This window comes from Elephas maximus, chromosome 25 (genome assembly GCF_024166365.1).
Source record: "Elephas maximus indicus isolate mEleMax1 chromosome 25, mEleMax1 primary haplotype, whole genome shotgun sequence".
Taxonomy (NCBI): Eukaryota; Metazoa; Chordata; class Mammalia; order Proboscidea; family Elephantidae; genus Elephas; species Elephas maximus.
In genome coordinates this window covers 62,663,697-62,933,643 of record NC_064843.1, presented here as the reverse complement: position 1 = coordinate 62,933,643, position 269,947 = coordinate 62,663,697, and the positions used below count along the sequence as shown (strand labels likewise).

Here is a 269,947-nt window from a genome sequence, read left to right as displayed (position 1 = left end):
TAACAACGCCTTTATCCTTTGTTTTCTGATGGCTTCAAATGCATTTTTCTCAGCCTGCGAGAGGAAAGGTCTGAAGTATTTATGTCCATTTGCTCAAGTCTGGAAGTGTCTCTCTGGGATTCCCTCTTGGTTTGACAAATCCTACTCAATCCTAAAGACTCACCTCAAGAGGCCTCTATGAAAGTATTGCTCTGTATAACCCAGCAGGCAACATTTACTGCCCGCATCTCTGTGGTCCGACTCCACTTTGTTTAAACCGCTGGTGTAAAAATTAGAGAATTGTCGTTGTTTACATGCCATCAGGTTGGTTACAACTCACTGTGACTCTATACAACAGAATGGAACACTCTCAGGTCCTGTGCCATCCTCAGTCGTTTTTATGCTTGAGCCCATTGTTGCAGCCACTGTCTCAATCAGTATCATTGAAGGTCCCCTTCTTTTTCTCTGAACCTCTTCTTGAGCGAGCGTGATGTCCTGCAGTAACTGGTCACTCCTGATAACATGTCCAAAGTATGTGAGATGAAGTCTCACCATCTTCACTTCTAAGGAGCATTCTGGTTGTACTTATTCCAAAACAAATTTGTTCATTCTCCTGGCAGTACATGGCATAGTCAATATTCTTAGCCAACACCACAATTCAAGTGCATCAATTCTTCTTCGGTCTTTCGTATTCATTGTCCACTTTAGCATGCATAATTGAAGGCAATTGAAAAACACCATGGCTTGGGTCGGGCTTACCTTAGTCCTCAAGGTGACATCTTTGCCTTTTAAGACTTTAAAGAGGTCTTTTGCAGTGGATTTGCCCAATGCAATGCATCTTTTGATTTCTTGACTGCTGCTTCCATGGGCCATGAAGGTGGATCCAAGTAAAATGAAATCCTTGACAATTTCAATCTTTTCTCCCTTTATCATGATGTTGCTTATTGGTCCAATTGTGAGGATTTTTGTTTTCTTTATGTTGAGGTGTAATCCATGCTGAAGGCTGTGGTCTTTGGTCATCATCAGCAAGTGCTTTAAGTCCTCTTTGCTTTCAGCAAGCAAGGTGGTGCCATCTGCATATCACAGGTTGTTTATGAGTCTTCCTCCCATCCTGATGACAAATTCTAACTTCTTGGATTATTTGTTCAGTGTACAGATTGAATAAGTATTGTGAAAGAATATTACCCTGATGCACAACTTTCCTGATTTTAAACCACGAAGTATCCCTTTGTTCTGTTTGAATGACTGCCTTTTGGTCTGTATGTAGTTTCTGCATGAGCACGATTAAGTGTTTTGGAATTCCCATTCTTCACAATGCTATCCATAATTTGTTATGATCCACACAGTTGAATGCCTTTGCATAGTCAATAAAACACAAGTAAACATCTTTCTGGTATTCTCTGCCAAAATCCATCTGACATCAGCAGTGATATCCTTGTTCCATGTCCTCTTCTGAATCCAGCTTGAATATCTCTGATAGTTCCCTATCAATGTACTGCTGCAACCATTTTTTAATTATCTTCAGCATAATTTTAATTGCATGTGATATTAATGATATTATTCAATAATTTCGCCGTTTCATTGGATCACCTTTCTTTGGAATATGGATCTCTTGCAATTGGTTAGCCAGGTAGCTGTCTCCCAGATTTCTTGGCATAAACAAGTAAGTACTTCCAGCACTGCATCCGTTTGTTGAAACATCTCAGTTGGTATTCCGTCAATTCCTGGAGTCTTGTTTTCCAATAGTGCCTTCAGTGCAGCTTGGACTTCTTCCTTCAATACCATCAGCTCTTTTTGAACGTCAACCAGTTCTTTTTGGTACAGTAACTGTGTATTCCTTCCATCTTTTGATGTTTCCTACGTCATTCAGTATCTTGCCCATAGAATCCTCCAATGTTGCAACTCAATGCTTGAATTTTTTTTCAGTTCTTTCAGCTTGAGACATGACAAACGTGTTCTTCCATTTTGGTTTTCTAACTCCAATTCTTTGTCTTCTCGAGCTGCCCTTCAAAATCTTCTGTTCAGCTCTTTTACTTCATTATTTCTTCTATTCGCTTTAGCTACTCTATATTCAAGAGTAAGTTTCAGAATCTCTTCTGACATCCATTATGGTCTTTTCTTTCTTTTCTGTCTTTTGAATGACCATACGTTACTTGAGAACAGCTAAAACTATTCCAGAGTATTATGTCTACAGTGAAATACCTCATTTCTCTGGCAGCTGCCCCTCCTTAAGTATTTTGTTGCCAGGAAGTGCGTGTTCTCATAGGAACACAAGCACTGTAGTTATTGGTGCAGGGATGGGCAGCCAGCCAAATTGGGCCATTCAGAGTCCTTGCCCAGCATTTTTGAACTTTGGAGCATAAGGAATGTAGGGTAGGTAGTGACTCCCAAATGGTTAAAAGCTGAAAGATAAGAATCAGGATTTGTTGCCAGTCCGCAATGAGAGGAAAGCAGGTTTAAGTTCTTCATCCCAATGGTTTTTGAGATATACCTAAATCCTTCTCTTGGTAAACCTGTCCTTTTGATTCCATGAGCCAGTAAACTCTCCTTTGGCCTAAGCTGGTTTGAGTCGAGTTTCTATCCCTTGCAGAGGAAAGAGTCCTAGTAACTAAGCCAGTAACCTAATAGAGGAGCGCATAGCTAATTCACTCTTCCTTGGCAGTACCTCTTTCCTACGCTCATGTGGAAATCCTTGGGAGCCAGTCAGAGGGCACTTCATGAGGGAATTTCTCTCGAAATCTCCCCTCTTCACTGGCCATCTACTTCCACTATGCTCCTGGCCACCCAGAACTTTGCTAGGCCTTGAGTGAACTTACTGACTACAGCATTGCACAACTAATAATTTTTAGAAATGCAATTTATGACTAATACACTTTGCTAGTGTTTAATTTCAGCTGAACTCTTAATACTACTATTTGACTTTTTTTTTAATTGATGTTTTACAAATTATATAAGACTACTCATGGCAGCTGTTTGGACATTTGAAATACCCTTAAAGTTTCCATCCCCTTTAGTCTCAGCTGATACTCTTTTCTTTTCCTTTAACTACATCACTTTAAAAGCATCCTAACTGGTCTATCTACCACATTTTCCCTCATCTCCTCCCACCCCTCACCTTCCCACTCCTGTTACGAACACTATCAGGCTGAGAATCCTAAAATGGCTCTTAACAGTAAATTCCTTAATCTGACATGCAAAGCATTCCACAATGTGCCGCCTGTGAGGTTGGGCTACATCTGAGGGGAATCAACAATTTGTATACATGCAATAATGGGTTTTATCTTTAACTGCAACCTTGTAAATAGGCTTTCTAAAGTACTGATTTAATAAAATAATGGATTTAGGACCTAATCTAATTTTCAATCAACTGCCTCTAAACTTAAATGCTTTAGTGTAAAATTCTCAAATACGGTTTGTAAATGTGGAAATTTTTTCTTAACTTTCCAGATTAGCTATAGAAGTGGAGAAATGGATATTAAAATGTTGGAAACACCAAGTAAGCAGGTGTCAAACATCCTCCTGCTTGAAAATACTTTTCTGTTAGCGTTTGTTGTTCTTGCTTTCCTACAGGCTGTGGGGAGAACACCTGGCTTCTTATGTCCTATTCCAACTTTGTCAAACCCTTAAACTGAGAATCCACACTATCTTAGAAACAAACAATCTTGAGAGCAAGGAGTATGTCTTGTGCATCTTTGAATCCCTTAATGCCCAGTAAAATGCATCATACAAAGAGGTGGTGAGTTAAAATTCACTTGCTGAGTTTAGTATAAATCTCTAGAGTCCAAACCAAATTCTGTGACTGATGTTTCCGTGTGTCGTCTCACATGCCTGGATGGAACGGGGTTGGAGGGGAACACATCAAAGACCTTAGACTGAAGGAATCTAGTGGAGGACATTTTAGTGCCTGTCATAGGTTGAATTGTGTCCACCCAAATGTGTGTCAATTTGATTAGGCCATGATTCCCAGAAATGTGTGATGGTCTACCATTTTGTGATCTGATGTGATTTTCCTATGTGTTGTAAATCCTACCTCTATGATGTCAGTGAGGCAGGATTAGAGACAGCTTTGTTCATAAGGTAGAACTCAATTTACAAGGCTAGGTTGTATTTTAAGTCAATCTCTTTTGAAGTATAAAAGAAGTGAGCAGAGAAACATGGGGACCTCATACCACCAAGAAAGCAACACCAGGAGCAGTGCGTATCCTTTGGACTTGGAGTACCCGTGCTGAGAAGTTCCTAGACCAGCTGAACATTGATGACAAGGACCTTCCCCCAGAACCAACAGAGAGAAACTCCTCCTGGAGCTGACACCCTGAATTTGGACATATAGCCTCTTAAACTGTGAGATAATAAATTTCTCTTTGTTAAAGCCATCCGCTTGTATTTCTGTAATAGCAGCACTAGATAACTAAAAATTTGGTAGTGGGTGAAGGTTCTTGTCATCAATCTTCCCCAGTCAAGGAGCTTCTCAGTGCAGGGACCCTGGGTCCAAAGGACGCACTCTGCTCCTGGCTCTTGCTTCTTGGTAGTATGGCGTTCCCATGTCTCTGCTCATTTCTCTCTTTTATATCTCAAAAGAGGTTGACTTAAGACACCACCTAATTTTGTAGATTGAGTCCTGCTTCATTAATATGACTGCCTCTAACCCTGCCTCTTTAACATCACAGAGGTAGAATTTATAACACGTAGGAAAATCATATCAGATCACAAAATGATGAGCAATCACACGGTATTTGGAATCATGGCCTACCCAAGTTGACACACATTTTGGGGGGATACGATTCAATCCATAATATTCTACCCTTTGGCCCCCCAAAATTCATGCCTTTATCACATGTTAAATACATTCACCCCATCATATAGCAAAAGTTGTAGTTCAACTCCCAGGCCAAAATCCAAAAATTCTCTTCATGTGTGAAATCTAGAATACAAGTTGTCTGCTTCCAAAGTACAATGGTGGAACAGCCACAAGCTAGACATTTCTGTTACAAATGGGAGAAATTGGAGGGAAGGAAGGGATAACAGGTGCCAAACAATTCAGCAGAACACATTACACTAGCCCTCAAGGCTTGAAAATAATCCCCTGTTCTCTGAGATCATTTAGACTATGGCCCTGCCCTCTAGATTCTAGGTATGGGCCACACTCTCCGGATCCTGAGTGGAGGCCCCTCAGCCCTGGGCTTCAGCTCTGCCTTCTAAACCCATTAGAACAGCAACTGCTCCCTCAAATTTGGGTGGCCCCATTCTCCTAGTACATATGAGTGGCAACTCCACCTTTTGAGACTGAGGCAGCTCTGCTTCCTGTGTTCTTTGTCTCTTCAGCTTCTGCTTCCTGCTTCCTTGGCCTCTTAGCCGCTCAGGCCTCACTGCCTGCATCTACCCGGCTGGGGCAGGTGTTCCAGAGCTCCTTAACTCTACCAATAAATGCATGGAGGTACCCCACTCTACCGGTAAACTTCAGCCAGAAGGCATACAGCTCTCTTGCTTTGTAGTTCAGCAAGCCTAGCTCCACTGATAAGTACTCAGAGGCACCCCACTCCACCAGGAAGCTTCCTGCACAAAGACACTCAGCTTTCTTGCTCAGTGGGTCAACTCCAGTGCCATCTCTTTCTGGTCTCCTGGTTCTGCTGCTGTTTCTCTGCTGCTGCTTCTGACTGTCTGCACCATCTCCAGTGTAACAGGTCTCCTTACTTCCGTCTGAGTCCTCACCAGAATTGTCTTTGATGTCTGTAATTCCACCAACAGTCTTTTCAAGGCAATCTTAAAATTCTTCCAGCCTCTACCCATTCACAGTCTGAAAACTGCTTCCACATTGTAGGTGTCTGCTAGAGCAGCACCCCACTCTTTTGGTACCAAATTTTGTCTCAGTCATCTAGTGCTATTATAACAGAAATACCACAAGTGGGTGGCTTTAACCAACAGAAGTTTATTCTCTCACAGTCTAGGAGGCTAGAAGTACAAATTCAGGGTGCCAGCTCCAGGAGAAGGCTTTCTCTCTCTATTGGTTCTGGGGGAAGGTCCTTGTCATCAATCCCAGTCAAGGAGCTTCTGAGTGCAGTGACCCTGGGACCAAAGGATGTGCTATTCTCCTGGCTCTTGTTGCTCAGTAGTATGAGGTCTGCATGTCTCTCTGTTCACTTCTCTCTCTTATATCTCAAAATAGATTGGCTTCAGATGCGTAATCTTGTTGAGTCCTGCCTCATTAACATCATACAGGTAGGATTTACAACACATAGGAAAATCACATCAGATGACAAAATGGTAGACAATCACACAATACTGGGAATCGTGGCCTAGCCCATTGACACACATTTTGGGGGAACACAATTCAATCCATAACAGTGACTAGGAATTTAGTACCGAGAGAGTGGGGTGCTGCTCTAACAGATACCTAAAATGTGAAAGCAGTTTTGAAACTGTGAATGGATAGAGGCTAGAAGGGTTTTAAAGTGCCTGATAGTAAAAGCCTAAGTTGCCCTGAAGAGACAGTGGAATTATGGACATCAGAGACAATTCTGGTGAGGGCTCAGAAGGAAGTGAACTTTTAATACCACAGAGGGCACAGATGGTGAGGAGCACCACCAGAGAAACGGCAGCAGCAGAGAAGCAGCAGCAGCAAATCCAGGAGACCAGTGAGAGACAGCACTGGAGCCAAACCACGGAGCAAGAGAGCTGAGTGCCTTTGCACAGGAAGCTTACTGGCAGAGTGGGGAGCTTTCAGGCACTTACTGGTGGAGCTAGGCTTGCCGAATCATGAAGCAAGGAAGCTGAGTGCCTCCTGGCCGAAGTTTACTAGTGGAGTGAGGTGCCTCCAGGCACTTCATCAGTGCAGCTAAAGAGCTTTGAATACTTGCCCCAGCAGGGCAGACCCAGGTGGCAAGGCTTGAGGAGCCAAGAGGCCAAGGAACAAGGAAACAGAAGCTGAAGAGACAAGGAATACACGAAGCAGAGCTGCCTCAGTCTCAAGGGGTAGGACCATAAACTCTGGGGTCTCAAAGAGTGGAGTTGTCACTCGGGTGGACAAGGAGAAAGGGGCCTCCCAAATTGGAGGGAGCAGAATTGCCATTCCAGTTGGCCCAGAAGGCAGAGCTAAAACCCAGGGTGGGGGGCCTCGACTCAGGATCTGGAGAGTGTGGCCAGTACCCAGAATCTGGAGGACAGAAAAAAAAAAAAAAAAACCACTGTCTAAATGGTCTCACAGAACAGGGGATTATTTTCAAGCCTTGAAGGCTAGTGTAATGTGTTCTGCTGAATTGCTTGGCACCTGTTATCCCTTCTTTCCCTCCAATTTCCCCCATTTTTAATGGAAATGTCTAGCTTGCGGCTGTCCTACCATTGTACTTTGGAAGCAGATAACTTGTATTCTAGATTTCAAAGATGAAGAAGAACTTGTGGATTTTGGACATGGAGTTGAATTAAGACTTTTTGCTATAATATGATGGGGTGAAAATATTTAACATGTGATAAAGGCATGAATTTTGGGGGGCCAAAGGGTGGAATGTCATGGATTGAACTGTGTCTCTGAAAAATGTGTATCTGGGCGAGGCCAACATAACAGAATAGACAGATGCTTCCGGCGAGCCCTCTTACAACAAAGACCAAAAAAAAAAAAAAGTGAAACAAGTATATTTATGACAAGCTAGGTGCCCTGAACATCAAAGGCAAGGTTAGAAAACGAACTGAGGGGCAGGTGAAGGAAGAGACAGTTCACAAGCAGAGAGAAGTTACAGGACTTGAATCGCCGGGAGCCCTCAGGCACCATTCCCAGAAGTGGCTGCGGCAGGCTAGTACTAGCATTACGCCACAGTTTCCTCAGAGAGAAGCAGCTGGCCACACGGCCTACTCAAACATCTGGAACCAGAGAATAATGGCGTTCTCAGCAAAAGCTAAGTACCTGCATACATTTTACACTCCCCCCCGCCCAGGATCCCAAGCCGGCCTCGGTGGCTGGTTTCCCTACGCCTGAGATAGGCCCCGTTGAGCACCTAGAGCCATCCTCCTGGCCTTGCAGAAGGAATAAATTTGCAACTGGGGGGAAAGATAATTTGCCAGTTCCACTAACCAGGGGAGCTCAGGACAGAAATGGCTCCCGTCCAGGCATAAATGCTCCGTGGACTTTGAGTCCCTTGCCCTCTGCATGGACATGTGTGGCCCCATTTCAGGAGAATAGGCTTTTGTTGGCAGACTACAGCTGTTTCAGCTCTGTGGTGGAGAGGTGGGTGTTTGATGTTTGACATCACTTTGCCTATTAAACAGGGTCCTCACCTACCCACATCAGGGGCCTAAGGACTCGTGGTTCCACTCAGGTCACCCAGCCACCAGTGACAGGGGTCCAAGGATACCTGGTACCTCTCAGTCCTTACAACCAAAAACATTGGGTGCACATGGTCTGTCTGCAGAACCCACCTACCTGTACACTTTAGGGAACAGGGACATGCTTTCCTCAAAGGCACTTGGGGGATGATTCTCAGCCTCTGCCTTGTTCAGAGCATGACCCCCTGCTGCAACCAGATACCAGTACCTACACTAATCACCCCTGCCCCTCTAAGACTGCAGGATAGAGCCTGTACCACACACTTGATGATCAGGTACCTGGACACCTGAGCTGAATACGTACAAGAAAAGTGAATGGACTCCTAGACTGATATACCTGATAACAGCTCTAGCCATCTGGGGACAGGATGTCAGAGCTCCAAAGGCAAAAATAATCAAGCTAGCTCACTCAAGCAACCCATTTGGGCATATCAAAACAAAACAAAACAAGAAGCTAGGATACAGTAAGCAAGCATAAACTAATACAATAACTTATAGATGGCTCAGAAACAACAGTCAATATCAAGTCACATAAAGAAACAGACCACAATCACCTCAACAAGCTCTCAAAACAAAGAATCTAGGGATCTTCCAGATGAAAGTGCATTTCTAGAATTACCAGAGGCAGAATACAAATAATTAATATACAGAAATCTTCAAGACATCAGAAAGGAAATGAGGCAATACACAGAGCAAGCCAAGGAACACACAGATAAAGCAATTGAAGAAACTGAAAAGATCATTCAGGAACACAATGAAAAATTTAATAAGCAGGAAAATCCATAGACAGACAGCAATCAGAAATTCAGAAGACTAACAATAGAGTTACAGAAGTACACAACTCAGTAGAAAGTCAGAGGAGCAGCATTTAGCAAGTGGAAGGCTGAATTTCTAAACATGAAGATAAATCACTTGACACTAATATCTTTTTTTCTTTTTCATAATTTTTATTGTGCTTTAAGTGAAAGTTTACAAATCAAGTCAGTCTGTCACATATAAGCTTATATATACCTTACTCCATACTCCCATTTACTCTCCCCCTAATGAGTCAGCCCACACCCTCCTGCCAGTCTCTCCTTTGGTGACAATTTTTCCAGTTTCTAACCCTCTGTACCCTCCTATCTCCCCTCCAGACAGGATATAACTTGGCACTAATATCTTTGAAGAAAAATCAGATAAAAGAATTAAAAAAATAAAGAAACCTTCAGAATCATGTGGGACTCTATCAAAAGAAATAACCTATGAGTGACTGGAGTACCAGAACAGGGAGGGATAAGAGAAAATACAGAGAGAATTGTTGAAGATTTGTTGACAGAAAACTTCCCTGATATCGTGAAAGATGAGAAGATATCTATGCAAGATGCTCATCAAACTCCACATAAGGTAGATTTTAAAAGAAAGTCACCAAGACATATTATACTCAAACTTGCCAAAACCAAAGATAAAGAGAGAATTTTAAGAGCAGCTGGAGATAAACGAAAAGTCACCTACAAAGGAGAGTAAATAAGAATAAGCTCTGACTACTTGGCAGAAACCATGCAGGCAAGAAGGCAATGGGATGACTTATATAAAAAATTGAAGGAAAAAAACTGCCAGCCAAGAATCCCATATCCAGTAAAACTGTCTCTCATGTATGAAGGTGAAATTACGACATTTCCAGATAAACAGATTTAGGGAATGCGTAAAAAACAAACCAAAACTATAAGAAATACTAAAAGGAGTTATTTGGTTAGAAAATCAATAATATCAGGTGTGAACTCAAGACTAGAGCGCTAGACAGAGCAATCAGAGGTCAACCCAGCAGGGAAATCACAAACCTAAATCAAGGTAAAAAAATGCTCAAAACAGGCAAACAGTGATGTTATTATGTAAAAGAAGACAACATTAAAACAATAAACAGGGACTAAGAAATGTAGTCATAGATCTTCCACATGGAGAGGAAGATAAGGTGATACAAAGAAATAAAAATTAGGTTTAAATTTAGAAAAATAGGGGTAAATAATAAGGTAACGACAAAGGAGACAAACTATCCTTTAAATCAAAATAAAATACAAGAAAAAATGCAGAGTCAGCAGGAACAAAATCAACAACAACATATATCAGGAAAGGACAATATAAAAAGATAATTACTCAGCACATAAAATTTAGTGGGAAAAAGAAACTGTCAACAACACACAAAAAAAGACATCAAAATGATAGCACTAAATTCATACCTGTACATAATTACGCTTAACAAAAATGGACTGAATGCACCAATAAAGAGACATACAGTAGCAGAATGGATTAAAAAACACGATCCGTCTATATGCTGCCTACAAGAGACACACCTTAGTCTTAGAGACACAAACAAAGTAAAACTCAAAGGATGGAAAAAATATATCAAGCAAACAACAATCAAAAAAGAGCAGGAGTGGCAATATTAATTTCTGACAAAATAGACTTTAAAGTTAAATTCATCAGAAAGGATAAGGAAGGACACTATGTAATGATTAAAGGGACAATATACGAGGAGGATATAACCATATTAAATCTTTATGCACCCAATGACAGGGCAGCAAGATACATTAAACAAAGTCTATCAGCATTGAAAAGTGAGACAGACAGCTCCACAATAATAGTAGGAGACTTCAACACACCACTTTCAGTGAAGGACAGGACATCTAGAAAGAAGCTCAATAAAGACACAGAAGATCTAAATGCCACAATCAACCAATAGCAGAACAGAACAGCAGAACAGAACAATCCACTCAACGGCAGCTAAGTATACTTTCTTTTCTAGCGCACATGGAACATTCTCTAGAATAGACCACTTTTTTTTTTTTTTTTTTTAGGTCATAAGGCAAGCCTTAGCAGAATCCAAAACATTGAAATATTACAGAGCATCTTCCCTGACCATAAGGCCATAAAAGTGGAAATCAATAACAGAAAAACCAGGGAAAAGAAATCAAACACTTGGAAATTGAACAATACCCTGCTCAGAAAACATTGGATTATAGAAGACATTAAGGGTGGAATAAAGAAATTCCTAGAATCTAATGAGAATGAAAATACCTCCTATCAGAACCTTTGGGACACAGCAAAAGCAGTGCTCAGAAGGTCAATTTATATCAATAAATGCACACATACAAAAAGAGAAAAGGGCCAAAATCAAAGAATTATCCCTACAACTTGAGCAAATAGAAAAAGAGCAAAAAAGGGAACCCTCAGGCACCAGAAGAAAACAAATAATAAAAATTAGAGCAGAACTAAATGAAACAGAAAAACAATTGAAAGAATTAACAAGACAAAAAGCTGGTTCTTTGAAAAAATCAACAAAATTGATAAACCATCGGCCAAATGGACAAAAGAAAAATAGGAGAGGAAGCAAATAACCCGAATAAGAAATGAGGTGGGTGATATCACAACACACCCAACTGAAATTAAAAGAATCATGTCAGATTACTATGAAAAATTGTACTGTAACAAATTTGAAAACCTAGAATAAATGGATGATTTCCTAGAAACACACTACCTACCTAAACTAACACGAACAGAGGTAGAACAACTAAATACATCCATAACAAAAAGAGAGATTGAAAAGGTAATCGAAAAACCCCCAACAAAAAAAAAGCCCTGGCCCGGACGGACTGCTTCACTGCAGAGTTCTACCAAACTTTCAGAGAGGAGTTAACGCCACTACTACTAAAGGTATTTCAGAGCATAGAAAAGGATGGAATACTCCCAAACTCATTCCATGAAGCCAGGATATCCCTGATACCAAAATCAGGTAAAGAAATCACAAAAAAAGAAAATTACAGACCTATATCTCTCCTGAACTTAGATGCAAAATCTTCAACAAAATTCTAGCTAATAGAATTCAACAACATATCAAAAAAATAATCCACCATGACCAAGTGGGATTCATACCAGGTATGCAAGGATGTTCAACATTAGAAAAAAGAATTAATGTCATCCATCATATAAATAAAACAAAAGACAAGAAACACATGATTTTATCAATTGATGCAGGAAAGGCATTTGACAAAGTTCAAAACCCATTCATGATAAAAACCCTCAGCAAACTAGAACAGAAGGAAAATTCCTCAACATAATAAAGGGCATTTAAGCCAATAGCCAACATCATCCTAAATGGAGAAAGCCTGAAAGCATTCCCCTTGAGATCGGGCACCAGACCAGGATGCCCTTTATCGCCACTCTTATCCAACATTGTGCTAGAGCTCCTAGCCAAAGCAATTAGGCTAAATAAAGAAATAAAGTGCATCCAGATTGGCAAGGGAAAAGTTAAAGTATCTCTATTTGCAGATGACAAGATCTTATACACAGAAAACCCTAAGGAATCCTCCGAAAATCACTGAAACTAATAAAAGAGTTCACCAGGGAATCAGGATACAAAAATCAATTGGATTCCTCTACACCAACAAAAAGAACATCCAAGAGGAAGTCACCAAATCAATACCATTTACAGTAGCCTCCAAGAAGATAAAATACTTAGGAATAAATCTTACCAGAGATGTAAAAGACTTACACACACACAAAAAAAACCACAGGCCTCACTCTACCTGATTTTAGAACCTATTATACCACCACAGTAGTCAAAACAGTCTGGTACTGGTACAACAACAGATACATAGACTAATAGAACAGAATTGAGAATCCAAACATAAATCCATCCACTTATAAGCAGTTGATATTTGACAATGGCCCCGAAGTAGTTAAATGGGGAAAGGACAGTCTTTTTAACAAATGGTGCTAGCATACCTGGATAACCATCTGCAAAAAAATGAAACAAGACCCATACCTCACACCATGCACAAAAACTAACTCAAAATGGATCAAAGACCTAAATATAAAAGCTAAAACAATAAAGATCATGGAAGAAAAAATAGGGACAACGTTAGGGGCACTAATACATGGCATAAACAGTATAGAAAACATTACTAACAATGCAGAAGAAAACTAGATAAGTGGGAGCTGCTAAAAATCAAACACCTGTTCTCATACAAAGACTTCACCGAAAGAGTAAAAAGACTACTTACAGACTGGGAAAAGGTTTTAGCTATGACACTTCTGATCAGCGCCTGATTTCTAAAATCTACATGATACTGCAAAAATTTAACTACAAAAAGACAAATAACCCAATTAAAAAATGGGGAAAAGATAGGAACAGACACTTCACTAAAGAAGACATTCAGGTAGCTAACAGATAAATAAGAAATTACTCATGATCATTAGCCATTAGAGAAATGCAGATCAAAATTGCAATGAGATTTCATCTCACTCCAACAAGGCTGGCATTAATCCAAAAAACACAAAACAATAAATGTTGGAGAGGTTGTGGAGAGATTGGAACACATATACACTGCTGGTGGGAATGTAAAATGGTACAACCACTTTGGAAATTGATTTGGCACTTCCTTAGAAAGCTAGAAATAGAACTACCATACGATCCAGCAATCCCACTCTTTGGAATATATCCTAGAGAAATAAGAGCCTTTACACAAACAGATATATGCACACCCATGTTCATTGCAGCACTGTTGACAATAGCAAAAAGATGGAAGCAACCGAGGTGCCCATTGACAGATGAATGGATGAATAAATTATGGTATAGTCACACGATGGAATTCTATGCATTGAAAAAGAACAATGATGAATCTGTGAAACATTTCATAACATGGAGGAATCTGGAAGGCATTATGCTGAGCAAAATTAGTCAGTTGAAAAGGACAAATATTGTATAAGATCACTGTTACAAGAACTGGAGAAATAGTTTAAACAGAGAACAAAGTATTCTTTGATGGTTACGAGAGGGGCGAGGGAGGGAGGGTGGGAGAGGGGTGCTCACTAATTAGTTAGTAGATAAGAGGTACTTTAGGTGAAGGGAAAGACAACAGACAATACAGAAGAGGTCAGCCCAACTGGACTAAACCAGAAGCAAAGAAGTTTCCTGAATAAACTGAATGCTTCGAAGTCCAGTGTAGCAGGGGCGGGGGTTTGGGGGCCATGGTTTCAGGGGACATCTAGGTCAATTGGCATAATAAGATCTATTAAGAAAACAATCTGCATCCCACTTTGGAGAGTGGTGTCTGGGGTCTTAAACACTAGCAAGCGGTCATTTAAGATGCATCAATCGGTCTTAACCCACCTGGATCAAAGGAGAATGAAGAACACCAAGGACACGAGGTAATTACCAGCCCAAGAGACAGAAAGGGCCACATAAGCCAGAGACTACATCATCCTGAGACCAGAAGAACTAGATGGTGCCCGGCTACAGCCAATAACTGCCCTGACAGGGAACACAACAGAGAATCCCTGAGGGAGCAGGAGAGCAGTGGGATGCAGACCCCAAATTCTCGTAAAAAGAGTGGACGTAATGGTCTGACTGAGACTAGAAGGACCCCTGTGGTGATGGCCCCCAGAACTTCTGTTGGCCCAGGACAGGAACCATTCCCAAAGCCAACTCTTCAGACAGGGATTGGACTGGACAGTGGGTTGGAGAGGGATGCTGGTGAGGGCTGAGCTTCTTGCATCAGGTGGACACTTGAGACTATGTTGGCATCTCCTGTCTGGAGGGAAGATGAGAGGGTAGAGGGGGTTAGAAGCTGGCAGAATGGACACGAAAAGAGAGAGTGCAGGCAGGGAGTGGGCTGTCTCATTAGAGGGAGAGCAACTGGGAGTATGTAGCAAGGTGTATATAAGTTTTTGAGTGAGAGACTGGCTTGATTTCTAAACTTTCACTTACAGCATAATAAAATTTTTTAAAAATGCATATCAGCTTGGCTAGGCCATAATTCCAAATATTGTATGGTTGTCCACCATTTTGTGATCTGATATAATTTTCCTATGTGCTGTAAATCCTACCCCTATGATGTTAATGAGGCAGGATTAGAGGCAGTTATATTAATGAGACAGGACTCAATCTAAAAGACTGGGCTTTGTCTTAAGTCAATCTCTTTTAAGATACAAAAGAGAGAAGTAAGCAGAGAGACATGGAGGCTTCACATCACCAAGAAGGCAACACCAAGAGCAGAGCACATCTTTGGATCTGGCATTCCTCTGTTGAGAAGTTCCTAGATCAGGGGAAGATTGCATGACAAGGACCTTCCCCTAGAGCCGACTGAGATACAGAGCCTTTCCCTGGAGCTGGCACCCTGAATTCAAGTTTCTAGCTCCTTGGAAACCCTACGGGGCAGTTCTACTCTGTCCTATAGGGTTGCTATTAGTTGGAATCAACTCTACGGCAACAGGTTTTTTTTTTTTTTGGTTTAGATCTGTGAGAGAATAAATTTCTCTTTGCTAAAGCCATCCACTTGTGGTATTTCTGTTACAGTGGCACTAGATGACTTAAAAAAAAAAAATTTTTTTTTTTTAAGACACTGCATAATAGGTGGCACCTGAGTTTCATTTAGGAAGAGAATTATTACTGAGAAAATATTTTAATGAAGGATCCAGTTAAAAGGTAAGCTCCCCTCTTTACCCCACCTGTCCACCCCCGCAGACCTGGATGATGAAATTGCTTTGTCTAAAAGAAGGACAAAATTTGGAATTTTTGGTACTCAGACGGGGGAAGGAGAAAGGCACAGAGGGCTAATAGCTGTAATGCCTTCCTCAGCCCAGTGTCTCAGAGAGGCTGAGTGTCTTCATTTCTTAGTGCTGCTGTAACATAAACGCCATAAGCAGGTGACTTTAACGAACAAAAATTTATCCTCTCACAGTCTAGGAGACCAGAAATTCAAATTCGAGGTGCTGGCTCTAGGAGAAGGCTCTCTCTCTGCTCTGGGGAAAATGTTCTCTTGACGTTCCCCAGAGATCTCCATGTGACATTTAGCTTTTCCCCATTCATCTTGCTTGCTTCTGTGCCTAATCCCCTCCTTTTATATCTCAAAACTGATTGGCTTAAGACACACCCTTCACTGGTATGGCCTCAATAACATAACAAAGAAAACACTATTCCCAAATGGGGTTACATCTGTAAGTATAGAGGTTAGGATTTACAACACATATTTTTGAGGGACACAGTTAAATCTATAACACAGGGTAAGGGCATGAGGTGTTTTAGTTGTAGAAGTTGAGGGAGAGCAGGAGGCTCATGCTGAGGTCACTGTGGTCTAGAACCACAGCAGACCTCAAGAAGCAGAAGAGGTGAGGAGAATCTGTAAATGTTGGAAATTAGTAGGAATATTGAACAGGGCTTTGCAGGCTGGGAACCAGGGGGTTTTGAAACATATTTATCTGGGCATCAAGGGGGCAGAGGAGGGTCCCCAGCTGACATCTGGATTACATTAATGTGAAGAATAATATGAGATATACAGAAATCAGAATGTTTGTAAAAATTCATGAATTTCCAGTCTCATTAACATTGCAGTTGTCATTGGAAAGAATCTTTGAAAAATTTTTCCTGTGATTGGTCTTGGGATTATCAGTGGCCTCCTTTCCCTCTTTATCCTCACAAACTTCACTGCGAATGCCCTGGTGTCTTAAAAATAGTAGTTGGATTACTTGAAGGTTGTCATGTGAATGTTTGCTATTTCAAGTGAGCTAAGCCTCTAGTTAACTTGCTTCCTATTCTAAATCAATTCTCCTTGAGTCGAATACATACTTTTTTGTGGAGTATTGTTTTTAATCTACTTAAAAACAAGTTTAGGACCTGGAAGTTAATCTCTTTCGTTGTAGAAAAAATGCTGTCTTAATTAGTAGTGTACTGGTGCAGGGATAGACAAAGGAACCAAGAGAAAAAGAGCCCCAAGTAGACCCACATGTGTATGAACACTTGGAAAATGACAGAGGATGAACTACAGAGAAGTGAGAAAGGGATATATATATACATTTTTAAATGGTGCTAGAATAATTCCTTATCTACATGGAAATGATGAAATTGCATATCCTATCTGTAACTAAAAACAAAAATCAACTTCAGTTGGATTATAGTCCTAAATATGAAAGGAAAAATTATAAAGCTTTTAGAAGATAATTTAGGAGACTATCTTCATGACATCTGGGTGGGGTGCAAATAAAAAGCACTAGCCATAAAATAGAAGACTGATAAAATTCACTACAGAATAATTAAGGACTTCTGTGAAAAAGACAAAGAGTTAGAAAATACAGTTGGAGTACTGTGTGGAGCGTGCAGGAATTTGCAATCAGCAATGCTATCCTATTCACGGCACCAGTTGTGCAAACCAGTCCAGGGAGACTACTAAGATCGCTCACCTCTGAGATCAAATTGTGTGGTGGATAACATATCCCATTCCACATGCACCACGTAGAAATCTTAGCTTCCCTTCCATGGCCAGTTCAGACTGCAGCTGCCCGTGCTGCTCTTCTATCTCATCTATACCCACCTGGGGCTAGGTCAACAGGTAACAGCCACAAGCACAGGGATCAACACAGCTTCCTGCACGTCAACCCAGCTGGCTCCACTACTCCCTTTAGGTTCAATAATTTACTGGAATGACTCGCAGAGCTCACTGGAAACACTGTACTTGTGATAACAACTTTAATATCTTTAATATAACATTTCTTGTTGTTGTTAGGTGCCGTCAAGTCAATTCCGACTCTAGTGACCCTAGGTACAACAGAATGAAACACTGCCTGGTCCTATGCCATCCTCACAAACATTGCTATGCTTGAGCCCATTGTTGCAGCCACTGTGTCAATCCATCTCATTGAGGGTCTTTCTCTCTTTCAGTGACCCTCCTTCTGCAGGGACTGGACCCTCCTGATAACAGGTCCAAAGTATGTTAGACTAGTTTTGCTCTCCTTGCTTCTAAGTAATCTGGCCGTACTTCTTCCAAGGCAGATTTGTTTGTTTTTTTGGCAGTCCATGGTATATTCAATATTCTTCACCAACATCATAATTAAAGGTATCAGTTCTTCTTCAGTCTTCATTCCTTATTGTCTAGCTTTTGCATGCATTTCAGGCAATTGAAAATACAATGGCTTGGGTCAAGCGCACCTTAGTCCTTAAAACGACATCATTGTTTTTTAACACTTTAAATAGATATTTTGAAGCAGATTTTCCCAATGCAATATGCCATTTGATTTGTTTGTTGTGGATCCAAGCAAAATGAAATCCTTCACAACTTCAATCTTTTCTGTTTATCATGATGTTGCTCATTGGTCCAGTTGTGAGGATTTTTGTTTTCTTTATGTTGAGGTGTAATCCATACTGAAGGCTGTGGTATTTGATCTTCATCAGTAAGTGCTTTAAGTCCTCTTCACTTTGAGCAAGCAAGGTTGTATCAGCTGCATAACAAGGACTGTTAATGAGTCTTCCTCCAATCCTGATGCCCTGTTCTTCTTCATATAGCCCAGTTTCTCAGATTATTTGCTCAACATACAGATTGAATAAGTATGGTGAAAGGATACAACACTGACGCACATCTTTCCTGACTTTAAATCATGCAGTATCCTCTTGTTCTGCCCGAACAACTGCCTCTTGATCTATGTACAGGTTCCTCATGAACACAATTAAGTGTTCTGGAATTCCCATTCTTTACAATGTTATCCATAATTTGTTATAATCCACACAGTTGAATGCCTTTGCATAATCAATGAAACACAGGTAAACATCTTTCTGGTATTCTCTGCTTTCAGCCAGGATCCATCTGACATCAGTGACGATATCCCTGGTTCCACGTCCTCTTCTAAATCTGGCCTGAATTTCTGGCAGTTCCCTGTAAATGCACTGCTGCGACCACTTTTGAATGATCTTCATTTTACTTGTGTATGATATTGATGATATTGTTTGATAATTTCCATATTCTTTTGGATCACCTTTCTTTGGAATAGGCGTAAGTATGGATATATTAACATAACAGAGAAAGATATAAATGAAGAAATGAATAGGGTGAGGTCTGGGAGGGTCCCATCATGGAGCCTGAAGATCTCAAGGGGACAATTTTACCCTCCCAAGAACATATATTCACTTTCTGGTGAGACTCTTCAATGAAGAAATGCTCCATGATGTCTCCCTGGAGCCGAAATGCCCCCTGCTGGTACAGCTCTTGAACAATTCTCTTAGGGCAGCTCTGCTCGGTTCTCTCAGCTCAGAAATTCATCAGTGTGGCTGCTCCTCTCTGCTCTGCCACTGTCACTTTGCTCTTGGCTGGCTGCTGCTGTTGTTCTTTGACCAGTCAAGCTCTGCCCCTGTACAGCTCTACGTTCCCCTGCACAGCCCTTAACAGGGTCTGGGAAGGTTTCCAGTACAGGGCTTCTGTGTCCAAAGGATGTGGCATCTCTCCTGGTTCTTGTCAACCTGGAAGACCCCTTTGAGTCTCATGCCCCTTTGTTATTTACTCCTCAGCCAAACCAGACAAGGTCATACTCCTTGTCAATTACCAAGCAGGGCTCCCTAGCCAAATTGAGCAAAAGTAACAAACAAACCCTCAGGGGCAGTCAACAATGAGAAATCCCCTAAAGTCAATTTCCAAAAACCAAGGACAAAATGCCACTAAGGAACTCAAAAAACAAACAAACCAAAACCAAAAACAAAAACAAAAAAAACCCAAACCTGTTGACATTAGTCAATTCCAAATCAGAGTGACCCTACAGGACAGAGTAGAACTGCCCTATAGGGTTTTCAAGGAGCAGCTGGTAGATTCAAACTGCCAACCTTTTGGTTAGCAGTCATAGCTCTTAACCACTGTACCACCAGGGCTCCAAGGGAACTCACTGCACCGTAAACACATATAACTGACAAAAGACTAGTATCCAGAATATTTGAAGAACTCCTACAAGTCAATTAAAAACGACAGAAAACCCAACAAAAAAAAAAGGTTAAAGATTTGAACAAGTCCTTCATCAAAGAGAAAATTCTAATAGCCAATAAATATAAAAAAGAGCTCAATCTCATATGCACTCCGAATTGCAAACTAAAGCCACAATGAGATACCATTATACATCCAACCAAACCAAAAAAAAAAAAATCCCATCGTCATCAAGTCAATTCCAACTCACAGCAACCCTATAAGGACAGAGTAGAACTGCCCCACAGGATTTCGAAAGAGAATTGTTGTTGTTGTTAGCTGCCGTCGAGTTGATTCCGACTCATAGCGACCCTATGCACAACAGAACGAAACACTGCCCAGTCCTGCGCCAACCTCACAATTGTTATGCTGGAGCTCACTGTTGCAGCTACTGTGTCAGTCCACCTCATTGAGGGCTTTCCTCTTTTCTTCTGACCCTGTACTCTGCCAAGCATGATGTCCTTCTCCAGGGACTGATCCCTCCTGACGACATGTCCAGAGTGTGTAAGACACAGTCTCGCCATCCTTGCTTCTAAGAAGCATTCTGGTTGTACTTCTCCCCAGACAGATTTGTTTGTTCTTTTGGCCACCACTGCCGTCGAGTCGATTACGACTCATAGTGACCCTATAGTCTTTTCGCAGTCCATGGTATATTCCATATTCTTTGCCAACACCACAATTCAAAGGCGTCAATTCTTTTTCAGTCTTCCTTATTCATTGTCCAGCTTTCACATGCATATGACACGATTGAAAATACCATGGTCAGGGGCACCTTAGTCTTCAAGGTGACACCCCTGCTTTTTCAACACTTTAAAGAGGTCCTCTGCAGCAGATTTACCCAATGCAATGCGTCTTTTGATTTTTTGACTGCTGCTTCCATGGCTGTTGATCGTGGATCCAAGTAAAATGAAATCCTTGGCAACTTCAGTATTTTCTCTGTTTATCATGTTATTGCTCATTGGTCCAGTTATGAGGATTTTGTTTTCTTTATGTTGAGGTGTAAGCCACACTGAAGGCTGTGGTCTTTGATCTTCATTAGTAAGTGGTTCAAGTCCTTTTCACTTTCAGCAAGCAAAGTTGTGTCATCTGCATAACACAGGTTGTTAATGGGTCTTCCTCCAATCCTGATGCCCTGTTCTTCATATAGTCTGGCTTCTCGGATTATCTGCTCAGCATACAGATTGAATAGGTATGGTGAAAGGACACAACCCTGACGCACACCTTTCCTGACTTTAAACCAATCAGTATCCCCTTGTTCTGTCCAAACGACTGCCTCTGGATCTGTGTAAAAGTTCCTCATGAGCACAATTAACTGTTCTGGAATTCTCATTCTTCCCAATGTTATCCATAACTTGTTATGATCCACACAGTCAAATGCGTTTGCGTAGTCAATAAAACACAGGTAAACATCCTTCTGGTATTCTCTGTTTTCAGCCAAGATCCATATGACATCAGCAATGACATCCCTGGTTCCACATCCTCTTCTGAAACTGGCTTGAATTTCTGGCAGTTCCCTGTCGATATATTGCTGCAGCCATTTTTGAATGATCTTCAGCAAAATTTTGCTTGTGTGTAATATTAATGATATTGTTCTATAATTTCCACATTCAGTTGGATCACCTCTTTTGGGAATAGGCATAAATATGGATCTTTTCCAGTCAGTTGGCAAGGAAGCTGTCTTCCATATTTCTTGGCATAGATGAGTGAGCACCTCCAGGGCTTCATCGGTTTGTTGAAACATATCGATTGATATTCCATCAATTCCTGGAGCCTTGTTTTTTGCCAATGCCTTGAGAGCAGCTTGGACTTCTTCCTCAATACCATCAGTCCTTGATCATATGCCACCTCTTGAAATGGTTGAACATCGACTAATTCTTTTTGGTATAACGACGCTGTGTATTCCTTCCATCTTCTTTTGATGCTTTTTGCATTGTTTAATATTTTCCCCCTAGAATCCTTCACTATTGCAACTCGAGGCTTGAATTTTTTCTTTAGTTCTTTCAGCTTGAGAAATGCCTAGCGTGTCCTTTCCCTTTGGTTTTCTATCTCCAGCTCTTTGCACATGTCATTATAATACTTTACTTTGTCTTCTCGAGCCACCCTTTGAAATGATCTGTTCAGTTCTTTTACTTCATCATTTCTTCTTTTTGCTTTAGCTGTTCGACCTTGTGAGCAAGTTTCAGGGTCTCCCCTGACATCCATTCTGGTCTTTTCTTTCTTTCCTGTCCTTTCAATGACCACTTGCTTTCTTCATGGATGATGTCCTTGTTGTCATTCCACAACTTGTCTGGTCTTCGGTCGCTAGTGTTAAATGCGTCAGATCTATTCTTGAGATGGTTCTAAATTCAGGTGAGATATATACTCAAGGTCATATTTTGGCTCTCATGGACTTGCTCTGATTTTCTTCAGTTTCAGCGTGAACTTGCATATGAGCAATTGATGGTCTGTTCCACAGTCGGCCCCTGGCCATGTTCTGACTGATGATACTGATATTCACAAGGGTTTCACTGGCTAGGGCTTTCGGAAGTAGACTACCGGGTCCTTCTTCCTAGTCTGTCTTAGTCTGGAAGCTCAGCTGAAACCTGTCCTCCGTGGGTGACCCTGCTGGTATCTGAATACTGGTGGGATAGTTTCCAGCATCATAGCAACATGCAAGCCCCCACAGTAGACAAACTGACAGACATGTGGGGGTTCCAAGGAGTGGCTGGTGAATTCGAACTGCCAACATTTTGATTAGCAGCCGATCTCTTAACCACTGCACCACCAGGGCTCCATACATCCAACAGATTGACACAAATTTAAAAGTCAATAACAAGTATAGATGAAAGTGTGGAGCAACAGGAGTTTCATCTACTGCAGTGGGCATGTAAATTGGTAGAATCTCTAGAAGACAGTTTGATGTGATGTGCAAGAGTTTAATATAGGCAGTGCCCCGGTTGCAAATGTCTGACTTGAAGACAATTTGTACTTAAGAGCAGGCTGCCATAAACCCTATTATATTAAAAATTTGAGTTAAGTACGTACAGTGGCTCATAATAATGAATGCACACACTACTTTGTGATGCTCACGAAAACATTGTGCTGTTTGGAAGGGTTTCTTAAGTGTTATGCCTGCTATGTCCCAATCTCCAACTGGGATTTCTATATTATAACCTTATGGGATCACGGGTATGTATATGCGGTCAGACATTGCCTGAAAGGACGTTAGGCAGCGCATGACCGCACTAAGGCAAACGTTTGACTAACTGATGCTAAAGAAGAGCTGTACGTACATGTTCTGACTTACCTAGAAATTCAACTTAAAAGACAGGCTTAGGAACAGATCTCATTTGTCACCCAGGGACTGCCTTATTCACATGTCTGTTACCCAGCAACTCACACCTGGAGAAGTATACAAGACTGTTCGTAGCACCATTATTCATGCTCGCCTAGAGCTGGAAACCACCCAAACATTTTCAACAGTAGAATGGATAAATAAATCGTGGCAATTCTAAAAGTAGAATACATGGCAGCAATGAAAACGAATAAACTCAAGCCACACAAAAACAAGGAGCTCTGGTGGCACAGTGCTTAAATGCTCAGCTGCTAATTGAAAGGTCAGAGGTTTGAGCCCACTGACCGCTCTGCAGGAGAAAGATGTGGCAGTCCGTTTCCGTGAGTATTACAGCCTTAGAAACCCTCTGGAGCAGTTCTGCTCTGACCTATAGGGTCACTACGAGTTGGAATCGACTGGACAGCAACAGAACACATGTCATATGGATCCCGACTCTCTGCACAAGTTAAGGCACAGAGGGCAGGGCCTGCATATTATCTGTCTTGCATTTTTCTCAGCACCTGAACTACTGTTACTCAGTCATTCATTCTGTAAACATTTGCTGACTTTATCCAAAGGCAAAGATGATCATTTATAAGTAAAGAGGGAAAGAGAGAGGGAGCGGATTGTTCCTTCCAGGCTGCTTCTCCAGCCTTCCTTCACCACCACCATTGCTCCTTACCAGCCCAGGTATCACGTCAGCCTCTATCTCCCCCCGCCAGCTCCAGAGTTCATTGACTGCGCTTCGCAGATGACTTGGCCTTGCCCTAGCTTCTCTGAAAAAATGCCCAGAAAAGCCTGCATCTTACCTTTATTCTGAAATGTATTATGACAGCTTTCCATTCTTCTGTTTAAAGAACTGTTTAAAAGAGTTTCCCTTGTTAAATCATATTATGAAAATAAAAATCTAATGTCCTTTTAGGACATTTTAGTAAAAAGTTCAACTCCTAGAAAAATTCAGATTTAAATGTTCAACAAAAAAAGAAATGTTCTATTTCAATTTTACCCAGTTTAATACCTCTGCAATATACTGTTGAAGTGAGCAGGGTCACGTTATTTTTCTCACCTTTTACTTACTAGTAAAAGGTGAGAAAAATATACTTTATATGGTATACACCTCAGAAGAAAACTTCTTTGTACCCTAGGGCCTAGAGGTGGAGAGCAGGACTGTATTCTTTACAGCATTGAAGCTGAGGGATTTGCTAAAATGAATAAATTCAAACCCATAATGAGCCTCGGTCTGTTAGTGAGCTGTGTGGCTTTAGAATCAGAGAAACTCAGGGTCTAGTCCTGGGGTTTGAAAATACTTAACCTTCTAAACCTCAGTTTCTTCACCTATAAAATTATAGGATTATAGACTTCACAAGAATCAGTGATATAATGCTCAGAGCACAGCCCGAACCATGTCAAGCACCCACGAGTTTAGCATTGTATGGTTATCTGTTGGATTCCAAACGGTTTACCTTATACAAGCCTCACAGCCTTATTAGCATGTTCCACTTTAAAGATTTTGCACAGTTTAATGATCTAGAAAAGTTTAGTTTTTCCAGCTCCCGTCTAGCATTGAATTTCTAATATCAATTCTGTCTTCATTTCTCTCCCTTATATTCCCTGCTCATTCCCACCTTGGTGAATTTGTACTGCTGGTCTTCCCACTGCCTTCCTGCCAATTAAAATTCTACTCATTCTCTGCTCCCCTTCTCCATAAATCTCTCACAGTACATGACCCCAAAGTGGTTTCTCTCTACTCTCATCTTCCATAGCATTCCTTGACTCTCCTACACGTGGAATTGTGTCTTACATTATTTCTCATTTCATGTGGGAACATTCTCTACCTCAAATCCATCAGGATAAACTAGGCTTTGCTGTGGTAACAAGTAATCTCTGAACTCTCATTAGTTTACCATATGTGAGGTTAGGCTACACTCCAGGACTGTCTTCCCTGTGGTTATTCAGGGATCCTGCTGCTTGCATCTCATGGCTCTGCCAGCTTATCACATGACCTCTACATTCATGACCAAATGTAAAGACAGGGCAGGAGGTCTGCACTGGATGTTTTTAAGGGCCAGGCTTAGTGGTTTACATCACTTCTACTCACACCTCATTGGCCAAACCCAGTCATATGGCCCAGTCCACCTGCAGAGCAGACTGGGAAATGTAGTCTTTTTGAGTGCTCAAGATTAGGAAAAGGAAACAGAATTGGTAAACACATAGCATTGTCTCTGCAACACTCCTTAATTAAGTTGCAAATCAAATCATTAATATCTATGTAAGATCTAATTTGTGCAAAGTCTTTGCTATGTATGGTGGGGATCAGAAGCAGAATAAATTATTGCCCTCAAAAAGCTTAGCATCGGTAGCAAGGACAAGATATAACCACACAAAAAAGAAATATTAATAAAATAAGTAAATCACAATTTGACCAACAATAAAAAATTCTCTCACACTGACGTATATGATTAAAATCCCCAAACAACTGCATAGATAATAATTTCTATAAAAAAAAACAAAAACAAAAACCCATGGCCATCAAGTTGATTCTGACACATAGCGACCCTATAGGACAGAGCAGAACTGCCCCAGAGGGCATCCAAGGAGTGATGGGTAGATTCAAACTGCCGACCTTTGATTAGCAGCTGAGCTCTTAACTGCTATGACACCAGGGCTCCATAATTGCTATAGACATTTAGAAAAGGTAGAGATCTTGTAATGGGGTTATGAAAAATGATAGGGAGGAAGTAGAAATGGGACTGAATCTTGAAATATTGTTAAGATTTGGTTGGTAATAAGAGGTGGAAGGAGACACTGTTAAGTTCTTCGGTAACAAGGAATGTTTCTTTTGTTTTTTATGTTGTGTTGGGCATTCACTAGATTCTCAATGAATATTTATATTTTATCTGGATCCTCAGAGCAGTAATTTTCACAACTGTGGTCTAGGGACCCCTAGAGTCACAGACATTCTTTCAGGATCAAAACTATTCTCATAATAATATTAAGATGAAAAAAAAAATTTTTTTTTTTCTTATTAGCCCTTTTCACTCTCATTCTTTCACAAGTTTATGGTAGAATTTTCCAGAGGCTAAGCAACATGTGCTATCTCAACAGATTGAATCACAAGCAAATTTGAGAATCTAGTTGTCTTCTATGAAGCCAGACATTAAAGAGATTTTCAAAAATATAAAACAACGTCAATAACCTCATTAAGTTTTTTTGCTTTGGAAAATATAGACATTTTAATTGAGATATATTATTTACGTTAACATATTATGGGTTTCTTACTGTATTTTTATATAATTTTATTTATATTGTTGTTCAGATTATACACAACAAAACACACTAATTCAACAGTTTCTACATGTACAATTTAGTGACATTGATCATATTCTTTGAGTTGTGTAACCATCCTCACTCTCCTTTTCTGAGTTGTTCCTTCTCCATTAACATAAACTTACTGCCCCCTAAGATTCCTATCTAAGCTTTTGAGTTGCTGTTGTCGATTTGATCCCATACAGATAGTTCTAAATTTTTTAAATTTTCTCGAAAGAAACAATCTTTGATGGTTATGAGGAAGGGGAGGGGTGGGGAAGAAAAACACTAACTAGACAATAGATAAGTGGTAACTTTGTTAAAGGGTAAGGCAGTACATAATACTGAGGAAGTCAGAACAACTTGACAAAGGCAAAGTCATAGAAGCTTCATAGACACATCCAAACTCCCTGAGGGACCAAGTTACTGGGGCTGAGGGCTGGGGACATTTAGCTCAATTGGCATAACATAGTTTATAAAGAAAATGTTTTACATCCTACTTTGGTGAGTAGCGCCTGAGATCTTAAAAGCTTATGAGTGGCCATCTAAAATACCTTACTGGTCTCACCCCATCTGGAGCAAAGGAGAATGAAGAAAACCAAAGACATAGGGAAAGATTAGTCCACAGAACTATTGGACCACAACTGCCACAGCCTCCACCAAACTGAGTCCAGCACAAGTAGATGGTGCCCAGCTACCACCCCCGACTGCTGTAACAGGGATCACAATAGAGGGGCCTGGACAGAGCTGGAGAAAAATGTAGAAGAAAATTCTAACTCACAAAAAAAAGACCAGACTTACTGGTATGACAAGAAACTGGAGAAACCCCAAGAGTATGGCCCCCAGACACCCTTTTAACTCAGTAATGAAGACACTCCGGAGGTTAACTCTTCAGCCAAAGATTAGACAAGCCCATAAAACAAACAACAATACATGTATATGAGATTAAATGGGCACACCAGCTCAGGGGCAAGGACAAGAAGGGCAGGAGGGGTCAGGAAAGCTGGATGAATGAAAATGGGGAAACTAAGGTCGAGAAGGAGAGAATGTTGACACATCACGGATTTGGCAACCAATGTCACAAAACAATATGTGTATTAATTGTTTAATGAGAAACTAATATGCTCCGTAAAACTTCAGCTAAAGCACAAAAAACTATTGTTAATTTTGTTCGGTATGATAATAGTTTTTCAGTTACATTTTTTAACAAGTCTTTATCTATTGGAGATATATCCTGACGTATTAGGTAATTTGTCTCAATTTTCTCCAGCAGGACAAATATGGGGTAGACAAAAAAGAATGGCAAAATGTTGATAATTATTGAAGCTGAGGAATAGGTGCATGGAAAGAGGTTCATCATACTCTTCTCTCTACTTTTATGTATGTTTGAAAATTTCCACAATAAAGAGTTAAATTGTTTTAATAAATAAAAAAAGAAAAACGAATTTTGCAAGCTTAACACAACATAAAAAAAATTTTCTCAGTGTTGATTTCTAACTTGGTAAATATTGATATATATAACGTACCTAAACAAAAGCTCCTTGAGGTCTTCAATTTTTAAAAGCATAAAGTGGTCTCAAGACCAGACAATTTGAGAATGCCTATGATTCACAAGCACAAATGGACATGATATTGGTGAGTAAATATATGAAGCACTATCCTCTTTGAGCTTTAGAATGTAGCTCAGAAATGTAAAAAAAAAAAAAAGTAGGTAAGAGAAATATAATACCAAAACATGGATAACTGAAAGATGTATTTTTAAGGCCTCAATAAGTAGAGACAGATAGCTGTAGTTGAGACAACTCCAACTCATGGCGACATTATGTGCAACAGAACGAAACCTAGCTCAGTCCTGCGTCGTCCTCACAATCACTGACAGGTTCCAGCACATAATTGTGGCTATTGTGCCGATGCACCTTACAGAGGATCTCCCTCACCCTCACTAGTGATTGAGCCCTTGTGATGACTTGTCCAAAGCAAGTGAGTCAGACAATGTTCTGTTGTAATTCATATCGTTTTCATTGGCTAATTTTTGAAAGTAGATTGTCAGGCCTTTCTTTCTAGTCTGTCTTTGTGTGGAAACTGCTGAAACTTGTCCATTATGGGTGACCCTACTGGTATTTGAAATACAGGTGACATAGCTTCCAGCATCTATGCTCACACCTTATGCTAAATCAAAGACATTCAACAATGAGTAGTGTGCCTTATGCTAAATCAAAGACATTCAACAATGAGTAGTGTGCCCCAAAGTGTGAGAAAGCGATTCAAAGCTCTGAGTGCCAATGAGTTAAGCAGACTGCATTTCTGCGGCCATCTGAGAGCCTGTTGTATGCCAAACCAAAAAAAACCAAACTCGTTACAGTCTTGTAGTAACCCTATTGGACAGATAGAACTGCCCCATAGGGCTTCCAAGGAGCAGCTGGTGGATTTAAACTGCTGACCTTTTGGTTAGCAGCTGAACTCTTAATCACTGCGCCACTAGGGCTTCTTTTGTATACCATATCTCTGAATTTATTTCACCATGAAAGCCTTTCTTTACAAGGCATTTAGTAGCCCTGGTAGCCCTCAGATTCTTGGGAAACTACGCTGTGCGTGTATAAGTATGTACACCCTGCTGGTCATGTTTTAGCAAGCTTTGGCTGTCTATACTTAGGTTTCTGAGAACAAGATTTGACTATACTATTACATGGATTTAGATGACAAATCCAATGCTCTAAAACACGACCCCAAACAATCAGAATCTGCTAGAATGTGATTCGCCTATAAAGCAGGTAGAAGACGTCCAGGATCCAGCACTATTAACGGTGCTACTACATTTCATTCCCTAATAAGACATTTGAGAAAATTCTAGCAGATTTCTATTTAAGGCCACAGGTTGTATTGTCTCCTAAAGGAAAAGACAGGAAGTTGGCAGAAGCCACATATTTTAAAGAGTTAAACAGGAATAATTCCCTCTTTGGCATAAATGGAGGAAGCTAGATGGAAAGGCCTTCATTTAAAGGATAATAAAGTCTAAAGTACCCTAGAAGTGTTGAAGGTAAGACCTCAACCCTACAAACTGGTAAGCAAGCCAATACTTTTATTAAGAGTGACATGAGTAACATTTATCTACCTTTCACTAGAACATCTAATCCGCTTGTCAAGGTGTGTCTTACGCTGAGACCTGATTTCTGGTCAGAGTTGGCAGGCTTTGAATACAAAAGTGACTGCCCTGGCTGAAATTCCTGACTGAAGAAAAAAAAGGCATTGAGATATAAAACCACTGGGTAACTACACCAACTCAATTTCAATTCATCTAATAGAGGACATCCCGAAGAGGGTCTTGAGTTTGTGGCAGAAATTATGGTCTGTCAATTAAAGTAGGAGTGGAGATGAATTACTGAGGGGTTCACAACACTCAGTAGCTCCCTACTTAGGCCCTAAGTACAAACATAGTGGAATTATAGATGTCTATTCCTCTCCCGGAAACCCTCGTGGCGTAGTGGTTAACAACGATGGCTGCTAACCAAAAGGTTGGCAGTTCAGGTCCACCAGGTGCTCCTTGGAAACCATATGGGGCAGTTCTACTCTGTCCTACAGGGTCACTATGAGTTGGAGTTGACTCAATGGCAGTGGGTTTTTCTTTTTTTAATTCCTTTCCCAAATTGTTAACACTGTCCAGTTTAAGGAAGAGAAAATCAGGGTGAATCAAGAGCATCTATAAAAACCACCCGGCTGCTGTAGTTAAGGATCTACAGGAGACCTGGGGTACAGCTCTCTCTTAATGAGCTTGTGCTCTAGAAGATGAGATAGAGCATAAACACGTTTAAAATTAAGTGATAACTATAGCAAAAAAATGGAAACAACCTAAGTGTCCATCAACAGATGAATGGATAAACAAACTATGGTACCCACACACAATGGAATACTATGCAGCAATAAAGAAAAATGATGAATCTGTGAAACATCTCACAACATGGATGAACCAAATCTTCATGGCAGAGTGAGATAAACATGATATTCACTAAAATGATGCACCATTAATTAACTCCAAGCCCCCTCTCCCCTCCACAAACGTACTTAACTTCTTATTTTTACTATTTCTGGTTCATACGTTCTTTTGCCACTTAATTCAGAGCCATCCATTGTTCTAAAACACAGGACTTTTATGTCATAGGTCTGACCCCGTCTTCATACTAGATCATCAGCCCCTTAGGAAATCTCTTCTATATTCTCCTCTTTGCCTTGTGTAGTGCTATGTCCAAATATAGTTCTTTTCTTTTTCCAATCAACTTATTAAAGTATAATTTACATACATTAAAATGTACCCATTTGAAGTGTGCTGTTCAATGAATTTGACAAACATATAAACGTGGCTAACCACCACTACATTCAAGATATAGAACAATTTCACCACCCAAAAAAGTTCTCTTGTACTCCTTTGCCATTGAAACTCCCTACCCAGCCCTGGTCTGATGCAACAATTGATCTACTTTTTACCTTATAAATTACATTCTTTTTTCTAAAGTTTCATATAAATGAAATAATGCCACTTATAGTCTTTTATCTGGCTTCTTTTGCTTAGGGTAATATTTTCTAAGTCCATCTATGTTGTTTTGTGAATAAGTAGTTTGTTCCTTTTTATTGCTGTATAGCACCCCATTGTAGAGATGTACCACAATTTGTTTATCAATTTGTCTGTTGATGAATATTTGGGTTCTTTCTAAAATTTGGAATAAAACTGCTATGAATATTCCTGTGCAAGTCTTTTTGTGGAAATGCATTTTCGTTTCTTTGGGGCAAATACTCAGGATTAAGGACCACATGGCAGGTAAATGTTTAGCTTTGTAAGAAACTTCCAAACTTCTTCCCCAATTGTTTTTTTACCATTTTACCTAAATATATGCTGGATGTGTATGGGAATGGTCTCCATGAACATTATTCCCATTCTCAAAAACCTTGCAAGACTCTCTGATTTCTATAGAATGAAATTCACACCAAAAAAGTCTAGCATTGATGGAAAAGCTCAATATCAACAGTCAGAACAAGGCCAGGGGCTGACTGTGGAACAGACCATCAATTGCTCATATGCAAGTTCAAGTTGAAACTGAAGAAAATCAGAGCAAGCCCATGAGAGCCAAAATATAACCTTGGGTAGATCTCACCTGAATTTAGAGACCATCTCAAGAATAGATTTGATGTATTTAACACTAGTGACCAAAGACCGGACAAGTTGTGGCATGACATCAAGGACATCATCCATGAAGAAAGCAAGGTCATTGAAAGAACAGGAAAGAAAGAAAAGACCAAGATGGATGTCAGAGGAGACTCTGAAACTTGCTCTCGAACGTTGAGGAGCTAAAGCAAAAGGAAGAATTGATGAAGTAAAAGAACTGAACAGAAGATTTCAAAGGGTGGATCGAGAAGACAAAGTAAGGTATTTTAATGACATGTGCGAAGAGCTAGAAATAGAAAACCAAAAGGGAAGAACAGGCTCGGTGCTCCTCAAGCTAAAAGAACTGAAGAAAAAATTCAAGCCTCGAGTTGCAATAGTGAAGGATTCTATGGGGAAAATATTAAACGATGCAGGAAGCATCAAAAGAAGATGGAAGAAATACACAGAGTCATTATACCAAAAAGAATTAGTTGATGTTCAAGCATTTCGAGAGGTAGCATATGATCAGGAACCGATGGTACTGAAGGAAGAAGTCCAAGCTGCTCTCAAGGCACTGGCGAAAAACAAGGTTCCAGGAATTGATGGAATATCAATTGAGAAGTTTCAAGAAACGGATGCAGTGCTGGAGGTGCTCACTTGTGTATGCCAAGAACAGTGGAAGACAGCTTCCTGGCCAACTGACTGGAAGAGATCCATATTTATGCCTATTCCCAAGAAAGGTGATCCAACTGAATGTGGAAATTATACAACAATATCATTAATATCAGACGCAAGGAAAATTTTGCTGAAGATCATTCAAAAATGGCTGCAGCAGTATATCGACAGGAAACTGCCAGAAATTCAGGCCAGTTTCAGAAGAGGACGTGGAACTAGGGATATCATTGCTGATGTCAGATGGGTCCTGGCTGAAAGCAGAGAATACCAGAAGGATGTTTACTTGTGTTTTATTGACTGAGCAAAGGCATTCGACTGTGTGGATCATAACAAATTATGGATAACATCATGAAGAATGGGAATTCCATAACACTTAATTGTGCTCTTGAAGAGCCTTTACATAGATCAAGAGGCAGGGTTTCAGACAGAACAAGGGGATACTGATTGGTTTAAAGTCAGGGAAGGTGTGCACCCGGGTTGTATTCTTTCATACCTATTCAATCTGTATGCTGAGCAAATAATCTGAGAAGCTGGACTATATTAAGAAGAGCGGGGCATCAGGATTGGAGGAAGACTCATTAACAACCTGTGTTATGCAGATGACACAACCTTGCTTGCTGAAAGTGAAGAGGACTTGAAGCACTTACTAATGAAGATCAAAGACCACAGCCTTCAGTAGGGATTGCACCTCAACATAAAGAAAACAAAAGTCCTCACAACTGGACCAATGAGCAACATCATGATAAATGGAGAAGATTGAAGTTGTCAAGGATTTCATTTTACTTGGATCCACAATCAACAGCCATGGAAGCAGCAGTCAAGAAATCAAAAGACGCATTGCATTGGGTAAATCTGCTGCAAAGGACCTTTTTAAAGTGTTGAAGAGAAATGATGTCACCTTGAAGACTAAGGTGTGCACCTGACCCAAGCCATGGTATTTTCAATCGCATCATATGCATGTGAAAGCTGGACAATGATAAGGAAGACCGAAGAAGAATTGATGGCTTTGAATTGTGGTGTTGGCGAAGAATATTGAATATACCATGGACTGCCAGAAGAACGAATAAATCTGTCTTGGAAGAAGTACAACCAGAATCCTTAGAAGCAAGGATGGTGAGACTGCGTCTTACATACTTTGGACATGTTGTCAGGAGGGATCAGTCCCTGGAGAAGGACATCATGCTTGGCAAAGTGCAGGGTCAGCAGAAAAGAGGAAGACCCTCAACGAGGTGGATTGACAGAGTGGCTGCAGCAATGGGATCAAGCATAACGATGGTTGTAAGGATGGTGCACGACCGGGCAGTGTTTCTTTCTGTTGCGCATAGGGTCTCTATGAGTTGGAACCAACTCGACTGCACCTAACAACAACAGCAAGTCTAGTATCCTTGACTCTACTGTTTGTCCTTATTTTGCTTTTCAGATTTTATCTTCCACCAGTCTGGTATATGCTTACTTCGTACACTCATACCTTATTGAACTACTTAGTGGGTCCACAAAGCCATACATAAATGGCAGTACTTCCTGGACTGCAAATGGGTGTCTCTTTGCCTGGTTGTCTATGTGATCAACTTACCAACCAAATGGTCAGGATTAGGACTTGTCTCAGTTTCCTTGTGCTGCTGTAACAAAAACAACACAAAATGGGTAGCTTTAAAGAAAAGAAAATGAAATGGACCACATAAAGATCAGAATCCTAGGCATCAGTGAGCTGAAATGGACTAGTATTTGCCATTTTCAATCAGACAATCATATGGTCTACTATGCCAGGAATGACAAGTTGAAGAGGAATGGTATTGCATTCATCATCAAAAAGAGCATTTCAAGATCTATCCTGAAGTACAATGAGGTCATAGGATAATATCCACACACCTACAAGAAGATCAGTTAATAAGACTATTATTCAAATTTAAGCACCAACCACAAATGCTGAAGATGAGGGAATTGAAGATTTTTACCAAGTTCTGCAGTCTGTAATTGATCAAAAAGGCAATCAAGATGCGTTGATAATTACCAGTGATTGGAACGTGAAAGTTAGAAACAAAGAAGAAGGATCAGCAGTTGGAAAATATGGCCTCAGTGACAGAAATGACATTGGAGATTGCACGATAGAATTTTGCAAGACCAATAACCTATTCATTGCAAAACGCCTTTTGCCACAACATAAATGGTGACTACCCACATGGACCTTGCCAAATGGACTACACAAGAATCAATTTGACTACATCTGTTTAAAGAGACAATGGAGACACTCAATATCAGTGAGACCAAGGCCAGGGTCCGACTGTGGAACAGACCATTAATTACTCATAAGCAATTTCAAGTTTAAGCTGAAGAAAATTTGAAAAAGTCCACAAGAGTCAAAGTACAACCTGGAGCATATCCCACCTGAATTTAGAAACCATCTCAAATATAGATCTGATGCATTGAACACTAATGACTGAAGACCAAATGAGTTGTGAGATGACATCAAGAACATCATACATGAAGACAGCAAAAGGTCGTTCAAATGACAAGAAACAACAAAAAAGACCAAAATGGATGTCAGAAGAGGGTATGAAGCTTGCTGTTGAATGTAAAGCAGCTAAAGTGAATGGAAGAAATGATGAAGTAAAAGTGCTGAACAGAAGATTTCAAAGGGTGGCTTGAGAAGACAAAGTAAAGCATTATAACAAAATGTGCAAAGACCTGGAGTCAGAAAACCAAAAGCAAAGGACACATTTGGCATTTTTCAAGATGAGAGAACTGAAGAAAAAATTCAAGCCTCAATTTACAACACTGAAGGAGTCAATGGGCAAGTTGTTGAGCGATGCAGGAAGAAATACACAGAATCTCTGTACCAAAAAGAATTGGTCGACATAAAACTATTTCAGGAGGTACCATATGATAAAGAACTGATGGTACCCGAGGCGGGGCCAAGATGGCGGAATAGTTGCTTCTGACTAGCCGTCTTACAACAAAGACCCGAAAAAACAAGTGAAACGAGTATATTTATGAAAAGTTTAGTGCCCTGAACATCAAAGGCAAAGTCAGAAAACGAACTGAGTAGCAGGGGAAAGAAGAGACAGTTGAGAAGTGGAGAAGAGTTACAGTACCTGAATCACAGGGAGCCCTCAGACACCATTCCCGAGAGTGGCTGTGGTGGGCTGGTACTAGCCTTCAGTCGCAGTTTCCTCAGGAAGAAGCAGCCAGCCACAGAGCCTACTCAAACTTCTGGAACCAGAGAAGAACGGCGCTTTCAGCAAAAGCTGTCCTGCCCCCAAGCCGGCTTCAGCAGCTGTTGATTTCCCTGGGCCTGAGATAGGCCCTGTTGAGCACTGAGCCATCCTCCCAGCCTTGGAGAAGGAATAAATTTGCTATTGGGGGAAAAGATAATTTGCCAGCTCTGCTAACCAGGGGAGCTAAGGACACAATCAACTCCTGTCCAGGCATAAATGGTCCATGGACTTAGAGTACCTTTCCCCCCTAGATGGACATGTGTGGGCCTATTTCAGGAGAATAAGCCCTTGTTGGCAGACTACAACAGTTTCAGCAGTGTGGTGGAGTGGTGGGTGTTTCATGTTTGACACCGCTATGACTATTACATAGGGTCTTCACCTACCCACATCAGGAACCTAAGGACTGGTGGATCCACTCAGGTCACACAGCCACCCGTGACAGGGGTTCAAGGATAACAGGTACCACCCAGTCCTTACAACCAAAAACACTGAGTGTCCATGCTCTGTCTGCAGAACCCACCCACCTGTATGCTCTAGGGAAGAGGGACACACTTTCCTCAGACACACTTGAGGAATGATTCTCAGCCCCCTGCCTTGTTTAAAGCATGACCCCATACTGCAACCAGATACCGGAACTTACGTCAATCACCCTTGCCCCTCTAAGACTATAGGACAGAGCCTGTACCACACACTTATGATCAGCTACCAGGACATCTGAGCTGAATTCATACAAAAAAAGTGAATAGACTCCTAGACTGATATACCCGATACCAGCTCTAGCCATCTGGGGACAGGACATCAGAGCTCCAAAGGCAAAAATAAGCTAGCTCACACAAGCAACACGTTTGGGCACATCAAAAAAAACACGAAGCTATGACACAGTAAGCAAACACAAACTAATACAATAAATTATAGATGGCTTGAAGACAACAGTCAATATCAAGTCATATAAAGAAACAGACCATGATCTCCTCAACAAGCTCTCAGCACAAAGAATCAAGGGATATCCTAGATGAAAGTGCCTTCCTGGAATTACTGAGGCAGAATACAAAAGATTAATATACAAAACCCTTCAAGACATTGGGAAGGAAATCAGGCAATATGAAGAACAAGTCAAGCAACACACAGATAAAGCAGTTGAAGAAATTAAAAAGGTTATTCAAGAACATAATGAAAAATTGAATAAACTGGAAAAATCCATAGACAGACAGCAATCAAAAATTCAGAAGATTAACAAAAAAAAATTAAAGAATTAGACAACTCAATGGCAAGTCAGAGGAGCAGAATTGAGCAAGTGGAAGGCAGAATTAGTGAATTTGAAGGTAAAGCACTTGGCACCAAAATAGTTGAAGAAAAATAAGATAAAAGAATTAAAAAAAAATGAAGAAATCTTAAGAATCATGTGGGACTCTATCAAGAGAAATAACCTATGAGTGACTGAAGTACCAGAACTGGGAGGGATAACAGAAAACACAGAGAGAATTGTTGAAGATTTGTTGACAGAAAGTTTCCCCGATGTCACGAAAGATGAGAAGATATCTATCCAAGATGCTCATCAAACTCCACATAAGGTAGATTTTAAAAGAAAGTCACCAAGACATATTATAATCAAACTTGCCAAAACCAAAGATAAAGAGAGAATTTTAAGGGCAGCTAGGGATAAATGAAAAGTCACCTACAAAGGAGAGGAATAAGAATAAGCTCAGATTATGTGGCAGAAACCATGCAGGCGAGAAGGCAATGTGATGACTTACACAAAAAAATTGAAGGAAAAAAATTGCCAACCAAGAATCATATACCCAGCAAAACTGTCTCTCAAGTATGAAGGTGAAATCAGGACATTTCCAGATAAGCAGAAGTTTAGGGAATTTGTAAAAACCAAATCAAAAACTAGAAGAAATACGAAAGGGAGTTCTTTGATTAAAAAATCAATAATATCAGGTATCAACCCAAGATTAGAACACTGGACAAAGCAATCAGATGTCAACCCAGACAGGGAAATCACAAAACTAAATCAAGATAAAAAATGCTTAAAACAGGGGAACACTGATGTTATTCAGTAAAAGAAGACAATATCAAAACAATAAAGGGGGACGAGGAAATGTAGTAATAGATCTTTCATATCAAGAGGAAGACAGGCTATACAAAGAAATAAAAATTAGGTTTAAATTTAGAAAAATAGGGGTAAATATTAAGGCAACCACAAAGGAGACAAACTATCCTACATATCAAAATAAAACACAAGAAAAAAACAGAGACTCAGCAGAAACAAAATCAACAACAACAAATATGAGGAAAGAACATTATATAAAGATAAACTACTCAGCACAAAAAATTAAGTGGGAAAAAGAAATTGTCAACAGCACCCAAAAAAAGACATCAAAATGATAGCAATAAATTCATACCTATATACAATTATGCTGAATGTAAATGGACTAAATGCACCAATAAAGAGACAGACAGTGGCAGAATGGATTGAACAACATGATCCATCTATATGCTGCCTACAAGAGACACACCTTAGACTTAGAGACACAAACTAAAACTCAAAAGATGGAAAAAAATATATCAAGCAAACAACAATCAAAAAAGAGCAGGAGTGGCAATATTAATTTCTGACAAAATAGACTTTAAAGTTAAATCATCAGAAAGGATAAGGAAGGACACTATATAATGATTAGAGGGACAATACACCAGGAGGAAATAACCGTATTAAATATTTATGCACCCAATGACAGGGCTGCAAGATACATAAAACAAACTCTATCAGCATTGAAAAGTGAGATAGACAGCTCCACAATAACAGTAGAAGACTTCAACACACCACTTTCGGTGAAGGACAGGACACCCAGAAACAAGCTCAATAAAGACACGGAAGATCTAAATGCCACAATCAACCAATGTGGCCTCATAGACATATACAGAACACTCCACCCAATAACAGCCAAGTATACTTCTTTTCTAGTGCACATGGAATATTCTCTAGAATAGACCACATATTAGGTCATAAGGCAAGCCTTAGTAGAAAACAAAACACTGAAATATTACAAAGCATCTTCTTTGACCATAAGGCCATAAAAGTAGAAATCACTAACAGAAAAAGCAGGGAAAAGAAATCAAACACTTGGAAACTGAACAATACCCTGCTCAGAAAAGACTGGGCTATAGAAGACAGGATGGATGGAATAAATAAATTCATAGAATCCAAGGACAGGGAAAAAACTTCCTATCAGAACCTTTGGGACACAGTGAAAGCAGTGCTCAGAGGTCAATTCACTTCAATAAATGCACACATACAAAAAGAAAAAAGGGCCAAAATCAAAGAATTATCCCTACGACTTGAACAAATAGAAAGGGAGCAGCAAAAGGAAACCTAAGGAACAGGAAGAAAGCAAATAAGACAAATTAGAGCAGAAATAAATGAAATAGAAAACAGAAACACAATTGAAAGAATTAACAAGACCAAAAGCTGGTTCTTTGAAAAAATCGACGAAGTTGATAAACTACTGGCCAAACGGACAAAAGAAAAATAGGAGAGGAAGCAAATAACCCAAATAAGAAATGAGATGGGTGATATTACAACAGACCCAACTGAAACTAAAAGAATAATATCAGATTACTAAGAAAAATTGCACTCTAACAAATTTGAAAACCTAGAAAAAATGGATGAATTCCTAGAAACACACTACCTACCTAAACTAACACAAACAGAGGTACAACAACTAAACACACCCACAACAAAAGAAGAGATTGAAAAGGTAATAAAAAAATTCCAACAAAAAAAAAGCCTTGGTCTGGAGGGCTTCACCACAGAGATCTACCAAACTTTCATAGAAGAGTTAACACCACTACTACTAAAGGTATTTCAGAGCATAGAAAAGGACGGAATACTCCCAAATTCATTCTATGAAGCCAGCATATCCCTGATACCAAAACCAGGTAAAGACACCACAAAAAAAGAAAATTACAGACTGTAACCCTCATGAATTTAGATGCAAAAATCCTCAACAAAATTCTAGCTAATAGAATTCAACAACATATCAAAAAAATAATTCACCATGACCAAGTGGGATTCATAGCAGGTATGCAGGGATGGTTCAATATTAGAAAAACAATGAATGTAATCCATCATATAAATAAAACTAAAGACAAGAACCACATGATTTTATCAATTGATGCAGAAAAGGCATTTGACAAAGTCCAACACTCATTCATTCATGATAAAAACTCTCAGCAATATTGGAATAGAAGGAAAATTCCTCAGCATAATAAAGGGCATTTATACAAAGCCAATAGACAACATCATCCTAAATGGAGAAAGCCTGAAAGCATTCCCCTTGAGATCAGGAACCAGACAAGGATGTCCTTTATCACCACTCTTATCAACACTGTGCTGGAGGTCCTAGCCAGAGCAATTAGGCTAGATAAAGAAATAAAGGGCATCCAGATTGGCAAGGAAGAAGTTTAAGTATCTCTATTTGTAGATGACATAATCTTATACACAGAAAACCCTCAGGAATCCTCGAGAAAACTACTGAAACTAATAGAAGAGTTCAGCAGAGTATCAGGATACAAGATTCAAAAATCAGTTGGATTCCTTTATACCAACAAAAAGAACATCCAAGAGGAAATCACCAAATCAATACCATTTAGAGTAGCCTCCAAGACAATAAAATACTTAGGAGTAAATCTTACCAGAGATGTAAAAGACTTAGACAAGGAAAACTACAAAACATGTCTGCAAGAAACCAAAAGAGACCTACATAAGTGGAAAAATATACCATGCCCATGGATAGGATGACTTAACATTGAAAAATTTCTATTCTACCAAAAGCGATCTATACATTTAATGCAATTCCGATCCAAATTCCAAAGACATTTTTTAATGAGATGGAGAAACAAATCACCAACTTCATATGGAAGGTAAAGAGGACCTGGATAAGTAAAGAATTACAGAAAAAGAAGAACAAAATGGGAGGCCTCACTCTCCCTGATTTTAGAACCTATTATACTGCCACAGTAGTCAAAACAACCTGGTACTGGTACAAGAGATACATAGACCAATGGAACAGAATTGAGAATCCAGACATAAATCCATCCACATATGAGCTGACATTTGACAAAAGCCCCAAATCAGTTAAATGGGGAAAAGACAGTCTTTTTAACAAATGCTGCTGGCATAACTGGATATCCATCTGCAAAAAAATGAACCAAGACCCATACCTCACACCATGCACAAAAATGAACTCAAAATGGATCAAAGACCTAAATATACAATCTAAAACGATAAAGATCATGGAAGAAAAAATAGGGACAACACTAGGAGCCCTAATACGTGGCATAAACAGTATACAAAACATTATTAAGAATGCAGCAGAAAAACTAGATAACTGGGAGCTCCTAAAAATCAATCACCTATGCTCATCCAAAGACTTCACAAAACAGTGAAAAGATTACCTACAGACTGGGAAAAAGTTTTTAGCTATGACATTTCCAATCAGCGCCTGACCTCTAAAATCTACATGATACTGCAAAAACTCAACTACAAAAAGACAAATAACCCAGCTAAAAAATGGGCCAAAGATACGAAGAGACACTTCACTAAAGAAGACATTCAGGTAGCTAAGAGATATGTGAGGAAATGCTCACGATCATTAGCCATTAGAGAAATGCAAATCAAAACTATAATGAGTGACTTACCGGCCTGACAGAGGCTGGAGAAATGCCAAGAGTATGGCCCCTGGACACCCTTTAAGCTCAGTAATGAAGTCACTCCGGAGGTTCACCCTTCAGCCAAAGATTAGACAGCCTCATAGAACAAAAAAAACTAAAGCAGCACACACCAGCCCAGGGGCAAGGACTAGAAGGCAGGAGGGGACAGGAAAGCTGGTAGTAGAGAGCCCAAGTTCAAAAAAGGGAGAGTACTGAGATGTGGTGGGGTTGTTAACCAATGTCATAAAACAATATGTGTACTAACCGTTTAATGAGAAGCTAATTTGTTCTGTAAACCTTCACCTAAAGTACAATAAAAGAAAACCCTGGAGTAAACCTAAAAAAAAAAACTATAATGAGATTCCATTTCACTCCGGCAAGGCTCACATTAATCCAAAAACACAAAACAATAAATGTTGGAGAAGTTGTGGAGGGACTGGAACACTTATGCACTGCTGGTGGGAATGTCAAATGGTACAAACACTTTGGAAACTGATCTGGCGCTTCCTTAAAAAGCTAGAAACATAACTACCATACAATCCAGCAATCCCACTCTTTGGAATATATCCTAGAGAAATAAGAGCCTTTACACAAACAGATATATGCACACCCATGTTCATTGCACTACTGTTTACAATAGCAAAAAGATGGAAGCAACCAAGGTACCCATCAATGGATGAACAGATAAATAAATTATGGTATAGTCACACAATGTAATACTACGCACCAATAAAGAACAGTGAGGAATCTGTGAAACATTTCATAACATGGAGGAATCTGGAAGGCATCATGCTGAATGAAATTAGTCAGTTGCAAAAGGACAAATATTGTATAAGACCACTATTATATGAACTCAAGAAATAGTTTAAACAGAGAAGAAAATATCTTTTGATGGTTACGGAGAGGGGAGGGAGGGAAGGAGGGAGAGGGGTATCCGCTAATTAGACAGTAGATAAGAACTACTTTAGGTGAAGGGAAAGACAACAGACAATACAGGAGAGGTCAGCACAACTGGACTAAACCAAAAGCAAAGAAGTTACCTGAATAAACTGAATACTTCGAAGACCAGCGTAGCAGAGGTGGGGGTTTGGGGACCACGGTTTCGGGGAACATCTAAGTCAACTGGCATAATAAAATGTATTAAGAAAACATTCTGCATTCCACTTTGGAGAGTGGCACCTGGGGTCTTAAATGCTAGCAAGCGGCTATCTAAGATGCATCAACAGGTCTTAACCCACCTGGAGCAAAGGAGAATGGAGAACACCAAAGACACAAGGTAATTATGAGTCCAAGAGTCAGAAAGGGCCATGTAAATCAGAGACTACATCAGCCTGAGACCAGAAAAACTAGATGGTGCCTGGCTACAACCAGTGACTGCTTTGACAGGGAACACAACAGAGAACTCCTGAGGGAGCAGGAGAGCAGTAGGATGCAGACCCCAAATTCTCGTAAAAAGACCAGACTTAACGGTCTGATTGAGACTAGAAGGATCCCGGCAGTCATGGCCCCCAGACCTTCTGTTAGCCCAAGACAGGAACCATTCCCAAAGCCGACTCTTCAGACAGGGATTGGATTGGACGATGGGATAGAAAAAGATGCTGGTGAAGAAAGAGCTTCTTGGGTCAAGTAGACACTTGAGAGTATGTTGGCATCTCCTATCCGGAGGGGAGATGAGAGGGCAGAGGGGGTAAGAAGGTGGCAGGATGGACACAAAAAGAGAGAGTGGAGGGAAGGAGCAGACTGTCTCATTAAAGGGAGAGCAATTAGGAGTATATGGCAAGGCTTATATAAATTTTTGTGTGAGTTGAGACACTGATTTGATTTGTAAACTTTCACTTAAAGAACAATGAAAAATTTTTTTTAAAATGTAAAAAAAAAAAAAGAACTGATGGTACTGAAGGAAGAAATTGAAGCTGCACTGAAGGCGCTGGCAAAAAACAAGACTCCAGGAACACTACTGAAGCCGTTTCAATAAACGAATGTAATGCTGGAAGTGCTTACTGGTTTATGCCAAGAAATATGATAGAATTCTGCAGTGAAGCCATCTGGGCGAGGGCTTTTTTTTTTGTTGAGAGTCTTTTTTTTTTTTACCTTTTCAATCTCTTGTTACGGGTATGTTCAGATTTTTGGCCTCAGTTTTTTTTTTGTTTTGTTTTTTTTGTGTTAGTTTAGGTAGTGTGTCTAGAAATTTTTTCATTTCCTCTAGGTTTTCAGATTTGTTTGGAATACAGTTTTTCAGAGTACTCTGTTATGATCCATTTTATTTCAGTTGGCTCTCTTGTAATGTCTCCCATTTCATTTTGTATTTGGGTTATTTGCATCCTCTCCTCTTTTTCTTTTGTCTATTTGGCCAATGCTTTGTCAATTTTGTTGATCCTTTCAAAAACCAATATTTGGTTTTGTTGATTCTATTGTTTTTCTATTCTCCATTTCATTTATTTCTGCTCTAAAAAAACCTGTTGCCATCGAGTCGATTGTAACGCATAGCAATACTAATTTCTGCTCTAATCTTTATTATTTCCTTTCTTCTCATGGCTGTGGACTTCTTTTGCTGTTCTCTTTGTATTTGTTCAGGTTGTATAGCTAATGTTTTGATTTTGTCCTTTCTTCTTTTTTGATGTGTACATCTATTGCTGTTAATTGATCTGTGAGCACTGCCTTTGCTGTGTCCCAAAGGTTTTGGTATGATGTGTTTTCATTGTAGTTTGATTCTAGGGGCTTTTTAATTCCACCTTTGATTTCTTGTATTACCCATGGTTTTTAAGCAAGGTGTTATTCAGTTTCCATGTATTTGATTTTTTCTTTGCTCTTCGTGTTATTAATTTCTGCTTTCATGGTGTTGTGATCAGAGAAGATGCTTTGTACTATCTAAACATCTTGGATTTTGTTGAGGGTTGCTTTGTGGCCTGAAACGTGGTCTATTCTGGAGAATGCTCCACGTGCTCTGGAAAAGAGTGTGTACTTTGCTGCTTTTGGGTGGAGTGTTCTATATATGTCTATGAGGTCAAGTTGGTTGATTGCGGCCTTTCAATCTTCTGTATCTTTGTTGAGTTTCTTTCTAAATATTCTGTCCTTTACCAAAAGTGGTGTGTTGAAGTCTCCGACTGTCATTGTGGAACCGTCAATTTCTCTTTTCAGCGCTGTTAGAGTTTATTTCACGTATTTTGGAGCCTTGTCATTGAGTACGTAGATATTTACTATGGTTATGTCTTCATGGTGGACTGTCCCTTCAATCATTTTATAATGTCCTTTCTTGTCTTTTATGGTGGATTTTGTTTGAAAGTCTATTTTATCTGACATTAGTATTCATACCAAGAAATTTGGAAGACAGCTACCTGGCCAACTGACTGAAAGAGACCCATATTTGTGCCCATTTCAGAGGAAGGTGATTCAACGGAAGATGGAAATTATCGAATAATATCATTAATTCCACAGTAAAATTATGCAGAAGATAATTCAAAAATGATTGCAGCAGTACTTGACAGGGAACTGTCAAAATTCAAGCTGGATTCAGAAGAGGATGTGGAACAAGGGATATCATTGCTGATGTCAGATGGACCTTGGCTGAAAGCAGAGAATACCAGAAAGATGTTTACCTATGTTTTATTGAGTATGCAAAGGCATTAGACTGTGTGGATTATAACAAATTATGGATAACATTGTGAAGAATGGGGATCCAGAACACTTAATTGTGCTCATGCAGAAACTATACATAGACCAAAAGGCAGTCTTTCAGACAGAACAAGGTGATATTGCATGGTTTCAAATTAGGATGGTGTATCTTTTCACCATACTTATTCACTCTGTATGCTGAGCAAATAATCCAAGATGCCACAGTACATGAAGAAGAACACAGCACCAGGATTGGAAGAAGACTCATTAACAACCTGCATGATGCAGATCACACAACCTTGCTTGCTGAAAGTGAAGGGACTTGAAGCACTTACTGATGAAGATCAAAGACCATAGCCGTCAGTATGTAGTACACCTTAGCACAAAGAAAACAAAAATTCTCACAACTGGACCAATAACAACATCATGATAAATGAAGAAAAGTTTGGAGTTGTCAAGGATTTCATTTTATTTGGATCTACAATCAACACCCATGGAAGCAGCAGGAAAGAAATCAAATGACGTATTGCATTGGGCAAATCTGCTGCAAAAGACCTCTTTAAAGCCTTAAAAAGCAAAGAAGTCACCTTGAGGACTAAGATGTGCCTGGCCCAAGCCATGATAATTTTTAACCACCTTATATGCATGTGAGAGCTGGACAATGAATAAGGAAGATCAAAGAAGAACTGACACCTTTGAATTTTGGTGTTGGTGAAGAATATTGAATATACCATGAACTGTCAGAAGAACAAACAAATCTGTCTCAGAAAAAGTACAGCCAATATGCTCCTTAGAAGCGAGGATGGCTAGCCTACGTCTCACATTCTTTGGCCATGTTATCAGGAAGGACAAGTACCTGGAGAAGGACATCATGCTTGGTAAAGTAGAGGGTCAGCGAAAATGAGGGAGACCCTTGTCTTAGTCATCTAGTGCTGCTATAACAGAAATACCACAAGTGGATGGCTTTAATAAAGAGTTAATTTTCTCACATTAAGTAGGCTAAAAGTCCAAATTCAGGGTGTCAGCTGCAGGGGACATCTTTCTTTCTCTGTCAGCCTTCTCATCAATCTTCCCCCGGACTAGTAGCTTCTCAGCACAGGGATCCCGAGTCCAAAGGACATACTCTGCTCCTGGCACTGCTTTCTTGGTGGTATGCAGTCCCCAACTCTCTGCTTGCTTCCCTTTCCTTTTATCTCCTGAGAGGTAAAAGGTGGTGCAGACCACAACCCAGGGAAACTCCCTTTACATTGGATCAGGGAGGTGACCTGAGTCAGGGTGGTGTTACAATCCCACCCTAATCCTCTCAACATAAAATTACAATCACAAAATGGAGGACAACCACACAATACTGGGAATCATGGCCTAACCAAGTTGATACACACGTTTTTTGAGGGACGTAATTCAATCCATGACAACCCTCAACGTGATAGACTGACACAGTGGCTGCAACAACGGGCTCAAACATAGCAACAATTGTGAGGATGGCACAGCACTGGGCAGTGTTTCATTCTGTTGTACGTAGGGCAGCTATGAGTTTGAGCTGACTCGATGGCACCTAACAACAACAAAGGGAAGACATGCTATTTAATATGAACATGTCTCTAGGATTTCAGAAATCGTTTTTATGAAGAGAGGGAAATACAGAGGGCTTTCTTTCTTTAAAGATCCAATTGAGAAATATTCAGTGAGCATCTACTAGGAGCAAAGCTTGTGGGAGATACAGATATGTATGTACTGTTTCTGTAGGATGTATGTGAGTGACTGCAGCAGCTAAAAGGAAAAAAAAGTAGCAGATGACTCTTAGAGAGCCTGAAGTAACTCAGTAGATGCAATTTTAACTGAAGCACAAACTAAAAAATTGGAATGGGTAGTTTAAGACATTTACAAAGAGGAAGAAAATAAAGTCAAATGCAGTCCACCCTGTCTCATTATTCATCTTTTGTTTAAGCAAATAAAGTTAAACCATTCATTTGGTCACGCTGAATTTGAATGAAGCCAGAAGCTATTAGCAACGTCGTCATGGGCAAGATTTGGCACCATGATGTGTCTTGGACCCAGCCTGTGATTTCGTCTAGGCAATGCTAATCGTAAGGATGAAAACAAGGTAGGAGGGGGAAAGAATTACGTATTTTTTAAATCACCAATGTCCAATTTTACTTGGTGAGATGATAACAATTTGGAGGAGAAAATGCATCAGTAATTTAGTGTAGAATGTGTGAAAGCACCACTTCTCATTTCTTCTAATTCATGCTGTTCTGAAAGGCAGTTCCCCACATTCTTTTTCTGAAATGAATCTTCCACCTGTATTAGTGTGTTTCTTTGTCCTAACACATGTTGTTAAAATAGAATTATTCAAGAAACTTAAATAAGAACTAAAAAGTGGGATTGGACACTTGTGTTATGCAACAAAGAGTCATTATCTGGCTTACAACTGCACAGTGTGGTTGTTACCCATACACCAGAAAGGAGTACAACACAATAGGAGAATGCCTTATACTAGCAGTGCTCTCAGAAACATAACAGGGTTAAGGATCAAAAAGCTTTTCTTCAAGTGCATAGCTGTAAAATGTTTCTATCTTTCCATCATGGAGTCATTTGCTTAAGGTGAACTGGCTTAGAAATCTCGGCCTTTTACCGATAGCATTTTAGCTGATGGTTGGAAAAAATGGGATTTTTATAACACCAAAAGACCAAGAATATTTTTCATGTGGCTGATAACACTACCAAAGTTAATTCAAATGGCCTAAAATTCTAAAGTATCTCTCTTTCTAGTACAAGGCAGTCTACAAAGTATAAGCCCGACTTTTTCTATCCAGTCATTCTCATTTCTGCCAAGTCATTTTATTTATGTCTAACCAATAACATTGAGCAAGGAATGATCCTTTCCTAAGATATCCTACACCAGAGAGAGGTTCAGCACTACTCTAGAGGAGTAAGAAGCTAGAGCTCTCACTTTATCTAGTGACCCTAGTCATGTGGCCTGGCTCCTGAACCTATTGCTCTATGACCTTGAGTGAGTCTCGCATCTCCTTTGGACATAGCTGTCCTCATCCATAAACAAGGAGCTATTCCAGGTCACCTCTCAGGACCCTTCTGGCTCAAACAGTCCAGGATTAGATGCTGTCTTCCTTGTTGAGTTCCTGTGACATTTGTGAGTTGCATTTAACACATTGACATACACAGTCTTATCGCCAATTGTTTTCATTTCCTCCAGTGGAGTTGGTACACAGCAGGCACTCAATCAATATTCGTTGAATGTTTTTGAATAAGTTGAATGACTCCAGGGAAGACCTTTTTGATGAGGTGATTTTTTTAGACACCTGAAGGAAGTGAGGAAGTGAGTGATCCACACAAAAATCTATGGGATCTAGGAGAGGGAATAACCAGTGCAAAGACAGGAATGTGACTGAGGAGCTTGAGAAACAACAAAGAGACTATGTGGCATGAATGGAGTGAGTAGTAGAGAGGAGCTGAGAGAGGGAGCGTGGGTCTGTAGCAGAGCCTTCATGACCACGAAAAAGAGTCCAGCTTGTATTCTGAATGAGATAAGAAGCTGTTGGTAGGGTTTTAGAATAGGAGTGACATGTCTAGCTGTGTTTTCAAAGAAAGTCTCTGGAAGTTATGTGGAGATTACATTATGGGGTTGCAAGGATGGAAGCAAGGAGACTTGTGTGATAGATTGAAAACGACCACAAATTCTTCTCATAAAGAGGTGCTTATTTCTCACTACTTAAACCTAGGCTGGTCCTGTCACTGCTCTGATTAAAACAATACACAGAAATGGCTGTGTAACTTCCAAGGCCGTGATTTAAGAAATTTGCAGCTTCCCTTTCAGTGCTTGGAATGTTCCCTCTTGTAACTCATCTACCATGGCTGTGAGGAAGCCTAAGTAATCATGTGGAGAGGCCAACAAAGAGAATGAAGGCCCCTGGCTAAGAGCTTCAGCTGAGCACACAACTGGACAGTCGTCACCAGCTTCCAGCCATGACAGTGAGCCATTTTAGCCCTAGCCATCCTAGTACCTCAGCTGGCATCACATGAAGCTGAAGAATCACTTGGCCAACCCACAGAATCGTGAGAAATAATAAATGGTTACCGTTTTGAGCCACTAAATTCTGGGGTTGTTACACAGTAATAGATAACTGAAACAACCTGTTTGGACACTATTAACCTGGGCTGTAGAAAATGGTGACTGGAAATAGGGTGGTAGAAGTGAAAGTGGTGAGAAGAGAGATGTCAGTATTTGTTATTGTGGAGTAAGAGAGAAAGAAAAAGAAACAGGGAGGACACCAAAGATGGAGTCCTTGACCCTTGGAAGAATGACGTTGGGAAGAATGACAGAGAAAAAGTTTGGGGGAGAAATCAAGAATTCATGTGGGTACCTGTAAATACCCCATTTGGAAGTAGGTTTTTTTAATTATGTTAATGAGGTCATATCAACATAGGGGTAGATCCTAAACCAAATCACTTCTGACTTATAAAAATACCAGAATAGATGTAGAAACACACTCATGGGGGACTACAGATGCCATGGTAGGATTGTCTACAAGCTGAGGAACCAAGGAATGCCTGTGGCAACCGACAAGGAAGGACTCAACATGGCTGAAATGTTGCCTTGGGTTTTTAGCCTTCAGAATTGTGAGAAAGTAAATTTATATTCTTAAAGCCACCCACTTGTGGTACTGGTGTTACAGCAGCCCTAGGTAACTAAGACGGGCATATTAACTTTGATATGCCAACTAGATTTCTAAGTGGAAATGTTGAGCAGGTAGGTGGATTTGTGAGTTTAAAATCTAGGGGAAGAATTTGGGTTAGAGACTTAAATCTGGAAGTCAGCAGTACATAAGTGGTATTTAAAGATCATGGATGCAGTTAATTTGGGTTAGTGTTTAAAAAAAGGAGAGAAAGGGTCTGAGGCTGAGCCCAGCGTATTTCAAAATTTAGAGGTCAAAAAGATAAGGAGAAATCTCAAAGAAGACTGAGAAAAGCAGCCAGCGAGATGCAGGAAATCAAGAGAATGTGCCCTGGAGGCCAAGAAGAAATGGAACAGTATCCAATGCAGCTGGTAGGCTCCTTGAGTGCAGATATGAAGCCTGCTGTTTATACCAACATTTGATACATTTAAGAAAACTTTTATTGTGGTAAGGTATATATATAACAAAATCTTGCCATTTTAACCCTTTTTAAATGTAGAATTCAGTGACATTAATTACATTCACCATGTTGTGCTGCCATCACCGCTATCCATTTCCAAAGGTTTCACATCACCCCAAACAGAAACTCCAGTACTCCTTAAGCAATAACTCCCATTCCCTTCTCCTCCAAACCCCTGGTGAGCACTAATAAACTTTTGTCTCTATTTCATATAAATGGGATCACACAATATTGGTCCTTTTGTGTATGACTTATTTCACTCAGCAAAATGTTCTCAGGGTCCATTCATGTCATAGCATGTATCAGAATTTTATTTCTCTTAATGGCTGAATAATATACTATTGTATGAATTCTAAAAATGGCCTGGCAAGGGTGTCCGACGTACTCTAACTTCACAAGAGGGAAGGAGAATCAACAGCCCAAGATTGATTGCTATGAGGTAGAGGTCAGACACGCCTCCTCTCTCCAAACTTTTTACCAATTCTGACACCATCTGTCCCTCTCATGGCACTCTCTACTTCTCTGCTGGGTTCGATAATCTGTTGCAATGGCCACACAGAACACACGAACTGTACAAAGGAAATGGTTCATGTGGTTGTGGAGGCTGCGAAGTCCTAAATCCACGGGGCAGGCATAGGCTTCCCCTGACTCACTTGGTCGCAGGGACTTATGGACCCAAATGGGCAGGCCAGATGACAGGCTGCTGGCTCACAAGACTGCAGAAGCTGGTGAATCCCAGAATCAGCAGGTCAGATGGCAAGCCACTGGCTCAAGTCCCAAGAACCAGAGGTCGGACAATGATGAGCCAGACTCAGGATTCAGATGCAGAGAGAGAGAGAGCCCTGTCAGAGCACCCACATATGTACATTGGATTCAGGCCACACCCCAGCGAAGGGCATGACTTGAGTAAGGGTGGGGCTTGAGTCATGCCCTCCTACAAGGCTGTGACTCAAGATACACCCCACACTCATACTGGCTTTTTAACATATAGAGGTTAGAATTTACAACACATAAAATGGAGGATAATTAGGACAATTATATCAGATCACAAAATGGAGGACAGCCACACAATACTGGGAATCACGGCCTAGCCAAGCCAATACACAACGCTAACCACCACACCTCGTTAGGGTTCCGTATGCTTTATTTGCATGGTTTCACCCCCACAAGGGTGCCATGAACCTTATTTACATTATTAGCACGTCACCCAATTTGCTTGATGAGCCATAAGCACCTCATTTGCATAGCCCCACCCAGTCATTTGGTAGGAGTTACAAAGACTATGGCTAGAAGGGCAATATGAAGTAATTCACTGTACCTTATACTACATACTACATTTTGCTTATCTATTCATCTGTTGATGGACACTTAGATTGTTTCCATCTTTTGGCTATTGTGCATAAAGCTGCAATGAACATCAGTGTAAAGTATCTATCTGAGTCTCTGCTTTCAAGTTTCTTGGGTATATACCTAGGAGTGGAATTGCTGGGTCATATGGTAATTCTAAACAGAGCCCTCGTGGCACAGTGGTAAGAACTTGGCTGCTATGTAAAAAGACCAGACTTAATGGTCCGACTGAGACTAGAAGGACCCCAGAGGTCATGGTCCCCAGACCTTCTGTTAGCCCAAGACAGGAACCATTCCCAAAGCCAACTCTTCAGACAGGGATTGGACTGGACTATGGGATGGAAAATGATACTGGTGAAGAGTGAGCTCCTTGGATCAAGTAGACACATGAGACTACGTGGGCAGCTCCAGTCTAGAGAAGAGATGAGAGGGTAGAGGGGGGCAGAAGCTGGCTGAATGGACACAAAAATAGAGTGGAGGGAAGGAGTGTGCTGTTTTCATTAGAGGGAGAGCAATTAGGAGCATATAGCAAGCTGTATATAAGTTTTTGTATGAGAGGCTGACTTGGTTTGTAAACTTTCACTTAAAGCACAATAAAAATAAAAAAAAATAAATACACACACACACAAAGAACTTGGCTGCTAACCAAAAGGTCACAGTTAGAATTCACCAGCTGCTCCTTGAATTCCTATGGGGCAGTTCTACCCTGTCGTATAGGGTAGCTATGGGTACGGGTATGGTCATTCTATGTTTAATTTTTTGAGGAACTAACTTTTTTTCACCAGCAATGCACATGGGATTCCACTTCTCCACATGCTCCCCAACACTTGTAAGTGTCCACTTTTCTGATAATAGCCTTGTTACTAATGTGATCTGATATCTCATTGAGGTTTTGATTTGCGTTTTCCTAATGACTAGCACCACCACCCATCTGTCAGTTTGTGGTGCTGGAGTGGCTTGTGTTGCTGATGCTGGAAATTATGTCACCAGTATGTCAAGTACTAGCAAGTTTACCCATGGTAATCAGGTTTCAGCAAAGCTCCCAGGTTAAGATAGAATAAGAAAAAAGGCCTGGCGATCTACTTCCAAAAATTAGCCAGTAAAAACCCTATGGATCTTAATAGAATATTGCCCAATATTGTGTTGGAAAATGAGGCCCTAGGTTGGAAGGCACTACACAAATGGCTTCAAAAATGGACTCAAACATGCCAATGATCAGGAAGATGGCACAGGACTAGGCAATATTTTGTTATGTTGTACATACGGTTGCCACGAGTTGGTGTCAACAAGACGGCAACTAACAACAAGAGCAACAAGTGACGAACAGCACTGAGCATCTTGTTCTTTTTAGCCGTTTGTATCTCTTCTTTGGAGAAAATGTCTATTCAAGTCCTTGGCACATTTTTAATTGGATTGTTTGTCTTTTTGTTGTTGAGTTGTAGGAGTTCTTAATATATTCCGGATAGTAAACCCTTATCAGATACATGGTTCCCCCAAAATTTCTCCCATTCTGTAGGTTGTCTCTTTAGTTACTTGATAAAATCTTTTAAAACAAAACATTTTCATTTTGACGGAGTACAATTCATCTATTTTTGTTGCTGTTGTAGTTTGTGCTTTTGCTGTTAATATCTAAGGATCCAATGTCAAAAACGAAGTCTTGAAGTTTTACCCCTATGTTTTCTTCTAAGAGTTTTAAGGTTTTAAAAACCCATTGCTGTCAAGTCTATTCTAACTCATAGCAACACTACAGGAGAGAGTACAACTGCCCTGTACAGTGTCCAAGGATGTTTATGGTTTTAGTTCTTATATTTTGGTCATTGATCCATTTTGAGTTAATTTTTGTATGTGATGTCAGGTAATGGTCCAACTTCATTCTTTTGCATTTACTGAAGAGACTATTCTTTCCCCCATTGCATAGACTTGGCACCATTGTCAAAAAAACAATTGGCCATAGATGTACAGGTTTATTTCTGAACTCTCAGTTCTACTCCCTTGGTCCATTTGTCTACTCTTATACCAGTACCACATTGCTTTCATTCCAGTAGCTTTATAGTACATTTTGGATAATGAAAAAGGAAGACAGAATGGATGCAAACTGTGGTGTTGGCAAAAAATATTGAATATATTGCAGAATGCCAAAGGAATGAACACATCAGTCTTAGAAGAAATACAACAAGAATGTTCCTTAGAAGCAAGAATGGCAAGATTTTGACTTGCTTACTTTGGATATGTCATCAGGAAAGATGGATCTTTAAAAAAGAACATATTTGGTAGAGGACCAATGAAAACAAAGGAAACCTTCAATGAGATGGTGTGATGGTTAAGATTGTGTGTCAGCTTGGCTGGGCCATGACTCTCAGTGTTTTGGCAGTTGTATAATGTTGTGATCACTTCCCTATTGGGACTTGATAAGTGATCACCCCCATGCGATCTGCTGTGATACCAGCAGGGGCAGGGCCTATGGCGGCTCACTGCCCCTCTCAGCCTTCATCTCTCTGCCTTCTGCCACCTGGCTCTTACTGCTCACCTTGCCAGCGCTTTCTCTTGTTCTGGATTCTGCAGCTGGCGCCTGTTCATCTGACCTCTGGTTCTTGGAACTTGAAGCAGGTAGCTTGCCTGCAGTCTTGCCTGCAGAAATCTTGAGATTTGTTGGTCTTCATAGCCTGTAAGCAACAGCCCTACTCTTCAGCCTGCTGATCTTGGATTCGCCAGCCCCTGCAGCTCAGTGAGTCAGGAGAAGCCTGCAACAGCCTTGCTTCCCAGCCTGCTGATCTTGGGTTTGCCAGCTCTTTCCGCTACGTGAGTCAGGAGAAGGCTTTTTCCAGCCCAATGGACTTGGGACATTTCGGCCTCTAAATTCTGTGAGAGCCGTTTCCTTAATATAAATCTCTCTTTATATATATATATATATTTATATGCTTTACTGGTTTTGCTTAGAGAACCCAGCCTAAGGCAGACAGATTGACACGATAGCCACAACAATGGATTCAAATAAACCAATGATCACGAAGATGGTGCAGGACCAGGCAACATCTCCTTGTGTTACACATAAGGTCGTCTTCTGTTACACATAAGGTCGTCTTCTGTTGTACGTAAGGTCGTCTTCTGTTGTACGTAAGGTCGTCTTCTGTTACACGTAAGGTCGTCTTCTGTTGTACGTAAGGTCGTCTTCTGTTACACGTAAGGTCGTCGTCTGTTGTACGTAAGGCCATCTTCTGTTACACGTAAGGCCGTCTTCTGTTACACGTAAGGCCGTCTTCTGTTACACGTAAGGCCGTCTTCTGTTACACGTAAGGTCGTCTTCTGTTGTACATAAGGTCGTCTTCTGTTACACATAAGGTCGTCTTCTGTTATACATAAGGTCGTCTTCTGTTACACATAAGGTCGTCGTGAATTGGAGCCAACTTGACAGCAACTAACAGCAACAACTTAGTACATCTGGAATTGTGAAGTGTGAGTTCATATACTTTGTTCTTCTTTTTCAGACTGTTTTGGTTATTCAAGGCCCCTTATAATTCCACACGAATTTAAGGGTTGGCTTTTTCGTTTCTTAAAAAAACATAAGGCTGTTGGAATTTTGATAGGGATTGTACTGATTCTGTAGATGGCTTTGGGTAGTACTGACATGTTAACAACAGTATTATGTTTTCCAATCCATGAACATGGATGTCTTACTATTTACTTAGGTTCTCTGTAATTTTTTTCAGCAATGTTTTATACTTTTTGGAGTACAAGTCTTTCACATCCCTAGTTAAATTTATTGCTAGGTTTTTTTTTTTGAGATGGTATTATAAATGGAATTGTTCTCTTGCTTTCCTTTTTAGAGTCCTTATTTATTGTTGGTGTACAGAAACACAACTGATTTTTGTGTACCCTTCCACCTGTACCCTGCCACTTTGCTGAATTTATTTACTGTGGATTCTTTTGGGTTTACTGTATGTATAGGATCATGTCGTCTACAAATAGAGACCATTTTGCTTCTTCCTTCCTTTTTTTTTTTCCTCACCTCATCGATATGGCTAGAGCTTCCAGTACAATGTCGAATAGCAGTGGTGAAAGTGGGCATCCTTGTCTTGTTCCAGGTCGTAAGGAGAAAGTGTCCAGTCTTTCATCATTGAGTATGATGTTGTTGTTAGGTGTCATTGAGTTGGCTCCGACTCATAGCTACCTTATACATAACAGCATGAAGTTTTGCCTGGTCCTGCACCATCCTTATAGTAGTAGGTTTGTTTGGGCCCATTGTTGCAGCCATTGTGTCAATCTATCTCTTTGAAGGTCTTCCTCTTTTTTGTTGACCCCCTACCAAGCATGATGTCTTTCCCCAGGGGTTGGTCCTTCCTGATAACATGTACTAACGGATGTTTGCAGCTGTTCTCACTTTGAGTCATGCCATATCAGCAAATGAAGGTCCCAGAAGTTTTACTCCATCCATGTCATTAAGGTCGACTCAATTTGAGGGGGCAGCTCTTCCCCTGTTGTATTTTGGGTGCCTCCCAACCTAAGGGGCTCATCTTCCAGCACTACACTGGACAATATTCTGCGGTTTTCACAGAAAGAGGTTTTCACTGGCTAATTTTTTTCCAAAGTGGGTCACCAGGTCCTTCTTCCTAGTTTGTCTTGGTCTGGAAGTTCTGCTGAAACTCGTCCACCCTAGATGACCCTGCTGGTATTTGAAATACTGATGGCATAGCTTCCAGCATCACAGCAACATGCAAGGCAACACAGTATGACAAACTGATAGATAGGTGGGGAGTTTTTCATAAATGCCCTTTATTATGTTGAGGAATTTCCTTTCTATTCCTACTTTGCTTAGCGTTTTTATCATAAAAAAGTACTGAATTTTATCAACTGCTTTTTTCTGCAAAAATTCAGATGATTCTTTTCCTTTCTTCTATTAATATGGTATATTACATTGATCAATTTTCTTAAATTATAGCACCCTTGCATTCCTGGGATAAATCCCACTTGGTCGTGGTGTCTATATAATCCTTTTAATGTGCTGTTGGATTTGGTTTGATAGTATTTTGTTGAGGATGTTTGCATCTATGTTCATAAGGAATATTGATCTATAGTTCTCTTTCCTTGTGGTGTCTTTATCTGGCTTTGGTATCAGGGTCATTCCGGCCTCATAGAATGAATTAGGAAGTGCTCCCTCTTCTCCTATTTTTTGGAAGAGTTTGAGCAGGATTGGTTTTAAAGCTTCTTTAAACATTTGGTAGAATTCATCAGTGAAGTGATTTGGTTCTGGACTTTTTTCTTTTGGGAGATTATTGATTACTGATTTGATCTTTTCACTTGTTATAGGACCGTGGAGATTTTTTTTTCCCTTGAGCCGGTTTGGGTAGTTTGTGTGTTTGTAGGAATTTGTCTGTTTCATCTAGGTTATCTAATTTGTTAATGTATAGTTGTTCATAGTAATCTCTTATCACCCTTCTTATTTCTATAGGATCAACAGTAATGGACCCTCTTTGATTTCTGATTTTAGTTATTTGCGTCCTCTCCCTTTTTTTCCTTGTCTGTCTAGCTTAAGGTTTATTGATCTTACTGACCTGTTCAAAGAACCAACTTTTGGAAGTGTTCTGGGGCTGAGGAAACTCTCCTCACCCTCACAAAGCAGAATAAATCCTCCTTTTAGGAAGGCTTCTCCAAGGTAGACCAGTAGGCTGCCACATATTAAAACCAAGCTTTGTCCCCAACAAGCAGAGACCTTGCATCCTCCCCAGATGTCTTTAGAATACTTGCCTAGAGTTACAAATTCCAAAGGCAGTAATACAACCAGTCTCATTCTCTGGCCCCAGTACAAGTGACTTAGTCATTAACAGTAAACAAGATTGGATGACCAGTCTTACTAATAACCAAAACCCTGAACCATGGCAACCCCATGGAGACTCATGGTGACCCCATTTGTGTCACAATAGAACTGTGCTTCATAGGGTTTTCAATGGCTGATTTTTTTGGAAGTAGATCACCAGGCCATTCTTCCAAGGTGCCTCTGGGTGAAGACAGAGAGGGAGAGAAGACTGATATATTCTTATTTTATTTACAGTGATAAAGAGTTCCTAAAATCAAACTGAGGTTCTCAGCAAGGCCAAGATGGCTGATGACTAGGCTCTCAGTAAAAGGTTAATCCAGGTCACTCCGAGTAAGCAGGGGAGAGAGACAGAAAGAAAAGTAACGTATGTGCTCAGAATGTTCCAGGAAGCATGTGAAGCAAAAGTGATGTCCTCAGAAAGAATGTCTTGCACAGATGGTCTTCTGGAAGGAGATAAGATTAACTGATAAGAAGAAAGAACTGTTTTGGAAACATTTACGAAATTAGTCATGCCTAACTTTGTGTATAATAACTCAACTTTGTCTCCAGAAAGAGCATTTTGAAAATTCTTCCTGAATGCTGCCCCATTCAAATCATTGTATTCCCTCAATGCACCTATAGGTTATAATCCATTATTGTCATTATTTATCTTGATGTCAGATTGCCCTAAATTTGGTCAGTGGGAGCCCCTTCAAGCAGGTGTCTGCATCCTTTTGATCTGCTTCTATCATTGCTCGTCTTGAACTATCCCTGCCCCAGGGCTGGAATCAGTCACTTCTCCAAGGTTCGCTGTAAGCCTAAAGGTCCTGAAAGGGAAATAGATCTAGTACAGAACCAGAGCTATCCATGTTTAAAGCTCTTGAAAGTGCTCCAAATGCTCCCATCTTGCTGTAATAAAACTTTTTCTTCAATACTAATGTTCCATATAAAATTAAATATGTACCTTGTTTAATTTTGTTTCTCAATTGTTTGTAGTATGACACTGTAAAATGATTATTTGTCTATTAAAAGAGACTTTGATGAACTTTTTATGTTTAAATGTCTTCTGGAATTTAGTATAGATTTGTTTTTGTGTAAAATGAGTAATTTTAGCCACATTACAGCGTGAGTGAGCCTTGGTGGCACAGTGGTTAAGAGCTATGGCTGCTAACTAAAGGGTTGGCAGTTCAAAACTAGCAGCCACTCCTTGGAAACCCTATGGGGCAGTTCTACTCCGCCCTATGGGCTCCATATGCGTTGGAATTGACTCGACAACAACGGTTTGGTTTTTTTGGTTTAAGCTTTTACGAGTCGATCTGGATACCTACCTAGCCATCATGTATAATATTGTATGGAAAAATGTTTCTGAGAGTAAAACAACCAATTTATAAACGGACTTTTGACGGAGAGGTTTATCGGAAGATGAGTTCAAAAGGCAGCTGCACTAGTCATTGAACTTTATATTCTTCTTTACTCCTGAAATTATTTTGCTTCTATTCATCTATAATTACCTTTAAATGGAAAACAACTCAAAGCTCAACTCTAACAATTGAAAAATTGTAAAGTGTAATTTTAGCACAGACTAGGGACTTGTATTCTTTCCATCTTCAACCAGGAGTCAGTTCAGTAAGTACTTGTTAAATGAACAGGAGGGAGAAAAGGGTTTGCTACCACATCACATGGTTTGGAGAAAAGGTTTGCCCACATTGTAAGGATATGCACAGAAAACAAGGCGAGAGGGTAGTTAGGCGATACTGGTGGTTCTCAGAGTATATAGCACCTGGACCAGCAGTAACAGTATCCTCTGAGAACTTGTAAGAAATGCAAATTCTCAGGCTCTAGCCCAAGCCCTTCAGGGGATTCAGATATCACTGTAGTTTGGGAACTTTTGCTTTAAGAAGAGTGAGGGGTCCAACAGCCTGACAGCAGACAGTCAGGAGCAGGAAAAGGAGAGTTTCTTATCCTCTCGGGTGGCAGTGTTTCCCACATAATCCCAGGTCTGCCCATGGCTGAGTGTTCAGGTGAACCAGAACCTACAGGAAAAAACACCAAGTAGAGAGGCGCCTATGTTCACCAGAAATCCACAGTGAGAAACCCACATTTGACTGTGAGAGCAAAGATGTTTGTATACATGTTGTCTACAATGGTTTCCCAGTCTACACGGGATTCTCTGTTCTCAGAGTGGTCTTCTCAGGATGTTGTTTTTCTCCTCGTAGGGTCTCATCTGACAAGGTAAGGATGTGGAGAATCCAATGTAAATAGTTGTGGGAAGTCTTGGCAAACATCCTTGTGGGGAAAGAGTTGGGGGCCAAGGGCTTAGGGATGCTGAGCGGGTGCAAAGGGAGCAGGAGCTTCTCCCAGATTTTGGTGTCTGCCTTGGACAGGCCAGGGAGCAGCTCTCCACCCCTGCCATGGCATGTGGCCACATCAGCTTCCACTGTAACCACTAGGGGTGGGGGAAGATGGCTATAATCTCAAGCTGAAGCTACAGTAACATTTGATATCTATTTTAAAGTCTCAGGATAAAACTTTTTGATACCCTAGAAAAGGAACTGGTTGTGTTCAGCAGAAGGAATGCCAAGTTAGAATGAATGGAAGGGTCGGGAGTGGTCCCGGACAAGCCTTGTAAATAAGTTATGCAAACAAGGGACCTGGTGTGCAGCAATTCCACGTCATCTAGTCTCCAGAAAAAGAGGATTGAAGTGGTTTAAAACCTTAGTCTTCTTCAGGAAATCATAAATTCAGGAGCTGTGACTAATGGCTTTTTTGACCAGGCCAGCACGAGCAGTATAAAAACCCAACTGCCTGGTATTTAATGATGAGCTCAGACCAAGATGCCCTTCAAGGGAAAACCTCTGCATCTCTTTGCTGCTCACTGCAGTGTCGTGTTGAGAGTCCTACTGGGCTGAGAGGCTCTTCAAGAATCTCAAGTTCACTCAGCAGGGATGATATTGACCTTCGTTCTTAATCAATGGTTCTTCCCCTGAGGCCACCTGGAAGATTGGACTGCAATCTGTCCTTTTGCCTTAGTTTCTCTCTTCAAAATTCCTTCCCATCTTTTGCAGAGCTCTTTTCTCGGGTAGAAATCAGTAAACATTTACACTTGACTCCCCCGGTCCTGGTTATAGCCCTGGAGTTTCTCCAGTATTCTGTTTCTCACTGTTTCCTAGGGAAGGGATTGTGGAGGAGTGTAACTGGCTAACTCAAGGGTCAGGGAATGGTTTCTCTCCACCCAGGGCATGACACTTGGAGGAAAGGAACTTAAAACCTTAAAGGACTGAGAGCATGAGTAAGCCTTTGAAAGTCCTTGTAAATGTTTTTACTTTTATTAATAAAATAATGTCACCACCCCCCCACCATTCCCCCCATGTGCTGTAAAGTTCACTAGAAACCTTCAGGATCTTTCCATGCAAAATCAATAAGAAGCTTGTGAATCTATTTGGCTTTGGGGCAGATAATGTGCAAACCAAGAAGAATTATGTGTGTGTGTATGCTTGGTTCTTCATAAAAATATATATATACATATTTTTTAATGCCATGATGAGGGTTTATAGACTCCCATATTCTGTACTCCTCTATGTCTTGGAATCATCCTACCATCTTTTTCTACCGACAGAGGCAGGAAAGCCCTGCATTTACTTTATCTCTTGAGACCACACTGCAGAAACCATTTTACTCTCTTCTCTTCCCATCTTCTAGGTCTCACTCTTTCTAAGCAACTCCCTCCAGAGGGAGTCATCTCTACTCAGAAAAGGTATGCTGACATCAAAATGAAGGAGCTGAACTTTCTCATAAGGGAAATATGCAGCTTGAGATTACTATACAGAGAAATAAATGATTGGCCAAGAAATAAAATAAGAACATGGATATGACCCATGAAGAAGCAATATACCAAATTGTTTGTACTCTAGTTGTCAAGGATTTCATTTTACTTGCATCCACAATCAACACCCACGGAAGTAGCAGTCAAGATATCAAATGACACATTGCATTGGGTAAATCTGCTGCAAAAGATCTCTTTAAAGTGTTGAAAACCAAAGATGTCACCTTGAAAACTAAGGTGGGCCTTACCCAAGCCATGGTGTTTTCAATTGCCTCATATGCCTGTGAAAGCTGGATGATGAATAAGAAAGACTGAAGACGAATTGATGCCTTTGAATCATGATGTTGGAGAAAAATATTGAATACACCATGGACTGCCAAAAGAATGAACAAATCTGTCTCGGAAGAAGTATGATGAGAACGCTCCTTAGAGGCAAGGATGGTGAGACTATGTCTCACGTACTTTGGACACGTTCTCTGGAGGGATCAGTCCCTGGTGAAGGACATCATGCTTGGTAAAGTAGAGGGTCAGCGAAAAAGAGAAAGACGCTCCATGAGATGGACTGACAGTAGCTGCAACAATGGGCTTAACCATAACGATTGTGAGGATGTTGCAGGACCAGGCAGTGTTTCGTTCCGTTGTATATAGGGTCGCTATGAGTTGGAACTGACCCACAACCCCTAACAACAACAACTAGGGTTTATATATGACCATAAATGAAAATGTTGCTATTATTGCTGCTGTTAGCTGCTGTTGAGTTGGCCCCCAGCTCACGGTGACTCCATGAGCAGTGGAACGAAATGCTTCCCAGTCCTGCACTATTCCCATGATTGATTGCAGATTGGGCTATGTGATACACAGAGTTTTCGTTGCCTGATTTTTGGAAGTATGTTGCCAGGCTTTTCTCTTTTGTCTGTCTTTAGTCTGGAAGCTCCACTGAAACCTGTTCAACATGAGAGCAACACACAAGTCTTCACTGACAGACAGGTGGCAGCTGCTCCTGAGGTGCACTGACCTGAACTGAACCTGGGTCTCCTGCATGGAAGGCAAGAACTCTACCACTAAACCACCACCGCCCGTATAAATGAAAGTAATATATGTTTTTTTTTTAATATATGTGAAGGCAGCTTACCTAAAAAGGACAAGTTTAGAATAGTGTTACCTCAGATTAATAATGGCTCCTACTTGAAACTTAGAACCTGTGAAGTAGGTAGAATGAGGTTATTCCCAATTCAGAAAAGAGCAAAGAGGTGTACCGGTAATAACCACATCCTGAGTTCCAGTTAGGATCTTTTTCTTTAGTGAAATGCCTTTCAAGAATTCTTCATGTCCGTAACAACCAAATGCAATGAGTAAGCCTTAAGTGACTCCTGGATTAAAAAAAAAATGTGATAAAAGAAAATTTTGGGCACAAATAGAGAAATTTGAATATGGGCCGTATATTGGATGACTATTGAATTAATGTTAATTTCCTTAAATGTGATTGATAGTAGTATTGTGATTAGGTAGGAGGCAACCTTATTCTTTGGAAATGGCGGCTGCAGGATTTAGGCCATCAAGAAAGAAGGAACCATAAGAAAGGCGAGTCAAGGTGACAGAGGACTTAACTCGTCTGCTCAGGACCCAACTCTGCCAGATGAAAAACATGCAGGCTTGCATACCTATTGCTGCATAATAAAACCAACTCAAAACAGAGTGGCTTAAAACAGCAATTGCTTATTTGCTCCCAACTCTGCAATTTGGGCAGAGCAGCTCATCTCTGGTTCATACAACATGACCCACGGTGCTCAAACAGCTGGAGGCTGAATGGAGTAAGTTGACTTTAGTTCTACGACTGATGCCTCAGTCCTTAATGTTGGCTGGATTTCTCAAATGTCCTCTCTATCTGAATACCTTGGGCTTTCTCACAGCATGTGGTCTCAAAGTAGCAATGACAGCTCTATGTTTCACATAGTCCGATCCGCAATCAATCATGGGAATAGTGCAGGACTGGGTAGCGTTTTGTTCCATTGTGCTGGGTTCCCCTGGATAGCAAAAGTGGGAGCTGCCTGTCTTAGGCTGAGTTCTCTAGAGTATACACACACACACACACACATATATATATAGAGAGAGAGAGAGACAGAGATTTATTTCAAGGAAATGGCTCACATGGTTGTAGAGGCTGACAAGTCCAAAGTCCGTGGAACAGGCATCCGGCTGGAGGCTTCTCCTGACTCACGTAGCTGCAGGGGATCACGAACTCAAGATCATCAAGTAAGACAGCAGGCTTCTGGATCACAGGCTGTGAAGGCTGATGGATCTCATGTCCCAAGAATCAGAGGTCAGATGATGATGAGGCAGATGCAGGATCCAGAGCAAACAAACGAGCTTTGCCAGAACGTCCATATATATATATATATATATATATATATATATATATATATATATATATATATATTGGATGCAGGTCACACCTCCAAGAAACTCCCCTTACGACTGTCTGGCTGATCATGTCAGATCACATTGTGGAGGATGACTACATCATTATATAATGCCAAACCACTAAGAATCATGGCCTAGCCAAGTTGACACACAACCTTAATCATCACAGTCCACTCCTTGTCAACTTGGCACCTATACACGTCTCCTTAAACCATACACAATCTCTAAAGACAATTAAAAATTCATACTTGCACCTGATATGATACAACTAACATGTGTACAACCAAAAACACACTAGCCTCATTTACATTTTGTATTTCATAAGTGAAGAAAACAAAAATTTTTGATACACACATAAGGAAGAAATATTTATAACAATTACAGTCCTCATTTCTGCAATTGGTCACACGATCATAACTGTGACCTACTACTTTCTTCCACTACCCATTCCATACTCTCTTTACTCTCAGCTGGTCATGATTCTTTGCCTGGTGGGGTGATCCAAACCTTCATTCTTGAAGGTTCCTGAAGGGTCTGGGCCCTTAATAATCATGTCAGAATTGAGTTGCTGTACTTTTTCATTGACTTTGATCACAGGGCATGGCAGTACTAAGAGACTCCCTCCCTCCCTAAGGGATCTCCTGTATTACAGTCATAACCTCCTTTACCTTCATTATGCAACACCAATCCAATTTCTGCTTGGTAGTCGGGATAAATCATGCCAGCTAATATGCTAACCCCCTTCTTTGCCTGTTGATCCAGAGGCATGAGGAACCCAAAGTGACCAAGTGGCATTCTTAACTTCCAGTTCAATGGAATCTCTGTTGTGTCTCCAGGTGGGGGCATTCCTCTAGACCTGTAGACCCACAGAACAAAGAGTCACGGGGACAGGAAACAAAAACCTTGTGAGTGAGTCACTAGGGGTAATGGTGACTAGTGCTACTCCTATTTCCACCCCTTGATTCCTGGAACCAAGAATCCTGGCTATGGGAGAAACAGAGCCAAATATTGGATGCTGGTTTAGAACATATACAGCCTCCCAGAGAACACTGCCCCAACCCTGAAAAGTATCACCACCTAGCTGGCACTGTAATTGTGCCTTTATGGGGCTATTCCATCATTCCATGAAGCCAGCTGCTTCAGGATAATGGGGAACATAAGACCAGTGAATTCCATGATCATGGGCTCACTGCCACACTTCATTTGCTGTGAAGGGAGTCCCTTGATCCAAGGCAATGCCGTGTGGGATACCATGACAGTGAATAAGGCATTCTGTGAGTCCACAGATGGTAGTTGTGGCAGAGACATTGCATGCAGGGAAGGCAAATCCCTATCTTGATTAAGTATCTACCCCAGTAGAATGAAATGCTGCCCTTTCCATGATGGAAGTGGTCCAATGTAATCAACCTGCCACCCGGTGCTGGCTGATAGCCTCAAGGAATGGTGCTATATTGGGGACTTGGTCTCTGCTGCTGGCAGATTGGGCACTCAGCAGTGGCTGTAGCCAAGTTGGTCTTGGCAAGTGGAAGTCCATGTTGCTGAGCCCATGCCTAACCTCCATCCCTGACGCCATGACCACTTTGTTCATGAGCCCACGAGGCAATGATAGGAGTGGCTGGGGAAAGAGGATGACTGGTTTCCACAGAATGCGTCATCCTATCCACTTGATTTAGTGTAGGCCACCATGTAATCCATGCTTCAGTGAACCAAAGGAATAAACAATTGGATCCTTTCCTAACCTCTTGAGCTGAAACATTGAATGAAGAATCTGCTCAGTGGGGCCATATCAATAAACTCAGATTTATCCAACTTTATGTTCCTTGCACTATTTTTCCACATCCTTAATAGCCATTCTCACACATATTCCCCAGGTTTCTGTTTGTACATATTACAAAAGTCAAGCAGTTCTTTTGGAGTGTAGCGTACCTCTTCCTGGGTCACACTATGTACTTCACCTTTTGGGTCACACTGGGACTTAAGTCTAGTTATGGGTCTAGAAGCAAAAAAGGGTGGTGGCGGTGGATCCTGGGAATATTCAGCAATGTCTCCTAAGGTGATTACCCCAGGCAATGCCCCAGGCAATAACTCAGGCACCACCCCAGGTGATGACTCAGACAGAGGCTCTCAGACACAGCTGGGTTAATCTCACTAGATGGGGGTAGAAGGGAATAATGGTTTTACTGGGGAGGATAGCTTAGCAGACAAAGATGGAGTAATCTCTTCAGATGGGAGTAAGAGAACTGATGGTTCTGTTGGCAGGATTCAACAGAATTTAGGAGTTCAATGTCCCCAGCTTCCTGATTACCTGCCCATATGTCCGTATCCCAAGTTTCAGGCTCCCATTTCTTCCCAACCAATGCCCTCACTTTAACTTCAGACCCCACTCAAGGTTGAGAATTCAGTTGACATTGTAATTCAGCCATTCTTATGATAAGACTCTGGGTTTGGTTTTCAGAAATATCAGCTATGTTACTACAAGAAACGAGGCTTTCTTTCAGGGCACGAGTGGCAACTTTGAGGTCTTTTATGTGGCACTTGAGCTGTGACTCTGAAGCCCTGAGCTCACCTCTTTCTTTCACTTTGTCTAGCAAAAGTAGGACCAAGCAACCAGCTTCCCTGTACTTTTCATTCTGACAAAACTGTATAAAAGCATCAAACATGCGATCACGCAGAGCCTCACTTCTCACCAATACTTGATATATTGGTGGTGATATTTTGTTTGTATTAATACTGCCACCTCACACCATGGATTAGCAGCACCCTCTTTACTACTGGAGGCAGAGTCATAAATGCCTTTAAGGCTAGTCAGACTTGAGAACCAATTTAGAAAACTCATCCTTACAATTTTGATTCTCTAGAACTGCTCTTGGTACCAAATGTCTTAGGGTGGGTTCTCTAGAGAAGCGAAACCAGTGAAGTATGATCATTAAGGTTGTGCGTCAACTTGTCTGGGCCATGATTCTCAGTGGTTTGGCACTTATGTAATGATATAGTTTGGCAGTTATATAATGATGTAATTTGGCAGTTGTGTAATGATGTAGTCATCCTAGTCATCCTCCATGATGTGATCTGATGTGATCAATCAGTCAGCTGTAAGAGGAATTTCCTTTGGGCTGTGGCCTACATCATATATATAAAAAAAAACCCAAAAAACCCAAACCCATTGCCATCAAGTCGATTCCAACTCATGGTGACCCTATAGGACAGAGTATAATTGCCCCATAGAGTTTCCAAGAAACGCCTGGTGGATTTGAACTGCTGACCTTTTGGTTAGCAGCTGTAGCACTTAACCACTATGCCACCTGGGTTTTATATACATATATATATATATATATATATATATATACAGAGAGAGAGATTTATTTCAAGGAAATAGCTCACATGTTTGTATAGGCAAGTCCCAGATTCATGGGTCAGGTGTCAGGCTGGAGGCTTCTCGGCTTCTTGTGACTCGTGTAGCTGCAGAGGCTGATGAACCCAAGACTGGCTGGTCAGACAGCAGGCTGCTGGTACACAGGCTGCAGAGGCTGAAAAATTCAAGACTGGCAGATAAGATGGCAGGCTGCTGGCTCACAGGCCGTGGAGGCCGACAAATCCCAATACTGGCAGATAATACAGCAGGCTGCTGCCTCGAGTCCCAAGAGCTGGAGGTCTGATGAAGACAAGGCAGATGTAGGATCCAGAGCAAGCGAGCTTTGCCAGAACATCCATACACACACACATACACATATACATACCCAAACCAAACCCGTTGCCATTAAGTCGATTCTGACTCATAGTGACCCTGTAGGACAGAGTAGAACTGCCCCATAGAGTTTCCAAGTAGCACCTGGTGGATTCAAACTGCAAGTTTTTTGGTTAGCAGCCGTAGCTCTTAACAACTATGCCACCAGGGTTTCTATCTATTTATATATCTTGCATGCATACCACAGCCCCAAGGAACTCCCCTTACAACTGATTGGCTGATCATATTAGATCACATCATGGAGGATGACTATATCATTACACAGCTGCCAAATTACATCACTACATAACTGCCAAACTACATCATTAGGTAGCTGCCAAACTACTGAGAAACATGGCCCAGCCAAGTTGACACACAACCTTAATGATCACACTGCCAGGTCTTCATGAGGCTTAGGTCTAGAACTGACATTGCGTCTATTCTGCTGCAGGTCACAGGGCTAGGCCAGATTCAAAGGGTGAGGACTATACAGAGCCTTGAATACCAGGAGGAGAGGTTCATTGGGGGCCACTAAAGGGGCAGTTTACCATATGTGTGCGGGGGGAGAGCTGTAACCAACGGACATTTCCCGTGCTTCAGCAACCACAGGCGCAGGATACTCAGAAGTGACTGTGTTTCAAAATCCCTCAATTCCCTGGCCACATCAGGGCTCCTGGGCTGAAAGGCAGTGACCGCAACAGTGCACTCCAAACTGCTTCACGAACGAAGCAGGGAAACGAGGGCTTCCTTACTGCAGGGAAGTCTTTTTATCTGAGGCTTTAAGACATGGAGGATAAGCTTTTCATTGGGCCATAGTCCTGACTTTTCAGCTGTGTCCTCAGTGCCACCACAGCAGCTGTCCCGACTCTCAGGACGTATGTTGGTAGTCTCTCTTCTGCCATATCCTCCCATGGGGACTTGGTGATGGTCAGCATCACCATGGGGTCAGAACGTGAGTCTTTGGGGTCTAATATGGTCTCCCTCGGTAGAAGCAAATTACGGTTGCTCACTTGCTTCCTAAAATGGTTACCTGCTACACATTTCCCTTAGCACAGCAGTGGCCCATGATCAGAATGACTGAACCCCCACTTGTCGACTTGCTGGACTCTTACTGGTGTTTTGTGACTCAACCCAAAGGTTATCTCCTTAAAGCCTAGAAGGACCCACTCGTAGGCAGTGTATCTAATCCTTTACGTGTTTCCGTGAAAAACAAATAATACTGCTAACTAATATTTATTGGGTGCTTATTACGTGTATGATGTTGTGTTAAGGTTTGCTTGACTCTCGAACCTGGATGATTAGCCACCGCATGGCTCTGCCTCTCTGGGGATGTTCCTCCGTCAATATTTAGCACACAGCATTGTGTGGCAAAGACCTCCAGTTTTCCCCTTTTCCTGACAACCAGGGCTTTGAAAGGATTCATTCTGGTTCAAACCCCTGCTGAGAATTTGCATTTCCACCCCAGATATACTGAATCAGAATCTACATTTTAACAAGATCCCCAGGTATAACTTCCTGGGAACTTGTTAGAAATGCAATTTCTCAGCAGGGATTCGAAGGTGGGGGAAGGGGCAGAAGAAACTGATTTGAAGCCTTGCTGGGAACATAGCTTCCGAGCTGGAGGTTGTTTCCTAACCTACTGGATGACTACCTAAGGGTGTACCTAAGTTCTCACCAATGGAATGTGAGAAATTCCCACGCCACTTCTCAAAAGGAAATCCCTTTTGCTGGACTTCCACTCTTTCCTCCAGTGCCTGCACCCAAGCTTGGCCATGCAGACAATGATGATGCCCTAGGGATGGTGGAGGAACAAAATGGAAGGGACCCGGGTTTCTGAACGGCTGTGTGGATGACAGCCATCTGCCAAACTCAGGGCTGACAATGAGTCAAATACCTTTCCGTATTCTCTAAGCCACAGTAGTTTTGGACCTATATGTTGCAGCAACTGAAACCTCACCCTAAATAATTTGCATTGAGATTATGTTCCCACTCCCTCCTCTGAGAAAAGTGCTTGAGGGCAGGGACCACCTCAAATTAATCTCCATATATTTGGCCTGGCAGAATGCCTGGGACCTAGCAAGTAAGAAAAAAAAAAAGAAATTTTTTTTTTTTTTACTCCAGAATAAATTCTCCTATTGAACAAATTGAAATCCTGCTGGTGTAGTGGATAAGTGCTATAGCTGCTAATCAAAAATTCGGCAGTTCAAATTCACCAGGCACTCCTTGGAAACTATGGGGAAGTTATACTCCATCCTACAGGGTTGCTATCAGTTGCAATTTACTTTATGGCAATGGGTTTTATTGAACAAATTGCTACTTCTTATTGCTGCTAAAATGCCTATGAGAAACGTCTGAGCACTGAGACTGGATGCAAGCATATCTGAAAAGGGGGAAAGAACATACCCTTGGCAAGAATTGAGTCCAGGACACTGGACCAGCAGCATTCTCGAGACTAGAGGGAGGGATGCGGTCTGATTTCAGTCACACAGTTGCCATAAGTGCGGTTGCAAGTGCTAGGAAAGCCTGGCCAGCTGGACCTACAAAGGCCATTCAGTGAACTACAATGGTGATTAAACCGCAAGATGCCACGGACTGACTTCTAGTTCTTTTCTCTAGCATGTTCCCTTGGTTGAGTAGCATCTGGCTTTAAATTTGGGACGGCAGGAGATGGCAGCTATACTGTCTATCAGTATCATCTGTCATCATCTTTGAGCTGCCAGCCTGACAGTTGGGGACAAGCAGGATCAAGTTGGCTGGCAGGACGTTTTACATCTAACGAGTTTGTGCACAATAATAGTATAATAATAAATAAGGCTCTAGAGGAACTTGGTTATCACTTGAATTCCAAAAGTGAGATATGGCCTTACCAGAAGCTCACAGAGCCATCTGTCATCAAATATTAGTCTTTGCGTCAGTGGCTGGACTGGCCCAAGGAAATGGAAAACATCAGTGGGTGAAGGCAAGTGACGACACTACATCGTTTAAAGAGGTTTAAGGGCGCTACCTTAAGGAGCCAGAGATTCCAATTTTGAAATAAATATATAAAACCATGACCAAAGGCAGTTAGACTCAAAATCTTGGCTGCTAAATGTTAATGAGTATTTCCATCAGATGAACTCAATTCTTGTCACTTGGGGTAAGTTCTTGAGTAATATAATTCTTATCTTATTTGCGGCTGGAATTTTTCAATCTTCTTTAATGGGTTTTTGCCCAGTTTGATGCATCAAAATCAGACTGTCACTGAAGCACTATGCTGGTGACACAACCACCAGTAAAAGGAATACTAAAAGTGGACAAAAGCTTGAGAACTGGATAAAAGCTGTTAGGATTTGCCATTGTTTGATCTCCTCATTTTTTGTTGAGGAAAAGCAGAAGGAAGCTGACAAAATGTCACAAATAGATAATTGGGGCCTAAATGAAGCTAATCAATCAATAGAACAACTAAATGCAGAGCCTTCATGGTAGTGGGAAAAGCCAGGGTGGACAGAGTGGTATGTTGACCACTTACAAAGGAAGTGCAATTAGAAAAGTAATTAACTGAAAAGTTCAAGGAGAGCTGTATTAGGCTGGGTTCTCCAGAGAACCAAACAAGTGAAGCGTGTGCGTACATATGTATCTCTCAGGGAAATGGCTCACGTGGTTCAAGAGGCTGGCACGTCTCAAGTCCATGGGTCAGGTATCAGCCTGGAGCCTTCTCCTGCTTCACGTAGCTGCAGGGGCTGATGAGCCCAAGATCGGCAGAAGAGACGGCAGATCGTCTTTTTCATTACCACCGTTCTAGTGGGTATGAGGTAGTACGTTGGTTTCCTAGGGCTGCCATAACAAAATACCACAAAGTGAGTAGCTTTAAAGAACAGAAATCTGTCTCACAATTCGGGAGGCTGGGAGTCTGAGACTAGAGTGTCAGCTGTGTCGATTCCTTCTGAAGATTTGAGAAAGAATCTGTTCCATGCCTCTCTCCTAGCTTCCGGTGGCCCAGGAGTTCCTTGGCTTGCTGATGCGCTGTCACATGGTGTCTTTCTTCTGTGTCTCTCCTCTTTTATCCGACACTTGTCATATAGAATTAGGACCCATCCTATCCCAGTATGACCTCATGTTAACATAACTGATAACATCTTCAAAGACCTATTTCCAAACAGGGTCACACCCACAGGTACAGGGATTAGGATTTTTAACATATCTTTTTGGGGGTATATAACTCAATCCATAGCAGCTAGTATCTCATTGTGGTTTTGATTTTCTTCTCTCTGACGGCTAAGGACACTGGTGGCCATTTGAATCAAAGGTAGTAATCTTTACAGAAGCAGGTTGCTACATCTTTCTCCCACAGAGTGGCTTGGGGGTTCGAACTGCGAAGCTTTCAGTTAGCAGCCGAGCACTTAACCACTGCACCACCTTCTGGATCCAAAAACAAACCAAACCCATTGCCACCGAATCAATTCTGACTCATAGTGACCCTTTAGGGCAGAGTAGAGCTGCCTCATAGGGTTTCCAAGGCCGTAATCCTTATAGAAGCAGACTGCCACATCTTTCTCCTATGCAGTGGCTAGTGGGTTTGAAGTCCTTTTAGTTAGCAGCTAAGAGCTTAACCATTGCTCCACCAGGGCTCCTTTATATTCTGGATACGAGTCCCTTATTAGATATATGATTTGCAACCATTTTCTCCCATTCTGTGGGCTGTCTTTTCACGTTCTTGATGCACAGAAGTTTTAATTTTGATGAAGTCTAATTTATTTTTTTCCTTTTTGTTGTTAGTGATTTTGGTTGTCACAGCTAAGAAACTACTGCCTAATACAAGGTCATAGAGATTTATGCCTACATTTCCTTGGAAGAGTTTTAGCTCTTACATTTAGGTCTTTGATCCATTCTGAGTTAATTTCTGTATACAGTATGACACAAAGGGCCAACTTCAATCTTCTGAATGTGACTATCCAGCTGTCCCGGCACCACCTGTTGAAAAGGCTATTCTTTCCCCATTGAATGGTCTTGGCACTCTTGTTGAAAATCATTTGACTATAACTGTGAGGGTTTATTTCTAGATTCTACACAGATCAATGGGATATTGAGTCAACTGAATCAATAATCAGTTGATCTATATATCTATTCTTGTACCAATACCACGTTGTTTTAATTACTGTAGCTTTGTAGTAAGTTTTCAAATAGGGAAGTGTGACTACTCCAACTGTGTTTTTTCTCTTTCAAGGTTGTTTTGGCTCTTCTGCTCCCTGGAATTTCGATGGGCACTGCATTCATCACCTTACTTTTTGATAACATGTAAAGTATATAGGGAGGTTCATATTCATGTCATGAAATTTCACTTAAACAGCAATGTGGTCCCAAGTTTTCACATTAAACTACAAAACTTAAAAAGATTTGCTTATTTTGGACCTCATATACGAACACAAGGTTTCAGTTTATATAAAGACTTTTTTTTATTTCCAACAGACATTACAGCTTATTAATCATAAAAATCATCAAAGTCATCAGTAGATGTGTTATGGTTTCTAGGACGTAAAGCAGCTTCAATTTCTGAGTTGCTGTCATCAGACTCACCCCAGAAGGCTGGAAGACAAAACCAGACAGCCATTTAACATCTCTGCACTCTGACTGGTTCAGCTTAATTGTTTATGAAACAGCACAGCAAGACCGGCCAATTGGAGCAGTGGCCTACAAGAGGCCGAGCAGGGACACCACGATGCACCTGCACAGATACATGCAGACTGCCCGGCAATACTGGACTAATGTACGTACTTCACAATGAGTTCAACGCACTGTTGTGGAAGGCACTCTGCAGAATACTTCTTTTTCTGTTCTGTTGCACCCAGCTCTTTACTTAGGATGGAGGACTTAAAATAACGGTAAACACGGAAGCAGGGGCAGCTGGGGTTTTTTCCCAGGCCTGACGCCAGCCACCTCATCTCAGCTGCTCCTCCATTTTTATCTCCCTTTTTCTTTACAAGAGCAGAGAGGAGAAGGTAGGAACATGGTGGGGGAATAAACAGTGATACTTACCCTGAGACAGGGACCTGGATACATGTCATTAGTTGGGAGATGACCCCAGAAATGATGCGGAGGAGACTGGGGAAAGTGACGCAGGAAAGAGAGGAGGCCAATAATGGTGTGTTATGGAGCAGGTGCTGGCAATGGACAACTGGAGCTCAATCCTGCTGGGGACCCTCACCCTCTAAGACTGTGTGGGCACATCTCAAATTGCCCCGGCAAAGGGTAAGGAAGTGCGGTTATTTATCCACCAGCTCCTGTCCCTTGCTGGTTGAGGGTTGTTTGGGGCCATCCCTGGCACTTTGGGCTGCCCTGTGAGGCTGAACATGCCCCTATGGCCAGAGAAAGCCTCAGGCAGAAGTACACAAAGAGCTAATATAGAAGGCTGTGGGCATATATGGGAACTGTGGCTGAGGTGATGTCCAGAGTGGCCTGACAGGATGTGGCGGGGACACGAAGAGCATCTGCTACACTGACAATCTACTAACATTGACTACTAACATCCACATAGCTCGACCTTCCAGCTCTGTGCTGCCTTCTTACACGTGACCCCATTTATTCCTTGTACCACCCTGGTAAGGTAAGTATTAATATCTCCATTTTACTGCACAAACTGAGGCTTAGGGAAGTTAAGTAACCAGCCACATCCACAGTGTTAGTGCATGGCCAAGCCAGGAGGCCCACTCAGGTCATCTGACTCAAACCCATGCCCTCAACTACAACCCACTGGGGATGGGTTTGAAGGAGACAGGAGTAGAGAGAGTCCATGCTCGGCTAGGGACATGCCGCAGTGTTTCTATGGAAGGAGGGAGCCTCCTATGAACTGAGCCTTGATGGATAAGGAGGAGCTCACTGAGCAAAGCAGAAGGAACAGAACTTCTCAGAGAAGGGACAGCACGAGCAAAGGCACAGTGGTAGGTGTATCTGGAGAAAGCTGGTTGTGGCTAGACCCAAAGAGGGCAGGACCTGGAAAGTAGGGATGGGGCCAAACCATGAATGGAACATTTGGACTCTATCTTTCAGGTAGTGGGGAGGCATAGGCAATTCTCAAGTAGGAAGGTAAGATGGTTGAGTCAGGGTGCAGGTGCTGGTGGCCAGGTGGAGGATACCCAGAAGTTGAGAAAGTGCTGGATGTGAGGACAAGAGTCTACTGCAAGAGCCCTGTCGTGTCACGAGCAGTGGGTATTAGCAGTAAGAGTGGGGAGAGAGGCAAAAAACATTCTGTAGGTAGAATAAACTGGTCTTGGTAATCAATCAGATGTGGAGTCAGGATCCCCTGCGACTTCATACCTGAAACTAAAATGCCAAGTACCTGTGGCCTGTTGCACACATGTGTACTTGGGTCACAGACCCCGCTTACTGGTGATGATATCTCAAGAAGCCAGGAAGCTGAGCCCCTCAGAGACTAAGATTGCCCCAGAGAGCCACAAGAGCTGCTTTAACAGATGAGTTGTTGGAGACAACAAACAAACGTCTCCAACAACTCATCTGTTAAAGTATAAAATGAAAATCTGGTCTCCAATTATTTCCCTTACCTTTAGATTTTAAGTTGGTAGTTGGTTTGCTTTCATCCTCATGCCTGTAAAATAAAGAAATGGCCTCAGTCCTGGAGAAAAAATGAAAATCAGACTAACATTTTCACAACGAGCACATGAGAGATGGAGCACATGTTGTCCACTAAAAGCCCGGCAACTTTACATTCATCCTCCAAGTTTTAAAGTCAAAAGATGTCAGGACCTGCGTTGGTGTGAGGGTGTCCCTGCCTGACAGCGCCACCACTGGCCCCATGTGCACCCGCCCCGACAGCTGTGTGGGGGACGCAGCCAGCGCTCAGCACCCGGCTCCTCCATGAGTCCCCGTGCACTGGGCTGCTGCCAGAAAACAGTCACTGGGGCATGGAGGGGGAGGACCCGTTTCATTTAACAATCCTCTGAACACCACTAAAGTACAATGCTTTAGCACTTTTAGACAAGTTAAAAGTGAAATATCTTAAGTAGGGAATTCAAGACGTTAGAATGCAAGGATGAGAATGTTGGCTAGTAGACAGGTTTTCCGAGTGGGCCCTTTCAGGAGTTCTGCAATTGTAAAGAGATTGAAAGTGCCCTCTGGGAGCATCGTTCAAATTTTTTACTATACTTAAACTCTTTAAGGTTCACACTGAATGGTCAAAGGGAATATTTAAAAAGAAGATATTACATGTGGATGGCTTGATATTTTGGTGCGCTTTCTCAAGTTTCTGCCAAATATTAGCCTGCAGATGCCATGCTTCCAATGGCATGCCCCCTGTGCTGCCTGCACTGCCCTCCCCATGGGTCGGGACTCTGGTCCCCTGGATGCAGGTAAGTCTGTGAATTCATCATGTCTATCCTTTTTTTTTATCCTTTTGGGCCAAGTATGGTAAGATGTTTGTTTACCTGTATTTTATTGACTATGCAAAGGCATTTGACCATGGGATCATAAGAAATTATGGATGACATTGCGAAGAATAGGAATTCCAGAACACTTAATTGTGCTCATGTGGAACCTGTGCTCAGACCAAGAGGCAGGCAGGCAGTTCAAACAGGATAAGGGGATACTGCGTGGTTTAAAATTAGGAAGGTGTGTGTCAGCGTTGTATCCTTTCACCATACTTATGGAATCTACATGCTGAGCAAATAATCTGAGAAGCTGAACTATGTGAAGAAACAGGCGGCATCAAGATTGGAGGAAGACTCGTTAACAGCCTGTGTTATGCAGGTGACACAACCTTGCTTGCTGAGAGTGAAGAGGACTTGAAGCACTTACTGATAAAGATCAAAGACTACAGCCTTCAGTATGGATTACACCTCACCATAAGGAAAACAAAAATCCTCACAACTGGACCAATAAGCAATATCATGACAAATGGAGGAAAGATAGTTGTCAAGGATTTCATTTTACTTGGACCCACAATCAACACCCATGGAAGCAGCAGTCAGGAAATCAAATGATGCACTGTACTGCGTAAATCTGCTGCAAAAGACCTCTTTAAAGTGTTGAAAAGCAAAGATGTCACTTTGAGGACTAAGGTGCCCTGACCTGAGCCATGATATTTGCAATCACCTCATATGCATGTGAAAGATGGACAATGAATAAAGAAGACCGAAGAAGAATTGATGCCTTTGAATTATGGTGGTGGTGAAGAATACTGAATATACCATGGACTGCCAGAAGAACGAACAAGCCTGTCTTGGAAGGAGTACAGCCAGAGTGCTCCTCGGAAGCGAAGATGGTGAGACTTCATCTCACATATTTTGGATATGTTATTGGGAGGGACCAGTTTCTGGAGAAGGACATCATGCTTGGTAACGTAGAGGGTCAGCGAAAAAGAGGAAGATCCTTGATGAGATGGAGTGACACAGTTGCTACAACAATGGGCTTAAACATAGCAATGATTATGAGGATGGCGCAGGACTGGGCAATGCTTCGATCTGTTGTACAAAGGGTTGTTATGAGTCAGAACTGACTTGATGGCACCTAACAACAACAATGTGATAAACCTATGGCTTAAAAATCTGTCTTTGGCCATAACAGCAAAACAACAACCCATTGCTGTCGAGCCGATTCCAACTCACAGCGACCCTATAGGACAGAGCAGAACTGCCTCATGGGGTTCCCAAGGAGCGGCTGCCAGCCCTTTGGTTAGCAGCCAAGCTCTTAACCACTGTGCCACCAGGGCTCTTTGGCCACAGTTACTGTAATTTACATTTTATTTTAAACATTACTTTTTTCATTAAAATAAGCTCCACTAAGGTATCATTTTCTAGGCTCAGTATCTGTCAAGACCCCCTTTAAACTCAGCATGTTTATCTGCCATGATCAAGTCTTGGCCTGTGGTCATTTCTCCATGAGGATTGGAAGCCCCTCAGACCATCTGAAAGGGCCCCACCATTACTGACGGTCACAGAAGCTGAAGTAAGGTAGGCGTTAGTGTTGTCAGCCCACAAGAAATCATCTTACATAAAGTGCAAACATGTGTATGCATACACACACACACACACACACACAGATATCTACCCACCTCCCATTACAAGAGGACACTGGGCTACATACTGGGGGAAAGGTGGATTATCAAAAGGTTGCAGAAGTTGGGGAAAAAAGTGAGACTCCTGCTGGCTGGAGTGACTGACAGCATGGGAGTGGGCAAGCTGTGTGGCTGTAGATCCCTAAGGAAGCAGGGCACCCCTGGACTTTGCTTTGCAAGACAAAGGACTTCATAGGCTGGGACTGACAGGTAGCATGTGGTGCAATGGGGCGGTAGGAAGACCTTGATGTGAGCAAGGGCACAGAGGCTGATGTAACCTCAAGGCCTGGTCCCCAGAGCCCAGGCCACTTCTCTGAGCTCCAGAAACATGTCCAACTCCCACTTGGCTGCCTCCAAGTGCCTCAGAGTCCATATACCTATCCACCACCAAACTCATAATCTGCTCCCTCCAAGCGGGGTCCCTCCCCTGCCAAACCAAGTCCTCCCTCCTTTCTCAGCAAGTGGCACCCCATTCCCCCAGTCCCCTTCTCCACTCCTTGCCCCTCCCCCACCCAATCAGGCCATAGTCCTGCCAAGTTTACCTCCCAACATCCTTCACTATTTCTGTCAGTGCCGGCACCCACCCTAGTCAGTGCTACTGGCATCTCCTGCTGGATCTCTGCAACAGCCTCCCAACCAGTGGCCTCACATCCATCTTTCCTTACAGACCATTTTTCACTCAACAGCAAGTGCAAGCTTTTCAAAACCGAAATCTAATCATTGCTTCATGTTCTTGCTTAAAAATCTTCAATGCCTTCCCATTGCTTTGGCACAAAAATCTAAATCCTGAACAGGGCCTCCAAGACTGATCCCCTAGGCAGGGTTAGCCCTCCACATTTCTATCCCTTCACTCCTCCCTCTCGCCCTACTTAGTTCTTGTCAGTGGTTGTTTGCATCCATTTGTGTGACTAACTGATGAATGACTCTTCCCCCTCTAGATGGTAAGCTCCACGAGGGCAGCTACCATGCCAGTTTCAGCTCACCTGAGCAACCAGTGCTCAGCACTTGGTAAGTGCTCAATGATTACGTGGAATGACTAAATGGACCTCACTAAGCACAGGGCCTTGCTTAAAGATACTCGATCAATACTTGATGATACATTATTTGATTTGCACATTTCTATTTAATATGTGGAGCCCTGGTGGCAGTGGTTAAGTGCTCAGCTGCTAACTGAAAGATTGGCAGTTCGAACCTATCAGCAGCTCCACTGGAGAAAGATGTGATTTACAGCCTTGGAAACCCTATGGGGCAGTTCTATAGGGTCGCTATGAGTTGGAATCGACTTGACAGCAATGGGTTTGGTTTTGGCACTTAATATGTGACTTAGAACCAGGTTGTTCACATTTCTTTGGCTTCCCTGCTGGCAAAAAGGAAAAGAAAAAGCCACACTCAAGGCTGCAAACATCACCATGTGAAAACCACGTATGTAAGCAAGTGTTAGTAGTCATTCAACTCATCAAAAGCAAGTCAGCAGGCAGTTTTGAACCCCACTGTGAAGGTGACCCACAAGAGCGTTTGAAGAGACCTTTATTTTCTGCACAGGCAAGTGGGAAGTCCTGAAGCCACGTCTCCATGAGGCCACTTGAGCCTGTATGTCCTGTGGTTACATAGCTCAGCTCTGAGAACATTTAAGCCACAGGGAGTCAGTGAACAACCCAGCAAAATGTAAATTGTGTAATGGATTCTTAATTATCCATCTTACTAGTTTTCTTAGAAGAAACATGTTGCAGAACTAAGGGCATATCGTTCAACCGCTGAGAAAGGTGGAGGAGGCTTCTAAGGGCTTCCTATCCCACCCTCATACCTTAGGGCCAATTGTTTTCCCTATGGGAAGCCACCTCTGAAGCTTAAATGAAATTCCACTTGACACTGTGATTAAGGACTGGTTTTTATCACACACTATCTTAGGGCCCCTGTGCTCTCCCTGGTTCACACCTGATGTATAAAGCTAAGACAAGGCCAGTGGGGATGGCAGGAGAACTTTTTGCAGAGCACTGGATAGAGCCAACTTGTTTAGCTACTACAGTAAGCCAGAGAAGAATAAGAATAAACACAATTCTGAAAACATAAGAAACAGAAGAGCTAAGGTTATAGGCCACAGAATATGGTCACCAGACCCCATCACACGTGCTTGGAATCATACTGCCTAATCCTCTGAGACCACAAAAGCAACACTTCTGTCTTGTAAAGCTGGGGTCGGCAACGTTAACTGGAAAGAGCCAGAGTGGAAATATTTTAGAGGCTTTGTGGGCCATGCGGTCTCTGAACAACCACTTACCTCTATGGCTGTAGCAACAAGAAAACTAATGGGCATCGCTGTGTGTCAGCTAAACTTTACTATACACTCTAAAATTTGAATTTCATATACTTTCATCTGTCATGAAACATTTTGCCTCAACCACTTAAAAACGCATGTACCATTCTTTGTTCTTGGGCTGGTATGGAAGCAGACAGTGGGCCGGACTTGGCCTGAGGACCACGGATTGCCAGCTCTGTTGACAGGCACTGCCGAGGCATGATGCACTTGCTGTAATTCAAAAAGCCCGTTTCCCCCACACGGTCTTTCACGGGCAACTCTTTGAACCCAAGATAGTAAAATTGGTTTTTTCCATAGAAGTTTACAATTAGACTGGAGGTTCTAGTACTTCAAATATACCGCTTTCACACGGATACACAACTGATTGTGTAAACTAAATGATCTCTGAAGAACTTTCCATTAGGTTTGGTAATTTTTCCCAATTGTGTAATAAAAACACGAACACACAATTATTAACATGCCACCTTGGCTTTACATATATCTTCCCTCTGTCTATCCATCTGGCCATCTTATTTTTTGACACATTTTGGTAATTGTTTCTAAGTTCCCCTGCTACTGATAAACAAGATGAAGACAGTTCTTATCGAAGTTACTTTTGTTCTCATCCTTGTGAAACTTGAAAAGTTACGGTTGGCCAGGACCTTGACGGAACAGGTTTTACCTTAAGAACAGCACCTGGCACAAAGTGACCATCGTATATATGTAACCATGATGATGCAGCGTACTAAGGAAAGCAGTAGAAATTACGTGTGTCAAGTAACTGTCCATTTTATGTGACCACGAGGCTCATGTAGATAGAAATAGTCTCATAAACTGTGCTGAAAGTAGTCACTAATTGCTGAATTTTACTAATCAAGATAGCATGGAACACTTATGAAGATCTTTTCATAAACAACTAAAGGCAACATAAATACAAAAGTCGATGGCAAGTCTCTTCAATAACTCGTGCTGGCAAAACTGGATTCCACAGGCAGAAAAATGAAACAAGATCCATACCTCACGCCATATACAAAAACTAATTCAAAATGGATCAAAGACTTAAATATTAAATCTAAAACCATAAAGTACTTGGAAGAAAATATAGGAGCAAAGCTTTGGGACCTAATATTTTTCAGTGATAATCAAACACAACAATGAAGGCACAAGCAATGGAAAACGAAATAGATAACTAGGACCTCATAAAAGGTAAATACTTAAGTTCATCCAAAGACTTTATCACACAATAACAACAACAACAACAAAAAACAACCTAAGTGCCCATGAACAGATGAATGGATAAACAAACTATGGTACATACACACAATGGAATACTATGGCAATGATAAAGTACAATGATTAATCTGGGAAACATCTCACAACATGGATGAATCTGGAGGGCATTATGTTGAGTGAAATAAGTCAGTAACAAAAGGCCAAATGCTGTATGAGACCACTATTATAAAAACTTATGAAAAGGTTTATGCACAGAAAGAAAAAATCTTTGATGGTTATAAGGGAGGGGAGGAGTGGGGAGGGAAAAATACTAACTAGACAATTGACTGGCGCTGGGTTGGGTTTAGACAGCAGGTAAGTGATAACTTTGGTGAAGACTCAGCACACAATACTGGGGAAGTATCAGTATAACTTAACCCAGGCAAAGTCATAGAAGCTTCATAGACACATTCAAACTCCCTGAGGGACTGAGTTACTAGGCTGAGGGCTGGTGAACATGGTCTTGGGGGACATCTAGCTCAACTGGCATCACATAGTTTATATACAAAATGTTCTACATCCTACTTTGGCGAGTAACATCTGGGGTCTTAAAAGCTTGTGAGTGGTCATCTAAGATAAGTCTACTGTTCCCACCCAGTCTGTAGCAAGGGAGAATGAAGAAAACTAAGGACATAAGGGAAAGATTAGCCCAAAGGACGAATGGACGACAATTACCATAGCTGCCACCAGACTGAGTCCAGCACAACTAGATGGTACCCAGCTACTACCACCAACTGCTCTGACAGGTATCACAATAGAGGGTCATGGATAGAGCTGGAAAAAAATGTAGAACAAAATTCAAACTCAGAAAAAGAGCAGACTTACTGGTCTAACAGAGACTAGAGAAACCTTGAGAGTATGGCTCCCTGGACACCCTTTTAACTCAGTACTGAAGTCACTTCTGAGGTTCATCCTTCAGCCAGAGATTACCCACTGCATTGGCCAGGCCTATAAGACAAACAGAAGCCCTGGTACCATAGTGGTTAAGTGCTACGGCTGCTAACCAAGAGGTCGGCAGTTGAAATCTGCCAGGTGCTCCTTGGAAACTCTATGGGGCAGCTCTACTCTGTCCTATAGGGTTGCTATGAGTCGGAATCGACTCGACGGCAGTGGGTTTGGTTTGGTTTGGATAAGACAAACAATAATAAATGTAGCTCAACCACATACATGAGTCTAAATGAGCACATCAGACCAGGAGCAAGGATGAGAAGGCAGGAGGGACAGGAAAGCTGGAATAATGGAAATGGGAAACCCAAGGTTGAGAAGAGGAGAGTGTTAACATGACTCGGGGTTGCAAAACAATATACGTATTGTTTAATGAGAAACTAAATTTGCTCTGTAAACTTTGACCTAAAGTACAATTTAAAAAACCAAAAAGTCAGGTGCTTGTACTAACAGAGACCGTGAAGAGGGCCGCCTGGTGTGAGCAGTGACGCAGAGGGAGAGGTACAGGCCGCAAGTTCTGTGGATTCTGCAGTTCCAAAAATTTGGACTTTCTGCAATCCTACCCACTCCAGCTCTCTTTCCCTACCAAAATATGCAGGTCTAAATTGTGACAAAACTCTATCATGCTTCCTGAATTAGACCAAATAAAAATAATATTGTCAATTAAAAAAAAAAAAAAAGACTATCAAAAGAGTACAGAGTAAACTACAGACTGGGAAAAAATCTTTGGGAACGATATAACTGATAAGGGTCTAATATCTAAAATACGTACAAAACTTCTACAACTTAAAAACAAAAAGACAAATAACCTAATCAAAAACTGCACAAAGGACGTGAACAGACGCTTCTCCAAAGAGGATACTCAAATTGCCAAAAGACACATGAAAAGATGCTTAATGTCATTAGCCATCAGAGAAGCAAATCGAAAAGACAATGAGATACCATTTCACTCCCACTATGAGCTGGAATCGACTCAAAGGCAACAGGTTTTAGTTTTTTTTTTTTTTAAGGATAGCTTAAGATAAACAAAAAAACAGAAAATGACAAGTGTTGGAGGAGATTTGCAGAAACTCGAACCCTCATCCATTGCTGGTGGGAATGCAAAATGGTACAGCTATTATGGAAAATAGTCTGGTGCATCCTCAAAAAACTGGGTGTAGAGTTGCCATATGACCCAACAATTCCATTTCTAGGTATATACCCTAGGAATCTAATACAAATGACACAAACACGCACATCTATGTTCACTGCAGCACTATTTTATCTTATTTTTAAGTTTTTATTTATTGTGTTGTTGAGATTATACGCAGCAAAATATACAATTCAACAGTTTCCACATGTATAATTAAGTTACATTGATTAAATTCTTTGTATTGTGCAACCATTCTCACCCTACTTCTCTAAGTTGTTCCACCCCCATTAACATAAGCTCACTGCCCACTAAGGTTCCTATCTAATCTTTTGAGTTGCTGTTGTCAATTTGATCCCATACAAATAGTTCTTAAAAGAGCATGGAAAGACTCGACAGGACTGGGTTTTGGTTTAAAAGAGCAAAATGCTCAAGGCAGACATTTTTAACTACTTAAGCTAAACTATCGTTTGGTTTTAAGAAGACTTCAGGGGATATTTTTGGTTTAAGGTTTAAAGATTATCTCCAGGCAAGTTTCAGGGGTCTCCATGGAAACCCTGGTGGCATAGTAAAGAGCTAAGGCTGCTAATCAAAAGGTCAGCAGTTCAAATCTACCAGGTACTCCTTGGAAACCCTAGGGCAAGTTCTACTCTGTCCTATAGGGTCACTATGAGTCAGAACTGACTCAATGGCAGAGGGTTGGGTTTGTTTTTTTTCATGGCTCCAGAAAGTATGGAGTCTATGAGAATTTTAAATTCTGTTCTGCATCTTTTCCTTTTGATCAGAATTCTTCTATATAACCTTTGATCAAAATGTTCAGTAATGGTAGCTGGGCACCAACCATTTCTTCTGGTCTCATGGCAAAGGAGGCAGTTGTTCATGGAGGCAATTAGCCACACATTCCATATCCTTCTCCTATCCCTGACTCTCCTTTTTTCTTTGTTGTTCCAGGTGAGTAGAGACCAATTGTGCCTTGTATGGCTGCTTGCAAGCTTCTCCCCAGCCCCCCACCCCACCATTTTATGTCCAATTTTTTTAATTTAAAAATTATAACAAACTTTTCATTCCATTTATTTTTTGCTTATATTTGATGACAAGTGGTACTGTTTTTCTATTTGGGGTCATGATAAAAAATTTTTCTTTTCAAATACATTTAAGCGAGAAAAGGTTTTGGTTTTAATGGAAGTATTAAGAAATAAAATGTTATGCTGTCAATACGGTCATAGGTCATGTCAATACGGCAGATATCATGCAATGTTTATTTATTTAATCTTTACTTGACACTTAGAAAAACATATTCACCTTCCAGTCTGGAGTTCATTCTATACATGCTATCTGTAAAGGCACCATATGAGTGGCTTTTGTGCATCAGGTCCTAGATGCACTCTTCTATTCAGCTGTGAGGTAATGAGGGGGAAATATTCTGATTCCCTTTTCTATGGAAATTCATAAGGGACTAAGCAAATTTCAGAGAACATGGCATGACTTACGGTTCATATAACTCAGACATTTATTTACCACTTTCATATTTTTTTTGACATACGTATTTTCTGGGGAACCCGGGCTAAGATATATATTACCTTCTAAGTTTGGCTAACCTAATCCTCCATTTAAAAAACTCTATACTAAACCTTGGCACTTAGTTCTTTTTATCAAACTCTACTTTTTTTTTTTTCTTTTACTGGGCTTTAGGTGAAGGCTTACAGAGAAAATTAGTTTCTCATTTAATAATTAATACACATAGTGTTTTGTGATACTGGTTGCCAACCTCATGACATGTCAACACTCTCCCCTTTTTGACCTTGGGTTCCCCACTTCCTTTGGTCCAGCTTTCCTGTCCCCTCCTGCCTTCTTGTCTTTGCCCCTGGGCTTGCATGCCCATTTAGTCCTGTATACATGGTCGAGCTATATCTATTATCGTTTGTTTTATGGGCCTGTCTAGCCTTTGACTGAAGGGTGAACCTCAGAAATGACTTTAGTGCTGAGTTAAAAGCGTGTTTGGAGGCCATACTGTCAGGGTTTCTCTAGTCTCTGTCAGACCAGTAAGTCTGGTCTTTTTTTGAGTTTGAATTTTGTTATACATTTTTCTCTCACTCTGTCCAGGACTGCTTGCAAGCAAGCTTTTAAAACCCCAGGCACTATGCAATGAACTGGGAGGTAGAACAGAAGCACGAAACACGTTAATAGGCCATTAACTGGGATGTCCCATGAAACCATGACCCTAAACATCCAAACTAAGGAACCAAATCCTATGAGCTCTTGTGTTGTACATAAGCAACCTCAGGTGCTACTTCTTTTTTTGTCATTGTTGTAAATGCATCTATCACACAACTTTTGCCAATTTAACTTTTTACAGGTGTACAACTTGTTGACAGCACATACAAAAATCGGCTGTGCAACTCTACTCCTAATCAGTGTGATTTTTCTGTCACTGTAAACCAAAACTCAGTACTCCACAAGCAGTGACCTCCCGCACCCCTCCCTCTTGCCTTGGGAACCACTAATAAACTTTGGTCACTATACATTTGCCTTTTATTGTCTTTTTAGATACAAGTGAGGTCATACAATATTTGTCCTTTTGTGATTGACTTATTTCACTCAGCATGTCTTCAACCTCCATCGATACTGCAGCACGTATCAAGACTTCATTTCTCCCACTGGCTGAGCAGTATTCCATTGTGTGTACGTACCACATTTTTTGTATCCGTTCATCTGTCGATGGGCATTTAGGGTGTTGCCACCTTTTGGCTATTGTGAGCAATGCTGCAATGAACACTGGTGTACAAGTCTCTGAGTCCCTGCTTTCAAGTCCTTTGCAGCACTATTCACAATACCAAAAAGAAGAAAACCACCTAAGTGGCCATTAGCAGATGAATGGGTAAGTAAAATGTGATGGTGTTGTATGTGCCGCTGAGTCAATTCTGACTCACAGCGACCACACAGGACAGAGTAGAACTGCCCCATAGGGTTTCCAAGGCCGTAATCCTTATGGTAACAGACTGCCACATCTCTCTCCTGCAGAGCAGCTGGTGGGCTCGAACTGCCAACCTCTGGATAAGCAGCCAAGCTCTTAACCACTGTACTATCAGGGCTCCTTATAAAATGTGGTATGTATACATTTGTGTGTAAAATTTGGTACATGCATATAATGGAATACTAAAAAAAACCTCAGTGATAAGTTAGTTCGCAAAATATCTTACAACGTGGATGAACCTGGAGGACGTTGTGTTGAGCGAAATAAGCCAATCACAAAAATACACATATTATATGTTCCCACTTTTATGAAATGACATGAATAGGTAAATGTATGGAAACTTATGCTCATCAGTGGTACCAGGGATGGGGGGAGTCACTATCTAGATAACAGGCACTTGTTATTTTTGGTGACGTGAAGGGTAACACCAAGAGCCTGACAAAAGTTAAACGACGTCACTAAGATGTACGCAAGAAAAAAAGGACCTTTTGGTAATTGCTATGGCATATATCATTTTGCAACAACTAAAAAACATGTGTGCCGGTATGTATCTATGTGTGTAGGCAGGTACATGTATTGATATGTACATGTGGGTATATATGTGGTATACATAGGTTATGCATGTTACATATCTGCATGTACGTGTGTGCATGCATATATATTCACATACCCGAAACCAAACCAAACCCACTGCCATCGAGTCGATTCCGACTCATAGCGACCCTACAGGACAGAACAGAACTGCACCATAGGGTTGCCAAGCAGTGCCTGGCAGATTCGAACCCTCAACCTCTTGGTTAGCAGCTGTAGTACTTAACCACTATGCCACCAGGGTTTCCTATATATATAATAAAATACATAGGGTGCACACTTATGGATGCTTCTTAGACGTAAACAAATGCCTCACAAGATTGGTTTTCTGAGTTTGAAGGCTTAGGACAATAGTCTCATGGGACAGTTGGCAACACATAGTTCGTAAAGCTTATGTTCTACATCGAGTTTGGCGAGTGGTACCTGGGGTTTTAAAAGCTTGCTAGCAGCCATCTAGGAGTCAATTGTTGGTCTTTACTCATCTGGAACAAAAGAGAAAGAAGGAAACCAAAGATTCAAAGAACAAACTAGTCTAGGGAAAAAACAGTCCACATGAGCCATGGCTTCACCTACCCTGAGCTCAGGAGAACTAGATGGTGCCCAGCTACCATCACCAACCATTCTGATTAGGCCATAATAGATGGATCCTGATGGAATAGGAGCAAAATATGAAACAGAACCTCAAATTCTTAAAAAATCCTGGCTCAGTGGACCAGTTAAGACTGGAGGACTCACAGAGACTACTGCCTTGAGATATTCTTTAAACTTTGAACCAAAACAAGCCCCTGAGCTCACCTTTTAGCTAAATAACAGACTGGCTCACAAAATATGGAATATCACCCGTGAGTGCTGTGCTTCTTTAAGAAATCATCTACATGATACCAAACAATCAACAATTAAAACTGAGCAGGTATGGGGACAGGGAAACTAGACTAATGACAATGAACAACTAGAAAGAAAATAATCAGAATATTCATGCATTGTGAAGAATATATCCAACGTCACTGAACAATTTGTGTAGAAATTGTTGAACGGGAAACTAAACTTCCATGTAAACCTTTACTGAAAACATAATAAAATATCATTAAAAAAAAAAAAGCAAATAATAAAATAAAGTAGATGGTAAGAGCTAGCGTAAGTATTAAGTTTTGCGTTACAGAGCCAGCAAGTAGAGTAACATGAGACATGGAAAATCTAGAGCTAAGAAACTCATTATGGAATTATTACAGAGAATTTATGGATTATCAACCCAGCACCTTCACTATATGGGTGGTGGAGGCCACAGAGGTCAAGAGATACCAAGATACCCAGAGCCAGCAGGCGGGGAAAGAGAAGTGGAATAAAATGCTCTTCCCAGTATGCTGGCTCTTCTAAAAGGCACATGTTGCGGACACCTGTTCCCACCGGGCCTTTTGAGAAGAGTGTGTAAAACATCGGGCAGGTCAGAACCATTGGGTCCTTGTCCTACGTATGACTTTGGCTATTGTTTTCAGAAGCTGAGACAGTATCAGCTCTGGGGCCAGACAGAGGCTACTCCCAATGCCCAACTCTGCTTGCCGGGTGGCCTGGGCAAGTTCCCTACCTGTCTGCACACTGGTTTTTTGGTCCACAAAATAAGGATGCCTTCCTTGAAGTGTTCTGAGAAGCTTAGTAAAGTATCCGAGCGAGGAGGGTGCAGGACACATGAGCCCTGGGTGAGCAGGGGCACCACACTGTTGTCAAGTCTGGAGGAACGGATACTGCCTGGCTAGTGATGTGCAGTCCTGGGTTCTAAGTGGAGGGCAGCTTGTGAGTAGTCACGGAGAGGGGTGAGTACTCAGGCCCTGGACCAGGCTGAGAGAACACAGACCTGAGATGCACGAAGCTTCCTCCTTGAGAGGCAGCAGGCCTGATGGGACAGGAGCACACAGGACAGGGAAGAAGCAGGGAATCTGCCTTGGCCAGGCCTCTCCACCAGCAGGTGGGCAGAGCATCTATTCTGAAGGGGTCTGCACAGTCATTCACCTGCTCCCTTGCTCGCTCGCTCAACAAGTGTCATAAAGGCGACATTACATGTCAGGGTCTGTGCTGGGGCTGCATCAGCGAACAAGGCAGATTTGGTCTCTGCCCTGAGGTGCTCGCGTTCCACTGGGGGCAATTTATCAAAACAGTAACTGTGACACATGTCAGAACAGCAACTGTGAGTCTGGTGGACAATCAATGGCAGTGGAATTGGGGATGACATCTTAGGCCCCCCTACACGTGCGAAGACCTGCATGTCCTCATCAAGTCTGGGGCCAGCAGTCAGACAGGCTTCCATCGGCAGACAGGATGGTAGCTGGGAAAGAACCCAAATAGGGCCCTGAATAAGTGTGCTCCCAAGTGCCCTGCTTCCTGAACAATGAGAATGCAGAAGACATGGTCAAAGTTTCCCGCCAGAGTACCCCTTGGAAAACTGAAGAAGGCCGTGTCCCCCTACCACGTGCCCATGGCCCACCACACACACACACACACACAGGCACAGACAACTCTGTGGGGTGCATGACTCCCTGCTGCCCAGGTACGTGGTATCACAGGGGACAGCACTCATGCCTGAGTGCAGGGCAGAGCTGTAGGCTGATGCTCATTCGCTCCCTTGCTTGTTCTGGAGGTCCAACAGTTATGGAGCCCCCGGTGACTGAGACGTGCCCCCATCCCACCTCCCAGAAGGCGTGCTCACAGTAGGGAGGAAACACACCTGTCAACACAACCCTGGGCTACACCTGGTCACAGAAGTGGCCACGGGCGCTACGGGGACTTTCAGAAGGTGAGGGGTTAAGCCTTGCAAACCTAGTGGGCACCAGCCAGGTAAAGAGTGGGACAGGAGGATTCCAGGAAGAGAAAGCATGTGAGTAAAAGCCATGGCACGTGAAACAGCACGCTGTACCAGGCAGATGACAGCCTGCTGCCGTGAAGGGTGCCCAGTGAGCAGAGGGCTAGTGGGAGAGCAGGCTGCTGAGGGGGTGGAAGAGGGTGGAGTGGGTGAAAGGAGCCCCTGCGGGAACCTGGGAACTCACTGCTGGCCCGTGTGGAGGACAGCCTCAATGTTAGTAACACATCGATTCTTACCTCACGGTTAATTTTTTTTTTTTTAGAAAGAAAAAAAATCTGCAGCCCATTAACAAACTGACCTAAGTTATTGAGATTTTAAGGCCACGTCAGTCTGGTTTAACAGTGAGACTCTGAGGGTCCTGCCCAGGGAACTGTCTACAACACTGGGGAGCAATGAGGACAGGCTCTCAGCCCAGTGGACTTCCAGTTCTAGAATCTAATTATAGGCCTGAAAATAACTAACTTGTGTGAAGATGTGGTCGCTAGACTATGAATACTATAATTTTTAAGATTGTGAGCTGAAATAAGTATTAATATTTACCAAATTGCATCTCCAGCTAGAATTTTTCTCAAAATAAACATCTTTCTGAGAAATAAAAGGCAAAAAATAATCCAGAAAGAAAAAAACCGTTAGTGTGCCAAGAAATCTCTGTAAATACTAATTTTAATTTTGAAAGGCAAACCAGGCTGAAACAGTTTAATTTGACAAAGTCTGAGCGCCCCCTGATGGTTAACTCGGGGCCCTACAGCAGATGTCATTTTTAGCTGCAGTGGGTCATCTTGCTAACGCCTTCCCTTCAAATAACCAAGAGAGTGATTGTTCTTTCATGCTCTGTACAGAAAAAATCAAGTATGTGGGCTTATTATAAGAACCATGTGGGAAATTCAGGAAGCTGTTAATTCCACAGAATTCAAGGAGAATGCAGGTTTGTTAAACCAGAGGCAGAAACAGGCTATCACAGGAGGACCTAAAGGGCTGACAGGAAAACTCATTTTTTGTTTCACTGGACTGTCGGTGCCTTGTGATCTTTACACTGCTCCCTGGGGAGAATGGCACAGCCACAAGGCAAGAAAAAAAATGATGCCACCGACCCACTGGGGCATCGGCTGCAGGCTGGCACCCTCCGCTGGCTGCTCCTGTGGCTGCCCGAGGGCAGGCCCCTGGCAGGGTGCGGCGGCTGGGTGGCCCTTTTCCCGGGGCAATTCTGTAGCAAGCACACATCCTTTTCTTTTGATAAAATGTCATCTGGACCCAAGAGGAAGCTGAAGTTACGGGGGAGCCTCTTAAAATATAATCTCCACTGGCTAAACGGGCCCGGGAGAGTGCAAACCGCTTCCTGGGGAAGGTAAGGCGAGAACGTCTGCCCGCTGAGGAGAGGAAGCTCTGGCATGCACCCCTGAACAAAAGGGAACAAGTGGTCTGTACTCTGAGAACGGCCTCCTATTAGGACTCACTCCTTCCTACATTACGCCTTTCATCACCACTCAACCACAAAATGATGCTGCTTAAGAAATACAATGGGAGAAAAAGATTTACACTGAAAGAATCTTTCATAATAAACTGTTGCCGATCTGCCTACTTGCCCGTGATTTATAATACAATAAACACCGGATTCTATTACGACTCGTGACTGAAGACGCTGCTCTGAAAAACGGGATATATGAAAGCACCGGACCCCACCACCGTCACAATAAAACGAGCATGTATAAATGTGCTAAGAGTATCTCTTCGCATCTTTTATAGCTTGTGTGTATTAATCCGTAACACTTATTAAGAAAGTCATTGCTATGCAAAGCAGCACCCAATCCCTTTTTCTGGCTTTTCAACAGAGTGCACTGTTTAGCCAATAGGAGGGACCCCCTGGCCCTCATTCTGCATTCATCACAGGCAACATTTGCACAATGTATCTCTCAAAGGCGGCTGAAAAGAAGGCCTTAATACTCATGTAAACAACTGCAAACCAATTACTTAATGAATCAGGCCCACACATAATGAGGTGCAGACAAAGAGCTATAAATGCATTTTTGCGCCCAAGCCGCTGCTTTAAAGTAAAATCCCTCAGCTGTAGTTTGGGCTTAACTAGCACATCATAATTACTGTCTCTAGGACATCAGAGGAAGCCATTTTTTTTTTTTTTTTAGGTCCAGCAGCGTCTTTTTTCTGAGCTTGCTCATCAGCTCACTGACAAAACAGAGCAAAGAAGAATTTTTAAAAGTGCTACGGCAGCACTGCACTGTTATGTTTATTCTCAAGTACTGGGTTTCGAGACCACTTGTAAAAGCAATAAAGCACAAGGAGTGACTGCAGTAAGTGGGATCCTTAAATGTAAGCCTCTAAGAAATTTCAGTGAATCCAGGCATAAACAGCAAAACCGGAGCTCTCCAAAGCCCAGGGTGGTGTATTAACAACCCTGAGCCCAGCACGAGAACCTGACTGTGACAGACGCCACGCCAAGCCCACTCGCTCAACGTCCAGACCTTGTCATTGCAGGATTATTATCAAGTGTCTAGAACCAAGGGTTCCTGAAAGGCCTTTTTTTTTTTTTTTAAAGGGGCTGATGAGATTACTTGTAATTTATTTAGAAAATTTCATGCAGAAAACAACAGTAATAACAGAAAGGTCCCACCATCAAACTGAAGGGGGAAAAAGCTGGATTTTAGTTTAGTGAAATATAGACACAAGTGTGAAATTACTAGGTTCAGCAAATGTTCCACAAAATCCAATTGCCTTCTCAAAGTATTAACAATTGCCCAAAGAACATATACAAAGAAAAGTTTAAGAATCGGGTTTCTTATTGTCTCTAAAATATAACAGGGGAAAAAGAAAAACAACTTCTAAAGATCTTTGAACACCAAAGAGAAGCATTATTAAGCCAAACAGTAACATCAAACCCTTAAATCTATCTGTAGAATTCATTGTCTTTTAGGATTTCTTTGAGAAGACCTAGGACTTGAACATACAGTAGAATCATAAAGACATAACACTTCAAAACTCTTCCTGTCCCATAATTCATTACTTTCCATTTCCTTTAAAATTATGGATGAAAAACTCAGGTATTCAGATAACAATTTCTGATAATTAAATGAGCAATTCCCTATCGTTGAGGTTTCTAAAAAGGAAAAATTTAATCTAAAAAAATCAATCTTATTTTAAGGTCCTCAAAACATTGCAATAAATACAAATGAGAACAGAATTTTTCATTTTAAAAAATACTATATTTCTAGATCAAATCGTTTTATCTTATAGGACATTATACTTGTAAAATTTTTGTTTTAAAATCTCACTGGAGGTAAGTAGTTAATTCAAACTTACTATGATCATCTTAAGGACAACTTCTTAATGAGAAATGGTGTTAAAAAAAAAAAAAAAAAGGCAACTTGCTGGGGCGTTTTACATGGTATTTAGCCCAAAACAAAAAGGTAGGTATTTTATCAGGTGGTTGCCTGATGACACTGGAGGGTATGAGTATTTTATGTCGATGACAAAATGAAGACACAACTCACTTATCACTGCTCAGAAAACTTGCAAGAAGGGCTAGAGTTTAACAAGTGAAAAACAAATTGTGCTCTTTAGGGAAAATAAGCAAGAAAGCAGCAGAAAAGGATAGAATTATCTGGTCTAAACACTTGGTTAAAAAAGAAAAAAAAGGAACACAAAAATGTGTATCTAGCAATTGCTAGTTTATATATCAGCTGTCTTAGAAAGAAGAAACAGGCCACGTTAATAATTTCTTTTAAGGCCTGATGTTTTTTCTCTGACCTTTTCCTGACTACTTCCATTGTGTGGTCTCTAAGCAGTCCTACTGCGAGCAGCTGTAGATGCTAATTTGTGGTTCACTGAGGTGTCAACTAAGTCTTAAACCAAGGAAACAACAGCTGCAAAACAATGCTTGGCTCGGGTGCAAGTACTTCCAAAGGTAGACGAAAGTTTCAACTGTTATTTCAGATAAACAAAAACCCAAACTGCACCCCCCCATCAAATCACACAACAAAATAATACACAGCCAGAGTTTAATTCATCGTGTAATGACATTTTGCATCTTGTGGCCGCTATTCAGAAAGGCTTTCACGACTTTACCTTGACAAAGGACTTCCTCTGCGAGACGAAAAATTCTCTTCCGAAGCGATTTTGTTGGTTGTCTTTGTCTTGACTGTGCCGCTGCCCATATTCAAACCTGTGATGAGCACAAACACAGTGAAATGCAAGGCTGGAGGACGTGGCCTCACAACAACTTTGGTAAAGCGAGTGTCAACAGGGAAAGAGGCTGCTGGAGCCCCAGAAGGCAAGGGAGCCTGAGGCCAGGAACCACGTGCTGTTTAATACTGAAAGGAAGTCACAGAGATGAAAAAAAATCACCTGAAAAACTCTGCTTTAAATGATCAAAATGCACACGTAAGCACACAGGTCTTACTGGCACTGTTATAACACGTGGACAGTGGTGAGTCCCAGGTCACGTGGCTGCCAGGAACTGCATCTCAGAAGTAATGGACAGCTCTGGACCCCAGTTACCTACCCTACCCACCCTGGGACCCCTCTGCCCAGTCCTCTACTCTCCATCTGGAAAAGGAGGCTGAATCCCCACTGACAACTATCGAGGCCACCCTTTCAGCCAGCCTGGAAAGGTCGGTCAGGAGGCATAACAAGACTCTTCCTAAAGCTGGGCGAACTGGACTGTCCCTGTGGTGAGCCCAGTGGCAGGGGAACCCCTCACCTCGGCCTCCTCAGCCTTGATGTTTCCGCTACAGATTTGGTTCTTACGTGGTAAATGGGGATCATGGCTGGAGGGTGCACAGGTATCTCTGTGAAAGGCATTTGCTGAGTCTGTAACCTGTAACCTGCTTGCCTGCATGTAACCTCTGCAGCAAAACGGTTCTCTAACAATGCATCACTTTCAGCCCGAAGACTCTCCACATGCTAACAGGACAAGGTCTTTTCAGACGTGAAAACTAAGGCACAAGGTTTAAGTGGCTGTCCTCAGTGACAGGACCAGAGACAGAGACCTAAGGCATCGGCAGCAGAGAGGGACTGAAATGTGCGCTTCTTGTGCAACAGCGCGATGTTGGGACTGTGAGCGCACACCCATCACTAGCTGTACCTAACGACGCTGTCAAGTCCACCGTGCTCGGCAGCTTCCGCTTCTCTCCCTGCTCCCAGCCCATTTCTCCTTCTCCTTGGAGCACAGGAGAAGTCCCTGGGATCAGGAAGAGCAATGCATGACCAGATGTAAAATGTATACCAGAGACTGTGTCATGCCTGGCAGGCAAGACCCTCAGGAGCACTTCTAGGATTCTAACTTGAGAAAATCTGGAATCCTGAAAAGTCTGCAGCGCAATCTTGCAGGTGAAGGGAGGGAATGGAATGTAGGGGAGCTCAGCTACACAGCCAGTAAAGGGTTACTTCACTTACGTATTAATATAAATTAATACATTAATGATTAGTGTGTTGATAGTACTGTAATTTTTGATGCATGGCCAACAGACTACACCTTACATGAAATTTACTCATTCCTTGAACCTGCCCAATTAACCACCCACAGCCAGGTCTGCAGCGTTCCCCTCCAGACTGTGTGTGTGCCTCCTCAGCAACCATAATGCTCTCGCCAGGCACTGCTCTCGGGCGTCCCTGTGTACAGTGAGGTGGTCAGGTGGACAAATGCTTTCTAAGATCTTCCTGGACTCTAATTCTGTGACTCAAGTGTGAAGAAGACGATGAAAAGCAAACAGTTAGGTTTCATGAGTGTTACATCTTTCCACTAGGGCAGAGGCCACGTTTTAGAGTCACTACCGCCGCAGTAGTCCACCAAACCCTGTGCCAGGCACTAACCCTGCTGGGGCCCAGTGCGTCCTCAGAGTAACCGAAACAGCTGAGTTCTGCAGCAACCAACTCGCACACTGATATTGTCTAGTCCTCCAAAGACAGACAGCCAAGACCAACGCTCCATTAGCATGTCCCTCAGGTAAATGTCTGTGCAAGAGGACAACTCAGAGAAAAGTGGGAAACCCAAATGTGGTACGAGGAAATCACAGTTAATTCTGAGGAGAAATACTGCATGGTGGCTATGAAGAAATGAGCCGTGAAAATGCGTTCTTTCTGTATTAGTTCATTATTAATTCATCGTCACGAAGGGCCTGAGGTGACTTACACGAAAACAAACAAAACAAACAGATGCCATAAAATGAAAACCACTAAAAGTCATAGCAAAAATATAACAATAAAGTATAAGAAGACAAAGAAAATTACAATCAAAACAAAAATTCTACATCGAAGAAACAAAGTTTAAAATTTAGCTGTCCTGGATTTTACAGTCTTCATTTCAAGAACTAAGAGTGCCCCAACATTCCACCAAGGGAGATGTGGGGAGCAGAAGGAGTTTGGGGTGCCTCCTGTGGTGCTTAAACAAGTGGGTACTGTGACATACCATGTGGGACTGAGGGGCTTGTGAGGGCCACCTACCATGCCTGGTGCAGCAGAGACCAGGAGGGCAGGCTCCTTCATCCCCACCCCAACCCATTCCATTAAGTATGAAAAGAGACTGGGTTATTCTGACCTGGTGACAGCTCATTACGAAGCAAACTCCAGAATCCTTCAAAGAGTGGCCTCCTTTCCCTGAACACAGATAGCCCTGGCCACCGACCTGACCACCTCAACACTGGCTTCAAGGGTCGACTCTACCCTCTGCATTTACTTACCTGCCAACTGTGATGCGGAAACACCTGCCTTTTGGAATCTGTCTTCAGTCCGATGTGTGTTATCCTGAAGGGTAGACTGCTTCAGCAACTGATAGGCTTTTGTTTCTTCACATTAAAAAAGACAGAGAAATACTGAGTTTTCTAACGCCCAGAGAGAAGTTTCTTCACTCTAACTACTACGTTAAAAAAAAAAAAAAAAGCACTTTTCAAATGCATGCAAATCATTTTTTGAACTGTCAATTTTAGAAAGTCTAAAAAACACAGCCAACCAACCAAAATCTATTAAGGTGAACCCAGGTTTCAAGACAAGTTGTGTGAGTTTGTCTAAGGCAGCTGAATTCCAGCCATTATTTTGAGTGCGTCTGTGGCTAGGTTCAACAGCACAAGTAAATAAATCACTTCTCATTTCTCCAGTCTTCGCAGGGGCTACAGAAACGAATCAGAAGGACAGCACAGGCTTCCAGAGCCAGCACGACCCTCTGGCAGAGCTCCCTCCCTGGCTCTTGGGGCTCAAATCTGAGTGTGGGGGGCCCTGGGAGAGGCTGAGAGAGGGTTGGAAGGATGGTGGTAGCAAGATGGCTCAGAGTCCCGCAGCTGAGAAACTTTAACTGGGGCGTGGGGTGGAGAGGGAGAGATGGAGGGAGCAAAGCCAGGTGCCCAGAGTGAGATCAGCAGCAGCCTGAACCTGGCTCGGTTCCACACAATGTGCTTGGCTGTGAAAGGCTTCTAACAGCATATGCTGTAGGTTAACTTGGCAAAGACTGCAGGGAAAAACGACAAATCATTACGCAAAGGGCCCAAGTGACACAAGCTTCCTCATGATCTCCAGTCTCAAGGGTAGCTGGACAGATGCAGGACAGAGAACAAGAATTTAGCAGGCAGACCAAAAACAGCTTCTTGCTGTCGATGGCCCTCAGTGCTGACACCCACATTCTGATCATGGCATGAAAGCATTCCTGCTGTGGGCGTCAGGCACAGGCAACTAGCTGCATTCCTGCTTTTTCTTGGCTCAATTCAAGAACTCAACCAAGAGCTTCTTATCAGTGGATTAAAACAAACATCATGCTGAAGAATAAAAATATAACTTATCTTGCCCTACTGAGAATCAATCAAGATGAAAAACTTAAAACAAGTGTCATACTTTGGAACGTTAAATACCATGTAATTAAAATATGTACAGACCAGGGACTCTTAACTCTGGAGAGAACAGATCCTGAGGCACCATTTTTCTTTTTTAACATTCCTGGATTGTGAGATCAGTCTGGTGGGTTGGAACTAGTATTTTGAAAAATTTAACAAAGAAAATATCAGCTGCGGTGCATGTGGTAAGGGAAGGTATTCTTTTGTGTAATTTCTGTGTGTGTGAGTCGAGCGCTGGCCTGGGATGTAAAAACGGGCCCCATTATAGGTTAGCCCTTCCGTCCCACAATGGACGGTAATACTCTCAGAACAATCCCAACATCTGTGTTATCTCAGGTTTGCCTTTATTCCTGTATTATCCGCTGTATTACAGTAACTTCAGGAGGAAAAAGATGTCGACAAGATTAAAGACAAAATGTATGAATTCTAAAAAAGGGCAAAGAATCATTGTAAAAAAGGTGAAAATGACCTGTTTTGTTTTTATTTTATAAAGATCAACCAAAGAGTTTTCCAGCTTTTAGGATACAAGTCCCAATTTTAACGACTATATGCTATTTCTGCAAGCAAAGTCAGGGAAATAATAGCAAACACAGAATTAAAAAAATAACAAACCAAAAAGGAGCCAACTTTTTTTAAAATTGTGCTTCAAGTGAAGTTTAGAATTCAAGTCCGTTTCTCATACAAAAACTTACACACACATTGTTATGTGATCCCAGTTGTTCTGCCTACAATGTGACGACATGCTCCTTCTCTCCACCATGTATCCCCATCCATTCAACCAGCTCCTGTCCCCCTTTGCTTTCTCATCTCGCCTCCAGACAGGAGCTGCCCACATAGCTCATGTGTTTTCTTGAGCTAAGAAGTTCACTCCTCACCAGTATCACTTTATGTTTTATAGTCCAGTCTAATCTTTGTCTGAAGAGTTGACTTCGGGAATGGTTTTAGTTTTGGGCGAACAGAGAGTCCGGGGGCCGTGACCTCTGGGGTCCTTCCAGTCATAGTCAGACCATTAAGTCTGGTCTTTTTATTAGAATTTGAGGTCTGCAGCCCACTTTTCTCCTGCTCCATCAAGGACTCTCTGTTGTGTTCCCTGTCAGGGCAGTCATTGGTGGTAGCCGGGCACCATCCAGTTCTTCCAGTCTCAGGCTGATGGAGTCTCTATGTGGCCTTTCTTTTTCTTGGGAGAAGCTAATTTCTTGATAAACACAGATCCCCAGCCTCTGGAGTGGTATGGTGGTTTGCAATTCTTCCACTTCTGTTATCTTAAGGTGGAGGAATTGGGCTCCAGTGGGTTTGCTCTCCTGCTTCTCAGAAGCCAGGAAAGTACATGCCATTTACTTTCAAGACAAGGTTTCTGTGAGAAATACCAAGTTAACAGTTGTGCGGTAATTTCAGGTTTGCAGGGATTAAGTATTCTGCCCAAATACAAACCAGTACTGATATTATTACTGGTCTGAGTCTAGCAAGGAAGGGAATTCACTCTTAGTGGCAAGAGAATCATTGTATTACCCTGGCAAAGACAGGTTATTTCCACATCCCACATGCTTTACATTTTGGTGCCTTCCCTTCCTTCTCAAGGACATGGTATCTGCAATTGGGCTGGTGCTTTCCCTTCTAGGCTGCCCTGAGCCAGCTGTAGAGAGATCTTGGAGGGAGATGGCTCATCTCTTCTGTCCCGTTCAACCAGAGCCAACCCCTCTTCCCAACCATGACTCCTCCCTGGCATTTGATCCTTAAACCTGTGGCCCTCCTCTAAACTGAAAGTCACTGAAGCCACCTGGACAATTTTTATCTGGGATGCAGCTGTCTTGATTAGAAAAACCGAGAACTACTGGACACGTCACCTGTCCTCACCTCTGATCCATGCTGCCCCCAATGGTTTAATGGCAAAGTAAAGTTTAAAAAGGTAAAAAGATGACATGCGTTCACTTGGAGGAATTAATACTGAGGCAGGACCAGAGACGCCAAACCTGCCAGAGAGGTGAGAGCAGGTGGCATGTGCTGCTGTCCAAAAACAGGGACCTGCATCAAAGGTCAGCACATGCCACACCTGGGGTCATTCCCCCACGGCATGTGTCATACCCTTAAACCAAAACCAAACTCGCTGCCCTTGAGTCGATTCCGACTCATAGGAACCCTACAGGACAGAGTAAAACTGCCCCACAAGGGTTCCAAGACTATAATCTGTGTAATCTTTACAGCCTTGGAAACCCTATGGGGGAGTTTTGCTTTGTCCTATAGGGTTGCTACGAGTTGGAATCTGTTTAACAACTTGTTTTAATCTTTATGGAAGCAGACTGCCACGTCTCTCTCCCACGGAGTGGCTGGTAGGTTTTAACTGCAGACCTTTTGGTTAGCAGCCAAGTCCTTAACCACTGTGCCACCAGGGCTCCTTGTCTTACCCTTCCTCACCTGATTCTAGCCAGAGGAGCTGCACAAAGCAACATATGGAGGGCTGGGGGACAGTACAAGTAGGAAGGACAAAATTAATAAGGTCTGATTTTAAAAAATTAGGAAAGGTTAAAGGATACAGAGCCTGTGTAGAAACACAGTCCAAGGAGGGACTGAAGGGTTCAAGTATGTAGATACCAAAAGCCAAGGCGGGAAAGGTCGGGGCTTATAAATGCAGACACTTTCTGGGGCCTAGCAGGTACTACAAATAAGCGACTCTGGCTAGTCGGCAGCCAGCGAGAAGGCTGGGGAGCCATGTACCCATCCACCTGGAACAGCTGTTCCTTGGTTACAGCCAAATGCCGCCAGGTAGGAAGGTGCGCCCAGGCTTGCCAGGCTGCCTCCATTTTTTTTTTTTTAAATAAAACACTGCTCAAGCCAAGCAGAAAACATTCACAATCTCAGAATTAGGTGGCTGTGGCACTTTTTTCTGTATCCACTAAAAATGGCACAACAATATGCAGGTAAAAACTACAGCCAAAGGAAATAAGCTAGACATCAGGAAAGCTTTCTCACTGAAAGGGTTGAGAGATACGGCGACATATTATCAAAGGAGGTTGTAACAGCTGTATGAAATTTTTTAAGTAGTGATCTGTGCCAATAGGAGCCCTAGTGGCACAGTGGTTCAGAGACTGGCTGCTAACCAAAAGGCTGGCAGTTGGAACCCACCAGCCGATCCCTGGAAGCCCTACGGAGCAGTTCTACTCTGTTCTGTAGGGTCGCTGTGAGTTGGAATGGACTTGACAGCAACAGGTTTGGTTTCTGGTTTTGTTATCTGTATCAAGTGGACTGGAGTTCAGACCCTCTGGAGGAAGGAGTATATACCTTTTGCTAGGGGTCTTCAAAGGAGCCCCGATGGCGCAGTGGTTAAGCACTCAGTTGCAACCCAAAAGGTCACCACTTTGAACACACCAGCTGCTCTGCAGAAGAAAGATGTGGCAATCTGCTTCCATAAGGGTTACAGCCTTGGAAGCCCAATGGGGCAGTTTTATCTCGTCCTGTAGGGTCACTTTTTTTTTTTTAATAGGGTCAATATGAGTTGGAATCAATGTGACAGCACACAACAACAACATGTGTCCTCGAACAATTAAGACAACCTCCTCAAACAGCCTAGAAGACCTGGCTGGGATGCCAACTCCATGCGGCAGAAAGGTAAGGCCGTGGACATGAGGCTTGTGGCAACTCTGGGGCAGGCTTTTCTAGAAGGAAGAACGAAAGTGAAGAAGCAAGTGGCTAAACGCTGCAGCGTGTTGCTCTGAAAATCCATGGTTACTAAAGAAACGAATGAACAGACAAGGGAGCAAAAGTGTCAGTTCTGGAAGTTAGCCCGCCGTCAACAAGGCAGGGACGAGGCTCATTTACCTCTTGGGTTAAAAAATTTAGCCTCCTTATCTGAGAGTAAACCACCATCTGAAAACTCAAGGATTGGGTGATCCCTTAAGTCTTCACTTTCTAGCCTGTGACTTAATACCTTGAACTCTAGAGAAACACTCCCTCCCATCAGTAATGTCAAACTCTCAGAAAATATTGAGTGAAAATAATTAGATAAAACTAACTTTCTAAAGAACACAATTATTTTCAAATAGAATGTTCTGGCACGCACAGAAACATACATATGCGTCCTCGAGCTTTCAGTTTTAGATCTTTCAGTCAAGCATCTATTTTATATATGTGTGTATATAAATAATCTGTGCTGAAGTTTAGTTTAAAAACTAGGAAATTTTGCAGTATAAAACGTAAAATAAGGCAAGGGGTCCCATCTCATGCAGGGTCCAGCTCAGGAGGTTAAGGCCTATCCTTGCCTGTAACTCCAGGCTGATGACACCATGAGGTAAACATGTTTTCCCCACTTTGTTACATAAGCTGCTCAAACCTAAACATCTATCTTTCTGCAAAGTGGTGAAGGACCACTGAGCCTTTTTTTTTTTTTTCCCATTTTGATACGCATTTCGTGTCCAGAAAATGGGAACAGCTAGAGAAAGAACGTGAAAACACGCTGAATAAAGAGAGGTAGAAGAGGGATGGTGCTGAGGAGAGGAAAAAGGAAAGCCTCAACTTCTTATCTTTTATTCTCTTTTATATGCAAATGTACACCTGCTAAAATACTTCCAGATCTACAATTAAAAAAGGAAAAGAAAATATCTGATGAACAAGTACTTTAAATCACCGATAACAGGAGCCAGATAAATGTGTGGTTCACCGGCCTCTGCAGCAGAGAAGCTGCCCAGTGCCTGCACAGAAATCCGTAATGAAAAAAAGAAGAGTTGAGGCTGGAAAAGGAATGACACAAAGAGATGCAAACAATACTATCGCTACAGCTAGAAAAACGACCTTGAACGACAAAGAACTGGATGTCTTCAAGTAAGAAAGGGTAATGACTACTCTGACATCAAGTGTGTAGAAATCTCAAAATTAAATAAATTTGAAAAATATTTTCTGTCCAGTAAGTCTCCTCGGTGTATTTTACACCCATGTAGCTTTTTTCCCCACCTTGCACTAGATGTGTTGCTGATGCTGCAAACCCAGCTATTCTTATAAGATAAAAATGGTAGGGGATCTTTCTTAAATTAATTCAAGAGTAAATATCACTTAAAATTCACAAATCATTTGTCCAGTAATCTATTCAAATGAAAGTGAGAAAATAGTAGGATATAGGCTCTTTCTGAAATTGCAGAAAATATATTTATGCTCAGACTTTTTTTAAGGCAGTAAGTCTGTGTGAATGTGAGGTGCACGGGTAAGGACCGTAACAAGAGTCACTTTTCACGATCAAACTTTCTGCAATAAGCTCCACGCTGCCCGTAACCTCGAGTCTCTAATGCAGACATTTCTCACAGAGAGGACTCCTGCACAGAGCAGAGAAATTCGTCACCCATGTGGGCCGCCTGGGGCTGCTTCAGAAAACGTGCGTCACAGTCTTAATTTCTATGGAGGAATTTAACAATTAAACCCGAAAATAAAGGCAAAGCTGGTAAATGACCTTCAGCTAAGCTGGAACAGCTTTGCTGGTATGACTTCCCAGGCGAAGTTATCATCACAGTGCCTGCCCTTTAACGCTGTCAGTTACCGAAGGTGAATTTTCAGCTCTCAAAGTCATGGCATCTTTAATTTTCAAAGTTTGATCATCTTGATCAGGAAGCTGTACCTTATTGGCATAATTTTGTTTTTTTTTTTAATGCAATATTTTTAGCAATTTGTACTTAACAATTTATGTAATAAGATGAATAAAAAAGTAATGATAATAGTAATGTTATTATCATCGTCGTCATCTATAGCAGGGCCTGGTGGTGCAGCGGTTAAGAGCTACAGTGAGCTATAGCTGCTAACCAAAAGGTCGGCAGTTTGAATCCAGCAGCCACTCCTTGGAAACCCTATGGGGCAGTTCTACTCTGTCCTAGGGGGTCGCTGTGAGTCGGAATCAACTCGACAGCAATGGATTTGGTTTTTTGGTTTTTTTATAGTAAGGCCAGGAATAATCACTGTATAAGGTGAACTAGATGCTACAATGAAAATATAAAGAAATCTCTCCTTATCCCCTGTCATGAATAGTGTTCCCCCCCAATTCATGACCACCCAGAACTGCAGGATGTGGCCATATCTGGAAATAGGGTCTTTGCAGATGTAATCTAGGATCTCGAGATGGGTTTTGGGTGGGCCCTAACTCAGTGACTGATGTCTCCATGTGAAGAGGAGACATCACAGAGAAAGCCACCTGCAGACAGAAGCAGAGGCTGGCATTATGCTGCTACAAACCAAGGTCTGTCAGGAGCCACCAGAGACTGGAAGAGGCAAGGAAGAAGGCAAGGGAATATGGCCCTGCTGACACCTTGATTTCAGACTTCTGCCCTCCAGAAATAAGAGAATAAATTTCTGGTGTTTTAGGCCTTCCAGTTTGTGATAGTTTGTTACAGCAACCACAGGAAAGTAATACAGCCCCAGCCTCTGACTTTACTGAAATATCTAAAGCCTGACCTCTTGTCTCTTCCCCTGTGTAAGACGAGGATGCTCTACAACATGACCTGCAAGGACTCTTTCAGCTGTAAGACCTTCGGTCAATGGTTCTCTAACCCAGGAGTCACCGGGGACATGTCATACTGATGCCTGGGTCCTACCTCCAGAGATTCTGAGGTAACTGATCAAGGGTGCAGCTTGGGCGTGGGTATACTTTAAAACTCCACACGGATCCCAGGCACTTCAGCATTCATTTCCTCGAACACAGGAAGCATCCAACCAAGAGCATTCTTCTGAAAGGTGATTTTTTTTTTTTTTTTAATGATCACACATTTAAAAACACCACTCTGGGCAATGTAATGAGTGGGAACCTTTCCTACCGTGAGCAGTTGGCGGCAGGCCCCCCGCATCAGGCCTCAGAGCCTGATCCCTGCCACAGAGAGAGGGCGATGTGACCATAAAGCAGCACAGGGTGGTTCCCTCGGTTTTGTACGAGGTGGGGGTGCCCGGTCCAAGCAGCAGCAGGTAATAAGTCTCTCCTGACTCTACGCACCTGTGCGACAGGAGAGGTGAGGCACTTCCTAGCAGAGACTCAGTACTGTACTTTGGTGATCGGAAGTTACTGCAGCTCTTTCCCCAGGATAAATGCAGTCACCAATGACAACTTGGCCTTTGCATGTTTTCAGCCCTTTTCCAATCTGATGTAAAACCGAAGTAATAATGTTTCAGGAAGCACTGCCCAGAACCCAAGCGGGACCCTTCAAATCCATGCTGACCTCCCCGGAAGCTCCTAAATGGAAGTACCTTAACATGACCTTGAATTTTTCAGCTTGACAAAGAATATCAGAGAGGAATGGCACAGTCAGACAACCACTTTCAACACAGCTTGACCATAGCGTCAAAAGAATGAGGGGCTGAATGGACATTCTTAGAGGATTAATCCTCTTGAAGTAAAAGCTGAGAGCCCTTTTCACATGGAGCTTAAGGAGATGAGTTAGGCCAGGATGGGCACGTGGGGTGGGAAAAGTACTGGTGGAATGAACGCCTGAAAAAGATAGTCTTCTGGCCTGAATCTACAAGCGTTTAAGGAAACCCCCATTTTATGACTTCCATTTTTATTCATTCATTTGACAAACTAATGCCTATTATGTGCCAGATACTGTAATAGGTGATATGTTTTTAGGAAATTTAGCATAAACTGTATCATTTGCAACAACTAAAACTCACTTAGCACCGAAAAGTAAATTTGGAGTGAATACAAGGAAAACTGCCAGTGTGAGAGACTTCAGTTGGGGGGTATTAAGTAATTCAAAGGGAGAATTTCTCTCATAACCTAGATAAGCACTGCTTTAATTTTGGCTTAAGAGTCTCAAGAAAACACTGACCTGAATATCCTACTACCTGCACGTGGTCTCCGATGCCTAAATGTGCTCAGGCTTGCCTCATTGTATAAAGGGCACACTCTTGGTATAATCCGCATTTGGAAATTCTTGCAACCTGGCCACCTCTCTAGGCCTAGTACAAAGGAAACGAAAGATACAATTTTATTCATCATTGCTCTCAGGAGAGTTCTTGCAGGGTTCATCTTTTGTTATGATATACACTAATGTTTAACTGATTCAGACATCCTGACACAGTCGTCTTTCTTGTAAAGTGAGAGAGGAAGGAGGTGGAAGAGACAGAGCTCTGGGTTTTAATCCCCAAGTTTGAGTTCAATTCAAGTTCCACCATACTAGCTACATAGCCTTGAGCTTTCACTTAACCTTTCCAAGTTTCTCTTTGTCCATCTGCAGGCTAAGCTGCTAATAGTTACACCACGGGGCTGCTGTGAAGCTTACAGATGATGGAGGCTCAGTGAGGGTGAGGCCCAGTCTTTTGCTGCCCCTCCTATTTCCAGAATTCAGCCCAAGTAGTAACACACATGAATCGGTAACATTACTTACTGTGTGCATTACAGCCACACATAAATAGGTAACAAAATCAGTCTTTAACTTCTAGCTGGATTCTTATAAAACTGTGAACAACTAGACTAATAAAAGAGCCAGACTGTGATAACAACAGATCGATCATACAGGCTGTGGAAACACTTACTCTGAGTGTGTATGTTACTAGAGGAGCTCCATGTAAACCTTAGCAGAGACTGTGGAGCCTACGGTTCTGAAACTCACACATGGTCCTCATAATGATGATTAACAAAGCAGATGTCTTCGCAGTCACAATAAAGCCCCTCTGCAAGGAGACCTATGTTTTGGGGCATAACCAAATAAGAAAGGAAGATAAAGATATGAGAATGTCGATACATTTGACTCCACTGGTATACACAGAGAATCAGAGTCTCTCAGCAGTAGAAGGAATGTCAGAGTTCTCAGAAACAAGAATCTCTTCTCCACTGTCCCTCTAGAGAGTGGGATCCCTCCATGGTTCAACCTTCCAGCACAGAATCTCACACCTGGAAGGCACTCAGCTTGATTCTGCTAAAATGAATAGTTAAAAAATGCTTCCACCACTGAGCTGTGAGTTCCTTCCCTGCAGCACTCATAAAAAGGGCTTCTTGGGCTGCATTCTATAGCTATGCTTGATGAAGGCTCTTCCTGTACACGGCAGCCCCTCAAATATTTAAAGGTATATTCTGTGCCCTTCTCAAGTGAAGCATTCCCAGGCTCTTCAGCATTCCGAAAATAGGACGACTTCAGCTTTTCTCACCCATTCTGCCCAGCCTCCTGTGTCGGCTCCTGGATTGGTTCTTGACCTCTTTCTCTACCACATCCTTTCTGAAACGGCTGTAAAAAATTAAGACACACAGAAGGCCCCCATACTGAAGAATTAACTTCTGGAAGTTAATACTGGAACTTTGTAGTCATCAATTTGGAGAACAACTTTAACAAGTAGCTTTTGATCACAATGTCTAGTTTTAGTTACACTAAATTAAACAAAGCAATCTCATATAAAGCAACCTTATCCACAAGGGAGGTTCCCACAAAAAGGAACCATAAAAAAGGTTGAAGATTATATTAGTGTACAGAGAAAGCTTGTGCCCCTACTAGACTCATAGTTTTAAAAAGCATTCTACACACGTGTGTGAATATTTCCCATTCTAACAGGCTCCACAGAACATTAACGCTGTTGGAATTCCATTTTGAAACAGACGATACGTCATTTGAAACTCTAAGTGCACACTTTTAATGGGTCCACGTACTGAAAGTCTTCTACAAGTCTTCCACAAACTCTTGTACATTGTGCACGCCGCAGAGAGCAAGAGAGATTGTTCAGGGTTTGGTCACAAATGTGTTTTCTTTGAAGCATTCCCTGAGCTGAGCATTGTACGTACACATTCTGGGAGCTGCGTGCACCAGTCCAGCATCATTTGTGAGGAGGCATATCCAGGGGAAGACCGGTGCCCCGTACTGTCCTCAGCTGTGGGCACGCGGGGGTTACGGCACATGGGAACACAGGGGCAGATGTCTGGGCCTTGACCAATGAGACCTCCAGGAGCCACTTCCTCAGCCTTTTGGAATTCTTCCCTAAGGGTTTCTGCACCTTCAGAGGACTAACTGGAAGTTCCAAAAATATTACCAATCTTTCCTCAAGATTCCTTCTTGATGAGGTAAACAACCTTCTGGATTCAAATGATCAACTGTGTTTTCAAATGGAACTTTCTAGCACAAACTAAGCGCTATCTATGAGGAATTAGAGTAGCACAGCACTTGGGCCCCCAAGTGGCTATGACAGCTCAGGGAAGGGGAGCAGTTTCCAGAATCACAGAACAGAGGTGTCCAGGCCCGTCCTGGGACTCGTCTCAGGATTGTTCCCTTTGTCACACTTCATCCCCATCCCCCCATCCTCCTCATTCTTCTTTTCCTCTATGAGTTTCCTTTTAATTAGATGCCACTGGTTTGAAAATGTCGGGGTTAAGGCAGGAGAAGATCAATAATGGTACTAATATTCACATGAATATTATTGTAAATAATAGCTACCACATACTAAGTGCCGAGTACATGCCTGACATTTTCACAGTCACGATCTCATTTAAACTCTAAGACAACCACATCAGGTATTAATGTCTACTTTTCAAAAGTGGAGGCTCAGAGAAGTGAAGAAATGGGGCAGGGTGTGAAAATGCTGACACTGATGGCTGGGTCTAAAGCCCAGGCTCAACTCTTACATCTCCCCAGCCCCCAGGGATAGCTTCTGTGCCTTAGAATATTCTAGAAGGAATGCAGCCCATACAAACACAACCAACATGCACCTACACAAAGAGGAGAGCCTCAACAGAAACTCATAAAGGGGCCGACAGACTCCATCTTAAATCAAACTACACATCCACCTTAACCCACCAAGCCCCACGCATCTGTGTTTGTCCTACTGTGGTGGTTTGGGTGGTGCTCTGATGCTGGAAACTATGCCACCGGTATTTCAAATACCAACGGGGTCACCCATGGTGGAGAGATTTCAGCAGAGCTTCCATGCTAAGACACACTAGGAAGAAGAACTCGGTGGCCTACTTCTGAGGAAACTAGCCAGTGAAAACCTTATGAGTTACAGCAGAACACTGTCTGATACAGTGCTGGAAGATGAGTCCCTCAGGTTGGAAGGCACCCAAAATACAACTGGGGAAGAGCTGCCTCTCAAAGTAGAGTCGATCTTGATGTGGATGGAGTCAAGCTTTCAGGACCTTCATTTGCTGATGTGGCATGACTCAAAATGAGAAGAAACAACTGCAAACATCCATCAATAATCAGAATGTGGCAAGTGTGAAGTATGAATCTAGGAAAACTGGAAGTTGCCAAAAATGAAATGCATAAACATTGATATGCTAGGCATTAGTAAGCTGAAATGGACTGGTACTGGCCATTTTGAATCAGACAATCATATGGTTTACTATATTTGGAATGACAAATTGAAGAGGAATGCCATCAGGTTCACTGTCAAAAAGAACATTTCAGGATCTATCCTGAAGTACAATGCTGTCAGTGACAGAATAATATCCACACGCCTACAAGAAAGAACAGCTAATATGACTGTTATTCAAATTTACACAGCCACCACTAAGGCCTAAGATGAAGAAATTAAAGATTTTTACCAACTTCTGCAGTCTGAAATTGATCAATCATGCGATCAAGATGCACTGATAATTACTGGTGACTGGAATGCAAAAGTTGGAAACAGAGAAGTAGGATCAATAGTTGGAAAATAAGGCCTTGGTGATAGAAACAATGCCTGAGATCACACAATAGAGTTTTGTACGACCAAGGACTTCTTCACTGCAAATACCGTTTTTCAACAACATAAATGGTGACTATACACATGGACCTCACCAGATGGAATACACAGGAATCAACTGACTATATCTGTGGAAACAGATGATAGAAAACCTCTATATTATCAGTCAGAACAAGGTGAGGGGCCAACTAAGGAACAGACCATCAACGGCTCATATGCAAGTTCAAACGTTGAAGCTGAAGAAAATCAGAACTCCACAAGAGCCAAAATATGCCCTTGAGTATATCCCACCTGAATTTAGAGACCATCTTGTGAACATACTGGAGGCACTGAACACTAATGACCAAAGACCAGACGAGTTGTGGAACAACATCAAGGACATCATACCTGAAGAAAGTAAGAGGTCATTAAAAAGACAGTAAAGAAAGAAAAGACCAAAATGGGTGTCAGAAGAGACTCTGAAACTTGCTCTTGAATGAAGAGTAGCTAAAGTGAAAGAAACAAATTATGAAGTAAAAAAGCTGAACAGAAGACTTCAAAGGGTGGCTCACGAAGACAAAATATTATAATGAAATGTGCAAAGAACTGGAGTTAGAAAACCAAAAGGGAAGAACACACGCAGCATTTCTCAAGCTGAAAGACCTGAAGAAAAAATACAAGTCTCGAATAGCAATACTGAAGGATTCTACAGGGAAAATATTGAAATTTCGCAGGAAGCATCAAAAGAAGATGGAAGGAATATACAGTCACTGTATCAACCATTTCAGGAGGTGGCATATGATCAAGAAACGATGGTATTGAAGGAAGAAGTCCAAACTGCACTGAAGGCATTGGCGAAAAACAAGGCTTCAGGAACTGACGGAATATCAATTGAGATGTTTCAACAAATGGACGCAGCACTGGAAGCATTCACTCATCTATGCCAAGAAATTTGGAAGACAGGTACTTGGCCAAGTGACTGGAAGACATCCATATTTGTGCTCGTTCCAAAGAAAGGTGAGCCAACAGAATGTGGAAATTATTGGACAGCATCATTAATATCACATACAAGTAAAATTTTGCTAAAGATCACCCAAAAGTGGCTGCCAGATTCAGAAGAGAACGTAGAATAAGGGATATCATTGCTGATGTCAGATGGATCCCGGCTGAAAGCAGAGAACATCAGAAAGATGTTTACCTGTATTTTTTTTGACTATGCAAAGGTATCCGACTGTTTGGATCATAACAAATTATGGATAACATCGTGAAGAATGGGAATTTCAGAACACTTAATTGTGTTCATGAGGAACCTGTACATAGATCAAGAGGCAGTCGTTCGAACAGAACAAGGGGATACGGTGTGGTTTAGGCGATACGGCGTGGTTTAAAGCCAGGAAAGGTGCGCGTCAGGGTTGTATGCTTTCACCATGCTTATTCAATCTATATACTGAGCAAACAATACGAGAAGGTTGACTATATGAAGAAGAATGTGGCACCAAGATTGGAGGAAGATTTATTAACAACCTGTGATATGCAGATGACACAACCTTGCCTGCTGAAAGCAAAGAAGACTTGAAGCACTTACTGATGAAGATCAAAGGCTATAGCCTTCATTATGGATTACACCTCAACATAAACCAAAAAAAAAGAAACGAAACCCGCTGCCATCGAGTCAATTCCAACTCATAGAAACCCTACAGGGCAGAGTAGAACTGCCCCATTGAGTTTCCAAGGAGCGCCTGGGGAATTCAAACTGCTGACCTTTTGGTCAGCAGCCGTAGCACTTAACCACTATGCCATCAGGGTTTCCCCTCAGCATAAAGAAAACAAAAATCCTCACAACTGGACCAATAAGCAACATCATGATAAACAAAGATTGAAGTTGTAAGGATTTCATTTTACTTGGATCCACAATCAACATCCTGGAAGCAGCAGTCAAGAAATCAAACAGCATATTGTATTGGGCAAATCTGCTGCAAAAGATCTCTTTAAAGTGTTCAAAAGCAAAGACGTCACCTGAGGACTAAGGTGTGCCTGACCCAAGCCATGGTGCTTTCAGTTGCCTCATATGCATGTAAAAGCTGGACAACGAATAAGGAAGACCAAAGAGGAATTGCCCTTTGAATTGTGGTGTTGGCGAAGAATACTGAATATACCATAGACTGCCAGAAGAACAAACAGATCTGTCTTGAAAGAAGTACACCCAGAATGCTCCTTAGAAGCAAGGATGGTGAAGCTTCATCTCACATACTTTGGACATGTTAGCAGGAGGGACCGGTCGCCAGAGACGGACATCATTCTTGGTAAAGTGGAGGGTCAGCGAAAGAGAGGAAGACCCTCAAGGAGATGGACTGACTTAGTGTCTGCAACAGTGGGCTCACGCATGACAGTTACTGTGAGGATGGCTCAGGACCAGGCAGTGTTCTGTTCTGTTGTATACAGGGTCGCTATGAGTCAGAACCAACTGGAAGGAACCTAAGGACAACAGCCCTACCAAAAACCAAATCTCCAAATAATTATGCCAAAAGACACAAAAACCTAATAAAGGGATGATGGCCAAGTATTTAGAAATGGAATAGCTGCAGTAACAGACACGGCCGACAGTACTGAGCCAGCTGCGGTGCCGGAGGCCCTCAGACATGGACTTCATGGGAGGGTGGCAGGTGGGAGCAAAGAAGGAAGGGGGTGCGGTGTCAAGGTTAGAACAGCAATACTGTAACAAAGTAAATGGATTTGAATTTTTTTTTCATATTTATAAATGTCTAATTCTATGCCCCACTAATAACAGGCAAAAAGCATTTTTTTAAACTGCCAACTATCGATAAATCAATGGCAGGTTGCTGAAATTACGGTTCCTTTACAATTGCTCATATCACTTCTAGGCACACTGTAACTCCTTCTGCATGAGGAGAGGGAAAATCTGAGACCCCAGTACTTAACCATCTCTTCTCTTACAAAGAAAACTTATGAGAAAATGACGTTAGCATTAATTTTGGGGAGAGTCACCTCCTCCCACCAAGGAATAAGTGTAAAGAATATGTGTAAAACGAAGTAAGGATGGGCACCTGGGTCACTTCCTACTTCGCCCCAGTAAGGTCTTCATAATTTTAACAGAAATAAATTTAGAGACCATTAGATATGTCTACATTCCAACATAAATAAAGGGAAAAGCATACAAATGACTTCTTGGTTATCTGCAGTTTGGGATCACCTACACTTCTATTAATAAAAATAATCAAGAGGGGACCCTACCAGAGTTTTCTCAAGATGAAAAACAAAAATGCAATTAAAAATATCATTGGGACATATGTTTAAAGGAAAAGAAAACTCTGGAATGAAATATTATCTAACGCAGAATATATACAATAAAAAAAAATGCTCCTCTATAAACTCCTTTTTTAAAAGCAGAGCTCATCACAGAAACATGGATTTGAATTAATCACCACGCCACGAAGCGCGCTGCCATAAAAGAGCCGTTCTTCTCTGCTTACAGACGACAGCAAAACCACCCCAGATGCGGAGGCGTGCATCAGGACCTCTGCGCGTAGTGTATTTACGTGTATAAATACTTACAGTCAAACCTTTGGGTTCATAATGAGGTAGTGTACCACTTTACAAAATAAGGTGCTAGTAAATTCAGATGTACGCCAAACAGAACTCTGTCCAGAACACTAATTGCTGCCGTTGATATCCTGAAACTAAAATGTGTAATGATATCACACAGATTCCATCTGAACAAGTCTAATGCATCTGCTCTGCAGAAATCCTAACAGGTCTTGAGGAAACCTTAGTGCTAACATGCTTAAATGAGCAGACAGGCTTTGTAACTGAACACAAGCAAGCTTCCTATCTGGCACTTTTTCTTCCTGCTCTTTTCTAATGATGAACATTTACAATTATTACAGGAAGGAAAAGAATCAAGTCAGAAACATCTGTAGTTTGCCTCATGATGACGGGGTGTTCCCCACAGAGACTGACCCTTTCACACAGCGCAGGAGCTGAAAGGCTGAGTGAGGGATGACACTGGTGTGTAAACGCATAACCTGATTGCGAGGAATTCAACAGACACCGTTATTTTCCACCTGGTTTATGTTAACATACACTCGTACTTTAGGACCTTATGGTTAATCTCCTGCTCCCACGTACAGTCGTTGAACATACTTGCTGTTAGCGGGTCCGCAAACCACTAAGCTGTTTCCATTATATGGTAAGGTTCAGTCCTGTGTTTGAAACTCTTAGGCAACTTATCATTTTTACCTGTGATTGGAATCTTTGTTCCCACACTTTCTTCCTTGCTCTCGTCTCTGCATCTGCTTGAAACTTCTAAAATTAGAACACATGATAACACATGATAAAAATGTATTCCATGGCTATACTTATAGGACAGGCCTTTGTTTTGGTTTTTAACTGCCGCTTCTTTTCACTGCCTCCTTTCCCTCCTATTTCTGGTTATTTTATTTTGTTTGAAATAGTACTGTTCCTAAAAAGGAAACCTATTCTAAATCTAAGGTAGCTCTGTGTGCTTTCGTGTAAAACCACCTAGCCTGACCCCTATCAAACTTGGTGAGACGGAAGACAAGCGCACCTCAAATCCTGCGTGTGCACCAGCTTCGGAGTCCACCCTGAGCAGCTCACAGCTGTCTTGAAAACACCATTGGGCAGGTCACTGGTTGTTTTAAGAGAATACTAAAATAATCACAATTTCTGGATGCTAGAAGTTGTTTTTTTAAAATTTTTCGGGTATAAATTCATTGCTTCTTAATCATCTGTTTAGACTTTAATGAGGTCCTAATATAATTTTAAAAATGTTTAAAAATCATGAATTATTTCCATTAAGTGATACCAAAAACTTGACAGAACTTTTACGGAATCATCTTCATCTCTGTGGGATGATCAAAATTATCTTCTGCCAAGAGGTGAGTTCTGTTGAGATTTCATACCCATACACCCAGTGCCGTCGAGTCAATCCCGACTCATAGCGACCCTATAGGACAGAATAGAACTGCCCGACAGAGTTTCCAAGAAGCACATGGCGGATTCAAACTGCTGACCCTCTGGTTAGCAGCTGTAGCTCTTAACCTCTACGCCACCAGGGTTTCCAAGATTTCATATAAACACCTATTTTACGAGAAATTCAGCAGAACAACAGATCTACAATGAGGTTCCAATTCCTGTTAGACTAAAGAAGAACATACTTATTGGAGGGTGGTACAAAACAAATAACTTATTATGCACGTTAAAATCTAGAGATATTCTCTGGCTCGTTTTATTTTAAAGGTATACATTTGAGAAAGAGGGTGTCACGGCGACTCTGAACGCATTTTTGCTGTGGACAGACCTTCTAACAATAGTTACCTTGTTTCCTCGTATGAACACTGCTGAGCCATAGACTGAGGTTTGCTTCCTTCACTCCGCCATTGTCACTCAGAACAGACGGCAAGCTACAAGAGGATTCACTGCTGTGAATAGATGACCTATCCTCACACTCTTCTGTACGGGCTTTTTTCAATAATGCTGTTGCCTACGGTGTTGAAAAGAAAGCACAAAGAAATAAAAACAAACTGTAGCCACATTCCCCTTGGTCTCAAAGACTCAGCCTTCAAACGTAATTTCAGGTTAAGCTTTACTTAGGATTTAATTTGTTTTCTTGACATTTAACAGAAATTAAAACGTCTTCAAGATAAATTAACATCTGATTATTTTCCAGCATAATTTAATTCTTTACAACAATTTACACTCACAATAATACAGTTTTTGGAGGACTGAATCTTATGCAATGAGGAAGTGTTCTTCTATTTGTGAAGTGTGTATATGACATATAAACACCTCTGAATTTTTTTCCTCCTCAATCTGGGCTGGTCCATCCCTTGTGCGCATGCAAAAGTTAGAGCCCCAGGCCTCCTTTCTTGAGGAAAGATTTACTTGTTCACTGCATGTGTCCTGTTTTCTAGGCATGTAAGACAGAGTTGACTTGATTTGAGAAATGGATCTAGAAAAGTGTGATCTTGTGGTATCCCCATCTTTCTAGAAGCAATCCTTGAGCTTCCCCTAAAACGGGGAAGATTGCAGAAAAACTTTCTGGCTGAGGAGGATGCACTGAGCAAAAAGATAACCGGTGTTATTCTAAACCAGAACCTCACCAAGGACAGAGACGGTCTGCACTCTGCCTCTAAGTCTGCCACAAGCTTGGGGAAACTTACCGGCTACACTGCCTGTTTTACTTTGAAGAGTTCTGGTGGCGCTCTTTGGTTAAGAGCTTAGCTGCTAACCGAAAGGCTGGCAGTTCAAATCCACCAGGTGCTCACTGGAAAACCTGTGGGGCAGTTCTACCCTGTCATACAGGGTCACTATGAATTGGAATTGACTCGACGGCAACAGGTTTTTTTTTTTTTTTAATTCTCTTAGGAACCCTGGTGGCACACTGGTTAAAGTGCTTGGCTGCTAACTGAAGGGTTAGCTGTTTGAACCCCTCGGCGCTTCCAAGGGCAGTAGGCTTCCGTAAGATCTGCAGCCTTGGAAACCCAGTGGGGGCAGCTCTATTCTGTCCTATAGGATAGCTATACGTTGGAATCGCCTTGATGGCAATTGCTTTAAATTGTCTTAGCCCTATCACCTCGTGTGTCCTTGGCAGGGAGGCGGGCAGATTTGATTATAGCCAACTTGAGAGGTGGAGAAAAAGTGGCAGTTAATGGGACTTGGGTTAGTACCTGTGTCTCTTAATTTCAGCACTTTTTCCCCAAAAATAAAAACACACGGGTAACAAGAACTAAACTTTTAGTTGCTGTTGTTAGGTGCCGTCGAGTTGGTTCCGACTCACAGCAACAGAACAAAACTTCCTGCACCATCCTGACAATCGGTGCTGTGTTTGAGCTCACTGTTGCAGCCACTGTGTCAACCCATCTGGTTGAGGGTCTTCCTCTTTTTCGCTGACCCTCTACTTCACCAAGCATGATGCCCTTCTCCAGGGACTGGTCCCTCCTGATAACATGTCCAAAGTACATAAGACAAAGTCTTGGCATCCTCACTTCTAAGGAGAATTCTGGCCATGCTTCTTCCAAGACAGATTTGTTTGTTCTTTTGGCAGTCCACGGTATATCCAATATTCTTCACCAAAACCATAATTCAAAGGCATCAATTCTTTGGTCTTCCTTATTGACTGTTCAGCTTTCATGTGCATACGAAGCGACTGAAACTACCCTGCCTTGGGTTGGGTGCACCTTAGTCCTCAAAGCGGTATCTTTGCTTTTTAATACTTGAAGAAGGTCTTTTGCAGCAGATTTGCCCAGTGCAATACCTTGTTTGATTTTTTGACTGCTGCTTCCAGGATGTTGATCCAAGTAAAATAAAATCCTTGACAACTTCAATATTTTCTCTGTTTATCATGATGTTGCTTATTGGCCCAGTTATGAGGATCTTTGTTTTCTTTATGCTGGGGTGTAATCCATACTGAAGGCTTTTAGTAGACGACCAATTATCACATAGTTATGGTGCCAAGTGTATGTTTCTCTCTCCCTTCCTGCTCAGCAGTAATAATGTGCCTAGGTAGAGGCAGCCTCACAGGTATGCTGGCCTTTCACTGGTACATGACCACGATGGCAAATACAGGGCAGTGTCCGACCCCCCTGTAGGGGATGAATGTGGGGCTTTACAAGTCAACATGGACAACGCCCAGGCCATCTTCAGTACAAGAGTGAAGAGGTAACAATGTAATCACCCAGTGAACAAGCGGAAACGATAATCTTCCCTTGTGATTCACATGAAAGGAAAGTGGCTGAAGGTGCCCTGAGGAGGAATCAGGGATTCATTTCCTCAAGAGCTTAGCCAAAGGACTTGGCATCAAACTAGCCTTGAAGTCAGGAACTGTGTTCCAGTTTTAGAAGCAGGAGCTTTTCTTCTATTTCTATAAAATTGTGTCCCTGGATTTCACTCCAGTTGTGGTAACTGTTGGGATGGTCTGCTCAGTATCCACATTTCTGTAGACTGTAGCTCAGGTAAAGAGTTCCACCCTGGAAGTACGGGCCAAGGCTGGTTCCCATCGCTGGCTGCCATACTCCTCCAATCCCAGCTGTCACATAGACCACTGACTGTACTGCTTTCAGAATCTGTCCAGGAAGACAGAATGAAGAGTAGATACCACCTCCTAGCACTGCCGTCTCTCAACTGCCGGTATACCCTGTGGACCATTTTAGACATGTCTTATTTCTAGGTTTTCACCCCTCCTGATCTAGTCTGTCTGTTCCCACAGAAGGTCAAGTTCCTATTTTGTGTGTCCAATACCCTGGATATATGACAAGCATTTTAAAATATGAACAAAAAGAACTGGCTCAAATTCTATAGTGAAAACTGTAATTTTCTATATCTGAGATTTAAAATAATCCAGATATTCCATGAGAGCTTCAAATATATTTCTATCACACATTGTCTTACACAACAGCTTTAACTAATAATCTCATAGAATTTTAGGCAATGTAAAATAAACAACTGTCCTAGCTATGTAGTGTTGCTATAAGGGAAATACTACAAGTGGATGGCTTTAACGAAGGGAAATTTATTCCCTCACAGCCTACTAGGCTAGAAGTCCAAATTCAGGGCATTAGTCCAGGGGAAGGCTTTCTCTCTCTGTCAGCTCTGGAGGGAGATCCTTGTCATCAATCTTCCCCTGGTCTAGGAGCTTCTCCGTGCAGGAACCTCAGGTCCAAGGGATGTGCTATACTCCCGGCACTGCTTTTTTCGCAGTATGAGGTCCCTCTCTCTGTTCCCTTCCCTTTCCTTTCATCTCTTGTAAGCTAAAAGGTGGTGCAGGCCATACCCCAGAGAAACTCCCTTTACACTGGATCAGGGATGTGACCTTAGTAAGGGTGTTACAATCCCATCCTAATCCTCTTTAACATAATCTAATCTTGCCTCATTAACCACAGGCAGAGATTAGGATTCACAACATACAGGAAAATTACAATCACAAAATGGAGAACCACCACAAAATACTGGGAATCATGGCCTAAACCAGTTGACATATATTTTGGGGGACACACCTCAATCCATGACAACAACTTTATCATTCTTCCCCTCCCCTGAATGCTGAAATGGTTTTGGATTATCAATGACTCAGACTGCTTCTCACTGGTTCCTCCATGATGGCACACAATGCTTTCGTGTATCACTTTCATGTAAGACCATATTTGCTTTAGCTGGGTTCCCACTGGGCTTGGCAAGAACCCAGAAGAAAATGCAATCATACTGCAAATGTCTCTGCTAGTCCTTGTACCACTACTGCGGCGGTGCTCAGAATCCTCCACAACGAGGCAGGTAGAGTGGTGGCCATATTACAGAGTTCACTTTATTTAGTCTATTTTACCCTACTCATCTTCACTACTCAGAACTCAGCTGCAGGATTTCTCCTATTTTTTTTCCATACGGATGTTTATAAAACAACTTGTCTTTTGAACAATCTGTGTAGAAATTGCTAAATGGGAAGCTAATTTGCTGTGTAAACTTCCACCAAAAACATAAGATATTCAAAAAAGAAAAAGAAGAACTTGTGTTTTAAGACAATTCTGTAGATAATTTCTCAAAGACGAGCATCTTATATGTATAACGATTTTGGTGGATGGTCAAACTGTAACATAAGGATCGTTGGCTTGGCTCTACTGGACCATGGAGCTCACAGAGAGCAGAGGGCCTATCCATGGGTCATCGGAAAAGGAATCCACAATGTAAGTCCCTAACAAGCAGTGAACAATGATGAACAGGGACAGAAACCAATGTCACCCTCAGTCAAGGAAAGTCAAAAGCAACTGCTGCAGAGTCAGGACAGACATCTGTAATACACTCTCAAGGTGTACTGTTCGCAGATCTTTTAGAAAGGAATATTTCTAAGGAAGCCCCCAATTTGAGGGAGCTGTAAGTCTGAGACTGACAACACTGACTCACACCTGCAAAGGAGCAAAGGCCTAGAGAAGATTTAACAAGCTGCTGCTGTACACATCTCATACTGGGGTTGAATGGGCTCTGCAAATTGGAGCCCAGTATCTGAAAAATGCCACCATACGATGTTATCATAAGCCTTTCTGATAGCGCTTATGATGGGCCATGCATGGGTCTCAACTTATCTGTTAGCTAATAAAGGCTCTCCTTGAATTACAGGCATTTGGAGCCCAGGAAGGAAGACTAGGAGACTGTTTCCCTGTTCAGAGATGCCCAACCCTAAGGGAACATCAACAAACTAGCCCCTCACGTTTCTGCCTTCCCAGCAGTCAGGAGAAAGGGCTTGGAAGCTAAATGCCAAGCCACACGGTATCTGCAGAATGACTAACGCTGATACCTCCGTGTTTTAGATCTCCTAAAAGATAAATCGCCCTATGAATTACACTTAAGAGTACTCCTAGAATTACTGGCTCAATTCTACTAGAATTTTTGTCTAAGTTCATTTTCAGTATCGATCCTACTATGTCTAGAGCCCCAAGAGTCACCTAGCCCGGCTCTTAATTTATATTCAGAAACTTAACAATTGTGATATTCAAATGTATAAACAGATGGGCGAAGATATTAATGGAAAAGATATATATCTAAAACACCATTAACAAAATTAAAGGTAAAAATCAAGTTGTTAAAAATATTGCCTACAAATTTATATAGAAAGAGTATTTACAAGCCAACAAGGAAAATAGTACTAACCTAATAGAAAAATGAGCAAAGAACATGAACTGGCAAATTATAAAAGAAGAAATAGAAATGGATGAAAAATAGGTAGGAAAAAAGTTCGACCTCAATTGTAAAAAAACGGTCAGAAAAAAAAAAGGATGTCATTTTTATCTCTCAAACTGGCAAAAGAAAAACAAACAAACAAAACCCTGATAGGATTGTTTCACAAAGAGCTCAGAGAAACAGTATTCCCAACCGTTACTGGTAAGTCTGACAGCCTTCCGGAGTGAGACCTGGCAATTCACAGCGAAACGCCCAAACAATGGACACACCTCTTGACCTAACAACTCCGCAACTAGGAATTCATTCTAAGGCACTATCATGGATATTTGTAAAAACTGATTGCACAGATGTACTTTGAAACTCCTTTTTACAGGAAACATTAGAAGCGACTCGAATGGTCAACAGCAGGAGACTGGTTAGAGGCAACGCGCCACCACACAGGGGCCACTGAGCAGCTGTTTGAGGCGATGCGGAAGGTCACGTAACAACAGGGAAGGACGTTCCCTAAAAGAGAGGTTCCGCACACAAACAGTACAACTCATGGTTGTAAACATGTTAAATATGAAAAACCGTGTACCGTAACACCAACAGGGTTATATATGGATAGTAGGATAACAGACAACTTTCCTTTTCTTCACTTTGTTTGTCTTAATATTCCAAGTTTTCTTTTCTGCTTGTTTTTCAAAGAAAACATATGCTAGCTCTAAAGGAATCTCAATTCTGTGATGCGTGGTACAAGGAGAAAATGAATGTGAGGGCGTTCTGTGAAATTAAATTCCCTTCTACAGGCAACCCAGTGCTATTAATACAGAGAGAGAAAGGCACGAGAATTAAAAACCACTGCCGCAGACCACAGCAGATTTAACTGACTCTTCCTCAAGAACCTTCCTCTTGGACACCAGAAATAATTCTTCAGTGTTTAAAGAGAAAAGACTGCTTTAGTTACATTTAGTTATAGGAAACGCAGGAGATGTTCTCTATGTAGCAGTTAATGAAGAAAGTATTCATATGAATCAGGAAACAGGTATTCAAGAGACAAGAACAAGAGAACAGTCCATCATTTTAGTGAAAAAGGTAAAGAGTTTCTGTAGCCAATCACAGTCTTACTGGTGAATAAAATCAAGGTATGAGTGTGGGGGTCGGAGGGGCGCTCAACGGGCTCTGTGAGTAACACCAGCAAAATGCTGCTCTGCTTGGCCTGCGGAAGCTCCCCACCACAGAAACAGACATCACCTGGGAGAAAAGGAATATTAAGGAACTTTGTCTATTAATGAAGCACCCAACTCATCTTTTTACACATAAAGTAATTACAAATTTTTCTGATTTAAAAGCATGCTGCTCAATTATGTAATTGCCTAACAGATTACTTGGCGCTGTGGATCTTATCTGGTCTCCGGGGGACATAATCCCGGTTTCTGCAGCTTTAATGATGTATTTACTCAAGCAGCAGGATTGACTCCAGCTGACAGCATGGGGACCCACAGGTAAACATCATTTACATGTGGCTGTTTAATTAGCCATTTACCCAAGGGATGAAAGTAAATATTTCTGAGCTTCATTAGACTCTTAACTAAGTAATTTCTAGTAGCACATTCTTAAATTTTGAAAAATCACTTCCTTTCAGGATTTTATCTAAAAAGAGATATTTAACCCATAGTATTTACTAAATGCTTATATTGTTTCAATACACAGAAACAACTCAAAAGTATTTTATTTTGCTAATCACTGAAGGATAGTGTGTGAACCTAAACAGTCCTTAAACCCACAAAAGCACTGTGTCCTGAAGTTCACAAGGCTTGCCTTGTCCATTCTGTCTTGGTGACATTTTTCTCTGCGGCTGTGCACTCCTGTAGTTACAGCCTAGTCGTCTGAGAAACCTCCTACTTACGTCCATTTTTAAGAACAGATTTTGTCATTAATTTACTTGTAATTTTTATGATAGATGAGATCACTATGACTGAAAAGGGAACAAAAAGCCTACCAGAGGAGGCAGAGTATCATTTTTTCATTAGTTATTTTAATACCCAATTAATAACAAAGGCATTATTTGAAAAATTATGAGTAGATTGGCTGTTCTGAACTTGAAACATGTTTGCTGATACAAACATACTTCTATACCTTTTTAAAAAAGAGATGATTTAGATAGCAAAGGGCAGCCGCCAACATTTATCTCACCCCAACGTGGCTGAGGTGTGAGGTACTTGCAGTGAAAAAGTATGGAAAGCTATGTTGTCACAAAGTAGTACTTAAGAAAGTGAAAATGAAACCCGAAAACAAAATCCTTCTTAAGGTCTACATTTTTATCAACACAAACCAAAAAAACCCAAACTGGTTCCCATCAAGTTGATTCCGACTCATAGTAACCCTACAGGACAGAGTAGAACTGCCCCACAGGGTTTCCAAGGAGCGCCTGGTGGATTCGAACTGCCGACCTTTGGGTTAGGAGCCGTAGCTCTTAACCACTGAGCAAGAAGGGTTTCAACACCAATGGCTCTGAAAGACACAGGTTCTGGTTTTCTTAAAATACACAGTTTTAAAGATTCACACATACAGCATCATACCTCAAACAAAGCTATAGTTCGTGTATGGGGTCACACGTAACGCAACAAATGAAAGCGGGAGCAGGAAGGACACATAAAGGGTTATCTCTGAAAGCTGCATGCACGTGGTGAGAGGCCCACTGGGCTGGATCAGTATCTTCTTCTCTCAGAAGAAGGAAGAGGAGGAGGAGGGGAAGGAGAGGAGGAGGGAAGGAGCAGGAGCACGAAGAGAAGGTGGGTGAGAGGAAGAGAGGAGAGGAGGAGGAAGATGAAAGTGAGGGTTGGAGAGGAGCAAGAGGAAGAGGATGAGGCAGTCTGGAACCCTGTGGTGCAACAGTAACAGGGGTGGCTCTGGGTGGTGGGCCTGCAATTGGTGAGCTCACCGTATCAGTGCAGGTACACGTCTAACATGCCTGAAAGAAGTCCTTATACTCTCTTTTAATTGAAGAGGTAAGAAAAGGGGGGCTTGGAGAGGACTGAGGTGCTCTAAAAGGCTTGAGGGGTGATGACGAATTTCTGGATCACAAAGAAACACTGGCATGTGACTTTAAGGCACAGGCGAAGAGGCTTGCCTGCAGAGAAGGCATGTGTAGAATCTCTGCACTATGCACATGAAAAAAAAAAAACTTAAAAAAAAAAAAAATCAAAGCTAGAGCAGCCATCTAAGATACAACTATTGGTCTCTTCTCAGCCCAAGCAAAAGAGAAAGAAGGAAACCAAAGACTCAAAGAAGAAACTAGTCCACAGGACAAACAGTGTACACAAACCATGGCCTTATCGCCCTGAGACCAGAAGAACTAGATGCTACCCAGCTACCACTACTGACCATTCTCATCAGGACAACAGGCGGACACTGGTCAAATGGCAGAAAATGTGGGACAGAATCTCAAATTTCTAAAACACAACAAAACCAGACTGACTGGATGGAATGAGAACGGAGGATTCCCCAAGAAGACTACTGCCCTGAGATGCTCTTCAAAGCTTGAACTGAAACCAACCCCTGAGCCAGATGTGGCTAGATAACAAATTGGCTAAAAAAATAGTATCACTTGTAAGTACTGTATTCTTTTAAGAAATCATGTATATGAGACCAAATGATCAACAATTACTTTAAAACAAAGGCTGAGAGCCTAAGGGGGAGGGAAACTAGATTAACAGAAACAGAGTGACCAGGATGGAAACAGTGAGGATGCTCACACGTCATGAATAATGTCCCTGAACAATCTGTGCAGAAACTGTTGAACGGGAACCTAAGCTGCTGTGAAAACACAATAAAATGTTGTTTAAAAAAATCAAAGCCAGAAAACCATATATCACATATAGGAATAAAAAATACACTTTGAAACAAGACAAATCCATAAGACATTAAACCTGGGAAAAGACAGACCATCTCTCTGAATATGGCTTCTCTCAAGAACGGTGAGTACTGCAACAGGAAAGCTCTAGATCTGGGCTGCTGAGTTCACCCCTTGTGCTTTCCTTGGGAATTTGCTCCACCCACTCCTGTTCCCCCTCCTCAAACTCTCCCTCTGTACCAGCTCCTAAGTCAAGTCCCTCCTGCCTCTTGCCTGAACCACTGTGGGGCTCCCTCCTCCACTGTCTCTGTCCCAACCCAAACAGGAGAAATTCTCTAAGACGCTGCAGAAATCATCTCACAGCTTCGTTCAAAAAGTTCAATCACTTTCCAAAATCTATTAAACACAACCTCCCTGGTCTAATTCTGTGCAAAGGGCTACCTCTTGGGCTTCATCTCATAACCACAGGGCAGCCCCAGACCTGAGTCCTGCCCTGCAGCCCTGTTTCCTGAATATGTGCTGGGTTTTCCAGCCTGTTCTTTTGCCCAAAACAGTCTTTTCCAGTTACCCTTGCCCTTCACCCTGTGCCCTCACCTTTTGCCGTTGAGTTAATTCTGACTCATAGCGACTCAAAAGGACAGTGTAAAACTGCCCATGGGGTTTCAACGGCTGTAATCTTTATGGAAGCAGAGTGCCACAGCCTTCTCCTGCAGAGCAACTGGTGGGTTCAAATGCCAACCTTTTGGTTAGCAGCCAAGCGTTTAACCACTCCGCCACCAGGGCTCCTTCCTGTACTCTTAGCCTGTCAAAATCCTGTCAATCTTTTAAGGGTCCCCGGCATGCCCCTTCACTCCCTTCATCACAAAATCTGTCCTCATGGTTCCTCCAGATGGCTCGCCACCTTTTCTGAAGGTCCATCTTCCTAGACATTTTCTTACTACGTTCATCCCATAATGCCAAATGACATCATTATTTCCAGAAGGAGGGGCCACATTTTATTTATCTCTTTTTCCCCAATGGATCTGGGCCGGTACCAGTGTGCAGTAATGGATTAACAGATATTTGCTGAATTGACATGAATGACCATATGGTATTTTTAAAATATGGAGTGGAGACAGAAAACCAAACTATTACATGATGCTCCTAAATTCCTTAGAAAATGTGGTAGATGTGTTTAAACAGGTTACCTCCAGGACCTGAATTAACACTATGTCAGGAATTGGGATTCCTGACACATTATTCAAAAGGCCTGGGATCAGAAAGTTAAAACAACAACAACAAAGCCCCCCAAAATTAAATCTCACTTATCATTACCTTCTTTATTCAAATATGTTAGTTATTCTTAAGAACATAACTATAACCTCAAGTTAATAACTTGTACAACTTGAAACTTATTTAAAAGAAAAAAAAAATTAACCTTCATCCTCTGGTGCTCATTTTTGACCGTGAAAACGTCAGTGGGCTTAGCTACCTCTTCTTTGAGAGAACTATCTTGTTCGTCCAAGGTAGTGACACGCTGACCCAACTGTGCCCTCGGTAAGTCTGAGTGTGGTGGTGATTCGGATCTACAAGACAGAAACAGCGGACACAATACAAATTTGCAGTATCTGGTTACCAATGAGATATACATATTTTTAAAACCCAAACCCATTGCTATCAACTCAATTCCGACTCACAGAGACCCTATAGGACAGGGCAGAACTGCCCCATAGGGTTTCCAAGGAGCAGCTGGTGGATTTAAACTGCTGACTTTTGGTTAGCAGATGTACATACTTTTTTTTTTTTTTTTTAAACTTCTATTGTGCTTTAAGTGAAACTTTATAAACCAAGTCAGTCTCTCATACAAAAATTTATATATACCTGGCTATATACTCCTCGTGCTGTCCCTCTAATGAGACAGCACACTCCTTCCCTCCACTCTCCGCTCGTGTCCACTCGGCCAGCTTCTGACCCCCTCTGCCCTCTCATCTCTTCTCCAGACAGGAGCTGCCCACATAGTCACATGTGCCTACTTGATCCAAGGAGCTCACTCTTCCCGGGTATCATTTTCTATCCCATAGTCCAGTCCGATCCCTGGCAGACTTACATATTTTTAAAGGTTCTGTAATCAAGTTAGCAGAAGACAGTTTATGCAGAAATGACTGGAACCTAAGATATTCTAAGGGGATTTTCCAGAGTCCAGGTACTTTTAATTTTTTTTTGAATAACTTTAGATTTACAAGCAGTTTCAAAAATAGTACAGAAGATCCTGTGTACCTTCCACCTAGATTCCCAACTGATAAAAACTTATATAACTATGGTACATTATTAAAACCAGGAAACTGACATTGATATAACACAATCAACTACAGATCACTTGGATTTTATCAGTTTTTACACATACTCATTTGTGTGTGTATGTATGTGCGTGTACCCATATGAAATTTACCACAAGTCTTGTTATCCTAATCCAAGAGAACACAATGATTAAAGCTAGATTTTAGCCAGCCCTAATATATCCTGTATTCTCTTGGTTTTTATATCTATCCTGTAGATCAAATAATGGGATGTGTAATCGATACTTTTCTGTTTTCATAATTTTATATGCTGCATGAGTTGCTGTCCTTTAAAACATGTATAACCAAGACTGTTTGAATTTATTGGACATCAGCAAGGGCCCTGTAACAGCACAGACAAGTTTTCTCATCTTGGAAGCTCACCAATCCCTACATACCATTCTTCATACACTGTTATTTAAAAAAAAAAAAAAAACTCAACAATAACAGATGTTGTTTGAATGTTTCTAAAATTTTATTTCTGTATAAGTGATCTTGGATATCTACCTTTAAAATAAGTATATTTTCCACCTAACAGTCATTCTATGTTGCCTGCTGCACTTCACTGTTTGTATGGCTAGTGCCCAAGTGAGTCTTTATCCTAGTTGCTTGGTTTGTAGTTAGAATTCCATGGCATAAGGTAACTGTCACTGCAGGACAAGCATTCTTAGCCTTGTCAGCACACTGGAACCACCTGGAACTTTCAAAATTCTTATAGAATATCTACAATGTCTGCTGAAATTGGTTTGGGGTGTGGCTAGGCCATCAGGATTTTTTAAGGCTTACAGAGTGATTTTAGGGATGGTCAGGCTCCTAGATGCTGTTGAGAGAAATGGATCACATTTCCAATTCAACAAACTTCATTCTTAAACTTTTACTAGGGCCTCCTTATAATTTAAAAAATAAAGATACTACTAGGAAAGGTTAAAAAGTACGCCTATGCTCCTGCCTGGACTGTGGTATCTAGATACTAAAAGGAACTAGGGCCCCTTTGAGAAATGCTCTATTCCAGGTCTGGGGCAGGAAATGTACAAGATGAGTTTTGAACATCTGGTCATACCAGAAAGTAAGGAAGCTATCAAAGATCACTGGTTGTGTCAAAACGACTCAGGGGCCACCCTGAAGAGACTCCCATTGGCCAAAGATGGTGGCAACTGGAGTAAAAAAAAGAATGACTGCAATGTGCAGCAACGTGGCAAATACATAAAAATCTATGAGTTCATTTTAAAAAAAAAAGCTTTGGAGGTTACTAGGGTAACTCATTATTCTGAAAACTGATAAATAAAGGGATAGAATCAAGCATTTATCCTGCGCCTTTGTAAGTTAAAAAAAAAAAAAAAAAACACATTTCAGAGTTACGAAGTAGTTGGTGAGGAAAAGTTCTTCCAAGTAGTAAACGCAGAAGAAACGATCGAATTTAAAAAGTCACCATCTTGTAAGTCAAAATTAATGAATGAATCCAGGAATTGATCATAATTTTATGAAGACTGCATGTGAACCCATAGATCAGTCTTCACATTACTAACTATGGGATGGCCACTTCATGTGCTTCCTGAGGAGATGTCATAAGAAGTACCAGTTCCACCTAAGACGTTGTCGTGCCAAGATAACTGGCCTAGAATGTAGTCACAGCTGGATCTAACCACCTGCTTACAGGCAGCAAAGGAGAGAGAAACTGGTTAAACACCACCACGAGGATATAATCACCCAAATCCAGAAGATGAATCCTCCAAGACAGATGATCCAATATCTTCAACAAATCAATATGGTATGAAAAATGGAGGAAGAGATTATAAAATTAAAAAAAATTTAGAACATCAGAGGTGGAGCAAGACGGTGGTATAAGCGGTTGCAGTTCGTGTCCCCCCACAGGAAAACAAAAACACAAGCAGAAGTTGGTAGAATAAATCAACAGCCTTAGAACTCTGGCAATTGGTCAAAGGTTACAGCCTCTAAGCAAATGCTGAATAAAGAAAAAAGGTGACATATACATGGAAGGAGAGCTTTGGATTTTCACCTGTCTATATATTTTTTTTATACCATACTGTCCACACCTGCCCATACCACTGCTGGCTGCAGTGGCTGCCACACCCAGGCAGAGATTGTGGTCTCAAAGCAGTGACAGCCAGCACTCTCAGACAGGAAGCCTAGTGTTAAAGAGGCAATAGCCAACATTCCCAGGAAGGGAGCCTGCTGATAAAGTTGTGACAGCTAGCACTCTGAGACAAGGAACCTGGTCTTAAAGTGCTGACAGCTGCAAGCCCAGAAGAATCTGACTTCCAGAATTACATTGTAATAGTTAAATCTCCCAGTTTCAACAAAAAACTACAAAGCATACAAAGAAGCAGAAAAGGATGTACCATGTAAAAGAAAAAAAAGGGACAGAGCCTGCCCCTGAGGAAGGATAGATAAAGGACTTACTAGACAAAGACTTTAAAACAATTGAATTAAATACATGCTCAAAAAGTTAAAGAAAAACGTGGTAAAAGAACTAAAGGAAATTAGGAAATGATACAGGAACAAAATTACAATTTCAATAGACAGAAATTTTTAAAAAGAACCAAACAGAAATACCAAAGCTGGAAAACACAATAATGAAACAAAAAAATTTCACTGGAGGGGTTGAACAGTAGATTTGAACTGGCAGAAGAAAGAATCAGTGAACTTGAAGATAAGGCAATTGAGATTATGGACTCTGGGGAGCAAAATCAAAAAAGAATGTAGAGATTTAATTGTAATATGTGGACCTTATTTGGATTCTGATTCCAACAAAGAAAATGCAAAAACACACTGTTTCAGAAGATTAGGGAAAACTGACAAGGGCTAAATTAAGGAATTTTGTTGATTTTGTCAAATGGTAATGTGTTAGAGATACGAGTACTTACAAGTGAAGTGATATGCTGTCTATTTTAAATTACTCAAGAAAAAAAAGTGCAGTTGAGGGAAAGAGAAAAACAAGACCGGTGTCTTAGTCATCTAGTGCTGCTGTAAATACTATAAATGGGTGGCTTAACAAACAGAAATTTATTTCCTCACAGTTCAAAAGGCTAGAAGTTCAAATTCAGGGTGCCGGCTCTAAGGGAAGGCTCTGTCGATTCTGGAGGAAAGTCCTTGTCTCTTCTGAGCTTCTGCTTCTAGACAATCTCCATGCAGCTTGGCATTTCCCTTCCCCTATTTCTGCTTCTCTCCATTGCTTATTTAATCTCTTTTATACCTTAGAAGAGACTGACTCAAAATACACCCTAATCCTGCCTCCTTAACATAACAAACACAACCCATTCACAATGGGATTATAACCACAGGCAAAAAAACCACAGGCAGAGGTTAGGATTTACAACGCATATTTTTGGGGGGACACAATTCAATCCGTAACAACTGGCAAGATGTTGACAATTGGTGGATCAGGATCAGAGTGATGGGTACATGCAGCTTCACGATATTGCTTTTTCTGCTTCTGAGAATGTTCTAAAAATTTCAAAATAAAGTTTTTAAAAAGTGCACTGATGTCTGAAACTTATTTGGAGATGTATAAAAAATAAGACAGATGGATGGGAGGATGGACAGACAAATACGGGATAAAGCACGTATAATAAAATGTCAATGGTAGAATCTGGGTGGTGAGTAATTATCTCTTTAATTTTCTATATGTTTGAAAAATTTCATAGTTATATCTAATAAAACATCTGGAATAAAATTAAGTCTGGGTATGATTTATAATCTTCTTTAATAAACTTCAACTGTTACAGTCTTTGCCTGATCTAACTTGAGTTTTTCCAAGAGTTTAATTACATGGGTCAAGTCACTGGAATACCTTAACTTATTAAAAAGCATTCTGGAATGACTCTAAGGCTTCTGGCTAGTTTGGGAGGAAGCCCCTTCAGTGACTTGCCTTTCTTAGTTACTGTCATACTCAACAATGTCATAAAAACACCCAATTTCTGTGTTCTAACTCGATGTTGATGAAGTAAGCTTTGAAACTATATTTGGTTTCTCAGTAATTTCCAAACTGGGAAAATACACTGACCAGTCATTCAGCAGGCATATTTCTCATAATGAATAAAGAAACTGCGCTTCCAGCTTGGAAGCATATTAGTCAGGATAAATTAAACTTGAAAAGAAGTTTAACTAGGATGAATTAGTTAAATTAGTTGGGATGAATTAAATGATCAGAGACCAGTTTTTCTCTTGTGAATAATACTTATGATTTTCTGCAGAGGCAAAGCCAAGGTGAGACCTAAATATTAATATCCCAGCCAACTGCAGCCACCTTTTGCTTCACAAAAGGACAAGACTGATTGATTTTCAGGGGGTTAAATTACAAATGAGATGTTGAAGGAGGTACAGAACCTATGATTTGTGATGTCTGAACAGCTAAGTCAACCCCTGAAGCGCAAAACCAGGCTTTCTTGCAGATTCATTTCGAGATAGATTGGGCAAGCAGTTTAAGACCCATAGCTGTCCTCAAACTGAGTCTTTGTCCTTGGCTCTACATGAACACACCACATCAGAGTGTTAGGAAAGTGGTACAAAGAGTTTAAAGGAATTGTTTTCCTCTTTTGTTTATTTTACATTGAAAAATTTTATAACACCAGTGCCACACAGAAAAAACCAAGTTTGATGTCAGCTAATTTATATATTCCTACAATTAAAAGTATACAAAATACCACTGGTCTCACCCCTTCAGGAGCAGGGGAGAATGAAGAAGCTAAAGACATGAGGGAAAGATTAGTCCAAAGGACTAATGGACCACATCTACCAAGACTTCCACCAGACTGAGTCCAGTACAACTAGATGGTGCCCACCTACCACTGGCTGCTCTGTCAGGGATCACAATAGATGGTCCCGGACAGAGCTGGAGAAAAATGTAGAACAAAATTCTAACTCACAAAAAAATATCACACTTGCTAGCCAGACAGAGACTGGAGAAACTCTGAGAATATGGCCGCTGGACACTCTTTTAGCTCAGTAATGATGTCACTCCTGAGGTTCATCCTTCAGCCAAAGATTAGACAGGCCCGTAAAACAAAATGAGACTAGATGGGCGCATCAGCCCAGGGGCAAGGACTAAAAGGCAGGAGAGGACAGGAAAGCTGGTAATATGGAACCCAAGGTCGAGAAGGGAGAGTGTTGACATGTCATGGGGTTGTTAACCAATATCATAAAACAGTATGTGTACTAACTGTTTAATGAAAAACTAGTTTGCTCTGTAAACCTTCATCTAGAGTACAATAAAAATAAAAGTACCATGTTAATGAAGCAGGACTTAATCTACAAGATTAGGTTGTGTCTTAAATCAATCTCTTTTAAGATATAAAAGGGAAACGTGGGGACTTCATATCGCCAAGAAACAAGAGCCAGGAGAATAGTACGTCCTTTGGATGTGGGGTCCCTGTGCTAAGGAGCTCTTCAACCAGGGAAGACTGATGACAAGGACTTTCCCCCAGAGCTGACAGAGAAAGTCTTCCTCTGGAACTGGCATGCTAAATTCAGACTTCTAGCCTCCTAGACTGTGAGAGAATAAATTTCTCTTTGTTAAAGCCATCCACTTGTGATATTTCTGTTATAGCAGTACTAGATAACTAAGACAATAAGTAATAATAATCTGTTTATAAGTACAGCCAGAATGCTTCTTAGAAGCAAGGATGGCGAGACTTCGTCTTAATACTTTGACATGTCATCAGGAGAAGGACATCACGCTTGGTAAAGCTGAGGGTCAACGAAAAGCAGGAAGACCCTCAATGAGATGCACTGACACAGTGGCTGCAACAATGGGCTCAAGCATAACAACTATCATGAGGACGGAGAAGGACTGGGCAGTGTTTCGTTCTGTTATACATTGGGTCGCTATGGGTCAGAGCTGACTCGACGGCCTCTAACAACAACAATCTCCTTATGATTTCATATAAAATAAAACTATTAAGTAATCATTTTTATGTTAAAATGTTTTTCATAAGGCAATAATAAGCAAAAATTTTTGATTAATTATCCCAAATAACACAAATCATATTTTAATATTTCATGGTTGTCTAAAATAACGACTTAGTCATCCACCTAATGATAGTAGACCTTTCATATGAAAATCTTTGAGCTCTTAATATTTGATATTAATCAAGAATAATGACAGCAGTGTTTTTTTCTTTTAAGACCCTTCATTTTGTGAGGAGGGATTCAGAAATATCCAGAGTATGCCCCGGAGCAGGCACCCCATTTTACAGACAAGGAGATTAAAGAGATTTAAGTCAGGGTCACTGCCACACCAAACACAGCTCTGTTCGACAAGCCTTAAGGGTTTCATAACTATTAGTGCCTTTCCGTTCTGCCTGGTTTAGAATTCTATGCCATCAGAGTCGTTAGCAAGTAAAAAAACACGAGCAGATCACTCTCTCCAAATTTGTGTTTCTGGAATGGTTTATCAAATTGAGTAGCTGACTGCTTGGGGTCCAGGGGAGATTACAAAGCAGACAGGAATATTTCAGTTCGAGGAGTTTCCTGTAATAACTCCTGGGTGCTGAGGGACACAGGAGGTGGAGGGCAAGGAGGGCAGGGGGTTGGCTGAGGCCACGAATAAAAACCATTAGAAAGAAGAATCTGTATTTAAAGACCTGACTTCTGTCTCTGACAGGTCATATAAACACTCGGCATTTTTTCCAAGGCCAGAGAGAGCAATCCAAACAGTGTGCACTGAACAGTGTACCCAGCCTCAGCACACACAGCAACATGAACTGTAACAGAACACTGACATCAGGAGCCGTCCCTGACTTCTTTACCTGGCTTTAAAAAATGATGGTGGTAAAGAGTCTTGAAGTTTCCACAGATTCCTTTTAAAATTTTGTTGGTAATAAAGAAGGACTGCTTCTTTATGGAAGGCTGATTTATACATAACTAAATCAATAATCATGTAAAACTCAACCTTTCATAATAGAAATCAATGCTCTATTACAAATGTTGAAAAGTGGTAACAAACATTATTAGTCTAGTAGATGCAGATGTCCGATCTTATCACCCACAATCAGCGTTTGGTGGCCTCGGTTAAGAGAGTCACGCAATGAATCATTTAGCGTAAGCTGGCTTGCAAGGAGAATTATAAATGCATATACGCTTTCTATGCCACGTACCAAACTGATAGTTTATGCCAAATAGTACGTGAACAAATGTAAAAGAGAATGAGAAAGGAAACAGGAAACTGGTTAAAGAGCCTTTCAACACACAATCACCAAATGCCCTACGGAGCCTAGAAAAACTCCAAGCCAGCTTCGTCCACAACCCCGTAAAGGCGTAGGTGAAGACTGCCATTTTCCTGCTGCATAAAAAACACAAAAGGGTCTTCTTGCATTGTCCTTTACTGCTGTGAAGGGCTAGTAGTAGCAGCAGTAGTAGCAGTAGGTAGTAGTAGTACCAGTAGCAGTAGTAGCAGTAGGTAGTAGTAGTAGCAGTAGGTAGTAGTAGTAGCAGTAGGTAGTAGTAGTAGCAGTAGTAGCAGTAGGTAGTAGTAGCAGTAGCAGCAGTAGTAGCAGTAGGTAGTAGTACTAGCAGTAGCAGCAGTAGTAGCAGTAGGTAGTAGTAGTAGCAGCAGTAGTAGCAGTAGGTAGTAGCAGTAGCAGTAGGTAGTAGTAGCAGTAGGTAGTAGTAGTAGCAGTAGTAGCAGTAGCAGCAGTAGTAGCAGTAGGTAGTAGTAGCAGTAGGTAGTAGTAGTAGCAGTAGCAGCAGTAGTAGCAGTAGTAGCAGTAGTGGTAATAGTAGGAGTAGTAGCAGTAGCAACAGCGGTGACAGTACCTGTCTAACTTCAGGGGGGATGGCGAGAATCACCATCAGCACAAACCTGATTTCCATGAGGTGGAGGTCAGACACACCCCACTCTCCAACCTTTTTACTAATCCTGACACTAGCCATCCTTCCCACGGCACTCTCGACTTCTCTGCTCGGTTTGATAATCCATTGCAACGACCACCCAGAACTCACAGACCAGACTCACAGTTAAGTGGTTTATTAAAGTAACACGGTACAACTCGGGGTCTGAATCAACCGGGTCAGGACCAGGAAGCACGCAGGCAGTCTCCCTTCAACGTGCAGAACAGCTCTCTCAGGTCTTCTCGGCCACGCAGGCCTCCTCTCGGCCCCTTGGGGACTCGCTCCTCTCAGCCCTCTGAGGACTCGCTCCTCTCGGCCCTGCTGTCTATCCTACCAACTCTGCTGCAAGGCCCCTTCCGGGCCTGTTGCTGCTGGCTCTGCCGCAGAGCCCCTTCCAGGCTTGTCATCACCAGCTCCGCTGCCGGGCCCCTTCTGGGCCTCTAGCTGTCTTCAGTATTACAGCTCTTTTAGGAGGTTCCTTGCCTCCTTCTCTCTCTCTGCTTCTTCTCCCTTCTGCTCCTCTTCCTGCTTCTTTCTGTCTGAAAAACCTCTGTGGGGTCTGCTGCTTCTATACACAAACTTCTCATCAATTTCAAGGCACGGCCCTCCCACCAAGACCACGAACTGACCAATCCCCTCTCAGTAAGTCATAGGCACTTTATTTGCATAGTTTATTGACCAATTCCCTGCAAGGTATGTACTAATTACAGGGCAGGCTGTAGTCCAGGACCAGAAAAAAAGTATCCAACCAAGTTGTTTACAGCTTACCTAGGAAATGTCAATCAACCTGGACAAAAATAACAAACTCTCTGGGGTAGAAAACTTGGGTAAAGGTCTCCTCAGGGCTTAGGGGTGTGGGGGGAGGGGGAGGGAATCTCTCAAGCTGTTTTTCCAAAGAACCAAGACAAAAAAAAAAAAAAAAAGACAAAAGGCCACATAAAAGAACTCATTTCACCACAGCTGCCTTAGGTTGAAAGGCTACTGACTAGGAAGATTATTTCCAGCATTTTTCATAGTTTGGAGCTCATGAGCGCAGACGCAGAAAGTAATGTAAAATAGATAAAAAAAACTTGTGAACCTTGTCTTCTAATCTATGGAACAGAAACATCTTATTGGTGAAACTTTGTTGTGAAAGGTCCTTTCAGAGAATGTTATTGTCATGGCCTGGATTGTGTTCCCCCAAAAATATGTGTCCACTTGCTTAGGCCATGATTCTCTGTATTGTGTGGTTATCCTTCATTTTGTGATTGTAACTTTATGCTAAAGAGGATTAGGGTGGGATTGTAACACCACCCTTCCTCAGGTCACCTCCCTGATCCAATGTAAAGAAAGCTTCGCTGGGGTGTGGCCTGCACCACCTTTTTTCTCTCAAAAGATAAAAGGAAATGGAAGCAAGCAGAGAGTTGGGGACCTCATACCACCAAGAAAGCTGCACCAGGAACACAGCGCGTCCTTTGGACAAGCTCCTTGACTGGGGGAAGACTGAAGACAAGGACCTTACTCCAGAGCTGACAGACAGAGAAAGCCTTCCTCTGGAGCTGACACCTTGAATTTGGACTTTTAGCTTACTTTACTGTGAGGAAATAAATTTCTCTTTGTTAAAGCCATCCACTTGTGGTATTTCTGTTACAGCAGCACTAGATGACTAAGACAGTTATTCTGACTTCTATTCTACCCTTTGAAGGGATCCAAAATATACTAAATTTATGATGAATTCTTCTTATTTATGTCATTGACATAAGACAGTCTAAGTTATACATTAAAGGTAGAGAAATGATGTTAGATGTAAGTTAAATCAGATCCAAGGCCACTCTCACTCTTTCAGCCAAATGAGGTTTCCTTTAGATAAGCTTTCAGACACTTGTCTACTTATCACACCTGAGTAACATTTGTTTTCCGTGAGGATACGATGGGAATACCATTTTAATAAAAGGAAAAAGAGGTGGTCCCCAAAATAAAAATCAGGTTAGGATATTGGTAACATTTTTGCAACATAAATTAGGCACTTACCATGTGTCAGCACTGGATGGTGCTGTTGTTAGGTGCCATCAAGTTGGCTCTGACTCAGCGACTCTACATACAACATAATGAAACACCTCCCGGTCCTACTCCACCCTCATGATCGCTGTTATGCTTGAGCCCGTTGTTGCAGCCACTGTGTCAGTCCATCTCGTTGAGGGTCTTCCTCTTTTTCACTGACTCTCTACTTTACTAAGAATGATCTCCTTCTCCAGGGACTGGCCCCTCCTGATAACATACCCGAAGTATGTGAGGTGTAGACTCACCATCCTTGCTTCTAAGGAGCATTCTGGCTGTACTTCTTCCACGGTATATTCAATATTCTTTGCCAACACCATAACTCAAATGCATCAATTCTTCTTTGGTCTTCGTTATTCACTGTACAGCTTTCACATGCATATGAGGCAGATGAAAATAATGAGCTTGGGCCAGGTGCGCCATAGTCCTCAAACTGACATTTGTGCCTTTGAACACTTTAAAGAGGTCTCTTGCAGCAGATACGCCTAGCTCAACACATCGTTTGATTTCTTGACTGCTGCTTCCATGGTGTTGTGATGGGTAATGTTGTCTGTCACCTTGGCTGGGCCATGATTCTGTGTTTATGCATGATCACTCCCAAAATGGAATCTGCTGTGAGCTTCCCTGGGGGTGTGGCCTGCATCCGAATATAAGGAGATGTTCTGGCTTTTTGCTCACTCTGGATTCTGTGGCTGCCTCTTGTTCGTCTGACCTCTGGCTCTTGGGACTTGAGCTATCAGCTTATCTGCAAGTCTTTGTATTCATGGATCTTCACAGCCTGCTCTCAGACCTGCTAATCTTTGGTTTACCAGCTCCTGTGCTACGTGAATCAAAAGAAGCCTCTATCCTGATCCACAGACTTGGGACGTTCCAGCCTCTACAATTGTGTGAGCTGTTTCCTTGATACAAATCTTTCTATATATATGTTTAAATGCTTTACTGGTTTTGCTTCTCTAGAGAACCCAGCCTAAAACAGGTGTTGATTGTGGATCCAAGTAACATGAAGAAGGACCTGGAGGTCTACTTCTGAAAAAATTGGCCAGTGAAAACCTTATGAATAGCAGTGGAACGCTGCCAGCACTGGATAAACTATTGGAAATATTACAAATATTTGTAATTCTATGAACTAAATAAATAGCCCAGATACCACAAAGCTTCTGAAGCCATGAAAACAACAGACTCAGACTGCCGAGAACGTGGGCAGAGGGTGTAGATTTCTGACTGACCTCAGAAGGACTTCCAAGACTCATAGTTTATATACACCAACTACCCTGGAAACAACCAGCCCTCTCTCGTCCCAGCTTTATGGCCATTTAAGGGATATCCTTGGAGTGGTGGCTCTCAAACACGAGGGATCATCAGAGTCTTCTTGAGGGCTCATTAAAACCTAGATGGCTGGCCCCCGCCCCCAGAGTTCTTGATTCAGTGGGCTTGGGGTGGCCCTTGAGAACACAGGTTTCTAACAAGATCCCAGGCCTTGCTGCTATGCTGGCCCAGGGACCACACTTGTAGAACCACTACTAGAGTTACATAACCAACTCTAGATTGGGACCCCGTATTACCAGGATGGCTTTCAGAATTTAAGAATCCATCTGGGGTTTGGACCTGCCAAGGACATTCCTCCAGCTAGTGGCTATGTTGGATTATACCCTGGGGTGTTGACCAAGGTATGCTAATACACCAGTCAAATATATACACCCTCTCTTACCCCCAAAATAAGCCCCTTTATATATCCTTCAGTTCATGCACAAACCCGGACCCTTAAATAAACATTTTTATGAGGAGGCATTGAGTAGATAAATTTACTTAACAATTAGAAAGAAATACATTTGCAAAAAACCACATGGTTGCTATGGATTGAATTGTGCCCCCCCAAAATACATGTTACAAATCCTAACACCTGTATCTGTGGTTGCAGCCCTGGTGACGCAGTGGTTAAGAGCTTTGCTGCTAACCAAAAGGTCAGCAGTTCAAATTCACCAGCCGCTCCTTGCAAATCCTATGGTGCAATTTTACTCTGTCCTATAGGGTTGCCATGACTTGACTTGATGGCAGGGGGTTTGGTTTTGGTTATCTGCTATCCAAAAGATCAGCAGTTTGAATCCACTAGGGGCTCCTTGGAAACTGTATGGGGCAGTTCTACTCTGTCCTATAGAGACGCTATGAGTCGGAATGGACTTGATGGCAATAGGTTTGGTTTGGTGGTTATAATGCCTTTTGGGTATGGGTTTTCTTTGTCATGTTAATGAGGAAGTATTAGTGTAGGGTGTGCCTTAAATCAATCTCTTTTGAGATTTAAAAGAGATTAAACAAGCAAGTGAGCAAGCAGAGATGGGGGGAAGATTGCCAAGGAACCAAGGAACAAGGACTTCCTAGAGCCCAAAGAGAGGGAAAGCCTTTCCCTAGAACTGGTGCCCTGAATTCAGAGTTCTAGCCTCATCAATTGTGAGAAAATAAATTTCTGTTTCTGAAAGCCCCCCACTAAGTTACCTTAGCAAGGTAACTAAGACAATGGTGAAGTACATAAAAAAGTTAAACTGATGACTGAAAGTGTCTACCCTGTGTTGACAGCATGGGGTAGTGTTTTGCAATTTTGCAATCCCTTTCATTTTGAAGCATTTGGGACCGAGAATAGCCATTGCACCATGGCATCGATGCCATGACAGTCATACCTGGCTTGCTTTTCACTGCTGCCACCCCCAGCTAAGAGTCCCTGAAGCTGGTTAAGGACAGCTGTTCCACAGGCTTCAAGGTCTTCTTCTGTGTGAACGTCAGTACGATTACAGAGCCCATAACATAAAACAGGTGCTGCACGAGGTATTTATTTAAGCACAGACTGTCAGCTTCTAGAATCTATGGTGGTTCTTCATGGTTTATTGAGATATATCTGTAATATAATCTAGACATAAAAATGCAGCAACTATACTGTCTCTCGACAAATATGTAAAATGGGGCAGTTTTAAAAACTTGTTTGTATACATGTGGCTGTTTTAAATCCATCAGAGGAAGTGACTTTTAACTCTTTGACGGCTTTAATGATGTGCAAGTCCACAGCTGTGCAATCTCACTCCACATTCCACCTGACTGATAGGAATGCTAGGCAATCTTAACAGCAGAAAAGGCTAATTTTCCTTTGTCAATCATAACAAAATTAGATCTCCTCAACTCAAATAAAATTTACTTAAATTGTCAGTGCTAAGAAACTGAAAACTGCTGGCTGAAGTATAAGTTATGTCTTCTATTTCCAAATGTAGAAAATGACCATTATTTCTCCATTTAGATCCCACTGCAGTTATATACATATATACATACATTTTGTTTTTATAAGAACAGGAGAGAATTTACCCTTCAGTGCCCACTCACAGTTTATTGAGTGATTTGAAGAGTGACAATTTGGCTTAGATCTACGGTTGTACCACAGTTGCCCCCAAACAGCTGGATTAGTTACTACTATTTAAAATCTCTATTTTTTCAACCCAGGTGCCCATCAAGAGATGAATGGATAAACGAACTATGGTACTTAACGCACGAAGGAACACTACGCAACGATAAAGAACAATGAGGAAGCTGCATGGATTTAACAACATGATGAAGCTGGAGGGCATTACGCTGAGCAAAACAAGTCAGTTACAAAAGGACAAATATCATATGAGGGCACTACTATAAAAACTCATGAATATGTTTACACACAAAAATAAACAATCTTTGATGGTTACGAGGGAGGGGGAAGGTGGGAGGGGAAAACACTATAATAGACAACAGGTAAGTGGAAATTTGGTGAAGGGTAAGACAATACACAATACTGGGGAAGCCAGCACAACTTGTCCAAGGCAAGGTCATGGAAGCTCCTTTGACACATCCGAACTCCCTGAGGGACCACATTACTGGGCTGAGGGCTGCGGGGACCATGGTCTCAGGAAATACCTAGCTCAACTGGCATAACATAGTTCATAAGGAAAATGTTCTATATCCTACTTTGGTCAGTACTGTCTGGGGTCTTAAAAGATTATGAGTGACCATCTAAGATACTTCACTTGTCTCACCCCATCTGGAGCAAGGGAGAATGAAGAAAATCAGAGACACGAGAAAAAGATTAGTCCAAAGGACTAATGGCCCACAATTACCACAGCCTCCACTAGACTAAGTCCAGCACAACTAGATGGTGCTCGGCTACCACCACCGACTGTTTTAACAGGGATCACAATAGAAGGCCCCGGACAGAGCTGAAGATAAATGTATAACAAAATTCTAACTCACACACACACAAAAAAGGCCAGACTTAATGGTCTGACAGAGACTGGAGAAACCCCAAGAGAATGGCCCCTGGACATCCTTATAGCTCAGTAATAAAACTGCTCCTGAGGTTCACCTTCCAGCCAAAGATTAGATAGGCCCATAAAACAAAAAAGACTAAAGGGGCACACAGAGGCAAGGGCGAGAAGGGACGAGGGGACAGGAAATCTGGTAATGGGGAATGCAAGGTCAAGGAGAGAGTGTTGACATGTTGTGGGGTTGGCCACCGATGTCACAAAACAATATGTGTATTAATTGTTTAAGGAGAAGCTAGTTAGCTCTGTAAACCTTCATCTAAAGTACAATTTAAAAAAATCTGAAAATCTCTCTTTTGGGGGAAGCATGATTCTAAAAAGCTACGGGAAAAGATCAAACAGTGTTTCTACTTTAAAGGAGCTAGTATGTGTGTGGCTGGGGTAATTCAACACGTAACTCAAAAAGAAAATGAGTATTATTTACAAAGCAACTTCTAAAGCCATACAGAAATTAGTATAAGTTTTACTAATTTGTAATTACTACTCCAGTTTGATTAAGCTTACTGGACCTATTTGATGGCCATGTTCCAGGACCACTGATACAAGGATGAGGAGACTCGACCCCTCATCTCCTGGAGGGTAAGGGAGTGCCACTACAGGCTCAGAGCTACCCCCACTCTGAAACTGGTTTTCACCCGGGGAAGAAATACAAATGGGGCTACCAGAGTCAAGCCCTAGTCTTTTAAACCGTAAGCCTGGATTCTTAATCCCTATGGGCCAGACCTTGTGTTGGGTCCCTTATCCCTGAACTCTGCTGCCCGGAACTTTCCAGACTCTGGGCCTATCTGACTTACAGGACCTACAGATATCTCTTCTTGCCTGGGCAAAATCTGGGTCCTCGTTCTTCCTGAATGACTTTATCTTGTTGCCACTCTATTCCCAGGGTAACACCTGCCCTTAAGAAGAAGAGGGTAAGTCTGCTAGAGATGACCCAATTTCAGGACAGTAGAGGGAACAAAAAAAATCAATGGTAAGAGGTACAGGGCAGACCATCAGACAGGAGTCACAAGGCGGCAGAGAGAGAGAGAGATCCCTGGAGTCACAGGGGCTGACAGAGGAGAAAGAACTTCTGCCAGGCAGGAGTTCGACAGATGGGGAGACATTTCAAGCTATGGAGTGGCACAGGCAAAGGCGATAGGAAGTGCTGGCGATGGGTGGGGACACAGTGCAGGAGATAAATCTGGCTGGGTGGCGGTTGTTGTGGGAGGTGATAGGACAGTAACAGGAAATAAAATTCAACATGAAACTCTGGAAAGAACACAAAGATAAACTCGTGAATCTCAGCCATTGCTGCTTTCTTAAAAAGCAGTGTTTTTGAGAGGGTTAACCTTGCAGCCCTCTGTAGACGGGGTTGGTGAGCAGGAGACCAGAGGCCCTGGGATTGGCCAGTGGATAGACCTCATGCTCTAGGTGGCAGGTGAAGAGCATGGAAGCGTGAGGAGCTGTGGTGCGATGGCAGGGAAGGGGAGACACAGCCATTCCCTGTTCAAGCCCTTACAGGGAAGGTGACAGACATCCGAGCTGGCTGCTGGTGGAGAGGCAGAGAGGCAGCTGAGAGCTGAGACATGCGCCTCCCTCAAAGGGCCAGCTGTCCCTCAGCTCACTCCCACTGTGGAATATGTGTCCCAGTGATGCTAGATCTTCCCATTTTTCAAAAGAAGCTGAAAATTCATAATTTCAAATTTTATTTTTATGTGACAATTCCTAATTTTTAAGATGTGGCAACTAATTCAAAAGAAGGCTAAACATTGTGCTGGACAAGAAAAACTCATCTGTGGGCCAAGTCAGGCCTGCGGGCCACAAGCGTGTGATCTCCTGTTGAGGGTGCCTTTAGTCTCACTTCCCAAACCAGACTGTAATCACTGGGCAAGGATCATACCTTCGTGTCTTCGCATATGCTCTAAAATACGAGCACAGTGGTGGACCTAAGCAGACACTCAATAATGCTGGTGTACCAAGATGGCGTGGCAGGTGGGGGTGTTGCAGTGTCAACAGCCTGCCTTCATGGCATTCTTAAGAATGGTGATAACAGAAGGCAAACTGACTTTTAGTGGTTTTATTATTGTCTTTAAATTCTGTTTAGACAATGTACCTTCTGTTACCAGCATCTGGGGGACCACTCCCTCAACTCCCCCACCCCCGCACTACCACACAGTGTGCCACTACTCAATAACACCTGGTTGTCCAGCCAGGACAAATGACAGTTAACTTTTGTTCTTTTCCAATCTGATCAGTCCAAATGCCCGAATGAGACTTAGACAGTCCATGCCCCTCTAGAAGCTTCACTGACTACCACACTCACAGTGATCTTTCTTATCCCTAAATCCCTTTAGAAAACCCTGGTGGCGTAGTGGTTAAGTGCTATGGCTGCTAACCAAGAGTTCAGCAGTTCAAATCCGCCAGGCGCTCCTTGGAAACTCTATGGGGCAGTTCTACTCTGTTCTATAAGGTCGCTATGAGTTGGAATCAACTCGACAGCAGTTTTTTGTTTTTTTTTTAAATCCCTTTAGCCTCATAAGACAACATCCCATATCATATTATTTTCCAGTTATGTCATATATGCACAGTGGTTAAAGAGCTCGGTTCCTAAACAAAAGATCAGCAGTTTGAAACCACCAACCGCTCCCTGGAAACCAAACCCTACAGGGCAGTTCTACTCTGTCCTATACGGTCAAGTATGCCTAGTCTTCTCCACAAGACCAGGAACTGGTTGAGAACCGCAACTGAATTTCTTGAATCTTGAAGTTTTGCATAGCACTCAGCATAATGCTGAACATACACTTAATGACACTGTGTGTTGAATGAAAGGCCATGGTTAAACCTAGATTAAAGAAATTCATAAAACATACCTATTTTTACAGTATATTTTTAAATAGTTGCTGTTATGCCATACATGTATTTTTGTAGCCCAGGACTTCCTACATCTTTAGCATTGGGTGATCAATAAGATGGCCACAACTACTGCCCTCACAGAATTTATGGTCTACTCTAAACGAACTCAGAACCTTGTCTGGCTACAAGGTCTATGTCAAGGATCTAGAACAGTGACCCCACCCTGATGCCAGACTTCAGTCTGTAAAGTATCTGTCAGTTCTTTTGCTGAAAACAACTCTACTAAGGAATTCTAACACCGTATGAGTTAAAGATTAAAGACTGTATGTTATGAAAGTACTATAAATATTCTAAAATTCAATACCTTGATTTCTCTCACTTCTTCTATTTATATTCCTACCAAAATAATTCCAATTGGAAAGGCATGATCTAACAAGCCATGCCCACTCTTTCCTGGGAATGTGGGAAGACTGGCATGATTTGGACATGCTGGGTTCCTCCCATCCCCTTTTTCTCTATGAAATCCAACAAATACACAAACCCTCTGAATGCCTAGTACTCCCTAGAAACACAAATGGCATATTAAGGAGATATATTTTATTTTACACAACCACAGTTATATAGTAAATTAAAAAAATTTTTTTGCAAACCTAAAAATTTTTTTGCTTTGTAGCTTCATTTTCAACTTTTAGTCACACAGAATTTAGGAGATAATTTAAAGAAAACAGCTCTACTCCAGGCTAAAGTGAACACTCAAAATTAAGGCATGACTTTTTTTTTAAGCAAGATAGTGAGAAAAGGTGCCTTTTTTCTTTCATTATCACAAACTATTACTTCTACGTCAAAATAACCATAACTGAGGGTACAGAATAAAAACTTTTCTTGACTCCACCTGGTAGCTCTTCTTGGGGCCTGGGGGTGCCACATCCCAGGCTTCACTCTCAGGTCTCTTTTCTCCGGGAACAGTGGTCTCCAAACTGCATGGGAGTCACTGAGCATAGGCAATCATGAGTTTGCTTCCCTAATTTGCGTTATCTAATGTTATTTTAAAAACTATGAGATACTTTCTCTGTATTTTTAATGAGGATGAGGAATCATGAAGTGTAGCTGGTCACATCCAGAACTGTGTTTAGGGCAAGGAAACTAGCCCAACACGAGCAACAAGCAAACGGCATCGTGAAGATCTTCACTGTAACTCAGGCACCATCGGCACACACACAGGCGGGGACCGGCAAGCAGCCCTTGTTTCACTGTAACTCAGGCACCATCGGCACACACACAGGCGGGGACCGGCAAGCAGCCCTTGTTTCACTGTAACTCAGGCACCATCGGCACACACACAGGCAGGGACCGGCAAGCAGCCCTTGTTTCACTGTAACTCAGGCACCATCGGCACACACACAGGCGGGGACCGGCAAGCAGCCCTTGTTTCACTGTAACTCAGGCACCATCGGCACACACACAGGCGGGGACCGGCAAGCAGCCCTTGTTTCACTGTAACTCAGGCACCATCGGCACACACACAGGCAGGGACCGGCAAGCAGCCCTTGTTTCACTGTAACTCAGGCACCATCGGCACACACACAGGCGGGGACCGGCAAGCAGCCCTTGTTTCACTGTAACTCAGGCACCATCGGCACACACACAGGCAGGGACCAGCAAGCAGCCCTTGTTTCACTGTAACTCAGGCACCATCGGCACACACACAGGCGGGGACCGGCAAGCAGCCCTTGTTTCACTGTAACTCAGGCACCATCGGCACACACACAGGCAGGGACCGGCAAGCAGCCCTTGTTTCACTGTAACTCAGGCACCATCGGCACACACACAGGCAGGGACCGGCAAGCAGCCCTTGTTTCACTGTAACTCAGGCACCATCGGCACACACAGGCAGGGACCGGCAAGCAGCCCTTGTTTCACTGTAACTCAGGCACCATCGGCACACACAGGCAGGGACCGGCAAGCAGCCCTTGTTTCACTGTAACTCAGGCACCATCGGCACACACACAGGCGGGGACCGGCAAGCAGCCCTTGTTTCACTGTAACTCAGGCACCATCGGCACACACAGGCGGGGACCGGCAAGCAGCCCTTGTTTCACTGTAACTCAGGAACCATCGGCACACACACAGGCAGGGACCGGCAAGCAGCCCTTGTTTCACTGTAACTCAGGCACCATCGGCACACACAGGCAGGGACCGGCAAGCAGCCCTTGTTTCACTGTAACTCAGGCACCATCGGCACACACACAGGCAGGGACCGGCAAGCAGCCCTTGTTTCACTGTAACTCAGGCACCATCGGCACACACAGGCAGGGACCGGCAAGCAGCCCTTGTTTCACTGTAACTCAGGCACCATCGGCACACACACAGGCGGGGACCGGCAAGCAGCCCTTGTTTCACTGTAACTCAGGCACCATCGGCACACACACAGGCAGGGACCGGCAAGCAGCCCTTGTTTCACTGTAACTCAGGCACCATCGGCACACACACAGGCAGGGACCGGCAAGCAGCCCTTGTTTCACTGTAACTCAGGCACCATCGGCACACACAGGCAGGGACCGGCAAGCAGCCCTTGTTTCACTGTAACTCAGGCACCATCGGCACACACACAGGCAGGGACCGGCAAGCAGCCCTTGTTTCACTGTAACTCAGGCACCATCGGCACACACACAGGCGGGGACCGGCAAGCAGCCCTTGTTTCACTGTAACTCAGGCACCATCGGCACACACAGGCAGGGACCGGCAAGCAGCCCTTGTTTCACTGTAACTCAGGCACCATCGGCACACACACAGGCGGGGACCGGCAAGCAGCCCTTGTTTCACTGTAACTCAGGCACCATCGGCACACACACAGGCAGGGACCGGCAAGCAGCCCTTGTTTCACTGTAACTCAGGCACCATCGGCACACACACAGGCAGGGACCGGCAAGCAGCCCTTGTTTCACTGTAACTCAGGCACCATCGGCACACACACAGGCAGGGACCGGCAAGCAGCCCTTGTTTCACTGTAACTCAGGCACCATCGGCACACACACAGGCAGGGACAGGCAAGCAGCCCTTGTTTCACTGTAACTCAGGCACCATCGGCACACACACAGGCAGGGACCGGCAAGCAGCCCTTGTTTCACTGTAACTCAGGCACCATCGGCACACACACAGGCAGGGACCGGCAAGCAGCCCTTGTTTCACTGTAACTCAGGCACCATCGGCACACACACAGGCAGGGACCGGCAAGCAGCCCTTGTTTCACTGTAACTCAGGCACCATCGGCACACACAGGCGGGGACCGGCAAGCAGCCCTTGTTTCACTGTAACTCAGGCACCATCGGCACACACACAGGCAGGGACCGGCAAGCAGCCCTTGTTTCACTGTAACTCAGGCACCATCGGCACACACACAGGCGGGGACCGGCAAGCAGCCCTTGTTTCACTGTAACTCAGGCACCATCGGCACACACAGGCAGGGACCGGCAAGCAGCCCTTGTTTCACTGTAACTCAGGCACCATCGGCACACACACAGGCGGGGACCGGCAAGCAGCCCTTGTTTCACTGTAACTCAGGCACCATCGGCACACACACAGGCAGGGACCGGCAAGCAGCCCTTGTTTCACTGTAACTCCGGCACCATCGGCACACACACAGGCAGGGACCGGCAAGCAGCCCTTGTTTCACTGTAACTCAGGCACCATCGGCACACACAGGCAGGGACCGGCAAGCAGCCCTTGTTTCACTGTAACTCAGGCACCATCGGCACACACACAGGCGGGGACCGGCAAGCAGCCCTTGTTTCACTGTAACTCAGGCACCATCGGCACACACACAGGCAGGGACCGGCAAGCAGCCCTTGTTTCACTGTAACTCAGGCACCATCGGCACACACACAGGCAGGGACCGGCAAGCAGCCCTTGTTTCACTGTAACTCCGGCACCATCGGCACACACACAGGCAGGGACCGGCAAGCAGCCCTTGTTTCACTGTAACTCAGGCACCATCGGCACACACAGGCAGGGACCGGCAAGCAGCCCTTGTTTCACTGTAACTCAGGCACCATCGGCACACACACAGGCAGGGACCGGCAAGCAGCCCTTGTTTCACTGTAACTCAGGCACCATCGGCACACACACAGGCAGGGACCGGCAAGCAGCCCTTGTTTCACTGTAACTCAGGCACCATCGGCACACACACAGGCAGGGACCGGCAAGCAGCCCTTGTTTCACTGTAACTCAGGCACCATCGGCACACACAGGCAGGGACCGGCAAGCAGCCCTTGTTTCACTGTAACTCAGGCACCATCGGCACACACACAGGCGGGGACCGGCAAGCAGCCCTTGTTTCACTGTAACTCAGGCACCATCGGCACACACACAGGCGGGGACCGGCAAGCAGCCCTTGTTTCACTGTAACTCAGGCACCATCGGCACACACACAGGCAGGGACCGGCAAGCAGCCCTTGTTTCACTGTAACTCCGGCACCATCGGCACACACAGGCAGGGACCGGCAAGCAGCTCTTGTTTCACTGTAACTCAGGCACCATCGGCACACACACAGGCAGGGACCGGCAAGCAGCCCTTGTTTCACTGTAACTCAGGCACCATCGGCACACACAGGCAGGGACCGGCAAGCAGCCCTTGTTTCACTGTAACTCAGGCACCATCGGCACACACACAGGCAGGGACCGGCAAGCAGCCCTTGTTTCACTGTAACTCAGGCACCATCGGCACACACAGGCAGGGACCGGCAAGCAGCCCTTGTTTCACTGTAACTCAGGCACCATCGGCACACACACAGGCAGGGACCGGCAAGCAGCCCTTGTTTCACTGTAACTCAGGCACAATCGGCACACACACAGGCAGGGACCGGCAAGCAGCCCTTGTTTCACTGTAACTCAGGCACCATCGGCACACACAGGCGGGGACCGGCAAGCAGCCCTTGTTTCACTGTAACTCAGGCACCATCGGCACACACACAGGCAGGGACCGGCAAGCAGCCCTTGTTTCACTGTAACTCAGGCACCATCGGCACACACACAGGCGGGGACCGGCAAGCAGCCCTTGTTTCACTGTAACTCAGGCACCATCGGCACACACAGGCAGGGACCGGCAAGCAGCCCTTGTTTCACTGTAACTCAGGCACCATCGGCACACACACAGGCGGGGACCGGCAAGCAGCCCTTGTTTCACTGTAACTCAGGCACCATCGGCACACACACAGGCAGGGACCGGCAAGCAGCCCTTGTTTCACTGTAACTCCGGCACCATCGGCACACACACAGGCAGGGACCGGCAAGCAGCCCTTGTTTCACTGTAACTCAGGCACCATCGGCACACACACAGGCAGGGACCGGCAAGCAGCCCTTGTTTCACTGTAACTCAGGCACCATCGGCACACACACAGGCAGGGACCGGCAAGCAGCCCTTGTTTCCAGCTCCAGTGCAGACAGAAAAATCTGTGGGGAACCTCAGCTTCCATCTGCTCCACAGTTTGGCTCTACCCTCCTCCCTCAGCAGTAGAGAGCTCACAGGTACTGATCCCCAGTAGCCCTCCTTCCCCTCCCCTCATCTCTGCTCTCCTCCCACTGTGGGAAGGGAGGGTTGCAAAGCAGAAAAAACCAGAATGTCCTCTATATGGGAGCCCCAGGCTGCCTTACTGCCTTCTCACACTACACTCCTGTACTTGCAGCAGTTTGTGGCTCTGTAATCCGTGAAAATAAGCAAGCAAACACACAAATGAACAACAACAAAAGAACAGAGAATGAAAACAAACTTGTGGGTTGAAATGTTACTGGGTGGAAACCCCAGGTTCTTGCTTGGCATGACTTGTACTGGCCAATAAATAAGAGTCCGAGGCGGGAGAACAGGAAAGACACCTTTATTTTGTTGTACAAGGAAAAGGAGTTGGAGCTGTGGCCGCCAAGACTGCTCCCCAAGGGCGGGCAGGCAGGCAAGTTACTTCTAAGGGATTTACAGGTAGGGAGTTCATACAAGTATGTCAGCGAAATTCTTTAAGCATCCTACGAAGGTCCAATAAGGTTTACACAAAGGCTGTATTCAATTTTCATGCATTAAATACAGATCAACCATAACCCTCTCCTACTACCACACTCCTGACCCAGTTCCCCTCCCCTCCTCTCTCTCTCTACACACACACACACACACACGCACACGCACGGCACACACACACGCACGGCACACACGCACATGGCACACACACACGCACGGCACACACACGCGCACGGCACACACACACTGAGAACTCACCGCGGGCAATGCTAGACACCTCCACACCTGACATCTGGTTTTATACAAGTGAAAAGACCATCTCACCTTTTTGCAGCAGGGCAACTAGAAACATAAAAAGTGGTCGGGATAGAAAAGATCACTTCTAAAACTATAGCTTTATCAGGTTATGGCTCTGGTCGCTTACATTTAATTCCCAAGGAAATCTGCTGATTACAATGAAAAACAGTTAAAATCCTCCTAAGATCAGTGAGGGTTTATAAGTTAAAACAGATGTAACAGAAGACATCCGTGCACCAGACACTCAAGGACCACAGCTACTACAAAGTACAACTAACAAACCAAGGAGCACCACTGTCACTCAAAGCCTGAAGTGCTAATTCAATCTGTGTAGTACACCATCACCCAGAGAAGCAATTTAGCACCTTCGCCAAAAAGGAAAAGCTCTAGTGACCTCCCACCCACAGGTACATGAATACAACTGAGAACCACAGAGCAGGCTGCACAAGTTCCACCTCTATAAGGATGCAAATTAAGATTTAAACAGTGTAACAATTGGCTACTGCTAATCCTTTTACAGAGGTGTAAATGGCTGTTGAGTGCTGAATTCCAAGCTGCTAGCTTTTGTTAAGTAGCATTACAGACACATTTCACCTAAGAGCAACTCCAAGCCACCAACTTGGAGGACTGTTGATAAAATAGTTTGAGAAGGCCAGTACGATTTCTTTCCTTTGATATCAAATTTCCTGACCATAAATCCAAGTGCGTAAATGTAAACCGCATCAGGAATGAGTGTCCTGGGAAAATAAACTGGAAGGGCTATCTCAAGCCTGACCCTGGACGGCTGGCACAGCTATACGTGCAGCCTCAGCGCAGTCTGTATACGGGGTTTTGTCTGCCACACAGGACAGCTGTAGGAAGGACAAACACATACATAAACAGCATTTTTCTTTTAACAGAGCTGTCTCACAAAACCTATGTTCTGGTGGCTACCTCGGTCCTCATTGTCCGGCCCCCTGGGTGGTCCCTTCCATGGGGCCACTTAAAGGGAGCATAATGCCAAAAAGGAGGGGAGGAAGGGACACCCACACAAAGGCAAACAGACGGGACGGTCTGCAGCAGGCTATGGATCAGGGGTCAGCAAACAATGGCCCCTTCTCTTCACCAGGAAACAAGGGCTCCTTCTCTTTACCTGGAAACAGCGTGATTAAGCTGACAGCTTGAATTATGGGCTACATTTTGCAGGGTGCTGTTCGTCTGTGCTAAGGTCTCCATTGTAGCAGAGACTGCACAAGTAAAACACTTGTCTTTTCCCTCCTTTGGCCTCAACACAGACCTCATCATTCTGTTCAATTTTAACTCCCAGAACTACCTCCCATCATTTCCCACTACCCTTTTTTTTTTTTAATTCCTTAATGAGAAGCTGGAAGGCCTGGGAGAATTTAAAATAGGTGTTTTCCTCCACCCTCAAACAAAGATAACCAGCCTACACCCATCCTGCGTTTTCAGTAGCCAGAAATCATTACTGATGGCTACAGATGTCCTTTATGAAGTGGATAAATGTCTCAGGCCATTTTCTCTCTGACGGCTCTGTGGATTCCAAAACTCAGCACTAATAAAAATCCTCCTTGCTGGGAGGGTAAAGACTGAAAAAGTTCACTCTTGCTTCCCTGGGTTTCTTTTAAATCAGCACTGGCAGGTCAGCAGAAGGGTCACAGTCTCGTCATTAGGGGGTAAGCTGTACTCTCCAATCTCAGATGCAGGAGACTGATTTCCAGGGTGTGTGGAGGCAGTCACCCAAAGTAACCTTATTTTAAATGCTTGCTGCAAAAAAGAATGCAAGGGTAACTGTCTAATTATCATACAACTTTAAGCCTTCCAAACATTGTAGTACAGCCAGGTCCTGTATTTTGGAAAGCTTTTAAAAATACTACACCATTTATTTATGCATTACATATATATTAGACATTATTGTACAGTAAAACCTGCAAAAGCCAAAGCCGGTTTAAGGCAGAAACCTGTCAAAGAAGGAAAACCCAAATATACTTTCCACTAAAATGAGTGACAGAGAAGTGGTAAGACTGTAATCAATTCTATAATTAAACTCCAGAAGGTGCTTTTGATAAAAGGGCATCTGAAACTGTCATGGTAGAATCATCCTTGCTGGGGCTTAATGACTGATGTAAGACCATAAAACAAACAGCAGACTTTGATGTTTCGTGTCTGTCTGTCTCCCTCTCTCTCTCTCCCCTCCCCATACATACACACATATATATTAATGAATATACAACATACATATACACACAGGTGTACATATACGTGTGTGTGTGTGTATCAATTTGAGAAGATCAGGGGCTCGGACTGGCCTGGCGAGGGTTACACTGGGTGAGGAGATCCTGGAAGAAGGGAAACCAGGGGGCACAACGGAATAGGGGACGGAGTGGGCTACAGAGGACTCAGGAGACCTTTAGACACTGAAGTAAGTTACGACGTCACTTCTCCAGGATAAGTGAGTCTCCCTGGAGGCCAATTCAATGTGATGAAATGGAATAAGAACCAATGCAGAGGTATCCTCCACGTGGGGGAAACTCTGATGACTAGGGAGGTCCCTCCTGGATTCTGACTCAGTGTTCTCGGTCTACCTCCATGGTGACAAAGAAGTGGGAATGGCAGTACTTACCCAGAAGGGCACCTGCAGGAAAGGGACTGAGTACTAGGCTACTGATGTTTGCCTCCTGCTGTATGAGGATGAAATGAGAAATGAAATATGAGACTGCTGAAAGAATTGTGCTGGTCTGATAACTGGGCCTTCAGAGATTCGATACTGTGTTAAACTGAAGAAGCTGAATCAACTTATTCAAATGCTCATTCTCCTAAGAAGATTCTAAAAGGAAGCTAGAAACAAAAAGAAACAAGAAAGCAGGCAATAACAAATCATCATCACGAATGAATAAATGAATTAACTATGGAGGATGCCAGCAAGTAAACAATAAAAGCTAACTGGTCCTGGTAGTGTAGTGGTTAAGAGCTATGGCTGCTAACCAAAAGGTCAGCAGTTCAAATCCACCAGGGACTCTTTGGAAACCCTATGGGGCAGTTCTACTTTGTCCTACAGGGTTGCTATGAGTTGGAATTGACTCGATGGCAACAGATTTGGTTTGTTTTGTTTTGTTTTGGCCCTCCTAGGTAGACTATGGAAACAGGCAAAAAGGATGTTTTTGTGAGTGTCAGAGAGCAGGTGATGTAAGATAAGCACATGCCCAATTTTGGGTAAGTAGACTTTTCTGGGTTATAGTAGAAACCAATTCCAGCTATGCTAATGACTGTAGCCATCATAATGTTCCTGAAACAACCATATCAGGTACCTGTCTGGGTAATACACAGCACAACTGATCAATAAGGACCGTCAGTCACACAGCCCAGTACTAGAAACTCTTAGGGATTTGGTTGCCCTGGAAAGCAGTGGTTTTCCATGTCGAAGGGAGCAGAACACCGGGAAGTCACAGAACATTTTGCAAAATACCATGAAAAACCAATATATTTCATTTCATTGTAAAAATTTTTAAAAATTTTACTAGCAGACAATGACTATATGTATGCAAAATAAACATCAAACTACTAGTACATATGTCCATGATTAAAAAAAAAAAAAATCTGCCAAAGCTAACAAGATCAGCTGCTTCCACATTTTTCACTATTATTCATTTCGTACTGTTTCATTCATTTTGTTATCTTCTAGTAGGCAACTTATAGCCAGTACCAAAGTTTTAGTAAAACGATTTTGAGAAAGTTCTGAAAATTAAAAGATTCATTTTCCTACAGAAAAGACCACCTAATTCCATTACAGAATAATCCTACTGGAATATCTGAGAATCTCTATAGCAAAGAAAACAAACTCAAATGTAGCATTGTTTGAAGCAGCAGATTCAAACTTCCAGTCCATCAAAATCACCAGCAAAAAGGACAGCCTACAGAATGTGGAAAACACTTGGAAACCATGTATCTGATAAAGGTTTAACGTTCAGAATACATAAAGAACTCCTACACCTCAACAACAAAAAGACAACCCAATTTAAAAGGTGGCAAAGGGCTTGAACAGACATTTCTCCAGAAAAGATAAACAAATGGCCAATAAGCAGATGAGAAGATGCACAACTTCATCAGTCCTTACCCACTGCCTTCGAAGAGATTCCAACTCATAGCGACCCCACAGGACAGAGCAGAGCGGCCTCATAGGGTTCTCAAGACTGTAAATCTTTACAGAAGTACCCTGTCACATCTTTCTCCCGCAGAGTGGCTGGTAGGTTCAAACCACTGACCTTTCATGGTTTTCAGCTGAGTGCTTAACTACTGCACCACCATTAGGGAAATACAAATTAAAACCACAATGAAATAGTACTTCATACCTACTAGGGTGGCTATCATCAAATAAACAGCAACCAACGAGTGTGAGTCTGGATGTGGAGAAACTGGAACACTTTTCCATGGCTAGTGAAAATGTAAAATGGTATATAGCTGCTGTGGAAAACCGTCTGGGAGTTCCTCAGAAAGTTAAACACAGAATTCAACTCCACTCCTAGGTATATATACAAAAGATTTAAAAGCAGGGACTCAAGTAGATACATTAAAAAAAAAAAAAAGTTTTTTTTTTTTTTTAGATACATATACACCAATATTCATTGTGGCATTATTCACAATAGCCAAAAGGTGGAGTCCATCAACGGAGGCGTGGATAAACGAAATGTGGTACATACATACAATGGGCTATTGTTCAGCCATACAGACAGAGGAAGTTCTGATACCTGCTACTACATGGAAGAACCTTGGAAATACTATGCTGAGTGAAATAAGCCAGACACAAAAGACAACTACCGTATGATCCTATTTACATGAAATAGTTAGACAAACGCATAGAGACAAAAGTAAGATTAGTGGTTATCACAGGCTGGGGTGGAGGGGGTGGAGAGGGGAATGGGGAGATTGAAATAAAACAACCCAGCAAATTAAAATAAATTTATACTTACAAAGAAAAATAGAAAAAAGTTAGACAACTAGTTGAAACTCATAAAAGCCAGGGGATTCAGAGCTGCTCCTCATACCTCTGTTGTAGGTTAAAGTAACTGTTAAGCTTCCCAAGCAAGATGCAAATTAGTGAAATTCAATATAAACGTACAAAAAAACATTTGAAGGTCTCACTTTCTGCTTAACTTTCAAATTTTAGCTTGTCTTAACCATTTAGCCTATCTGCACACATTCCACCACAAAAATCCTCAGTAAAGAGAAGTTCTCTCACTCAGTTATTAAGCCTGAATGTTCTTTTTCAAATGCCGCCTTAAAATGGATTTTTTTTTTTTCCAAAACCCTTGTCACCTATACCTCAGACTGTTTTTCAAAGGTTAGAAACATAAGTTAAAAAGAATACAAGGCAAGACGAGCCATAAGAAACCGAAGAAGAAATAAAACAAACAACTGAAGGGAGAAGGAACATGTTGTGTGCCATCTAGCAACTGGAACAGATCCCAGTTTTTCTCTGATGAACCATCACTTCCCCCAGTCTAACCCATGCACCTTGGGTGGCACTCAAGGTGAAGCATGGGGTCCACGTATAAGCAATCGTGCTCTCCCCTTAGTTACAGTGACTGGGTAAGGGTGGGCACATGGTGTGGTCAGAACCAATGAGAGACTCGGGCTCGGCATGCCAGACAAAGGTCCTCCAGCTGCTGGGCCTGAGGACTGAGCCAATCCAGAGGGAATGGAGCCAAGAAACAAAGCAGTCGGATGAAGCCCAGTGGCATCACCTGCGCCTCGGATGAGGCCACCCTGAAGGCCATTTATCACTGGACTTCACTGCGCCAGGAGATTCCATTTAACTTAAACCAGTTTAAATGGGGTCCTCTATTACATGTAACAGAAAGAGTTCTAATGGATACAAAGAGTAAATAAATAAATACAGGTGTGAAAGGCAAAGCTATCCATTAATTTCTTACTTCTGCATAAGTTTTCTTTTTACTTTAAGCATTGTAAACATCTGATTACAAAATACTTTGTATGGCATGAAGAATATTTAATACATATGCAAAAAAAAAAAAAAAATAAGGTCAAATTAAAAGCATCCCCATTCGGGCAAGATTTCCAAGACCACTAACGAAAGCTGTAAAGCCAGCCACACAATCGGAGGTGCCTTGGCCCCCACAGGGCAGGCACCAAAGAGCAGCAGCAATTTTTTAAGTTTGGAGATTTTGTTTTATTTTTTCAAAACCAGCTTTATTGAGAAATAATTCATATATCATGAAATTTATCAACACTTCAATGGTTATTTCATTAGCATATTCATAGAGTTGTGCCATCACCACCACAATTTAATTTTATACAGCATTTCCAAAAGATGGTGCTGAGGGCTTCTTTTGAGTTTTTTTTTCTGATTATAAAATTAATACCTATTCAGTATATAAAACTTGAACGTGGCATTTTGATTTTAAACCTCCAGGGTCACACATCAAAAATTTTGCTGGGGTGGAGTTCTGTCGCCACACACAGCTCCTTTGGCTGTTTCCTGCATCCGCAAACTCTCTTTTCAACCAGTGTAGTATGTTGCTACTCAATGTCCGCCTTCCTTCTTTCTTTTAATGGAACCTCAATTTTGTTCAGGAATCAATCTCTGCCTCTTGTGACTCAACCACCAAACCAAACCAAACCAAACCCGTTAGCGCAGTCAGTTCTGACTCACAGCGACCCAGCAGGACAGAGAACTGCCCCACAGGGCTCCCAACACGGTAATCTTTATGGAAGCAGACTGCCACATCTTTCTCCCTCAGAGCTGCTGGTGGGTTCAAACCAGCGACCTTTAGGTTAACTGCAGGGAGAGGTAAACCCCTTCGCCTGATTCAGGGTTTAAAAACACATAACAAACAAAAAAAAACCAAGCCAGCTGTTCCAGAGTCGATTCGGACACTCATGGAGACCCCACGTGTCGCAGAGTAGAGCTGCGCTCCACAGGGTTTTCAAGGTAGTGACCTTTCGGTAGCAGACTGCAAAGCCTGATTCAGAAGCAGATCTGATTGCTCTAGGCCAGGGATTGGCAAACCACAGCCCAAGGGCCAAAGCCAGCCACTGCCTGCTTTAGTACAGCCCTTGAGTTTAGATTTCAAAGGTAAACAAGGGTGGAGGTGTGAAGGGGGGCAGGATATGGGAGAAAGGGAGATGGGAAGAGGAGAGACAGATTATTTGTGGTCCACAAAGCCTAAAGCATTTACTATTTGGTCCTTTAGAGAAGGAGTTTGCTGACCCCTTGTCTGAACCAATTATAATATTCCTTGCCAGTGATCAGTTTAGGAATGGACCTGTGACCAAATTTTAGCCAATGCATGTGAGGGGAAGTATACTGAAGCTATGTATCTTTAGAAGTTGTAGTGTTAGATGAGTTTGGCCACTGTTTTTTTCCTAGCCTTAGGATGAGACCAACTCTGAGGACGACCGCAGGGAAATGGAAAGGACCTGGGTACTTAATGACAAGATTGAAGGGTGGTGTCAATCAACTCCAGGGCCTGGCTACCTCTGGACTTGCAGAAATCAGAAATAACAAATATTCTTATTGTTTAACTCAGTTTGAGACAATGTTCCTGCTATCTGCAGTCAACAGCATTCAAACCAAAGTTTGAAAAAAGAACTCTGATGGATGACTTTTCAGTAATTCAAATTTATGTCTCACTGAAAAGAATTTAAAGAGGTATCTTAAAATGACAATTGTGCATCCTGCCCCTGCCTCCTCACCCCTGCCATGCTGCCTCTTCCTCTTTTTTAAATAAATTTGAGTAACAGCAGAATCCTTGCCCTAGTATGGCTGGGCTAGCATGAAGCAGGTTTCGGAGCCGCTCATGTGATGGGACTGGAGTGATGAGGAAAAGAGCTTAGCAGTCCTGAATGCCCCCTTGGCTTGCCCTGGTGCTACACTGCCACCTGAGCTACTCCTTCGGTTGGAGAAACCATGTCTTCACTGAAATAATTCCCCAGACATGGGCCATACTAGTTGTCACCAGGTCTTTGCTCAATCTTCATTCTCCCCCCGTCCTGCCCCAATATGGAATGGCCAGTCTCCTTCAACCGGCCAAACAAATCATCTTCCCTATTCTAGTTATCCTAGTTATCCAGAAGAAAAAGGACTCTCAAAGAGATAAGCCTAACATTTGGGGCAACTCTTCCTTAAGGGGCATGTGCCAATGACAGAAAAAGCAGCCGAGAGTTAAAAAGCTGGGCAGAGCTCTGGACAACCTCATAGAGGTAATGAATAAAAACTGAAGTTCAGGCTTACCAATGAATGGGAACCCTACTAAATCACCCAAACTTTCACTTGGAACCTCAAATGGCTACTCCCTATGGATAAGGAAGAAACAAAAATAATCCAGCCTTCGAAGGGACCAAAGTCTAGCTTCAAATCATAAATGAAGAATGAAGGTGATCCAGGATTGCTTCTGCCACTAGACGCCTGCCAGAAGCGAATACTAATCCTCTTTAGAGGAGAACTTTCACTAAACTGCAATTTACTTCTAAAATATTTCTATACAATTTCATTAAAAAATTACCAGAGACATGGAAAAAAACAAGGCTAAGTAATTAAAAATTAAGAAAAAAGAAAACAGTAGCAGACCCACAGGGGTAAAAGGAGTTAAGATGACTAAGGTACTTAGATTGTCCAGGAAGAAAGAAAAAAAAAAAATACTAATTAACAATAAAAAAATCAGAAACTTACAGATCAGTAAATCAAAATTAATGAACATACAGATGATTAGAACTATGCAATTAATAAGCTCTAGCAAAAAAGCGAACAGCAACAAATAGAACCCTACACACAAGAAAGAGAGAAGACACATTCTTTTCAAGTATACACGGGCATTTGTAAAAACTGGCCATTACTAAGGCCAATGAACAAAGACCAGAGGAAAGATGTCATTCAGAGAACATTCTCTGCTCTCTGCCAAAACAGTAATAAAATTAGAAATCTGTATTTAAAAAGATAGTCTCTCTTTTCCCAGTGTTTAAAAAAAAAAAAATTTAGGGGGGGAAAAAAAATCTGAATAATTCCTATGACAAGGAAAAAAGTATAACTATGAACATTTAAATAACTAAATTAAAATATTTAAAACTGAATGACACTGATAGGATTATCTGTCAAAACTAATAGGGCTTTAAAGGAAAATTTAAAGTCTTAAAAGCATGTTAGAAAACAAGAGTTTGAAAATTCATGAGGTAGGCATTCACTTCAAGTTGGAAAAAGAACCACAAAGAGAAGCGAAGGAAATAATAAAGATAATAATGGAAACTAATTAAATTTTTAAAAGCAACAGATGAGATCAAATCTGATTATCTGAAGAAATTTAGGAAATAGATGAATCTCATACAGGATTTACTGATGAAAAATAGGGCAGTCATAAATAATATTCTGAGTAGAAAAGGGAACATAATCATTGACACAGTAGAAATTCTAAAAAATAAAATATGCCCCAAAATTTGAAAACTTAGAAAATTGTTCTTTTTCTAGAGCACTACACATTTTCAAAATTGAATCAGTATGAGTGAAACTCTAAGTATACATGTAAGCACTTAAAAATTAGACAAGTAATCAAACATTTCATTATATCCAGTCCTAGGTTAAAAGGAGCCCTAGTGGCACAACAGTTAAAGTGCTTGGCTGGTAACTGAAGGGTAAGCGGTTCAAAGACACCTGCCGCTCCAAAAGGAGAAAAGACCTGGTGATCTGCTCCCATAAAAGATTATAGCCTAAGAAACCCTATGGGCCAGTGTTACTCTGTCCTATAAAAAAAAAAAAAAAAAAAATTTTTTTTTTTTTTTTTCCTATAGGGTCGCTAAAAGTTGGAATCAACTCAACGGCACACAACAACAGTCCTAGGTTTAAACCACTAATATAACAAGGAATTACAAAAACAATAGACAACTCTAACCAAAGAAAAGAAGATCATATCTGAGAAATTTCCTTAGTTGTTTTGCTGTTAGAATGGTCTGAACGGAAAAGCTGCTTTCAGGTAATCAATGTGTCATACACTAGCAGGGCCAGAACCCCAAGTCAATATCTAAAACCATAAAGCTGTGCCCCTCGATTTAACATTCTCAGGGGCAGGGGGGTAGGTAGACTTCTGGATCAGAAACTATAGCTGTATACAGTGTTTCTCCTAATCTAATTGAAGAATATTGAATATACCACAGACTGCTCGGCTTGACAGCACTGGGTTTTTTTGGGCCAAAAGACTGAACAAATCTGTCTTGGTAGAAGTACAGCCAGAATGCTCCTTAGACGTGGGAATGGTGAGACTTCGTCTTTGTACATAGGACATGTTACCAGGAGGGACCAATTCCTGGAGAAGGACATCATGCTTGGTAAGTAGAGGGTGAGCAAAAAAGAGGAAGACCCTCAATGAGATAGGTTGATACAGTGGCTACAACAATGGGCTCAAACATAGCAACAACTGTGAAGATGGCACAGGACTTGGCAGTGATTCCTTCTGTTGTACATAGGGTCACTATGAGTTGAAACCGACTCGACAGCACCTAACAACAATGACAATCTAACAAGGAAAAACATTAAGATCTTTTTAGGACTTCGATTGGAAGCACTTAATGATTTACATGTGGCCTTCAATTGGCCAACTAAATAGTAACTACTTGTCTTAATCATCTAGTTCTGCTACAACAGAAATACCCCAAGTGGATGGCTTTAACAAAGAGAAATTTATTCTCTCATATTCTAGAAGGCTGCAAGTCCAAATTCAGGGCGTCAGCTGCAGGGTAAGGCTTTCTGTCTTTGTTGGCTCTGGAGGAAGGTCCGTGTCATCAATCTCGCCTTGGCCTAGGAGCTTCTCCATGCAGAGACCTCAGGTCCAAAGAACATGCTCTGCTCCTGTCACTACTTTCTTCGTGGTATGAGGTATCCATGTCTCTCTGCTCGCTTCTGTCTTTTCTATCTCCAAAGAGATGGTCTTAAATCACCGTCTAATCTTGTAGATCTCATCAATACAACTGCCAATAATCCATCTCATTACATGATAGTAACAGGATTTACAACACACAGGGAAATCACATCACATGACAAAATGGCAGACAATCATACAATACTGGGAATCACAACCCAGCCAAGATGACAGATATTTCTGGGGTACACAATTCAATCCATGACATTCCACCCTTTGGTCCCTCCAAATTCATGTCCTTGCCACACGTAAAACATATTCACCCCATATCATAAAAATAAATAAATAATTTTTTTTTTATCATGGCAAGTGTTAAATCAACTCCAAGTCCAAAATAAAATAAAAAAAAAAATTCCTCTTCATCTGTGAAATCAAGAATACAAATTAACTGCTTCCAAAGGTACAACGGTGCAACAGACAGGCACAAGTTAGATATTTCCATTACAAATGGGAGAAACTGGAGGGAAAGGCACCAAGCAAGTCAGCAGAACATATTACCTTAGCCCTCAGGGCTTGAAAATAATCCTCTGTTCTTTGAGACCATTCACACAATGGCCCTGCCCTCCAGACTCTAGGTATTGGCCACACTCTCTGGATTCTGAGTGGAGGCCCCTCGGCTCTGGGCTTCAGCTCCACCTTCCAGGCCCACTGGGACAGCAACTCTGCTCCCTCGGGTTTAGAAGCACCATTCTCTTAGTCCACCTGTGTGGTGACTCCATCCTTAGGAACACCAGAGGCCATGGCTCCACCCTTTGAAACTCCAGAGGTCGTAGCCATACTTTTTTAGGCTGAGGCAGTCGGCTTCTTATGTTCATTGTCTTTTCAGCTTCTGCTTCCTGGTTCCTTGGCCTCTTAGCTCCTTGGGCCTCACCACCCACGTCTGCCCTGCTAGGGCAAGTGTTACAAAGCTGTGTAGCTCCACCAATAAGTGCCTGGAGGCACCCCAGTCTGCCAGTAAAGTTCAGCCAGAAGGCACTCAGTTCTCTCGCTCCATGGGTTGGCATGCTTAGCTCCACTGATAAGTGCCCAGAGGCACCCCACTCCTCCAGGAAGCCTCCTGCACACAGGCACTCATCTCTCTCACTCTGTGGGGTCAGCTTCCCAGTGCTGGTCTCCTGGTTCTGTGTCTTCTGGTCCTCTGTCACTGCCAGACCTCTGCAGCTGCTTCCTACCATCTGTGCCATCGCCAGTGTTAACAGTTCTCCTCATTTCCTTCTGAGTCCTCTATCCATTCACAGTTTCAAAACTGTATCCACATTTTAGGGATCTGTTAGAGCAGCACCCCACTCTCAGTACCAAATTCTGTCTTAGCCATCTAGTGCTGCTATACAGAAGGACCACAAGTGGATGGCTTTAACAAAGTTTATTCTCCCACAGTCTAGTAGGCCAGAAGTCCAAATTCAGGGCATCAGCTCCAGGAGAAGCCTTTCTCTCTCTGTTGGCTCTGGAGGAAGGTCCTTGTCATCAATCTTTCCCTGGACTAGGAGCTTCTCCACACAGGAACCAAAGTACGCAATCTGCTCCAGGTACTGCTTTCTTGGTGCTATGAGATCCTCATGTCTCTGTGCTTGCTTCTATCTTTTATCTCTCAAAAGAGGCTGGCTTAAGACACTGTCTAATCTTGTAGATCTCATCAATACAACTGCCACTAATCCATCTCATTACATCATACCCAGTGCCATCGAGTCGATTCCGACTCATAGCATTACATCATAGTGATAGGATTTACAACACACAGGGAAGTCACATCAGATGACAAAATGGTAGACAATCATACAATACTGGGAATCAGGACCTAGCCAAGATTACAGATATTTGGGGGGGGGGGGACACAATTCAAGCCATGACACTACTCATGGGCAAACTAATGTGATATTGACATAGACTCACAGTCTCTTTAGAGCCTTTATTTTTGTGGAAAATGGAATGGGCCTAAAAAACACTCTAGGACAACTATTTTACAACAAGGCTGCATCCTTGCCATGTCTCTATAACCTTATGCTTAGACATGAGGGGACAGCTTTTAGTTTCAGGAGACACATGCTCTCTCCAGACAACAGGAAGACGAATATCCTATCTATGCTGACCCCAGATTGTACCAACATGTTCCAGAACTGGTCTCAAGAAACAGCTGAAGCTCCCAACCAGTTACTCTTGACCCATAGCAAAAGGAGCAGATGACTAAGTGAATGACATCACAGCCACAGTCCGGAATTACAGCAAAAGCTCATCAGTGTCCGGGTGACTGTTGTTGTTGTTGTTAGGTGTCACCAAGTTGGTTCCAACTCATAGCTACCCTATGTACAACAGAAGAAAACACTGCCCAGTCCTGTGCCATCCCCATAACCACTGTTATACTTGAGCCCATTGTTGCAGCCACTGTGTCAGCCCGTCCTGTTGAGGGTCTTCCTCTTTTTCACTCATCCTTTACCTTACCAAGCATAATGTCCTTCTCCAGGGACCGTCTCTCCTGATAACATGCCCAAAGTATGGAAGACAAAGTCTCGCCATCCTTGCTTCTAAGGAGCATCCTGGCTGTACTTCTTCCAGGATGGATTTGACCATTCTGGCAGTCCATGTTATATTCAATATTCTTTGCCAACACCATAATTAAAAGGCATCAATTCTTCTTTGGTCTTCCTTATTCGTTGTCCAGCTTTCAGATGCATATGAGACAACTGAAAACACCACGGCTTGCATCAGGTGCGTCTTAATCCTCAAAGTGATAACTTTGCTCTTTAACACTTTAAAGAGGACTTTTGCAGCAGATCTGCCCAGTACAATATGTCATTTGATTTCCTGACTGCTACTTCCATGGGCTTTGACTGTGGATCGAAGTAAAATGAAATCTTTGACAACTTCAATATTTTCTCCATTTATCATGATGCTGCTTATTGGTCAAGTTGTGAGGATTTTGTTTTATGTTGAGGTGTAATCCATCCTGAAGGCTGTGGTCTTTGATCTTCATCAGTGTTTCAAGTTCTCTTCAGTTTCTACAAGCAAGGTTATATCATTTGCATGCTGCAAGTTGTTAATGAGTCTCCAATCCTGATGACACATTTTTCTGCATATAGTCTATTTTCTCAGATTACTGGCTCAGTGTATAGACAGAATAAGTATGGTGAAAAGATACAACCCTGACAAACACCTTTTCTGATTTTAAACTACTCAGTATGCCCTTGGTGTTCAAACGACTGCCTCTTGATCTACGTACACGTTCCTCATGAGCACAAGTGTTCTAAAATTCCCGTTCTTGACAATGTTATCATCCATAATTTGTTATGACTGACACAGTTGAATGCCTTTGCGTAGTCAATAAAACACAGGTAAACATCTTTCCGGTATTCTCCGCTTTCAGCCAAGATCCATCTGACATGAGTAATGACATCCTTCTGGATGACTAACACTCAATATTTGCACTCAACAGGTTAACTCGTTTCATTATTCAGGAGAACATTTTTGTCTGTTTTTAATGACACATTGTAATAGATCTGCTCAAAATTAAGAATGCCACAATTTATAGTGGAGTCAGAAGGATGTTGATTCCTGCTCTCAAGCTCTTCTCAAAGTAATTTTCCTTGTGTTTCATGACCCTAAACTCTGAATTTAAGTGCCTGTTGGCTGAGGTGTATAAAGCACTCCCATACTGCTACCTGTGAGAAGATCTTGTGTGGTAGCAGTTTGATCCAAGGATTTTTGTTTTCTTTATGTTGAGGTGTAATCCATACTGATTACATGGCTGTTGTAATCTTTGATCTTCATTAGTAAGTGCTTCAAGTCCTCTTCACTTTCAGCAAGCAAGGTTGTGTCACCTGCATATCACAGGTTGTTAATGAGTTTTCCTCCAATCCTGATACCCCGTTCTTCTTCATATAGTCCAGCTTCTCAGATTATTTGCTCAGCATACACATTGAATATAGGTATGATGAAAGGATACGACCCTGACACACACATTTCCCCACTTTAAACCATGCAGTATCCCCTTATTCTGCTTGAAGAACTGCCTCTTAATCCATGTACAGATTCCTCATGAGCACAATTAAGTGTTCGAGAATTCTCATTCTCTGCAATGTTATCCGCAATTTGTTATGATCCACACAGTCGAATGCCTTTGCATAGTCAATAAAACACAGGTAAATATCCTTCTGGTATTCTCTGCTTTCAGCCAGGATCCATCTGACATCAGCAATGATATCGCTGGTTCCACATCCTCTTCTAAATCCGGCTTGAATCCTGGCAGTTCCCTGTTGATATACTACCTCAGCTGCTTTTGAATGCTGTTCAGCAAAATTTTGCTTGCATGTGATAGTAATGATATTGTTTGATAATTTTCATATTTGGTTGGATCACCTTTCTTGGGAATAGGCATAAATATAGATCTTTTCCAGTCAGTGGGACAGGTAGATGTCTTCCAAATTTCTTGGCATAGATGAATGAGCACCTCTAGTGCTGCATCCGTTTGTTGAAACATCTCAATTGGTATTTAGTCACTTCCCGAAGCCTTGTTTTTCACCAATGCCTGGCTTCTGGAGGGTTTTCAAATTCTTTCTGAGTAAACATAAATACTAAAAATGGAACCTCCTCAAAATTAGAAGATGGAAAGGGCTTTTAATGGGAAAACCTGTTTGCTCAAATGCAGTAAATACTTATATGGACCATCCCCTCTTGCAGAGAAAATAGAAAATTAAACTCTGAGTCAGAGAAGGAACTGCAGATCCCCACTTACAGGTGAAGTAACTGCTGGCACAGTGAGAGTAGGGGCTGAACCAGGCCATGGTTATTTCTTCCAGGAAAACGTGCTTCTATTAAGCCACCTAAAATGCAGGGGCAAGTACCACGCTCTCGTCAAACTGAATGGCGGTAGGTGAGGAGTGGCACCTAGAGACAAGGACCTGCTCCAGGTCTTCCGTGCTCTTCTGAGAGGGGCCAGCAGACCATGGTGAAACAGCTGGCAGAGGCTGGGGAAGACGTGCAAGTGACCAACGGAGACTTCTTTTAACATCTCCTGTGCAGACACTGTGTAACACTGACTGTGATTATTACCTACCTACTTTGGGGGCAATTAGAACTCAGGACTACTGCCCTCTTAGAAACTTGGTTCTGGACTTTTGAAAATTTAGACAAAAATAAGCATAAGAAAAGTCTGAGATTTTTCAGATCAAAACAGGTGAACTAACAGAAAAGGCACAGGCAAGACTGGTGACTGGTGGGCCAGAAAGAACATGACCGTGATACTCTGATGGCCCTACCTGCCAGTAGTGGGTTGTTTTTCCAGAATAGTAATACACAAACTGATTTTGGAAACAAAGGTTAGGATGGCGGGAAATGGCTCAGTGGCCACCTACACTGAAAGGTCAGAGTTCATGTCAAGGAAAAACGCATGTGTTGACGAGAACAGGCAATTGAGGGCACACATCTGAGGGAATCACCGAATCTAAAGGAATGCTGAATTTACAAAAATGTTTCCAGATCCTCATAAGTGAATTTAGGGCTGTATATTATAAAATGGTAAATCCTAGAAGCATACATTTAAAAATTGTTATTATTATTAAAAAAATTATTCCAGGCAATATGATTTCTAGTAGCAAATCTTCTCAGATACAAGAACTTCCTTCCTGTATTTAATTTTGAAGAGGGGCTAAACTTAAAATCACTGGATAGGACACAATCTATGTGACCATATTTTTACGACCTTGAGAAAACAAGGCTCTTATTTGACTTAACAGGTAGGATTACATACTGCTTTCGGTCACATGCCATGAGGAAAGAGAACAAAGCAACTTTGCAAGTACTTTATTCAAGCTTGAAGACAGGCACTCAGCATTTCATCAGTTGATTTGAGGCTGGAAGGTACAAAAATCAATACAGACCCTATGTACTACAGAAGGAAACAGGGCCCAGTCCCGTGCCATCTTCACAATTGTTGCTATGTTTGCACCCATTGTCGTAGCCACTGTGTCAACTCTTCTTATTGAAGGTCTTCCTCTTTTTCACTGACCCTCTACTTTACACCAAGCATGACGTCCTTCTCTAAGAATGGGACACTCCTGATAACATGTTCAAAGTACGTGAGATGAAGTTTGGCCATCCTCGCTTCTAAGGGGGCATTGTGGCTGTACTTCTTCCAAGAGAGGCTGGTTCGTTCTTCTGGTAGTCCATGGTACATTCAACATTCTTTGCCAACACCATAATTCAAAGGCATCAATTCTTCCTTGGCCTTCCTTTTTCATTGTCCAGCTTTTGCTTGCATATAAAGTGACTGAAAATACCATGGCTCGGGTGAGGCACATCTAAATCCTCATAGTGGCATCTTTATGTCTTAACACTTTAAAGAGGTCTTTTGCAGCAGATTTGCTCAATCCAATACATCGTTTGATTTGCTGACTGCTACTTTCATGGGTGTTGATTGCGGATCCACATAAAATGAAATGCTTGACAATGTCTACGTTTTCTCCATTTATCATGAATTGCTTATTGGTTCAGTTGTAAGGATTTCTGTTTTCTTTATTTTGAGGTAGAATCCATACTGAAGGCTGTAGTCTTTGATTTTTATCAGTAAGTGCTTCAAGTCCTCTTCGCTTTCAGCAAGCAAGGTTGTATCATCTGCATATCAAGGACTGTTAATGAGCCTTCCTCCAATCCTGATGTCATGTTCTTTTTCATACAGTCCAGCTTCTCCGATTATTTGCTCAGCATATGGATTGAGTAAGTATGGTGAAAGGGTACAACTCTGACACACACCCTTTCTGATTTTAAACCACGCAGTATCCCCCTTGTTCTATTTGAATGACTACCTCTTGGTCTATGTACAGGATCCCCATGAGCACAATTAAGCGTTCTGGAATTCCCATCCTTTGCAATGTTATCCATAATTTGTTATGATCCACACAGTCAAATGCCTTTGGATAGTCAAGAAAACACAGGTAAACACCTTTCTGGTATTCTTTGCTTTCAGCCAAGATCCATCTGCCATCAGCAGTGATATCCCTCATTCCATATCCTATTCTGAATTCAGCCTGAATTTCTGGCAGTTCCCTGTTAATGTACTGGTGCAACTGTTTTTGAATTATCTTCAGCATAGGGTATTCAATTAAGAGCCAGCTTCTAGACCCAGATGAGTTCAAAGTGCCTTGAGTCACTCTGTGACTTGGAAATGTTACTGCTCCCTGCCTCAGGTTCCTCATCTGTAAAATGGTGATGGTAATAGGATTAAACAAATTATTACAAATAAAACTCTTACAACAGTGCCTGGGATGCTGTCAGTGCTTTTGAAGGGTACATTCCCGTTATGATTGCGATTTGGGCAGTAGAGCACAGAAACTAAGGGCATGAATGCTGGAGTCAGAGTGACAGTTTAGATTCCAGCTCCATCTCTGGCCAGCTTTGTGACCCAGAAAGTTTATTTAATCTTCCTAAACCCCATTTGAAACACTCTACTTGGCATATGCATCACAGTTTCTTCTCAGTTCGCATTCTTTCCTGTGGCTTCTCCTTAGGTTGCTTTGCTGGTTCCTTCTGATCTTCCTGGCTTCTGGATATGGAGGCCAGGCCTTAGACCTCTTTCCTATTTGTACACACTCCCCACTGACCTTCTGAGGGCCCATGGCTTTAAAATGTATTTTCATAATTATTTAATAATTTCCAAATTTATTTCTCTAGCCATCATCTCTCCTCTCAATTCTAGATTCACAAATCCAGTGGCCTATTCGATATTCCACATTTCTACTTGGATATCTAAAACACATCTCAAGTATAATACATCCAAAGATCCTGTCTTGGTTTTCTTCCCATTCAATCTGTGCCTCCATATGCTCTTCTTCTCAGCAAATGACATCTCAGCAGTAATGCTCCCAGTCACTGTGTCCCCAAGCCTTGATGTCATCCTTCCCTCCTTTTTGCTTACACCCATATCTAAATCCAAAATTCATCTTGTTGTTTCTTCCTTAAAAATATACACAAACTTGGAAGGCTTTCCACCCCCTGCTACCTCTCCTCTGGATCACTGCACTATTCTCCAAACAGGTTTCCCTGCTCCCGCCCTCTCCTCCACAGCTTATTTCCCATTAAACAGCCAGAGTAAGTCTTCATCTCCCTCAGAGTACAAACCAAAGTTCTTCCTACAGTGTATGAACCCTTCATGATGTAGCCTGTTGGCACTTCTCTCAGTCCGTCTCCTTCCCTGCCTCACCTGCTCTGCTCCAGCTGCACTGGCCTCTTTGCTGTCCCCGGAAACACTGATTACGCTTCTACTGCAGAGCCTCTGTACCTGCTGTTCCCTTTGCCTGGTTATGTTCTTCCCACAGATACAACCCATCCCCGTCCCAGATATGGGGGAGAGAGAAAGAAACCACAAACTGATCAACAAATGTACCAGGGTGAAAAGCACAACAGCAAAAAATAAAGCAGATTAAGTGGAGAGACCACCGCCTGTCTGTCAGTTTGTCATACTGTGGTGGCCTGCATGTTGCTATAACGATGGGAGCTATGACACTGATGTTTCAAGTACCAGCAGGGTCACCCATGGTGGACAGGTTACAGCAGAGCTTCCAGCTAAGGACAGATTAAGATGAAAAGCCTGGAGATCTACTTCTCAAAGTTAGCCAATGAAAACCTTACGGATCACAACAAAATACTGTCCTATAGGATGCTGGAAGATGAGCTCCCTATGTGGGAAGGCACTATACAACAGCCACTACGATGAACTCAAACATACCAACAATGTTAAAGATGGCACGGTACAAGGAAAGTACTTTTCCCCTAAACGATATTTGATGCCACTTAGTGGTTTTCTTTTTTGTATTGCAAAGTCAGTTTTCAGCAATGTACTAAGTTTTCTATACAGCTCTACTTACTTTCTCCAGTCAATAACAAAAAAGCTTAGATGAGCTTTTATGAGGAATATTACAAGTGCCCAAACCGTATAACACTAATTGTGCTCCTATGGAACAGAGATTCCAATGTCCTAATGTTTATATCCATAAAAAGAAAGCTGGCTAGGTATATACTCCAAAGAATCTACTAACTTATATTTAATCATATAACAAAAATGACACTGTGAGAAGGGATATAAGAATTAAAGAAATACCATCAGATACCAAGTTCTTAGTCTTTAAAACTGAATTCACAATAACCGTAACTATTTCCCACCTTCTATGTTACCATGGGAAACCCTGGTGGCGTAGTGGTTAAGTGCAACAGCTGCTAACCAAAAGGTCAGCAGTTCAAATCCTCCAGGCGCTCCTTGGAAACTCTATGGAGCAGTTCTACGCTGCCCTATAGGGTCACTATGTGTCGGAATAGACTCAATGGCAGCAGGTTTGATTTTTTGTCTTATGTTACCAGGGAAACCCTGGTGGCGTAATAGTTAAGTGCTACGGTTGCTAACCAAAGGGTCGGCAGTTCAAATCTGCCAGGTTCTCCTCGGAAACTCTATGGGGGCAGTTCTACTCTGTCCTATAGGGTCGCTATGAGTCAGAATCAACTCAACGGCACTGGGTTTGGTTTTGGTTTTTTGGTTTATGTTACCATGACTTCAAAATGGATTTATTTTCTAGAGGGCTGGAGAGCTCAGGGTAGGTGAAATGACTGATGAGTTACTCATGAATTGTCTGGATATAATTATAAACTGCTACACCATGAGTCAATGATATTCGGACTTTTAAGACAAAGAAAGAAAGAAAATTAGATCTTATCTAAGAGACTGCTTGTGAGATTTAAGGAACTTATACATTCATGGCTGAGTGGTCAATATCACATTTCCAGTGGAAAAGACTCTAAAAATGTCTGCAATTAAAAAGACAACAGTAAAAAAAAAACTGAACGGCTTACTCTCTCGATGGTGAGTTAGTGGAGGGTTCCTCTTTTGAATCAGGAGAGCTCAGGCTTTGCAAAATACAATTTTTTGGGGGGGTGAGCAGGGCATCTCTTTCTTGCTCAGAGTGGATTAATCTTAAGGCTTTTATTCCATCTTCTCCCTCCATCTTGTCATATGGACTTGGCTGCAGTTCTGGACTCTTTAAAATCAGATCATCTTCACTCACAGAAACTGTGAGGTCACTGCTGCTGCTCCAACTTTCCTCTTCTGGCTCTTCCTGCGTTTTTCTGAAGGTCCTCCGTGACTCTGGGATCCCGTGAGGAAGACAATCTATAAGAGGGATATGAATGGATTACTGATCAGTGGCTTCAGGAGAAGAAAGGTAAGATGTTGCACCTCACAGAGTAGAATTAATCATCTGCTAAAAACATGTAAAAATTATCCACAACTAATTATAGCATTTAAAAACTCATTAAAATATTTTTTTAAAATACCACAGTGGATTTAAAATTCAGGAAATTCACTAGCAAAAATATTTCCACTTATTTAAGAACTCATTAAAGTGTCTCTTCACCTGGAACAAAAGAGAAAGAAGGAACCCAAGAATCAGAGAAGAAACCGGACTAGAGGACTAAGTGTTTCCATGAACCACCGCCTCCATTACCCTCTGAACAGAACTGGATGGTACCCAGCTACCACTACAGAACATCTGATCAGGGACATGACAGCTGGATCCTGACAGAAAGGGTGAAAAATGTGGAACAGAACTTCAAACTCTTAAAGAATCCAGACTTACTGGACCTAATGAAACTGGAGGAGTCCTTGAGACTACCGCCCTGAGTTATTCTTCAGACCCTGAATCAAAACTATCCCCTGAAGTCATCTTTAAACTAAGGTTAGCTCAATAAGTAAAGATTGTCACCCTTGAGTACTGCATTCTTTTAAAAAATTATTTATATAAGACCAAATGGACAAGTTATTCTAAAACACAGATGAGAAGGTTATGGGGCAGGGAGCTGAAGTCAATGGGGGTGAAACAACTGGAACAGAAATAATGAGCATGTTGACACACTGTGAAAGATGTAACCAGTGCCGCTGATCATTAGGTCTGGAAGCTGTTGAATGGGAGTGGGTTTTGCTGGGTCTTATTTTCATCCACAAAAATAAATAAATAGAAACTCATTAGAATGGAATTTGCTGGCAAAGTTACCATTATTCACTCACTTCATTTTTTGACAGAGAGATAAAATAAGAGTGTATTTTGTCCTTACATAAGACTGCTACCACCCAGAAAAAGTAAATACCAGCAAACGCTGGCAAACCAACTCAGCCTCTCCTCCCACCTAAGAAACCTTCCCAAGCAGAATGGTTCTCTTGAGAACACTTATTTTCAAATGCACAGTATTCTGAAACCGATATCGGAGAGACTGGCAGTCCGGCTCTTTCTTCCTTGACTTCAATGTGTTCCCGTGTCAGCATTTCTTCCTCTGATCCCTCTGATCTGCTGGAACTGTCACACTTTAAATCAGTGGTTCTGTTCTCTGGACTTAATCTTTCCTGTGACGGGGAATGAAGTTCAGCAGACTTTTTGCTTTCAGATAAATTGCCATGGCGTGTGTTGCTTCCTATCTCCAAGCAATGAGTTTTTTCCCCCTCAGACAATACATTGGCTGTGACTGGCGTTTCCTCACCAATCTGAAGAGATGTCTCTCCATCTATTTTGTCAGGCTTCTTTAAGCACTGTGTAGTTTGTACTACACAGCTGTCTGTCACATTACCGCTCTGGGCTGTCTGCTGGCATGAATGTGGGTTAGGAATTGAAAAGTTCTTTGTGGGTTGGGGAGATTTCTGCTCTGTACTGAAATCTCCAATGCTTGAGATGGCTGACATTTGGCGGCCCATAAAGATTGTTGCTGGTTGATACATTCCTCTCGACACGGCTATCCCGGAGTTAACTCCTGCCTGAACTGCAACCTGCAACACCAAAAGATATGTGAGTTAAATCTACTGTGTATGAACAATCCAGCTGTTTTCAGAAATTAAATGAAGTAAATGAAATGTGACACAGAAATCAGTACCTACCACATCTTATCCAACTCGTGGCATTCTACATAATAAACGAACAAAAGCAGTACCGTAGGTACAATTTAATTTTAATGACAATGTTGTTTCACAAAGCAAATATTATTAAAGACTAGGAAATCCACATTTTTCCAAAAGTGATATACAGAAAAGTCTATGGGGATTTCAAAACTTTATTTCTCGTGTTATGTGTAATATAAAAAAAGCTTCTGATAATCACCTTCAGAAGTTCATTAAAATATAGTGCATCATGTACAGAGTAATAATTCCAAGTCAGATTGCAAATAACCTTCAATTAATTTCAAAGACATTTAAAGTAATTTTAATTTACCAGCATGTCTACGGGCAAAATGAACATGGTCTCTTCCTTTAGAGAGAGAGAGAAAGGGAGAAAAACAGAAGGAACCAGCTCAGTGGCTTCATCAAGGACACAAAGTGGGAAGCAAAACTGGAAACAACAATCACAAAGTGTTTAGGATGTAATCTCGTTCCAAGGGGAACAAAGCACTTCCACACACATAATGGGATTTATTTCACAGAGGCTTATGGAGTACGTGGGGAGATGTATTCGCACCCTTCGTTAATAATAACTGACATTAGAAATAGCTAACAGGAATAATAACTGATGTAGAGATAGCTAATTTCTAAAATGTGTAAATAACTAATATTCCACTTCATCATCCTGACGTGGCACTTTCTCTTTCTGACCCTAACCACCTGAAATTGGGTCTCCGAAACTTAGAATTCTGTCCTCACAAAATCAAACCAAACCAGATGCTGTCTAGTTGATTCCAACTCATTAGTGACCCTATAGGAGAGAGGAGAACTTCCCCACAGGGTTTCCAAGGAGCAGCTAGTGGATTCAAACTGCCACCCTTTTGGTTAGCAGCTGGGCTCTTAACCACTGCGCCTCTGTCCTAACAGCCCCTGCCAAATAGGAAGAAAATGCCAGTCTTTCTTCTGGCTCTCATTGGTCCCAGTGAGTTTGATAATTTGCTAGAATGACGCATAGAACCCATGGAGATTTCCTATACGCAATTACCCATTTATTATAACCAGAAAGGATACAAGGGAAGAGACGCATCAGCTAAGGCCTGGGAGAGGTCCTGGCAGCACAAGGTTTCCACTGTCACCAAGGATGTGCCACAGCCTCTCCCATGCATAGATATTCTCACCAATCCAGAAAGCCCCCCAAAAAGAGAGAACTCCAAAGTCCAGGGTCCCTTAAAGTCAATGGAACTTTAATGTATATGTATGACTGGAATAAATACATATGATTGATTCTATCACACCCGCTCCCTTCCTGAGGTTTGCTGCTAGGGTGGGGACTGTACAGCCCCTACTTGTTTATGCTTGTTTAAGTGCTGCCTGGCTGTTTTATAAGACAAAACCCCCTTGATTGCAGGCAAATTCCAAGGGCTATTTTCAGAAACCAGTCCCCCATACTCCTACTCTACAGGTGGAAAAACTGAGGTCCAAAGCTTAGGAGATAAAACGTCATACTCGTAAAATCTGTTGCCGTTTAGTCTATTCCGACCCATAGCGATCCTCTAGGACACAGGAGAACTGCCCCATAGGGTTTCCAAGCAGCGGCTGGTGGATTTCAACTGCTGACCTTATAGTTAGCAGCCAAACTCTTAACCACTGTGCCATGTTCTCTTAAAACATACCATCTCTTTTATCCTTAAAATAAAATTTTTTTAAAAAACCACCTCTGGAGTTAAAAACAAACGAACAGGGATAAATGGCAGAGTAAGCACCTCTGAAAATCCTCTGCCCTGTTAAAGAAATTATAATACTGGCAAAATATTTACAATCAATTTTTTCAAAACTCTGGAAATGAACCAAAGGCTAGAAGCAATCTTAGGAGTGGTTCAAGAATAGTGGATGAATCTCAGCAAGAATGGCAAGCTCTGTGGCAAATTATTTACTTATTTTTTAACTTCTTACTGTCCATTAGGTGAAAGTTTACAGAGCAAATTAGTTTCCCATTTGATAGTGTATACATAAAGTGTTCATAACATTGGTTTCATTCCCCACAATGTGTCAGCACTCTCCCCATTTCTGTCCTAGGTTCCCCGTTTCTTTTTGTGCTTTTGGGAAAATGTTGCCCTTTTTTTTTTCTTTTCAGCTGTTTGAGTATTTATTTTTATTGTGCTTAAGTAAAAGTTTACAATTCAAGTCAGTTTCTCATACAAAAACTTATACACACGTTGTTATGTGGCCCTAGTTGCTTTCCCTAAAATGTGAAAGCACACTCCTTCTCTCCACCCTGTATTTCCTGTGTCCATTCAACCAGCTCCTGTCCCCTCTGCCTTCTCATCTCGCCTCCGGACAGAAAATGCCACCCTTTTGATAGCCCATAATGGATTTCTCTCAGGTGTTACTGTTTATTTTACAGGCCTGTCTATGATTTGGCTAAAGGCGGTCTTCAGGAATGGCTTCAGTTCCAGTTAAGAATGGTGTCTTAGGACCACAGTCCCAGAGGTTCCTCCAGTCTCTGTTAGATCAATAAGTCTGGTCTTTTTTGTGAATCTGATTTTCTGTTCTACATTTTTTTTCTCCCTCTCTGTCCAGGACCCTCTGTTATGATTCCAGTCAAAGCGGTTGGTAGTGGTAGCCGGGCACCATCTAGTTCTTCTGGTGCTTTGTGGCATTTTAACTTGCCCTATCTCATCCCCCTCTTCAGGTCTGCAGTAGCCTTGCAAACCAACAGCCCCCACAATTGCAGTAAAAACCAGCAGACTAGCAGCCAGGAAAAAGGGCAGAACAGGGATGGAACTCTTTTAAGGTCCCATTTCCAGAGAACTCATTGTTTGACCTATCTCATCCAAAAATCAAACCCACTGCCATTGAGTTGATTTCGACTCATAGCGACCTTAAAGGACAGAGTAGAAATGCCATTAGGGTTTCTAAGGAGTGGCTGGTGGATTTGAACTGCCAACTTTTTGGCTACCAGTTGTAGGTCTTAACCACTGCCGCCAGGGCTCCTCAACCTAGCTGGTAGTTCCCTGGAAAAACCCACTTGCAAGGCTCTCTTTCTCTCTGACCTGTCTAAGAGCTCACCCAGTTTGAACAGTCTTTTCCCTGGAGATGTTTGTCCAAAAAAAATTAGAGGCAGTTGTTTAACATTTGGGCTGCCTGAGGTGGTGAATAACATTTAGAGCAAACAATAAACTAACCAAAAAGTTTAAAATGAAAAGCTCGTGAATGAGATGTCCATAAGGGACTTTGATAAGCTCTGACAAATTCCTGGAATCTAGAAGACCATGTGCATTCTTAAGAAACTTCCTCAGAAGGACCTAAGCCCTCAACTCTAGCTTAACTTGAGGGTTTGCACAAAGAGGAAGTAAAGGCTAAAGTGCAGTTGTAAACTGCCTGGATGAGTGCCGAAGGCATGCCCAAAAACACACGTAGTGCTCCTTGGCAAAGACTATGAGACTTACCGGTTCCAGGTATTTAAGAAAATCTCTGTCTAACCATTAGCTGACAACTAAGCCAACTGAAAAGGCAGTTCAGTGGCCACACATGATAAAGAACACAAACTTTACAGAATTACTTTAGAAAAGTCACTAAACAAGTGCAACAATAGCAACCAACAGCAACAACCAACTCTAAGTGGGAAGAATCTGATTTTCAGAGTTGTCACATTATATTATTTAAAATAATCATACTTCAGCAAAAATTATGAGCCATGGAATAAAACAAGAAAGTATGTACCATACACCAAGGGGATAAAAAGCGATCGACAGGAACTATCTCTGATGAAGCACAGATGTTGGACCTATCAGACAAAGGGTTTAAGTTAGCTATTTTAAATATGTTCAAAGAACTAAAGAAAATCATGTATAAAGAACTATAGAAGACTATGAGAACAATGCTTCACCAAATAAAGAGATAAAAATTATATATATATGCATAGTGCTCCTTGGAAACTCTATGGGGCAGTTCTCTGTCCTGTAGGGTCGCTATGAGTCGGAATCAACTCGACAGCACTCGGTTGGGTATATGCAGAGAGAAAAAAAAATGAATCAAGTGAGAATCATGAAGTCGAAAAGTACAATGATCAGGATGAAAAGTTCACCAGAGGGCTCAAGAGCTGATTTGAGAAGGCAGAAGCAAGAATCCTCAAATTAGAAAACAGGTCAATTGAGACTATTAAGCCTGAGGAACAGTAAGGAAAAATTAATGAAAATAATGAAGAAAAATGAACATAACCTTAGTGACCTGTGGGACATCTTTAAGCATACCAACACATGCACAATGAGTCCCAGAAGGAGAGGAGAGAACGTGTCAGAAAGAATATTTGAAGAAATAACAGCTGAAAGTTTCCCAAATTTGAATGAAAAACATTAATATATATATGCAAATTCAACAAACTTCAAGTAAAATAAGTTTAAAGAGATCCACACCTAGAGACAACATTATCAAACTACTGGAAAACAAAAACAGAGAATCTCAAAGGTAGAGAAAAGTGACTCATCACAAACTATGAGGCCAGAAGGCAGCGGAATGACATATTCGAAGTGCTGAAAGGCAGACTGTCAACTACGAATTCTGTATCCAGCAAAACTACCCTTCAAAAATGAAGTAGAAATAAACAAGGCAATATATGATAGAAGTGTAAGTGAGGTACAACTGGAACACAAAGAAAGCTGTGTTCCTAATTGGTCATCTTTGTTCTGAACCTGGAATGATAAGCGTTTGTGGATGATATGAAGACAAGGCAAGCAAACGGAGCAGCATAAGCAAAGAATGAAGAACCAGGGTATCGTATGAATGATAGTAATACAGAAATTCCAAAAAATACAAATCCAGGCTTCAGGGCTTTAATTCGGGAGCCAGAAGTAGTTGAACAGTCAGAACTAGAGCCCACACTTAAGTCAGAAGATGGATTTGCACCTAGACCTGGATCTGGAGCTGGAGCCTGAGTCTGAACTGGAGCCGGAGCCTGAGATGGATCTAGAGCCAGAGCTGGAGACAGAGACAGAGACCGAGCCTGAGCCCAAATCCAGGTCAAGGGTTCAGACTCATTCTCCACAGTACCACTGGTTGCCGTATCCCAGTTCCCAGCCTCAGACTCAGACTTGGACACGGTCAGTGGAGAGGAGGCATCAACATATGGATTTACACTCATCCAAGGGCAATGATACCAAGGATCCCTGGGAGGAAGACTGGATATAAGGGGATGGATTCCCTTTGCAAATTATGCCACCCAAATGGGGGGTTGCTTGGTCAGGAGACCTGGGTTTGATACAAATTGACACTACTTGCCTTGTGACTCCTCCATCTGCTTGCTTCCTTCCACACTCAGCACCGGGATCACACTTTCAGATCACAATACTAAATGCCAAGAATTGTCTCTGAATTCCTGTTCCAGGTTCACTTTGTTTCACCTTCAACGGGTCCTTGTGAAGGTTTTCCTTCTTCACATACCCTACATCTCTGGGGTTTTTGCAAGACCATCTCTAACTTATTCCTCTCATCTCTTTCCCCCTTTCTCCAAAGAGATAAGGCTCAAATAAAATATATAACTCTAAAAAAAAAAAGAAGTAGAAATTAACACTTTCTCCTAAACAAGAACAGAAAATTTGTTGCTACCATATCTGCCCTATTTTGTTGTTATGTCCTGCTAAGTCAATTCTGACTCATAGAGACCCACTGTGACAGAGTAGAACTGCCCCATAAGGTTTCCTAGGCTGTAATCTTTATGGGAGACACATGCCTTCAGCACTCATCCAGGCAATTTAAAACTGCACTTTAGCCTTTACTTCTTCTTTGTGCAAACCTCAAGTTAAGCTAGAGTTGAGGGCTTTGGTCCTTCTGAGGTATTTTCTTAAATATGCACATGGTCTTCTAGATTCCCAGGAATTTGTCAGAGCTTATCAAAGACCCTCATGGACATCTCATTCACCAGCTTTTCCTTTTAAACTTTTTGGTTAGTCTATTGTTTGCTCTAAATGTTATTCACTACCTCAGGCAGCCTGAATGTTAAACAACTGTCTCTGATTTTTTTCAACAAACATCTCCAGGGAAAAGACTGTTCAAATGGGGTGAGCTCTTAGGTCAGATAAAGAGAGCCTTGCAAGTGGGTTTTTCCAGGGAACTACCAGCTAGGTTGAGGAGCCTTGGTGACACAGTGGTTAAGAGCTACGACTGCTAACCAGTCGTAGTTTGTCAGGTCTCTTCCCTCACAGGGTGGCTGGTGGGTTCGAACAGCCAACCTTTCAGTTAGCAGCCAAGCACTTAACCATTGCACCACCATGGCTCCTTATCTACTCCATAAGACATTTTAAAGGGAATCCTTTAGGTTGAAATGAAAGGGAACTAGATAATAACTCAATTCCACATTAAGAAATAAAGAACACTGGTAAAAACTACGTAAGTAAATATAAAAAACAGTGTAAGTGTATTTTTTGTTTGTATTTTTTCCTTCTAAACTGAAACCAAACCCACTGCCATCGAGTTGGTTCCAACTCATAGTGACCCTATAGGACAGAGTAGAATTGCCCTTTTTCCTCCTATATGGTTTAAAAGATACATGCATAAAGCAATAATTATATATGTGTTGGTGAACAGCATATAAGGTATAAACACGTACCGTCAGCCCTCCGTGTCTGCAAGTTTTGCATCTGCAGATTCCACCTACCACGCATAGAAAGTATTTGCGGGAAATAATAAAAAAAAAGTTCCAAAAAGCAAAATTTGAATTTGCCACGCACTGAGCACTACACTGAATCCACGCAAAGGAAATGATGTGTAGGCATAACCTGCTGTAGCCTCCTGCCATTTCACAAATCCTCAGTCTCTCTCCAGTATTCGTTTACCTCAAGTCTTGTCATTATTCCCTAAACAACACAGTACCGTATAACAACTATTTACATAGCATTTACATTGTTTTAGGTATTAAAAGTAATCTAGAGATGATTTAAAGTACACAGGAGGATGTGCATAGGTTAAATGCAAATACTATGCCATTTTATGTAAGGGGCTTGAGCATCCACGGATTCTGGTATCCACAGGGAGTCCTGGAACCAATCCCCTATAGACACTGAGGGATGACTGTAATTTGGTTTATAATAATAGCACAAAGGAGCAAGAAGGGAATGGAGCTACATATGAGCAAAGTTTTTATATACTTTTGAAATTAATTTAGTATTAATCTGAACTAGATTATCATAAAATGTTAACTGTAATAACCAGAGCAATCACTAAGAAATGAACCAAAAAATATATGGTAAAATAACTGACAAGAGAATTAAAATGGTACAGTAGGTAATATCTATTTAATACAAAAGGAGGCAGTAATGGAGGAACAAGGAACAAAGAAGACATTATATGTATTGAAAACAAACAGCAAAATGGCAGCTGTAAATCCTACCTTACCAGTAATTACGTTAAATGTAAATGGTTCAACACTCCAATTAAAAGGCAGAGATTGGCAGAATGGATTAAAAACAAACAGATGATCCAACTACATGCTATCTACAAGAGACTCACTCTAGATTCAAAGACACAAGTAGGTTGAAAGCAAAAGGATGGAAAAAGATATACCAAAACCAAGAGAAAGCTGGAGCAGCTATACTAAAATCAGACAAAATACAACAAAAATTGGTACCAGAGACAAAAACATTTTACAATAATTTAATAAAAGGGTCACTCCATCAGGAAGATGTAACAATTATAAATGTATGTACACCTAACATCAGAGCCCCAAAATACATGAAGGAAAAACAGAGAACTGAAGGGGGAAATAGACAATTCAACAATAATAGTTGGAAACTTCAATATCCCACTTTTAATAACAATAGAACAACTAGACAGATGAGATTAGGAAACAGAGGTCTTGAACAACACAATAAACCAATTAGTCCTAACATAAGTATACACAGAACACTTCACCCAACAACAGAATACACATTCTTTTCTGCAGGATTGACCATATGTTGGGACATAAAAACAAGTCTCAATAAATCGAAAAGAATTAAAAGTATGTTCTCTGACCACATGGAATGAAATTAGAAATCAATTAAGAAAAGGAAATTTGGCAAATTCACAAATATATGAAAATTAAACAACACATTCCTAAATAACCAATGGATCAAAGAAGAAATCATAAGGAAAGTTTTAAAAATACTTAGGTTGTTATTGGGTGCCATCAAGTTGACTGTGATCCCATGTGACAGAGCAGAACGGCCCTATAGGGTTTTCTAGGCTATAATCTTTACAGGAGCAGACTGCCAGGTCTTTCTTTTGTAGAGCTGGGTGAGTTCAAACTTCCAACCTTTCCGTTAGCAGATGCGTATTTAACTGTTGAGCCACCAGAGTTCCTTAAAAATACTTAAGAAAACAAAAACACAACATATAAGAAAGATCTTAAATCAATCATCTAATCTTCCACATTAAGAAACTAGAAAAACAAGAGCAAACTAAACCCAAAGCAGGCAGAAGGAAGAAAATAATGATAAAAGCAGAAATAGAGCAACAGAGAAAATCAAATCAGTAAGACCAAAAATTGGTTCTTTCAAAAGTAAAATGAAAAACCTTTAGCTAGACTACGGCTGCTAACGAAAAGGTCAGCGGTTCGAATCCACCAGGTGCTCCTTGAAAACTCCATGGGGCAGTTCTACTCTGTCCTATAGGGTCGCTATGAGTCGGAATCGACTCGAAGGCAATGGTTTTTTTTTATGGGTTAGCTAGACTGAGCAAGAAGGAAAAAAAGAGAAGGCTCAAATTACTAATATCAGGAATGAAAGTAAAAATACTATTACTGAACTCGGAAATACTAAGAATTGTAAGAAAATACTGTAAGCAAAACAAAGAAAACTGTACACCAAAAGATTAGATAACCTAGATTAACTGGACAAATTCCTAAAAACACACAAATACTAAAACTGACTCAGTAAGAAACAGAAAATGTGAACGGATCTGTAACAAGTAGAGGTTAAATTAGTAATCAAAAACTTCCCACAGAGAAAAAGAAAAGTCTATGACCAGATGGCTTCACTGGTAACTTCTACCAAATATTTAAAGAATAATAAACACCTATTCTTCACAAACTCTTTTAAAAACAGGAGAGGAAGAAACAGTTCCCAACTCAATCTATGAAGCCAGTATTAGCCTGACACCAAAACCGGACAAAGACATCACCAGAAAAGCAAACTACAGACCAATATTGTTTAAGAATACCGATGCAAAAATTCAACAGAATACTAGCAAACCAATCAATCTGACATGTAAAGAACTTGGAAGTCATCACTCCTGTCCTGAAAAAGCTGAAAATCAACAACTCTTACAGCTTCATCAGAGAATTGAGGTCACAGGGAAAGCCATCAACCCAATAACTGGAGATACAGGCAGATACAGAGAATTACAGCTTACCAGGAGCAGAAACTGCTACTGGAGCCACCATCAGGAAGGAATACTTAAGGCATAATTGACCAGGCTCTCATTATGAAAATCACAGAAAAACTACCTAGGGCTTCCCACTGCCATTGAGTTGATTCCGACTCATAGCAACCCTATTGGACAGAGTAGAACTGCCCCATAGGGTTTCCAAGGCTGTAAATTTTTACAGAAGCAGACTACCATATCTTTCTCCCTCGGAGCGGCTGGTGGGTTTGAACCACCAACCTTTCAGTTAGCAGCTAAGTGCTTTAACCACTGCGCCACCAGGGGTACCTTAATGCTTCCAGAATGGGGAGGTAAAAAGTAACCATTCTGAAATTTGCCTAGAGCACTCTGTTCTTAACAACAGCCTGTCCTCAAGGGAAACTATTTTACCAGAGCCTAACCAACAAGGGCTTTAACCAGAGCCTAACTGATGTGTGGTAAGGGAACATCCAACTCTAGTCCCCTCTCATCTTAGACATGGGTAAAAGGTAATAACTCAACCGCAGCCCCCTCTAACCTTCTTGTCTTACCTAAGAGGTCAAAAAAAAAGATAAAAAACACTTGTGAAGGTCACAGGATCACTAAAACATTGAGACCTAATCATCAAATTATAAAATGCTTTCCCTTCCCCGACATCTTTCCATCATATCAGTAAGGCTCCTATATAATAACTGGATTACAGGTGAAAAGAATTGCAAGGCATCTTTAGACCCTATTTAAGAAAGAGTATACAGGGAAACCAAAAGACAGAAACCAAAAGACGGCTGGATCTTAGACCAATGTAAAACGCAAACCTATACAACTCACAGAAAATAATAAGGGGGAAAAATACAGGTGACCATGGGTTTGGCAATGACTGTTTAGACACAACGCCAAAAGCATGATCCATGAAAGAAAAAACTCATAGGCTGGACTTCATTAAAGTTAAAAAAAAAAAAAAATCACTCTGCTGAGGACACTACGAAGAGAATGAAAAGACAAACTACAGACTAGGAGAAAAAAACTGCAAAGCTTATACCTGAAAAAAGACTTGTATCCAAAATATACAAGAACTCTTCAAATTCAAAAACAATAAAACAATCCAATTACAAAATAGGCAACGTATCTGAACAGACACTTCAGCAAAGAAGATATAAAGATGGCAGGTAAGTATATGAAAAGATGCTCAAAATCATTATGTTATTAGGGAACTGCAAATTAAAACAATGAAATACTTACCACTCGTATCAAAACAGTCCAGGGATGCCAAGATCATCCACCTCTGATGCCATATGTACAGTGGATAATAAATCACATTTCACACACTGGCTGCATCCTGTAGAAATCTCAGCTTTCCTTTTCTGGTCAGTTCAGACCCCGGCTGCTCAGTGCAGCCCTTTCTGTCTCATCCCCATTCACTCAGGGTTTGGTCCACAGGTAACGGGATCCTTCTCCCTCTCTCACCCCCATTTTGTAGGTCTGATAATCCACTGGAATGGATAAACTCCAGGAAGGGGGCTGTATTTACTCTGAGAGATAAAAGGACACAAGCATACAGGGCAAGGTCTGGGAGGAGTCTTGGTTCAGAGTTTCCATGTTCCCAGGGAAAGAGCTTACCCTTCCAAAAGCAGATGTTTGTTTTTACCACCCAGGAAGCTCCAATGAACCTCTGTCTTCCAAGGCTTTTATGGGCCTCACCACATGGCCGTGACAGATTACATCATGCCTCCTGAGCTCAGGCAGCATTGGATCCCCAGGTGATCAATTGGGATCTGGTCAGCCCCCACTCATTGGCCTCAGGTGTGGTTCAGCTGTTAGGAACCAGGACCAAAGGCCAAGCTGTTCACTGTAAAGGGGTTCCACACCTTGCACCATTATGTACCTATTAGAATGGCTAAAATACAAAACACTGACAACAGCAAGTGTTGGTGAGAATGTGGAGCAAGAAGAATCCTTACTCATTGCTGCCGGGAATGCAAAATGGTGCAGCCACTTTGGAAGACAGTCTGACGATTTCTTACAAAGCTAAGCGTAGGCTTACCATATGATCCAGCAACTGCACTCCTACATATCTACCCAAGTGAGCTGAAACACAGGTCTACATAAATACCTGCACGTGAATATTTACAGCAGCTTTACTCATAACTGCCAAAAATTGGAAGTAACCAGCATGTCATTCGATAGGTGACTGGATAAACAATAGAGTGTTATTCAGGGATAAAAATAAATGTGCTATCAAGCTATTAAAAGACATGGAGGAAATTTAAATGCATATTGCTAAGTGAAAGAAGCCAGTCTGAAAAAGCTTATTCAACTATATAACATTCTGGAAAAGGCAAAACTATAGAAACAGTAAATAGGTAAGTGTTTTCCAGGGCTCAGACAAATTGGGATGAATAGGTGGGTACAGAGCATTTTATGGGCAGTGAAACTATTCTGCATGGTACTTGTCTTAGTTATCTAGTGCTGCCACGGCAGAAATACCACAAATGGATGGCTTTAACAAAGGGAAATTTATCCTCTCACAGTTTAGGAGGCCAGAAGTCCAAATTCAGGGTGCCAGCTATAGGATAGGGCTTTCTCTCCCTGTCGATTCTGGGGAAAGGTCCTTGTCATCAATCTTTCCCTGGTCTAGGAGCTTCTCAGCATAGGAACCTTGGGTCCAAAGGATGCGCTCTGCTCCTGGCACTGCTTTCTTTGTGGTATGAGGTCCCCCTCTCTCTGTGCTTGCTGTTCTCTTTTATACCTCAAAAGATATTGACTTAAGACAAAACCTAATCTTGTAAATTAAGTCCTGCCTCATTAATGTAACTGCCCCTAATCCTGCCTCACTAACATCATAGAGGTAGGATTTACAAAACACATGAAAATCACATCAGATGACAAAATGGTAGACAATCACACAATACTGGGAATCATGGCCTATCCAAGTTGACATACATTTTTGGGGGACACAATTCACTCCATAACATTCCACACTCTTTGGACCCCCAAAAGTCATGTCCTTGCCACAGGTAAAACACATTCACCCCATCACATCATATCATAGCTGTCTCAGTCATCTAGTGCTGCTGTAACAGAAATATCACAAGTGGATGCCTTTAACAAAGAGAAATATATTTCCTCACAGTAAAGTAGGTTAAAAGTCCAAATTCAGGGTGTCAGCTCCAGAGGACAGCCTTTTTTCTCTGTCAGCTCTGAAGGAAGATTCCTTGTCCTCAAACTTCCCCTGGTCAAGGAGCTTCTCAGGCGCAGGGACCCCGTATCCAAAGGACACGCTCTGCTCCTGGTACTGCTTTCTTGGTGGTATGAGGACCTCAACTCCCTGCTTGCTTCCGTTTCCTTTTGTCTTGAGAGATAAAAGGTGGTGCAGGCCACACCCCAGGAAACTCCCTTTACACTGGATCAGGGAGGTGAGCTGAGTAAGGGTGGTGTTACAATCCCACCTTAATCCTTTTGACATAAAATTACAATCACAAAATGGAGGACAACCACATAATACTGGGAATCATGGCCTAACAAAGTTGACACATATTTTGGGGAAGACACAATCCAGTCCATGGCAACAGCAAAAGTCTTAAATCAAGTCCAAGTCCAAAATCCAAAACGTCCTCTTCATCTGTGCAATCTGAAATATAAGTTATCTGCTTCCAAAGACCAACGGTGGGTCAGGCACAAGGTAGACATTTCTATTACAAATGGGAGAAACTGGGGGGAAAGAAGGGATAATAGCACCAAGCAAGTCAGGAAAACACATTATATTAGCTCTCAAGGCTTAAAAATAAACCTCTGTTCTCTGAGACCATTTAGGCAATGGCCCTACCCTCCAGACTGGCCATACTCTCCAGATTCTGAGTCGAGGCCCCTTGGCCCTGGGCTTCAGCTCTGCCTTCTAAGACCACTGGAATGGCAACTCTGCTCCCTCAAATTTGGGCAGCCCCATTCTCCTAGTCCATCTGAGTGGCGGCTCCACCCTTTGGGACCCCAGAAGTCATGGCCCTACCCTTTGAGACTGAGGCAGCTCTGCTTCCTATGCTCCTTGTCTCTTCAGCCTCTGCTTCCTTGTTCCTTGGCCTCTCAGCCCCTCAGGCCTTGCTGCCCGTGTCTGCCCTGCTGGGGCAAGTCTTCCAAAACTCTTTAGCTGTACTGGTAAGTGCCCAAAGGCACCACACTCTGCAGGGCACTCAGATGTTTTGTTCAGTTGGATGGCTTCAATGCTGTCTCACATTGGTCTCCTGATTCTGCTGCTGCTTCTTACTATCTGCACTGTCTCCAGTTTAACGGCTCTCCTCTCTTCCTTCTGAGTCCTTACCAGAACTGTCTTTGACATCCATAATTCCTCCAATATTCTCTTCAAGGCAATCCAGGCACTTTAAAACTCTTCCAGCCTCTACCCAGTCACAGTTTCAAAACTGCTTCCACATTTTAGGTATCTGTCAGAGCAGCACTCCACTCTTCCAGTACCAATTTTGTCTTAATCATTAGTGCTGCTATAAGAGAAATACCACAAGTGGATGGCTTTAACAAAGAGAAATTTATTCTCTCACAGTTTAGGAGGCCAGAAGTCCAAATTCAGGGTGCCAGCTTTAGGAGAAGGCTTCCTCTCTCTGTTGGTTCTGGGGGAAGGGTCCTTGTCATCAATCTTCCCCTGGTCTAGGAGCTTGTCAGCATAGGAACCTCGGGTCCAAAGTACACACTCTGCTCCCGGTGCTATTTGTCTCTCTGCTCACTTCTCTCTTTTATACCTTAAAAGAGACTGACTAAGACAAAACCTAATATTGTAGACTGAGTCCTGCCTCATTAACTTAACTGCCTCTAATCCTGCCTCATTAACATCATAGAGGTAGGATTTACAACACAAAAGAAAATCACATGAGATGACAAAATGGTGGACAATCACACAATACTGCAAATCATGGCCTAGTCAAGCTGACACACATTTTTGGGTGACATAATTTAATTCATAACAGTGCTGTAATGGTATTGGATACATGACATTATACATCTGTCAAAACTCATGGAACTGTACAACAGAGGGTGAGCCCTAATGCAAATTATGGACTTTAGTTAATAATAATATATCACTATTGGTTCATTAATTGTAACAAATGTTACCACACTACTGCAAGATGTTAATAATAGGAGAAACTGTGCTGGGGTGTTAGTATTGAATTGTGTCCCCCAAAGATATGCATTGTAAACCCTAGCCCCTATACCTGTGGTTGGAGAAGAGCTCGGCTGCTAACCAAAAGGTTGGTAGCTTGAAACCACCAGGCACTCCTTGGAAATCCTATGGGGCAGTTCTACTCTGCCTTACAGGGTGGCTCTGAGTCAGAACTGACTTGATGGCAACAGGTTTGGTTTTTATACCTGTGGTTATAATTCCATTTGGGTTGAGTTTTCTTTGTTATGTTAATGAGGCAGTATTAGTGTATGGTGCATTTTAAGTAAATCTCTTTTGAGATATGAAAGCAGATTAAGCAAGCAGCGAGAAGGCAGAGATGGGGAAAGACAGGTGCCACACCACATGAAGATCATCAAGGAACCAAGGAATGGAAGCTGAGAAAGAGCCAAGGACCTTCCCCTAAAGTGAGCAGAGAGAGAGCATGCTCTTAAAGCTCCTGCCCTGAATTTGGATTTCTAGGCTCCTAAACGGTGAGAAAATAAACTTGTTTGTTAAAGCCACCCACTTGTGGTATTTCTCTTATAGCAGCACTAGACAACTAAGACAAGGGGTAAGAGGTAATATATGCGAACTCTTGGTAGTTTCTGTGCAATTTTTCTGTAAACCTAAAACTGCTCTAAAAAATAAGTATATTAAAAAATCAATGAAATCCAAGTAAAGTAGGGACTTTAATTAAAAAAAAAAAAAAAAAGAAAGAAAGAAACAAGCATGTGAAGTCCATCTTTCAGTCAAAGATTAGACAGGCCTATAAAACAAACAATAACACACGTGAGCAATGTGCTTCTTAGTTCAATCAAGTATATGAGACCGAATGGGCAACATCTGCCCAAAAGCAAGGATGAGAAGGCTAGAAGGGACAGGAAGCCTGACTGAATGGACACAGGGAACCTGGGTGTAAGGGGAAAGGGGAAAAGTGCTGACACATTGCAGGGATTACAACCAATATCACAAAAATTTTTGAATGAGAAACTAATTTGCTCTATAAACTTTCACCTAAGACAAAATAAAAATTAAAAAAAAATACAAGCAAACCAAATCTGGCAACATATAAAAAGGTTTAAATACCATGACCAAGTAAAATTTATCTCAGGAATGTAAGGGTTCAACATAGGAAAATCAATCAATATAATACATCATGTTAAAAAAATAAACGACAAAACAGAACCACGATTATCTCAATAGATGCAGAAAAAGCATTTCACAAAATCCAACAAGCATTCATGATAAAAACAGTCAATGAACTAGGAATAGAAGGCAACTTCTTCAATCTGATAAAGCGTTATCTGCGCAAAACCCACAGCTAACATCATACTCAATGGTCAAAGGCCAAAAACTTTCTCCCTGAGATCAAGAACAAGACAAGGATGTCCACTCTCACCACAGCTATTCAAAATTTACTGCAGGTTTTAGCCAGGGAAATCAGGCAAGAAAAAGAAACAAAAGACATGTAGATTTGAAAGGAAGTAAAACTATATTTGCAGATAATATTATGATGTATATAAAAACACTAAGGATCCACAAAAAGAGCTATTAAACAAGTTCGGCAAGGTCACAGGACACAAGATCAATATACAAATATCCATTTTATTTCGATACGTTAGCAATGAGCAATCCAAAACTGAAATTAAGAAAATAATTATATTTACAATAGCCAGCAAAAAGAATGAAACATTTAGGAATAAATGTAACAGAACTGTAAGGCTTGTACATTGAAAACTACAAAACATAGCTGAAAAAAATTAAAGGGGATCTAAACAAATGGGAAGACATCCTGTGTTCAAGAAATATAAGACTTAATATTGTTAAGGTGGTAATACTCCCCAAAATGACTGACAGAGTCAATGCAATTTCTATCAAAATTCAACTGGCATTCTTTCAGAAACTGACAAACAGATCTTAAAATTCACAAGGAAATACAAGGGATGCAGAATAGCCAAAATGATCTTGGAAAAGAACTAACTGGAGAATTCAAAATTCCCAACTACGAAACTTAGTATAAAGCTATGGTAACTCAAGGCTGTGTGGGACTGCCCTAAGGGTAGACATACAGATAGAATAGAATAGAAATGAAAGTTCAAAACAAACCCAGGCATCTATGATCAGTTTACCTTTTTATAAGATGTCAAGATAATTCAATGGTGAACAAATGCTCTTTTCAAAACATGGTGATAGGACAACTGCATACCCACAAGCAAAAGTATGAACCTGGATCCCTACCTTATACCATATAAAAAATTTACTGAAAATGGATCAAAGACCTAAAAGTAAGAAGTGAAACTACAAAACTGTTAAAAGGCAACATCAGTGTAAATCCTTAGGACTGTGAATTAGGTAATGGTTTCTTAGATATGACAGGAAAAGCACAAATAACTAAAGAAAAAACAGAGTTTCATTAAAATTAAAAACTTTTGTGCTTCAAAAGACACTATCAGAGTGAATAAATAACCCACAGAATGAGAGAAAATACCTGCAAATCATGTATCTGGTAAGGATCTAGTGTCCAGAATATATAAAGAAGCCATATAGCTCAACAATAAAAAGACAAATTACCCAATTAAAAATGGGTAAAGGATTTGAATAGGTGTTTCTCCAAAGGATATCTACAGATGGCCAAAACAATACAAAAAGATGCTGTCTTAGTCATCTAGTGCTGCTGTAACAGAAATACCACAAACGGATGGCTTTAACAAAGAGAAGTTTATTTTTCTCACAGTAAAGTATGATTCCATTTATATGAAATGTTTAGAACAAGCAAACCTGTAGAGGTGGAAAGTAAATTAGTGGTTGCCTAAGGCTTTTTTTTTTAAGGCTAGGGGTGAACTGGGGTGGTGGGGCAGAGAGGGATGGGAAGTGACTCCTAACAGGTTTCTTTTTGGGATAATGAAAATGTTTTAAAATTGATACTGGTGATGGTAGCACAACTCTGAATATACTAAAAAACATGAAATTATCACAAAAAAGAATGAACAAAAAATCCTTACAAAGTACAGAAATAAAGTTATGTGGTTAATTTAAGGTTAGAACAAGCATGTCTGATAATGGGAAAATATTTCATTAGTTTATTAAATTTTTAAAAAACAATATATGCCCACATGTGAGTATATCAATAGGACAGATTCTAGAAGGGAAATTTCTGGGTTAAGACTACATTATATTTCGTTTTTGCCCCCCAAAGAGACCATTATGTCATCATGAGAATTTTATACCATATGGTTTAAATAGGAAAATGGTATGAATCAAAATGAATGATGGTGTTGTATACAATACATCCTCTATTTTTTTAATTGAAAAGGTGATATAGTAACAAAGACAGCTTTTAAAACAAACAAAAATCACCTATTATCCAACTGCTACTTTGATTTTTCCTGTTTTCAAACGAAACGATTAAATAGATGGCTACAGAGGATGGGCCACCGTGGAGAGCCATGGCAGGCTGAACGCTGAGGATTCAGAGTGGATACGCATTAGTGGTCACTCGGTGAAGACTTGGGGCAGATCAGGGATCAAACTTGTGGGCCTGGAGGTCTTTACTTTTTCACTTTCAAGACCAACTTAGTGTTAATGAGCAACCAGCACTGGGAAGGCACAGCAGTCCTAAGAACCTTCCTCTTTTTTCAACAACAACGTCTGAGACACAAAGGACAGGAGTAGGCAGGTCTGAGAGATGAGAAAGCCACCTGCTGAGAGACAAAGGAAATGCCCTGGAGTTACTCTCTCCAGCGGTTGCTCTCAAACTTATCTGATCCACTAAGAGAGACAAAAGACTCCAGGTCCGGTTTCCACTGGATAAAGAACTAAGACACCCAAGAACTGGAGTGAAACAACAATCAAAATGGTAACCACAACCATGCACAATAAACAAATTAGCACCTAGCCATGATTTTACCCAGAGTGAACGCTTCAAGACCACAAGAAGTGAAAACTGACCAATTCAAGAAAGCCCTGATAACAGAGAGTACTTCCTGAAAACTGGAGAAGTTACAGCTCTCTGTGATAACCTGTACAGTTACTAAGAGCTCTGCAATTTTGCCAAGTATGGTCAGGCGTCTTAGAATACTGAACTCTGGTAGTATACTAATTAACGAGAACACCACATTTTAGAATCTACCTTATGTGGAGCTCAATAAGCATCCTGGATAGGTATCTTATCTTTCATGATATCAGGGAAGTTTTCTGCCAACAAATCTTCAACAGTTCTCTCTGTATTTTCTATATCCCTCTCTGTTCTGGTACTCCAATCACTCGTAGTTTCTTTCTCTTAATAGACTCCCACATGATTCTTAAGGTTTCTTCATTTTTTTTAATTCTTTTATCTCATTTTTCCTCAAATATACTGGTGCCAAGTGCTTTATCTTCAAACTCACCAATTCTGCCTTCCACTTGCTCGATTCTGCTCCTCTGACTTTCTATTGAGTTGTCTAATTCTGTAATTTTATTGTGAATCTTCTGAATTCCTAATTGGTACGTCTTTACAGATTCTTGCAGCATATTAAATTTTTCATTATGTTCTTGAATAACCCTTTTAATTTCTTCAACTACTTTATCTGTGTGTTCCTTGGCTTGTTCTGTGTATTGCCTGATTTCCTTCCTAATTTTGTTCCTGAAGTCTTGAAGAGTTCTGTATATTAATCTTTTCAATTCTGCACCCAGTAATTCCAGGAAGGCACCTTCATCCAGAAGACCCATTGATTCTTTGTTTTGAAAGCTTGTTGAGGCGATCATGGTCTGTTTCTCTACGTGACTTGATATTAGCTGTTGTCTCTGAGCCATCTATAAGTTATTGTATTAGTTTATTTTATGTTTGCTTACTGTATCCTAGCTTCTTGCTTTGTTTTGTTTTGATATGCCCAAATGGGTTGCTTGAGTGAGCTAGCTTGATTATTTTTCCCTTTGGAGCTCTGATGTACTGTCACCAGATGGCTTGAGTTGTTATCAGGTATATCAGTCTAGGAGTCCATTCACTTTTCTTGTATGAATTCAGCTCAGGTGTCCAGGTAGCTGATCATCTAGTGTGTGGTACAGGCTCTGTCCTACAGTCTTAGAGGGGCGGGAGTGATTGGTGTGGGTACCGGTATCTGGTTGCAGCAGGGGGTCATGCTCTGAACAAGGCAGGAGACTGAGAACTGTCCCCTGAACGTCTGTGAGGAAAGCACGTCCCTGTTCCTTAGATCATACAGGTGTGTGGGTTCTGGTGACAGACCATGGGCACCCAATGCTTTTGTTTGTAAGGACTGGGAAGTACCAGTTGTCCTTGGACCCCTGTCCCGGGTGGCTGGGTGACCTGAGTGGAGCTATCAGTCCTTAGGCCCCTGATGTGGGTAGGTGAGGACCCTATTTAATAGGCGAAGTGGTGTCAAATATCAAACACCCACCTCTTCACCACATATCTGAAATGGTTGCAGTGTGCCAACAAGGACCTATTCTCCTGAGACAGGCTCACACAGGCCCATGCAGGGGGGAAAGGTATTCAAAGTCCATGGACTGTTTACACCTGGACAGGAGCTGTTTCTGTCCTGAGCTCCCCCCGTTAGTGAAGCTGGCAAATTATCTTTTCCCCCAATTGTGAATTTATTCCTAATCCAAGGCTGGGATGATGGCTCCGGGCACTCAACACTGCCTATCTCAGGCCCAGGGAAATCAATAGCCATCAAAGCCGGGTTTGGGGCTGGGAGCGCAGTAAAATATACACAAGTACTTAGCTTTTGCTGAGAGCGTCGTTCTTCTCTGGTTCTAGAGATGTGAGTAGGCCGTGAAGCTGGCTGCTTCTCCCTGAGGAAACTGCAGCCAAACGCTACCACCAGCCTGCCGCAGCTGCTCCCAGGAATGGTGCCTAGGGGATCCTGGTGATTCTGGTCCGGTAACTCCTCTCCGCTTCTGAACCGTCTCTCCCTCCCTATGCCACTCAGTGTGTTTTCTGACTTTGCCTTTGATGTTCAGGGCTCCTAGCTTGTCATAAATATAATTGTTTCACTTGTTTTTTCAGGTCTTTGTTCTAAGAGGGATCGCAGGAAGCATCTGGTTATTCCGCCATCTTGGCCCCGCCTCAAGAACACCACATTTCAGTGGCCTGTAATAAAGCAGGAGTTGTGCTAAAACAAGGGGCATGGTGGGCAACACCCGCCTTCGGAGCTAACGGCCTGGTATTGAGACAGAGCCCCCACAGTGCTGTATTCTTGACCTGGCTTCCTCCCCTACAGTGGTGTATTGCAAAAGTATTTCCTTTGCTGCCCCTCCCCCCAACCCCGCTTTGCATTTGAATCCTGCTTTTGCTTAGAGGTTATATGTAAACTCCCTTGTGCCTGTGTAGTATGATTAAGAATGTTGCAGACGTAACTTGTATGAGCCCTCTACTCGTAAATACCTTTAAAAGTAACCTGCCTGCCCGCCCTTAGCGAGCAGTCTTGGCAGCAGTAAGCACTGACTGACTCCATTTCCCTGTACAATGAAATGTCTGTTTTGCTCTCCCACCTCAGTCTCTCGTTTATTGGCCAATACAGGTTATGTCAAGTAGGAACCGGGGGTTTCCACCCAGTAATAGTATTAGCATGAATCCAATTCCCACCTGGAATTGGATCCAGTCCTCACCTTCCCACTTCTCCATCCATGTCGCCAGTTGCTCCAAATAGCTCGCTCTCATCCTTAGCCACCTAGTGCTAGGTCAGTGGTAAGGCCGAATGCTCAAGTGTACACATGATTTGCTCCACTTTAGACCTGCCAGCCCCTTCTCTCTCTCATCCTTAGCCACCTGGGGCTAGGTCAGAGCACAGTCCTTTAGACTGCCAAATAGTACCCTGGAATGACTTACAGAATTCACAGAAGTATCTATAACCAGAAAGGATACAGTCGAAGAGATGCATTGGATGAGGTCTGGGAGGGGTCCTGGCACAGAGCTTCCATGTCCCTAGGAACACAGGACTCTCCTGAAAACAGACATTCTCACCAAACAGGAAGCCCTACCTGAGCCTCTGTGCTCTAGGGCTTTAATAAACCGGTTCACATGCTCCTTGGTCAGTTACTGGGAGGACTCCCTAGCCAGACTAGTACCATGGGGGTTGTCAATCACAAAGGGGGAATCCCCTAAATTCTTACTGCAAAAAACCAAAGAAAAAAGGCCATACAAGGGAACTCTTTCCACCATCCTTCTGGATCCCTGCTGATGTCGTGGTTAACTGCTCAGCAGCTAATCAAAAGGTCAGCAGTTCAAACCCACAAGCCATTCCTTAAAAACCCTATGGGGAGAAGGCGGGGCCGAGATGGTGGACTAGGTAGACGCTACCTCGGATCCCTCTTGCAACAAAGACTAGGAAAAACAAGTGAATCGATCACATACATAACAATCTACAAACCCTGAACAACAAACACAGATTTAGAGACGGAGAACAAACAAATACGGGGAAGCAGCGACTGTTTTCGGAGCCTGGAGCCAGCATCCCAGTCAGGTAACCTCGGCGCCGGGCTTAGGTCTGGGCCCAGGAGAGCTGGATGCAAAATCTTATGACAGCGCAAACAAGAGGAGCAGCCCTACCCCCCTGAACTGACCCCAGGAGGGGGCTCAGCCGGTCAGCACAGGCGGCGTGGCGACGCGGCCGGTGGGAGAAGTCCCCGGGAGGCAGTGACTGGTTTTGGAGCCGGGAGTGCAGCGTCCCAGCCGGTGAACCTTGGCGCCAGGCTTTTGACTGGGAGCCGTCACGGCGCAAGCAGGGGGCGCAGCCATACTTCCCCGAACTAACCCCGGGAAGGGGCCCAGCCGGTCTGCAGGGGCAGCGTGGCGACGTGGCTGGCGGGATGAGAAGTCCCCGGGAGGCAGCGACTGATTTCGGAGCCGGGAGTGCAGTGTCCCAGCCGGGGAACCTTGGCGCCGGGCATCTGACTAGACACTGTCACGGCGCAAGCACGGGGCGCAGCCCTACTCCCCTGAACTAATCCCGAGAGGGGGCCCAGCTGGTCCGCGGAGGCGGCGCGGCGACGCCGCTGGTGAGACGAGAAGTCCCCAGGAGGCAGCGACTGATTTTGGAGCCGGGAGTGCAGCGTCCCAGCAGGGGAACCTTGACGCGGGGCTTTGGACTGGCAGCGGAGGATCTGACCGCGGCTTCAGCGAGCCAGACCCTCGGGGGCAATCTCCACACAGCCAGCACACATAGGCGACACGCCCCTCGGGAATCTCAGATAAAATAGTCATTCCAAGCAAGATAAGTAACTTTGGCTATATTCCGAAGTGCTACTCTCCTATTTCTCTGAACCCTCCCCTACCCCTCCAAGGAGGATTCATTAAAATTGGAATTTCCTGAGCCAGAGGGAGAACAGCTCTGGCTCCGTGGCAGCTTTGCTTTTCCCCCTTATTGATTGATTGATTGATTGGTCTTTTCCTAACCCATTCTTCCGGCCTGAGAGAAGGAACCACAAAAAACCCAGGGACCAAAAATCCATCCCTAATTGACTAAAAACACAGAACCAGCTACAGCCAAACATATATGATCCAAATCTCAGACTTTCATCCTTACAGGGAACAAGGTGGTGGTTATAATCCAAAGGCAGTTTTGATAGGGATCTGAATGCATTTTTTTTTAAGCGGATTTTCTGGAAAAACAAGTTTCCCAGGTCTGATATCTCTGCTTATTCAACAGAGCCCTAACTGACTCACAACAGGGAACTGAGGGCTGAAGCTCCTCCCAGACCACCTAGCCTCTTGCCTTAGGGGTCTAAGGAGGGTGACATCTACCAATCAGTAGAGGTACTTGTATTGGGGGCCTAAGGAACAGCTTCAGTGCCCTCCCACCAAGGTGCTATAGGAATAGAGACACACCTACCTCACTGACACTTGGGGGAAGCCTGTCAGCATCCTGCCCCCCGTGGAGTGTGAACCCCAGCTGCTAATAGAACCTGGTGCACACAACTATCACCACTACTTCTCCAGGTAGATAGGTGTCAGGGTGCAGCACACACTTGATGACCCAAAATCAGATTCTACTCAAGAATAGTGAATAGACTCAGGCATATATAACTGGCAACAGCCCAAACCAGCTGGTAATAGCTAATAAGTAAGTCAAGGGCTACAACAAACAAGAAAGAACAATCTAGTAGCCCATCCACGTATATTGAAAGAAAACAAAACAAGATAAGACTCAGTGAGCAATTACAGAATAAACCATCACTATTTTGGCTCGGAGACAGCAGTCGATATCAAATCACATAAAGAAGCAGACCATGACAGCTTCTCCAACCCCCCAAACAAAAGAATCAAAACCTTTCCCAAATGAAGATACAATCCTGGAATTATCAGATACAGAATATAAAAAACTAATTTACAGAATGCTTCAAGACATCACAAATGAAGTAAGGCAAACTGCAGAAAAAGCCAAGGAACACACTGATAAAACTGTTGAAGAACTCAAAAAGATTATTCAAGAACATACTGGAAAAATTAATAAGTTGCAAGAATCCATAGAGAGCATGTAGAAATCCAAAAGATTAACAATAAAATTACAGAATTAGACAACGCAATAGGAAGTCAGAGGAGCAGACTCGAGCAATTAGAATGCAGACTGGGAAATCTGGAGGACCAGGGAATTAACACCAACACAGCTGAAAAAAAATCAGATAAAAGAATTAAAAAAATGAAGAAACCCTAAGAATCATGTGGGACTCTATCAAGAAGGATAACTTGCGGGTGATTGGAGTCCTAGAACAGGGAAGGTGGACAGAAAACACAGAGAAAATAGTTGAAGATCTGCTGACAGAAAATTTCCCTGACATCATGAAAGATGAAAGGATATCTATCCAAGATGCTCATCAAACCCCATTTAAGATTGATCCAAAAAAAAAAACACCAAGACATATTATCATCAAACTTGCCAAAACCAAAGATAAAGAGAAAATTTTAAAAGCAGCCAGGGAGAAAAGAAAGGTCTCCTTCAAGGGAGAATCAATAAGAATAAGTTCAGACTACTCAGCAGAAACCATGCAGGCAAGAAGGGAATGGGATGACATATACAGAACACTGAAGGAGAAAAACTGCCAGCCAAGGATCATATATCCAGCAAAACTCTCTCTGAAATATGAAGGCGAAATTAAGATATTTACAAATAAACACAAGCTTAGAGAATCTGCAAAAACCAAACCAAAGCTACAAGAAATACTAAAGGATATTGTTTGGTCAGAAAACCAATAATATCAGATACCAGCACAACACAAGGTCACAAAACAGAACATCCTGATATCAACTCAAATAGGGAAATCACAAAAACAAATTAAGATTAATTAAAAAAAAAAATGCTCATAATAGGGAATCATGGAAGTCAATATGTAAAAGATCACAATAATCAAAAAGAGGGACTAAATACAGGTGGCATAGAACTGCCATATGGAGAGTGATACAAGGCGATATAGAACAATACAAGTTAGGTTTTTACTTAGAAAAATAGGGGTAAATATTAAGGTAACCACAAAGAGGTGTAATGACTCCATAACGCAAGATAAAAGCCAAGAAAAACGTAACGACTCAACTAACATAAAGTCAAACACTACGAAAATGAGGACCTCACAATTTACTAAGAAAAACGTCTCAGCACAAAAAAGTAAGTGGAAAAATGAAATTGTCAACAACACACATAAAAAGGCATCAAAATGACAACACTAAACACTTATTTATCTATAATTACGCTGAATGTAAATGGACTAAATGCACCAATAAAGAGACAGAGAGTCTCAGACTGGATAAAGAAACACGATCCGTCTATATGCTGCCTACAAGAGACACAGCTTAGACGTAAAGACACAAACAAACTAAAACTCAAAGGATGGAAAAAAATATATCAAGCAAACAATAAGCAAAAAAGAAAAGTAGCAATATTAATTTCTGACAAAATAGACTTTAGACTTAAATCCACCACAAAGGATAAAGAAGGACACTATATAATGATAAAAGGGACAATCGATCAGGAAGACATAACCATATTAAATATTTATGCACCCAATGACAGGGCTGCAAGATACATAAATCAAATTCTAACAGAACTGAAAAGTGAGATAGACACCTCCACAATTATAGTAGGAGACTTCAACACACCACTTTCGGAGAAGGACAGGGCATTCAGTAAGAAGCTCAATAGAGACACGGAAGACCTAATTACAACAATCAACCAACTCGACCTCGTTGACTTATACAGAACTCTCCACCCAACTGCTGCAAAGTATACTTTTTTTTCTAGCGCACATGGAACATTCTCTAGAATAGACCACATATTAGGTCATAAAACAAACCTTTGCAGAATCCAAAACATCGAAATATTACAAAGCATCTTCTCAGACCACAAGGCAATAAAACTAGAAATCAATCACAGAAAAACTAGGGAAAAGAAATCAAATACTTGGAAAATGAACAATACCCTGCTCAAAAAAGACTGCGTTATAGAAGACATCAAGGAGGAAATAAGGAAATTCATAGAAAGCAACGAGAATGAAAATACTTCCTATCAAAACCTCTGGGACACAGCAAAAGCAGTGCTCAGAGGCCAATTTATATCGATAAATGCACACATACAAAAAGAACAAAGAGCCAAAATCAAAGAACTGTCCCTACAACTTGAACAAATAGAAAGTGAGCAACAAAAGAATCCATCGGGCACCAGAAGAGAACAAATAATAAAAATTAGAGCTGAACTAAATGAGTTAGAGAACAGAAAAACAAATGAAAGAATTAACAAAGCCAAAAGGTGGTTCTTTGAAAAAATTAACAAAATTGGTAAACCACTGGCCAGACTGACTACAGAAATACAGGAAAGGAAACAAATAACCCGAATAAGAAACGAGAAGGGCCACATCACAACAGACCCAACTGAAATTAAAAGAATCATATCAGATTATTACGAAAAATTGTACTCTAACAAATTTGCAAACCTAGAAGAAATGGATGAATTCCTGGAAAAACGCTACCTACCTAAACTAACACATTCAGAAGTACAACAACTAAATAGACCCATAACAAAAAAAGAGATTGAAACGGTAATCAAAAAACTTCCAACAGAAAAAAGCCCTGGCCCGGATGGCTTCACTGCAGAGTTCTACCAAACTTTCAGAGAAGAGTTAACACCACTACTACTAAAGGTATTTCAAAGCATAAAAAAATGACAGAATACTACCCAACTCATTTTACGAAGCCACCATCTCCCTGATACCAAAACCAGGTAAAGACATTACAAAAAAAGAAAATTACATACCTATATCCCTCATGAACACAGATGCAAAAATCCTCAACAAAATTCTAGCCAATAGAATTCAACAACATATCAAAAAAATAATTCACCCTGATCAAGTGGGATTTATACCAGGTATGCAAGGCTAGTTTAATATTAGAAAAACCATTAATGTAATCCACCACATAAATAAAACAAAAGACAAAAACCACATGATCTTATCAATTGATGCAGAAAAGGCATTTGACAAAGTCCAACACCCATTTATGATAAAAACTCTCACCAAAATAGGAATTGAAGGAAAATTCCTCAACATAATAAAGGGCATCTATGCAAAGCCAACAGCCAACATCATTCTAAATGGAGAGAACCTGAAAGCATTTCCGTTCAGAACGGGAACCAGACAAGGATGCCCTTTATCACCACTCTTATTCAACATTGTGCTAGAAGGCCTAGCCAGAGCAATTAGGCTAGACAAAGAAATAAAGGGCATCCGGATTGGCAAAGAGGAAGTAAAATTATCTCTATTTGCAGATGACATGATCTTATACACAGAAAACCCTAAGGAATCCTCCAGAAAACTACTGAAACTAATACAAGAGTTTGGCAGAGTCTCAGGTTATAAGATAAACATACAAAAATCACTTGGATTCCTCTACATCAACAAAAAGAACATCGAAGAGGAAATAACAAATCAATACCATTCACAGTAGTCCCCAAGAGGATAAAATACTTAGGAATAAATCTTACCAAGGATGTAAAAGACCTATACAAAGAAAACTACAAAACTCTACTACAAGAAATTAAAAAGGACATACTCAAGTGGAAAAACATACCTTGCTCATGGATAGGAAGACTTAACATAGTAAAAATGTCTATTCTACCAAAAGCCATCTATACATACAATGCACTTCCGATCCAAATTCCAATGTCATTTTTTAAGGAGATAGAGAAACAAATCACCAACTTCATATGGAAGGGAAAGAAGCCCCGGATAAGCAAAGCATTACTGAAAAAGAAGAAGAAAGTGGGAGGCCTCACACTACCTGATTTCAGAACCTATTATACAGCCACAGTAGTCAAAAGAGCCTGGTACTGGTACAACAACAGGCACATAGACCAATGGAACAGAATTGAGAACCCAGATATAAATCCATCCACATATGAGCAGCTGATATTTGACAAAGGCCCAGTGTCAGTTAATTGGGGAAAAGATAGTCTGTTTAACAAATGGTGCTGGCATAACTGGATATCCATTTGCAAAAGAATGAAACAGGACCCATACCTCACACCATGCACAAAAACTAACTCCAAGTGGATCAAAGACCTAAACATAAAGACTAAAACGATGAAGATCATGGAAGAAAAAATAGGGACAACCTTAGGAGCCCTAATACAAGGCATAAACAGAATACAAAACATTACCAAAAATGACGAAGAGAAACCAGATAACTGGGAGCGCCTAAAAATTAAACACCTATGCTCATCTAAAGACTTCACCAAAAGAATAAAAAGACCACCTACAGACTGGGAAAGAATTTTCAGCTATGACATCTCCGACCAGCGCCTGATCTCTGAAATCTATATGATTCTGTCAAAACTCAACCACAAAAAGACAAACAACCCAATCAAGAAGTGGGCAAAGGATATGAACACACACTTCACTAAAGAAGATATTCAGGCAGCCAACAGATACATGAGAAAATGCTCTCGATCATTAGCCATTAGAGAAATGCAAATTAAAACTACGATGAGATTCCATCTCACACCAGCAACGCTGGCATTAATCCAAAAAACACAAAATAATAAATGTTGGAGAGGCTGCGGAGAGATTGGAACTCTTATACACTGCTGGTGGGAATGTAAAATGGTACAACCACTTTGGAAATCTATCTGGCGTTATCTTAAACAGTTAGAAATAGAACTACCATACAACCCAGAAATCCCACTCCTTGGAATATACCCTAGAGAAATAAGAGCCTTCACACAAACAGATATATGCACACCCATGTTTATTGCAGCTCTGTTTACAATAGCAAAAAGCTGGAAGCAACCAAGGTGTCCATCAACGGATGAATGGTTAAATAAATTGTGGTATATTCACACAACAGAATACTACGCATCGATAAAGAACAGTGACGAATCTGTGAAACATTTCATAACATGGAGGAACCTGGAAGGCATTATGCTGAGCGAAATTAGTCAGAGGCAAAAGGACAAATATTGTGTAAGACCACTATTATAAGATCTTGAGAAATAGTATAAACTGAGAAGAACACATACTTTTGTGATTACGAGGGGGGGAGGGAGGGAGAGGGTTTTTTACTGATTAATTAGTAGATAAGAACTGCTTTAGGTGAAGGGAAGGACAACACTCCATACATGGGAGGTCAGCTCAGTTGGACTGGACCAAAAGCAAAGAAGTTTCCGGGATAAAATGAATGCTTCAAAGGTCAGCGGAGCAACGGCGGGGGTTTGGGGACCACGGTTTAAGGGGACTTCTAAGTCAATGGGCAAAATAATTCTATTATGAAAACATTCTGCATCCCACTTTGAAATGTGGCGTCTGGGGTCTTAAATGCTAACAAGCGGCCATCTAAGATGCATCAATTGGTCTCAACCCACCTGGAGCAAAGGAGAATGGAGAACACCAAGGTCACACGACAACTAAGAGCCCAAGAGACAGAAAGGGCCACATGAGCCAGAGACCTACATTATCCTGAGACCAGAAGAACTAGTTGGTGCCTGGCCACAATCGATGACTGCCCTGACAGGGAGCACAACAGAGAACCCCTGAGGGAGCAGGAGATCAGTGGGATGCAGACCCCAAATTCGCATAAAAAGACCATACTTAATGGTCTGACTGAGACTAGAGGAATCCTGGCGGTCATGGTCCCCAAACCTTCTGTTGGCACAGGACAGGAACCAACCCCGAAGACAACTCATCAGACATGAAACGGACTGGACAGTGGGTAGGAGAGAGATGCTGATGAAGAGTGAGCTAATTATATCAGGTGGACACTTGAGACTGTGTTGGCATCTCCTGTCTGGAGGGGGGATGGGAGGATAGAGAGAATTGGAAGCTGGCAAAATTGTCACGAAAGGAGAGACTGGAAGGGCTGACTCATTAGGGGGAGAGCAAGTGGGAGTAGGGAGTAAGGTGTATATAAACTTATATGTGACAGTCTGACTTGATTTGTAAACGTTCACTTGAAGCTCAATAAAAGTTAATAAAAAAAAAAAAAAACCCTATGGGGCAGTTCTACTCTGTCCTATAGGGTCACTATGAATCAAAACCAGCTTGACGGCAAGGGGCTTTGCACCATAGGAGTTATGAAAGGGTGGCCCTTATCTATGCATAAAAATGAAAGTCTATGGGGACTACTACGTAATTCACTCATAAGTCCCAAAAAAGGCAACTTGCATTTGAGGATCTGCTGAGATCTAACAGGAAGTTCTTCCTGCTATATTTCTGGTTTTTGTTGTTGTTATTGTTTTGGAAGAGGGTAACTTTTTATTTTGATATAATTTCAAACGTACAGAAAAGGTACAAGAATCATACAAGAAACACCCTCAATACCCTTTAGTCAGATTCACCAGTGGTTTAAGTTTGGTCCATTTATCTTTCTTTCTCAACATATATATATGTGCACATTTATATATGTATATTTATGTATGCAGAGCCCTGGTAGCTCAGTGGTTAAGCATTAGGCTGCAAACCAAAAGATTGGCAGTTTGAGTCTACCAGCTGCTCCTTGGAAACCCTATGAGGTAGTTCTACTCTGTCCTATAGGGTCGCTATGAGTCAGACTCGGCTCAGCAACAGGCAATTTATATATGCACTTTATGGACTGAATCATGTCCCCAAAAAATGTGTGTCAACTTGACTAGGCCATGAATCTCAGCATTGTGTGGTTGTCCACCATTCTGTGATCTGATGTGACTATCCCATATGTTGTAAGAGAGTAAGGCAGAGACTTATTACCCTTTACCACTAATTGCTTCAGTGTATATTTCCTAAACACAGGGACATTCTTTTTCTTAAGAACTCAATGATGAATATTAGGAAATCTAACATTGATTCAATCCTGTTTTCTATTCCATAGTTCATACTTGGAAACCCTTGTAGCATAGTGGTTAAGTGCTACAGCTGCTAACCAAAAGATCAAGAGGTTCAAATCCATCCAGACACTGCTTGGAAACTCTATGGGGCAGTTCTACTCTGTCCTATAGAGTCGCTATAAGTTGGAACTGACTCAATGGCAATGGGTTTGGTTGGGTTTAGTCCCTATTTAAATGTTGTCATTTGACCCAATAATGTCTTTTGTTGTTGTTGTCGTTAGGTGCCGTCAAGTCAGTTACAACTCATAGCTACCCTACATACAACAGAACAAAACAGTGCCTGGTGCTATGCCATCTTCACAATCGTTGCTATGTTTGAGCTCACTGTTGCAGCCAGTGTGTCAATCCATCTCGTTGAGCGTCTTCCTCTTTTTCACCAACCCCCTACTTTACCAGCATGATGTCCTTCTCCAGGGAATGGTCCCTCCTGATAACATGTTCAAAGTACGTGAGGCAAAGTCTTGCCATTCTCACTTCTAAGGAGCATTGTGGTTGTACTTCTTCTAAGACAGATTTGTTTGTTCTTCTGGCGGTCTATGGTATATTCACCATTCTTCCCCAATACCATAATTCAAAGCCTTCGGTCTTCCTTATTCATTGCCTAGATTTCACATGCACATGACGTGACGGAAAATACCATGGCTTGGGTCAGGCACACCTTAGTCCTCAAAGTGACATCTTTGCTTTTTAACACTTCATAGGTCTTTTGCAGCAAATTTGCCCAGTGCAATACGTCATTTGATTTCTTGACTGCTGCTTCCATGGGCATTGATTTTGGATCCAAATAAAATGAAATCCTTGACAACTTCAACATTTTCTCCTTTTATCATGATGTTGCTTATTGGTCCAGTTGTGAGGATTTTTGTTTTCTTTATGTTGACATGTAATCCGTACTGAAGACTGTGGTCTTTGATCTTCAGCAGTAAGTGCTTCAAGTCCTCCTCACTTTCAACAAACAAGGTTGTGTCACCTGCATATCACAGGTTGTGAATGAGTCTTCCTCCAATCCTGATGCTCCGTTCTTTTCATATAGTCCAGCTTCTTGGATTATTTGCTCAGCATACAGATTGAGTAAGTATGGTGAAAGGATACACATCTGATGCACAACTTTTCTGACTTTAAACCACGCGGTATCCCCCCGTTCTGTTGGAACGATGGCCTCTTGATCTATGTAGTTTCCTCACAAGCACAATTAAGTGTTCTGGAATTCCCATTCTTCACAACGTTATACATAATTTGTTATGATCGACCCAGTCAGATGCCTTTGCATAGTCAATAAAACACAGGTAAGCTAAACACCTTAAAGAAAGTCTCCCTCCCACCATTTTCCTAAATGAAAGCAGCTTGACGTATTTACTAATTATGACTTTGGACCAGTTGGCTGGGATTTGAGTCCCAGCTCTGCCACTTGCCAGTTCGGTGATCTGTGGGCAAGTTACTTAACTTTTTTTTTCCTAATCCGTAAAACGGGCTTAAAAATAGTTTTTACTTTTGTGGACGTGTGTGTATAAAGTTTCTTATACTATGTGTGTAAAGTTCTTATGCCTTAGAAGTATCCGAAACACCGTAAAACCAATGTAAGCGTTAGCTGTTAATCCAAGTTATACTCCCCCAACTGGCCATTTGGAAGGCATTCCAGGGTTTCCTTTCAGCTGTTGTTTTCCTTTCAGGGAAGCAGGATGTGGAGAGGGCAAATGAAACAGGGTGCATACCTCACTGAAAGAGAACAGCTTTCGCCTCATCTCCTTTTTGAGTCAGCAAGCCACTACTGAGGGCCTACCACTTCCCAGGTACAGCAGGGAAGGGGCCTAAGGAGCCCTGAGGGAGCTCCTGGTCTGGTAAATGGACAGAAGAACCCTCTCCTGAAGAAAGGTATGTGGATCTAGTTTTGGGGCCAGGACTTGAAAATTTACTTGTGTAATTAAATTTAATTTCTAGTTGTTTTCTGAATAGGTACCAAAACCACTGCCACTGAGTCGATTCTGACTCATAGCAACCCTCTATGGTTTCCTAAACTGTAAATCTTTATGGAAACAGACTGCCACATATTTCTCCCATGGAGCAACTGGTGGGTTTGAACCGCCGACCTTTTGGTTAGCAGCTAAGTGCTTTAACCACTGTACCATCAGAGTCCCTCCAACACTGAACAGACACACATTTAAAGAAAGCTATTGACATGAAAGAGGTCCAGCTGAACACCTGTCATCGCTGTAAGTCAAATGTTCACAACTTTGAGGATGGCAGAGCTGAGAAGGTCACCACCCCCAAGAAGGCACACCCTCTCAGTAATGGAACCTGGGCAACTGCTCAGAGCCCCACTTTAGGGAGATGATTGCATTGTCTACAAATCAGCAGTGATTCAAGGAGGTGAAAGGAGCACTTTGAGCTAGTAAGGATAGGAAATTGGGGCTTTATAGATAAAATTAAGTAATCTTCCAAACCCCTCTCTACCACCACCCCCACCCCTGCTCTTTTTCTGGCCCCTCACCATCCCAGGACATGCCTACAGTGTCCTTCTGCAAGCACTTACGTCTCTTGGCATGACGACTTCCCTCAGTCCCTGCAGAGTGGGCCAGAAGTGGAGCTAGGCACAGCCCTCGGTCAGTGACACGTAGGAGTGGCAGGGTAAACGTCCCCTTTCCTATGCTCCATGTACAACAACCCTGAGGCACGTTCTACACAGTCTCCCACAGTTCCCCAGTGGGGCTGCACTCTAGCTGCTCATAGTGGTCACCTACTCAATCACATGCCTCTTGGCTACACAGGACAACACCTGGGAGGGCATAAGGAAGAAACTGCAAAGCCCCAATTTCCCAAGTGTCCGTATAAAAGAGAACCAGACCTGTCCTTTGCAGGTTTTTACTCCTCCTGTAAATAGAAGCAGCTCAGCTCATAGACAAATAATTGTTTTCCTTTCAGCTGTGTCATCGGTATGACTATAAAACTACGGTTTTCTTCTACCCTTCTTTTGGCAAGCAGAATAAGAGTTTACCCTGAAATACAAAGTGATAATGTATAATAGATGGAAAGGATTATTGTAGTAAAATTTGTGAGAATTCAAACAGGGCCTAAACTTTGTTTTTGTCTTTTTGTTATCTTTGTTTAAAAAAAAAAAAGGTCATCAGTAATTAATAGCAGAAACAAGCTTTGGGGATGAGTAGCACAATTATTAATTCTCTTAAGAAAACATATGACTATACAGAGCTTCCCCTGGCTGCATGAAAACAACGGATGTGTTAGTGGAAAACCAGGCTGGAGTTTAACATTGAAAAAATGGACAATCACGACTTATTAACTATTCTTTTTAAGTAGAACCTCTAAGTTACTGCTTATGGTTGGAAGTTGTACAGCTACTTTTTATAATTCAAAATATCATTAATTTGATGGATCCTCTCCTCTTCATTAGTGCTTTCCACTTCAGTGGCCACCACTCAGTTTGGGTACTCAGTTAATTCTTCCTATCTGAACTGGCCCTGACTTCCTTAGCTCCACTGTCTCTTTCCTCCAGGTCATCTTGTACAGCACTGCAGACTCATCTTCCCACAGCTGCACACTTAGATGTAACTGCTCTGCTCACGAGTCCTTCTTTCAACTGCCCAACACACACACACACAGACACACACACACACACACACAGAGTGATCCCCTGGGGAAATCTCAATTGCAGACCCTGGTACTAAGAAGTTCCATGATAAGTCCCAAACTCATTTTCTACTGCTTCCTTTAAGAACTTTAGACTTCAGCCAGACCGAGCTACTACCCACAGGGCTTTCCTGCTTCCACTCCTTCACATATAACCGCTCCTACCCAGGATGCCTATCACATCCCCACTGACTGGTGTCCTTCCTATTCTTCAACGCCCAGCTCAAATGCCACCTCCTTCACCAAGCCTTGAGTGACTCATTTCAGAGGAAGCAGTGCTTTGTTCCTCCGTGAACTCACACTTGCCCCACGTAAGTAGCACTTACCATGTAATATCCTATGCTTTAGAAAGAACATCACTTTGTGGTAAGCATCTCGAGGACAGGAATTGTATCATTTAGGAAGAGGTACTCATGAAGAGGCCTACTGTGGCTTTTCATACAGAACAACTGCTCAACAATCGCTCAACAACTATTTACTGAATTCAACCAGTGAGAGTGTACTGTGCTCCTCGGAGGGAGTCCCTGGACACCAACGACTCTGGGCACAGAGACTAACTCATATGGCTGTCCAAAGAGGAGGAGCACAGAAAAAATAAAACGTAATTTGCATGATACGGAATTGTTCTGGAATCAGTATACGGTAAGGATGAACTAATTTGTGATTCTGCTGAATTTATACTTACATTTTAATCGCTCAAACATCAATGAAAGACCAGGGAAGGTAAGATAAAAATTTTTCAATATGTTATCTAATTGGTTCTTACACACATTAACAGCCAACGCTTTTAAGGAGATGACACTTTTCAGTATAAAGGAAAATGTTTCTCTTCTAATTCTAATATGTAGTATTTTAGGGGACTGTCAGCTATATGGCTCCCGCCCTAATTTTAAATACGGCTTAAAAGGAGAATACATACCCACATAGCTATGTGTAAGGTAAAGAACTGGCAGTGTGCACAGAAAAAAAGTGTTCCATTTTACCTAAGTACCATCAACACTGCCGTACTGTGTCTATCAGGAATGTCATAGAAAGAACAAAGTGGTTTATAGATTAAAAACATGTCAATTATTTTATGACCAAACTTCAAAAAGGAAAGTCGCCTGAACAGTTCAGAAGTCTATCACATCACGCCACCTCTGGTGTACATCTAATGGCATTTAAGTCATTGATCATTAAAGGCCTTTTTATATAGGTCAAGGTTGCTGGGGCTTTGTGTTTTGTATCTCACAGTTTAAAGAATACTCTTAATTTCTAGGTTTTTTTTTTTTAACTTTTAATCTATAGGGAAGAAAACTAAAACTTTCTATAAACTTAGATTAATGCCTGCTAATGCACAGAAGGAAAAAAACTAAAACCTTCCTCCTACTATAAAAACAAAGCAGTGTGGCCTCTGTTTCTTTTCTGATAAGAGTCTTAAATACCGAACAGTTAGCTGCATAATAGCATTTACTGGCAGCCAGGCAGCCTGCTTAGCAGATATATAAAGCAGGTAAAAGGAGAAAAAGTTAATTTCTTGGCTGAATGATTCCATCGGTAGCTATAGGGCAAACCTGAAAGTCTTTTAGTAAAGTAGCAGTTGATTCTTCTATCAATCTGTAGCACACATACTCTTCCAAGGAAAGCATTAAATATGAAAATCATATCCTGTTATCATCTGTTCGCAGCTTTCAGCCCAGTAAGCTTTCCTTAATGAATGCTGCAGCCTGAGGAACAAGCACGCTGTTGGCTTTTCTGAGTAACGGAGTGATGCTACCGTTTTTGCTTATTACAATGTCGACTGGCTGAGGGGGTTTCACATATAGTCACAAGTGACTACTCTCGCCAGCATGCTCCAAGTTATTACAAGATGTTTTTAGACATTTCATCTAAAAGAGCTTTACTGCTTTTAGTGAAGAAAACATCTATGGTCTTGAATAGAATCATTTATATGGAGATAGGAGGGAGGATTAGAAGCCTGCATTACGGCAGATACATAGCAGAATTTATTTAAGTATTCCTTGCCAGTCTTTTTGTCTGTCACTTAGATATGCAATCTTTTCTTTCTACTTTCTCTACAAAAAGGTTAAAATATACAAAATTATATACAAGAGGAAAAGAATCAAAATACCACATTTTGGTTTGCTTTTCATTTAAAATATTTCTCAAACTAAAACAAAAAAAAAAATCTACGAAGTATTATTAAAAATACACAATTTTACCTCCTAAGGACACTAAGATTTTCTTTGGTTTCTCTCTCTTTTAACCCCGAAGTGACTGCCTTTCAGTAAATTTAACTGAATTGACATTAAAGCAATACTCGCTAAGTTAAGTAATCACGGCTTAATCGAAAAGCTCTTCATAATAAGACGGTTTTATTTAAAGCAATTATTTTAAAAGATGAACATTCCAGAAAGCCTCTATAAACACAAAGTTTATGTATTACCTTCTCCCTGTCTTCATCTTTCAGTTTGTCCTTTATTCCCAGGCTATCTTTTGAAAGTAGCTGCATCTTCTTAATTTGAATCTCGTATTCCACCTATATGTAAACAACGTGTTATTTTGTGGTGGCTGTTACGACAACTAGTACCTGTCTACATATCTTGCAGTCTTTAGAGCATACAAGGAACAATGAAGTAGAAAGTAAAAGCCGACGTTGCCAAGAAATTCAGCTTATTTTAGAAAGTAGACAATTTCACAAATAATACATATGAAAAGTTGAACTGTATAAAATGGTGTATGAACTAAAAAAATGAAGGTTTTGTGGATTTTTACTTAATCTTTCATCAATTTAGGGAATAAAAAACTTCAAGGTACATGACAACATGTTGACACTCTCATTAGGTTATCACGAACATCCAGTGATTCAATATACGGAAGTTACACATTAGACGCTGTTTTCCTTGAAAAGTTTTGTCCTAAGCAAAGGGGAAAAAATCAGTCCCACTTCTTAGCTATAAACCCCCCAAAAAAACCAACGACTCATAGTGACCCTATAGGACAGAGTATTCTTAGCTATATGATAGCTATATAATGTCATGGCCCTAGTAGCTGCAACAGAGTACTGTATAATATTTGTTTGATTGTCAATTTAAAATGAAGTCCATTTTCTATGAACAAAAACACATCGTGGGCAACAGCACCACAACAGCCAAGTTTGCTCCGGCACTAATAACTATATAAAGATGTCTGCATCATTACCACACTGTAATTGAAGAAAGTGATCCAATCATAAAATGCCTTTTTTTGAAAAGCAAGGCATAAAAAGCACTTTGATTCAGCAAGTTACTAATTAAAGCCTTGAAAAAGTCCATCACAGATAAGTATCAGGACGTTTTCTAAATTGGGCAGTTGATGCACCGCAGCTAGAAACATACCTACGAGATAATCAATTAACCTGCTCCCTTGGCTGTCAGTCTGCACATAAAATAGGCCTGGGCTTTGTTTTCACACACACAAAGTGAACTGGTGATAGTAACCAAAGTTGATCTGTCTTCCTCAAAATATTTTAAAAGGTGCCCCATTTTTAATAAGAGGCAGGATTTTTTTTTCGCTTTAGCAGAATGCTATTAACATGATAGATTGCAAGCAATGATCTAAAATAGATACAACTTAAATAACTTTTATAAGGCCAATACAAATGATAAAAGAATAAAATAAACCAAGAAAAGATAAAGAAATAAGGCAATTAAGAAAATACAATTAACATCATTGTTTTATATCCATTCCTTTGAACTCATAGATGTTTAGTTTTTAACCCCAAAATCTTTAAACAGACACACTTTACAGGATCCAAGGGAAAGTATCTTTAAAAAGAAGTAGGAGATGGATTACAAAATAAACGTATACTTAGACGTTAAACAGGAAACCCTGGTGGTGTAGTGGTCAAGAGCTATGGCTGCTAACCAAAAGGTCGGCAGTTTAAATCCGCCAGGCGCTCGCTCCTTGGAAACCTTACGCGGCAGTTCTACTCTGTCCTATAGGGTCGTTATGAGTCGGAATCAACTTGACAGCAATGGGTTTTTTTGGTTTTGGTTAGAAGTTAAATAAAAAAAAATTTTCCCCCTGTGGCTACAAATGTAATCATATGCTTTTTGAATCACTGTAAACACACAACAGACATTGTACCTGAGTTCCTCACTACAGGATCACTTCAGAGCCGTAACTTACAAAGATAACGGCACTTTCTCATGAAAAAATGAGGGTTTTATTCAACTGATTTTGTTGAAGCAAAAAGGAAGTGGTAACTGCATAAGGAGTTCATAAAGAAAAATAAGTACCTTCAAGAGCCCAATTTAGATTGCTCTCAATGCATCTGAAAAGTTCACTAAATTGTAGGTACTCTTTTCTAAATTAATGACGTAAATAAAAACCGTACAATGTATTCTGAAACCAGAGACTATGATAAATCAATGATTGATATAAACTAATTTTCTATGCCCGAGGACCATGGATTTCCACCTAATATCACTTTGCTCTCTTTTTTTACCTTTTATTTATACATACAATATTCGATACTATTCCTCAGATCCACCTCCTTAACACCCGAGAGCAAGGTTTTTTCTGACTGTAGGGCTGTGAGGCCCCCTAGTCCCACTTCCTCTTCTATCTGTGTTTAATCAAATGGTTCTACTACTTTAAAAAGTTTTGTTTTGTTTTTAAGTTAGGAAAATGTTGTGTACACAAATCTTTCCAAGACTCTCCCTGCTAAAAACTGATACAACATCAGAGCACATCCTCATCTATCAATTTCTCTGACAGCTTCTCTTTCAAGTTTTATTCCTAATTTCTTCTCCCATTAGGTCCCATGGGCCTTTTCTGCTTCCACAGGTATCAGGGCTTGCACCAAAACCCTTCTTTCTGGTGGTAGGCTCCTGGTCCCTGTCCTTCCCTTACATGTGGCCTAGGCTCCTCACCATGAGATGTGTCCCCAAAGCATCTCGGTCTGGAGCCCTTCTAAAGATAATCCTTGCGCTCCCTCTTGTGAAATCTGTTTTAATAATCCCAAAGCACTGAATTAGCCCAACTTGTTCTATCTGTTACTGCTTCATGGCCCTGGGCTGGGTGCTGCATACCTCAATCTAGCAGGACCTTCCCCTTCACTTCCTACCGTGCAACAGCAATTTACTTCAACTCAGTTACTACTGGGATCTGTTGTTGGTGATCTGGTGTTGCAGGAAGAGGACATGGAGGTTCAGCAGATCTTTCAGCAACTTGGGGAACTCATGCTCACAATGCATTCCTTCTTCCATTATGTTCCCTTCTTCTGTATTCTTAGATTCTTTCAATTCCCCCTCTTCACATTACCACTTGCCTAAAGTGCCACCATTACTTTCTATCACAGGCTTCCTTTTTTCATTGGTCTTTGGGGTTGTACAGCTACTTCTCAGTTACAGGGTAAGTGAATAATTGAACTAAAGAGACATGGATTCGCTGGCCCAGCCCCTGATATTAGAGTGGAAGGAATGGGTACAGAGAGTTACATAAATTGTCCAGTTCGACTCTCTGGTGAATATGAGAGAAGGCGCTAAGATACAGTCTCCTGCTTTCTCCTCTACTATTTTTTTCCAAGACATACGCTTCCTCTTAGATGGCAAACTTTGACCAATAGAAACATTTATTTATTCAACTACACATAGTAACAGGCAAGATGCTTGGCTGATAAAAAAATGGAATTTGCTACAGACTCTGTCCTCTAAGAGCCGGAAGGTTGCATGTGGAAAGGGCTACCTTGCCCTGCCCTCAGTGGCTGTCACAATGCTGAGCAGAAATTAAATGAGAGCTCAGAAGGTCTGTGCTCCTCAGACTTTATCCCCTATAGACACACACAACCTAATAATGGCATGTTCAACAGGGGTCACATCTTTAATGTGGTAATGACATCGGATCTTCAGAATGCCTCTGCTGTTAAATACAAATGCTTTCTGGGAAGGTGTAACGCAGGGTATAATCAATATCACATTAGTTCTCACATAGTTGTTTATAGTTCATAAGAGAACAAGAGAAAAAAATGAAGAAACTAAATTTCAGTCAAGGAGGGCGGTCTCAATGTTAGTGAGCGCTTATTAAGTGCCACATTCTGGGTCAGATACTGAGATCATTGAAACAATAAGACAAGGAGCTCGCAGTGAAGTGGGAAAACAGACAGACACATAAACAATTACAATACTAGGAAGGAAGCGCTTTACTGAGAAAATTATGACACAGACCTGAGGCAGGGCAGGGGAGAGGGCTTCTCGATGAAGGAGGTATGAGCTAACGTAATGCTCTCAGGAAATATGAATTGTTCAGAATGTTTAAAGCACTGTGGGTGCAAGCCAGTGAGTAAGAAAGTGAGAGAGACAGAGCACATGTGCATGGGTGGAAGGTAAAGATGGAGAGACGGTGGGAGCATATGGGGTGAAAGAGATAAAGGGAAGAGATGGGGTGACATGGGAGAGACAGGGGTGAGGAGATTTGGGAATGTGGAGAGGCAGGGAGAAGGAATAGAAGAAGAGGAAAGACAGGAGGGAGATGGGGATGGAGGGGGTGGTGAGGGAGGGGAGAGAGAATGTGTACTTCTGTGTATTTGTGTGCGAGGCACAGAGAATATGTATGTGCGGGGGGTGGCGATGTCACAGGGTTGAGGCTGGGGGTGGACAGCAGGCCAAAGCCATATCTCAGTAAATCTCGTGTCCACACTAAGGTGTCCGGGCTTTGTCCTGAAAGCCGGAGCAAAGGGATCAAGAAGTATAAACAGCAGAGACAACAAAGCCAGAGGATGACTTCCACCCAGCATGGGGCCCCTCCCTAAATGCCTGGACATGCCAGCCCTATGCTTGGCACTGCAGTTAAGGAGGCTAAAGCAGATGCTGGGAACACGCTACCCACGTCCCTGGGACCTTTCTGGGGGCTCCTGAGTTCCAGCATCTGTGTCTCTGTGCCTCAGGCTCCTTCGGAACCTGAAGAGGCTGCCCTGTCCATAAGAGTCTGTGGCTAACTCCCCATGGCCTGCACCCCTCCCCACATCAGTCCTCAATCAGTGACGTTCAGGGGCCCATTTTTGCATATCCCAAATGTTCTGAACCATTTGCCAGAGCTTCCCTGTGCAATTAAGCTCTATTGCCAACTGTGGTAGTTGGCTACCTGTCTTCCCCTGTCTTACTTACTCACTTCCCTACTGAGATTCATTGCACTTTCCAAATAAACTACTGAAATTTGAACCCTTGTCTCAGGGTTTGCTCCAGGGAGAAACCAAACTAAGATGAAGGCCAAGGGAACCTGAGGGAAATCGCTCTAAGTTAGGACCGACTGGGGCCCCTTCTACAAAATCAGCTAAGGAGGGCGGCCGGGGGGTTGAGGCGGCAAAAAGAGGGAAAGAAGGGTACAGCCCTCACAGCACTACTAATAATGTCTGCATTCTTAAATTGAGTCTACTCAGCCTCTTTGTCCAACTGACAAGTAGCAACATAATCACGACACAATACTTTGAAAACTATATGAGATCAATATCCTTAAAAGACCTAAGACCACCACTGGACACTAACACTTAAGGGAGAAGCAGAGAGAAGAGCCAAAGGCAAAGCTCCCTGTTCTGAACCTCTGCTGAGTGCACCACCAGCCGAGGTGAATGGTATCACTGAACGGGTTTACTGCCGTAACCGTGTGAGTTTATGGGCACACAAAAAGCACTCAGCTTTGGATTGAGGGTGATGGCCAAAGTACAGTTCTTCAGGGAACACACACCCTTCACAATGGTAGCTACGTGACCTGCTCGTTTATAACATCAGCGCAATGTTTTTAAAAGGCATTTTTTACCTAAAATTTAAAAAAGGAATGCCTACGTAATTTTTGAACAATATTTATGAACAAATTTCATACTCCTATAAATATAATTGGAAACCCTGGTGGTGCAGCTGTTAAGAGCTTCAGCTGCTAACCAAAAGGTTGGCAGTTCGAATCCAGCAGGTGCTCCTTGGAAACTCTATGGTGCAGTTCTACTCTGTCCTATAGGGTCGCTATGAGTTGGAATCAACTCGATGGCAACAGGTTTTTTTGGTTTATAAATATAATTAGTCATTCTTTAAAATGATCCTCATTTTGATGTTGTTTAGCAGCTCATTATACAAATTTATTTTATATACATACAGTAGAACCTACGTAAGGCGAAAACTTGCCAGGGAAGAAAAATTATTTTTCATTAGTAGAGAATGATAGAATAGTGGCAAGACTGGACTGTGTCCAAGGCTGAAAACTTGTGAGACCTGGAAAAACAAGGCAGTCCTGTAAAGTCTCGGTTTCACTGTACAGTATATCCTACTTACAACGAATACTCTCAATATAGAAATTTTACCAAATATGATTCTTACTCTCAAATTCCTTCCTCCACATTTGGCTATAACAGGAAATCAACAATTAAATAAAGCATCAATATAAAAATAAGAAGAAAACATCTATAATTTCATTCATTCTCCTGGGAATGCTAAATTCTCTGCTTTGCTCACCATTTTTATATTCTTTGTGAAATTTTCAATAGGGACAACTGCTTTTTCATCTTTAAGCATTCTACTTGTATGCTAAGAGGAGAGGGAAAAAAATGGAATGTTGTAGCTAAAAATTGCTATTGCCCCAAAGAGTCGCCAAGAAAACTTCTAGAGCTACTAAAGAAACTTTGCAAAGTTGCAGGGCACAAGGTCAACAAACAAAAGTCAACTGGGTTTCTATACACCAGCAATGAGAAATCTGAAAAGGAGTTAGGAGAACAATTCCATTTATAATATCATCTAAGAAAATAAAATACCTAGGAATGAATCTAACCAGGGATGTGAAGGGCTCATAGAATGAAAATTATAAAACGCTGCTGAAAGACGTTAAAGAAGACTTAAATAAATGGAAAGATGTTCCATGTTCTTGCGTTGGAAGACTCAATGTTGTTAAGATGTAAATATTACACAAAGGTATCTATACATTCAATGTAATCCCAATCAAATTTCTAACAGCGTTCTTTACAGAAATAGAAAAACCAATCCTAAACTTTATATGGAATGGCAAGAGGTCCCAAATAGCTAAAACAATGTTTTAAGAGAAGAACAAAGTAAGACTCACACTTCCTGATTTTAAAACATATTATACAGCTACAGTAATCAAAACAGCCTGGTAGTGGCACAACAATTAGACACATAGACCAGTGGAACAAAATTGAGAGTCCAGAAATAAATCCACATATCTATGGTCAACTGATTTTCGACAAGGTGCTAAGTCCATTCGATGGGAAAAGAAGAGTCTCTTCAATAAATAGTGCTGGGAAAATTGGATTTCTACATGCAGAAAAATCAAACAGGATCCATGCCTCACACCATACATATAAGGACCTAAATGTGCAAACAAAAACCCTAAAATTCTTAGAAGAAAATGCAGAAGCAACACTTTCAGACCTAGCTTTCAACAATGGGTTATCTAATAACAAAAGCACAAGCAACAAAAGACAAAATAAATAAATGGGACCTCATAAAAATTAAAAACTTTCATTCTTTAACAGACATTACCAAAAAAGTGAAAAGACAAGCTACTGACTTGGAGAACACATTCGGAAACCATATATCTGACAAGAATCTAATAACAGAAATATATATAAAACTTCAACAACCTAACAACAAAAAGACAAACAGCCCAATCACAAAATGGGCAAAGGACTTGAATAGAAATTTCACCAAAGAGGGCATTCAAATGGCCATCAAATACATAAAAAGATGCCCAACATCATTAGCCATCAAAGAGATGCAAATCAAAACCACAATGAGGTATCATTTTACCCCAACTAAGACGGCTAAGGTAAAAAAATAATAATAATAATAACAAATGACAGTGGGAATGTGGGAAATTTGGAAACTTTAGCCATTGGTGTTGGGAATGCAAAATGGTACAGCCATTGTAGAAAACAGTGTGGCAGTTTGTCAAAAACTAAAAATAGAACCAGTACACACCCCATCAATTCCACTCCTAGGTATATACCCAAGAGACTTGAAAGCAGAGACTCAGAGATTTATATGCCAATGTTCACTGCAGCACTATTCATAACAGCCAAAATGTGGAAACAACCTAAATGCTCATCAAGAGATGCATGGATAAACAAAATGTGGTGCATACATACAATGGAATACTACTCGGCTAGTAGGAGAAATGAAGTCTTGATACATGCTACAATACGGATGAAGCTTGAAGACATTTTGCTGAGTGAAATAAGTCAACAAAAGGACAAATATTGCATGACCTCACTTATATAAAAACAAAATGCGAAGGTATAGAGAACAAAGTTTATTAGTGGTTACCAACAGTAGGAGGGAGGGAGAAAGCAGGGGAGGCTAACAGTGATGGAAACATCACGTTGATTAAGTTTAGAGTTAAAAAGCTGATTATTATAATTGCTGTCAATAAGTTGTACACCTGTAAAAGTTGAACGGGCAAAAGATGTGTGATATATTTACAACAGCAGCAGCAACAACAACAAAAAGAGTAGCTGCTAAGGCTGCTTGTGTACAGTCAAAACCTCATGGGATGTGGTTTCTTGGTTTCGAGATTTAGGGTCATGGTTTCATGGAACATCCCATTTAACTGGCTTAATAACATGTTTAGTGCCTCTGTTCTACCTCCTAGTTTGATGTGTAGTACCTGGGGTCTTAAAAAGCTTGCAAACTGGCATGCAAGACACCACAGTTGGTCTCTATTCACCCAGAACAAAAGAGGAAGGACAGTCAGGAATAGGAGGAGGATATGATTGTGTGGGTAACTGCCTCCGTGAACAGCTGCCTCCTTTGCCGTGAGACCAGAAAAGATGGATCATGCCTGGCTACCATTGCTGAACATTTTGATCAAAGATTCTACAGGAGAATCTTGATCAAAAGGGGGAAAATTCAGAACAGAATTTAAAATTCTCATGGACTCCAGACTTCCTGGAGTTGTAAAGGTTGGATGAACCCCAGAACTATTGCCCTGAGATAATCTTTAAACGTTATACCAAAAATATCCCCTGAAGTCTTCTTAAAACCAAACGATATTTTAGCTTAACTAATAAGAAGTATCTGCCTTGAGCATTATGCTCTTTTAAACTGACAACAGTAACTCAAAAGGTTAGATAGGAATCTTAGGGGACACTGAATTTATGTTAATGAGGGAGGAACAACTCAGAAAAGGAGGGTGAGAATGGTTATACAACTTGAAGAAAGTAATCAATGTCACTAAATGGTACACACAGAAACTGTTGAACTGGTCTATGTTTTGCCGCGTATATTCTCAACAACAAAACAAATTATATTAAAAAAAATAAAAATTGCTATTGCTTGAACATATCTAAACCCTAGGTCTTTGTTCCCAAATGCCCCTCGGCACTAAAAGGAGCCACAGCTCCGTGGATAAAAGGCTAATTCCACATCTGAGGCACAGAAAATTAATGGTAAACCTTTAACTCTCAAGTACAGAAGCTGACTTGAAGAGACTCTCACTGGCCAAATTTGGGATAGTATGAACAACGAAAAGTAATAATTACTGTAACTGACAGCATACTGGCTAAATAAAAATTTATAAACTCGTAGCGACATTAAGAGAGGGAGAGAGTGAGGAAGAAAGAGAGAATGGGAGCGGGAAAAGGAAGCTCTTTTTTATAAAAGAATGCCTGGTAATAAATGCAGAAGAAAAGATAAAATTAGAAAAGCACCATTTCACAATCTCCACTATAATAGCTAATTCAGGCAAGGCTCATCAATGGATCCTAAAGCCATTAAGTAAAAGGCTGTTGAGGAACAAGATATTCCCTGATGTCAAACCATCACTTCATAGATTATTTACTAATCATTTACAAAGGGGAAAGAGATACCTTAGAATAGAGAGATCTGGGATCACCATCTCAGCCTCACGCAGGTGACACCACCTGACATTATAAGCCTCCTGATGGAATGTATGGGGTAATACAGAACCTTACTTGTGACGAAGTTAATTAAATTAATAAAATTACAAATTTGGTCCTCGGCATAACAAGCCACATTTTAAGTGTTCAATAGCCACGTATGACTAGAGGCTACTGTATCAGACAGCCTAGGTACAGAATATTTCCATCACTGCTGTACAGCAAATGATATCATGGTCTCATTAAATTTCTTACATGTGATAACAATATTATGATTATTAGAAGACTGTCCTTGTTCTTAGGAGATTGATGCTGGAGTATTTAGGGTTGAAATGTCACAATGTCTGTGACATATTTCCAATTACTCAGGAGAACAGAAATATAGCAAAATATTTACAACCATTACATCTAGGTGGTGAGTACATAAATGTTTGTTATAATAATTCTTCCAGTTTTTCTGTGTATTTAAATATTTTATAATAAAGGCTGTGGGAAAACTGCTAGAGACAAGAAAATGAGAAATACTGAAGCCAATTCCTCCTATAACCAGTATTCAGTTAACCTGAACAACAAGCCCTGACCAATGCAAACGGTGAAGAAAAAAGGCCTGGTTCCTGGCTCTCCACACGTGGCAGGGGAAGTGAGATGCAGGAGTCAGAGAGGGCCGTGAAGAGCAGTGGCTCTGGGTCAGAAGACAAACTCCTCGGGGCCAGTTCTACCCCTCAGCCCTCCCCTAACTCCCTGCCTGACCAGAACAGAAGAACCCAGCACAGAAAAAGAACTCTTTGAAGGAGGAAGCAGTGCCCCTCAAATTCAATCAACCAGCCAGCAATCATGGAAGGGTTGTCATGTGTTAGGCACTGTGCCAGGTGTTGGCTGGTGGCTTTGCCTGTGTTAAGTATTAGTGTAAAAAACAAAACAAAACCCATTGCCGTCCAGTCAAATTCCGACTCATCGCAACCCTAAAGGACCGAGTAGAACTGTCCCATAGGGTTTCCTAGAAGCAGCTGGTGGATCCAAACTGCCGATCTTTTGGTTAGCAGCCAAACTCTCAACCACTGTGCCAGCAGGGCTCTAGTATCAGTGTAGTATTACAAATATAAATACAATTATAAATACTCTGTTAATTCTGCAACTAAAGTAGGAATCTTAGAAAAATGCAATTTCAAGCTTTCTGATCAAAACTTGGCCACACGTTAATTTGCAGAGAAAACTAATACTGAATCCTACATATGAACAAATGAACATCAGTGCCTTCCCCCACCCGTAACTCACTGCCTTACTGCCCATTACTTCCAATTTCAGCAACAAAAGATAAAAAAAGGCCTAGAACAAAAGAAGACATTACCTTCAGTTCCTGAAGCTTCTCTGTATTTGTGGTAAAATGTCCAATATGAGCTTGTACACCTTCACACCACTTCAAATATTTCTGGTTTCGAGTATGAGCCTTCTTTTCTGATTCGCCTATTTCTTTGAGGTATTTCTTTAATTTTACATACTTCAGCTTAACTCTAAAAAAATAAAAGCAGATTTTTAAACAACGGAGTTAGACGTTGGCACGCTTAAGGAGGAGAATTTTCTTTAACAAAATTGTTCATGAGACAAGATATTTTATGCCAAACACCGAAACCCAAAGGACAGAATGTATATACATTTTTAGAGAGAAAATTAACGGAGCATCAGTGGGGTATCACATGGCTACATCTAGGCATAACTCTCCTGAGAAATGTATGTAAGACCACATTATATAACATTCACACAATAAAAGTTTACACAGATTTATTTCTCAAAATTAAAAGCGACTTCAAGAGCAGAGTCTATGTGGTCGTGTTTCGATGAATAGCCCATTAGCATTCTTTTGTATGGCAGACAATTTCAAAACAACCTGTTCACCTGGAAATACTCAAACTATAAACTACAATCCACATATATTAAGAAATTTTCAAATTTAACATATCAAAAAAGCTCTCATTTAGATAATATAAAAACATTTTGTAAAAATTGCAACAATGTATTATTAAGATATAATATATGGACTGAAGCCCTATGCAAACTGTGAAAAAACCTTTCAAGACTCTCATCCAACGTACATCAACACACATACTGAGGAGTTCACGGTGCTGTACAGCACACTCCCCTCACAGACCCACACTGACTCTAGCTCCTTCTTCCTCGGAAGTACCTAAATTATAAGAGAGCACTTGGTTATGTGGCATTTCTGCTGTTGGCTCAGTAAATTACTCAACATTCTCTATCAAGCAAAAATAAGTGATAAACCGCAAAAACATTTACCCTCAAAACACAGATCTGCAAAGATGGTGGAGTTGTCTAAAATTAATCACAACAGACTTTAAAACTCTGCCTCTAATCAGTAATTTTCAAGACATTCTTCACTATGCTAACAATTCTGTGCTTTGACATTGGCTGCCTGGCCCCATTTTCCCTTCTGAACAAAAACCTTAACCCTGTCCTTACTGCTGCCGGTACCTGCCATCTTCTGCTGGAGGGACAGCAGGGGACCTGGAACCTAGGATCCTGTCTTTCACACTCAGGCACCTGATAAAGCTGTTCACCTGCAGTAGGTACAATAGTAACCATGCCTCCTCCACCCAGATGGGGTTTCACTCCTGTCCGCACATCAGCCTTCAAAGCTGACCACATAAGCAGATCATCCCTCCAATCATCCCTATTTTCAGTGTCCCAAATAGGACAGGAACTCAGCAAGTCAACGGGGCAAACGAATAGGCACAATAAAGTGTAATTAACCCACGAGGGAAATACAAGGGCCTCTTATGTATTGGGCAACCTGATCTAGTTGAAGAGGTCAAGGAGGCCTTCCTAGTGGGAATAACTTTTCAGCTGAGACCTGTAGAATGGGTAAAAAATTAATCCAAACTTCAGGAGAACAGAGTGAAAAGATGACGGAAAAACATTCCACGCAGGGGAAACAACATGTCGAAAAGCCCTGAGGCAATAAATAAGAGCAGCACCGATACTGACAAAGACAGTAATTAATAAATAATAAGTTGACTTTTACACTCTTATCTTCGTTTTACAATGAAGAAATGGAGGCACAGGGGGGCGGAGCCAAGATGGCGGACTAGGCAGACGCTACCTCGGATCCCTCTTACAACAAAGACACGGAAAAACAAGTGAATCGATCACATACATAACAATCTACGAACCCTGAACAACAAACACAGATTTAGAGACGGAGAACGAACTAATACGGGGAAGCAGCGATTGTTTCCAGAGCCTGGAGCCAGCATACCAGTCAGGTACGGCACAAGCACAGAGACCTGCTCCACCCCCCTGAACTAACCCCGGGAGGGGGACTAGCCGGTTCCACGGGCGGCGTGGGACGCAGCCGTTAGGAGAAGTCCCCGGGAGGCAGTGACTGATCTTGGAGCAGAAAGAGCAGCACCCAAGCCGGGGAACCGTCCCACAGGGATTTGGACTGCACGCAGGCGGCTTCATTAACATCTGAATAGCCTGAGCCAGAGGGAGAACTCTGATAGGGATCTGACTGCAGTTTTTTTTTAGCGGATTTTCTGGAAAAACTAGTTTCCCAGTGATGGCTCGGAGACAACAATCCATATCAAACCACTTAAAGAAGCAGACCGTGACAGCTTCTCCAACTCCCCAAACAAAAGAATCAAAATCTTTCCCAAATGAAGATACAATTTTGGAACTATCAGATACAGAATATAAAAAACTAATTTACAGAATGCTTAATGATATCACAAATGAAATTAGGATATCTGCAGAAAAAGCCAAGGAACACACTGATAAAACTGTTGAAGAACTCAAAAAGATTATTCAAGAACATACTGGAAAAATTAATAAGTTGCAAGAATCCATAGAGAGACAACATGTAGAAATCCAAAAGATTAACAATAAAATAACAGAATTAGACAACACACTAGGAAGTCAGAGGAGCAGACTCGAGCAATTAGAATGCAGACTGGGACATCTGGAGGACCAGGGAATCAACACCAACATAGCTGAAAAAAAATCAGATAAAAGAATTAAAAAAAATGAAGAAACCCTAAGAATTATGTGGGACTCTATCAAGAAGGATAACCTGCGGGTGATTGGAGTCCCAGAACAGGGAGGGGGGACAGAAAACACAGAGAAAATAGTTGAAGAACTTCTGACAGAAAACTTCCCTGACATCATGAAAGACGAAAGGATATCTATCCAAGATGCTCATCGCACCCCATTTAAGATTGATCCAAAAAGAAAAACACCAAGACATATTATCATCAAACTCACCAAAACCAAAGATAAACAGAAAATTTTAAAAGCAGCCAGGGAGAAAAGAAAGGTTTCCTTCAAGGGAGAATCAATAAGAATATGTTCTGACTACTCAGCAGAAACCATGCAGGCAAGAAGGGAATGGGACGACATATACAGAACACTGAAGGAGAAAAACTGCCAACCAAGGATCATATATCCAGCAAAACTCTCTCTGAAATATGAAGGCGAAATTAAGATATTTACAGACAAACACAAGTTTAGAGAATTTGCAAAAACCAAACCAAAGCTACAAGAAATACTAAAGGATATTGTTTGGTCAGAGAACCAATAATATCAGATATCAGCACAACACAAGGTCACAAAACAGAACGTCCTGATATCAACTCAAATAGGGAAATCACAAAAACAAACAAATTAAGATTAATTAAAAAAAAATACACATAATAGGGAATCATGGAAGTCAATAGGTAAAAGATCACAATAATCAAAAAGAGGGACTAAATACAGGAGGCATTGAACTGCCATATGGAGAGTGATACAAGGCGATATAGAACAATACAAGTTAGGTTTTTACTTAGAAAAATAGGGGTATATAATGAGGTAACCACAAAAAGGTATAACAACTCTATAACTCAAGACAAAAACCAAGAAAAACGTAACGACTCAACTAACATAAAGTCAAACACTATGAAAGTGAGGATCTCACAATTTACTAAGAAAAACGCCTCAGCACAAAAAAGTATGTGGAAAAATGAAATTGTCAACAACACACATAAAAAGGCATCAAAATGACAGCACTAAAAACTTATTTATCTATAATTACCCTGAATGTAAATGGACTAAATGCACCAATAAAGAGACAGAGAGTCACAGACTGGATAAAGAAACACGATCCATCTATATGCTGCCTACAAGAGACACACCTTAGACTTAGAGACACAAACAAACTAAAACTCAAAGGATGGAAAAAAGTATATCAAGCAAACAATAAGCAAAAAAGAAGAGGAGTAGCAATATTAATTTCTGACAAAATAGACTTTAGACTTAAATCCACCACAAAGGATAAAGAAGGACACTATATAATGATAAAAGGGACAATTGATCAGGAAGACATAACCATATTAAATATTTACGCACCCAATGACAGGGCTGCAAGATATATAAATCAAATTTTAACAGAACTGAAAAGCGAGATAGATACCTCCACAATTATAGTAGGAGACTTCAACACACCCCTTTCGGAGAAGGACAGGACATCCAGTAAGAAGCTCAACAGAGACACGGAAGATCTAATTACAACAATCAACCAACTTGACCTCATTGACTTATACAGAACTCTCCACCCAACTGCTGCAAAATATACTTTTTTTTCTAGCGCACATGGAACATTCTCTAGAATAGACCACATATTAGGTCATAAAACAAACCTTTGCAGAGTCCAAAACATCGAAATATTACAAAGCATCTTCTCAGACCACAAGGCAATAAAACTAGAGATCAATAACAGAAGAACGAGGGAAAAGAAATCAAATACTTGGAAAATGAACAATACCCTCCTGAAAAAAGACTGGGTTATAGAAGACATCAAGGAGGGAATAAGGAAATTCATAGAAAGCAACGAGAATGAAAATACTTCCTATCAAAACCTCTGGGACACAGCAAAAGCAGTGCTCAGAGGTGAATTTATATCAATAAATGCACACATACAAAAAGAGGAAAGAGCCAAAATCAGAGAACTGTCCCTACAACTTGAACAAATAGAAAGTGAGCAACAAAAGAATCCATCAGGCACCAGAAGAAAACAAATAATAAAAATTAGAGCTGAACTAAATGAATTAGAGAACAGAAAAACAATTGAAAGAATTAACAAAGCCAAAAGCTGGTTCTTTGAAAAAATTAACAAAATTGATAAACCATTGGCTAGACTGACTAAAGAAATACAGGAAAGGAAACAAATAACCCGAATAAGAAATGAGAAGGACCACATCACAACAGAACCAAATGAAATTAAAAGAATCATTTCAGATTATTATGAAAAATTGTACTCTAACAAATTTGAAAACCTAGAAGAAATGGATGAATTCCTTGAAAAACACTACCTACCTAAACTAACACATTCAGAAGCAGAACAACTAAATAGACCCATAACAAAAAAAGAGATTGAAACGGTAATCAAAAAACTCCCAACAAAAAAAAGTCCTGGCCCGGACGGCTTCACTGCAGAGTTCTACCAAATTTTCAGAGAAGAGTTAACACCACTACTACTAAAGGTATTCCAAAGCATAGAAAATGACGGAATACTACCCAACTCATTCTATGAAGCCACCATCTCCCTGATACCAAAACCAGGTAAAGACATTACAAAAAAAGAAAATTATAGACCTATATCCCTCATGAACATTGATGCAAAAATCCTCAACAAAATTCTAGCCAATAGAATCCAACAACACATCAAAAAAATAATTCACCCTGATCAAGTGGGATTTCTACCAGGTATGCAAGGCTGGTTTAATATCAGAAAAACCATTAATGTAATCCATCACATAAATAAAACAAAAGACAAAAACCACATGATCTTATCAATTGATGCAGAAAAGGCATTTGACAAAGTCCAACACCCATTTATGATAAAAACTCTTACCAAAATAGGAATTGAAGGAAAATTCCTCAACATAATAAAGGGCATCTATGCAAAGCCAACAGCCAATATCACTCTAAATGGAGAGAACCTGAAAGCATTTCCCTTGAGAACGGGAACCAGACAAGGATGCCCTTTATCACCGCTCTTATTCAACATCGTGTTGGAAGTCTTAGCCAGGGCAATCAGGCTAGACAAAGAAATAAAAGGTATCCGGATTGGCAAGGAAGAAGTAAAGTTATCACTATTTGCAGATGACATGATTATATACACAGAAAACCCTAAGGAATCCTCCAGAAAACTACTGAAACTAATCGAAGAGTTTGGCAGAGTCTCAGGTTATAAAATAAACATACAAAAATCACTTGGATTCCTCTACATCAACAAAAAGAACACCGAAGAGGAAATAACCAAATCAATACCATTCACGGTAGCCCCCAAGAAGATAAGATACTTAGGAATAAATCTTACCAAGGATGTAAAAGACCTATACAAAGAAAACTACAAAGCTCTACTACAAGAAATTCAAAAGGACATACTTAAGTGGAAAAACATACCTTGCTCATGGATAGGAAGACTTAACATAGTAAAAATGTCTATTCTACCAAAAGCCATCTATACATTTAACGCACTTCCGATCCAAATTCCAATGTCATATTTTAAGGGGATAGAGAAACAAATCACCAATTTCATATGGAAGGGAAAGAAGCCCCGGATAAGCAAAGCACTACTGAAAAAGAAGAAGAAAGTGGGAGGCCTCACCTTACCTGACTTCAGAACCTATTATACAGCCACAGTAGTCAAAACAGCCTGGTATTGGTACAACAACAGACACATAGACCAATGGAACAGAATTGAGAACCCAGACATAGATCCATCCACGTATGAGCAGCTGATATTTGACAAAGGACCAGTGTCAATTAACTGGGGAAAAGACAGCCTTTTTAACAAATGGTGCTGGCATAACTGGATATCCATTTGCAAAAAAATGAAACAGGACCCATACCTCACACCATGCACAAAAACTAACTCCAAGTGGATCAAAGACCTAAACATAAAGACTAAAACGATAAAGATCATGGAAGAAAAAATTGGGACAACCCTAGGAGCCCTAATACAAGGTATAAACAGAATACAAAACATTACCAAAAATGATGAAGAGAAACCCGATAACTGGGAGCTCCTAAAAATCAAACACCTATGCTCATCTAAAGACTTCACCAAAAGAGTAAAAAGACCACCTACAGATTGGGAAAGAATTTTCAGCTATGACATCTCCGACCAGCGCCTGATCTCTAAAATCTACATGATTCTGTCAAAACTCAACCACAAAAAGACAAACAACCCAATCAAGAAGTGGGCAAAGGATATGAACACACATTTCTCTAAAGAAGATATTCAGGCAGCCAACAGATACATGAGAAAATGCTCTCGATCATTAGCCATTAGAGAAATGCAAATTAAAACTACGATGAGATTCCATCTCACACCAGCAAGGCTGGCATTAATCCAAAAAACACAAAATAATAAATGTTGGAGAGGCTGCGGAGAGATTGGAACTCTCATACACTGCTGGTGGGAATGTAAAATGGTACAACCACTTTGGAAATCTATCTGGCGTTATCTTAAACAGTTAGAAATAGAACTACCATACAACCCAGAAATCCCACTCCTCGGAATATACCCTAGAGATACAAGAGCCTTCATACAAACAGATATATGCACACCCATGTTTATTGCAGCTCTGTTTACAATAGCAAAAAGTTGGAAGCAACCAAGGTGTCCATCAACGGATGAATGGGTAAATAAATTATGGTATATTCACACAATGGAATACTACGCATCGATAAAGAACAGTGACGAATCTCTGAAACATTTCATAACATGGAGGAACCTGGAAGGCATTATGCTGAGCGAAATGAGTCAGAGGCAAAAGGACAAATATTGTATAAGACCACTATTATAAGATCTTGAGAAATAGTAAACCTGAGAAGAACACATACTTTTGTGGTTACGAGGGGGGGAGGGAGGGAGGGTGGGAGAGGGTTTTTTTATTGATTAATCAGTAGATAAGAACTGCTTTAGGTGAAGGGAAAGACAACACTCAATACATGGAAGGTCAGCTCAATTGAACTGGACCAAAAGCAAAGAAGTTTCCGGGATAAAATGAATGCTTCAAAGCTCAGCGGAGCAAGCGCGGGGGTCTGGGGAACATGGTTTGCGGGGACTTCTAAGTCAATTGGCAAAATAATTCTATTATGAAATCATTCTGCATCCCACTTTGAAATGTGGCGTCTGGGGTCTTAAATGCTAACAAGCAGCCATCTAAGATGCAGCAATTGGTCTCAACCCACCTGGAGCAAAGGAAAATGAAGAACACCAAGCCCACATGACAACTAAGAGCCCAAGAGACAGAAAGGGCCACATGAACCAGAGACCTACATCATCCTGAGACCAGAAGAACTAGTTGGTGCCCGGCCACAATCGATGACTGCCCTGACAGGGAGCTCAGCAGAGGACCCCTGAGGGAGCAGGAGAGCAGTGGGATGCAGACCCCAAATTCTCATAAGAAGACCAAACTTAATGGTCTGACTGAGACTGGAGGAATCCCGGCGGTCATGCTCTCCAGACCTTCTGTTGACACAGGACAGGAACCATCCCTGAAGACAACTCATCAGACATGAAAGGGACTGGTCAGCGGGTGGGAGAGAGACGCTGATGAAGAGTGAGCTAATTATATCAGGTGTACACTTGAGATTGTGTTGGCAACTCTTGTCTGGAGGGGGGATGGGAGGATAGAGAGAGAGGGAAGCCGGCAAAATTGTCAAGAAAGGAGAGACTGAAAGGGCTGACTCAAGACGGGGAGAGTAAGTGGGAGTAGGGAGTGAGATGTATGTAAACTTATATGTGACAGACTGATTGGATTTGTAAACGTTCACTTGAAGCTTAATAAAAGTTATTATTAAAAAAAAAAAAAAAAGAAATGGAGGCACAGAATGTTGAAATAACTCTCCCGGGACCACATAACTAAGAGCTGGTGAGGCTCAGATAATTATATTCATACTTTATAGGCACCTGGCCACAGAGCCCACACGCATAAACACTGCACTGCTCTAAAAGCTTGTCATACTTAAAAACTAGTACAGCATTTTAGCAGCAGTCAGGCAAGAGATAATGATAAATAAACAGGAAGCAGACAGTGGAGAGTGTAGTAACCCCTCTGGTGCCCTCCTCACATCTTCCTGGCTCACCGTTTTTTCCTACCGGCCACTGCTGCAACAACCTGACAGCACCTTGCCCCAGCTGCACCTGGTATCTTGCTTTCCCAAGTCTGCTTTTCTGAGTTCATAGCACGGAGAGCTTTGCTGGGAGGAGGAGTTAACGCCTCCTGGGGCCACTCTTACCAAGAGGGGTCAGAACCAGGAGGTAAATAACCCCTCTTCCTCCCCTCTGGCTCTGGATGGACACTTCTGAGGAGCAGAGGGGCAGTCTACATGTCCCCTGAAGGTCTTGGTGGGATCGAGCTCCAGGTGCCCACAGCTGTGACCAGCTCCTGTTTCATTTTTTTGAGACCACTTCCTACAGTAAACTACCTCACACAAGCCTTTGTCACAGACTCTGCCTTGTGGGAGGTGTGGGGGACCACGCTGGGGCAGACATGTTAGGTATTTAAATCTTATCCTATGGGTAGCCTAAGAAAGCATATTTTTGGCAAATCAATCCTGTCTTCCAGAAAACAAGAAGAGGCTGAAAGAGAAGAACTCAGCAAACTGACAGCTCGGGGGGAGGGGCTGAAGGTTCCTTTCTTCTCTCACACCTCCACTCCATCATTATAGTAGAACGCACCCAAGAATAAGCTGCATGAAAAGCCTACCCCCCCATCTTCTACCCCTCTAGCCATGAGCTAGAAAAACCATAGCTGCATGGATCCCCTCCAACTTGGGCCCACTCCTGAGGCCACAGCATCCACCATTCCCTGGACAGTGCTTGTCTCTTCTAGAGCTGCTAATGACAGATGGCGGTCTCCCCTTGTCTCTTCTAGAGCTGCTAATGACGGATGGCGGTCTCTCCTTGTCTCTTCTAGAGCTGCTAATGACAGATGGCAGTCTCCCCTTGTCTCTTCTAGAGCTGCTAATGACAGATCGTGGTCTCCCCTCACTGGTAACTTTGGAAGTACGCTATATTTTAAAATCAAAGGATAATTTTGAGGATGAGAAAATAAGTGGGCCTAATGGTTGATTTAGAGCTCTGGTGGTACAGTAGTTAAGCGCTTGCCTGCTAACCAAAAGATCAGCAGTTCAAACCAGCCACTCCTTGGAATTCCTATGGGGCAGTTCTACTCTGTCCTATAGAAAAAAAAAATATATATATATATATTTTTTTTTTTATAGGGTCACTATGAATTGGAATCGACTCGACAGCAACAGGGTTGCGTTTAGGTTTTGAATGGTTGATTTGGTATTAAAAATTCTTGGCCTCTCTCTTCTGGATGAAATGTTTGTATTTCTCAGTCATACTGTGACATGGATAAATCATAAATTCAATGCCATCATGGCCAGAAACTTTTCATATGAATAATATTGGAAGTAACACCATATATTTGGGTTAGGAATAAAGTACAGGCTGACATAAAATAGAATTAAAAATATTAAAGGTTTGCTTTTAATTTAGAGTAAGTAGCCTAAAGAGGATGACATATATGTTAATCCATTGCTCATAATAATTTTAACAGTCATTCTCATATATGAACAAATAAGACACCAGGAAACCCTGCTTACAGCAGTTTGTTGAAAGATTAACTTTGGGAATTACACATTAATGATTACATAAGCTCAGTGTGTTTACACTGTGGCCAAAAATATAAAAAACACTATAACCACCTTACTCTCAAGGTATTTACGCAAAACAGAGCTCTGAAATAACACAAATAACAAATAATGAAAATAATTTTCATCTTGTATTAATTTTTACTTTGTATTAAGCTATAGTATTTATATCAAATTATTATAGATAAGAATTAAGAGAATGGTTGGGTGAAAGGTAAGAATACTGGGGGAAGTCAGCAAAACTCAACCACGGCAAAGTCATAGAAGCTTCACAGACACAATCAAACTCCTTGAGAGACTAAGCTCCTGGGCTAAGGGCTAGGGACCGTGATCTCAGGAGACATCTAGCTCAAACGGCATAACACAGTCTGTAAAGAAAATATTCTACACCCAACTGTGGTGAGTAGCAACTGAAGACTTAAAAGCCTGAGAGCGGCCATCCACCAGGCTAAGTCCAGAGCAACTAGATGGTGCCTGGTTACCACCACTGACTGCTCTGGCAGGGATCACAATGCAGGGTCCCAGACAGAGCTGGAAAAATACGTAGAACAAAATTAAAATTCACACACACACAAAGACCAGGCTTGCTGGTCTGATAGAGACCGCAGAAACCCCAAACAGTACGATGCCTGGACACCCTTTTAACTCAGTACTGAAGTCACTCCTGAGGTTCACCCTCCAGCCAAAGATTAGACAGGTCTATACGGCTAACAGTAACACACGTGGGGAACGTGCTTCATAGTTCAATCATGTATGTGAGATAATGGGCACACCAGCCCAAAAGCAAAGACGAGAAGGCAGGACGGGACAGGAAAACTGTACAAACAAAAAAAGGCAACCTGGGGTGGAGAAGGGAAGAGTGTTGGCACATCCCGGGTCTGGGAAGCAATGTCACAAAACATTTTGTGTACTAAATGTTTAATGAGAAATTAATGTCGTATGTAAACTTTTTCCTAAATCACAATAAAAAATAAAGAAATAAGAGAATGGGAAAAGTACTCCAATTATGGTATTAATAACATAAATTAATCTGGTGCCATCAAGTTGAAACCGGCTCATGGCAACCCCATGTGTTGCAGAGTAGCACGGTTTTATAGGGTTTTCTTGGCTGTGGTCTTTACGGAAGCCATTCACCAGGCCCTTCTTCTGCAGAATCGCTAGGTGGATTCAAACCACCAACATTTAGGTTAGCAGCTGATCGAAAACCTCTTATGCTGCCCAGGCTCCTCATAACATAAGACTAAATTTTATTGATTAGCATATGCAAATTGGCTTCAAAACTGTCACCACTGTCATTTCTTACCTGCATGTATCAGACTGACTGTATTCATAAAGTTTCCTTTCCAAGTCCAATCTCTTCTTTTCACTAAATACAGAAAGAAAAATTTTATAATTATATTCGTAAGTTAAAGGCAGCCAGATTTAGAACATGATCTTCGAAAATCATGCCTTTGGCAAAGTGCTTCCCCGGCCTCTCTAAGCAGCAGAAAACACCAGCTGTGTTTGAAGCTCAACCCACACAAACATCTGACAGTCACCAGGAATGTCTAGGAAGCAAAAAAGACACTGACGTGAGGCAAAAAGAACTAGACTCTCAAAGCAAATAGGGAAATACAGTAGGAAAGGGGTAGGAAACAAGCTCATTCATTCATTCAGTAAATATTTTTCCAGAGCCTGCGACCGGCCGGAAGACTACTGTGAACAAGTCAGCCACGGCCCCTGCCCTCAGGCAGCTGACACCAGGGGGAGGGGAGGAGGTCAATCTATAATCCAAGGTAGATTTGTGGGAGCACTGCCTTCAGATTGGTAGCTTGCTCTGCTCCCAACCAGACAAGCCCTAGCAGAGCCAAGTAACTAAGTTAGGAAAATATCTCTGAAAAGCAGAGTCGGTCTCACATTTAATAAAGACTAACACTATTACTTTGAATTGGGGGCTTTCTTTCTATAACTTTGTAACGTTACCATTATTTGTCACTGACTGCTGTTTCCCAGAAGGTACTACCAGTAAAGATTTAACTGTCTGTGATGTTTAGGTGAGGCCTGGCAGTAAGCTAGAGGAGTAAACTGTTTTACCCTGTATTCAACCTAGGCAAGAGGTCAGACAAACTGGTCGGTAAAGGAGGAGGCAGCAGCCAAAGCCAAGGGGACAGGAAGTGGAGTAAAACTGCCGAACAAGATGCCATCGCAGTCCCAGAAAGAGTCCTTAGGAGACCAAACCCCAACAGGCTCTTTCAACTACCACCAAGTACCAGCCTCAATTCCATGATGTGAGCTAAATCCTTCACCCAACCAAAAACCCACTGACACTTGAGTCTCCTCCGACTCCTAGCAACCCCACAGGGTTTCCTAGGCTGTAAACCTGTACGGAAGCAGACTGCCACATCTTCCTCCCAAGGGGCCACTGGTGGTTTCCAACCGCCAACCCTTTAACCACTGTGTACCACCAGGGCACTTTAAATACTTCATGTCTGTTTTACATTTAAGCCTTAAAACCCAGTATTTATTCCAATAAAAAGCCAGAGAAAGGCTTAGTGGAAAGATAACCTTGAAATTCCTATACAACAAATCTTTGTTTCAGTATCTTAAAAACCCCCAGCCCTGGGATACCTCCCCAAGTGCCATGGTATCAGTCACCTGCACCCCTCACCTGGACTTTTTGAGGCTTTTACATGGGGGGTGGGAGGGTGTGGGGGTGGTGTCCAAAAGCCACCTGGCTTAGTTTTCTCTTTTAAGTCACCTGTCATTCTATTTTTATCTTGATACCACAACTCTCCACTACACTATCTTCAGCTTTACTCAACTAATACCACAGCATCAATTATTTCTGCACTATTATGTTATCTCTCTCTGAATCAATGCTGGCATTGAAAACACTGGGGCTGGTTAATGGGCCTTTTAAAGGGATGGTTTTATATAATTGTAAGAATCAATTCCACTTATATGTTTCTACCATGCTTGTGGCACTATACACACTGTAACAAGTCACTGCATTAGGCTCTTTTAGATTCAATTTATCGACTTTCAAGACAATGCAGGGAAAACACTGTATATATAAAGAAAAAAGTAGAATACAAAATTATATCTATCTGTGATTATAGCTAAGGCAAACTGGGCTAGAGATGTTCCAGTTGAAAAGGGAATGCCCTGGTCACTGGACCAGCTAACACTGCAACGACCCACCTCTAAAAGGGCTAATAAAAGGTAAGTTGTCTTTTATGCCCCAAATCAAACCTGCTGCCCACAGCAACCCCATAGGGCAGAAGAGAACTGTCCCACAGGGTTTCCAAGGAGCAGCTGGTGGATTCGAACTGCCAATCTTTTGACGAGCTGCCGAGCTCTTAACCACTGTGCTACCAGCCTGGAAATTTCTGGATTGAGAAAGCAGCTGTGACTACCCAGGGTTGCAGTTTTTGAATGACTGGAGTTAAGGGTCCCTGTGTGAGAAGCTCTGATGTCGCAATGATCAAGCGCTCAGCTGCTAACCAAAAGGTAAGGAGTTTGAACCCACCAGCTGCTCCTTGGGAGAAAGACGTGGCAGTCTGCTTCCGCAAAGGTTTATAGCCTTGGAAACCCTTTGGGACATTCTATTTTGGCCTGTAGGGTAGCTATGAGTCAGAATCGACTCCACAACAAGGGATTTTTAACAGGTGGTCCCTGGGTTGGTTTAAAAAAAAAAAAAAAGTACATTGAAACACAAACGTGATACAATGATGTTCTTTTTTTTGCTTTTCAAACCTGCAACTTTCAACCCCCCCTTTTTTTTTTTTTTTTACATTGAGTCCTATTTCTAGAAAAGAGAAAATCTGTGCGACCTTACTTTACACGTTAGTCAAGCCCTCTGATTTATGAAGAACCAAGGTTCAGGGAAGCAAGCAACCTGCTCACGGTCATACAACTTTCATGGACTAGAACCCAGGTTTCCATGTTTCAACTGCAGTTTTCTCTGTATCTAAAGTGATTCACCTCTATGGTTGTTAACTACGTGTTGATCAGTTAGTTATGAGTCCTTAAAACGAAAAATGAATATACACAGCAACAGACTTATAGTGACTTAAAAATAAAACAAACCTCCAACTGCACAACCATGAATAGGCTATAAAGTTTGACTCAAATCCCTTAAATAATCTCATCAGCCTCACCTTGCTTAAGAGTTAAACCAATAAGCATTAAACATAAAGTAATAATCATTACATAATTACACCATAAGGACTATAAACAGCCAGGTGTTCCTACCACAGGCAGCAAAAATGATAACTCAAGGTTAACTTTGTTCAAAAAGAATGACATTTAAACCAGTAATATTTTAAAATTAGGACTTGGGCTAAGCTATAAAAAAAAAAACCGTTGCCGTGGAGTCGATTCTGACTCACAGTGACCCTACAGGATAGCGCAGAACTGCCCCACAGGGTTTCCACGGAATGCCTGATGGATTCGAACTGCCAACCTTTTTTGCAGGCAGCCGTAGCTCTTAAGCACTACACCACCAGAGTTCCATGCTAAGTTACAGGGATAACTAAAGGCCTGGGGTAGCTGTTCTTCTATCAGAAGAGACGCTGAGCCAGAAAGCACTTAAAGTGTACTACAGCACACAGCAATGTCTTATCTTTTAATTACCAAGCAGGTACAGAAAATTAATATTGTTTTGGAAATGTCACACTACCCACTTTTACCTGGCTGGCTGGAAAATGGTCATTACTTAGTGGCAGTGTCTGTCTACTGGGTTCCACAAGACAATAATAATTCCTAGAAACTAGCTGGTTTTGGGATCTCTTCTACTCATTCAACAAACATTTATCAAGCACCTCCTTCCTCAGGTATTCTATTCTGAACTAAACATCCAACTAGATATGGTTCCTGCCCTCTTGGAATTCTCCATCTAGGCAGAGAGCAAGTCACTTAAGCCGTCACTAAAGCTGGGGTGCTGTAAGCATGCAGAGATCGCATCAGATAGGGGATGGGGGTGAGCGACACCTGGGGCAGGAAGAGTCTGAAGGAATGATTTTCTACAAGTTGGAGATGAAGAGACCCCTGGGGAAGGCAAGAGGCAATCTGTCAGAGAGAAAACAGCAAGTCAGAAAGGATTAAAGAGTAAAATATGATGAGGACAGCTAAGGAGGCCTGTTGCAGGTGCCCTATAAACATCTGACAAAAATAAATCCAGCAGGAGATGACTGTAATTCTTTTGAAGAACCACCTACTTTTCAGGTAACTATCGGCATTTTAGAAATGGCACACACATAGCTCTACTGTTCACCAAAATGACTGTTCTGTAACTTTTAACACTCAATAAGCATTTTGTCTATAAAGATTCAAAAATCTATCTCCTTCCTTACCAAATAATGAGATCTCCAACTCCAATTAACTTGCTAGCTAAATAAGAGTTCCAACAACTTATCTTTTACGTGGTTATTTAGAGTAAACTGCTTTACAATTTTCTTCCTTTATGTACTCCTTAGATGTAGCTGTTTTCAGGGATTCGTCTTTAACGTCATTATCAACGGCATCGTGAGTCCTCTGGAAGCTGGGCTTCTCCCACTGGAAATTTCACCCCTTCCCTGGAACCTGGCCACCTCCCGGTCCCCAGAAAGGCCTCCTCCCTGGAAGCAGGGCCTACGTTTGTGAGCACACGCAGGCTCTCCCACCTGCATGCCCGGGCCTGCCACCATCGAGGCGGCGCAGCTGTCAGGTGGGATGACAATAGGGAGAGACGGGGGAGAGGGGCGTGAGGAAGGGACCAGAGAAGTTCACAGGGTTCCACCGAGAGGGGCAGGCAGAGCTCCCGCTCTCAATTCCGAGCACGTTCAGCGGCGCGGCCCACCGCACCTCCAGCGGCAGGCGGGCCTCAGCGGCGGCAGGCGGGCCTCACCGGCGGCAGGCGGGCCTCACCGGCGGCAGGCGGGCCTCAGCGGCGGCAGGCGGGCCTCACCGGCGGCAGGCGGGCCTCAGCGGCGGCAGGCGGGCCTCACCGGCGGCAGGCGGGCCTCACCGGCGGCAGGCGGGCCTCAGCGGCGGCAGGCGGGCCTCAGCGGCGGCAGGCGGGCCTCACCGGCGGCAGGCGGGCCTCAGCGACGGCAGGTGGGCCTCAGCGGTGGCTGCTGGGTGTCTGCCTCCCCCAGCGCCCCCTCCAAAGCCGGGGCTCCCCCGGCCGACCCAGCCCAGGCACCGCGAGCGGCGAGAGGGAAGGCACAGCGTGCAGGCCACGCAGCACACCCTCAGGCCGGCCGAGTCCCGCCGCCCCTGCTTGGCCGTACCTGTCCCGCAGCCCGTGCTGGAGGCGGCCCAGCCTCTCGTAGTAGTCGGGGCTCGCCAGGGGCGCGGCCGGCGCGGGGGTACGGCGCATGCTGCCTCCGCCGGGCTCCCTCCGCGCGGCCTACGGGCGGCCGGAGGACCCGGGTCGTCCCAGGCGACGGCCCACCATGCACCGCGGGTAAACACACCACGCGGCGGCCTGCAGGGGCGGGGCGGCGGCCGTGCGGGGGCGGGGCGGCGGCCTGCAGGGGCGGGTTGGTGGCCGTGCGGGGGCGGGGCGGCGGCCGTGCGGGGGCGGGGCGGCGCCTGCAGGGGCGGGGCGGCGGCCTGCAGGGCGGGACAGCGACTGTGGACGTTACGGGGCGGGGCGCCGAAGAGGAGCGGGGCGGGCTCCGTGCAGGGGCGGGGCGGGGCCTCGTGGGTGGGCGGGGCCTCCGCCTGCGAGGGGGCTGGCTGGGCGCCGTGGTGGGGCTGGTGGCTGTGGACGTTACGGGGCGGGGCGCCGAAGAGGAGCGTGGCGGGCACCGTGCAGGGGGCGGGGAGGGGCGGGGGCTCGCGGGTGGGCGGGGCCTCCACGTGCGAGGGGGCGGGGTGGGCGCCGTGGTGGGCCTAGAGGGCTGGAGACCGTAGGGGTCGGGTCACCCGGCCTCTCTCAGCATAATCTGAGGTCTCCTTCCCTTCACCTGTGTCAATTTTATAAGGTGCATTCTCTCCCTCCCGCCTTTTTTCCCTCCCTTCTTCCCAGGATTTACTGAGTTCCAGGCACTGTGCTATGCTTGTTTTCCTACCAGCACTAAAAAGCAAAACAAAAACACAAAAAAGACAGAACCCCAAATACTATATTTACTGTGCTCAGCCCTGTCTGCTGAATCTCGTGCTTGAAAATCCGTGCCGACCCTAAGGATGAGGAGCTACAGGGAAGGTCCTCCAGGGCCGGTTAGTGCTGCAGGTGACGTTACAGATGGTGGAGAGCGAGAAGTTGGTAACTAATTGTCTGTGCAGACATAGCTCAGATGGACTGTGCTCCAAACACCCTGTAAAGTTGAAGTGTGGGGATTCCAGAGCCAGACTGCCCGGCAGGGTCAAATCCCCCCTACCACTGAACAGCTGTGCCACCTAGTACAAGTCACTAACCGTCCTGAAGCCCAGGTCTCCTCATATGTAAAATGGAGAGGCTGTCACTGCAGTGCTAATTCAGTGGTAGAATTCTCCTTTTTTTAATGCAGAAGACCCTGGTTCCATTCCTGGCTGTCATGGATGCAGTTGTGTCCCCCAGAAATGTGTATCAACTTGGCTAGGCCGTGATCCCCAGTACTGCGTGATTGTCCACCCTTTTGTCATTTGATGTAATTTTCTTGTGTGTTGTAAATCTTACCTCTATGATGTTAATGAGGAAAGGTTAGAGGCAGTCATGTTAATGAGGCAGGACTCAATCTACAAGATTAGATCTTATCTTGAGTCAATCTCTTTTGAGATATAAAAGAAGGGAGCAGAGAGACAGGGGGACCTCATACTAAGAAAGTAGTGCCAGGAGAATAGCATGTCCTTCAGGCCCTGGGCACCTGTGCTAAGAAGCTCTTAGACCAGGGAAGATTGATGACAAGGACATTCCACCAGAGCTGATAGAGAGAGAAAACCTTCTCCTGGAGCTGGCACCCTAAATTCAGACTTCCAGCCTCCTAAACTGTGAGAGAATAAACTTCTGTGTTTTAAAGATCCACTTGTGGTATTTCTGTTGTAACAGCACTACACAACTAAGACACCTGTTAACGTACCTCATATGTAGCAACCACTAGTCAGTGGAGGTTTGTGTGTTGCTATGATGTTATAAGACAAACTAGGAAGAAAGGCCTAGTGATCCACTTCCGAAAATCAGCCAGGGGCAACCGTTCAACCTGCAGCTAACAACATTCCTGCAGGACTCATCAGTGTCACCGCCATAAGTAGTTAATGCTTGTGACGTGTTTGTAAGAGGACTCAGCACATAGTGTCAACTTTTATCATCCTCGCCATGGGAAAACAGCTTACTGAAGAATGACAACCATATTCCAAAGCCCACAGAGCAGACAAAAGAAACTACAGAGCTCTTCACTACTTTTGATTTCTTTTCACAGTCATTAATTTCACTTATATACACGAAAGGTGTGACAAACCAGTAAGGAGATGATTAGTAAGAGATACAGAACTCTCAAAGGTCAATAATGTAAAATTATAACAATGTTACTCAATCTTCCCCTCATATTTGGCAAGTCCAGGGCAAGGATACAATGGACGCTCTGCTATCATCTGCCCAAATACTAAAAGTTATAAACCAAGATAACAAACCGTAAGTAAACTATGTTCTCTTTGCTACTTTGACCAATATGCCTTCCTAACAACGTGGAAAACCAGACTGAAATTTAGTTCTCTGACTCCTTCCCCACTACATCCCCTTCCTTCCCCCACCCCAGACTCAGTGCTTCACTGTGAGGGGCTTCCCTCCCTCCCCCAGCCGCAAGTCCCAACTCTGGCCACAGCCCTGACTCAGCCTCCTCTTAGCCACTCCTCAGGCCTATGGCAAAGGTTACCTCGGGAGGAAGGACCCAGGAAAGAGGTCTCTGAAAGCCTTGGAAAGGCTTGGGCCTGTTTGAGCAGGGGATGTTAGAGCGCTCCGAATGTGTTATAGAAAGGGGGCATGTGAGCCTGGCCCTGGAGCCTCCTTGCCCTGTGTGGAAAGGTATGGCCATATGCTATACCAAATCATTATACCAAATTGGTTCGGTGATAGTGCACAAAGGCTTATTTTATTAATTTTAGCCCAACTAACATTTTACTACAACCCTGGCAAAATGCATTATGTTTTTAGGATGTTTTATTTAGGTTCACCCCTATTCAGATGAGTTCGTTAAAGGGGGAAAAAAATCCCCCAATTAATATAACTAATTATTGTCAGCAAATAGCCCGGAGTAAGCAGACTACGCAATCATTTAGCATCCCAAATTTTTATTAGGCCATTTAGGTGAGCCTAGAATTAAATATAATTAAACACCAAATAGATAATTCAAAATAATTATAGTTTGCATTCTATAGGTGATTCATTAGTGACATATGACAAATCTAGATACAGGGCCCCCTTTATTAACAACAGCACGTAGCAAACTCAGTAAGTATTTCTAGACTATTTATGCTAAAATTATGCGTTTTAAATGGTGACAGACTTTCAATAAATTCAGAATTCTTTGGTTAGAATATTTAATTTACCGGAGCATTCTTCTCTTGATGTTGTTCTTAAATCCTTTTATCTTAGCAGAGCTTTTCTATGAGCCACTATGCTGTTAGCTATACTTGCGCTGGTGGTCATCGAAAGTCTTAGATCATCCCAGCTTCCTATATCCTATAAAAGTCACATAAAGTCTTAGCTGGAAATTAGAGGAAGTCTAGCCTCACTCCCTCGTTTTACAGCGAAGAAGAAAGGTTCAGAGCAGGCAAGAGACTGGGCCAAGGTCACAAAGCTGGTACTCTATGCAATGTTAATGAACGTAGTTCAAAATATGGGTCCCTAAAAACTGAGAGAGTCCCTGGGTAGCGCAAATAGTTAATGTGCTCTGCTACTAACCAAAGACTTGGGAGTTTGAGTCCACCCAGAGGAGCCTCGGAAGAAAGACCTGGCCATCTACTGAAGAATCAGCTACTGAGAACCCCGTAGAGCGGAGTTCTGCTCTGACAGACATGGGTCCCTGTGAGGCGGAACAGACGGGGCAGCAGCTGGTGCTTTCTTCGTTTGTAACGGTCCCGTGAAACAAATAACAAGGTAAGCCAGTATCTCAACCCGGTAGTCAGGTGTCTCTTAAGGTGAATCCCGTGAAATTTCTATTTCGGTAGCAGAGATACAGTCAAATCAATGAATGGAACATTGGTTTTGGAAATATGTTAAAATTAGAATTTTACATTTTAAAATGCTAGCACTTTAAAAAAAATTAAATCCTATACATATGAGTCTATAATTGCTTGGATATAAACATTTTTAAACATGCGAAAGTGTTTTATTTTGCAACTACTGTGCAGAAATACTAGACATTGTATCCTATGCTGTTGGAAAACTTGGCTTGGAAATAGAGATGAATCAAATGTGGAAGGCAGAGGAAAGGCTGTGATGTCACCTGTAATTTGCCGCCTCCCGCCGTTGGACATTTACGCTGTTGTAAGCATTCACCGTCCGTTTAACCCCCACAACGGTCCTTTGAAGGCATTACAGTTTTAAACAACCCGCCCAAGATCACACGGCTTATGTGTTCTTGACAAGCTAGTGGTGGCACCAGGACTAACACGCTGGCCTGCTCTGAACCCAAAGACCTTCTCTCTTAACCTCCACTTGGCATCTGAAGATATCTATATCTGTATATTTTATTTTTCTTTCATGAAATGTGTAGAATATATGCCGTGAGACCCCGAAGGGATTTTAACACACACGTGGTTCGTTGTCTGGGTATTCGCATGCGTTTACGTAGAATGCATTTTTCTCCAAGCTGTGATACAACACTAAGTGTTTACCACCCTGTTTAATTAATTTTCCTCCTTGGCTCTCAGACTACATTTCTCATCCTTTCTAGCAGATAGGTGGGACTATACGACCAAATTTTGGCCAATGAGATGTGAATAGAAGTGATGCAGCTGCTTACAGTCCTGGCCCCAAACAACCTGACCCTCCACCCCAGTCTTCACTAGTTGACCTGCTAGTTGCTGAGGACCCAGTGGAGAACTCTGGGGCTCTGGAACAAGACTGAATGACTGCAAGGAGCACAGGACTCTCACTTGAGCAAGAAATAAATCTGTGTTGTGTTTATCTGGGGGTTGTATGTTTCCTCAGCTGGCGTTGCTTATCCCGACTAAAGCAAATATTCCATGCAGAGATTATACCGATGCATTAAAACATCTTTCCACAAAATTCTCAGTGAGGATTTATGTGACTATCTAGGTAGTAAGGAGACTGCAAGGCTAGAGCTCTGAGATTAGGGATCAACACAGGAGGAGAGAGCCCTAGGTAATGAAGACAAGACTATAGTGAAGAACCACTCAGGGCAGCTCTATCCATTGGAACTTTTTGCAATGTTGGAAATTTCTATTCCCTACTGTTCAATACAATGGCCACTAGCCACATGTGGCTCTTGAGCAATTGAATGTGGCAAGCACAATTAAGAAATTGAATTTTGAGTTTCATTTAAATCAATTAAGATTTAAACTGAAGTTGTCACATGTAGTGGCTATTGTGCTGATCTAGAGATGAAGGTCCCACTGAGAAGTGGAGAGTCAGGAACTAGAAGGTAAGCTGCCATCCTCGGTGAAAGGTGATGGTCATGGGGGCGAACCGGAGGTTACTAAGAATATTTTGCCTAAAGATGTTTGAGATAGCTAATTTAAAACAATAGCAATTGAGTGCTATGGTGGTTAAGGTTGTGTGCCAACTTGGCTAGGTCATGATTCTCAGTGGTTTAGCAGTCATGTAATGATGTGGTTTGGCGGTTATATAATAACGTAGTTGCCTTCCATTTTGTGATATAATGTAATCATCTCCATGATGTGATCTCCTGTGATCAGCTAATCATGTATAAGGGGAGTTTCTTCAGGGATGTGGCCTGCATCCAATATATATGGGCATTCTGGCAAAGCTTGCTGGCTTTTGCTTTCTCTGGATCCTACATCTAGCTCATCATCATTTGACCTCTGGTTCTTGGGACTTGAGCTGCGGTGTGCCATATTGCCTGCTGATCTTGGGATTTGTCAGCCTTTGCAGCCTGTGAGCCAGCAGCCAACTGTCTTACCTGCTGACCTTGGGTTCATCAGCCCCTGCAGCTACATGAGTTAGGAGAAGCCTCCAGTCTGATGACTGACCCATGGACTTGGGATTGCCAGCCTCTACAACCACGTGAGACATTTCCTTGAGATCAATCTCTCTCTCTTTCTACATATCTGTGTGTATAGAGAGAGAGAGAGAGAGAGAGAAAGAGGGAGCCCTGGTGGTGCAGTGGTTAAGCTTTTGGCTGCTAACCAAAGATTAGCAATTCAAATCCATCAGCCACTCCTTGGAAACCCTATGGGGCAGTTCTACTCTGTCCTACAGTGTCACTGTAGGGTCTCTATGAGTCTGAATGGACGCAAGAGCAATGGGTTTGGTTTTGGTTTACAGATAGATAGATGATAGATAGATAGACAGACAGACAGACAGATACATAGATGATATACACTTCACTGGTTTTGCTTCTCTAGAGAACCCAGACTAAGACATTTGGTATTGAGATGAGACTGGTACTAGAGAAACAAAATTGTAAGAATGAGTTTTCTAAATTGGTTCTCAAGTCTGATTAGCCTTATAGATATTGATGACTCTGCTTTCAGTAGTAAAAAGGACACGGCTAATCCATGGCATGAGGTGGCAATAGAAATATGCAAAATATCACCACCAATAGATCAGATATTGGTTAGAGACGAGGCTCTGGGTGATCCCATGTTTGATATTTTTCTACAATTTTGTTAAAATGAAAAATATAAGGAAGCTGATTGGTTGGTCCTACTTTTGCTGCACAAAGAGATAAAAGAGAGAGATTAGCTCAGGTCTTCAGAGTCACAGCTCAAGCGCCACATAAAAGACCTCAAAGTTGCCACTTGTGCTCTGAAAGAAAGCCTTATTTCTTATAGTAACAGAGCTGATATTGCTGAAAACCAAACCCAAAGTCTTATTGTAACAGTGGCTGAATTACAACACTAACTGAATTCCCAACCTCAAATGGTGTCTGAAGTTACAGTGAGGGCATTGATTGGGAAGAAATAAGATCCTGAAACTTGCAATGGGGATATAGGGCAGATAATCAGGTAATTGGGGGTATTGAGCTCCTAAATTCCACTGAATTACCCCTGCCAGTAGAACCAGCCCTCTCACTCCCATCTGAAGAGATTACTCCATGTTTGTGTGCTGAGAGACCCTCCCTAGCAAAACCATTAACCCCTCCATCCCCATCTGATGAGATTAACCCGGCTGTGTTTGAAGAGCCTTTGTCTGAGATATTGCCTGGGGGGTGCCTGAATCATTGCATGGGACTTCACCTGAGGCAGATGCCTTACAAAACCTTGCTGAATGTTCTCAGAACACATCCCCACCACCCATTTTTGCTACTAGACATATAAGTAGACTTAGGTCCTAGAGAGCCCCAAAAGGTGAAGTACAAAGTGTGATGACCCATGAGAAAGTATACTATACTCCAAAAGGACTGCTTGACTTGTCTAATATATACAGTCAAAAGCCTGGGGAATATGTGTGGGAATGGCTGTTAAGGATGTGGGAAGATGGTGCAAGGAACATAAAGTTAGATCAGTCTGAATGTATTGGTATGGACCCACTAAGCACAGATACTTCATTGTTTTGGCTCATGAGGTTAGTTTATTTGATTTGTTCACTAAAGCCTGGATTAAATGGTAGCCTACACTAAATCAAGTTGAAGTGCCAGACCTGCCTTGGTATACTATAGAAGAAAGTATCCAAAGGTTTAGGGAGATTAGCATGTTACAGTGGATTTATCAGGTTAGATGCACAGATCCACACATGGAGTGCCCGGAGGACACAAATCTTACCACAGCGGTGGGAACACATTTGTGGAGGGAGCCCTAACATCCTTGGAGACAGCTGTGATTGCTCTTTTATGTAAGTCAGGTTTGACAGCAAGAACTGCCCTAGCTGAATTAAGACACCTAAGTACAATGTGGTGGGCACGATAATGAAGAGCTATGGCTGCTAACCAAGAGGTCAGCTGTTCAAATGCACCAGCTGCTCCTTGGAGCCCCTGTGGGGCAGTTCTACTCTGTCCTATGGAGTCACTATTGGTCAGAATTGACTTCACTGCCACAGGTTTGGTTTGGAGTTGTTTTTTTTAAAAACTACATTAAAGTTGATTGGACCCCATGGTGGTATGGGCCAAGTGGCAGCACTCAATTGACAAAGACAAGATGGGTGTGGTTACTGTAATGTGGAGTCAAAGCGGTAATCAGAATAGTCCAACTCATACAGACTTACAGCATTGGCTGCTTTGTCATGGAGTCCCTAGAAGTGAGATAGATGGGAAATCTAGTAAATATTTACTTGATCTGTACAAGTGGAAGAATTCTAGGCCAAAGGAAGGGCTGTCTAACTTGAATCACCAGAAGAGAGAGTCGGACCCCTCGATCAATTCCCAGACTTGAGCCAGTTTACAGACCAACAACCTCTTGAATGAAGGGAAGGACGGGTGCCCTGGAAGAAGGACCACACTACCCTACAAAAATTTATACTGTTAATCTTTCTCCCAGCCTTCCTCAAAGGAATCTATGGCCTTTTAAAATAGTGGCTGTTCATTGGGGAAAAGAAAATAATCAGACTTTCTGGGGATTACTGGATACTGGCTCTGAACTGACACTAATTCCAGGAGACCCAAAATGTCACTGTGGCCCACCAGTCAGAGTGGGGGCATATGGTTATTAATGGAGTCTTAGCTCAAGTTTGTCTCACAGTGGGTCCAGTGGGTCTCTGAGCGTATCCTGTAGTGATTTCCCCAGTTCCAGAATGCGTAATTGGAATAGATATACTCAGCGACTTGCAGTACCCCCACATTGGATCCCTGACAAGTAGAGTAAGGGCCATTACATTGATGACATTATGCTGATTGGACTGAGTAAGGAAGAAGTATCAATGACTCAACTTATTGATAAGACATTTGAGTGCTAGAGGGTGGAAAATTAATCTGAAGAGGGCCATTATGGTAGGAAAAGCCTAATGGAGGCCATTAGAACTGCCTATACCCAGGAAAATAGTAAACCAAAAGCAATACCACATTCCTAGAGGGATTGCAGAGATTACTGCCACCATCAAAGACTTGAAGGATGAAGGAGTGGTGATTCCCAGCACATCCTCATTCAACTCACCTATTTGGTCTGTGCAAAAAAGAGATGGATCATGGAGAACAACAGTGAATTACGAAACACTTAATCAGGTGGTGACTTCAATTGCAGCTGCTGTTCCAGATGTGGTTTCATTGCTTGGGCAAATTAATACATCTAGTACCTGGTATGTAGCTGTTGATCTTGCCAATGCCTTTTTCTCTATTCAGATTTCGACGGACCACCAGAAGCAGTTTGTCTTCAGCTGGCAAGGCCAGCAATACACTTTCACTGTCCTACCTTAGTGTTATATCAACCTTCCATCCCTATGTCATAACTTAGTCCTCAGGGACCTTAATCTCCTTTCCCTTCCACACAATGTCACACTGGTCCATTACACTGATGACATTATGCTGACTGAACCAAGTAAGGAAGAAGTATCAGTGACTCCGAACTTATTAGTAAGACATGTGAGTGCTAGAGTGTGGGAAATTAATCTGACGAAAATTCAGAGGCTTTTCACCTCAGTGTAATTTCTAGGAGTCCAGTGGTGTGGGGCATATCAAGACATTCCTTCTACAGTGAAGGATAAGTTGTTATATCTGGCCTCTCCTACAAATAAAAAGAAGGCACAATGCCTGATGGGCCTCTGGATTTTTGAGGCAACATACTTCTCATTTGGGTGTGCTACCCAGCCTATTTATCAAGTGACTGGAAAAGCTGCTCGTTTTGAGTGGGGCCCTGAACAAGAGACGTCTCTGCAACAGATTCAGGCTGCCATGCAAGTGTCTCAGCCTCTTGGGCCGTATGATCCAGCTGATCCAATACTGCTTGAATTATTAGTGGCAGACAGAGATGCTGTTTGGAATCTTTGGCAGGCCCCTATTGGTGAATGACAGTGTAAACCCTCAGGATTTTGGAGCAAAGCCCTGCCATACTCTGCAGATAATTACTCTCCTTTTGAGAAACAGCTTTTGGCTTGTTACTGGGCCTTAGTAGAGAATGAATGCTTAACCATGGGCGGCCAAGTCACCATGTGGCCTGAGCTGCCCTTCATGAATTGGGTGTTCATGAGTCTGATGAGCCATAAAGTTTGACATGCACAGCAGCATACCATCATTAAATGGAACGGTATGTAAAAGACTGGGCCTGAGTAGGACCTGAAGGCACAAGTAAGTTGCATGAAGAAGTGACCCACATGTCCACAGGCTCCACTTCTGTCACATTACCTGCCTTCTTCCAGTCTGCTCCTATGGTCTCATGAGGAGTTCCTTATAACCACTTGACTGAGGAAGAGAAACCTCGTGCCTGTTTACAGATGGTTCTGCAGGCACCACTCTCAAGTAGGCAGCAGCAGCTCTATAGTCCATTTCTGGGACCTCCTTGCAGGACTGTGGTGAAGAGAATTCCTCTCAATGGGCAGTATTTTGGCCAGTGTGTTGGGCAGTGCAGCTGGCTTTTCACTTTGCCTGGAAAGAGAAATGGCCAGATGTGCAATTATACACTGATTCATGGGCTATGGCCAAAGGTTTGGCTGGATGGTCAGTGACTTGGAAGGAACATGATTGGAAAATAGGAGACAAAGAGGTATGTGGCTAGACCTCTCTGAATGGGCCAAAGAAGTGGAGATATTTGTCTCATGTGAATGCTCATCAGAGGGTGACCTTGGCAGAGGAAGATTTTAACCATCAAGTTGATAGAATGATATGTTCTATGGAAACCGGTTATCCTCTTTCCCCAGTCACTCCCGTCATTGCCTAACCAGTTCATGAACAATGTGGCGATGGCGGCAGGGATGGAGGTCATGCCTGGGCTCAGCAACATGAACTTCCACTCACCAAGGTTGACTTGGCTATAGCCACTGCTGACTGCCCAATCTGCAGGCAGCAGAGACCAACACTGAGTCCCTGATATGACACCATTCCTCAAGGTGATCAAGCAGCAACCTGGTGGCAGGTTGACTACATTGGACAGCTTTCATCATGGAAAGGGTAGCATTTCATTCTTACTGGAATGGACATTTACTCTGGATACAGCTTTGCCTTCCCTGTCTAAACTATGCAATGCTTCTGCCTAAACTACCATCTATGGACTTATATAATGCCTTATCTACCATCATGGTATCCCACACAGTATTGTCTCAGATCGAGGGACTCACTTCACAGTGCTACAATGGGCCCATGCTCATGGAGTTATCTAGTCTTACCATATTGCCAGTCATCCTGAAGCAGCTGGCTTGATTGAACAATGGGATGGTCTTCTAAGGACACAAGTATGGCACCAGCTAGGGGGCAACACTTTGCAGGGTTGGGGCAATGTTCCCCAGGAGGTTGTATATGCTCTAAACCAGCATCCATGGTGCTGTTTGTCCCATAGCTAGGACTCATGGTTCCAGGAATCAAGGGAGTGGAGATAGGGGTAGCACCACTTGCTATTACCCCTAGTGACCCGCTTGCAATATTTTTATTTCCTGTCCCAGCGACTCTGTGTTCTGTGTATCTAGAGGTCTTAGTTCCAAAGGGAGGAATGCTCCCACCTGGAGACACAACACAAATTCCACTGAACTGGAAATTAATAATGCCACCTGGCCACTTAGGATCCTCATGCCTCTCGATCAACAGGCAAAGAAGTGAGTTACTATGTTGGCTTCTGTGATTGAACCTGATTACCAAGGAGAAATAAGGTCGATTTTGCATAATGGAGGTAAAAAAATTATGTCTGGAATATAGGAGATCCCTTAGGGAGTCTCTTAATACTATCATACTCTGTGATTAACGTCAACGGAAAACTACAGCAACCCAATTCTGGCATGACTACTAATGGCCCAGACCCTTCAGGAACGAAGGTTTGGATCACCCCACCAGGCAAAGTACCACAACCAACTGAGGTGCTTGCTGAGGGCAAAGGGAGTATGGAATGGGTGGTGGAAGAAGGTAGTTGTAAATACCAGTTATGACCAAGTGACCAGTTGTGGAAATGAGGACTGTAATTATTATATTTCTTCCTTGTATGGCTGCATCAAGTATTTTTGTTTTCTTCACTTTTAAAAAATAAGATGTATACGGGGCTAGTGTGTTTTCAGTTATATCCATGTTAGGCAAAAGTATGACTTTGTAATTGTCTTTATTTAGAGATTGTGTATGGTTTAAGGAGATGTGTATAGGCGCCAAGTTGTATGTACGGACTGTGATAGTTAAGGCTGTGTGTCAACTTGACTGTGGCATGATCCTCAGTGGTTTGGCAATTATGTAATGATGCAGTTATCCTCCATTTTGTGATATAATGTAATCACTGCCATGATGTGATCTGATGTGATCAGCCAATCAGTTGTAAGATGAGTTTCCTTGGAGGTGTGGCCTTCATCCAATATATACATACATTCTGCCAAAACTTGCTATCTTTTGCTTGCTTTTAATTCTGGCTCCAGCTCTTCATCTGACCTCCGGTTCTTGGGACTTGAACCATTGTCCTGCTGTATTACCTGGCAATCTTACGATTCATTGGCCTCCACAGCCTGTGAGCCAGCAGCCTACCATCTTCCCTGCCAATCTTGGATTTGTGAGCTCCTGCAGCTACATGAGTTAGGAGAAGCCTCCAGCCTGATGCCTGACCCATGGACTTGGGACTTGTTAGTTGCTACAACTCTATGAGCAATTTCCTTGATTTACATTCTCTCTCTGTCTCTGTCTCTTTCTTTCATGTATATATATGTACACTTCACTGGTTTTGCTTCTCTAGAGAACCCATCCTTAGACAGGTGCAAATTCCAATAAATAAATTGAAAACATAGACTCTCTAATTTTATTTCTTATCATGTAAAATAACAATATGTGAGTGTCTAAAATATCCATGTTCTGTGAACACTAAGTAACAGCCAGAAATAGAATGATAAAAAAGTTAAAGGGCTGTAGCTAGAGAATCAGTACTTAATCACACACAGTTCTTGCATGCCTATGATTTCCATGGAAGTCTTGGAATTTGTGCTTTCAAGAAGTCCCCAGGATTATCTTTTCAACAAAGAGGACTCTGCAGAGGCAATAGACTTGAGGCACCCAATCCTTGTACTCTTCTCTCTACAAGGCTGGACCACGGTTTCTTTGCTCTCCTACGCATTGTCTGTTCCACAGCCCTGGACCCTTGGGTGCATCAGTGGCAGGCTATAGGGTGGTAATATCACATGTGAACAATCTTTGAATGCCAAGATTCTCCTCAAAAATCATTTGGTGGTTTTCAAAATTGTTTACCGCTTGGATACATTTCTCATCGAGGTTCATCAAGCACTCCTAACTAAAAGGAATAGAAACAAAGAGATGCTCTAGGCCTGCTCATACAATCCACAGGAAGATTGAAACCAAAGGATTTGCATAATAAATACCACTTAATTTGACAGTTATGTGTTTATGTTTACAAGGCAACAGGCTACCAGGTGTGGAATGCTGCACTTCTCGTTGTCCACAATTATCTGCTGCATGTGTCTTTGTGAAGGTGTTGGTTTCATTCGTTCCTGGGGCACCTCAGTGGTGACCACCACACAGTACACCCTGCCTGCTCTAAGAAACACTTGCCATTTTGTCCTGCCACAAGAGAAGCAGTAGAATACAAGGGCTGAGGACTTTGGTTCCAGTGCTCCTTTTGCATGGTAAACTACCACCCCCTCTTAAGGGCTGTGTGACCTTAAAAGGGTGCCTGAGTGCCTTTTTCTCAGGATTGCGAAGAGAATTAAATATGGTAATCTGTGTGATGCACTTAAAATCCTGCCTGGTAGAGTGAGATCTCAATAAACATTAGTATCACTTCTTCAGGAAGGTGAAGAGAGTTGTCAGAGGTAAGAGCCCAAGTTCTGCTTCTTATGACTGGTCTCTATCTTTCAAAAGCCTTTCCCAAGCTTCGTTTATGTCTTTCTTTATCAACTCTGCTGGCCTTCTCTTACCTGCCCATCCACGGTCAAGTTAAGCTCACATGAACTCATCACTGATGGTTAATAGATGACGTTCAACTGGAAGCTCAATTTGTGATTCAGTGTCACTCCTTTTGTGTCAACCCTGGAGTCTGGAGGGATCCCAGGCTATCACCCCTCAGGAGCAGAAATCAATGACACGAGGGGCAGCGTTATATTGACAAAGGTTTTGTGGTTAGCAATTAAAAGACCTGAGTTCAAATCCTGGCTCTCTCTCACACCAGCTGAGTGGCTCTGAGCACATTTCTTAACATCTTGAATGCCTAATTTTGCTACCTCTAAAAGGGGGGTAATGATACCTTCATTTACAGAGTTGTTGTGAGACTTAAGGGAGGTAACATTTGAGAAGCTCTTCATTTGAGAAGCACAGGCCTGGCCCAAAAAAAACTCAATAAGCAAATGGTTTCAACTTCCCTTTGAGGACAAAAGGAGCATTTCTAATTCCCTAGGACTTCTATATGTAGCATAAAGTAATCAAAGAAGAAAGACAAAGGGTCCATTTTAGTATTGGTTGTATGTGCATATGTGTGCACCAATATCTACCACCAAATAGCTAGTATCAGTTGAGCCTCACTTTGTGCCTAACTTTCTGTATGTATCATCCTCATTTTCCAGATGAGGATTTGGGGCACATGAAGGTTAAGTACCCTGACCAAGGTCATACAGCTTATAAGAGGACAACTGGTATTATAACCCATAAAATGTGACCCCAGAGCCAAAATTCTTAACCACTCTACTCTACTGCTTCTTACAATGGCAAGTGTTTTGTTAAAACAGAAACTGGGGCAAGAGAGGTTGTTTCGTGTCCGAGGTGGGCCGTTGCAGCTGGAGTGGAAGTTGAGGTGGGCCTGTGGAGGTGTTGTAGAGGTATTACTTTTCCCCAGTGGTGGACTTTTTCAGGTTGGACACAACCTGGAATCTTTTTAATTGTTTAAATAGTGCATTGTGAATATTCTGAAGTCATATTTCATCACAACATCTTGATTTTAAGTCTTTGGCAAGGAGGAAGACTGTCATATATTTCTTTTTGTATTATTTTTATTGTGCTTTAAGTGAAAGTTTACAAATCAAGTCAGTCTGTCATACAAAAATTTATATACACCTTGCTATATACTCCTAATTGCTTTCCCCCTAATGAGACAGCACACTTCTTCCCTCCACTCTGTATTTTTGTGTCCATTCAGCCAACTTCTGACTCCCTCTGCTCTCTCATCTCCCCTCCAGACAGGAGATGCCAACATAGAAGCTCATTCTTCACCAGTATCATTTTCTATCCCATACTCCAGTCCAATCCCTGTCTGAAGGGTTGGCCTTGGGAATGGTTGGCCTTGGGAATGGTTCTTGTCTTGGGCTAACAGAAGGTCTGGGGACCATGACCTCCGGGGTCCTTCTGGTCTCAGTCAGACCATTAAGTCTGGTCTCTTTATGAGAACTGGGGGTCTGCATCCCACTGCTCTCCTATCCCCTAAGGGGCTTTCCATTGCGCTCCCTGTCAGGGCAGTCATTGGCTGTAGCCAGACACCATCTAGATCTTCTGGTCTCAGGCGGATGCAGTCTCTGGTTTATGTCGTCCTTTCTGTCTCTTGGGCTCATAATTACTTGTGTCTTTGGTGTTCTTCATTCTCCTTTGCTACAGGTGGGTTGAGACCAGTTGATGCATCTTAGATGGCTGCTTGCTAGTGTTTAAGACCCCAGAAGTCACTCTCCAAAGTGGGATGCAGAATGTTTTCTTAACAGATTTTACTATGCCAATTGACTTAGATGTCCCCTGAAACCATGGTCCCAAACCCCCCGCCCCTGCTATGCTGGCCTTCAAAGTGTTCAGTTTATTCAGGAAGCTTCTTTGCTTTTAGTTTATCCAGTTGTGCTGACCTCACCTAAAATAATTCTTATCTACTATCTAATTAGTGAAAACTCCTCTCCCTTCCGCCATCCCTCCCCCCTCTTGTAAGCATCAAAGAATATTTTCTTCTCTGTTTAAGCTATTTCCCCGGTTATTATAATAGTGGTCTTATACAATATTTGTCCTTTTGTAACTGACTAATTTCACTCAGCATAATGCCTTCCAGATTCCTCCATGTTATGAAATGTTTTACAGATTCATCATTTTTCTTTATTGACACGTAGTATTCCATTGTGTGAATATACCATAATTTATTTGTCTGTTCATCCGTTGATGGGCACCTTGGTTGCTTCCGTCTTTTTGCTGTTGTAAACAGTGCTGCAATGAACATGGGTGAGCATATATCTGTTCGTGTAAAGGCTCTTAATTCTCTAGGATATATTCCAAGGAGTGGGATTGCTGGATCATATGGTAATTCTATTTCTAGCTTTTTAAGGAAGCGCCAAATCGATTTCCAAAGTGGTTGGACCATTTTACATTCCCACCAGCAGTGTAGAAGTGTTCCAGTCTCTCTGCAACCTCTCCAACATTTATTATTTTGTGTTTTTTGGATTAACGCCAGCCTCGTTGGAGTGAGGTGGAATCTCATTGTAGTTTTGATTTGCATTTCTCTGATGGCTAATAATCGTGAGCATTTCCTCATGTATCTCTTAGATACCTGAATGTCTTCTTTAATGAAGTGTCTGTTCATATCCTTTGCCCATTTTTTAATTGGGTTATTTGCCTTTTTGTTGTTGAGTTTTTGCAGTATCGTGTAAGATTTTAGAGATCAGACACTGATCAGAAATGTCATAGCTAAAAGCTTTTTCCCAGTCTGTAGGTAATCTCTTTGCTCTTTTGGTGAAGTCTTTGGGTGAGCATAGGTGTTTGATTTTTAGGAGCTCCCAGTTATCTAGTTTCTCTTCCGCATTGTTAGTAGTGTTTTGTATACTGTTTATGCCATGTATTAGGGCTCCTAGTGTTGTCCCTATTTTTTCATCCATGATCTTTATTGTTTTAGATTTTGTATTTAGGTCTTTGATACATTTTGAGTTAGTTTTTGTACATGGGGTGTGGTATGGGTTTTTTTTTTTTTCATTTTTTTGCAGATGGATGTACAATTATGCCAGCACCATTTGTTAAAGAGACTGTCTTTTCCCCATTTAACTGTTTTGGGGCCTTTGTCAAATATCAGCTGCTCGTATATGGATGGATTTCTGTCTGGATTCTCAATTCTGTTCCACTGGTCTGGTCACATATTTCTTAGTTGTTCCTCAACCCAGTTCTGGGACCATTATCCAGCTTAAGAAACCACCCAAAAATACTGGCTGATGGGCAAATACAACAACAAGAAGCCATTATTTTTATTTTTTAATAGAGATATAATTCACATACTATAAAATTTACCCTTCTAAAGCAAACATTTCAGTGGTTTCTAGTATATTCACAGCTGTGCAACTATCGCCACTATCTAGTTCCAGAACATTTTTATCACCCCCAAAAGAACCCATACCCATTAACAGTCACTCCCCATTCCCCCTGGCAGCTACTAATTTACTTTCTGTCTCTCTGCATTTGTCTATTCTGGACATTTCATGTAAACAGAATTATATAATATAGAGCCTTTTGTGTCTGAAGAAGCCATTATTACTATTGCTGCTTTAAAATTTACTTACTTATTTATTTATTGTGCTTTAAGTGAAAGTTTATGAATTGAGTCTGTCTCTTATACAAAAAGTTATACACACCTTGCTAAGTACTCCTAGCTGCTCTCCCTCTGATGTGACAGCTGATTCCTCCTCTCCAGCCTGTATTCCCCGTGTCCAATCAACCAGCTCCTGTCCCCTTTGCCTTTTCATCTCGCCTCCAAGAAGCCATTACTTTTAAGGTAATGGGGTGGTCAGTATGGAAGTCAGCCTCCATGATACTGTACAATCCTCCAGTGTTTCTGGCCTTTTGGAATTCATGCCATTGTGGAGTTCTCTCTCACAATGACCTATAATAGAACATGGCAGGAGTGATGGTGTGTGACTTCCAAGTATGGCTCATTTTGAGGTAAGCTAGCCACCAATATTGTGAGGACATCTAAGAAGACTTAAGGAAAGGACCAATTGGAGAGTAGTTGAGGCTTGCTAACAGCCAGTAGCAACTTCCCAGCTAGGTGAGTGAGTGGAAAAGGACCCTCAGACCTGTCAAACCTTCAGATGACTGCAGCTCTAGCCACATCTGACTTCAGCCTCGGGACAGACCTCAAGAGAGAACTGGGCAACCAAGCTGCTCTTGAATCTTGGCCTGCAGAAATCATGAGATAATATATGTTCATTGTTATTTTAAGCCATTAGGTTTTGGGATGATTCGTTACACAGCATTAGGTAACTGATACAGTTGGGGTGGGACAAAGGTGGTTGAGAAATTCAGTGATTATTATATACGTATTATCCTTCAGCCATTGAAGCATCTGTGGGAATCATCTTCATTAAGCCTCACAAGAGCTCTACCAAATATGTGTTATTATCCCTGTTTCCCTGAGGCTTAGGAGGTTAAGGAACTTGTCCAGGGTTTAAATCTAGGTCAGCCTTTCTCTAAGATCTGTGTGCTTTCGTCTGTACCATGGAGTCCCTACTATAGGATACCACCACCCAGGACTGGTGGTATGTACACAGTTAGCTACTTGCTATCATTAAGCAACAACATGAATGACCCAAAATATGTCTTAAGCTTATTTTGGAATTCTACTTTGGAAAAGTTACTCTTTGGATTCCTTTTCTTTCATGTATTTATTTCCTTTCTTTTATTCTTTTATGTATGTGTGTGCACATGTATGTTTTACTGTCTTAAAACAAAAATAATTTATTAATTCTTATGAATCAGCTGGGTAGGTCTTCAGCTCAACATGAGGTTCGCCCAGGTCACGTATTAGGCTGCATTCAACCAGGAACTTGGCTGGGGCTGGAATGTCCCAGACGGCTTCACTCATGTACCTGGGCCTTGGGAGAGCTGATGGTTAGGTTGCTTTTTCCACAAGGTTCTTCATTATTCAGTGGTCTAATCCAAGCTTCTTTCGAGGGCAACTGAATTCCAAGAGAGCTCTCATGTATTTTCATATTATTTACTTTTTAAGCAATAAAAAAAAAAAAGAAAGCAATACATCGTGCAAAATTCAGTTGTGAAAAAGATAACATGGTGAAAAATTTCCCTCTTGTCCATTTCACCAGGCCTCTAGTTTTCTTTCCCAGAAGGAGTTACCATTTTCTTCTGTAGCATTCCTGAGTTATCCTAAGCACATATTTGTGTCTATGTCAGTATGTATATGTTTGTTGTTGTTGTTGTTAGGTGCCGTTGAGTTGGTTCTGACTCATAGCGACCCTATAGGACAGAGTAGAACTGCCCCACAGGATTTCCAAGGAGCAGCTGGTGGCTTTGAACTGCTGACGTTTTGGTTAGCAGCAGAGCTCTTAACCACTACACCACCAGGGCTCCATATGTGTATGTGTATCTCTACATTTCTGTGGCTATTACCTCATTTCAAAATATAAAGAGTAGCATTGTTTACACACTCTTCTGCATCTCTTGTTTTTGCTCAACATATCTTGCAAACCTTAATATAGCAGTATACGGAGAGCTACAGATCTACCTCTTTTTTTTTTTTTTTTTTTAATTGTGTTCTTGTTGAGAATATACACAGCAAAACATATACCAATTAAACCATTTCTACATGTAAAATAAAGTGACATTGATTATGTTGAGTTGTGTCACCATTCTCACCCTTCTTTTCTGAGCTGTTCCTCCCTCATTAACATAAACTCACTGTCCCTTAAGATTCCTATCTAACCTTTCAAATTGCTGTTATCAATTTGATCCCATGTAGATAGTTCTTAAAAAAGCATAATGCTTAAGGCAGACATTTTTTACTACTTAAGCTAAACTGTTGTTTGGTTTTAAGAAGGCTTCAGGAACATTTTTGGTTTAAGTTTTAAACATTATCTCAGGGCAGTAGTTTCGGGGATTCATCTAGCCCTCATGGCTTCAGGAAGTCTGGAATTGATGAGAATTTTAAATTCTGTTTTGCATTTCCGCCTTTTGATCAGGATTCTTCTGTAGAATCTTTGATCAAAATGTTCAGTAATGGTAGCCAGGCACCATCCAGTTCTTCTGGCCTCATGATAAAGGAGGCAGTTGTTCATGGAGGCAATTAGCCACACATTCCATATGCTCCCCCTGTTCCTGAATCCTTCTTCCTCTGTTGCTCCAGGTCAGTAGAGACCAATGGTTGTGCCTTGGATGACTGCTTGCAAACTTTAAGACCCCAGGCGCTATGGAACAAACAAGGAGGCAGAACAGAAGCACTAAATGTATTAGGCCAATTAACTGGGATGTCCCATGGAACCATGACCCTAAACCTCCAAGCCAAGAAACCAAATCCCATGAGGTTTTTGGTTGTACATAAGCAGTTAAGTAGCTACTCATTTTTTTTTTTTTGTCATTGAAATATATCTATCACACTTTTGCCAGTTCAACTTTTACAGGTGTACAATTTATTGACAGCAGTTATAGTAATTAGTTTTGCAACTCTACCCTTAATCAATGCAACTTTTCCATCACGATTAGCCCCACCCTTCCCTTCCTCTCTTGCCCCTAGTAAACCACTAATAAACTTTGGTCTTGATACATTTGCCTTTTCTTTTTTTTTAATATAAGTGAGATCATTCAATATTTGTCCTTTTGTGACTGACTTTTTTCACTCAGCTTAGTGTCTTCAAGCTCCATTCATATTGTGGCATGTATCAAGACTTCGTTTCCTTCTACTGGCTGAGTAGTATTCCATTGTATGTATATATCATATTTTGTTTATCCATGCATCTGTTGACGGGCATTTATGTTGTTTTCACCTTTTGGCTGTTGTGAATAGTGCTGCAATGAACATTGGCTACAAGTTACTGTTTGAGTCTCTGCTTTCAAGTCTTTTGTGTATATACCTAGGAGTGGAATTGCTGAGTCATATAGTAGTTCTATCTCTAGTGTTTTGAGGAACTGCCACACTATTTTCCACAACAAGTATACCATTTTGCATTCCTACCAGTAGTGGATAAGGGTTGCAATTTCCCTACATCCTCACCAAATTTTGTGAGGGAGTGAAATGGTATCTCATCGTGGATTTGATTTGCATCTCTCTGATGGCTAATGACATTGAGCACCTTTTCATGTGTTTAGTGGCCGTATGAACATTCTCCTTGGTGAAATGTCTATTCAAGTCCTTTGCCCGTTTTATGATTGGATTATTTGTCTTTCAGTTGTTAAGTTGTTGAAGGTTTATATATATATATATATATATATATATATATATAAAACCAAACCAAAACCAAACCCAGTGCCGTCGAGTCAATTCCAACTCATAGCGGCCCTATAGGACAGAGTAGAACTGCCCCATAGAGTTTCCAAGGAGTGCCTGGTGGATTCGAACTGCCAACCCTTTGGTTAGCAGCCATAGCTCTTAACCACTACACCACCAGGGTTTCCAGTATATATACATACATATCTGTATATGTATAAATAGGTTATTAGATTCTTATTGGATATATGGCTTCTGAAGATATTCTCCCAGTCTGTAGCTTTTTTTTTTTTTACTCTTTTTGATAAAGCCTTTTGATGAACAAAACTTTTTCGTGTTTATGAGGTCCCATTTATCTATTTTTTTCTTTTGCTGTTTGTGCTTTTGGTATTATATTAGATAATTTATTTTCAAAAGCTAGGCCTGACAGTGTTTCCCCTGCATTTTCTTCTAGAAATTTTATAGACTTAGTTTTCGCATTTAAGTACTTAATGCATTTTGATTTTTTTGTGCTTATGGTTTGAGGCATGGGTTCTATTTCATTTTTCTGCATGTGGAAATCCAGTTTTCCAGCACCATTTATTGAGAAGGCTCATCTTTCCCTGTTGAATGGACTTAGCACCTTGTCAAAAGTCAGTTGACCCAACAGGCACATAGACCAATGGAACAGAATTGAGAACCCAGATATAAATCCATCCATGTATGAGCAGCTGATATTTGACAAAGGACCAGTGTCAGTCAATTGGAGAAATGATAGTCTTTTTAACAAATGGTGCTGGCATAACTGGATATCCATTTGCAAAAGAATGAAACAGGACCCATACCTCACACCATGCACAAAAACTAACTCCAAGTGGATCAAAGACCTAAACATAAAGACTAAAACGATAAAGATCATGGAAGAAAAAATAGGGACAACCCTAGGAGCCCTAATACAGGGCATAAACAGAATACAAAACATTACCAAAAATGATGAAGAGAAACCCGATAACTGGGAGCTCCTAAAAATCAAACACCTATGCTCATCTAAAGACTTCACCAAAAGAGTAAAAAGACCACCTACAGACTGGGAAAGAATTTTCAGCTATGACATCTCAGACCAGCGCCTGATCTCTAAAATCTACATGATTCTGTCAAAACTCAACCACAAAAAGACAAACAACCCAATCAAAAAGTGGGCAAAGGATATGAACACACATTTCACTAAAGAAGATATTCAGGCAGCCAACAGATACATGAGAAAATGCTCTCGATCATTAGCCATTAGAGAAATGCAAATTAAAACTACGATGAGATTCCATCTCACACCAACTGGACTGGCATTAATCCAAAAAACACAAAATAATAAATGTTGGAGAGGCTGCGGAGAGATTGGAACTCTCATACACTGCTGCTGGGATTGTAAAATGGTACAACCACTTTGGAAATCTATCTGGCGTTATTTTAAACAGTTAGAAATAGAACTACCATACAACCCAGAAATCCCACTCCTTGGAATATACCCTAGAGATACAAGAGCCTTCACACAAACAGATATATGCACACCCATGTTTATTGCAGCTCTGTTTACAATAGCAAAAAGCTGGAAGCAACCAAGATGTCCGTCAATGGATGAATGGGTGAATAAATTGTGGTATATCCACACAATGGAATACTATGCATTGATAAAGAACAGTGACGAATCTTCGAAACATTTCATAACGTGGAGGAATCTGGAAGGCATTATGCTGAGCGAAATGAGTCAGAGGCAAAAGGACAAATATTGTATAAGACTACTATTAGAAGATCTTGAGAAATAGAAAAAACGGAGAAGAACACATACTTTTGTGGTTACAAAGAGGGGAGGGAGGGAGGGAGGGAGGGAGAGGGTTTTTTATTGATCAATCAGTAGATAAGAACTGCTTTGGGTAAAGGGAAAGACAACACTCAATACAAGGAAGGTCAGCCTAATTGGACTGGACTAAAAGCAAAGAGGTTTCCGGGATAAAATGAAAGCTTCAAAGGTCAGCGGAGCAGGGGCTGGGGTCTGGAGAACATGGTTTGAGGGGACTTCTAAGTCAATGGGCAAAATAATTCTACTATGAAAATATTCTGCATCCCACTTTGAAATGTGGCGTCTGGGGTCCTAAATGCCAACAAGCGACCATCTAAGAAACATCAATTGGTCTCAACCCACCTGGAGCAAAGGCAAAGGAAGAACACCAAGGTCACACAACAACTAAGAACCCAAGAGACAGAAAGGGCCACATGAACCAGAGACCTACATTATCCTGAGACCAGAAGAACTAGTTGGTGCCCGGCCACAATCGATGTCTGCCCTGTCAGGGAGCACAACAGACAACTCCTGAGGGAGCAGGAGACCAATGGGATACAGACCCCAAATTCTCATAAAAAGACCATACTTAATGGTATGACTGCGACTAGAGGAATCCCGGAGGCAATGCTCCCCAGACCTTCTGATGGCACAGGACAGGAACCATCCCTGAAGACAACTCATCAGACATGAAAAGGACTGGTCAGCGGGGGGGAGAGAGATGCTGATGAAGAGTGAGCTAATTAAATCAGGTAGACACTGGAGAGTGTGTTGGCAACTCTTGACTGGAGGGGGGATGGGAAGATAGAGAGAGAGGGAAGACAGCAAAATTGGCACGAAACGAGAGACTGAAAGGGCTGACTCAATAGGGGGAGAGCAAGTGGGAGAAGGGAGTAAGATGTATGTAAACTTACATGTGACAGACTGATTGGAATGGTAAATGTTCACTTGAAGCTTAATAAAAATTAATTAAAAAAAAAACGAAAAGCAATATCAGCTTCACCAAAAACAAATATTTCTGATACTGTCTCCCTATAAGAAACTGGAGAGCCAGGTTGGGGTAAGGGGATATGGGTGGAACAGTCTCATTCCTAAGGAATAAATATGTAACCTTGTAGACATTTGGATTGTTCATTATATGAGATGAATTGGTGAAAATTTTCTGAAAATAAAACAATTTTCATCTAAAAAAAAAAAAAAAGTCAGTTGACCATAAATGTGTGGGCTTATTTCTGGACTCTCAATTCTATTCCATTGGTTTATGTGTTTATTGTGTCAGTACCAGACCACTTAGATTACTGTAGCTGTATAATCCCCCACGTGTCTGTCAGTTTGTCGTACTGTGGGGGCTTGCATGTTGCTGTAATGCTGTATAATATGTTTAAAATCAGGGAGTGTGAGTCCTCCTACTTTGTCCTTATCTTTCAACATTGCTTTAGCTATTCAGGGTCTCTTGCCATTCCACATAAAGTTCAGGACTGGTTTTTCCACTTCTGTAAAGAAGGCTGTTAAAATTTTGATTGGGATTATGTTGAATCTATAGATCTCTTTGGGTAGTATTTGCATCTTAACCATATTAAGTCTTCCAACCCAAGAACATGAAACATCTTTCCATTTATTTAAGTCTTCTTTAGTTTCTTTCAGCAGTGTTTTATAATTTTTACTAGTATAAGTCCTTCACATCCCTGGTTAGATTTATTTCTAGGTATTTTATTCTCTTAGATGCTATTGTAAATGGAATTGTTTCTCTATTTTCTCTTTCAGATTTCTCATTGCTGGTGTATAGAAACCCAACTGATTTTTGTTTGTTGACCTTGTACTCTGCAAATTTACTAAACTCCTCTATTAGCTCTAGACATTCTCTTGTGTACTCTTTGGGATTTTCCATATATATGATCATATCATTCACACATAGAGATAATTTCACTTCTTCTTTTCCAGTCTGGTTACCTTTTATTTCTTTTTCTTATCTCATTTCTCTGGCTAGGACTTGTAATACAATGTTGAATCAAAGTGGTGAGAGTGATTGCCTCATTCTTTTTAATAGCTATGTAGTGTTTCATTTTATAGATATTATACAAAATAATGTATCTAGTCAGTCCCCACTTGATAGACGTGTTTTTAGGTCATAAACTATTATATCGACAGTAGTGGAATTTAGTGAATAGCTTCTATTTATTTTTTTTTAAAAATCGACTAAAAGGGAAGAAAAACTCAGAAAAGGAGGGTGAGAATGGTTGCAAAACTGGAAGAATGTAATCAGTGTCACTAAATTATACATATAGAAACTGTTGCATTGGTGTATGTTTTGCTGTGTAAATTCTCAATGACAACAACAAAATAAAGAAAATTTAAAGAAAAAATTAACTTACAATGTCATGGGGGTGGGAATCTTTCTGGTACACTTCACTGTAGCACTAATGGGTGATTTGTCCCATGTGTACGTGACCATGCTTATGAAAACATGCGGTCCAAGAAATGTTGCTGAATAATACCTCTGAGCTTTTTAAAACTTGTGGCATTAGGTCACACGGATGTGCTCCACTGCTTTAACTTCACCTGATTTCCATGAATTTTTCTAATACTACCTACCATGACTATTCCATTGTCTTAGAGAAATGATCCCTTCTGGGCTTCAGTGATCTGCATCTCAGGCCCCTCTTTAATCATTAGCTGCTTACACTGCTCTTAGAAACCACACACATTCAGATCCGTAATTCGTAATACCAGCCTTAGGAGACAAGCATGGCATGCAGAGTTGGCCCTGCACTGTTAGTGTTAAGTACATACTTCTGGGAATGATGTTGTCATTGTTCTAAATGTGTTACTCCCAAATCTTGTAAGACTAAAGGACTGGTCCAAAACCAAGACCTGAGTTCTAATTCTAGCTCTGCTATTAACTAACTTGGTCAATTGTTAGATTACCTGCCTTGGTTTCAATTCCCAAAAGCAGATTCTAAGACAAGATTTTAGAAACAAGTGGTTTATTTAGGAGATGATCCCAGGAAGTGGGTTGAGAGAATGGGGGCATGAGACAGGGGAGAGAAGAAAACAGATATAGGGACTCCCTTACTGAGTAGGTTACCACTATGGACAGCTGTGGCTTAATTCAACTGGAGACTTCTAAGGAACTATATAGAATAGAACAGAATTATCCTGATTGAGGGGTGAGAAGGTAGGGGTACTCATCCAGCAACTTCCATCACTCATTAGTGGAGGGTTGCTCGTAGGGTGTTAACTCTTCAGTGTTGTCAGTATTCCATGCACTCTCCCAGCCATGCCCCAGAACCAGAGAACACATTCAGGCAGAGAGAAACAGGATGCCCTTGGCTATGCAGAAACTATGCAGGTAGCAGTGTGGGCCAAAGGGAAATGGACTTTGCTATGTTTACTGAATGTACCACGGACTGCCAAAAGAATGAACAAATCTGTCTTAGAAGTACAAACAGAATGGTCCTTAGAAGCACAACCAGAATGGTCCTTAGAAGCAAGGATGGTGAGACTGCATCTTAACATACTTCGGACATGTTGTCAGGAGGGAGGGATCAGTGCGTGGAGAAGGACATCATGCTTGGCAAAGTACAGGGTCAGCAGAACAGAGGAAGACCCTCGACAAGGTGGATTGACACAGTGGCTGCAGCAATAAGCTCAAGCATAACAACGATTGTAAGGATGGTGCAGGACTGGGCAGTGTTTCGTTCTGTTCTGCATAGGGTCGCTATGAGTCGGAACCGACTTGACGGCCCCTAACAACAACAACAACAACATGTTTAGAAACAGCATATACATTAGCCAAGAACCTAGCCCTTGGCTCCATAATGGAGAATTTCATGATAGAGCAGGTGTGGACTTTTGGAGCACTTATTATGGGCCTAAAGGGTGCTTTGCACTTGGGACACAAAAGAAGTTTCCACAGAGAGCTTGGAACATGAGGCAAAAGAGCACTGATATGTACTAAGTGTTTGCTACTCTTTAGGCCCTGACTGGGCTTTTTACATAGAAGATCCTGCCAATTCAAACTATAATGTGGCAAGGTAAGAATTATTATCCTGAGGCTCAGAGAGGTCCGTTCTCTTGTTCAAGGTCCCATAGCAGACAGAGAAATGGTCAACCCATGGTGGTTCATCTCAGCTGGCCAGAGGGGAACAGGGAATCCAGGCTGTGTCACCCTGGGTTCTACTGCCTTCCTTAGGACAAGTAAGTGAGTTTAGCAAGGTTGCAGGATAAAAGATCAACATATAAAAATCTATTGTATTTCTATCTGCCTTAAACAAACAATTGGAAATTGAAATTAAAAAAAAAATTACCATTTACAATAACGTTGAAAAATATGAAATACTTAGAGATAAATCTGATAAAAGATGTGAAAGGTCTGTACACTGAAAATTACAAACCATTGCTGAAATAAATTAAAGAAAACTTAAATAATGGAAAGATACACCTTGTTGAAGAAGTCGAAGACACAACATTGTTAAAGATGTGAATTCTCCCCAAAATTGACCTACAGATTCAAAACAGCCCCAATCAAAACCCCAGCAGGCTTTTTTGTAGAAATTGACAAGTTGATTCTACAATTCACGTGGAAATGCAAAGGCCCTAGGAATGTAAAAAAAGTTGCCGTAAAATTGGCTTCACGTGTGTCAGCGTAGAACCGTGCTGCCGCTGGGGTTTTCAGTGGCCGATTTTTTAGAAGTAGATGACCAAGACTTTCCTCTGAAGCACCTCTAGGTGGACTCGCACCTCAAAGCTTTCAGTTAGCGGCTGAGTGCATTAACATTTGCACCACCCGGAATAATCAGAACAACTCTAAAAACGAAGAAATTGAACCCTAAAAAAGAAAATGGCATGGGGGCGGGGTCTGACCTCCTGTAGCTTCGCAAAGGGGAAGGAGAATCAAGATCAACAGCCCAGGCTGATTCCCATGAGACAGAGGTCAGACATGCCTCCTTTCTTTGCCATCTTTAGCAACTCTGACACCAACTGTCCCTTCCGTGGCACTCTCTACTTCCCTGCTGGGCTCGATAACTCCTTGCAATGGCCACACGGAACTCACAGACAGTTCTCACAATTATGGGGTTTTTTAGAGAGGTAACAGGTTACAGCTCAGGTTCAGGAATGCTTAGGATACAGTTAGTCCATCCGGACAGCCTCTCTTCAGCTGTGCTCGCAGGTACAACTCTCCCTGGCCCTAGGCCTCTGTCCTGCTCAGGCAAGCATTACCAAGCTCTTTTAGCCCTTGCCGATAAGTGCCCAGAGGCACTCCACTCCACCATAACCAACATAAAAACATACTCTAGTGTTTGCATTTTGTTGGCAATGTTTTCAGCTTCTCTTTTGGTATCCCCTTTTTGGGTCTGGCCTTCAGCAATATTTTCTAAGTCATTGAGAATCTGGGTGTACAATTCCGGGATTGCACTTGTTGCTACAGCATGCGCTTCCCAACGTGTATTAGAAAGACATTCTAATACTCAATCATTTCCTAAATATGTTTTAAGAACTGCATATCAGTGAGCAGAGGCAGCAATAAATGTGGAGAGTAATCAAACAGTAGGGAAAAATGCGCAACTGCATTACGTCCTACAAGATTAAGTGAATGTGCAGTAAAAATAAACCAAACCTGTTGCTGTTGAGTCAATTCCAACTTATAATGACCCTATAGGACAGAGTAGAACTGCCCTATAGAGTTTCCAAGGCATGCCTGGTGGATTTGAATTGCCAACCTTTTGGTTAGCAGCCATAGTTCTTAATCACTACACAACCAGCGTTTCTGAATGTGCAGTACATGGTATAAAAATAACATATTCATTACATTTTCAAATTTTCTGTTGCATGTCTTTATAACTCCCTGACATATTGGCAGAATGGTCATAGGACTGGCCTCTGCACTTAGAAAAATCAATTTTGCAAACTTCACAAAAACAGTGAAGTACTTGATTTGCAATTTCTTCACCAGCATTACTTTTTAAGCTAGTAAATGTGATAAATCACTCAACCGGTTTTCCATGTGTTGGAGATACGTATCTTAAAACAATACTTAGCTGATCTGTTTGAGAAAAATCAGGAGTGAAATCTACAGACAAACCGAAATATCGAGCTATAATTCTTCCACAGGAAATAGTTGTTTTAGACATATATGATGGGTTTCCCTTTCCTGTGTTACTATATTTTGAGATGTGACCTCCTAAAAATGGATCAAACTGAGCAACAAGTTCAAGTAGGAGGCAGGACGAAGATGGTAGAGTAGTCAGATGCTTCCTGTGGTCCCTCTTACAAAAAAGACCCCAAAAAACAAGTGAATTGATTATATATGACAATCTAGGAGCCACGAACATCAAAAACAAAGTTGAGGAGTCAGAGGGAGGGTGGGAGAGGGGCATTCACTAATTAGATAGTAATATTAAAAAAAAAAAATTTGAAGAGTCAGACTGACCAGCACGGGGAAGGAGAGACAGTCAGAAGGAGCAAGAATTTGCCAGACCTGACCTGGCTGGCACCCAGCGGGCTGGATTGGCTGGTGTGCATGGGCTGAGGCAAGCAGTAGTACTTGGGATGTGTTTTCCACATTGGGAGAAACCGAGTGGCAGGGAGTCTCCACAAGCCTCCAGAACCAAGGGGAAGTGGCACTGGATCTGCAAAAGTTAAGTGCAAGTGTCTAACCTACTGTGCAGGATCAAAATAATCCCTCCCCCTCTGGGAAGTACTCTCTCCCCTTCACCCACCCCCTTCTCTCTCTGCTGTGGTCCCATCTGGCTTCAGCTAATGCCGTGCTCCCTGGTTCGGAAGTGGGACCTGTTGCACATCCTGAGCCATTCTTCCAGCTTTGCAGAGTGGTGCCTCCCAGTCCTCACAGCCAATAGCATTGGGTACCCAAAGCCTGGCTGCAAAACCCACCCACCTACGTACTCTAGGGAACTGGGACATGCTTTCAACCCAGGCACTCAGAGGTAGTTGTCAGCCCCGTACCGTGCTCCGTACATGACCCCCTACTGCAGCCAGTTACCTGTACCTGCTCCAATCACCCCTACATACCCCTGCCCATCTAGGACTGTAGGTGAGAGCCCACACCACACACTTGGTGACTGACAGCCTGAACACCTGAGCTGAATCCACAAAAAAACTTAAACGGACTCCTGGGCTCACATACCTAGTGGCAGCTTTAACCATTGGGTGCCAGGACATGAAAGCTTCAAAGATGCCAATAATCAATGTAGTTCACACAACCAGCCTATTTGGGCATATTAAAACAAAACAAGAAGCTAGGACACAGTAAGCAAAAATAAAATAAATGAATATAACAACTTATTGATGGCTTGGAGACAACAGTCAATATCAAATCACATAAAAAGGCAGAACATCATGGCTTCAGCAAGTGACCAAAACAAAGAACCAGGGAAACCTCCCAGAGGAAAAGAAGGTCTTGGAATTACTGGAGGTAGAATTCAAAGGATTAATATGCAGAGCTCTTCAAGAGATCAGGAAGGAGATCAGGCAAAATGCGGAAAAAAAAACAAGGAACACATGGACAAAACAACAGAAGAAATTAAGACGGTTGCACAAGAGCAAAATGACAAATTTAACAGGCTGCAAGAATCCATAGAAAGACAGCATATAGAAATCCAAAAGATTAACAATAAAATTTCAGAATTAGACAACTCAATAGAAAGTTTTAGGGGCAGAATTGAGGCAATGGAAGTCAGAATTAGTGAGATTGAGGACAAAGCACTTTACACCAATTTATTTGAGGAAAAATCAGATAATAGAATTAAAAATTAAAAAATGAAGAAACCCTAAGAATTATGTGGAACTCTATCAAGAGGAATAACCTATGAGTGATTAGAGTATCAGAACAGGGGCAAATCACTCAAAGTACAGAAAAAAATTGTTGAAGATTTGTTGGCAGAAAACTTCCCTGATATCTTGAAAGAGAAGAAGATATCTAGCCCAGAAGCTCATCGAACCCCTCATGGGGTACATCCCAAAACGAAGTCACCAAGACATATTATAATCAAACTTGCCAAAACTAAAGATAAAGAGAGAATTTTAAGAGTGGCTAGGGATAAATCAAAAGTCACCTACAAAGGAGAGTTAATAAGACTAAGCTCTGACTACACAGCCGAAACCATGCAGGCAAGAAGGCAATGAGATGACATATATATGAAGGGAAAAAATTACCAGCCAAGAATCATACATTCAACAAAACTGTCTCTCAAATATGATGGTGAAATTAGGGCATTTCCAGATAAACAGAAGTTAAGGGAATTTGTAAAAACCAATCCAAAATTACAAGAAATACTAAAGGGAGTCCTCCAGTTAGAGAACCAATAATATCAGATAACAATCCAAGACCAGAACACAAGACAGAACAACCAGATATCAACCCAGATAGGCAAGTCACAAATGTAAGTCAAAGCTAAAACCCTGAAAATAGGGAAACAGAGACATCAAGATGTAAAAGATGACAACATTAAAACAAAAAAAAGGACTAAATAGTGTAGTTATAAACCTTCATATAGAGAAGAAGTCAAGGCTAAGTCAAGAAATAAAAGATTGGTTTAAACTTAGAGAAATAGAGGTAAATTTTAAGGTAACCATAAAGGAAACTAACAATCCTACACATCAAAATAAAAAAGAAGAAATAAAGATTCGGCAAATACAAGATCAACAACAATGAAAAATATGAAAAGAAAAACAAGTCAGCACAGAGAATTAAGTGGAACAAAGAAGCTGTCAACAACACACACAAAAAGACATCAAAATGACAGCACTAATTATTATTTTTTTTAACCTATCAATAATTACGCTGAATGTAAATGGACTAAACTCATCGATAAGGAGATAGAGAGTGGCAGGATAGATAAAAAAAAAAAGCAAAACCATGACCTGTCTATACGATGCCTGTAAGAGACATGCCTTAGACTTAAAGACACAACCTAAAACTCAAAGGATGGAAAAAAAAAAAAAATCAAAAAAGAGCAGGAGTGGCAATATTAATCTCTGACAAAATAGACCTTAAAGTAAAATTCACCACAAGGATAAGGAAGGACACTACATAATGATTAAAGGGTCAATACACCAGGAGGACATAACCATAATTAATATTTACGCACCCAACGACAGGGCTCCAAAATACATAAAACAAACTCTAACAGCCTTGAAAAGAGAAATAAACAAGTTCAAGTACACCCCCCAAATTTCCATTTTGTGGGGACCCGAACACTTCACCTCTTCCTTGGAAAGATAGTCCATGTTCAGCGATTGTTATAAAGACAGCTACAATGTGTTGCAAAATGGCTTCATTAGTTTGTGTTTCGGTTCATGAATTAAGTCAAAACCCTGTCTTCAGTTTAACTATGACAACGTAGAATCTCTGTGAATTGAACTTTTTTTCATGTTTATAAACCATATTGAAGTTTCACCAAGTGCTAAATCTATCTGTAGTAAATTGAGAATTAAATGATTTATGACTGAATAGTTTGCAAACAAAACAAAATACAGAGCTGACTAATGGAGAACACAGTAGCCGCTCCCTCTTATAATTTTCACCTTTAGCTTTGCACCTAGAAGTATATTCTGACTACAGAATCTTGTTTGTTTACCATCTGGAAATTTTTTACTTGAATTTTCAAATATACCACTGTGATGTTGACAATCACTTGGCCCCCTTTTAATCCAATAATTTACATCATCAGAAGAAAAATTATTCCACAGCAGGACCTGTATTTCTGTTATCTACAGGGTCTGCAGATGAGACAATTTCAGATTCTAAAATAATTTCCCTTTCTACGCCATTATTAATACTTTTACTACTACAAGGAATGGATGCAGAATTTGGAACAAATTCTGTTGTATTTATATTGCTATTAGTAATTTTTTTATTAGTAATTTCAGTACTAGCAGCACTATTATAATGATACAAACCCACTAAACTCTAGCATTCAGTGGAAGAAGCCTCTTCTTATTCACTAAGTTTTAAAACGAAGTTAATTTTGGAATTGTCTTTAGGGATTCATAACTCCTTTTCTTTTTATTTTCCTTGAGTGTTGTTTTTGCACTCCACTTGGGCGTTGCCATTTCATTTTACCTGGATATAAAATTATGTCATTTTTTAAATTTGATTCTACCACAGCAAATAAATTTGCATAATTGAAAATAAATACAATTTATAAAACAAGCAAAAGATATAAAATAAAATTTGCATTCGAATTAGGAAGTTACCACAAAATTTTTTATTTAAAAATTAATAAGTAAAAAACATTTGATTTGGACAAGTAATTTTGCTCTTCAGGTCTGAGACAGTCAAAAGAAATAGTACTTACAAGGCAGTCAGAAATAATTTCATTCATTTCTTGTAAGATGTTTATTGGTGGGCCTATCACAGATCTGAATAACTGACTTTCATCTTGAAATAATACTTAAAAACTTGTGCACCCGCTTTCTGTCCTTTGATGCTTCATTGGGCTACTGCTGATACCCGACAGGGGTGAGAGCGATGCAAAGACCATGATACAGATACAAGGGTGCGCCCAGTCTGAAGACAGGTTTTGGCTCACTTTGCACAGGACAGGAGCAGATGCACCGCAAGTCACGTGACTGGAGCATTCTTACGTGGTGGAGGAGACAGAACTGAATGTGAGGACTTACCTGATCGGTCTGAAATGAAAAGGGAAATATAACTGCTATTCTGTAAAAATTTGTAAAATGGTATCAATTTCATTTAGTGCCCTGTCAGCCGGCTTCTGTTGTGGTGCTTGCTTTTCCTTGTGTCCTGTCTGTTTGGCATCTATGGGTCTTTGCTTTGTACAAGTGCTGCCCCTCTTCTGTTGATGCCCTAAGCACAGGCTCACCTTGCTTATTGGATAAATTGTCCCTGGGAAGCAGTTCTCATGGTGCAATGGTTAAGCCATCGGCTGCTAACCAAAAGGTTGGTGGTTGGAAC

At 41.8% G+C, this 269,947-nt stretch overlaps 1 protein-coding gene and 1 long non-coding RNA gene across 18 annotated transcripts; one reads left to right on the top strand and one right to left on the bottom strand.

Moving 5' to 3' along the window:
- Window positions 1-63,867: 63,867 nt before the first annotated feature.
- KIZ (kizuna centrosomal protein) lies at window positions 63,868-236,353 on the bottom strand. Of its 17 annotated transcripts, none has more exons than XM_049870118.1 (16): window positions 236,153-236,353; window positions 231,205-231,267; window positions 219,526-219,688; window positions 208,746-208,838; window positions 171,418-171,700; window positions 169,741-170,056; window positions 124,753-124,900; window positions 114,152-114,317; window positions 113,054-113,119; window positions 104,983-105,112; window positions 103,978-104,150; window positions 96,056-96,160; window positions 93,444-93,540; window positions 74,802-74,845; window positions 66,924-67,069; window positions 63,868-64,398 (listed from the first exon to the last, which is right to left on the bottom strand). In XM_049870118.1, exons 1-15 carry the CDS (start codon window positions 236,239-236,241, stop codon window positions 66,963-66,965), a joined length of 2,043 nt encoding a protein of 680 aa, XP_049726075.1. In that variant the 5' UTR covers window positions 236,242-236,353; the 3' UTR covers window positions 63,868-64,398; window positions 66,924-66,962. The 17 variants fall into 17 exon arrangements, with proteins under 17 accessions (XP_049726075.1, XP_049726077.1, XP_049726085.1 ...); XM_049870111.1 differs by having other exon boundaries at window positions 63,880-64,398; window positions 171,070-171,700; window positions 236,153-236,352; XM_049870128.1 differs by lacking the exon at window positions 208,746-208,838 and having other exon boundaries at window positions 63,874-64,398; window positions 171,070-171,700; window positions 236,153-236,261.
- Window positions 236,354-236,763: 410 nt separating this feature from the next.
- LOC126067844 (uncharacterized) lies at window positions 236,764-241,165 on the top strand. The gene is made up of 3 exons (XR_007515468.1): window positions 236,764-239,940; window positions 240,195-240,330; window positions 240,743-241,165. It is a non-coding gene; the product is annotated as an uncharacterized LOC126067844 (long non-coding RNA).
- Window positions 241,166-269,947: the final 28,782 nt, after the last annotated feature.

Bases quoted from the DNA above. Each gene is read 5' to 3' on its own strand.
- KIZ (XM_049870111.1), bottom strand. From the start codon at position 236,241: ATGCGCCGTACCCCCGCGCCGGCCGCGCCCCTGGCGAGCCCCGACTAC. The intron at 170,057-171,069 runs GTGGGAGGAGAG...TCCCTCTTATAG, and splicing joins TGCTTGGGAAGGTTTCTTAG to ATTGTCTTCCTCACGGGATC. The intron at 105,113-113,053 runs GTAAAAATGATA...CCTTTGTACTAG, and splicing joins AACAAAGATTCCAATCACAG to GCCTAGAGAGGTGGCCAGGT.